The sequence below is a fragment of the Gobio gobio genome, assembly GCF_949357685.1.
Source record: "Gobio gobio genome assembly, chromosome: 14".
Classification (NCBI taxonomy): Eukaryota; Metazoa; Chordata; class Actinopteri; order Cypriniformes; family Gobionidae; genus Gobio; species Gobio gobio.
This window is the reverse complement of record NC_137107.1, coordinates 23,200,832-23,464,074: the sequence shown is the minus strand read 5'-3', so window position 1 is coordinate 23,464,074 and position 263,243 is coordinate 23,200,832. Positions and strand designations below refer to the sequence as shown.

At 38.6% G+C, this 263,243-nt stretch overlaps 11 protein-coding genes and 1 long non-coding RNA gene across 17 annotated transcripts in view; 4 read left to right on the top strand and 8 right to left on the bottom strand.

Moving 5' to 3' along the window:
- The first annotated feature begins 20,621 nt into the window (after positions 1-20,621).
- On the top strand, positions 20,622-36,952 carry slc6a7 (solute carrier family 6 member 7). Its single transcript, XM_079835596.1, has 15 exons — positions 20,622-21,212; positions 22,245-22,470; positions 24,608-24,739; positions 24,959-25,107; positions 25,209-25,252; positions 26,373-26,511; positions 27,384-27,518; positions 27,610-27,713; positions 27,805-27,929; positions 28,087-28,199; positions 29,279-29,416; positions 29,637-29,736; positions 33,507-33,625; positions 33,973-34,146; positions 34,728-36,952. Exons 1-15 carry the CDS (start codon positions 21,090-21,092, stop codon positions 34,893-34,895), a joined length of 1,989 nt encoding a protein of 662 aa, XP_079691722.1. The 5' UTR covers positions 20,622-21,089; the 3' UTR covers positions 34,896-36,952.
- On the bottom strand, positions 35,933-77,695 carry stim1b (stromal interaction molecule 1b). 4 transcript variants are annotated; one of them, XM_079835592.1, is made up of 14 exons: positions 77,169-77,692; positions 75,734-75,860; positions 67,219-67,349; positions 66,049-66,163; positions 65,484-65,595; positions 64,836-64,948; positions 56,431-56,605; positions 48,235-48,412; positions 47,071-47,238; positions 46,847-46,947; positions 45,890-46,125; positions 45,618-45,698; positions 39,444-39,507; positions 35,933-38,320 (listed from the first exon to the last, which is right to left on the bottom strand). In XM_079835592.1, exons 2-14 carry the CDS (start codon positions 75,852-75,854, stop codon positions 37,900-37,902), a joined length of 2,016 nt encoding a protein of 671 aa, XP_079691718.1. In that variant the 5' UTR covers positions 75,855-75,860; positions 77,169-77,692; the 3' UTR covers positions 35,933-37,899. The 4 variants fall into 4 exon arrangements, with proteins under 4 accessions (XP_079691718.1, XP_079691719.1, XP_079691721.1 ...); XM_079835593.1 differs by having other exon boundaries at positions 75,734-75,855; positions 77,169-77,305; XM_079835595.1 differs by lacking the exon at positions 45,618-45,698 and having other exon boundaries at positions 36,550-38,320; positions 75,734-75,855; positions 77,169-77,695.
- Positions 77,696-83,264: 5,569 nt separating this feature from the next.
- On the bottom strand, positions 83,265-98,665 carry pgap2 (post-GPI attachment to proteins 2). Its single transcript, XM_079835536.1, has 7 exons — positions 98,120-98,665; positions 96,824-97,073; positions 95,296-95,402; positions 94,323-94,431; positions 91,167-91,250; positions 86,511-87,384; positions 83,265-84,771 (listed from the first exon to the last, which is right to left on the bottom strand). Exons 1-6 carry the CDS (start codon positions 98,285-98,287, stop codon positions 87,317-87,319), a joined length of 786 nt encoding a protein of 261 aa, XP_079691662.1. The 5' UTR covers positions 98,288-98,665; the 3' UTR covers positions 83,265-84,771; positions 86,511-87,316.
- On the top strand, positions 84,200-87,718 carry rhogb (ras homolog family member Gb; the record flags this gene model as incomplete). Its single annotated transcript, XM_079835537.1, has 1 exon — positions 84,200-87,718. The coding sequence occupies one exon, from the start codon at positions 84,200-84,202 to the stop codon at positions 84,773-84,775; it is 576 nt and encodes a 191-aa protein (XP_079691663.1). The 3' UTR covers positions 84,776-87,718.
- A 174-nt stretch (positions 98,666-98,839) lies between the features above and the next one.
- On the bottom strand, positions 98,840-112,531 carry ncbp3 (nuclear cap binding subunit 3). Its single transcript, XM_079835533.1, has 13 exons — positions 112,255-112,531; positions 111,756-111,821; positions 111,571-111,676; positions 108,218-108,343; positions 107,944-108,075; positions 107,661-107,857; positions 107,467-107,575; positions 104,102-104,201; positions 103,007-103,116; positions 102,621-102,924; positions 102,219-102,442; positions 99,951-100,133; positions 98,840-99,876 (listed from the first exon to the last, which is right to left on the bottom strand). The coding sequence occupies exons 1-13, from the start codon at positions 112,429-112,431 to the stop codon at positions 99,587-99,589; spliced, it is 2,124 nt and encodes a 707-aa protein (XP_079691659.1). The 5' UTR covers positions 112,432-112,531; the 3' UTR covers positions 98,840-99,586.
- Positions 112,532-112,951: 420 nt separating this feature from the next.
- rap1gap2b (RAP1 GTPase activating protein 2b) lies at positions 112,952-169,246 on the bottom strand. The gene is made up of 24 exons (XM_079835743.1): positions 168,946-169,246; positions 165,111-165,146; positions 131,903-131,987; positions 130,838-130,873; positions 129,778-129,810; positions 129,458-129,658; positions 129,149-129,252; positions 128,972-129,050; positions 127,478-127,531; positions 126,178-126,261; positions 125,614-125,714; positions 125,347-125,476; positions 124,971-125,126; positions 122,112-122,183; positions 121,621-121,707; positions 120,670-120,810; positions 120,448-120,594; positions 120,155-120,270; positions 117,290-117,394; positions 117,088-117,205; positions 116,620-116,722; positions 116,461-116,531; positions 116,303-116,343; positions 112,952-115,313 (listed from the first exon to the last, which is right to left on the bottom strand). The coding sequence occupies exons 1-23, from the start codon at positions 168,987-168,989 to the stop codon at positions 116,335-116,337; spliced, it is 2,112 nt and encodes a 703-aa protein (XP_079691869.1). The 5' UTR covers positions 168,990-169,246; the 3' UTR covers positions 112,952-115,313; positions 116,303-116,334.
- Positions 169,247-175,073: 5,827 nt separating this feature from the next.
- Positions 175,074-203,356, top strand: st6gal1 (ST6 beta-galactosamide alpha-2,6-sialyltranferase 1). Of its 2 annotated transcripts, XM_079835534.1 has the most exons (9): positions 175,074-175,451; positions 176,405-176,467; positions 191,887-192,093; positions 193,167-193,538; positions 194,005-194,269; positions 195,774-195,871; positions 195,961-196,062; positions 199,291-199,465; positions 199,748-203,356. In XM_079835534.1, the coding sequence occupies exons 1-9, from the start codon at positions 175,440-175,442 to the stop codon at positions 200,023-200,025; spliced, it is 1,572 nt and encodes a 523-aa protein (XP_079691660.1). In that variant the 5' UTR covers positions 175,074-175,439; the 3' UTR covers positions 200,026-203,356. The 2 variants fall into 2 exon arrangements, with proteins under 2 accessions (XP_079691660.1, XP_079691661.1); XM_079835535.1 differs by lacking the exon at positions 193,167-193,538 and having other exon boundaries at positions 175,183-175,451.
- A 7,254-nt stretch (positions 203,357-210,610) lies between these two features.
- Positions 210,611-213,318, bottom strand: LOC307137240. The gene is made up of 4 exons (XR_013817896.1): positions 212,876-213,318; positions 212,520-212,618; positions 212,060-212,138; positions 210,611-210,755 (listed from the first exon to the last, which is right to left on the bottom strand). It is a non-coding gene; the product is annotated as an uncharacterized lncRNA (long non-coding RNA).
- A 2,393-nt stretch (positions 213,319-215,711) lies between these two features.
- Positions 215,712-226,768, bottom strand: LOC307136983 (polyunsaturated fatty acid lipoxygenase ALOX8). 2 transcript variants are annotated; one of them, XM_079834399.1, is made up of 15 exons: positions 226,705-226,768; positions 225,672-225,847; positions 222,792-223,005; positions 222,615-222,696; positions 221,210-221,299; positions 220,372-220,487; positions 219,244-219,416; positions 219,008-219,151; positions 218,713-218,916; positions 217,633-217,719; positions 217,350-217,519; positions 217,148-217,269; positions 216,545-216,645; positions 216,254-216,424; positions 215,712-216,171 (listed from the first exon to the last, which is right to left on the bottom strand). In XM_079834399.1, exons 2-15 carry the CDS (start codon positions 225,807-225,809, stop codon positions 215,992-215,994), a joined length of 1,992 nt encoding a protein of 663 aa, XP_079690525.1. In that variant the 5' UTR covers positions 225,810-225,847; positions 226,705-226,768; the 3' UTR covers positions 215,712-215,991. The 2 variants fall into 2 exon arrangements, with proteins under 2 accessions (XP_079690525.1, XP_079690526.1); XM_079834400.1 differs by having other exon boundaries at positions 225,705-225,847; positions 226,705-226,741.
- Positions 226,769-227,786: 1,018 nt separating this feature from the next.
- tpst1l (tyrosylprotein sulfotransferase 1, like) lies at positions 227,787-244,902 on the bottom strand. Its single transcript, XM_079835084.1, has 3 exons — positions 244,653-244,902; positions 236,151-237,285; positions 227,787-228,930 (listed from the first exon to the last, which is right to left on the bottom strand). The coding sequence occupies exons 2-3, from the start codon at positions 236,963-236,965 to the stop codon at positions 228,711-228,713; spliced, it is 1,035 nt and encodes a 344-aa protein (XP_079691210.1). The 5' UTR covers positions 236,966-237,285; positions 244,653-244,902; the 3' UTR covers positions 227,787-228,710.
- Positions 244,903-245,182: 280 nt separating this feature from the next.
- Positions 245,183-250,754, bottom strand: crcp (calcitonin gene-related peptide-receptor component protein). The gene is made up of 6 exons (XM_079834901.1): positions 250,710-250,754; positions 247,599-247,635; positions 247,342-247,440; positions 247,112-247,206; positions 246,964-247,021; positions 245,183-245,904 (listed from the first exon to the last, which is right to left on the bottom strand). Exons 1-6 carry the CDS (start codon positions 250,715-250,717, stop codon positions 245,767-245,769), a joined length of 435 nt encoding a protein of 144 aa, XP_079691027.1. The 5' UTR covers positions 250,718-250,754; the 3' UTR covers positions 245,183-245,766.
- An 813-nt stretch (positions 250,755-251,567) lies between these two features.
- asl (argininosuccinate lyase) overlaps positions 251,568-263,243 on the top strand; it is an 18,427-nt gene continuing 6,751 nt past the window's right edge. Inside the window, 8 exon segments of the mRNA XM_079834665.1 lie at positions 251,568-251,596; positions 251,688-251,766; positions 251,887-252,081; positions 259,171-259,254; positions 259,400-259,456; positions 259,540-259,637; positions 259,734-259,811; positions 260,747-260,824. Of these exon segments, the coding sequence (XP_079690791.1) occupies positions 251,752-251,766; positions 251,887-252,081; positions 259,171-259,254; positions 259,400-259,456; positions 259,540-259,637; positions 259,734-259,811; positions 260,747-260,824 (605 nt within the window). The 5' untranslated portion in view covers positions 251,568-251,596; positions 251,688-251,751.

Sequence of the window (263,243 nt, the reverse complement as noted above, 5' to 3'; positions counted from 1 at the left end):
GTACGAGTATCATATGAATTTGACAGTTTGTTAAATCTTGTGAATTATTAAGACTTTGAGAACATGTTCTCACTGATTGAGCCATGGGGTTTGTAAGAATATGTTTAAGAAACAACAAATGCTTGATAAAGAGTTCAAACCAACACATACTTACCATTGCAAATATTTGCTGTTGCTGCTTTCGGTCTTCTCCATTACTTTTCCATGAACAAGAATGGGCTGACTGAGTCCGAAAGGCCCTTTTGGTCGTTTCAGGTTAAAAAAAAAAAAAGAGAAAAAGTCATAACAGATACATTATATACAGGACAAAGTACTATTTAAATCACAATATTTGGATTTTACATTAAAAGGCATTAAAAAGCATGGTGTTGTGGATACTTTCTATTTACAACAATCATCACATTACAACTAAGGTTGTTTTTATTGTGCTTCTACTACAAATGCCACGTTGAAACTACACTAGTTGTTATTATTAAATATGAATAACTGTTTAAAAGGTCTATAGCACGTCACGTGACAGTGTTTAATCGCCCTATTAGCAAGGTGTGTTGATTTAGAAAGCAAAGAAAAGCGAAGCCTGAGTGGAAATGAAAGATATAATGCAGTGACTGAACATAATCTGATCAATAACGACAGAAAATACTTTATATCAAATATTCATGGCTACTCACCAACATGTGGCCCACGTGCACTGATGCCAAACATCGCGAAGTATTCTGAATGAGACTTCTTCAGCGAGATTTCATACCGATAGAACACCGGCAAAGGTTTCCCATTGAAAGCAATGGAGTTCCCAGTTCGTCTATAGACTGACGCCGAGGGGTATGGCCGTGCCTGTGGCGTCTTCAATATGACGCCGGGGTGCGGAGGGAAACGCAGATCGCTTTTGGGTCTTTTCTTCACACAAATCAATCGTTTGGCCTCGGAACAGTTGGAATACTTGACATTTTTCAATAAAGTGTGCATGTTGTCTGTTATATTCTATGTTTTATATAACGCAAATGGGTAGGTTAAGGGGCGGGGTTGGGCTACTTTCAAACGTGTCTGAATAGCGTAAATACAAATAAATAAATGTAAATAAAATAATGCTGGCTGATTAAATTGAGAATCATACTCCAACATGTCATAGGCCTAATGGAAAAATGATAACCCAATAAATAGTTACATCATGATAACATTCACATGCCCAACACGTCTGTGTATGACGCCAAAGGTGTCTCATTGGAATCACTGCAGTACCCTTAACGTCGAAAAATGCCTTTCAAGGGGTACCCTGTACGTAAAAAAGTGACGACGAGTGACGAGTGGGAGTGAGACTGTGTTGTTTCCACCGCGGTCTAAAGTACCGGGAAGATTAGGCAAATTAGCCCGGTGACGTGGGAATGCGCGCGGCTGCTCCTCCCAGTCACCGACGGACATGAATCACTTTTGCGCGATACTGTCTGCAACAAGTGGAGAAGATGCTAGCAGCGCTGCTTTTGCATACACATTACCAACACAGCTTATTTAAACGTGCACTTTCACCTGGTTTGACCATTTTAATGCAAAATGGGATGATGGGCAATCCAAAATCTGAATGTGTTGCAATAGCTCAATTCCAAAATATTTTCTATAAAAGGATAATGAGGTCAGTCATTCAAGACAGATGTGTGAAAAGTTAATTGAATGAAAACAATAGACTGAATTAAGCGGTTGAAAGATTAGGTACTAGACTGCAAGTATTTATTTACCACAATAACATCTCTTAGCATTCACTAAAAAAATTAAAAAAAAATCACATGACTAGTATTACAATATGCTTCATTAAATGCAAAATTTTAGAGACTTCTTCCTCAAATTTGAAATGAAGCAGGACCACACGTATGGCTTCACTTAAGTTGTGGTTATAAGTTATTATACTACATTCACATAGTTATACATTTAAAAATATAATATTTGGGTTTTCTAGATATGTTTATGTGCATATTCAGAAAGACTTGCGAGCAGCAGCCCTTTATTTGCTTCCAACACTACAATTAGAAAGTGGTTATATAGAATGTGGAAATTAAAAAGACACAGTGACATTTTACACATTTGACTTTATTTTAGACAGATTAGTTCTTACAAAATTAAAATAAGTGTGCAAAGACAAATAAATTACTAGAATAAAATGAAATTATAAAATGTGAAAACAACAATATAAAAAAGTGTATTTTTCAGTAACCTGTCCAAGAGCTGTGCCAACACGTACAATATATAAAGTACAAATGTGGTAGAGCAAATGCTTCATTCAAGTGGCTGGTCGTTGTGGCTACTCCTTGAACGACTGGACAAACGGTCCAAGAACAGACCGAAACCCGGTCTGAAAGTCCCTCTGCTGCCGTCTGCTTTCTTCCGCTTCTGACTGGTGGAATGCCAGCTCTTGCCTCCTCATCTCTCCTCGGCCTGGCTCTCCAGTAACAGCTGAATATATTGGTCTTGCTGTTCTTGTCCATGCTGCAGGACGGCCCGGTTAGCATCCTCCATGTCCCTCAGTGCATCAAGAAAAGTCAGTCCCTTTTCCCTAAGTAGAAAAATTGCACAGAAACACATGGAAATTAATACACAAGGCAACCATGAAACAATAGAAACCATCAATTAATTATTTAGTGTTTTCACTACAAATAATGAACAATTGCTTGCCCAGCTTGAACAATGCCCAGTGTGCAATTTCTATCATTGGCAATTTAAGTTTACAATTAAAAACAACAAAACTACTCAAAACCATTATGGATTACACATCAGTTTTTAAATATATACACATTTTGTCAGCTTTATACCTCTGGCATGTGTGTGTTTCGGCAGGAGACACGGGACGAGGGCTAACGTACTGGTGACCGCGGGGGAAAACACGTTGGTCTCCGTTGCCTGCAATTCATCAGGGCCACCCGTTACGTCTGGAAAAGCACGTTCAAAAAAGTTACTGCAACGTTACACTGCAACGAGTTTAATAGATGATACCAAGATGATATATTTACCTTCAACCCACTCGGATTCCGGGATGGTTTCCAACAACGCACTAGCCGAGTCTTTCGTTACCGCTGCACCAGAAAATGACGGTCTGTGTTCCAACAACGTGTCCAGGCGGTCATGCCACTTGTTGATACGCCGGTCGGAACCGCTCCGGTTGTTATGATCCTTTAATTTCTTGTAATCTTGTCTTAATTTCTTTAACTTCTCTCTGCACTGTTTTCCAGTGTGACTGGAACCGAGTCGATATCTCCAGGTAACGTTATACCTTTTCATTGCGGGTCGCCGTTTCCAGTTCCCGCTGGATGTCCTCCTCCGCATATATGCTCAATAAAGCCTGAACCTCGTCGTCGGTCGAATTTTTTTGTTGAACTCCATTGTTGCAAAGAAAATATTTACTGAACGCAGAACCCACCTCGCAAAAAACTTGTAAAAATGGCGGTGTGGAAAAAAATGCTGGGAGAGCTCAAGTCCCACCCCCGAAAGTTCCCGACCTTTTCAAAAGTACCACCTCGCAAGCAGGGCCGTTTGGAGGGGGAAATATTTACCCGGAACTTCATTTAGACCCTAGTTCCTGCGGTCGAAACACACCGAGTTCCCCCCCAAAGTTCCTGGTTCCGGGGGAAAGCTCCTGCGGTGGAAACGCGGCTAAAGAAGAGAAGCCAAAGCTGCAGGGGACAGAAACAAGGAGGTTAAATGTGGAATTTCAAAGAGCAGCAAGGAAGGACATAGAGACATACTGGAAGTAAAGTTGCATGAAATTGGATTGCATGAATTCTGTTCTGTGCTAGATTAACTGAGACTTGTTACAGCACTTGCATATTGTTGATATTGTTGCCTTTGGACTGCTCTAGCTGCTTCTATTGCCCTCATTTGTAAGTCGCTTTGGATAAAAGCGTCTGCTAAATGACTAAATGAGGAAAACTGTCGAAGAGCTCAACTCCTTTTCAAGCCCACAAAGGAATGATAAAAGAAAAGAATGGAAAAGTCTTGACTGACCAGCAAGGCATTAGAGGTATGTGGCAAGAATAAACCAGAGAGCTTTATGCAAGCACTGGCAATGGAGAACTACCTAACAATAGAAATAGAAATAGAACAAGCAATTTTAAATGAAGAAGTTATATGGGCGATGCAGCAATTAAACAGCAAGGCTCCTGGTTTCATTGAATATCAGAAAAGTGTCTACATGTGCTTCATTGACTATAGCAAGGCTTTGATTTTGTTGAACATGACAAGCTTGTAGGTACTTCAAGAACTGGGAGTGTCAGCACATCTTACCCAGTTGATAAGATCGCTTTATAAAGATCGAGAAGTAGTTGTCCGAACTGATGATACAGAATGGTTCAAATAGGTGCGTGAGACAAGGCTGTATTCTCTCCCCACGGAAAGAATTCGGAAATAGGTGTCTTCATTATACTGATGAGTCAACCTTATTAGCAGAAACCGAAGATGGTCTGAAACACCTTATAATAAAAATTCAAAAGGAAAGTGAAAAGATGGGACTCCACACGAACATCAAAAATATATTTTTATGTCAACAGCCGGAACTGGGGCAATTAAAGTTACTATCAATGGTGAAGAAATTGAATGCATTAAGGACCTCTGATTCTTGGGATTTATGATTGACCAGACTGGCAACTGTACACCTGAAATAAAACGACACATTTCATTAGGACGTAATGCAATGCTGAGGATGAACCAAATCTGGAGGAGCAAAGAAATCAAACTCTCAACCAAATGCAGGCTAGTCCAGGCAATTGTGTTTCCTACATTAACGTGGATGTGAAAGCTGGAGAAAAAAAAAAAAAACGATAGAAGGAGGATTGATCCCTTAGAGTTGTGGTATTGGAGAAGGCTCTTAAGGATACCATGGACAGCAATGGTTACCAACAGAGTGGTTCTGGAGCGCATCAAACCACTCCAGAATCACTTGAGGGAAAAATGACCAAACTGCAGCTCATCTACTTTGGTCATGTGATGCGAACAGCTTAATTGGAAAATACAATGATTCTTGGCCAAGTGGAACAAGGAAAAGAGGCCGCCAAAAAACGCGGTAGCTCGAAACCATCAAGAGTGACACAGGCCTAGGCATAGAACAGCTAAAAAAAAGAATGCAGAAGACCGGAAAACATGGCAAGAGATGGCCCATAGGATCGTCAAAAGTCAGATAAGACTGAATGGCTGATCATCATACTTCCCACCCCTAGTTGATGCTGCTTAAGTGTGCTACACAAAGTTTCAGTTAATTTTTTTGTCAAACGAAGTTGTGTGTGTCTGTGAAACTGCATATTTTTTTCCATTTTTAAATATTTATTTGACCTTTTGTATTTTTCATTGACTTATTTTACTTTCAATACTTAAGTACGTTTAAAAAAAATAAAATACAGTACAATTAATATCACATACTTTTACTCGAGCTATATACAGTGACTTTAACTTCTACCAAAGTCATTTTCTTGTAAGATATCTATACTTTTACTCAAGTGTGGCTTTCAGGTACTTCATCAATAACGGCACATCACCAAGTACAACGCCAAGCGTCAGATGGAACGATGTAAAGTAAACCATCACTGGACTCTGGAGCAGTAGAAACATGTTCTGTGGAGTGATGAATCAAGCTTCTCTGTTTGGCAATCGGATGGGCGAGTCTGGGTTTGGCGGATGCCAGGAGAATGTTACCTATATGGGGCTGTTTTTCTGGGGTTAGGCTATAGGCCTGTGACGAGCAGGACGAGCGAGAGCCGCGAGAGCCCGATGCGAGGCCGGTGAGTAATTGGATGATGAAGGACGAGAGAGGACCAGGCCTGGAGTTTACGTTGTGTTTTATCTATGTTTTGTTACGTGTGTGCGCGGCAGTCATCCGTGAGGGGCTACTTTCAGTTTGTTTATTTATTAAAGTCTTGTTTGAATGTTCGCCGGTTCCCGCCTCCTTCCCATAACAACAAACCTCATTACAAGGCCCATTACTTCCAGTGAAGGGAAAACTTAATGCTTCAGCATACCAAGACTAGCTATCACAAAATATCCAGGGGGTCAGGGTTTGCCTGGTTTGCATGGGCCAGTTAACTCCTGCTGTTAGTTATTGTAACTACATGTTATGAGGCAGGGTAGATGTTTTACCAGTGCCCAGTTTTTGAAGGTCTCTTAACTGTTTCCCTGCCATTGACGGAATTTTCTGGCAATCCATGTTTTCACTGTAATACTGTAGCGGGCGCTATTACACATCTTTTGAAAAAGTGCAAAATCTCTGGATCAAAACACAGACAAAGAAAAAGCACAAACAAGCAGTGTTGGGAATAACGGCGTTATAGATAAACGCCGTTACTAACGGAATTACTTTTTTCAGTAATGAGTAATCAAACGAATTACAGTTTCTTCCGTTACAACGCCGTTAGCGTTACTGAGGAAAAAAATGCGGCGTTACTATAATTGAGCTCATTGAAGCGGTTTTCATCCGAACAGGCTCTCTGTCAGTCGGACCTGCAACGAGTGTGTGTGTGTGTGTGTGTGTGTGTGCGCGCCAGCCATGCGTGTTGGGGGTTGGGTTGGGTGGTACACATAACTGATGATGATTGGTGGGTGGGAGACAAGGTTGAGGTTGATAGGTTGAGTTCACACACACCTATGACGCACACGCATATGCACAGTCCAACGACTTCAAAAAAGGTAGCTTTCGCAAACTGAAAGTATAAACGCTACTTTTCCCTCGTTGAGGTGAAAGGTAAGATATGTTTATGTAACGTGCAGCTTATGCCCAGGAAGAAAGTGTCTATCCACGTCGGTGGCAAGTAATTCTATTTCTAATCTAATGAAGCCTCACGTCATCACAGCCACAACATTAGTGGCTAAAACCCAGGTGATAACGTGAGCTCCACTAACAGAGGAGTAGTAAAGAAGTACTGATACTATTTACACTATATTTACACTATAGTAGGTCTACTGATAATATTTACAATAATAAATTGAATTTGATAGGTGTCTCTCACATTGTCCCACAGCAACATTACAATAGTGTACATTAATGTGCAATGTTTTATAATAATAATTTATTCTATTTAGTGTCCAATTCATTCATTTAACATATTTAATATTGGGGGCATCCAAGTTATTTGACATATTTGAACATTTGAAGAAAAAAAAGTAACACATTAGTTACTTTCCCTGGTAATTAGTTACTTTTATAATGATGTAACTCAGTTACTAACTCAGTTAGCCTACTATTTGTAAGAAGTAACTAGTAACTATAACTAATTACTTTTTTAAAGTAACGTGCCCAACACTGCAAACAAGCGATAAAAGCATTGTGAAATTGTGCATGAAAGTGCGCATGTAAAATAACATGATCATCAAACATTAAACAGCATATTAATCAAAACTGCCTAACGTTACCAAATGAAATGTCGACCCAGGAAGAGGTATAGGGCTGTGCAGCTTTGAGGTGTTGATCTACTCCATCTATGTTTTGATTATCTTTCTAAATCCCATCCGGACATAGGCTATTGTTCAGACTGCAGGCAAATCAGATTTTTTTCTCAAACCAGATTTTTTTAGGCAGGCAGACTATCCACACTATAATTTGCAAGTGATCAAATAAGATTTGTGTGTTCAGACATAACCAACCTATTTGCATTGCATGGGTTGCTTTGGTAACGACATAGGCGTACCCACATATGTGACGAGGCTTTCAAAACTGTTGCAGGAATAATGGAGGTGCATCATCTCGCTCTCCAAATAAGCGCCCTGTCGAGCTGCCTTGCGAACTCCTCCATCGCACAGGACAATTCTGAAATCTTTGGACATACCATTTGAACACTGTATGAACACTTCTGGCATTTCCGTCAACTTGAAGAACCGATCGGTGTATGACATCAAAATACAGTGAGAGCAATTCACAAGTTCACCCATATAATTCGATATATAGATAAAGTATGCATATTTGGCATGCTGTCCGAGGGGAGGGCTCCAAGTTCTGAAGGGCTCTCAAGGCTGAATTTGGCCCGAACCCAGAGTAGGCTTTAACTCCAACAACAAAAAAAGATGGTTCTTTAAAGGTTCTTTACACGCAGTAACAGTTCTATTTAGAACTGTATCGTCCTGAAGAACCCTTATGCTGAAATGGTTCTTTGTGTTAGAGTTTAGGGTTTTTTATTCCTGCCTTTTTGTTTTTCCAAATCTGTAACTGTCAAAGTCTGGTGCTCAGCAATACAACTATACAGGTCTCCACAGGTAAATAATTATTTTCTTAAATTGTCTATACATTTTAACTTTGAATATTATAACTGTCTTTTTCATGTCTTTTTCTCTCTTTTTTTAGTTTAATGTGTGAGCAGCTCTGTTCAGTTAAGGATACTCATCTTCTCTTTTCCACAAAGTAAGTAACAGAGATATTGAATTTATGATCTATATTGTTAGATTTTTTAATTATTACTCTATGCCTAAACATAACCAGTCACAAAAAAAAACATTAAAGCTATCCCACGGCTTTATATCACTTTTTCCTTTTAACACAGTAAAGGGCTTCATAAACATAATTGTTTTCACATAATCATATGTACAGACAAACTGTAACTCAATTGTTTATTTCAGATGCTGTCACGTAACCTCTCTGCAGAGAGAAACCGCCACTCAGAAGACATCATAGGGGATTGTAAAGATTTGTCACTGCACCTGGTCTTCATTTCATCTATATTATGTTCAATGTCAATTGTTATTTATTCATGTATTCAGTTAACAACTGTTCCCTTTCGTTCAGTCACTACGACGTACGTTAGTGACTAACGAATGGGGGTTTCGCTTAGAAGCCAATCATCTTCATCGTGTTCAACAGCGCCCAATGGCAGTGCCAATGCCATGGGCATGCGGAATTTGCATGCGTAACTCCGCCCCACCTCGTGGGTATATAAGGAAGTACGCTGCGAACATCGCATTATGTTTCTGCTTTGGAGCCAAGAGGATCTCTTCACTCCTACAAGCCTGATCTGAGTCATCGACAGCTTTCGAGACGAGCAGCTTTCCAGAGGCGTTGGTGTTACGGCGCGTTCCAGTGATCATCATACTGCCTGCCTGCTGATCTGCGCAGTGGTCCGCTAGACAGCTGGTGTGTGGTCCCTGGGCGCTTCGGCGTTCTCTGCGAGGCTTTCCTCTCATAAAAGAGCTTACACGTGACGCGTCCTTTTCAGGATGTCTCGTCCGTGTACTTCTGGGTGTGGTCGGTTGCTTTCCTCCTCTGATGGGCACGAACACTGTCTGGTATGTTTGGGCTTTCAGCATGCTCAGACAGCGTTCGCGGATGAGTCATGTTCTCACTGCGGGAACATGACCATCGCAATGTTGCGGTCAAGACTCGATGACCTTCGTTATGAAGTGAGAGTCCCCTCTACCACACCCCGATCTACTGAGTCCCAGAGGCCCAGTACTTCGGCTGGTGGTCAGGGTGACTTGACGGTTACGGTGTGGAACAAAGCCCCGACGCTCATGCCTCGGGCCACACCCCCGTCTTGCACATTGCAACCCGCAAGCGTTCAGATGCAGATCGCGGGGCCGGCTCCGGCCCCCCCGCGCATCTCATTTGGCGCTCCGGAGGAGGATGCGATGTCGATCACCGCATCACAAGGTGGGCTCGAGTCCTCTGGAGATGACGACTCGGCTGTGCTGCCGCCCTCGGGCGTGCCAGCATTGCCCGAGTCAGATCCAGAGCTGACAGCCATGTTGTCTCGGGCAGCCGCGAGTTTAGGGATCGAGTGGAACCCTCCACCCTGTCCCGAACGCTCAAGGCTCGATGATTGGTTTTTGGGGGCTCGCGCTGACACCCGTCAGTCCTTGCCCTCAATACCTTTCTTTCCCGAGCTGCATGAGGAACTCACGCGGTCCTGGAAGTCCCCGTTGTCTTCCCGTGACCGTTCACTGACTTCCTCCGCCTTCTCCGTCCTCGATGGGGCGGCAGCTAAAGGGTACACTGGGGTCCCTCCAGTTGAACGTTCTGTTGCGATGCAACTGTGTCCTCAGAGCGCTTCAACCTGGCGTGGTGATCCTAAGCACCCCTCCAAAGCCTGTCGATTCACATCAACCTTGGTGTCGAAATCGCACAGAGCCGCGGGGCAGGCTGCCGCTTCGCTGCATGCCATGGCGATCCTCCAGGTCTACCAGGCCAGGATTTCACCGGTTTCCGTTCAAGATGTTGACAGCGAAACGCCTTTTCGAATGCGTTCGTCCACACGATTGGTTTGCAGCGATCGACCTGAAGGACGCCTACTTCCATGTCTCCATTTTGCCTCGACACAGACCGTTCCTACGGTTTGCTTTCGAGGGGCGGGCATATCAGTACGCAGTTCTACCATTCGGGCTATCTCTGTCCCCTCGCGTCTTTACGAAGATTGCCGAGGCAGCCCTTACGCCCTTTCGGCAGCACGGGGTCCGCATCCTGAACTACCTCGACGACTGGCTCATACTGGGTCCCTCTCGAGAGCAGGTTTGCGGACACAGAGATCTGGTGCTCCATCACCTAGCCCGTCTGGGCCTTCGGGTCAACTGGGAGAAGAGCAAACTTTGCCCCGCGCAGAGGATCTCTTTTCTCGGTATGGATATCGACTCGGTCGCCATGTGCGCGCAGCTTTCGACCGAGCGCGCGCAGTCTCTGCTGACTTCCCTTCGACAACTCGAGGGCAAGAGTGCGGTTCCACTGAAACACTTTCAGAGGCTCCTGGGGCATATGGCATCTGCAGCCGCGGTAACGCCGCTCGGATTGCTTCATATGAGACCGCTTCAGCACTGGCTACGCGATCGAGTCCCGAGATGGGCATGGCGGTCTGGCACGCTCCGGGTCCCAGTGACCCGGGCCTGCTTACAGACACTCACCCCGTGGTCGAACCTCAAGTTTCTACGGACCGGAGTGTCCTTAGAACGAGCTTCCCGGCATGTTGTTGTGACAACAGATGCATCATCCACGGGCTGGGGTGCCATGTGCAATGGACAAGCAGCCGCGGGCTCCTGGACAGGACCCCAGCGCCTTCTGCATGTCAATTGCCTCGAGTTACTGGCTGTACGGTTCGCCCTGCACCGCTTCCGAGCGTTGCTGAAGGGTCAACATGTGCTAGTCAGGACAGACAACACGGCCGTAGTAGCGTACATCAACCACCAGGGCGGTCTACGCTCCCACCGTATGTCTCAACTCGCCCGCCATCTCGTTTTGTGGAGTCAGAAGCGCCTGAGGTCCCTTCGTGCTGTCCACATCCCTGGAGACCTGAACTGTGCAGCCGACGAGCTGTCACGGTTTCAGCCTCTCCCCGGAGAGTGGAGACTCCACCCCCAGACGATCCAGCTGATATGGGAACGGTTCGGCGACGCACAGGTAGATCTGTTTGCCTCCCAGGACTCTTCCCATTGCTCCCTGTATTATTCCCTGACCGAGGGCACCCTCGGCACGGATGCACTGGCGCACAGCTGGCCGTCCGGGCTACGCAAGTATGCGTTTCCCCCAGTGAGCCTTCTTGCACGGGTACTGTGCAAGATCAGGGAGGACAAGGAGCAGGTCGTCTTGGTCGCCCCGCTTTGGCACGGCCAGACCTGGTTCCCAGAACTCTTACTCCTTGCGACAGCCCCTCCCTGGCCTATCCCTCTGAGACCAGACCTCCTGACTCAGAGACGGGGCACCTTTTGGCACCCGCGTCCAGCGTTCTGGAAGCTCCACGTGTGGCTTCTGGACGGGACACGGCAGGTTTGAGTAGCCTTCCACCTGCGGTGGTCGCTACCATCACTTCCGCTAGAGCTGAGTCTACACGACGTCTCTACGCGTTGAAGTGGAACCTCTTCGTCACATGGTGCTCTTCCTGCCAAGAAGACCCCTGGAAATGCCCGATCGGGTCCGTGCTATCGTTTCTCCAGGAGGGGGTGGAGCGAAGGCTGTCTCCCTCCACCCTGAAAGTGTACGTGGCCGCAATATCTGCCTACCACGATCTCCTGGGAGACAAAAAGGTAAGTCAGCACGACCTGATCATCAGGTTCCTGAGGGGGGCGAGGAGACTGAATCCTCCTCGCTCTCCTCTCGTTCCCTCTTGGGACCTCTCAGTAGTCTTAAGTGCTCTGCAGAGGCCTCCCTTTGAGCCTTTGCGGTCGGCCGAGATTAAGTTCTTGTCTATGAAGACGGCTCTGCTGACCGCATTGGCCTCGCTTAAGAGGGTCGGGGACCTGCAAGCATTTTCGGTTGACGAAGCGTGCCTTGAGTTCGGGCCGGCTAACTCTCACGTGATCCTGAGACCCCGGCCCGGATATGTGCCCAAGGTTCCTACCACTCCGTTCCGAGATCAGGTGGTGAACCTGCAAGCGCTGCCTTTGGAGGAGGCAGACCCAGCCTTGGCATTGCTCTGTCCAGTACGCGCTCTCCGCGCCTACGTAGACATGACGCAGTGTTTCAGGACCTCAGACCAGCTCTTTGTCTGTTATGGTGGAGAGCGGAAGGGAAGCGCTCTCTCAAAGCAGAGGTTGTCTCACTGGATAGTGGACACCATTGTTTGGCATACCAGCAGCAAGGCCGACCATGTCCCCTTGGTGTGAGGGCACACTCCACCCGGAGTGTGGCCTCCTCTTGGGCTCTAGCGCATGGCGCCTCGCTAACAGACATCTGCAGAGCTGCAGGCTGGGCGACACCCAACACATTCGCCAGATTCTACAATCTCCGAGTGGAGCCAGTGTCCGACTATGTACTCGCCCCTACGGGTGGCCGGTAATGGGCCAGGCTCAGGTGTCTTCGCTTGCTCGCCATTCCACTCCCATGACTGGATACGTATTTTCCTCAGGTGAGCTCCCCGAGAGCCCTGAGCTCCTCCAGCACTGTCGACGCCGACATCAGTTCAGTCTGCCCTTTCGAGCCCAGACCCTCATGTCCGGCCAGGTGCTCCGTGTGCATGGTTCCCCTCCGGCGACCCCCACACGAGTATTCCCACCGTAAGCCTCCTCAGTGAGCAGGTGTCTTTCCCTTGGCAAGTCCCTGCCACCCCTAGGGTTAAAAATCCACCTTCGGCTGGTACCCTAGAGATCTTCCATATGCAACCCTCAGCGGGTCATATGTGTATTCTCTAAGTCCTCCCTACGGTAGGCATCTTGGCATTCCCTCACTGGGATATGCTTCCCAGTGTACCTTGGTAATCCTGTGATAAGTGGGAGTCCTAGGGCCTTAAGTGGCGGGATCTCACACTTACGCAGGGCACTGGATGACAGCTGAGTGGCGTTGTTGAATAGGATCCCCCATTCGTTAGTCACTAACGTACGTCGTAGTGACTGAACGAAAGGGAACGTCTCGGTTACGTATGTAACCCTCGTTCCCTGAGGAGGGAATGGAGACGTACGTTTCCTTAGCCACGTCAGCTGTGCTGCCTGGAACGCGAGGAGTTCAGTCTTGGCTCCTGCAGCAGTAACATAATGCGATGTTCGCAGCGTACTTCCTTATATACCCACGAGGTGGGGCGGAGTTACGCATGCAAATTCCGCATGCCCATGGCATTGGCACTGCCATTGGGCGCTGTTGAACACGATGAAGATGATTGGCTTCTAAGCGAAACCCCCATTCGTTAGTCACTAACGTACGTCTCCGTTCCCTCCTCAGGGAACGAGGGTTACATACGTAACCGAGACGTTTTTAGAGCACTGTCATTTTTTGTTAAATAAAAAAGAATGTCAATTAAAAATGTAAGTACCTAATTGACAACATGCTCTTTTATTAATGTAAAACCAGAGGCCAGGCAGATAGAGGAATAATAATAATAAAAAAAATAGTAATAAATGATATATAAAAATAATATTAAGAATACTAACATTAATATTATGAAGATACTTTAATATTAATGAAAATAAATGATTATTAAAAAGGTTATTTATAACACCAACAAGGTCCTATAGAGCACTTTTCTTTAACCCGGTTCTTTATGGAACCTTATCAAAAGGGTTCTATTTAGCACCAAAAAGGGTTCTGCTATTGTTACAAGCCAAAGAACCATAATTTGGTACTGTTTAGAACCATTTTTCTTAAGAGTGTAGGTATTCCCCCATGGTTGGGATCAGACCACCTCCATATGTAGTTTGAATAAGATTTGAAAAAAAATTATAATCCAATTTCATGTGTTTTCTTGTTGTCCAGACTTTTAAAAACACATCTGAATAAAGTCTGGATATGCAATAACTCTGATTTCTGCTGGCGTCTGAACATGGCCTCAGTAATGTTGCTTTTTTAAAACCCCTCTACGGTGTTGCCTCCAGGCAACATATAGTTAGTTTTAGTTTATTTTTAATAAAATGAGAAACAAATGTATTGGTCAAACCTATCTCAGGGAAGAATAACTCTATCTAATCAATGAAAGTGCAAAAATTTGGTCACGTGACACACAGTGGTCCATTGTTCGGCACATATGCACGTCACATCACATGGCTCCATATTTTCTCTAAGGAAAAGAGCATTTTTCACTCATTTGCGTCCAGTTAATCACCCACAAAAATATGAGTCACCTCGACTGGTAAGTAAAGAAGTATTTTCAAGAACTTTATATTATATATCATCACATGTTTAGAGGACATAACAAAAAACTGTGTTGCCTCAAGGAAACATTGTACCATAATGGAATCGCATAAGGCCATACCAGACATACTAGGTTGGAAACAAATATATTATATTTGTAAAGAAAAGAGTTCTAAATATATTTGCATTTTTGCATGTTTTGTAATTCACTTAAAATAATAGTAATTCACATAATACACTCACCTAAAGGATTATTAGGAACACCTGTTCAATTTCTCATTAATGCAATTATCTAATCAACCAATCACATGGCAGTTGCTTCAATGCATTTAGGGGTGTGGTCCTGGTCAAGACAATCTCCTGAACTCCAAACTGAAAGTCAGAATGGGAAAGAAAGGTGATTTAAGCAATTTTGAGCGTGGCATGGTTGTTGGTGTATTTCACAATCTGCTCAGTTACTGGGATTTTCATGCACAACCATTTCTAGGGTTTACAAAGAATGGTGTGAAAAGGGAAAAACATCCAGTATGCGGCAGTCCTGTGGGCGAAAATGCCTTGTTGATGCTAGAGGTCAGAGGAGAATGGGTCGACTGATTCAAGCTGATAGAAGTAACCACTCGTTACAATCGAGGTATGCAGCAAAGCATTTGTGAAGCCACAACACGCAGAAGACCCCACCGGGTACCACTCATCTCCACTACAAATAGGAAAAAGAGGCTACAATTTGCATGAGCTCACCAAAATCGGACAGTTGAAGACTGGAAAAATGTTGCCTGGTCTGATGAGTCTCGATTTCTGTTGAGACATTTAGATGGATGAGTCAGAATTTGGCGTAAACAGAATGAGAACATGGATCCATCATGCCTTGTTACCACTGTGCAGGCTGGTGGTGGTGGTGTAATGGTGTGGGGGATGTTTTCTTGGCACACTTTAGGCCCCTTAGTGCCAATTGGGTATCGTTTAAATGCCACGGCCTACCTGAGCATTGTTTCTGACCATGTCCATCCCTTTATGACCACCATGTACCCATCCTGTGATGGCTACTTCCAGCAGGATAATGCACCATGTCACAAAGCTCGAATCATTTTAAATTGGTTTCTTGAACATGACAATGAGTTCACTGTACTAAAATGGCCCCCACAGTCACCAGATCTCAACCCAATAGAGCATCTTTGGGATGTGGTGGAACGGGAGCTTCGTGCCCTGGATGTGCATCCCACAAATCTCCATCACCTGCAAGATGCTATCCTATCAATATGGGCCAACATTTCTAAAGAATGCTTTCGGCACCTTGTTGAATCAATGCCACGTAGAATTAAGGCAGTTCTGAAGGCGAAAGGGGGTCAAACACAGTATTAGTATGGTGTTCCTAATAATCCTTTAGGTGAGTGTATATCTGCACATTTTCTATAGCAGTTAAAAAAGGTATAAAACACAACTACCAGTTGATGAGGATGAAGGTGAGGATGAGGTGTCATACTGTGATGCGGAAGATGAGGTCATAACAGTAGCAGTTTATTTAGTTTATTTTATTAAGAAAAATGGTTCTAAACAGTACCAAATGACGGTTCTTTGGCTTGTAACAATAGCAGAACCCTTTTTGGTGCTAAATAGAACCCTTTTTATACGGTTCCATACAGAACCATGCTTTAAAAAAAAGTGTTACAAAGCACCTTAATGGTGTTATAAATAAAAAAAAATAATTAATAGTATATTAGCATCTTCATGTTATTAATATTTGTATTATTAATATTCTTTTTACATATTTTAGTCCTCTATCTGCCTGGTCTTGTTGCCTCTATTTGGATTTTACCAAATAAAATAAAATAAAATCAAATCAAATATAAATTAATTAAAATTAAATTAAAATAAAAACAGCATGTTGTGTCAATATAGGTAATTTTATGTTTATTGACATGGCAAAAAACAAACAAAAAAAACACAAAACAGTGCTCTAACAACAGCGGTTAGCTGATTACATTAATAAATAACAATTGACATTGAACATGATATAGACCAAGTTCCAGTGAAATACAATCCTTTATGATGTCTTTACGCCCTTCATTATGTGTGTATTGTTTCTCTTTGCAGATGATGAGGTTATGGTAAGTGACAGCATCTGACATACACAGTTGAGTTTAGAGTCTTTTCCATTTGATTTTGTGAAAATGATCAAAAATGGACAGTTTGTGAGCCTTTTACCTTGTTAAAAGGAAAAAGTGATATAATGTAATGGGATAGCTTTAATGTTTTTTTGTGACTGGGTGGGTATGTTAAGGCATAAAGTAATATAAAAAATCTAACAATAAAAAAAATTGAGAAGAGAAGGTAAGTATCCTCAACTGAACAGAGCTGTGCACACTTACATATTCTGTTAAACTAAAAAGAGAGAAAGACATGATTGTTGGAAACCAGTTACACCTTTTAAAGTTTTTAAAGACATAAGATACACACAAAGATACAGTTCTAAATAGAACTGTTACTGCGCGTAAAGAACCTTTAAAGAACCATCTTTTTTTAGAGTGTAGTGACAATCCAGCAGGGAGAGAGTGAAGTTGTGGATAAAGATGGATATGATAATTTGATATATGTTAACTTGATATGATGGTTTGGTAATGTTTGTGTTCCATGATGGTACAATGTTGCCTGAGAGCAACAGCTGGATATGAAATGTTACTTTTTATTAAATGTAAAAACACAGCAAAACAAAAAAAATGTTTGTACATTAAAAACTGATAAATGTGTTTGTTCAAGTGTCTAGTTAAAGACAATAAATATATTTATTTTTTCTTAATGAAAATGTTTCAAATTGTCCCAATGTTGCCTTGAGGCAACAAACTTAAAAAAATGTTTTTATTGATATTGTTGTAGTGTCCAATTTTAAGCAGGATTTTTTTTTCTCATTGATATCATATTGCGAAACTTACCCACAATCAAGTGTTGATTAAAAAAAGGACTGCATGAAACTAGAATAAAATGTGCATATTTTTTTTTTTTTTTTTTTTTTTTTTTAAAGCAGAGGCTCTGTTCTTTCTTTCGATTTATTGCATGTTCAGAATTTCTAACTTAAACTAAATATTAAACTAAATAATTAAACTAAATATTCTGGAGGCCATGAAAGTTTTGTGAAAATTATCAAAAATGCTGGCACTGGCTGATGGAGAAAGAATTAAAAGTGTGAAAATTGTCATTTTTCCATATCTATTTCCTTTTATATCATAAATCATGTATCAGCAAAGATAGCTGTGAGCTAGGAGGTCTATAATTCCAGGAGAAAGCTATGTTAGCATTCTCATTCATCTCAATGTTAGTTGCTTGGCTGGAGCAGGACCCTTTTTTTAATTCATGTGCCCTCAAAATATCTTCCCTTCTTAGCGACTTCTCTTCTCTAATGACATGTTTACTGGCGCGAGGCCGGGACAACCGGTCACACACATGACATCACAGCAATAGCAAACTACAACTATCCAATCAATTCCCGATGGAGGGTCCCTCGCTACATTTTTTCTTGTGCGAGAAGCCATTTCACTGTAGCCTAGAAATCTAAACGCACCCTAGCGTCAGCAAATATTATTTGCAGCCAGGGTCGTCTAGCAACTCTCCGTTGACTTGCGAGCTGGAAAAAACAAACTCTAGTCAGGCCAATCACATCATGTAGAGTCGGTGGGTGGGCTTAACATAATGACGGCAGAGTTGCGACGGTTCCGCCTGCTACTACACCAATTGCGTGCAGAGGGAATTTGAAAGACAACCGTTTATCCCACCCCTTGGATTGAGCCCTGCCAATGGTGTGTTCCCAGACCCAACATCTTGATGTGGGTCTGGCTTGTCAGGCTAGTTTCACTAAGCTATACATCATAATAGGGAAGAAAAGACTATGACACCTTCCGTTTCATGCTGACATTAAAATCTTTCTTCACAGGTGTGTTCTTGTGGTGCCATCGGCCAATTAGCATTGATATGATATAATTTTCCATGCAGTGACATCATTTACAGCTCATATGACAACAAAAAGTGTCCCCATGAGCAACCCATGTTTGCCTTTCTTAAGATATTATAGACATTCTTTCAAAATGTCAAAACACAACACCATCCATCCATCCATCTTCCTAGCATTATTCCTGCTCATTTGCAGGGTCCACTTTACACACACATTTGATTTGGCACAGGTTTTACGCCGGATACCCTTCCTGACACAACCCAGCACTGGACAGATTCTCACACTCACACACTCCTATGGACCATTTGGCATATATAATCCACCTATCCTGCACGTCTATAGACTGTGGGGGAAACCCACGCCGACACGGGGAGAACATGCAAACTTCAGCCAGGGCTCAAACCGGGGACATTCTTGCTACCCACTGAGCCACCATGCCGCCCTTCGAAACCCAACACAATACAAACAAAATTAGTACAGCTAACAACAACAGATTAAAAAAAATACAACAAATATAGGCCATTATACAACAGAATACGATATCATACACATTACATACATCCCAAAAATTATGATATTTAGCAATTTATAGTTTAAATTAGTTTGACTGGCCACCATTTCTGTTAATTTATCCCATTGATAGTTAACACTTAAGATTATATATATATAGGGTTAGGGTTAGGGTTAGGGTAGTATACACTTTACCAATGTAATCGTAATAGCTGCATAGCATATCTATATTGTTATCATGCAAGTACAGGTTCTGTCTACTTGAATTATAAAGACTGAAATCTCTAAAACTGTTTACTAAGCTCCCATTTCAATAACATGTGAAATCACAAATAAAACAATCTTTTGGCCTTTGCACAGCTCAATGTTTATTAATTTGCCGACAACTGATTAATTAATGCTGTTTTGTAAAAGGTTGTATATTAAAATAAATTCATAAATAAATAATACATATTTAATACATGAAACTACACAAATAATACATAAATAAATAAATATACACACACACACACACACACACACACACACACACACACACACAGGGCTCTCAAGTTTTGAACTGAGTTCAGAGTGAGATTTTGGCGACGGCAGCAGGGGTTTGGGTGGGGGTTCTGATCTGAAAAATGACACTAATTTGTATAAATAAATAATAATATTTGTATTTTATTTAATTTAACATTTCTGTGCGTGCGTGCGTGCGTGCGTGTGTGTGTGTGCATAGTATTAATTCTTGCATTTCTCTATTTCAAAGAAAGATGTCAGGGAAGAGGTAAATTAATAATCCATAATAATTTGGAATATTTTTTTGCAGAATTTACTGTGTTGTAAATATAATTTATTCTGAAGCAATAGTCTCACCAGTGTTCAATCAGATTTGAGATATTTAAATCTGCATATCTTTTTGATATTTTTACCTTTTATGAAGGGCATTTTCCCATAATCTTATTAAATATAGGCTATGCTTCAGTTTTCATTTTATATTCTTAAATTTGATATATTAATAAGACACTGTAGGGCTGTTGTCAATCAAATTAAATCATTTACACTGAAAAATTCTATGAGATTGTTTTAAATATTTTTGAACATAAAATTAAGAATATTTTTGAATATACAATTAAGAAATGTTGGAAAGAAAACACTAAACTAAACCACCAGTAGGTGGCAGAATGTAAACTTTGTTGTTGCGGGAATATCTAAATCTTACCCGGATACAGCAATGCTATTTTCTGATTGGCTGTTCGGAAGCTGTATTTTTTATTTGATTGGCTGGTGCGTGGCAGGGCCTTCTGAGCTCTATATGTGGAAGTCACTTGATTCCTCTAATAGCAGCGCAATTTGGTGGGCATTATCCTGGAAATTTCTCTGCGTGAGAAATACACGGTGTGGCGTGTGAGCGTGTGAACGGGTTGAAATGCGTGTGTCTCACGCCCAATGCGTGAGACTTGAGAGCCCTGCACACACACACACACACACACACACACACACACACACACACACACACACACACACGTAAATATATATATATATATTGATTGAATAAAACAATTTCATAAAATTTTATAATTTCATTTATCTTTTTAAAATTAAATAGATTTTGTGCCCGTTGCTATAACTCAAAAAACGAGTTTGTGTCACACCAAGCCAGGACACAATGCGGTTTCCTGCTGTTGTAGTGAACTTGCTGAAGTGACTTCCTGTTGAAACGAGACGAATACGCTTATCGCCTGAACATTGATAGCCAAAAGTTAACTTTTCCTCGGAAGGCGAAAATAAAGCTTTCAATGTCAGAACTCGCCAACCATCATTTGACGCACCGGCATGTAGACACAGGACCTGTCAATAAACAAAGATAGGCTGAAAGCAAATTATGCACTAATAAATGTTAAAAAGGATGGAGGATGGGAATGACCAAAAGTGTTCCTAGGAGGAGCATTATATACGAGTTTACCTGCAGGAAGGTGCGCTTTGTGTGCGGAACAGACACCGGCGCCTCCCTTCTTCTGTTCCTCCTCCCCTAACCAACCAACAACATGGATCATCGCAGTCCACCTGCGCTTTGTAGTCCGGATAACACTATTTTATTCGAAGGAATCTATTAAAAGTCTATAGAACTCTGCATTCTGTTTTAACAGTCAACTAGGGTTCTCGATGAAACCAATAAGTGAACAATGTAGCGTGCATCAGAAGAAAAGCGCTGGGGAGATGCCGAGTGAGGAGGCGAGAACAGCACCTGGAAACGGTGGGACTGTGAACGAGGCAGCTACAAGAGAGGTACTTATTAATGCTATTACACGCGAATACTTATTTTACACAAGAGAATGAACATGTTTTTGATGTCATTTGAGTTATGAAAGAAACTTGGACTCGTGTGAACACAGTTGGCTTGCTGGTCTGTCGAGGTAACACAACCCGACTGCCCTCATTCCTGTCCATGGCTGTGTTTCAACACTAGTTTTTTTTTTTTTAAAGGTTAGTTTAATAAAAGTTCAAAGGTTAGTTAATCCAAAATGCTAATACCCTCATTTGGTTCCATAAATATTTGACTTTTTCCACACAAAAGGAGAATTACATCCTCAGTCACTGTGTTTCATACAATGAAAGTGAATGGTGATATTAATTTCTGGATGAACCGTCTCTTTAGCACCCCCTTGGTAGATAATAAATTAATAAAATATTCTTTGGAAGGATGAGGATCAAAATAAGCTACTATATTTATGAAAGAAAAAGTAACTATGATATTATTATTATTATTATTATTTATATGATGAAAAATGCCTGCAAACAATGTCAGTTAAAACCACCCTTGTTCAGTTGTGTGTCATTCATGTACCTTTAGCAATCAAATTACTTCCCCTTTATCTCACTATAGCGTTCCCACTGCTCAAACCAAACTGACTGTTAGTTCCTCATCCCAGACTTTAGTGAAATTCAGTCCAGACTTACAGAGTTTTCAGCTGAAAAGTGAAGTAATGCAAACTAGATAAAAGCGTTTTGTCCAGGTTGGATGTTGGCTTGAAAAAGTCATGGTGATAAGTTTGAAGTAGCTTTAAATTCTTGAGGTTTGGAGTTTTTAAGATTTAAATAGTTTGAAGTTTGAAGTAGCTAAAGCTAGAAGGATGGTTGGTAGGGTGTGGCTAGGCAGTTGTCAGGGTGATGCCTAAAGCCTGCTGATGGCCTGATTCAAATAGAGGACTTACTGCTCAGCTTTATATCTTCTGACATTATTGAAAGACATGGAGGTGTGTTGATCTGTTTTATGGTTGTTTGATCGTGATCATAAGATTTAAATTATCTTCTTGGCAGAGTCCATCACAGCAGAACGGGATTGTGTCTTCTAACGATGTCATCAGCCCTGTATCCCAGTCCCAAACTGAGCACCAGCCTCCATCCTCTGCACCAGCTTCTCCTGTTCAGCCTCCCAGAGAACAGTGGGGCGGCAAATATGAATTTCTTCTCTCCTGTATTGGCTACTGTGTTGGCCTGGGAAATGTCTGGAGATTCCCCTACCTCTGCTACCGAAATGGAGGAGGTGAGCGACAGTATGAAAAAGAATCTGTTAGGATGAACAGAATGTACATTATGGATCCTTTGAGTTGAGAAAAATTGTGTAGAAATTCAGTATAAATGTTTGGTTAATTCACCATTATTTATTGAAAATTTGTCACACAAACTAGCACCTTAAAACCAAAAAAATCAGTGTGTGCCTGAGATTTTGCCTCATAAAAAATCCTTACTTGATTTTGTGAATGGGTCTTTCACGGGTAAACCAGGATGTTTGGAACTAAGCTGAAATCCATCCCCTTGACCAACCAACCACAACCAAAAACCCTTCCCTGTAGACTTGTAGGGAGGAGGGCACATTCCTCTTTAAACCTCGGAAACAAATTTTCCTAAACCAAGAAGGCCTCAAAAAGAAATTTGCAATGTAAAGAGTAAAGTTGGTAAAGACACCTGTTCAATGATTGTGGGATGGTGATGTAGAAAAGCATTGGGAGATTTGAGTTTTTATTTTTCATGCTACAATAGTAAATTCTTAAAAAAAGAGACTTTAAAACATACATTTCATGGATTGTGCTAAACAACACTTTGAATGTCACTTCTGAACTATGAAATTTTGCTAAATACTAGACTTGAAACCAAAGAAACAAAGCAAGAGCCGGTGGCGTCTGAAAGTGGACACCGAAATGGCTCCATTTTCTCTTACATATTACACACCATGCATGCATATACACACACACACACACACACACACACACACACACACACACACACACACACACACACACACACACACACACACACACACACACACACACACACACACACACACACACACACACACACACACACACACACACACCACACCACACACACACACACACACACACACACACACACACACACACAGACAGTAGAGCTGCATGATTCTGGATAAACTGAGAATAACAATTTTTTGGTTTAAAGTGGAGATCACGATTCTGAATAGACAAATAAACAATACAGTATATTAAAAAATGTAGTTCATTTTAATTAATAATTTTCTTTAAAAATCGGTTTGAGTGAATGATTCAATGACGCGCTTGGGGGGTGGGGGGGTTTCACATAGCGTTCACCCGAGAAACTTTGTTCGCTTTTGAACTTTTGACTTGTTCATCTCTTATGATTATGCCAATGTAGTTTACAAACAAAAAGTAATTAAAAAACACTTATAATATTTTTGTTTGATATTTACAAATGCCTTAAATTTGTTTCTTCACTGTAGGCTACCGAAAGGCTTAATAGGTAACCTAATGTCTGCTGCTAATTTATTACTTTAACAGTTAAACTAATCGAGCAAAATAAAAATGTGTGTATTACATGAAACAAATGTTGTATTTTTTGACCAGTTTTAAAGTTTTATTACATTTTTGTTCCTGAAATCCACCCTTCTGCTTTTTGGATCAGAGGTGTCCCAATCTCACTAAAAAGTTTTGAACAACACAAACTGACAATTTGATCCAAATCAAAACCAAGATTGGATTTTGTGATCTAATCTGATTTCTGCATCCTTTTTTTCCCCCTCTTTTGAACAACCCATTTTCAAGATTTGATCAAATCCGATCAGATTACTTTTGAACAACTGGGCCGAAATGATTAGTTACATCCAGAATTAACTGGATGTAACGACTTCAGGCTGTTTTCATATCCATAGGTGGATATTTACTGTTTGCAGTCTATGCAGTGTTTTTAAAGTTCTGTATTTTTGAAGAGGCTTATTTAATGTGAAATGTATGAAAACAAATCCTGAGGAGGAAAATAACCCATTGAAAAAAACAGTGATTTAGGAGTGGGGAATCACTGTAACAAAAGACATAATTTGTGGTTGTGGATCAGTGGTTAGTGTACATGCTCCAACATGTTGAGCTGTGGTGCTTCTGCAGGTGAACTTTGAATCTGATTCATGCCACACAAAAAAAAAATTAATTCCACCCTCCTCACCCCCATAATTTCCTGTCTTGTCTTTACTATATTGGTATGAAAATACCAATAGTATAATACATATACATTATATATATCAAAGCTATGATCTTGGCGTTGTTAGCGCCGTGCTCTTCTGTTTGAGCAACAAAACAAGCTTATACATTTCTGAAATAGAACATTGACTGTTATCCTCTGTTGGGTTGCAGGTGTGTTTCTCATCCCATACTTCATCATGCTCTTCTTCACGGGTATGCCTCTCTTCCTCATGGAGCTCAGCCTGGGCCAGTATGGAGCCGCGGGTCCCATCACCGTCTGGAAGTGCTGTCCCCTCCTCAAAGGTACCACAACACATGCAATTCATCAATTCAGCAGCTTAATTATGGTTTGTAAATAGATTATGTAAATTTGGGTTTGAGTTCTATTCGTTATTCAAAGTCGTGTAGCTCCACTTTGCATAAGAAGTAAGAATAAATGGTCCTTCTGTATTGTAATAATCAGTAATTAAAATACAGGGCTAAACAAATGGAGATGATTGTGTTGTCCTGGCCTCGTTGCAGGGATTGGCATAGGGATGCTGTGTGTGTCCATTCTTGTGTGTCTCTATTATAATGTCATTATCGCTTGGACATTCTACTACTTGGGCAGCTCTTTCCAAAGCCCTCTGCCCTGGTCATGTGATGCTCTTCATAACATTGCCTTATGTGGAGTAAGTCTTACTTTTCTGCTAAGTTAACATAAAATGTTAAACAATTGTAATTTGTAATCGACTACTGCCTATCATCTATGTTACCAATTTTTTCTCGACAGAACAAAACTAATGTCACCCAAAGTCCCTCTGAGGTCTTCTGGAAGTAAGCTTTTTTTTTTTCTCAGTTTCACTATACAAATTTCCTAAACTAGTCTGTACATTGCCTTCTTTTATAAACACAATTAAATGAAAAAATTCTTTATAAATACCATTTATAGAATAGATTTTGGAACATGTGAACAGTTCTGACGTGATGTGTAAGCCACTTAATTTTATGTTTTGTGTCTCAGTAAATAATGGAGTTAACTAAACTCATATATGAAGCACAAGCAGAACAAGTTTCTGTCAAACTGTAAAATAACACTCTTATATAAATTGTTGCATTAAAATTAATGGGACAGTTTATATACAAATTGTTTAAAAGAAAGTTTTCCATAAAGATTTGGGTAACATTTTACAATAGGGTTAAATCTGTTAACATTATTTGATGCATTAGGTATCATGATCTAATAAAAAAATTGCAGCATTTATTAATGTTGATTTTATAAATGTACTATTCATAATTATTTGTATATATTAATGTCTATAACTGTTTTATTTGTTATATGTGTGTTGAATTCTTTTTTTCTTTTTAGAAATGAATACCTTTATTAAGCAAGCATGCATTAAATTGATCAAAAGGGTCTTTAAAGATATTTATAATGTTACAAAAGATTTCTCTTTCAAATAAATGCTGTTCTTTTGGACTTGAATGTATCACACAAATATTAAGTTCAATATTCAGCCATGCCATCGCATTGTAGTAAAATATACTACAATAGAATACAGATGATTTAAATTGTCATTATATTACTGTTTTTACTCTATTTTTGATTAAATAAATGCACCCTTGGTGAGCATAAGTAGACTTTGAATGGTAGTGTAGATTAAATAAATGCTGTAAAAGTAATGCCATGCTCACCTGCATGAACTAATGACACCTAATTTATTGGCCTAATTTGTTTGCTCGTGTTTCATGTTTGTTTGCATCCTTGAATCTAAAAATACCACAGTTAGAGGTGTGATAAAGTACAAGTCCAAAGTCCTGCTTTTACTGACAAGTACAGACCTCTAACATCTGTTCTAGTGTTCTGCGGAGAGATTAAGGCTAATGTACCACAAAACCACTTGAAACAGTACTAGCCGATGAATGTGAGGCTTACACAGTGCTTGTGTGTGTTCAGTGTAAAGGTTCTGGGTGTGGTGAACAGTGAAGGGCTGCATGATCCCGGTCCAGTGCGTTGGCCTCTAGCTCTATGTTTGCTGGCAGCCTGGGTCGTCATTTTTCTCTGCATGCTCAAGGGCATTCGCAGCTCAGGCAAGGTAAGATACAGAGATCCACAGTGCATCCAGTTGGCATTTTTCCCAATAGGAAAGTAGGTGGAAACCAGTGTTATTTAAATATTATTAACATACTATTACAGTTTTTATTCATATTTTCATTTAAATTATATTTTAAGTTTAGGTCATTTTGTTGTTTGTTTTTGTAATTTTTTTTATTAGTAAAAAACAAACAAACATCTATATAGCTGTTATTTATTTTTTGTTTAGTTGTAGTTATTTTAGTACATCACAGACATCCCACCTCTCCCGGAAGTTACAGGACTCTCCCGCATATTGATAGCAAATTATATGCAATATCCCAGAAATTGAGCGCGAGACAGACAAGAACCGTTTCCAGGGTAATAAAGTGTGTTTTCGATGATTCAGAGTTGTCAGCCGAGATGCATTCTACTTTGACAACTTCCGTTCGGATTTCGGACAGAATACGCATGAAAAGGCCTACTATTAGATACAAGAGCGAGCAGGAAAGAAATGGAGAAGGGAGAAAAGCTACTCCATATCGTTTTTTTTATATATAAATGAGCTGACATTGAAGCTCATGTTACGCGGCTTACACGTTAAATATGAATATAATGTAATAAAATATAATGCAGTATAATATTATGCAATATCCTATATTCATTCATGTTTGTGGTGGGATGTCTGACATCCAATTAAACTAAATGAAAAAGAGAAATTTTGTCTCAGTAACTAGCTAAAATAAATATACTTTTTAAAATATTTATTATATTTTTATGGTTTTAGTTAACTATAATTACCCTGGTGTGGACTTCATATGAGGCCATTTCAGGATAAAGGAGAACATATTCTACATTATAGAGATTCATTTCCCATCTTTCCTCTGATGTGAGGTGGTGTATGTGACTGCCACCTTCCCCTATTTTGTGCTGGTGGTCCTCATCATCAGAGGGGCCACCCTTGAGGGCTCCTCAAACGGTGTTGCCTTTTACCTCACTCCAAACTGGGCCCATTTGGCTAATGCACAGGTACCCTTTACTAAACAGCAAAAACATTTTTTAAATCAATGCTACAGTTTTCCAATTCCTTCAGTTTTGTACATACTTCCTGTCATTGTAGGTGTGGAATGATGCTGCGTCGCAGATCTTTTATTCTTTGGGTATTGGGGTTGGTGGCCTCCTGTCAATGGCGTCTTACAATAAATTTGACAATAATGTTATCAGGTGAGGCTTTTTACTCTGGGAGAACACTTTGTTTTTGCTTTTTTGTCGTATTAAACATTACTTAAAGTCTCAAAATGATTTCTCCCCTCAGGGATACTCTGATTATCACCATAGGGAACTGCGCTACCAGCTTTTTTGCAGGCTTTGCCATTTTCTCTATCCTGGGTCACATGGCTTGGAGGAAGGGAGTGCCCGTAGGTCAGGTGGCAGACACAGGTACAGCCTGTTTAGCCTGTCATGTTGCTACTTCCTCGTCTGAAACCCCAGATAGCTCAGCTCACACCAGATCTATGATTTACAGTCACTGAAAATGTTTTCAAATATTTGCAATTTCAAAGCCAATGCATAGTTTATTATTTTTCATTTAACCTAGGTCCTGGTCTGGCATTTGTTGCCTACCCGGAAGCCCTGGCTCTTCTCCCAGGATCAGTGTTTTGGTCCATTCTGTTTTTTCTCATGCTCTTTATGCTGGGAGTGGATACACTGGTAAGACCCTGCAGTGCATGCAAACATGTTATGTTTGACAGTTATTCATGTTGCAGACCATTTTTCATGTTGTTTCTAGTGTCACATCATACACAGATACACTACCATTCAAAGGTTTGGAGTTGGTAAGAATTTGTAATATTGTTAAAATAAGTCTCCTATGTTCACCAAGACTGCATTTATTTGATCAAAAATAACAATTTAGAATGTATTTTATTTCTGTGATGGTAAAGTAAAATTTTAATTATTCATTACTCCAGTCAACAGAAATATTTCGTAACATTATACTTGTCTTTACTGTCACTTTTGATCAATATTCTGCATCCTTTCTAAATAAAAGTATTAATTTCTTTTTTTTAAATCTGACCCCAAATGTTTGAATGGTAGTGTATACATTATTTGTGCACGTGTATATGCATAAGAATAATCATTTGAATCTACAGTATTTCAGTTGAATTTAAAAGACGAAAGAAATGAAAGAAATGAAATGACTAGATGCCATGATAATCTGATTGGTCAAACAGCGTAAGAACTCTGATATGAATTCAAGTGATCATAAACTTTATTGTATGACACCTCAGTATTCAGGAAGCAGATTTGTCAAGAGATGTGTGAAATAACAGTGTACAATACATCCTGTCTTCATGCACATTTACTGAAATGAGTGTTGTAGCTAAGCTCAGTGATGGGATGTGCAGTAACACAGCGGTTTTCCTTCCTCTGTCTTCAAGCACTGCCTTTCTCTCAGTGTCACCAAGTTCAGTTTCAGAGTATTTTTTTGCTACATATTAGTTGTGATAAATCTTTATATATAAATGGTCAAATATAGCTTGAATATACTGAAAGTCTGCCAAATGCATAAATGTAAACATGAGCACTAACAGACGATGGTAGATGATGGCACACATCAGCGCTTGTGTTGCCCTAACAGCAAACCGAGGATCTGTTTAATTTTGTTGATGTAGATGTCGGCGAAACTTATGACATGTTTGTACACTCCTGACAGGTTAAGAGAGGACACAGTCCTTTGTTTAATTCTTGCTATTGGGACGTTCTCTCTCACTCTCTCTTTCCTGTAGTTTGGCAACATGGAGGGCATCTGTACTGCAGTGCTGGATGAGTTTCCTGAGCTCAGAACCAATATGAAGCACAAGACGATATTCCTGGCGCTGCTCTGTTTCGCCTTCTATCTAATGGGCCTGCTGCTCATCACTGATGTAAGAGGAGCAAACAAACTGATATTAGTATTGAGTTTTTGACATTTTTATAAATACGTGTGTACAGATGTCCAAAGTTTAGTAATGCTTATGAAATGTTTAATAGCGTAATTCATCATCTTGTCCATCTCCATATTGTCAATTAGGGATTCTCTTCATGCTATTATTACTGTTATTGTTGTCATATACTTTCATTTTGTCCTGTGTTTTTCCATCACAGGGTGGGATATACTGGTTCACGCTCATAGACTCCTTCAGCACTAGCTTTGGTCTCATCATCATTACTCTCTTCATGTGCATTGGCATCTCATTCTTCTATGGTACACTCTCTTTGATTTTCTCATGGGTGATGGTAATATAGTAGTTTAAGGGTGTGTTAGCTCTTGGCATGTTTGGTTTGATTAAAAACGAACTCTGGTGCGATTGCTCCGTTAGTGTGGTTCATTTGAATAAGTGTGAACACTGCCATCTGAACCCTGGTGCGCACCAAACAAGCGGACCTAGACTGCTGAAAAGATGGGTCTCGGTCCACTTCCAAACTAGTATTCATCTTTCAAAGACATCTAAACTAACCAAAACCGTCACAAGATGAGACCCTAAATGCTCAAGCACATCTGGTTTTTCTTGTTATGGGATCTGGGCAAGTTGAGTACGGGTGTTAAAAATGCTGTCTTGCAGCAGATTTTTCTTTGTGTGTGTGTGACTGAGGAATTCCTGGGGCTGTTTTGACTCCTTTACACATTTTTAAAAGCTCTTTTGTGAGTTCTCAGCTGGTTAAAGTACCATCATATGTATGCACATACAACCAGCATGTTTATCCTAGCACACATCATTTTCAATGTTCCGTAAATTCGGGTCACAAAAATGTACGTCATAAAAGTCGTTTTGTATCTTTAGGTTCGGTCTTAAATCACAGTGTGAATCAGGACTAAATGTATCATTTTATTTTTGGTCCGGACAACAACAAAAAAACCAAGCGAACCAAACTACAGGAGTGAACACACCCTAAGGGTTCGGTTCACATTGGCATTTTAACACCACCTGACTGGTCAGCTTTTATGATGTATATTTCGTGACAGAACTTACTGAATGTCCAAAACAATTCTGTGCTGGGCTAAATACGCTCGTTGTATGTGCACATCGTACATGTGATGGTATTTTGACCAGCTGAGAACTCGTGAAGAGCTTATAAAATGTGTAAAGGAGTCAAAACAGCAGCAGGAATCCCTCCGTCACACACACAAACAAAGATCTGCTGCGAGGAGACGCGGTTCTGATGCCTGTACCCAACTGTGATGGGCAACATCATCATGTTTGAGCATTCTGCCTTTTTAGGGTCTTATCTTCCCGGTTCGATTACATGTTACATTTGGTACGTGTTGTCATGCCCAGTTCCAGAATCAAATCACTGAGGGTGCTTCTGAAATTACTGAGGGTGCTCTAGTAAAGTGCAGATTGGCTAAGCAAAAGCTCCACCATAGCAGTGTAAAGTGAGAAATGTATGATTATTTATTTACAAGGCATCACTTTTAACTGGAATTTCAAAAATATTTTGCTGCAAATTTTGTATTAATCTATTCTGCCTTTACATTGCTTTAAAGCGTTACTGGTATTTGTCCTCTTCCTGAGAACCAGAAAAAAAGGTCTTGTTAATTTAGACCCCCCCCCCCGGTCATATGCTACATAGCATATATATATATATAGCATTAAAAACAAATTGATATTTTTTAATTAATTCCTATGTTATATGCTATATCCTCTACTCTGTAGAGGACACCAGAACCCATTTATTGAGAAAATTAAAAGACATGAATAGACAAATTGGATTTTTGGGTTATAATACTTTATTAATGGGTAATAATATTTTCATAAGAATATCCAGACTTAAAACTGTGTATGTTGTCAGAGAAATTGCCTAAAATATAATGTCCTCTACAGAGGCAAAACCTGTATTCTGGGTCTCAGGAGGATATTTCTGTCTCGTGCAGAGTGGCATTTATATTTAGATGTCACCTCCGAAACTCTGCTGCATGCAATTGGCCGTCGGTCCTCTTAGCAACAATAGTTTTATTCAATGAATGTTATAGACTGTAGCCTCGAAAGCGAGCCAAGATCGCAATGATCACGAAAATGCTGTTGCTTTGTCAGTTCATCGCGATCTCACAGACTTCCGTTATAAAAATGAAGTTGTCAACAATAAATCTCATTAAAGGAACACTCCACTTTTTTGAAAATAGGCTCATTTTACAAGTCCCCTAGAGTTAAATAGTTGAGTTTTACTGTTTTTGAATCCATTCAGCCGATCTTTGTATCTGGCGGTAGCACTTTTAGCATAGCTTAGCATACATCATTGATTCTGGTCAGTCCATTAGCATCTCATTCAAAAAATGACCAAAGACACTTTCAATATTTTTCCTATTTAAAACTTGACTCTTCTACAGTTACATCGTGTGCTAAGACCAACTGAAAGTGAAAAGTTGCGATTTTCTACACCTATATGGCTAGGAACTACTTTCTCATTCCTGCGTAATAGTCGCGGATCTTCGCGGCCGTACCATGGCTGCAGCGGCGCAATGATTCGTTGGTAATCTGTGAAACATGGTGGTAGTATACACCTTCGACTTACTATCACAGCCCTTTACAACACACAGAACCATGGCTAATCACACAGGTAAATCCACAACACAATTTGTCGGCTGCAAGCCTGAAACTTTCTCTGCAACTACACAAACTTAGTGCCGGTCACATTGAAAGTTACCTAGCTGGGGGCTACTTTCAGACGCTGCGTAATCTCATTGTGCTGCTGCAGCCATGGTACGGCCGCGAAGATCCGCGACTATTACGCAGGAATGAGAAAGTAGTTCCTAGCCATATAGGCGTAGAAAATCGCAACTTTTCATTTTCAGTTGGTCTTAGCACACGATGTAACTGTAGAAGAGTCAAGTTTTAAATAGGAAAAATACTGAAAGTGTCTTTGGTCATTTTTTGAATGAGATGCTAATGGACTGACCAGAATCAATGATGTATGCTAAGCTATGCTAAAAGTGCTACCGCCAGATACAAAGATCGGCTGAATGGATTCAAAAACGGTAAAACTCAATTATTTAACTCTAGCGAACTTGTCAAATGAGCCTATTTTCAAAAAAAGTGGAGTGTTCCTTTAATGAGAGGTTTCGCGAGCCTGCATGAACTCAGAAACTGGCGCTTTGAGCGGTCGAGATTCTGATCGCGTTCGAGAGATCAACAGCTATATCTGTGATTGGCTACATTTCTCACCGCTGCAAAAACACACTGTAAATAGGTGCATGTGACGCTCTCCAGAGCTCGGAGACAAATTTGCCAAATCGGTTTCGCCAATATTATTACAGTATCAACTGAGGGTGCTTAGCACCCCCGTAGAACCAGGCCTGCGTGTTGTGTTCATATTAGAGTTTGTTTGGAAGCGGACCGAGACCCATTTTTTCAGCAGTCTCAGTCTGCTTGTTTGGTGCGCACCAGGGTTCAGATGGCAGCGTTCACACTTATTCAAATGAACCACACTAACAGAGCAATCACAACAGTTTGTTTTAATTAAACCAAATAGGCCAAGTGTGAAAACAGCCTAAGATTAATATGGCACATAAAACTGGAAAGCACCTGGCAATCAGATTGCCTTTTATAGCAAAGTAAATTGTGGGGTTATTATCAGTCCACAGGAAGCAGAATCATGGTTTAAAGGCATCGGGTTGATATTGTTGGTACTTCTGATGAAGAACACAACACGCATATTCCGTTTTATCTGAGGCACTTAAGATATTCTGCTTTGTTTTCTGAGTTACATGAAATAAGTATTATTTCTTTTAGATGGATCACACTTTTTTTATTTATCTCAAAGCCTTCACACATTTCTTCTAATTTTGACAGCATGAACATTTAAGGCCTTTTTTTCTATTTCATTAAATGACTACATTTTCTTTAGTAATGTTACATTCATTGGTTTGGTTAAGTGTCTGCTAAATAATCATCAACCTCAATGTCACATTTTCCTTATATGTCACGTGACTGCATTCTGTGATCTATATTATATTTGCATATGCTGATGTAATTGCAGGGGTGAACCAGTTCTGTCAGGACATTGTGGACATGATCTGTCGTTGTCCTCCCTGGTGCACAAAACTGCTGTGGTACTTTAAAGCCTGCTGGGTGGTTTTCACTCCCTTCCTGCTAACGGTGAGGGTCCGGTTTTTGGTTGGGTTGTTATTTGGAATCAGCCTCACGCTTTATCATGTAATGATGCATGTTGTGAGGTTTCTGTTTATGATGAACAGTAATGTAATTGTAAATGCAATATGGAAATATTTATTTATCAGACTTTTAAGGGTCAGAGCAAAATTGTACTACGATGAGAAACATGCCTCTGCAGCAAAGTGGAATCAAACACCATGTCTGTCCTGCGTCCAGTGTAATGAATAATTCAGGGTTGCTGGGACACTGTATCTCACTGACAGTGGTGGTCCCATTCACAGAGGCGTCTGTCTTTATATTCATAATGCTAAGAGATTGTTTTCTCTGTACAGTTCATCCTGACCTACATCTTCATCGAGATGTACCGTACGTCTCTGACCTACGGCTCATACGTGTTTCCGACCTGGGGCAAAGCACTGGGCGTGTGTATGGGTGCCTTCTGCTGTCTGCAGATTCTCATCTGGGCAATTGTGGCTGTCAGTAAAGAGTCCGGCACTCTAAAAGATGTAAGTCCCTCCAAACCTCCATATACTTGTAATACTTTTGACTTCAGCAAGGATGCATTAAACTTGGCTGCTGTGAACGTCTACTTTGACCCGCCAGTCTGGTTCGTGTTGTCGACATGTTGAAAATACGCTGTTTTCTGCACAGTGAAAGCAAATTCACTTTGTATACACTTCCAAAGGACGAGGACTCAAATTGATGTGCTAAAACTGATGCTATTGTTACTGTTCATATCGCAGTCTATACAAGCCTCCAGAGCTTAAATTCAGATATGGTAATGGCCGTTTTGTTTCTGACACGTGCTGTAAGTGGTAAACCAATCACAACATCCTGGGCCATCTGACCAATAAGAGAAGAGTAGCTCTCAAATCCTTTATCGAACCGTTTCGGACACTCAGAAAAAAGGTGATGCTGCAGTGTAGATAGATAATGAGTAAATTAAAAGTGTTTTTTTGACCTTGGATGCATGTAAACTTATTGTAGGAGACCGCCAAAACAAAGTAGCATAATGGGGCAATTAAATTTTTGTAATATACATATAGCATGCATGACATTAATTTTGACCTATGTTTCTTACATTCAGCGCTTTAAGAAATCCATCCGTCCCCTCAACTCCTGGCGGGTCAACAACATAAACACAATCTCTCAGGAGCAGCACGTGGAGCCCCAGAGAATAGAGGGACCCTTCACGGTTAACCTAACTGAAGCGGACTTCACCGCCATGAACTGGGAGGGCATAAGCGAGGCGTAACACTGCCCCAAGTGTTGGGAGGCGGAACGGCACCCTCTCAAAAGGACAAGTACTGGTGAAGACTTATGTCTGGAGAACGGTACACTCTTCCTCACCAGTCCAGCTGGACTGAAATTGTTACTGACTTGTAGGACATTTATTCGTCACTTTTTAAATTGTTTTTATTTATGATGATGTTGCTCATTTAAAATAGTACTGGGCCTAAGGCTAAAACCAGAGACTGAGAAGTTTCTCTGGTTGAATACTTGATGTCCTAAGGATTCCATTTAATGCCGTTCGCCTAGTCTTTTCATCAGAGTGTAAATACTTATTGTAAGGTAACAGTCTTGAGTAACATGATCTGTTTTTCCTTTACAGTAAAATGTACATTGTATACAAGAGCCAGGTCAAATCAAGTCAGGACAATGCCGTTAAGAGACGTGCAACAAAACTGAACATATTTTAAATAGTAACCGTTCGCAAGAAAATGAAATGTAGTACAAGAGGCATTATAAACCCTCTTTAGAATTTTTAAATGTACATACATTTTTGAAATGCCACACATCCAGCAAATAAAATCAAAATGTTTTCATAATTTGTTCGCAGCAAAAGCTGTTTGGTCTGTTGACCAAGGGCAGATTCAGCTTATTTCACTGTTCTACCCAGGCAGTGCATACTTCCTTATGACAGAGTAGGCTCTGAAACAGGTTTGTTTATTCAGAGCACCATGGTAACGATGGTAAACCTGCTCTTGTTGGGGCTTTGTTGTGGACACTAACTCATTGAGCTATCTGGATTTAGATGGTTTCTCTGAGAGCGCATGAGTGCTTGTCATTTAATGTTCTGCTCTACTGCAGTAGATTCAAACAAACCTTCAGGATGTATTAAATACACGAAGAAATGTGTACAGAGTGCACAGGGGAAAAAGCTCTGGGGCCAGTTGCATAAACGTAGCCATTATGCTAGGACCAAGTCTTTTAAGATCTAGTGTGATGCCAACTAGCAGTCAGTCAAGAGACAGTCATTCTTACTTTTCGGTATCAAATTAGACCAATCTATGACTATAAAAAGTTGTTAACTTTATTAAAGAAAAAATGGTCACACTTTAGATTAGTGTCCAAAGGATATATAATATGATAATGCAGAATAAGGCATTGATATGTGCTTAATAAACAGTTAATGTCCTAGTAATATGCATGCTAATAAGCTACTAGTTAGTGAGAATTGGAGCCTAAACTAAGTGCTACCAAAAATTTGTAAGACTAACTTGTAAAACTAGTCTTAGTGGTTTATGTTCAGCTTAGCCTGGATGAACAATTTGGTGAATCTATGCACTGAACATGTGGAGTGTTGGGTCTGCATACTGCGTTGGTGTAACAATAGCTACTTCCTGCGATGGTTTAAAAAAAAAATCATCAGCTCCATGACGCAAAGTGGGTTTTAAAAAAAATGCAATGCCGAGGAAGTTACTCTAAAAAACCTATTCAGCTCGTCAAACAAAGATCAAGAAAATCTAATTCTTCTTGTGGTTTATGGAAGATATTTTCCTGCTAATGTAATAAAAAATGTGAAGCATTTCAATATTTTTCATAAGTTTTGACGGTACACTACCGTTCAAAAATTTGGGGTTGGTAATATTTGTTAATGTTAATTGATTTAAAAGAAATCTCATATACACCAAGGCTGTTTATTTTATAAAAAATACAGTAAAATATTATTGCCATTAAAAAATAACTTTTCTATTTTAATATATTTTTTAATTACATTTATTCCAGTGATGAAAAAGTGTCTTCAGTGTCACTTCAGAAATCATTCTAATATGCTGATTTGGTGCTTAAGAAACATTTCTTATTATAACTAATGCTGAACATTTTTGTGGAGGCCGTGATGTTCAGAATTCTTTGATGAATAAAGCTCAAAATAACATTTATTTAAATAGGATTTTTTTTGTAATTGTCTTTACCGTCACTTGATCAATTTAATGTGTCCTTGCTGAATAAAAGTATTTCTTAAATTCTTTTCTTATAGACACCAAACGTTTGAATGTTAGATTTTTTTGATAATACCCTGTTCCTGTCAAATAAAAAAAAAAGTGCAATTAATAATTTGACCGTTCACCTTTCCTTACAAAGGCTGCCAAAAATAATATAAAAACTCAGTCAAGTGACACATTTATTTTAAAATGTAAAGTTTTGTGTTCTAGTGTCAAGAAAAGAAACTGAAAAAGAAAATATTAGCACTCAACTTTTAATTCGCAAAACAACCTCCCTTTTAATATCTTGTTTTATTACTCCGCCAGTATGAGAAGCATTAATGAAATTAAAGGCATGTAGTTACACGCTGACCATCAGATACAGAGACCAGAACTACAGAACATATCTGTGACTCACACACAGGCAGTTCACTGCAATGACATTTGGCAATGCTTAAAATGAAAGGCACCGATCTCCTCTATGAGGAACATTTGAAAGCGAATTTTGGTAACTGCAGGAGAAATCAGAAGCAAATAACAGGGTATATTCTGCCCCACATCCGTCAGTCAATACACATACTGTGTCATAGGGGATGGGTGACAAGGGGATGTGGATGGTAATATTAATGGTCAAATGTTTTCCTCTAGCAACACAATGTTGGGCTGCAGGTGAAAAAGTCCAAGCAAATTCTTATGTAAAACAACAGCATGGAGTTTGCGGAGGCTGAAAGCCTTTGCATGCGCTCCAGCGTTTGTTTTGAGAGTGAAAGCTCAACCTCATGCTAACTACAATTAAAAACAGAAGAAACTCTCACACCAAAAATGGACTACCATCTAGTGCCCTTATTTGTTGAAGTAAATAAATAAATGTACAGTGATATCATACCTGTTCCCAACAAATAACTCTTCCTGTTCCCGTTGGTCAACACAACTGCGATTATAAATGGAAAATTCCACATAAACGACATGTTCTTACTAAAAATCTTTAAGGTAAAAATGTACCATTGTGCTGGTCCTAGTCCTTTTATATTTGACATTTTCCTAGTACTGTTGTTATTTCTTTGGCCTTCTGAAGATTTTGGGAAAGGTGGTTTTCTTGCGGTTCGAGCTGGAACCTTCAGTGTCTTCTCCAGTGGAGCCACTGTCCTCGTCCAGCAGATTCTTCTTGCCTGTGATCTGAGAGATTCGGCTCGATCCCTTTCCAGTCGACGATGACAGGCCGTCCTGCTCGGAGGTGTGGTAGAGAGAGCGCATCGAGCCTCCTGAGTTGAGGTTAGACTGCTGAGAGTGGATCTCTCCGAGACTGGCACATTTCTCCATGCCAAAAGTATTTTTCTGCAGCAGAAGGCTGTCGGTGGAGGAACCACCATTGGATCTGGACTGCTTGCTGTAGAGTGGAGTTGAGGAGCTGCGCTGGGCGTCTCCGTACTGAGACATAGAGAGGGAGGAATCCGATTCTGACCGGTTCAGATCCCTAGATGATGGTACAATGAGAGAAGAGGATTTCAGAAATTACCCATTTACTTTCCTTCAGTCTGCTAGTTAAAATTTTTGAACTTAGTCAACATGAAAAGGCAGTCGCAATCCATTTTACTTCCATATAATGACGTACTTCCAAATGAATCCATACAGAATGGAGCCAAAACTCAATTCAGTTTGCTGTGGATTATACCACCCTCATGAAATGCTTCAAACAGCTACAGAACTTACACTACGTCAACAGCGCAAGAGTCTGATACAGGCTAGAATACATTTTTGAATAGTTATTTTGGTTTGTTTTTTGCACACAAAAAGTATTCTCGTCACATGGATAATTTTTACTTCCTTTCTGGGCCTTGAAAGTGGTAATTAAATTTCCGACTGGAATAATGTCCATTGATGAATCAAGCACAATAAGACCAGGAACTTTTTATAAAAGAAAGTAAATGGATCCAATTCTGATTTCATGTTGACTCTAAATAACAATGAGACGATCTAAGATCTGCATGCTGGATTAATTTGGTTTCTCACTGCATTTACATTTAAATAGTTAAAACAAATTAGCTAAATTAAAGAGTTATGATTCAAGAAAAGTGGAATTATAATTAAATATACTATAATTATAATAGTTATACAATTGATATTCATGACTATTTCGCATGAAAACTAATGCATAAGCTTAAAAATTAAAATAACTGTTAGCAAATAGTTTTTTAGAATAGGAAATTTGTCAGTTCTTAATTAGTTAAATATTTATTAATTCATAACAGAGGTTGTGGACACCCTACACACAGGCCGTGTGTGCACAGCAAACAGTGTGTTTGTGGTACCCGATGCTTTCTGTTCTCTGATCGCTGCGTGAACCAGTGAACCCTGTTGGCGGCAGACCTGAGACCGCCTCCACTGACGTGAAGTATGAGGAACGGTACTGAAGCGCAGCAAAACGAGAGGAAGTGAGGAGTGAGGAAGAGACGATGGAGGGATGGGACAGAGAGGAAGAGAGTGAAGGCACAGGGAGAAACTCCACGTGACCGATGGAGTGGCTGCGAGTCTGCCGCACATAAGGGCGGACGGGGGGCAGCATTGGCCCAGCTTCACTCTCAATGCCCTCTACCAACCTCTGTGAGCTCAGGTTCGGCATGTGGTCTCCGTGACGTGGCCGCGGGGACACCAGGCTGGTAGCTGAGGAGAGGCACACACACAGATGTTTGTCATTCAAATCATCCAGTCTCTGAGATACTGTATGTATGTGGGAGAGATAATCAAACAATTAAATCTTAAGATAACCCTAACCAATATTGGTGTCTGGGACACCGTGAACCTAGAGACTGTTGTGTACACACTGAGTTTTTAAAAACTTAGTTTAAAGGGTTAGCTCACCTAAAAATGAAAATTCTGTCATTACTCTCCCTCATGTCGTTCCAAACACGCAAGACCTTCGTTCATCTTCAGAACACAAATGAAGATCTTTTTGATTAAATCTGAGAGTTTTCTATCCCTCCATTGACAACAACGCAACAACCACTTTGATGCTTCAAAAAGTTCATAAAGAGATTGTAAAATGAATCCATATGAATTGAGTGGTTTAGTCCAGACCTGATCGCTTTATATGACGAACAGAGTTAATTTAGTCTTTTGTGCCTCATTGGTTCTTGCTGAAGCTCAAACGTGCTGCGTAACACAAGAATGAACCTCATTGGTTCTTGCTGAAGCTCAAATGTGCTGCGTAACACACAAGAATGAACCTCATTGGTTCTTGCTGAAGCTCAAATGTGCTGCGTAACACACAAGAATGAACCTCATTGGTTCTTGCTGAAGCTCAAATGTGCTGCGTAACACACAAGAATGAACCTCATTGGTTCTTGCTGAAGCTCAAATGTGCTGCATAACACGAGAATCAACCTCATTGGTTCTTATGGAAGCTCAAACGTGCTGCATAACACGAGAATCAACCTCATTGGTTCTTATGGAAGCTCAAACGTGCTGTGTAACACACGAGAATGAACCTCATTGGTTCTTGCTGAAGCTCAAACGTGCTGCGTAACACACAAGAATGAACCTCATTGGTTCTTGCTGAAGCTAAAACGTGATGCGTAACACAAGAATGAACCTCATTGGTTCATATGGCAGCTCAAACGTGAATGGTAACGTGAGAATGAACCTCATTGGTTCTTGCTGAAGCTCAAATGTGCTGCGTAACACACAAGAATGAACCTCATTGGTTCTTGCTGAAGCTCAAACATGCTGTGTAACGCGAGAATGAACCTCATTGGTTCTTGCACATCCAGCAAACATGTTTTATCTTCCATTTACCTGAATGTTCACATGTGAATAAAAGCCTAAATTAAATCTGTTCATCATATAAAGCGATCGTGTCTCTTCAGAAAATTTGGACTAAACCTCAATTTATATGGATTATTTCCCTTTATGAACGATATCTTTGTGGACTTTTTAAAGCGTCAAAGTGGTAGTTGTGTAGCTGTCAATGGAGAGATCTAAAATATTTTAATTTGTGTTCCGAAAATGAACGAAAGACTTACAGGTTTGGAACGACATGAGGGTGATTAAATAATGACAGAATTTTCATTTTTAGGTGAACTAACCCTTTAAGCGTGTGCTATAAATGAATAGTGCTCAGCTGCTGAGATAGTATTCTCACTTGAAATTGAGTGGAGGCTTGGACTGGGAAACAGTATTCAACACGTCATGACTTAACTAGAGGATTACATGTGGAACAGTAAGCTATATGAGACAGAATGTGAATATGAGATATTCTGCTATGATGTTGATGAAGGGGAACTTGAGAACATACATGTAGGTAACGCCACGCCTGTCTTTGATGCAAAAGATCGAACACAATACAAACACATGACTCAAACACATTTTGAAAGTCACAGCTGGAAGGAGCATGCATGATGATGATTAACCACATTAGCTGTGGCTAATGAAAGAAAACAGAGCTGGGGAGGAAACAGAGCTGATGATGTGGCACAGGAAGTGAACGCACAAAAGTGTGAAAGCATTGCAAGGCTGCAGTGCAAAGAAGATCAGCGTGTGTACCATGACAGATACACGGTATCCAGCCTAAACAAAAACACTGCCGAGATGCAGCTCTTGGTTAGTTGTATAAATCATGGAAACATTTAAGATAGATAATGACCGGCTGACTGTACATTACCCAGCTTATTAGACGGCTACTTAAAGGGTTAGTTCACCCAAAAATGAAAATTCTGTCATTAATTACTTACCCTCATGTCGTTCGACACCCGTAAGACCTCCGTTCATCTTCGGAACAGAAATGAAGATATTTTAGTTGAAATCTGATGACTCTGAAAGGCCTCCATTGGCACAATGGCACGGTTCACTCTCAAGACCCTTAAAAGGTACTAAAGACGTCATTACAAAGTCCATCTCACTACAGTGGTTCTAAAGTAACTTTATGAATCGGCGAGAATAGTTTTTGTGCGCAAAAAAACCCTAAATAACGACTTACATAGTGATGACGATTTCAAAACAAGGCATCATGAAGCTTCGAAGCATTATGAATTAGCGAGTCGAATCAGCAGTTTGAATCGCCAAATTTCAGCAGTTTGGCGGTTTGACACGCGATCCGAATCATGATTCGACTCACTGATTCATAACGCTTCAAAGCTTCATGATGCCTTGTTTTGAAATCGTCATCACTATGTAAGTCGTTATTTAGGGGTTTTTTTGCGCACAAAAACTATTCTCGCCGATTCATAAAGTTATTTTAGAACCACTGTAGTGAGATGGACTTTGTAACAACGTCTTTAGTACCTTTTAAGGGTCTTGAGAGTGTAAAGTGCCATTGAGCCAATGGAGGCCTTTCAGAGCCATCAGATTTCAACTAAAATATCTTCATTTCTGTTCCGAAGATGAACGGAGGTCTGACGGGTGTCGAACGACATGAGGGTAAGTAATTAATGACAGAATTTTCATTTTTGGGTGAACCAACCCTTTAACAAATAAATGAATACATTGACATGAAATATTGTTTGGAGTCTATTTAGTCAGAAAACCATGGAGTGATTTGAAAGGCATAAAATTAGCACAGCAAGTAGGACACTGGGTCTCATTCACCAATAATTGAGTGGATTATTAGTATTTATATGCACAGGAGAAGTTTATGAATGTAAGCTTAATTCATAACAAGTGCGTAGGTGCATGAATTTGTTCTTAACCTGAATTTAGAGTATTCTAATGAATGACTACAGGTTAGTAATTTACAGTAATTAACATGCACAAGTCAACACATTTATAAGGCCACCAAGATTTGTTGTGTACATGTCGTTTCAGTTGTTCCTATATTCTTTCATAAATGTAGAATACATTTTAGTATGAAATATTTTGATCAATCATGATTTGTCCTTGAAACTTATTGTCCGCAGATTTGCAAGCATACTAGGTTAGTGAATGAGACCCATTGTCTGCCTGCGACAACAGCCAATTTACAAAATGTTTATGCCCAGAATGTTGCCATCGTCCAATCAGAATATTCCAAAGAGCCGTCTAATAAGTTTACATATAGGCTTTGCACCCTGTGCTTAACACTGGGTTAACATCTTTCTTTGACCCCTAGATTAAGGCCACTTTTAACCTTAGTTTAACAAAAAAAAAGGGTTGTAAAAATGGGGTAAGCAATGTGTTTTTAACCCCAAGTTAGCTTTTGCAATGTTAACACCAAGCTGCTGCGTTAAACACACATATTGTGAATTACTAATCTAGAAACCCAGCATCATAGAACTGATGTCAGAACCCAAGGTTAACAATTTCAGTGTGAAAAGCCCATATATATAATAATAACAATAAAAAGAAAGCTTTGAGTTAGCTAGCTTGTGCTAGAGAGCATTGCTTTGCAGCATCATTTTCAATATAAAAGTGTGGTCACATTTCGGCATAATTTCGCAGGCAAAAAAATCAGCCACCAATTGTGCAAGTTCTCCCACTTAAAAAGATGAGAGAGGCCTGTAATTTTCATGATAGGTACACTTCAACTATGAGAGACAGAATGAGAAACAAAATCCAGAAAATCACATTGTCTGATTTTTAAAGAATTTGTTTGCAAATTATGGTGGAAAATAAGTATTTGGTCACCTACAAAAAAGCAAGATTTCTGGCTCTCACAGACCTGCTCCTCTGTCCTCCACTCGTTACCTGTATTGATGGCACCTGTTTGAACTCGTTATCAGTATAAAACACACCTGTCCACAACCTCAAACAGTCAGACTCCAAACTCCACTATGGCTAAAGCTTGGAACATACTCTGCAAGAACAAAGACATTTGTTAGTTTTCTCAAGGTGGCAAGAACAAGAACAAAGTTCGTTATGGCCAGGGCATTCCATACTTCACGAGAAAAGCAGGTGCCGAACATCTCCGTTTCTCCGCATTAACCCCACCCACTTTAAAATTCTGATCAATCACACAATAGTTCTCGGACACCCACAAGAAAAATTTTCTGCTCAGACGATGTGTCGAGAACAAGCTGCGAGAACTCCCAAACTAGGGCTCCGAGAACAAAATGACGTAATTTTGTTCTCGCAGCCCTGGGAGCGAGAACTTTTTTCTCTGTTCTTTCGGAGTATGTTGCAGCCTTAAGACCAAAGAGCTGTCAAAGGACACCAGAAACAAAATTGTAGACCTGCACCAGGCTGGGAAGACTGAATCTGCAATAGGTAAGCAGCTTGGTGTGAAGAAATCCACTGTGGGAGCAATTATTAGAAAATGGAAGACATACAAGACCACTGATAATCTCCCTCGATCTGGGGCTCCATGCAAGATCTCACCCCGTGGGGTCAAAAGGATCACAAGAACGGTGAGCAAAAATCCCAGAACCACACTGGGGGACCGAGTGAATGACCCGCAGAGAGCTGGGACCAAAGTAACAAAGGCTACCATCAGTACCACACTACGACGCCAGGGACTCAAATCCTGCAGTGCCAGACGTTTCCCCCTGCTTAAGCCAGTACATGTCCGGGCCCGTCTGAAGTTTGCTAGAGAGCATTTGGATGATCCAGAAGAGGATTGGGAGAATGTCATATGGTCAGATGAAACCAAAATAGAACTTTTTGGTAAAAACTCAACTTGTCGTGTTTGGAGGAGAAAGAATGCTGAGTTGCATCCAAAGAACACCATACCTACTGTGAAGCATGGGGGTGGAAACATCATGCTTTAGGGCTGTTTTTCTGCAAAGGGACCAGGACGACTGATCCGTGTAAAGGAAAGAATGAACGGGGTCATGTATCGTGAGATTTTGAGTAAAAACCTCCTTCCATCAGCAAGGGCATTGAAGATGAAACATGGCTGGGTCTTTCAGCATGACAATGATCCCAAACACACTGCCCGGGCAACGAAGGAGTGGCTTCCTAAGAAGCATTTCAAGGTCCTGGAGTGGCCTAGCCAGTTTCCAGATATCAACCCAATAGAAAATCTTTGGAGGGAGTTGAAAATCCGTGTTGGCCAGCGACAGCCCCAAAACATCACTGCTCTAGAGGAGATCTGCATGGAGGAATGGGCCAAACTACCAGCAACAGTGTGTAAAAACCTTGTGGAGACTTACAGAAAACGTTTGACCTCTTTCATTGCCAACAAATGGTATATAACAAAAGTATTGAGATTAACTTTTGTTATTGACCAAATACTTATTTTCCACCATAATTTGCAAATAAATTCTTAAAAAAATCAGACATTGTGTTCATTCTTTCTCATTTTTCTCATTCTGTCTCTCATAGTTGAAGTGTACCTACAGTATGATGGAAATTACAGGCCTCTCTCATATTTTTAAGTGGGAGAAGTTGCTCAATTGGTGGCTGACTAAATACTTTTTTTGCCCCACTGTATATTGCCTATGGTGTAGCAATGCATGAGGCACAACTCACACAGAAGTCACTTTCAAAACAAGCAGCTTTCTGGTGGTCAACCTGAAATTGTTGTAAAATCTGTGTGGGAAAATCTTTTGTGCACAAAATTACTGATCGCGAGGATTTTGCCCTTGAAAATTAGTTAAATAACAGTAAATGTGACCCCACCTTAAAACTCTGTATTTTGCCGTGTTAATTTTAGTGTAAATCAGTGCAAACATGGAATCAGTAGCTTCTAATTCATGGATATAAACAGCAGCACTGATTCCACATCTGTACTCTAATAAAGGGTGGTTTTTAAGAGTTTAATATACAAATTCCATCTAGAAGGTCTTAATTGGCCAGTGGGAGGGACATAGAAGTGTTTGCTTTGCGTCAGCATTGGCTGAGAAAATAAAGGGTTTGCTGCCAACCAGAATGTTTCCAGGGGGGTTGGCTCTCGGCGGCCATGGGCCAAAGGTCGCTCACGCGCCGATCCATCTGCCAGGCGGCATCTGCGGACATTAGCCAATGATATCACACCACAAAAAGGCAAAGCTCAACGGAAAGCTTAATTGCCATGTATTAGGGTTAAAAAACTCATTTTTAAAAGGTTATAGGCAACTGAGAAGCTTTCAATTGTGACACGGATGAATATGATCAGATTTGACTTCTTGTACCACACTTGTGTGCATGATAAACTCACATTGCAGGGTTCCTGGGGAAAGTATGTCCTCGTCCATGTCATCTAGGTCATCGGATAGCAGTAGATGTTGGGGTGTAGTAGAACGGATGCCTAGAAAAGCAGGGTCCAGGTTGAGGGCAGAGGCCAGAGACGGCATGCCAGGGTTATTGACAATATTATAGCCGGTCAGAATCTCAATTTGCTGCCACCGATGGAGCTTTTCTCTCAGAGCAGTGGTCACTTCTCCCAGAGCCTGTCTGCAGAAGTGATAAAGAAAGAGGTGAGGCTTAGTTTGGTTGCGGTATACTCTTTAAAGTAAAGGTTCTTTATTGGCATTTATGGTACGTTAAAATATCCATATAACCTTTCCAATGCACAAAAGGAATAGTCTTTATAGTGGAAAAGGTTCTTCAGATTATTAAAAAGTTCTTCACACTAAGTTTTTTCATTCCACTGTGCTACTTTTCCATTGTTTTTCTATGTAAACATGCGCTAGATGGACAAGTTTAACCATTGCACTTGCATTTCACATACTGTGCATGATATGGTATTCTAAAAGCATGCCACTTCCACTTCCTGATCTCATACAGAGCAGACGTGCCTTCTATCTGCTCCCGCTCTGCTTAAGCGCTGATCTTTTTTGTCTTTTTTTCTTGCCCCCTGCACTGTAAAAAAAATTCAGGTCTCCAATTGAAAATTTTCAAGTGATCGATCACATCTAAATTTTTCAGAATCAGAAATACAATTTGGCCAACAAATTTTCAATTGGAGACCTGAATTTTTTTTTTACAGTGTGCTTGCTGGACTCCTGAAAATGGGAGGTCAAACGTCTTCTGTGTGAATGGCCCCTAAGAAAGAAATTGTTCCCTCAAAGGTCCAAAATCATTCTATGTCACCAATGTGGAACCTTTATTTCTAAGAGTATAGGTTACCTTGTAAATTGCATACAAAAATGGCTTCCTCAAAATGGCGACTTACCTTGCTGACAAGATTTTGTGATCGACATCGTCCAGTGAAGGGCTGTGGGCCAAGTGGAACGTCCCAAAAAGAGTTCCTCTCTTCTTCTTGATCTTTTCTGCCTGTTATGGTGGTCACAAATTCATAGTTAACATCAACACCAGGATGTTAAGCTAGCTGAACAAGCAAAACTGATTTAATATTCAGTTAAAGCTTGTCATTTTGTGAGTATGTGACCATCTTACCCCTTCTTTAGCCACTATGAGCTGTTTTTCCGCATTCTGTTTCTTAATGTTGTAGTACTGCACCTCCACCTCATGTGTGAGCTGCAGCCACTTTTGCAGAGATTCAGGAGGAGACCAGCCGCTCCTCATCTCCAGCTCCCTCTCGGCCTTCTTCAGAGCCATTCGCACCTAAAACAAACACGCATGTTCATAAATATTGGCTGCGTTTCAGTGTTTTGAGGAGGAAAACCTCTTCAGCAGTTCCCATGGTGATGGGACACCTGTAAGGTGAACTGCAAAGGTCTCCAAATGTTGCTGATGAGCAAATGATGAAAAGAGGCCTTTTCAAAACCCTTTTGAAATAAACAAAATGAATTAAATTTAAGGGGAGGTAATAGACATATAAATGATAACTTTACAATTTTCTTTTCAGACTTTCTGCAGAATTTTTGCATTCTAATAATAGCTAATTCTACCATTTTATGTATATATATATATATATCAATCAGGCATAACATTATGACGAATAATGTTAACAGATGAAGTGAATAACACTGATTATCTCTTCATCACAGCACCTGTTAGTGGGTGGGATATATTAGGCAGCAAGTGAGCATTTTGTCCTCAAAGTTGACAAATGTGTTAGAAGCAGGAAAAATGGGCAAGCGTAAGGATTTTTTTTTGCAGCTCTTGTGGGGTGTTCCCGGGTCTGCAGTGGTCAGTATCTATCAAAAGTGGTCAAAGGAAAGAACAGTGGTGAATCGGCGACAGGGTCTTGGGCGGCCAAGGCTCATTGATGCACGTGGGGAGCGAAGGCTGGCCCATGTGGTCCGATCAAACAGACGAGCTACTGTAGCTCAAATTGCTCAAGAAGTTAATGCTGGTTCTGATAGAAAGGTGTCAGAATACACAGTGCATCGCAGTTTGTTGCGTATGGGGCTGCATAGCCGCAGCCCAGTCAGGGTGCCCATGCTGACCCCTGCCCACCGCCGAAAGCGCCAACAGTGGGCACGTGAGCATCAGAACTGGACCACGGAGCAATGGAAGAAGGTGGCCTGGTCTGATGAATCACGTTTACTTTTACATAACGTGGATGGCCGGGTGCATGTGCATCGCTTACCTGGGGAACACATGGCAACAGGATGCACTATGGGAAGAAGGCAAGAAGGCTTTGTAATACTGTACCTGATCCAGCTCCTGCTCTGCATATGTCTGTCTGCTCAGCTCATTCTCAGTTCCCTCACGCAGTTCTCGCAGTCTCTGTGCCTCGTGCTTGGCTGCGTCAATCTCCCTTTTCATCTGCCGCTCAAGTTTAACCTTCTCCTCCTCCACCGTGTGGTGCTCTTCCTGTGCGATCTGCAGCCTGAACACAAACACATTATCAGTCTCAAGCTGCACCACTGTTTGAATCGTTACTTAACAAACAGTTAATAGATATTTCCCCTCAGTCACCAGCAGGTGGAGCTCTGGAGAACTGAGAAGACATGAAAAGGGAACTTGATCTGCAAAATTCTACCACACCTCTTCCTCCTCATGAAAAGACAGTTGAACAAGATGTGGCCTGTTCGATGTGGTAATTCTGTGGTAAAACCTCCTTACAGCTTTACAGGAAAATGCATCATCCCTCCTATACACTGGAAGACCGAAAGAGGTTCTAGGTCATGGATGGCTAAATTTAAATGTGTTAATGTGGCTAATGTGGTTCCGTGTTGAGGTCTTCGATTCCATTTAAAATAATTAAAATTTTTGTTTTGTTTGACATATCTGTGATATCGGTAGCACATACTATGTACTTAATACAGTAATTACAATAACTGAGTAATAACTAGGTACTAACCCTGAGCCTACCCCTAAACCTAACCTTAACCCATGTAGCTACCATGATATCACACAGTGTGATCTTTCCTAGGCTTTCAGCTGATGCACATGGCAGCCTTCTCTCGTACTGACGTAGTCCAAGTTCAAACAGGAAGTAATGTATAAATCAAACTGTCAATGATATGACAGTGGCCAAGGCAGAAGGTTACACTAATTACTGGGAGGGGGAGCAGAAGATAAATGAAAAGGAAGGAAATGAACAGCAGAGAACAACTAGAAAAGTTCATAAAGAAAATACTTAACAGACAGGCAGTCAAATAGATATAGACAAACATACAGACAGATAGATAGAATGTTAGACAGGCAGACAGATAAATATAGACAAAAAATAAAGACAGATAGATAGAATGTTAGACAGACAGACAGGCAGACAGATAAATATAGACAAACATACAGACAGATAGATATAATGTTAGACAGACAGACAGAAAAATATAGACAAACATACAGACAGATAGATAGAATGTTAGACAGACAGACAGACAGACAGACAGATAAGTATAGACAAATATACAGACACAGACAGACAGACAGATAGATATAGACAAATATACAGACACAGACAGACAGACAGACAGACAAATATAGACAAACATACAGACAGATAGATAGAATGTTAGACAGACAGACAGGCAGACACATAAATATAGACAAACATACAGACACAGACAGACAGACAGATAAATATAGACAAACATACAGACACAGACAGACAGATAAATATAGACATACAGACAGACAGACAGACAGATAAATATAGACAGACAGACAGATAAATATAGACAAACATACAGACACAGACAGACAGATAAATATGGACAAACATACAGACACAGGCAGACAGATAAAAATAGACAAACATACAGACACAGACAGACAGATAAATATAGACAAACATACAGACACAGACAGACAGATAATATAGACAAACATACAGACGCAGACAGATAATACAGACAAACATACAGACAGACACAGACAGACAGACAGATAAATATAGACAAACATACAGACACAGACAGGCAGATAGATATAGACAAACATACAGACAGATAGATAGAATGTTAGACAGGCAGACAGACAGATAGATATAGAGAAACATACAGACACAGACAGACAGATAGATATAGACAAACATACAGACAAAGATAGATATAGACAAACACACAGACACAGACAGACAGATAGATATAGACAAACATACAGACACAGACAGACATATAGATATAGACAAACATACAGACAGACAGATAGATATAGACAAACAGATAAATATAGACAAACATACAGACACAGACAGACAGATAAATATAGACAAAAATACAGACACATGCAGACAGATAAAAATAGACAAACATACAGACACAGACAGACAGATAAACATACAGACACAGACAGACAGATAAATATAGACAAACATACAGACAGACAGATAGATATAGACAAACATACAGACGCAGACAGATAATACAGACAAACATACAGACACAGGCAGACAGATAAATATAGACAAACATACAGACACAGACAGGCAGATAGATATAGACAAACATACAGACAGATAGAATGTTAGACAGGCAGACAGACAGATAGATATAGAGAAACATACATACACAGACAGACAGATAGATATAGACAAACATACAGACACAGATAGATATAGACAAACATACAGACACAGACAGACAGATATATATAGACAAACATACAGACACAGACAGACAGACAGATAGATATAGACAAACATACAGACACAGACAGACAGATAGATATAGACAAACATACAGACAGACAGATAAATATAGGCAAGCATACAGACAGATAGATGTAATGTTAGACAGACAGACAGGCAGACAGATAGATATCGATAAACATACAGACACAGACAGACAGATAAATAAAGACAAACAGACAGGCAGACAGATAGATATCGATAAACAGACAGATAGATAGAATGTTAGGCAGACAGACAGACAGATAAATATAGACAAACATACAGACAGATAGATAGAATGTTAGACAGACAGACACAGACAGACAGATAGATATAGACAAACATACAGACACAGACAGACAGATAAATATAGACAAACATACAGACACCGACAGACAGACAGATAGATATAGACAAACATACAGACACAGGCAGACAGATAAATATAGACAAACAGACAGACAGATAGATAGAATGTTAGACAGACAGACAGACAGATAGATATCGATAAACATACAGACAGATAGATAGAATGTTAGACAGACAGACAGACAGATAGATACAGACAAACAAACAGACACAGACAGACAGACAGATAGATATAGACAAACATAAAGACACAGACAGACAGATAGATATAGACAAACATACAGACACAGACAGACAGATAGATATAGACAAACATACAGATAAATATAGACAAACATACAGACACAGAAAGACATATAGATAGATCTAGACAGGCAGACAGACAGAGAGATGGATCTTGACAGGCAGACAGACAGATCTTGACAGGCAGACATATCTAGACAGACAGATCTAGACAGGCAGACAGATCTAGACAGATAGACAGGCAGACAGATAGATCTAGACAGGCAGACAGACAGACAGACAGACCGGCAGACAGATAGATCTAGACAGACAGACAGTGGAGTTGCATCCCACAGAAGAGACGTGGTGAGGATCAAAGTGGAAACGAGGTTGATCTCTGTTCCAAACGGGATTTAGAGTGAAAGACATGACAGAAATGCCACACACTCAGATCCATGTGCTGCTCTGTTACACCGGCCATACTTACACAGTGACTTATTCACATTACACTCAACAAACATTCCTCCGCTACAGCTTTTCCTTGAGTAAACTAATATAGATCACCAAACTGCATCTCTCTCCTTATAAGGCCATTGCTTTAAATTAATGCACCGTAAAGAAAGGATGTTTGAATCATGAACTTCTCCAAGACCTCTGACCTCTGAAAAAAGACAGAGACACGTTCTCTGTTCTGCCTCAGCGCAGCGGGCGCCAGCTGAACTGAGCATATGCAGCATGATAGTGCGCTTGTCTGAAACACTCTGAGCCGGATTCAGCGCAGCACTGCCCGTCCTTTTGCCATTTAAGGAATTTTGAGCGATGCTTGCATCACCCTGCAAGAGTCTTTTGACTTGAACAGACAAAGATAATAGGAAATGAAAACATTTCCACCAAAACTACATTAACACATTAGTGTAGATCTGACATTGTTGTCACTTTAGACCTAATAAGCATGTATTCGTAGAAGTTACTGTCTTCTGTGTGTTAACGTTAATATTTCAATAAAGTGTTAACTTCTCTTCAAGTATTATTTATCTAATTAATACTAGTTGCCATGGACATTGTCAACAGAAGAATTCTGTGAAAGACAAATCCGAATCAAGTATTCCAGAGAGCTGTGTAATAAAGTAAATTATAATAATGAAGTATAAAGTAATACGCATTAATGCTCATTAGCGTAACGGAAGGCTGCTGCTTACTAATGTAATATAATTCTCTGATGAATCATGCTATTAGAAAAGTGACATAGCCTCCTGTGCTGTAAGCTAAATGTGATGCCACTTTCCTAACTGGACGAAAACACTAAACAAAGATATTTCACATTGTCAAATCCTCTATCCTGTGTCTTTGCGGTCTCTGGAGCTGTCTAGCATTTCAAATAAAAATAGTTTGAAGATGCTAATAAGTATAACTGCTCCAAATTGAATAACCAGACTAAAATTTCAATGTATTTTCCAGATTATTTCAGATGATCATAATTCATACTCATCCCTCAGTGTGTATAAACAGATGAGAAATGTGTAACTACAGCAAACAGACTTTATCTTGAAGAAGAGGTTTAAAACTATTCACCCTGTTTTGAAAGTATACCCATGCTAACTAAGCATGTGTTAGCATGAGACTAGACCTGACAGTATCGTTTAGCAATCCTGTGTCTACAAACTTACTCTCTTAAATCAATGTCATGACCAGCTAAAAAGTGAACCTTTTTTCTTTTGTTTGCGGTGTGATGTAACTATCCATGACAGACCGTTTACAATGCAGCTGAGTTCTTCAAACTCCACCTACAGGAATTACATTGCTATCTTACAACCAGACGTTCCTCCACTTAGAAAAGTAGTCCTGCCTCACAAAGACATTTTTTCAACTGTGAATCTTAATATAAGCATCACAGTTCCACTTTAAAGCCTTCCAGCCTGCTAGCTCTGATGTAATGTAAGTGTGTTTTCTGTTCATTTATACAAACTCAGTGCTTTGAAGTGGAAAAAATAAAGTGCCGGGGGGGTTGGGGGGTTGGGGGGTTTGACTGTCTCCCTCGGTTGCAAGGGCGTAGTTTTGATTTGAACATCAAGGGGTTGAAGAATGAACCGTTTAACAGGATCCCAGGGCATTCTCCTTTGTGAGGTTTATTTGTTTGTTTATTGGTTTGGTTATTTTTGCAAAATGGTCCACACATGCAACGTTGGTTGATAACATAACTGCAATAAAGTAGCTTATAGTTAACAATCACTAGTCTACAAAGTCAAACTATCTTTACTTAAAATTGTCTTATACATATTCCTGTCATCTCTTGGAATATCTGATAGACAGTTTTTTTCCTAATATCTGTCATTATTAGCAGAACACATTTTACACACGGGGAAAACCTATTGTTTAGTCAATAATTCAAGAAGGTCCAGACTTTAAAGCTCTTGATTCTAACTTGTACTTGGCCTTGTGAAAAAGTAAAATAGTTCTTGTAATTGTTTAACTATATAAACAATTACAATTACATGTAATTGTTTAACTATATATACAATAAGGATATAATTACAGGTAATAATTACATGGCTCCTCATACCATGCTTAGTCCAATGGTTTTCTTTCTTTTTTTACCTAAAGCATTTGTTATGAAAAATAGCAACCTACACATTCCTATAGCTACAACACGCCACAGATCTAATATAAATCTTTAGTGATAAATGTATTCCCTTCACAGATTATCTATTATAAAATTCTATAAATAAAGTGTTTTTTTTTTTTAACACAATACAACCCTCTACGCACACCTTGGCAATAGAATCGCCATTGGCTAGTCAATTTTTTAGTTTACTCGCCAGACTTATATACTAATATATATATATATGATTCCACCATATCAGCTTATCTTTGTTAAAACTAAAACTAAGGTTGAACCACTGGAGTCACATGGACTATTTTTAACTACCTTCCTGGACCTTAAAAGTGGTTGTTTTGTTGCTGGTAGAGTCAGAAAGCTCTCGGATTTCGTCAAAAAGATCTTCATTTGTGTTCCGAAGATGAACAAAGGTCTTACAGGTTTGGAACGACACGAGGGCCAGTAATTAATGACAGAAATGTCATTTTTGGGTGAACTAACCCTTTAATGATAGTCATTATTTAGTCGCATTGTAAAGGGTTGCAATAAATACAATAGAATGTGATAAATTCTAGTAAAGGTGGTCATTAATAGTTTTAAAAGTTTGCAGAATGATGTTTTGCAGTCTTTTTAGTGGCTGTTTTTAGATCATGTTCGACTTTCTCCTTAGCGTTTTACTACATCTTCAATAGAATTCAAATGGGTTTCACATTTTGTCATCAGCGTTGCAATAGGAACAGTTTGCTCAAATCTTATCACACTTTTGAAATGCGCTGGTGAACGTGCCTTCAGTGATTCGCGAGCCACTCATATTGTGCATATAATTGATCCGTTCAATTCATACAGCTTATAAAATATCAGAAAGTGTGATGTATACAATTAATTAATAGCCTAATTGATTCTATTTTTCGGTGTGGGCGGTCAGAGTACCGGCCACATGTGAGAAGTGCCATAACGCAAGAGAAAGTGAGGGTACGCGACAGATTAAAGGGGTGGTAAACCACGATTTCACTATTCTAACTTTAGCTAACGTGTAATGTTGCTGCTTGAGCATAAACAACATCTGCAAAGTTACAACGTTCAAAGTTTAAAGCAAAGGGAGATATTTGCTTTTAAAGAAATCAGTTTCTAAGAACTACAGCAAACGGCCAGTAGGCGACTACAGACATTCCTCCAGGGTTGGTGACATCAACAGGCTCAATATTTACATAAACCCCTCCTCCGAGAATATTAAATAAGGGGGGGTGAGGCCATTTTGTATCGCGGCGCTGTTGTGGTATAGTTAGGCTGGAGTGTTGTTGCCGCGATGCCGAGGAAACGCTGTTATTTTCATCCGGATTGCAGGTCTGGGGTACTTGCTCTGTTCAGCCTTCATAGGGACAGGGGTGCGTTGCAGAGCGTTTAACATACAGCATGTTATATGCACGTGTGTTTGAGTCAGCGGGGAATCAGGCGCGCGCAGGGCTCCCTGTAGAGGAGATCTAACATCTAAGCACATCTAACAGAGGAAAACATCCACCGTCTTCGCGATTTCAATGCCAGATTTGCACGTCAGCTGCGTGAAAAAAACACTGCCGGTGCGTGGATGCACGACGCGCACGCTGCACATTTCACGGAGGACAACACAAACTTCCACAAACTTCGCGAGTTCAATACAGGATATGCACCTTGGCTTGTCCTGAAAGCTGGATTTACAAACAGAAGCTGTTCAGGGGCCACAACCTGTAAGTCTGATTTATTTTTCATCGATGTGTTTTCCTGTAATAGGTTGTAGCAAGGAAGTAAACAGATGACAGCGCTGTTCTGCAAACCAGTCTGTTAAAAGCTCATTCATACTTAACGTTATCCGACGAACACCTAACGTTACAAACACTAACGTTAAAATCTCAACAGCGAACCTGGCATTAGTGTAAATGATTCTTTGATTAGAGCTTTTATGTATTGTTTATCTACAGGCATGCTAAACATGGTTCTGTGTGTGATTTGGCTAACTTACTAGTTAAAGCCAGTGCTTAGTTTTCGTTTTGGGTTAATAGTTCTTGCGACAGATATTTGGCTATAATCGTTCTAAAAATACAAAAGTTAAAGTGCCATTCAGTAGCGATCATTATAGATCCGCAGTCTTTACTCTTGAGGACTGAACCGGTTCTGCTCGATCATCTTCACTCAAATGTTCTGGGTCTGATTCGGGCTCAAATGGTTTTATTGACGCCGTTGTTTCTATGACGCAAGCACAGCCTCCGGTAAGGGGCGTGACGTTTCCGACAAACGTACACTAGGCGTTTAGCGAATCACAACACACTGGGCCAGCTAACCAATCTGAGCCCATCGCGTATTTTTGAGGGACTGGCTTCATACAACCCGGAAAGCATCAGACCGTTTTACAAGGAGGGACAGAGCAGTGTAGAATAAAGGTCAAATATATGAAAAATAAGGCAATTTTTTTTAAAACGAAGCATGAACACATGTTACAGTGCACCCCACAAACACAGTCAAGCCTTCAAAAGAATGTGTTTTACCACCCCTTTAAAATATAGTGCTGGTACTTACCGGCCCAGTGTGTACCGGCCCACTTTGAACACAGAACAAACTGAGTGCTTACTTCTGCTGCAGGTCCAGGAGACTCTGCTCAGCTCTCTGAAGCCCTTCTAGGTCCTTCATCATCTTTCCCACGTGGTCCCTAGAATTTCGGGTCTGGATGTAGGCGAACCAGCAGCCCCCGAATCCAATCACGATAGACACCACCAGCATCAAGTCCTTCAAGTGACTGTGTCTCACTGCCAAAAAGAGCAAAAACAACACCTAAATAACAATAAAAGGGAGAGTTCACCCCAAAATTACAATTCATCCAATATCGATTGATTATATTCTTAGGTTAAAATATGTTTTTCTATGATTTGTGCCTTTACACTACCATTTAAAAGTTTGGGGTCGGTAAGATTTTTTTATGTTTCTGAAAGAAGTGTCTTACGCTCGTCAAGGCTGCACTTGTATGACCAAAAATACAGCCAGCAATATTGTGAAATGTTATTAAAATTTTAAAGAACTTCTGTCTTGTTTGAATAAATTTTAAAATCTAATTCCTGTGATTCAAAGCTGAATTTTCAGCATTACTCCAGTCTTCAGTGTCACATGATCCTTCAGAAATCATTCTAATATGCTGATTTGCTGCTCAAGAAACATGTATTATTATCAATGATCTATATTTTTTGTACATTTTTTAAGATTCTTTGATGAACAAAAAGTTCAAAAGAACAGCATTTATTTGAAAGAGACATCTTTTGTAACATTATACTGTATATGATTCATTTCAACAAAAACAAATATCTTAGTGATTCCAAACGTATAAACGGTAGAGAATGAATGTACATAATGGTGTAATATACACTACTAGCGTATCACAAACTATAGACAGTGATGTCATGTGAGAATTATGACTCTTTTTCAACACGCATTCCATCTGTGACCCCAGCTGACCTCGACATGGTAAAAGCAAATTAATGTTTTCTTTTCTAATGCTTATGTCCATTTCCAATGTTGTTTTTCAGATTGAAATAAAAGTTAAAGTATTTGACTGATGGGTTGAGGGCGCTTTCATCTTCTTGATCAAAAATACGAATATATTTTGTGGTTAAATACAACAAATAAAACCTGAATGTTCTTTTAAAACATACTGATTTTACCAGGATCTACAATGTGGACTGACTTGACTTTCTATGAACTAACAAAATCACAAGCCCAAGAGTAGGAAGAAGGTAAATGGAAAAGAGCCAAGGATTTTGGCAGGAGTAATACATCAAATCAGGGTCTGCTCAGTCTGACTGTCTTCCTGTCTCTACAACTGCAACTAACATATGTGAGGGTTGCACAACACTGTGACATAAAACACACACATACCGCTTAATAAGTAGTAAAATAATACAAACAATGAGTATCTACTTAGAAAAAGTCCCAGAAGTGATGAAAAGCTCTCAGTTTGGGATTAACCATGCAGATGTATGAATATACATCAGTAGTTCTCGGTCACATCTGTTTTATGCAACGTCTATATTTATCCGGATACATTTGAAAGCACATCTTCTGTTCACAGTGAGACAGTGGTTTTGTCCTGTGAAAACTGAACTTTCTTAAGATGCTCTCCCAAGTGGATATATTTAAAAATACAGTTTTTGCATTGTAGTGTGGATTGAGAAAACTGAGGTATTCGAAAATGATGACGCATGTGACTCATAGATACACTATATTTCCAAAAGTATTGGGACACCCCTCCAAATCATTGAATTCAGATGTTCCAATCTCTTCTAGGTCACAGGTGTATAAAATCAACCACCTAGGCATGCAGACTGCTTCTAAAAACATTTGTGAAAGAATGAGTCGCTCTCAGGAGCTCAGTGAATTCAAGCGTGGTACCTTGACAGGTTGCCACCTGTGAAATAAGTCCATTCGTGAAATTTCCTCACTACTAAATATTCCACGGTCAACTGTTAGTGGTATTATAACAAAGTGGAAGCAATTGGGAACAACAGCAACTCAGCCAAAAAGTGGTAGGCCACGTAAAATCAGAGCGGGGGTCAGCGCATGCTGAGGCGCACAGTGCGCAGAAGTTGCCAACTTTCTACAGAGTCAATAGACCTCCAAACTTTGTGTGGCCTTCAGATTAGCTCAAGAACAGTGTGTAGAGAGCTTCATGGAATGGGTTTCCATGGCCGAGCAGCTGCAGCCAAGCCTTACATCACCAAAGGGTTAGTTCACCCAAAAATGAAAATTCCGGTGGTCACCGGTACGCAAGCCGACTTGCGCTAAAAGAGTATCCCCTGACGCGATGTACAGGAGCTTTGACACCTCTTGCGGATAGGGCTGGGCAACAAACCCAAGCCCCTCTTCTCTTATATCCTCTGCCATTTCTCTTTAAAAATTCTAATTTTAGACTTCTAATTCATGATCTGTGTTTTGTTTTGCTCTATCCTCTGCGCTTCTGCGTTCGTCAATTTGCATGCATCAAGGGTTCAAGGGTCAGGGGTTACTCTTTACTCTTAAAGTTTTAAATATGGATATTTTTCTTACACAAATGCATCACTTTGCTTCAGAAGGCCTTAGTTTTAGTGTTGGGTGAACTAACCCTTTAACAATGCAAAGTGTCGGATGCAGTGGTGTAAAGCACGCCGCCACTGAACTCTAGAGCAGTGGAGACGTGTTCTCTGGAGTGACGAATCACGCTTTTCTGTCTGGGATTCTGGGTTTGGCGGTTGCCAGGAGAACGGTACTTGCCTGACTGCATTGTGCCAAGTGTAAAGTTTGGTGTAGGGGGATTATGGTGTGGGGTTATTTGTCAGGGGTTGGACTTGTTCCCTTAGTTCCAGTGAAAGGAACTTGTAATGCTTCAGCATACCAAGACATTCATGCTCCCAACTTTGTGGGAACAGTTTGGGCATGGCCCCTTCCTGTTCCAACATGACTGCACACCAGTACACAAAGCAAGGTCCATAAAAACATGGATGAGCGAGTTTGTTGTGGAGGAACTTGACTGGCCTTCACAGAGTTCTGACCTCAACCCGATAGAACACCTTTGGGATGAATTAGAGACTGCGAGCCAGGCCTTATCATCCAACATCAGTGCCTGACCTCACAAATGCGCTTCTAGAAGAATGGTCAAAAATTCCCATAAATTCCTGTGGAAAGCCTTCCCAGAAGAGTTGAAGGTGTTATAGCAGCAAAGGGTGGGCCAACTCCATATTAAAATCTACGGATTAAGAATGGGATGTCTTTAAAGTGTTCCAAAACATTTGGCAATATAGTGTATCTATGGCATTGTTGTGCCTTCTATTAATTTTCATAGTGTTTCAATAAGTGAGTCCAGCAGTGTTGCCCACAAAGGTGGCGGCATCAGCAGTGTAATGGGAGGATCTGGATGACTGGATTAGTGAGTGCTATTTCCATCTGCGATTTCGCTGCTTACATCCTTCCCAGGAACATGGCAGGTGACGCCACATCTAGAGGTGCCAACATTTTTGTGAGTGGACGGTGTTGAATCCTCAACCTTGACGCTCCCACATCTTAACCAGCTTGATTTAGGATCAGGTTAAATCTCCTGTGGGTTTACTGAGGCTGGCACATAATAAACTTCCGTCTTGGATTTCCTTTTCAATTATAGCACTAGTGTTTGAATAAAAGAGCTCTTTGAATGTATATAAAGGAGTGTTTTGTTTGCACACGTAATCTTTGACCAAGCCTAGGGATGTTGGATGGCACAGTTTTCTAATTTCTTCAAATGCTGGGGCTGAAAACTGTACATAGACATAGATTTTCCATTAGTGATGCAACACCCTAAGACCCTGTAGTCAGAATGTCTACAACAGTTAATAACCTTCTACTGCGGACAGTATAAACAGTGACCGGAGAGGCAAATAACTGCCATAGCTGAGATTATTAAGAAACTCCAGACGGAATCTGGAACCAGGAGGGATCAACCAATCAGACGACAGACCAGACAATTCACAGACGCATTGGTCTATATATACAGTTTATAGAGTGATTACACAAAGTTCCTTCAATTAGTATGACTTTACAATAATACACATTTTACAATAATATTTTTATTTCAAACAGAGAGTCTACCACCCAGCAATCTCTCTGATCAAGAGTTTTTAATCTTTTAGATGATCCTTCCTATGTGAGGGACCACCATCCTAAAATTCTAAAATAAAAGGCATCTACAGTATATAGTGTCTTGCATAAAGACCCATTTTATACTGTGAACATTTAATATTATAAATATGTCTAAATATTATTTGGAAAATATTTTGTTTCCATTAAGTTAAAATGTTGTTACAATGTAATGGAAATGTTCTACTCATTACAGTACTGTACTTTTATAGTAGTATATTTATTAATTTACTAATTTCTTTACTTATTAAATCTATTTTTATTTATTTGTTTATTTACTTATTTTAATAATTATTTATTTTAATAGACTTTTTGTTTATTTATTTAAAAAAATGTTTTTTTAAATAAATAATTTCCCACGATTCACCTAGTACTTCTTTGCTGTTCACTTTTAAAACCATGGCTCAGAGCACCCTAGCAACTACATAGCAACTAAGGCTGCATGATATTGGAAGAAAAATGTCATTATATTTAGTTTTTTTGCTATATATTGCGATATGAAATTTTTTTTTAATTTTATTTCACCAGATGACTTGAATAGCTCTATTTGGAAAGAATGAATCATTATAGAATAATTGGGGTGATTTTGTATGCGAGTGAATCTGCATAGAAAATAATAAACAAGATAAATAAACAGTGCTTTATATTTTTCAGGTAAGTAACAGTATTCAGATACAGAAATTGAATAATCAAAAGTAAAATAACACTGCATAGTATACACTGTATAAATTAAATATAATTAAACTTTGTTACAGCTACAAAAGTGATTTTCTCTTTATATTTTGTTGTTTTATTAACAATAATGACAGACAGCAGCAGGAATATTAGGCTGCTGTCACTTTAAGGCTGAATGCACAGATCCGATATAATGATCCACATTTTTCTTTCTCAATTGTTTACATTCATATAATGCAAAAGCTACTGTTTACGAGGATACACGCCAAGACAAGCATTTTCATATAATTTTGCGTGTATGTGTCCATTCAAGCACAAAAAGACGAACCGAATTGAGTTCTCTTTCGTATCTTCTTGCGTTCAAATGGTTTAAAATCGCTTGAACGTTTAAACTGACAGGACCTAAAACATGTGCAAATGATAAAAGGTCGCTCTATGATGGTTAAACTTTGCAATTAATCCAAGAATCATGTGTGTTTCGAAACGTGGTGCCTGGTCTGTACGGATCAACCACGTACAGATCCCTATACTTGACGATATTGACAATTTCAATGCTAAAACGATATATTGTGCAGCCCTAATAGCAACATGCTAAAACTACTCTGAAAAGTAACTGCATAAAAACATATTGGTAACCAACCACAACACCCTAAAAAACTTGTTTAATCAGTAAGTATTAACTCATAGTTTAAATGCATGCCCACATTTTAAACTTCAGGCCAAAAGAAATCAATGATATCCTTCTTTGCTAAAGCACTGAGGAATATGGATGCAGACATTGTGTGAGTTGAAATTCCTGCAACAAATATCATGCAGTCTTTGACAGCCTTTGGGATTATGATGGCGCTGTGTCTATCTAATGTGATCTTTGATACCTTTGACTCTGGCTGATGTTCTAGGTAGAGACATTCACATGAACTATGAATCATATGATGGAATGCCCTCGACCAATACATCCATCTCTCTATCTCACCTATTTATTGACAACATCCCTCTCTTTTCTGTTTTACCAGCTGTACTTGGGTATCACGCTGTAATGGCTGACATTAATGGGGCATGCCTCTTCTGTCTGGCTCTTGTTCTCCAATAAGCCTGGCTATTTTCAGACAGAGAAGATATTTGCTCACGAGAAAAGAAAACATAATAAACCTTTGCTTGATTTCAGCACATAATCAGCACATAAATATTGCACAAAGAATACTGCAATATGGACTTCATCCAGAAAGCCCTCTGCAAACATCGATCCAGAAAAACGTGTTATGGCTTGCAGAACATTTCAACACTAGCAGTTTTCTAAAACTTCTAAAACAGAAAGAAAAATCAAGCAAACAGTTCCAACAATTCAGTAGAATTGGTCTACTGAATACAGAAATTCAGTCACGCTAAAATACAAAATAAAGTTTGTAACAGCTATGAACAATATTGTCCAGAGACAGTAGTGATTCTACTATGACTATTTCTGAGGGTTGTTGCAAACAACTCATTCAGTCAAATGGACAGTTTGAACTTATTCACATAAACTTACTAAAGGTGTGTTTGACTTCATAGGTGCTGCGCAGACATATCGGCGCAGATTTGCCGCTTGCAGTTGGGGGGAAATGGAAAACAGAGCCATCAATTTGGACACTTTCTGCTTCACGTAGTGACACTCGTGTGATGTTTGCGTACTTCATCACAGACGAAGTGAATTAGATTCAATATTTTCAATATAGTCAAATACACAGATGTTTCAGACGTTTTCATGAAGCAACAGAAAAACGTTTCATATACTGCTTAAATACAGCACCATATGTACAAGAATAAAGTTCAACATAAGCTTATACTATTTAAAGGGGTCCTTGATTATGATTTCACTTTTTTAACTTTAGTTAGAGTGTAATGTTGCTGTTTGAGCATAAACAACATCTGCAAAGTTATGATGCTCAAAGTTCAATGCAAAGGGAGATATTTTCTTCTACAGAAATCAAGGGACTACGATCTGAGCCACGGAGGATGTAGCCGATTTATTTCATTTGTGAAGGAAATGTGCCCAAGAAATTAATTATCCTTTCAATTCGTATATGTTTGTGTGAATCATTGTTCACTGGACTGCTTTGCAAACAAGGGTCAGTAAATGCAGGATTTGCACAAAAGTTGCTTCTCAAAGATGGATCAAATCCAACTCTTCGTGATCCAACTTCATATCCAGAACATTAAAGTACTGCACTTTATAATGTGTGTGTTTGCAAATCACCTTTCTGAATGTGCTAATGTGGCTAAAGCTACCATTGTCTGAAACCAGAGCTTGATATTTTTAACCCGAAAATGCTTATTACTTCTTAAAAATAAAACTAATGACACAGCTCTGATCTCTGTGAATACAGAGAGAACTGTATAACTTTACCCTTACGAAAATGAACCGTGGTTTTATTATAGTAAAAGTGTAGAAACCATGTTTTTTTGGCTAATTGATTACCACTTATATAACCACAGTTTTAACACAAATACCATGGTTAAACTATGGTTAGAGTAGTAAAGCCATGGTTAATTTGTGGTTACCATGGTTTAACTATAATAACCATGGTTCATTTTCGTAAGGGTAGCCGCCATATAGCGTCCTAACCAGCACATTCACAAAGGCGCTTTGCAACATTCACAAAATATAACGTGCGGTACTTACATGTTCTGAAAATGAAGTTGGTCAAACAGTTAGTACTGATCCATCTTTGCGAATTCTACTCGCTGTGTGAGGTTCTCCACACACTGCAGTTGTTGTAGTTGTTTATCCAAACTAGTGCAAGCTGTAAAGGCTCCGTCCTATTCTGAAAAGGGGGCAGGGAGCAGCAGCTCATTTGCATTTAAAGAGACACACATGAAAACAGTGTACAAAATTATTAACCGGCATGCACTGCTTCAAGTCAGATGCTGATTGGTCTGTGCAGTGCTGCATGAAGTCAAACACAACCTTTTCTCTTGAATCAGAATTAATTAATTCAAAGCGACAGTTTGAACTGATTCACAGAAATCGATCTTACCAACTCCTGCCAGTGAATAAGAATTCACGAGTTTGTGTGCCCATATAATCTTAGTGAAAGTGGTAAACAGATTTGGCTTGCTGTCTGCTATAGAGGGGCTCGGAGAGGATATTCTACCCGAGCTCCGATTGCCCCCCTATAACCGGCAAAATTGTACAAAAGGAGGAGCAGGGGAGGAGGAGGGATGTTGCAGGAACTAAAAATGGGAAGAGGTAAACAGCTGGTTTTATACCTTGGTATTAATTGGAAGATTAGATGGGCGTACTCCTCCCGATATTACGTTTAATAACTTCACTTAAGCTAAGTGGACAGGTTGAACTGATTCACAGAAATGAATCAAACTTTCCAACGCTTGCTAATTAATCAGAACTGATGAATTCATATGGACATTTTTAACAGATTCACAGAAATGAATCAAACTTACCAACGCTTGCTAATTAATCAAAACTGATTAATTCTTATGGACATTTTAACTGATTCACAGAATCTTCACGAAAGATTCACGATCTTACCAGCTCTCGCCAACATTGAAACATTGACAGACTTTTGAAACATCTCAAACTCAAAAGTCATGAGACAATTTACGTATAATATATAACCACAAATGTATTGTGGCTATTCAATAAGCCCAGTCTTAGTACAGAGTGCTACTCACATGGAGGTCCAAAAAGCACTGTGTCCAGAGCCTTCAGCTGCAGTTTCTGTGCATGAGTGCGGTCTGGTATTTTCAGCACAGACAGAAGAAGGGTGGCATTTTTCACTGCAAGTCTGTGAATGGAACAGACACAGAGTCAGTATGTGAATCAACGACCTTGATCAGTGAATTCATTTCAGTCCAATAGCTGAATTTTTTTTAATACACATTAAAGGGTTAGTTCACTCAAAAATGAAAATTCTGTCATTAATTACTGTCATTAAGCCGGCGTTCTGGAAGTGCTGTGCTGTTTACACTGCATCAACAGCGTAAGAGTCTGACACAGGCTAGAAGAAATTGTTGAATAAAGTTGTTATTTTTGTTCGTTTTTTGCGCACAAAAAGTATTCTCTTTGCTTCATGAACCACTGGATTCACATGGACTATTTTAACCTTTCTGGACCTTGAAAGAGTTAATTAAATAGCTGTTTATTGAGGGGTCAGAGAGCTCTCGGATTTCATCAAAAATATCTTAATTTGTATTCAGAAGATGAACGAAGGTCTTACGGGTTTGGAACAACATGAGGATGATTAATTAATGACAGAATTTTCATTTTTGGGTGAACTAACCCTATAAGGCAATCGAGATGCCAATTATAAGCTTTCTTACCTAGGCAAAGCTTTGCCACTGATGTCGTTCTTCCTGAAGGAATCGACATACTGAGGTAACTCCACACAGAGGATGAGCCACTGCTCTGCTTCCTCTACTGTCCAGTTATACACTATAGACAAAAAAACACAGGAGTGATGCTAGTGGTTTATGGTGCCAGAGGACACTGAGAACATAAACATGAAAGATCCGACATTCTAAATGATGGAAGCTTAAGCCCAAAGTATACTTCGGACGAATGTCTGTGCACTGTCTGTGTGACATAATTTTTGGAGGACATCCACGCACAATGTCCATGTGCAGCCCAATGTTTGTGTCCGTGCACATGTACGAGTGACTTGAGTGCTTGAAAACAAAGTCCACTTGACATCTTTCAGCACTCACGGCCAACGAAGTATACTTTGAAAGGCTCGTGTTTTCAGTTCCACTTCCATAATACTTACAGGTCTACATGCATTCAAGTTTATGATGTGGCTAACAGGAATGACTTTGAAATTACTCTAAAATGGTTGACTGCTTCTCAGTGTTGAATAATTTGTATCAAATTAAAATAAACTGTGAAAACCTGCAGAGGCCTTCCAGGAGTTCCACATGTCCTCCACTGTGATCAGCAGATCTGCTCTATGGAAGCGGTTGTGTTTTCCCTTAGGGTCATGGTACTTTAAGTCTTCCCTTAGAAACTGTTTGAGGAAACAAAGACTGGAGTTTAGCATCTGGTGCAGTGGTTCTTAACTCTTATCATTTTCTGATAGGGTCACATGCAGCAGGTGTATAATCATATAAACATGCATAGTTAGGATTGTAAAATGAAATAGGCATAACTATATTTAGAGGAGGAAATTTAATGAAATGAAAATCCAGCACTATGAAAATTGAATCTAAAATTAAACAATTGGAGGATTTCCAATCACAAGCTCGACTAGGCTTGATTATTTGAGTTTCTAGGAGGAGTTTCATTTTACAGCACTGTCTATTTGCTTAATTCAACAATTGGCAAGAGTTTAGATGTAAAGCCACAGTAAACAGTTTATTTGGCATATCCAAATTGTAATACTTTGTAATCCAGTAGTTTAACTGTAGAGCATCAGACAACCTACAGTGTGTAAATGCTAACATTTTCACGGGTTCAATCGCCTCACAATAACCCACAGGAATGTCTATATGGCCTTGGTCAGGCTGCGGTCGGTCAGCAGTAATGCTGTTTACTCAGTGCTCAGATGTGGCATTCACATGAAAAAGGAATCGCCTAGTCATGGTTAATCACCCTCTGAATACATGAAGAAATGTTATGTCCATCCAAAGCAGATTTCAGCGTTTTTGTTTGCATCTTTGATAATCTCGCAAAAAAATGACATATTTCACATCTACTGTATATACATATACAGTATACTGTATATGTATATACAGTAGATGTGAAATATGTCATTTTTTTGTTACAGTTGAATGCTATTACAGATGAAAAAGGTCTATAACAACATGTTTAACTTGTTGTACATCAATACACTGCTCTATTGCACTGTCAAGTCAAGATTATGTTTATTTGTAAAGCACTTTTCACAATAGATATTTCAAAGCAGCTTGACAGTAATCTGTCTCCAGTGAGCAAGGCAAAAGCTACTGTGTCCTTTCAAGTAAGCAAACTTAGCACTTGTTTGTACATTATGCACCATTCACAGTTCTGCAACATCAATTCTCAACACAGCAGACCACGAAACCACAATGCTGCAGCCCTCACCCCATCAGTTTCTGTCACGTCCACGCTGCCGTCTGCATCATCGTCCATGTCTTTATGAATGCTGCGGATGGCCTCAAAACTTAGCAGTGCATTTTCATCTTGGCAAAGTAGCTTATCAATACCACACAGTTCTGAGGAGAGAAAACAATGAGATTTGAGACAGCAAGTCCACTTAAACTGCACAATTGCTGTTACAAAACAGGCTGAATACAGAGGCATAGTTTAAAGGAATCTAGCCATGCATCCATGTAATGTATAATTTTACTTAATATATGTGTACTTTTCATGCTAATAGAGTGAAAAGGTGCACGTCCCCTTTTTTTCAGCGGAAAGTTATAAACTATAACCACACCAAACAGCTAGAAGGTGAATCACAGCATTGCAAACTTTGATTTGAAGCAAAAAAAGAACAAAGGCACAATATTGTGTACTAAATGGCCTTAAAGAAGGAAAGAACTACAATCTCATGAAGAATTGTGAATGATGTATACTAGAACAGAATGAACAGAACATTGTAGCGCGAATGTGTGCGTGGGAGTCGGAAAAGATGATAACGTCTTTCTCGACGACTCCCACAGTGAGGGAGGATCCGCATTTCCACAAGGTGTAATCCACGAACTCAGCTCAGGATGGAGATCCTCCCCCAACAGCAGCAACTGGCCGAGGAAATCGTCCATCCTGCACCAGAAGAGCTATTTTAGGGTCTCATCGTCCCACTGCACCTCATTGTAAAGTTATGGCCCTTCACATATTCCTCCAAGCAGCATTTGTCCATCTTGCACAAGACAGTCCATATTTTTACTCATTTTTTTTTTTTTTGAGGGTCAGTGATTCTGTAACATGTGGTAGTAAGCCAAAACGAAGAACATCAGAGTTCAGTCTAAATCGTCTTTAATCCAACAAAAGAAATATGTTGGAGAATCTCAGGAGAAACATACACTCTTTTCATGATCACAGACAAAGAACTGAACAAACCAGGGAGTACTTACTTATACACACAGAAAACAAGGTAACTAATTAGACAACAGGTGAAAGTAATGATTACCTCATGAGAAACCAAGGAAACTAACAAGGGTGAGGAGAACACTAAACTGAAAGGATACACAGGAAACCAAAAGACAGGAAAAAACGCAATGAAACTAAACATAACTCAAGTGTGCAAGACTGTCCCAGGTCTGGAAAATGCCAAACCTCCCGTAACGCACTCTAATCTCTAATACTGCTTCCCATATCCCATCATTCATCATGTTCAGGAACTCACATACCCTGAAATTGCACAATGTTGAGGAAGTTAAATTAATTAGATGTGACATATAATTTGGTAGTACAATGTAAAGTGTTGCACATATAATAATTACTGCATTCTGTGAAACATTGCAAATGCTTTTTATCGCTTAAGTGCCACAATTAATATGCATCTTAGAGACTACTTAACAAGTTTATTTGAAAGTGCACACTACTGAAAATAAACGTGTAAATATTCTCCTGGGACCCAGAAAAAAAAGTTGTTTTCATGTCATTACATTGTTTAGAGCATAAGAAACAAATGGGAAGAAAAAAAACATTTTTGAAAAATTCTATTTCATTCATATATGATATGTCCTCTGTAGTTGACACCAGGACTCAGTTGTTTAAAAAATAAAATGACATGAAATTGCATGTATAGTCAAAAACAATTTTTAATTTACCAATCAAATTTTAGGTTTCAGGATTTTTTTAACCAAACTTTGTTTAAAGATGATTCTGAACTATGTTATGAAAGATATAACGAAATGCATTGATATACCATTTTACTTTATGCAATATGTGGGTAAAATGGCCATACTTGGATTTTCCCATTCAATACAATGCATCTATACACTGCATCTAATTTGCATATTAATGTGTTCTTGGTGCAACATGTAATGAAAAAAGAAGTGTGATAATGGGAGTAATAATTGGCAACATTTTCATAATAATATCAAAATGCCTGATAAACATCTTTAAACACATTTAAGTCCTGGCGTCCACTACAGTGGACATTTATGAAATCAATGTCCTGTTTTGTAACAGAAAGTCATATTTCGATTAGAAACCCCATTACATTTTCCTGAGAAGTTGATTTATAACAAACTATTAGAAAATTAATCAGATTTAAATTATAATTAAATAAATACATTTCCATAAGAGTGTTAAACATCAATGTCAGCCATTTTTAAAGACTAAGAAGAAGTTGTTGTCCTGGTGAAACCTCCAAACATTTGGTATTTCTGCAAAGCCCCGAATGTGCTCTTTACAGGACATCCAGACTTAAAACTGTATGATGTCAGAGAAATTCACTAAAATATAATGTCCACTACAGTGGAAAAAAAAATATTCCTGGGTCCCAGGAGGATATAAATAACATTTTTACAACACTATGGTGTAAGTGTGTCCCATCGGGATGAACACTTGGACGAATACAGGAAATAAGTCATGTGAGTAGACAAGTGGTCAAGTCTAAAGACCTCAAGAGTGGATGTTGGGACAGTCCCTGACTCTAATACATCATTCGCAGTGATTCATGCGAGTAGGCGGGTGCTAAAGAGTTCTTCTGACATGATTTTCTTGTTTCCACTCTCTGATTGGTGAATAATTTTTTTTTCTCTCATGAGATTTTCACCTAGAATTCGACTGTTCAATGCGATTATTTAAAAAAATAAGTAGAAAAAATGAATGAATTTACATAATCTGACAGTTGCACTCTATCAAACTGTTAGCTAAGTAAAATGTTATGGACAAATGGTACTGAAATTAATTGCAGGGAGTTTAGTGTATTTTGGAACAAAGCTAATATACACCATCCCACTGCTATGCATTCTGGGTAAACTTGCTCATTTTAAGTGCATACAATTGCAGACAAAAAATAAGTTGGAATCTTGTATCTATTAATTGAACAAAAAGGCAAGTTAAAAGCCTTCCTCAAGAGCACATAAATGCCTGAGAGTGAGACAACAAAAGGCCTATTCAAACGCAAATGACTTTGTGATGAAAATGACTTTGAGATTCAGTCCCTTCAGTGAAATTTATGCATCATCCACTCTTACATGGTAAACGGCCACTGTTATTTCACAGCAAAAACGCTAAATGTACTAGTCTTTAGAGTATGGAAATTAAGCAAGGCTGAGAAATTGATCACTTAGCAATGTATAGCTAAAAACAAAGGCTTACAGCGGCGCCTTTGTAAAGGCCCAATGTTTGAGCCCATTGTCACAGGAGAGTTCAGTCTGAGGGCGATGCTAACACAGCCACGTATGAGCAATAGAGTGACTTTTAAACTATTTTTGGATACACAGGACAGCTGCTGAGGTATTGTGGATACTACTGTAATATGGCAGTGGGAAAAAGTGTCCTGGACTTAACCTATGCCTCACAGAATTAAAAAACTTCATAAGAAATCAGTCGTCACTGTAATTAGATTCCAAGTTTTTTTTTTTAATCCAGGGTCATCTGAGATTGCACTACTAAGGATGGATGTGATTAAAACGCTTATGTTACTAGTCCATGAGTGGACTTTGCTCTTACAGGCAAATCTGTTTTAACACAAAGAAATGTTTAAAGTTGTAAGATCTACACTGCTATTTTTGTCCCCATTTCACAGCCTGCAAAAAGGTGAAACAGTGTCAGTACAAAAACAAGACACTCAACAAACAGGCCATAACCGCGACTCTTCAAAAAGCCTTGTCATCACACAAACACATATTTGCACTCAGTGGGTTTCTGCCTTATTTAGAAACGTCATGACAGAACCATTTGCAAACATTGACACCACATCCAGTTTAGCTTGCTAATTTAACTAAGCTCACCTGATCCAGATCAAGTGGTTACATATACAATTCAACCTCACCTGATATAGTTAAGGGCACATAAAACAAAAATTAGCTGCACAACAGGCAGATTTTGCCATTGGTTTAACTGAGAAAAAGGCATGTGACATGAGATAAACAACAAAGTAGAGGCTCATATATTATCCTGGAATTCCCTGGATGCATTCACTTAAGATATCATCTTTGTGTGTTTACTGTCATTTAGCATCATCAGTACTGCTTTTGTGAAGATGCAATGTGTTGAAGCGAATTTCAGATCATAAGAACTGGGTATTTCTGCGTTAATGTTTGTCTGGCATAGCCATATACACATACGGTTCTGTTATCATTTCTGTTATCACCAAACTCTTCTGTGGAACACAAAAGGTGAATTTCTGAAGTATTTCCTGTATCTGAATCTGGGCCAACTTTAAGACACAAGCCTGGCTATTTGCAGATGTTGCAAAACCATGTTGTCATGAACCTCACAAATTTGGTGTAATGTCCAGTGTCTATGTTTTGTTTCACGTTCATGTTTTCTGTTTGAGTTCAATCCGTCATGTTTCCTGGTTTGTCATGTGATAGTGCCCTCAGGTGATCAGTTCATGTGCTTCCCTAGTCTCTTGTGTCATGTTGTCATTGGTTCATTTTCTTGATTGTTTCAGGTGTGTCTTGTTAAGTCATTAGTCCATGTGTATTTAAGCACTCATGTTTGCCATGTTCCCTGGTCTAGCTTTGTTATGTGTAACCCACTGTTGGTTAGTATCTCTTATGGTTCAAGTCTGTTCATGGTTCAAGTTAAGTATTTATAATTAAACGGCACTTGGGTTCTCACTTCAACTTGCCTCAAGTGGACTCATCGTTATATTTGAGCAAATCCAGAAACTATTTTTGTCTAAGAGGCAAACACTATAACAACCTACTAACTTCTAAACAAACACAACCGCTCAGTCAATGACATTAAACTTCAGTCTACAACGAGCATTCAACTATGGAAAGCCAATAGGGTCAAAGTTTTAAAACCACCCCAAAGTTCCAAGTTATCATAAACTATTGTGATAATACAGAATATGATTTAAAAAAACATGCATTATTTTGGTCCTAATTTTGTTTTATTGCGTTTTACCAGAAGTATAATTTAAAGTCGAATGGGTTCGTAATGGCATAAGGTGAGTAAATGATGACAGAAGTTCATTTTTGTGAACTTTCCCTTAATTAGTTTGGTCTGCTTCACCGGACCTTAAAGAAGATCTGAGAGGACGTCAGTGTTTGCAGAGCCTTGAGGATTTATAGAGCTGTTGTAAAAAACATCCAGCTGCAGGAAGTCATACACGGGTCAGGATCAAATGGGTAAAACTAATTTACACAATGTACACAAGAGGTTTGAGCGCTTATGCATAGCATTGGAAGAAATAATATAACTATAATAACTTTATAATGGTAATGCTGAAATATTGTAGTTAAAATAGATTTATCTATTTAAAGGAATATTTTGCATTAATAATATGAAAACCTTTATCTTGACTACTTTATTAAAGGGGTTATGAACTGACTTTTGACATATAAGAAGTCATCCTACTATAAGAATACCCTGTAAGTTTCAGAACTGAAAACTTCCTTGTTAGTCCAATAAAGGCTTTTATGACTAGGGCTGCACGATTAATCGAAATCGAACCGCAATGGCGATTTGGCTTATGAAAGCGCAAAGGCTGCGATTATAACTAAATAAATAGATGCCAAGTGTGTCAGTGAAGAATGGCTCTGTGATCAGGAGTAAACGCTGCTCAATCTCTGAAAGCACTGCGAGTTTGAGTCGCTTATTATAGCGTGCGCTTGAAAAAGCAACATGTGTCAAACATCTTCACAAACTAGTAATGCGAAGCGTTCATAAACCTGTTGTCCAACAAAATACAACGTTTAATAACGGGTTTTAACTATGAAAATACCCGAGAAAGTTTGAAGAACTCAAATACACCATATCTTGTTGCAGAAGTATCTTCATGTTTAATCAGTCAAAGCGTTTCTATCTTCGTTTTATTCAGCATACAGCGCTAGCTTCACATTAGGGATTTCCCATAGGGATTTCTTGAAAACGAATCATTACTTCTCTGAAGCAAATGGGGAGTTTCTGCTCGAGGGCACCCTCTGGCCTCCAGTGAAACTTTTGGGTAGAAAATAAGAAAAATAATACTTCTAAATAAATGTATATGACAATCCATATGTTTTTTCTTCAATGTACAGGAGTTTTAATCCCCACAGTGGATGCATAAGAGGCTCATATTTCATATTAAAGACATAGACACCACAGATAAAAAGCACATATTTATATAATAATATTTTTATATCTTTTTTATTTATTTACAATAAATTCTTAGACCTTTCTAATGATTTTTAGTCATAGGCTGTCTGCATATTAACAGTTAACCCATAATTTTTTTGTTTTCTGTAAAATATCAATATTATTATTATACTGTTATATTTATTCTTAAATGCATTACATTTTTTTTAATAATGAATGTTATTGTAATAGCAATATTTCTTATTTTTATTTAGCAACAATAATAATCATAATAATTATTATTAGTCATATTAATATATAAACACGAAATGTTATATACACACTTTAAATTTGTAAAAATAAAAAAATAATAATAATAATAATCGCATTTTAAATCGAAATTTTATCCAGAATGATCGCAATTAGATATTTTCCTCAAATCGTGCAGCCCTATTTTTGACCAATTATACAAACAATGTATAGTCCTAGTACAAAGCTATTATAATCAGAGCATGTGAGCAGAGCATAGCCAAAAAAATGAAAGCCATTTTCGGCTGATAATTTTCGCCGGCTGAAATTTCAGTGCAACCCTAATTAAAATTTTAGTGTGAAAAATTGCTTAAAGTTTTATCCAATTTTGAGCATGTCAATATAACACCTAAAATGATTTAAATAGCTTTACAGCTCAACATTTAATGTAGGTGCTGAAAAAAAAATTAAATTTTGTATATACAAATGTATATTTTTAAATCCTCAAAAAAATGGCCCCATTCCCTTCCATTGTGTGCCTCATTGTAACCTCAATTTTTGGCTATTTTTTTTTTTTTTTAAGAATATACCCTTTTCACGTTTCTGGGTTTCTCAGAGCGGAAGTCGTCATAATTAGGTTAACTTTTATAGTGGTGAATGAGAGTATACATTAAATATATTTTTGTGTCCCCTTTTGTTTAAATAGCAAAAGAAAAACTTTTTTTTTTTGTAATTTGATGCAAAAGTAATATAATACAAAGTATTAGTGTTATAAATGTACATAATAAAATAAAATAAAAATGAAATACTAAAAACATTGCAGGATTTACAATAATGATGCCCGTTAAAACGCGTCATCACATTCTGTGAAATATGTCTATAGAAGAGTTGAGGCAAAATAATTTTGTGGTAATCAACATTATGCCTAAACATGGTTATAAACATGAATCATAACTTGTTTTGAACTTGGAAAATCAAATTCCAATAAAACAATCTCCATAGTGGTCCACTTTACAATTCAACCTCAAAGGGAGAATAACACTGAATATCAAATTATTCCCAGCATTTCCTATAAAAGGAGAAATGTTCTGGGGAATACATTCCACCAGGCACTGAGATGCTAAGTCCTTCTCTAAAACAGTTGGATAAAGTCAACCAAACCCTGGACCTAATAAGTACAATTTCCAGATGCATACAGTACAAAGAGATCCACCTTAAAGATGTAGAGAGGCCCAATTAGAATTAACCCCAGTCAGGCAGAGGGCCTGGGAAAATGGATGGATGACCTCTGCTGCCACTTTAAAGGCAGCTTGATTACAGCATTTATCCAAGTGGCTCACGGTAATCTAATAACTAGAATAACAGAAATAGTAACAGAAAGCCTCAGCAGAGAACAGACAGAGTAGAACTAAAGGAAAACTCACTTTACTCAACTGACTATTAAAAATTCACCCCAAAGGTGTACTGCACACCAGAATGGCAGCTGGATTTACAGTTTTCAGAACGCTAAAGGATGTTTGCGGTTTATTCGTCTTTTCTGAGCGATTATTCTCATGTCCAGTCTCCTGATGATTAAATAATTGCCAAAGAATACCACTGTTGAATATATAAGAGTGTTCCTTTTTCTAATCTTTTCACCAGGTCTGAGGTGTGGATTATAACCATGGTGCAAGTGCTTCACATGATGAGCATCACTCTGTTAAGTGGAAACATTAATGAACATTAATGTCAAAGCACAAGAGGAGACTTTGATGGACACCAAAACTTACGAGGGTGACATACACCAGCAGTCTTGTCTCATGGGAGGCATTTATGTCGCTCTGTGCATTTGCTAAACTAAACCTCCATCCCGACATATATTTCAGTCATGTCAATTCTTTCAGTTCTTGTCCAGCACATGTAAATACAGCATATGGGTTGTGAATGATTATTTTGACATCATCATCTCCCATGAGGCTCTGATTAAACAAGGGAAGCACTATATCTTATCTAGCAGCACACGTAAGAACTGTGTATCATGCACCATTTCTCAGAGTGGGACATCTCTCTATACAACAAACACTGTGTTCCATTGGTATTACGTAACACATAAAATGCACACTATACGGACACATAAAACATGCGAAATAACGCTGAGTGATTCAACTGAATGATGATTACCTACCGGATAAACCATTGGCAGACTGTAGGTGGTCTGTCAGGCTGTGCTGATCTGCTGCACTACTCCATAAGAAACCAAGCCATGCAATGTACACCCAGCGTCTGGCAAATCTCAATAGATCCATGCTAAACTTAAAACAGAGAGAGAGAGAGCATTTAAAAGAACAGTACTAATCTGCCATTCAGGAACACATTATGAAATATTCTGACATAAAAATTAATGTTGGGTATTACAGCTAGTCGTTTTTAACATTACCTTTTCACACCTATTTTGAGGTTAGTATTTATTTTAATAACTATTAAGTGCTAGTGCTTCAAATAGTGACTCAATTAGTCACAAACATTACTCTTTTGCTACTAATTACTTTTAGTGACAAGCAGGCCTAACTGTATTTCAAATATTGCCGGTGCCTATTCCAGGTTTACTTGTACATATAGTAGGCTATATATTTTTGTGTGTCCCAGTTATTACTAGTAAAATTTCGGTTACACTTGATTTGGAAACACTTTATTTTACAGTGTCCTTGTTACCTATGTTACATGTACTTAACATAGTATTAACAATAAATTATGCTTAATTGCATGCAACTAACCCTCAACCAAACCCAAATCCTACCCTAACACTATAGAAAGTACATGTTGTTAAATAATATTACTCAGTACTTATATAGCCTGTATAATTACACTGTAACAATGACACTTTAAAATAAAGTAACCCTCGATTTTAAGGTGTCCGTGTCACGGTGTAATTATACATTTAAGTACTGAGCAATAATAATTACCTACATGTACTTACTTTAGTGTTAGGATTAGGGCATGGTATGTAAGTTGCATTAGGCTACTATAGTATCTAACTACATGTAAAGTGTAACAAGGACGCTGTAAAATAAAGTGTTACCGAAATTTCTTATTACAGTAGTTACAATTCTTATAGTTGTCAAATGTAATGACAATAGTACTAACACATAGGCCTACTACATTAGTCCTAGTGAAGCAGTAAAGTTGGATTAGATACTACCTTTTTGAATATTTACAACAAGTAACTAAGTAATACATACTAGCTTACCAAACTAGTATAAGTACGAGTAACGAAACTTGTTCGCTTAAATGTTAACGTATGTTGCCATATGGCTGTTAGTTGGAGTGTCCTGTATGGAAAAGCCTCCGATTGTAGATGCACTTTTTAGTTATGGTGAAGCGTGGCATGTCGATAACACATTAGTTTTGATAGCTATATATAACTTTTGACAAAGAATCCTCAAATTCACAACAAAAAATAGCTCCTCTGGTGATACGATCAAGTTCCGCCTTTGTGTATTTTGCCGCTTGGCTCATATCAGATGGCATATGAAACAAGCAAAAGTAACAGCTATTTCAAAGTTGTCCGCATGATGCAAATGCACACTCATCGTGTTATTGTTTTAAAAATGTCAGATTACCTGTCAAAATCCAAAGGTTGGAAACTGCAGAAGTCGCTTGTGACAAATCAGATGTAAAAGTTGCGCTTGATCTGACTGAGATCCATTAGGTAGCCTAACCGATATTTGTAGGATTGTTTTAACTCAGATGAGAAAATGTTAATGGTCCAATAAGTTTAAAAAACACTTCAAAGATGTTAGACATTCATTTTCCACATCTCTTCCTCGTAGCCTGCGCAATAACACGCCCACCCTGTCAACAATATAAAATATTGTCACAAATATTTGTCCATCAATAAGCGCTTCGAACAAAACGTCCAAAATGAAGAGTTGTCCTCCAAATGTAAGACACTGTCCCGGATATAAATCACATTTCGAGATTCATTACATTGTTTCAAAGTCGTATTTTCTGAGTTATCCAAACCGGTGTTAAGAATCCGTTTGGTGTTGCTTTTGGAGGATGTCTAATGGTAAAGCAAATAGTTTCTTGGGATATATTGTCAGGTTTTGAGGTTTGGTCTAGTGGTTTCAAAAAGCAGAAAGGCACAGCCATCTAGTGGTGTGATACACTCAAGCATGCAACTAAAAATGAAGAAACCACTCCCAGTTTTCTTGTTTACCAATACTTTAACCTCAGTTTGATGTGTTAAAATATCTATCTATCTATCTATCTATCTATCTATCTATCTATCTATCTATCTATCTATCTATCTATCTATCTATCTATCTATCTATCTATCTATCTATCTATCTATCTATCTATCTATCTATCTATCTATCTATCTATCTATCTATCTATCTATCTATCTATCTATCTATCTATCTATCTATCTATCTATCTATCTATCTATCTATCTATCTATCTATCTATCTATCTATCTATCTATCTATCTATCTATCTATAACAAAATTATCCTAAAAGGAATTCTAAAAGCCTTCCGACTGAATGAGAGCTATTAAAGGATATTATAACTGCAATTAAAATTCTGTCATTACTTACTCATCCTCATGGCTTAACCTGTAAGACATCTTTTTTGTGTAACACAAAAGAAGAGAAATTTATAGCAGAGTGCTTTTCAAAGCCTATTCAAACCCTTTTCATGCAATGATAAAGTCATTGTTCCAAACAACAGGCCTAAATACAACGTCAAAGGAAAGTGTTTTTTTTTATATAGGCTAGTGGTTTTTATTCTTTTTGGAACTTCAACTTCTTAAAAACAAATGTTCCAAAAGGCTGTTTTTACAGCTTGAAGAACCATTTTGTTTTTCCCAGTAAACCTTACAGTGAACTGTTCTTAAAAGAAAAAAAAAATGTCTCTGTGTAAAGAAGAATTTTAAAATCTAAAGAACCTTTTCCCACTAATAAAGAACCTTTTGTGGAATGTAAGGTTCGGTTGATGTTAAAGGTTCTTCATGGAACCATTGATGCCAATAACGAACCTTTATTGTTAGGAGTGTTGCATTACAGTCTCCATCCACTTTGATAGTGGAAGAGAGCAGCCTGAACATTATTCAAAACTTCTATTTTTTTGTTCTCCACAAAATAAAAAAATCATACGTGTTTGTAACGACTTGGGTGAATAAATTAAAACGGAAATGTTCATTTTTGGGTAAACAATTAATTTACATTAGTAACAATAACAGATTTGGTGGTAATTTTTATACAATGTGGAGTTTTTTTCTTATTTTTTCCCTTTTTTTTGCTCGGGTGAGCAACACCCACGGCTCTGTGTATGATTCAAGTCGATATTTTCACGGCTCCTCCTTAGGTCAGGTAGTTTCAGCATGAGTTTGAGGCTGTGATGATACGGGATTTCCCTTAGAATCAGAACATTATAATCAACGGAGTTGACAGTGCACGCGAGCGAGCTGGTTGGTTTAAAGTGGGAGCGCGCGCGCGCTTGCAGTGTAGACAGACTGTTACGCCCTCTTAAACATTGTCATAGCCACATTTACTTCAGTAAACTTCCTCAAATATGCCGTTAAGCCATTACTTCCTCTCTAAGGGGTGAACACACTCACGTCCTACAGACCTCAACAACTAACTTCCACAGCAGCGGGATTACGGTCCTCAAGAGCATCTGATAGGCTATGTTTGGTAAGACATGTTTATTTAATAGTCATATATACTAGTTGATATATAGCGTGGCTTGTGAGACAACATCTTTATGTTTCATTTCTGACTTCGTTTATTAAAGAGCAATTACGCAGCTACAGATTTATAATTCCGAACGTGTTATTTTGCAAATATCCTGTTCTCGCTTTCGACCGCGGCTCGATGAACCAATGTCTTCAGTGTTTTAAATCAGAGAGCAGGAATAGGGGCCACTCCCATAGAGTACCGTTGTATACAAATAAATATCAATTCAATATACGCTCATTAATATTAAAACTCAAGGTTCTGTCTTCGATTTTTTAAGTAAATTCAATGATGCCAAAGATAACCTGCAGCGATGAGGCATTTCATGGCACTTATGACCACTTTAAATGAAATTACTGATGAGTTGAAACTCTGAAAACACATGACTAATTACTGTGACAAATTAAATGGATGGAAGAAAAGTGGTTATAAAAATGTTGTTCTTAGTGTACATTATAAAAACCTTCAGAAAGACTTTTCTGTGAAAATGTGGTGCATTTTGCAACATTATAGAGAATGAATGGGTAATTATGCAAATGTGGAGAAAAAGAAAAAAAGGCAGTTGGGTTTTCCAGAGGGAATGAGGAACTGAGAAACATCCTCATTTTAAGCAATCCAGCAGAGCCATGCAGAAGTTGGGATATTTATTTATTTCAGAACCATATAGCAGCTTCAATTAGAGAAGTCATTTTTGCTCTTGCATATTTTACTAACCAACCACAGTCACTCTAGTTAGTAAAGATAATAGTCCATCTGTGAGAGGATCTTACATACTCATCCGTCAACCCACAAGCAGTTGTAGGCCGTCATTGTCGACTTCTTAATGTGAAAATACCATTACAAAACAGCTGAATATCTTGAAGGGCTCACTTTCCTGCGGTGAGTCACTGGAAAGATGACTTGCTCTGTCATAAATTGTGGTGACATTTCCCATGATATTCCCATTTTCACATCTTTAAGTGTGCAAATATAGAGGACTAACCTAATCTGACAGTAACAGTTTCAGTTTTATCTCAACTGACTGGGGTTTATGTTGAAAGACTCTGAATTCTAGATTCAGATGGATAAATGTAACTGACCTCTTCTAGTTTTGTTTTCTTTCTGCAAACTTTGCAATCTAGTGTAAGTTCTCCTTTTGCTGGCAAAACTAGTAGCCATTAGGATCGCCTGTTCCTCTGCTGGCTTACACATGATTTGCGTCATTCGGTTCATTGATAAAGCGCGATAAACTCACACACGATACTTGAACAAGGGCCTTAATCACCATTGACAATATTCAAATTAGTGGTCAACCATTATGGGATTTTCCAATGGTTGAATATTAAAATGTAGTCAGCTATTCCTGAATGTCAACATTGATGCAGGATTCTATTGCACTTGATTTTCTCCATTTTGTATATCACTGAGCACTTCTTCTGCTAAACATGGGTATTGTGATATGACAACGACGTGTTGTAAGTGACAGGACAGACTCCACCCAGAATGAGATGTCAGGGCTGTTTCTTTGAGCTTTTGGTTCGCTAACCACATTGGCTAACGCCTTGCAGAGGTGGGCTGTGCTCAGAATGTTTCTCTCTCTGAGCGTCTCTGGAGATTGGGCAGAGTCCGTCTCTCTCCTTTCTCCTGGGGTCAAACATCTGCCAGACTCTTGGAATAAGTGAGAAAGAGAGAACTGAGAGTTTTGGGGTTGTGACTCCACAGCTCTCAGTTTCTTTTTGATGTGCGAGAACACAAATCGTTCTCACATTTGCTACAGGCAAGATGGCCTGCATGTCATGATAAAACTATTGAGGAAACAGCTTATCATGAAACAAAAATGTTAATTAATAACAGAAAATAACATGAAAACAGCTGTTGAATGATTTTAGAAAGTGCTTTGCTGACAGCACTTCACTCTGGCCTCCAGTGTAACGGGCAAAATTTGTCAGTAAATCTACTTTCCAGTTCCTTTTTCCACAAAAACAGCAATTACCTTGCACTGAATTTCCATAATGTTGAATAAACATGTTCTCACATCAAATATCTTCAGCATAAACTGAAACCTAACCACACCTGCTTTTGAAGTTTTCCAGCATGTACATGTTGTATAAAATGTCACTTTACGTGTCATATTTCCTACAGAAAGCCCTTTGAGTCATGACCCAAATTTGTCATATTTCCATGACACAAATGCAGGGTAAAAAGAAAGATAAAGAAAGTTTTTGTGAATATCTGAGGACATGAATGCGTATAACCCCATCATTTAGAAGCGGAAATTAATTTTGTGTTCAAATATACACAGCTTATCAATAGAACTGCAAGGGGAAGTAGAAAGAACTGGAGGAGGCCGACTGTATATTCAAAACATTGTTTCATAAAAGCCCAAATGACCTCAACACGATGTGCATTTGCATGAAAAAAAAACAATTAGATGTTCCCGTAACCTTTTTCCTTTGTCCCTCTCTTTGCATAGTGTAAATCTTTTTTCCACCGATCCATTCAGACATCCTCACCTTTTTGAAATGTGTATGTTCGCCCATCAAAGATCTAGGGGTGCACTGATATTAAATTTTTTAAAAATTGAATTATGGCTGAAATCTATATGGAGATAATTATTTTCATATTATGGCTGATATTAAGATGTATATTATAGCATTTTGCCTAAATAAATGACAAATAAAACACTTTTTTTTTGCTCATAAACAGACTATTTGGCTAAGCGACAGTGAATAGCAGAGGAAGAATTGGTGTGAACAGGCCTTTAGGCACGACAACATTATAATGTACAGTATAAAAATGTTAATATTAATTTTGAGATTTGAGAGTTGCATTAAATTGGCTGGAAAGGGTGCATTAAAACTGTTAAATGCACAGGTAGTTCCAAGTCAGTTTAATCACCGTTCTATATTAATGGGCTCCTTTCATTTTAGAACACACACACACACACACACACACACACATCAGAGATACAAAACAGTATCAAGATGCATGTTGCCTAAATTCAAGCATTAAAGAGAAAACAGTGTCTTCACTTGTATCTTTTTACACATTCATTTCCCACATATAATTGAATGAGGAAAGGAAAAACAAAAGAAAACAGCAACAACAGTCTAGCATGTTGACTACTTGAACATACATTTTGCTCTCCTTTCTTTCTGGCCAGCAAATTTCTCAATGACTCTCTGATTAAAGTCAGTCATCTCAGTAGTGTCATGACGTTTGCATTTTTCAGTCAGATATTTGAGGTCTCTTACCTCCGTTGTTGTCCACAAAACTTCAGTACCGACACTTTGAAATAAAAGACAGGGAAAGCAATAAAGGGGATTGCTAACAACACATCCAGCCAGCCACTTACGTTTCTCATGACAAGCCTTAATCCTTTTTTTTTCTTCCAACGAACGCCTTGTGAAAGAATTTGGTTTAACTGCGGCCATCTCTACGAAAGTGATCATCCTAACAAGGTTTTGGCGGAGTCGGAGTGACGGTGTCGCCCGCGCACTTTCGCTTTAGTGGCCAATAGCGTAAAGTTGAATGACAGGTGACGAGAACCAATCAGATTGGATAAAATAACACGCATCCAATTCTGATTCGCCAGGAGGAGGATCTTTAAGAAACCAATTAGAGACCAGCTTCAGGTCACATGCTGCCCGTAGAGTTTTGAACTCAGATAGACATCCATTTGTCCGGCGTCAATCGCCCATGAAACCGCGTGAAACATATTGAAGAACATATAAAATAGTTAACCGATCAAAGCCAGTTTTTATCAAATGCTGAGGCTCTTACTAACAGCCGGCACGTCGTATGAGTAAACTATTTTATTTTTATTTCATGTTTATATCATTTTTGTATACCTGTATATTTCTGGAATTTTGATGGGGGCGGCGCCCCAGCGCCCTCTATTGACCAGCCGCCACTGTATCTCACTGCACACAGGAACATTCCGATACCGATATGGTATTGATATAACATTAGGGTGACCAGATTTCTCATGGTGGAATATGGGATGAGTTATTTTATTTTTGTTATATAAAAAACAACAAAGCAAATTTCAAACAATAGGACAAATACAATAGAGTTACAAATTAAATAAACCAAGTTCTTCAGGTACAGTAGGTTTATTAAACACAAATACATTTATTTAACATCTTTTGTTGTTTGATTAACATTATGACACAGACAGGTGTTTTAGGCTGCTGTCACTTTAAGACTGAATTCTAATATACCGACACATATCCGGTTTCCACCGAGCTATTTATGTCTACTTAAGCCATAACCGACTGTATTTACGTGACATACTCCACATGATGGGCATTTTGACAACTGTCTCAGTGTCTGTATTCGACCATTCAGGCGCAAAGAGAACCGAATTCGGGATTGCGTGCAGTCTGAGAGAGCGCTTCTCCACATTGAGTTGTTTTTTTTTCACAACTTACTACACATAATAAACTTGATAAACTCTTTTTGAAGATCCTCGTTAAATGTACACACACGCTTCTTTGACATCTTCACCTCTGACTTGATCTCCACCGCGCTCTCTAATATCCCGAATCTAATATCGATAATGAATTGTGATTGGATGGTAATTTTGTTCTCAAAAATATACTATGGCCTTTGATGAGGCTATTCTCGCATGACAGAAGACTGCCTCTCGCTTTAATATGATCACCTAGCAAAGACAATTTAGGAAAGAAGAAATATGGGACAAGGACACTAAAAATAGAGCTGAAATACGGGACTGTCCCAAGAAAAACGGGATGTCTGGTCACCCTACAAACATCCAAGCCATCTATCCATCTAACCGTTTATTTATCCATTCATTTATTAATCGAACCAACTCTTTCCATCTAAAGAGTGTTGTCAAATGTTGTCCTCTAACATAGAGCGATGTCTCTTTTTCTGCAGACTGCTGAAGTCGAGTGGTCACCTTTCTATCATGCAGAGCATCAAGTGTGTGGTGGTGGGAGATGGAGCAGTGGGAAAAACCTGCCTGCTCATCTCGTACACGACTGGGGCGTTCCCCAAAGAGTACATTCCAACCGTGTTCGACAACTATAGCTCTCAAGTCAGTGTGGACGGCCGCACTATCAGCCTCAATCTGTGGGACACAGCGGGCCAGGAGGAGTACGACCGCCTTCGCACACTGTCCTACCCTCAGACCAACGTCTTCATCATCTGCTTCTCCATCTCCAGCCCTCCGTCCTATGAGAACGTCAAGCACAAGTGGCATCCGGAGGTTACGCACCACTGTCCCAGCGTGCCCATCCTGCTGGTGGGCACCAAGAGCGATCTTCGCAATGACGCGGATGTGATGAAGAAGCTAAAGGAGCAGAACCAGGCGCCCATCTCGAACCAGCAGGGTCATGCTCTGGCTCGCCAAATCCACGCCGTCAAGTACCTGGAGTGCTCGGCACTCAGCCAGGACGGCATCAAGGACGTGTTTGCAGACGCAGTGCGTGCCTTCCTCAGTCCTCAGCCTGTGGCTCACAAGAAGCCCTGTATACTCCTCTGAAAATACAGAGAGGATAGAGGTATTTTAATTGAATTACACCCAGGAATGCATAGAAATGGTGGGAATGTTATTGAATGTTTGGAGTAATAGGTTTTCAGTGAACGGTGAGCAGGAAACAGCCTTAATCTGTGAAATTAGAGAAATACAAGATCAAGTAAAATATCAAGTTTTACACTGTATTGAGATCCCTACTGAAGGTTTTTTTTTGTTTTTTTTGCATTTAAGCAAATACTTGGTTTTAAGCGGAGAGTGTGTTTTTAAGGGGGGGGGGGGGGATTCATAATTCATAAGACCACTAAACAGTTTGATACCATCTCATGGTATCTCAGGAGTGCAGAAAACAATATAGAGGAAGTAAACACTTAAATATATTTCAGTGAAAAGGGGTAGTTTTTAGTGTTTCGACACAATCTTAATATTGGTTAATGAAGGTTTTTTCCTTTTATTATTTAAAAAAAACTATCTGAGAATATATATGTATATAAATAGTACTAATATTTTTTAAGCCCAAGGCATTTGTTCTGTGAGTGTGGTGTCCTCGAGGACAGGCCTTTAGTATAATTAGTGACGTTATCTATAATATCATATGAGCCATTCACACATAATGCGTTCTTGCTTTTAAAAAACGCGAGGCACAGCTGAATGTAAAAGAACGCAGGGTCGCGCTTTTAAAAGTTGAACCTCCTTTGACATGACATCTTTAAAACGCCTAGTATTTTTCCCAGTTGCGACCCTGGAGCACAAAACCAGTCATAAGTTGCACGGGTATATTTGTGGCAATAGCCGTCAAAATGATCGATTTTTCTTTTATGCCAAAACAAAAATCATTAGGATATTAAGTAAAGATCATGTTCCATGAAGATATTTTTTACATTTCCTAACGTAAAGATATCAAAAATCTATTATTATTTGTAATATGCATCGCTAAGGACTTCATTTGGACAACTTTAAAGGCGATTTTCTCAATATTTTTCATATTCCAGATTTTTTAAATATTTGTAGTTCGGCCAAATATTGTCCTGTCCCAACAAAGCATACATCAATGGAAATCAAACATCTTATTTTATTTCTTTCAGATGATGGATAAAACACCAATAAAAAAAAAAAGACCCTTATGACTGGTTTTGTGGTCCAGAGTCACAAATGGATTAAAAAAAAAATATTTATTAAAAAGTCATGAACCAAAGCAACTAGCAACATTACAAACTTTGATTTGAAGCAAATAAATTTTTTGAAAATCAGGACAAGACAAAGGGCAATTAACGACTGAGGGAAAGAACTACAATCCCATGAAGCATTGCGAATTAAGTAATCGAACGCCAGTTAAATATAAAACTACTGATATAAATATGTTGATTGTGTCTATAGAAACAACATATTTTGCATTAATTATTAAATATTTAAGTAGTTTGAGAGCCTATAAGGAAGACTGACTTCAAGATTGGCAGTTGCAAAAGTGTTTTTGGCCCAATTTACTTGTCGAGACTCCGATTGGTGGAGATTTCTTTGCAGAATAATGAGTATGTAATTCCACCTTTGAACACGATTACTTAAAAAATAAGTTGAAATGATGCAGGCTGGTATTTTAAATTGACTAACACCTCATAGCTCACAGTAAGTCTGCCTTTAATGGTTTATAAGTTAACGTTCAAAATGAATGGGGTGTTTACTTCCGGAGCCTGACTGCCGCACTCTATTCAAACGCGTTCTGTGTAAAGCGGCTCCTTAGACATACCTGATCTTGTATGTGTGATGAGGGTGTGGGTGGGGAGACTGTCTGGCAGACCCATCAGGAAACAGAGGTCCCAGCATGCTCTGCGTCACATTCAACTCTTCATTCTTTTCTTCCTCGGCGCTCCAGGGTGGGGCTTCAGAACCTTATTAGAAAACAAGGCACTTTCTTCACTTGGTGACTGATTTGGGAACAGCTTGTGTGGATTTAAATAGCACAGTCCTAAATGAGCCATTAATGTAAAGGAAGGAAGCTTTGAGCTGGCCAAAGATTCAGTTTAGCTCGTAGATTTCAAGGCTCAGGGATTCATCGACAAGCTCTAACTGAGAATCACTTTACCTTCATTTGTTTGGTTCAGATGAATGTAGAACTTTACAGTGCCTTCCTATAATGTTTATTTTGAGCTTAAATGTAAGCAGATAGACTGTTGTGTGTCGAAATTATTCAATACAATTGTTTTTAATGATTTTAATGATTATGTTTAGCCCATTAGCATTAGATCAAATGTTAGCTAAAACACCAGATATTATTGCGGCTCATCAAGGACACATGCAAGTGCTCGAGTCTCCTTAAAGCATTCACATGGACAAACACTTCATTGTGCATGAATCATATGATGATGTTTAAGTCATAACTTGTGTTGCTCAATCTGTATGTGTGCTTTTGGCCATTTGTGTATGAGAAATCCCAGTCATGTGAAAGCAATACTTTCCAAGCATTGAATAATTCAGCTGAGAGTTGTGCGGATGCTACAGGTCAGTCAGCCTGACGGAACAGGACCCGGAGGAGACCCTCACAGACAAACTGCATCATGTCCCATTAAAGAAATGCAAATGTATCCGCATCTCTGACCTGACGCTGACATTCCTCGCTCCTCCTGAAAACAGAGGAAATCATTTGCACTTCTACGGACTTTCCGATTCCGAAATCTCCACGTCTTGCCTCAACTTTTCAAATCACTCATTTTATTTATTTTTTTCTCCCCAGTTTTTCTAAAATAACATTTTATTATTGGTCTTATTTGCATTTTTGTTTCACTAAACCAAACATCCTCACATATTCAAAAGGTCTGTTTTGCCTGTCGTTTCCCCGAGCTAATTTTACATAAAATATTTATCAATTTGTAATTTATATAAATGAATTACATTTTTGTTTTGATTCAAATTTGTATCCTAATAAAAAAATTCAAACAGCTTTATTTTAACATCCTACTACAGTTCTGAATTGTAATCATTTCAAGCAATGTTATGTTTCTAATTGTAAATATGTAATTTTGTTGATGATTTTACATGTTCAATGCCAGTTGTGTCATATGCAGGCTTGTTGTCCTACCTACACCATTTCATTCAATAGTTTGGGGTCAGTAAAATGTTGGCTGCATTCATTTGATCAAAAACACAGTATCATTGTGAAATTATTACAATTTAAAATAACTATTTTCTAAATTTAATTTGTAATGTATGATTTTGTGATGGCAAAAGCTGAATTTTCGGCATCGTTCCTCCAGTCTTCAGTGTCACAAGATCCTTCAGAAATCATTCTAATATGCTGATTTGCTACTCAAGAAACATTTCTTATTATTATCAATGCTGAAAACATTTGTGCTGCTTAATGTTTTTATGGAAACCGTGCTTCTTTGATAAATAGAAATCTATTGTAACATTATAAATGTCTTTACTGTTTTTTTTTTTTTTTAAATCTGATCCCAAACTTTTGAATGGTCTTTAAATAATTAGCTCATAATACTACTAGTATTAAATTATTATTAAAAAAAAAATTCAGTCATACTGATTTATACAGATTAAAAGAGGAAGCGAATATAGTGTATTTAAATTCAGTGTGCCAGATCATTTCCCTATCTGACTTTGATAGTGAACATATAAAGGCAAAATAGAACAAACCTGATATCTGGTCGCACACTCACACTCGCACTCGCACTCACACACACACACACACCTGCCTGAAGCGTTTGCAGTAGGTAGTGATTACAGCTGAACGGAAAGGCATTTAAAATATAGTGAAACGTCCATAATATTTTCTTTATCATATATAATTGTGCCAAACCTGTCCAAGAAAGAAAGTAAAACCCTTTTTGGCAAACAACAGATTCCGTAAAAAGTATATTTGACCAAAAATAATGTTCTTCCAAACCTGTATGACTCATTTCTTATGTGGAAAACAAAATATATTTTTTATTTCGTCCATACAATGAAAGTCAATGGGGTCCAAAAACCACACGGAATAAATTTGAGCTGGCCAGTGAATTTGGAGCATGAAGAATGCAGCAGAAGGGATTTCCTTTAGTGCTCTTCAGCTTGCAAGCTTCCTTGATCTGTGAGTAAATAAACAACACTCCCAATTTGGCATCAGAATGATGTTCGGTTTTAACTCTTAGTCATCCTGTCTATTTCTACACGCATACTGGGGCATATTGCTCAACTTGCTTCTATTTCAATGCAACTTTAATATTTGCTATTTTTGTTCTCTGCATGGTCAGAATTTGCCCTGCTCTCTGCTGCCTAACCGCTCTTATTTGACTGTGAAATGAGCTCCTGGTACCTCTGTTTGTTTTCCAGGTGCTAACAGTGACTCTTTTGTCGGAGTAGCTCCATTCATTTGTTTGCTCATACCTGTGTAAAGTTTTAACTCAAGCCTCACTGACAGCTACTCTGCTATATTAAAGACTGTAGAGACTTTGGTTATATAAGGAGCATCTTTTTCTCACGTATCTGAAATTATTTTGAAATGAAGAAGTGAAAAAATTAAAAAGAACATTACACTGCATTTCTTTCTACACAAATTAAACCAACACAACTGCAGTCAACAGACTCCAGGATGTGTATCAAATTTATTATGAAATAATTATGGTACACTTTACAATAAGGTCTCATTTGTTAACATTAGTCAATAACAGTGAGCAATCTTTATTTGTATTTGTATTTTTACAACATTTATTAAGTTTGATTAAAGTTAGTTAATAATAATACAATAGTTTGTTTGAATTCATGTGCATTAACTCATGTTAACAAATAAAACAAATGGAAATTTACATTGACTAATATGGTAACACTTTACAATAAGGTTTCAACATTAGTTAACTATATTAGTTTACATGAACTAAGAATGAACAATACTTCTGCAGCATTTTTTAATCTCAGTTCAGGTTAATTTCATCATTTACTAATACATTATGTATTTGTTAACATTAGTTAATGCACTGTGAACTAACATAAGCAATGAACAACTTTATTTTTATTAAAGAACATTAACAAAGATTAATAAATACTGTAATAAATGTATTGCTCATTGTTGGTTAATGTTTGTTAATACGTAAATTAATGTTAACAAATTAAACCTTATTATAGTGTTATACCATAATTATCAAAGCGATTAATCGCGATTACTCGCATCATACAAATGTGTAAATATTTTATATATATATACACACACACACACACACACACACACACACACACACACACACACACACACACACACACACACACTTACAAACATTTATGTTAGAAGCGATTAATCACGATTAATCCTTTTTGACAGCACTCATAAAATATATTAAAATGTATACATTTTTTGTCTGAATGAAAACATTCAATATAATTGAATGAAGTATTTATAATTATAATGAAAATGTCATAATACTATGCTACAAATGAATTTAGGGATCACGAGGAAATTAATATTCCAATACGATAAATAAACATCTCTAATAATATCAGCCAATAACCATTATGGTAATGTATCTAGGAAATATGAATGTGCTCATTTCAGAAATAATTCACTTAACTTTTCATCGAAATGTTTATTTGACACCGATTTAAAAACAGTATTTTGGTACATTGTAAAAAGCACTTTTATATGAAATCATGTTCACAACATCCTGCTGAACTCGACCATTGGTGATCTATGAAATATGGGTCACGCGTCATATTGCGCGTTACCAGTTTTCATGTTCAACACGTTCATGTTTACTAAGGGCACATCTTTCATGATCAATAACTACACTGTAGAAATATGTACAACAATGCTCTTTAGCCACTAAAGACATCAAATGCTGTGCAAAAGGCAGTTTACAATGACTTTTCACATGAATTATACCGGCGTTTACAAAGGAAGAGAAAAACGCAGGGTGTGACTGAACTGAATGCCATTTTGACTGAATGTGTATATGCTTGATGCGGCACTTGTGAAACAGCAGCTGCAAAAACCAACTGACACGACATCGAAGTCTCCAGAGCTCAATCACTTCTACATTTGCACATATTTCATCTTTTTTTTTTTTCAACTTTACAATGTTTGATCCTGACAACCAATTAGTAAGAGATAGACAAGCCACTTCACATTTTGGTTTATGAGAAGATTTGAAAACAATGACAGTATAAATATTGGATAGATGACTAAATGTTTTTGAGAACATAATCAGCCTTTCCAGTTACACCTGAATAAAACAAATGTAATAATTCTAAATAAAGTAACCCACTGACAATGATCTGATCAAACGCCTGTATTAAATAAACCACTGTATGTGTAGATGTCAGTCTCGCCCTAATGTTTCAAGTTTCAAGGAGGATGATGCAAGTATTCACTTCCTGTGTCAAAAGCGCTTTCCCTCTGGAGGTGTTGCAACCATCACCTCCTTACCTCCAAAGTCCCAGTAGGCAGTCATGTGGAAGGCCATGTTGGACAGCACCACCAGATACTCACAGACAGCAAAGAGTGTGTAAACTGCCACAGACAGACAACAAGAAAATGTCATTGAAAAAGCTAAATAAATAATTGTTAAAATAAAATTCAATGCAATATTTAGTTTCAATACATTAAACATAGAACACTAAAAATTCAAATAAATTATTTGAAAATGCTAAAAGTGAATTGAGACATCTGAACATATAAACAGACATTTTGAGATATGTGACACAAAACCAGTCATAAGGGTCAATTGAGGTATATCGCTGAAAAAATAAGCATTGATGTATGATTTGTTAGGATAGGACAATATTTGGCTGAGATAACTTTTTAAAATCTGGAATCTGAGGGTGCAAAAAAATTCACCTTTAAAGTTGTCCAAATGAAGTCCTTAGCAGTGTTGGGGGTAACGTATTACAAGTAACTTGAGTTACGTAATAATATTACTTTTTCAAGTAACTAGTAAAGTAACACATTACTTTTCAAATTTACAACAAAATATCTGAGTTACTTTTTCAAAAAAGTAACACAAGTTACTTTTTCGCATTAATTTGACTGACAGCTCTCCTGCCCCCATGTTGAGAAAAATAAGTGCAGAGGTGTGTGTGTGTAAACATGATGGTTATTGTAGTTCTAGACTAAATGTGAGCATTTATTTATCTCACTTGCACAATAAAGATTCTGTACTCCTCAAAACGAATAAAATCAGTGAAATGCAAAATCAGAGTACTGTGCAAACCTCCAATGATTAAATGTTAAATAAAACAACTATTTTTATGCATTTAATCTACCTTTATATTTAATTTACCAATGTCTTGCTGCTGACCTTTGATGATGAAAATTACTAGATTTTTGGTTTTTATTGGTAAAACTTTTTTCTCCTGCATCCTATTCTACAATTATCCAGAATGGCAGCAGAGCTGCGCCCTCTACTGTTCATGCGGGAATTTGCATTTTTACCTCAGCCTGAGGCGTATTATTTCAATTTTGGTATGAACAGGTCTTTACCGTTGCACAAAAATATAACTTTTTTGTTATAAACAAAAACAAGCCCAGCCCAGGTGAGAAAAAGTAACGCAAAAGTAACGTAACGCATTACTTTTCTTACAAAGTAACTAAGTAACTCAATTAGTTACTTTTTAAGGGAGTAACGCAATATTGTAATGCATTACTTTTCAAAGTAACTTTCCCCAACACTGGTCCTTAGCAACGCATATTACTACTACTAATAATACATTTCTGATATATTTACGTCAGGAAATGTACAAAATATCTTGATGGAACACGATGAAGAAAAATCTCTATGTATTGTTGGCTATTGCCACAAATATACCCGTGCGACTTATGACTGGTTTTGTGGTCCAGGGTCACATGTGCTAAAGATTACAGTGTTATTAAACTATTCGTTTTTTTAAAAGATTACCTTCAAATGAATGTGAGATGATCTAATTGTAAAAAATAGGAAGATAAGCATGCACAATTAATATCTAATACTGTCTGATACAGATCAATAAAAAGCAGCTTTGCCATCACAGGAATAAATTACATTTTTGAAATATATTAAAATAGAAAAATGTAATATTTAAATGGTAATAATATTTCACAATGTTTCTGTATCCACTATATTTTTGATCAAAGAAATGCAGCCTTGGTGAACATTAGAGACTTCTTTTAAGCAACCCCAACCTTTTAACAAGTAGTGTGTATAAACACACATACATACATACATACATACATACATACGCACATATAAACACCGATCAGGCATAGCATTATTACCACTAACAGGGGACGTGAATAACACTGATTAACTCTTCCTCACAGCACCTGTTAGTGGGTGAGATATATTAGGCAAGTGAACATTTTGTCCACAGAGTTGATATGTTAGAGGCAGGAAAAATTGAGCGAGTTTGACAAGGGCCAAATTGTGATGGCTAGACAACTGGGTCAGAGCATCTCCAAAACTGCAGCTCTTGTGGGGTGGTCTGCAGTGGTCAGTATCTATCAAAAGTGGTCCAAGGAAGGAATAGTGGTGAACCGGCGAAAGGGTAATGGACGGCCAAGGCTCATTGATGCACGTGGGGAGCGAAGGCTGGCCCGTGTGGTCCGATCAAAACAGACAAGCTACTGTAGCTCAAATTGCTGAAGAAGTTAATGCTGGTTCTGATAGAAAGGTGTCAGAATACACAGTGCATCGCAGTTTGTTGCGTATGGGGCTGCAAAGCCGCAGACCAGTCAAGGTGCCCATGCTAACCCCTGCCCACCGCCGAAAGCGCCAACAATGGAAGAAAGTGGGCTAATCTGATGAATCACGCTTTCTTTTACATCATGTGGATGGCCAGGTGCGTGCGCATCCCTTACCTGGGGAACACATGACACCAGGATGCACTATGGGAAGAAGGCAAGCTGGCGGAGGCAGTGTGATGCTTTGGGCAATGTCCTACTGGGAAACCTTGGGTCCAGCCATCCATGTGGATGCTACTTTGACACGTACCACCTACCTAAGCGTTGTTGCAGAACATGTACACCCTTTCATGGAAACGGTATTCCCTGGTGTCTGTGGCCTCTTTCAGCAGGATAATGCGCCCCGCCACAAAGCAAAAATGGTTCAGGAATGGTTTGAAGAGCACAACAACGAGTTTGAGGTGTTGACTTGACCTCCAAATTCCCCAGATCACAATCCAATCGAGCATCTGTGGGATGTGCTGGTCAAAACAAGTCCGATCCATGGAGGCCCCACCTCGCAACTTACATGACTTAAAGGATCTGCTGCTAACATCTTGGTGCCAGATACCACAGCACACCGTCAGGGGTCTAGTGGAGTCCATGCCTCGACGGGTCAGGGCTGTTTTGGCAGCAAAACGGGGACCCACACAATGTAATAATGTTATGCCTGATCTGTGTATATTTAGAGAAAAATAACAGCATAGTGGCTTGGAACACAAAGCGATTAAACAAGTTAATTTTTGGGTGAACTATTTAAAAACGTCAAATTATCATTGGTAAGAATTTGTGAGTTCATGCTAAGCATGTCAAATCACCAAAAGGGAACAACTGCTGAGAGGAAGATGGGTGGGGTGAATGACAGAATGGCCAAGATGTTGCACTCACTTCCTGCTTCACAGTAGCTGTTGTGCCGCCTGTAGAAATAGGCAGCCAACAGACAGACGCAACCGTTGAAGAGGAAGAGGAGGCGCTTCTGTCGGTATGACCTCATCTCCTGGTGTTGGGCAGATGCAGTGGAGAAAGAGAGAAGACAGAAGAGAAAAAAGAAGACAGAAGACACACAATGGCATCAGTTCTCTTCTGCAACATGATGTGGGGCAAGCAGTGGGGTTGAGGTTCTGTGAAAGCACAGAGTACTGCAACCACTTCCCCCGAAACACACAAACACTGCTGCACTCTCACAGCAATAGAAATATAAAGATACACTGTGGTCTCTGACACATTAACTCCCATTATTCTCACCCAGCAGCACAAGCAACACCTTTTATTAGAGCTTGCTTGTGGTGTCAAGATCACTGACGTGTTAAGAAGTGTCTATCTGAATAATTACAGCCAGTAAATAAATATATCAGCGGAATGCAAAACTGCTATACACGCATTCATTTCATCCAATCAGTTTTTGGATTGTTTAAAAGCTAACCTTAAGCTGCGTCCGAAACCGCATGCGGTCTAAAGAGTAACTATTGATTTGAAACTTTGTCATGTACTACTATGTAGTAGGGAAGCATGAATATTAAAACACAGGGATAGTGCTCTGTAAGAGCCTTTATATGGCGCTGAATAAATAAATAAATAATTCACATTACATTTATCCTAACAATATATTTCCAACAGGGCTTACAATATAATCCACCATTTTGTTTTTTTAAAGGACGAGCAAGAAATTAAAACTTAAACCCAGGGCAGGGCAGGGTAGCTGACATTACACATTTATTTATAGTTTTTATGCATAGAACTACAGAAGCATGTATGAGCTTATGAGATGTTTATATCGCCCCCTGCTGGTCTGTTTATAACAGATGTTGGCAAATATAGTGTATTATTGTATAAAAGTCCAGAATAAAAGAAAACTCATTACCTCTGCACTAAGGGAATACTTCGCAATCAACGACCAAAGTTTGCAGGTGCACAACATGTGGAACAGAGAACTGCCAATAAACATGATGAAGCCGCTCCTATGGACACCTGTGGACAATATTTACATACACACAGCATTACAAACCAAACAGATATTAGCTAAATGTGTTGTTTTTTTTTTAAAGGTAAAATTAACATAATAGTTTTACCCACTCATATTTCACACCAAACTCATCTAGACCAAAGGGGAAAAAAGAAAAAATTCTGAAAATATAGGAGGAAGTTTATTTTTAAAGAAATTAATACTTTTATTAATCTAGACCAAATTTTTAAAAAGTATTTTTTTTCTGAAAATATATTTTTTGGATGAAAAAAAATGACGTCTGTTTTTGTAATTGTTACATTGGTAACACTTTAGAATAATGGTCATTAGTTAACATTAGTTAATGTATTAACTAACATGAACTAACCATGAGCAGTACATTTGTTACTGTATTTGTTCATCTTTGTTAACATTAGTTAATATAAAATTCAGCTGTTCATGGTTTGTTCATGTTAGTTCACAGTGCATTAACTAATGTTAACAAGATTTTAATAATGCATTAGTAAATGTTGAAATTAACATTAACAATGATTAATAAACGCTTTATAAATGCAGATCATTATTAGTTAATGTTAACTAATGTAGTTAACTAATGACCATTATTCTAAAGTGATACCGTAACATTTTCTTGACAATTCAGCACATTGAAACGCTATTTCAATGTTACATTTTAAATATTTTATTATAATTATATTGTAATAAATATTATAAATCGGAAATAACATAATAACAAAAAATCCACAAAATATTAAGCAGCACAACTGTTTGCAATATTGATAATAGCTAGAAAACAAATAATGAGAATAAAAATTATCATAGAATGATTTCTGAAGGATTACATTGACATAATATTTCAAAATATTACTGTTTTTACTGTATTTATCATCAAATAAATGCAGCCCGGGGGAGAGACTTTTTCCAAAATTATGATGTACACTTAAAACAAATTACTTAAAAATACTTTTTATACTAAATTATATCTCAAAATATTTTGCATTTCAATACGGAGAGATATTTTTGGAATATAATACATACACAATACAGAGAATTGGGAGGGGAGGAGTGTGCTTTAAAGGAAAATAAAGTCAAAATTAAAACAAAAAAGAAAAGAAAAAATATTTTATATTCTGCATGAACAATAGAATTTGTTGTTATGGGTCACACAAAATATAATTTCTTCTTTTTTTCCTTTATATTTTGGGGTGAATCATTTCTTGACGGTCATACTCTCATCATACAATTATAACACAGGTAAAAACTGAACGCACTTTTGCATCTCCAACAATTTACAAATATACCACATTTAACTAATCAATAACAATGTAATAAAAACACATTTTAGTGATCCGGCAGGAGCTCTCAGCATCCCTGCATCTGCGTGCATGTTGGAACAGGACCCAAGGCTTCAGTCCAAAAAGGCACTTACTGTAGGTCTCGGTGGAGGAGACGTAGGTGAGCAGAAGCAGCCCTACATTTTCACTTAAAGCTAAGAGGAATGTGAGGCCACTCAAAAGCTGCTCCGCGAGCCTCCTGGGAAAGCGTCCGCGGTAAAAGCTCAAATAAGCTGCTGCTACCAGGAAGCGCGGGGCAGAATGCAGGCCGATGCTGAAACGCCAGATGTAGCGTTCTGGGGTCAGACTGATGGCTGCGCTGATGGACGGGAGGTAGTTAGGAACCTATGAAGGAGTTTTAAAAGAGCATTATTGCAATGTTACTGCATTTTCTTTTTTTTTTTTTTTATAAATAATTTATAATAAATATTGCAAAAATAACACTTCAATTCTAATTTCAAGGGGACTTAAAAAAATGGGTCTATGACATGACATTTGTTGTCCAAGTGCATTATTTCCAATTAAAATAATTTGAAAATTCATGACATAACTTCAATCTAAAAAAAAGATTAATTTGAATTTATTTTTTGTAAATAATACATATTATTTTGTTTTGCTATCTTAAACCCTCAAAATGTCAGGCGGTGCAACTGTCCTAACAAATGAACAGACTAATAAAACTGTTTAAAATGGTGTCTTAATAATAAAATGTTAAATACGAAATACTATGGAAATACTAAGGTTTGAAACCTTTCATAGAAACAAATTTGATAAATATCAGTCGTTTTAAAGCAATTGAGATAATTGAAAAACTTGTGTCCGGGTGGCACAACTGCAAACATGGCTCTTTTATTATGTTTATTTACAAGGTAATAACAGTAAACATGATAATGCATCATCCAGAGGACTTCAATTGATCCTCGAGGCCGAGTGAAGAGGTTTGTAGATCTCTCTCAAATACTGGTAAAAAAATGATCATTTCAAGTAGGTAGGTTGGTACACTTTCCATGTCAGGTGGTACAACTACAGTATATACATACTATATACTACAGACTTTGCAGAAGCAGTATATACATACACTTATTTGGTTGTACCGCATGAATAATTAAACAGGCAAAAAATTAATTTAAACACTTTGAAATGTTATTTAACAAGTGACACTTGTTTAAACACACTTTAAAGCTTTATTTGTCAATGACCCATATACACATAGACAGAAACTACCGTTTCATATTTTTTCTTCAGCACCAAATCATGTTAATGTTAGGACATTAGAAAAGTTTAATTATAATTATGGTCTGAAGACGTGATTTCTGGGGAAGGAGTGATAATGTAACATCTCGTGGAGTAACGGTAGGTATGTCGGTCTAGCAGTGTGTACTGGTTCTCACCTCGCAATGTGTGTAAGTAGAAGGATTGTAATGGTAGAGTAGAGCCAGCACGACGCAGGCGACGAGGCCGAGCAGCGGCAGACACACCGTGATCACCGCTAACCAGGTGAAAGGCACACGGAGGAGAGGCTTGTCTCGGTCCACAGATCCGTACGGGACCTGTTGCATCTTCCCTGAACCAATGACAGCTCCAGGTGTGTCAACAGCTACAAACCGATGCTACGCAGGCCATTGCGAGTCCAGTAATGTGTTGACAGCGTCTCTGAACTGTTTGATAATCAGCCCGAGCTGAAGTTGCGGATTTAAGAGGCTTGTGGATCATGAATTGAGTCAACGTTAACGTTACATGCTCAGAGACCGTTCGCTCACCTCCGGCTCTCTGTCGTTCGGTTTAATAGCAGCCGACCTCCAAATGAAGCGACGTTCAAACCAGTAACGGTACTTACGTCGATAATCATTTAATTCAATCAAAAGGTTGTTAAAAGTCTAGAATCTCTGACTGCTATTTTGGATGTGTAAGCGCACCTGACGAATACTTCCGGTTCCGCGAAACCAATAGATTTCAAAATCAAAGTCCCTTCTAGAAGTAAAATGTATACATATTTTAAATATGACAAATGGCAGTAATTCGCAAACATAATGTATTTAATTTTTGTTGTGCTGTTTTTGTAATTTTAAAATCTGAACACTGACATGCTGCATATCAATTTCTAGACCCAATCCAATGTAAAAAATGACTTTTATTCAACATACAATGCTTATTCTTGTATGTTTCACTGACCACATATATTTAGGGAATGTAGACCATTCCTTTGGGGAAAATTATCATTACATTGGCTACATTATTTGCCCCTATCATAGGACAGTATACAATGAAGCACTGATCCATCCATGTCCAGGTCATTATACAATGCTTGCACCAGAGGAAAAATAAAAATCAGACCAGCATTGTGTTCTCGAATTCAAATCCACAGTGATATTTCAATCATAATAATGTAACATGAACATAAACCAACCGCACTGACAAAATTAAGAAAACGTATTGCTAATAGACATCCGATCACATTGCTTCCAATCAGTACATCAAATCATGGGATTGTTTGTCAACCTGGTGCATTGCTGTATATTTAAAATGGGCCCCTTAATGTGTGTTAAATATAATCCATTAATTTTCTTTTGAAGAAAAACAAAACACGAGGGACTCATCCATTGCCCTTTCTTTGAAATGACAAAAAAAAAAAAAAATTCCAATCTGCCCTCTCTTATTCCACCCTCAAAGTCAGTTCCTGCAGAGAAGACTAAAGAGAACATCTGCAAAGTCTGTAGACAGGCAAGAGATGAGAGTGTGGGAATGTTTAGGTATACATGTCAGGGTCTCTTGGCCCAGGCTATTAGAGATGTTCTCCAACTCTCTTCCACAGCGTTCATCATTTCTCCCAATCACACACTTCCCACAGTAGGGGTCAGTCAGGAGTCACTGTCCGAGCCGTTGCTGCTGTCTCGACTGATCTCGATCTGCAGCGAGGGAAGGTTGTCCAGCCGGCTTTTCTTCATCTTGTTGGACTGCTGCTCCTTTTGCTTGATCATTGCTCCCCACACTTTCTGCAGCTGAGAGTCATCCTCTTCATTGTCATCGACTCCGTCAGATTCCTCGTCGTCTCGTCGCCTTATACCTCTTGAGGAAGACGGCCGAGAAGAAGCCTTGTCACCGTCTCCGCTGTCCTTGTGAGACGGGCCGAGACGGCTCCACAAGCCCCCTGAAAACACAAATACTATTAGTATCAGAAAATAAACGTGAAGAGAACTAAAAGAGCGCAGACTTCACGTGTACCTGTTTTCTTGTCTTTGGAGGACTCGGAGTAGAGGCCACGGCTCTCGTGTTTAGCTACACCGAGTCGGCTGCGCACATCGGTCAAAGGCTCTCTCCGAGATACTGCGTTTCTAGAGATGACGGGAGAGACGGAGCGACGTCTCTCCGGAGAGTGTGGTCTCTTGCCTAATCTTTGTCTCACATCTATGGAGAGTAAAACAAACAGATGCGTATTTTCATTGCCCACATTTGCTCGACTCAAAATGGTTAAATATATAAGCAATGCCGTGGATTTCAATTAATATGCTACAAGATTATGTTACAAGATTTCTAAGACCTACACAAATAGCTTGTATCCGTAAAGAACAAACTCATACCATCTCACATTTTTTTTATCTTAGGGTCCTTATACTTACCTGCACACATTCAACTGCAAATAAGGGTAACTGAAATAGTTTTAACATGTTTTATTCAATATATACACATATGTACTATATACTAGGGCTGTAATGATTTGACCAAAAATAAAAAAACGATTAATTGAACATTTTACCTCGATTACGATTAATGAACGATTATTTTTTTGCCCTCATAAGGTTGAGTAAGTTTCTGATAAGGTTTTTACTGTAGCCTAAATATTTTCTACAATTAAAGGTGGAATTTTTTCCTTTCTAATGAAAGTGCATTTCTTTGTGATTTTAAAATACTTGAAGGAAACAGTTGACAGTTATTGTCTATGGGCAGATTTCTGTTTGTTGTACATCAGCTACAGATATATTAGCACATAGGCCTACATTAGATTTATTTGAATGCGTTAATGAGAGAGTGATTGTGTGTGTGAATTACTCATACCGTCTCTATTCATTATGAAGCTGTGGTTTGTACTTCAAAGGTATTAAAATATATGCCTATAACGGTTGAGTTTCTAAGCTACTTTAGTGATGAATCACAGGGCAGCGTTGACAATGAGTTTCTGCACTGCTCTCTGCACGTGATGTGCGAGCTTCTGTCTGAGTGTTCGTTTGTCACAATATATCAGGCATTAGTTCAACATAATACACATCTGATTGTCTAAAATCGCTTTAATTTTCAAACTGGCAGACCTTAAAACGCATACAAATGACAAAGCTTTGTGAGGACGCAGGTGAAAGAGGTCTGCCTTCAGGGCGCACGCGTTGTCAGAGACGTGACATGGCTCAGTTCGGCTCGGCTCTCTGTGTCACAGAAAAAAGCTGAGCACTGAACGGATAAGTTTTCCGTATTGTTGTTTTTGAATAGGGCACAATCGCTTTAAATGTTAAAAACTGGCAAGCCTTTAAACGCATTTACTTGACAAACTTTATGAGGACGAAAGTGAAAGCGATCTGGCTTCGGGGCTTCTGTGTGTGTGTGGCAGTGCGTAGGTAGGCTATAAGAACAGCAATTAACTTACATGTATAAACTGTATAAAACATGACGTTACTATAGTGATTCTGGGCATCTATAAACAAAGATAACTACTCCTGCATCTCTGTGTGCCTGCAAACTGCACTTGATGTGACTGACGGGGCGAAGTCACGTGACTAAAACCGAAATAACCGACATGGGAAAAATACGTCGGTTAGAGGTTCTGAATTTCGGTTTCGATTATTTTTCGATTAATTGTACAGCCCTACTATATACGTAATATATGCAATATACAAATGCACCTAAATTATAGGTTGTTCAATATTGGATTTTACCATTTTTTTGTTCAAATTTGTGACAGAGCAGCCAAGAGAAAAACCACGAGTTTACGTTGAATTAAATACAGGATACAGTTTGTGTAACCAAAATTATATTTTAAGTGTAATGTGGGACATGTGAACTTTTAATTTTCCATTTCTTTGCTTTACTACTTCCAGCAGCTCATTCAAAATGAGGAGGGAGATAAAATATGCACTCTTACAACCATCTACGAAATATTACTGTACAAACACCATAATCCAAGAAATCGCTTGTCATAAATGTTGTGGGTATTCATTGATTGCATGCCAGTAGAATGCGCAACAGCGCTGCTTTTTTACTTTGAACGTGCAATAATTTAGAATAATAATTACTAGATATTTAGGCCTCATATTGGATAAAACTGAATTTAAAACTTTTTAAGCAATCAAAACCTGCAAACACGAAACCTGCAGATCAGTGGTTCTCAATTAGGGGGCCTCAGCAAACTCCCAAAGGGGGCTGCAGAATTCTTTTTTCAAATACATTTAATATAAATCTCAAAACAAATTAAGATTTTTATGTTTTTATCTCTCAATAACTAACCAGTCTTGCCGCTTGTAGCCACTGGGGGGCGTGATCTCTGTTGAGAGAGTCCCTGCCTCTTCTCCTCCAGTAACTGCCTCACATCTGTCACTTTGTCTGATGTAGATTTGGACGAGCCTCCTGCTGCTACTGCTGCTCCTTCTTCTCCTCCTCCTCCACCACCACCACCACCACCACCAATGCGACTCTTAACACTGCTACTCGTTTCGGTCCGTATGGAGTTCCTAGGAAAGCAGAAGTGCAATTGTGTGATTACTATCAAGACAAGCAAACTCATCATGAAATCCTTTTAGGACAAAGATAACATTTACATCCAAATGATAAAGATATAAGGGCTAAAACTCAAATCCCAAAATGTAGCAACTGCTTGACTATTTGGACTCGAAAAGAAACCTGACTTACCGGAGACTGCGAAGGTTGGTTTCTACCTCATCGGCATACATGGTCATCTTCATGCTTTTTTTAGGAGAAGGCGTTGAGATCATTTTCAGTTCCAGATCGTAGTCCATCTCATCTGAATCTGAAGGTGCAGGCGACGGGCTACCTAAGCGACTACGCACGCCTCCTTCCCCAAGCCTTGGCCCCCGTTCCCGTTCCCTGTCTCGGTACTCCACCACTCTATCATCAGCATCCATGTCTTCTTCTCCATCCTCCTCCTCTTCTTCCTCTTCCTCTATAGGCTCTTCTGGCAGATTCACCAGGTCAGCTGATAAAAGAGAAAGAGCTCAACTGACAGACCAAAGAAAAAAACATAAGACAAGGATGTTTATCATTGAAGAGAGATTTACCAGAGTGTCGATGAGTGTAAGGTGGGGTGTGTCCCATACTGTCTCCAATCAGAGGCTTTTTGGTCTTCAGAATGTCACGCTGGATTCTCCGTGTGTGATACCTCCGTTTCCTACAGAAATGGACACAATTCCAGAAAATGATTAACTAACCCCAATTTAAATTTGGACTTCTACGAGTTAGTTATAAGTAAATTGCAAAAATGGCTCAGAAAAGTGGTTACAATACCGTTCAAAAGTTTGTGGTCGGTAAGATTTTTTTAATGTTTTTGAAAGAGGTCTCAAATACAGTAAAAACCGTAACATTGTGAAATACAAAATGTTGTCAAATGTTGTAAAAAAAAAAAAAAAAAAACACCTTTCTATTTAGTCCCTATTCTGCTATTTTTAAGTTTACAAATTTTTGTTTCCTAGTTTCATTTTCTCATAATATACATTGCATATCTCAAACGACTCGTTGGATGAATCAGTCTCTCTAATCCCTCCTTTCTACAAGCTTACTCTGCTCTGATTGGCCAGATGACCCAGTCTGTTGTAATTGGTCTACCGCTTGTCAGAAGCTAATACCCATTACCACAACTGAACTTCAGCTGAGGAGGCTTCCTCAGTCCTCAACAATTGCACACACTGTAAAGACAGTAACGATGACGTCCATTTTACTATATCAGTCCGGTCAGCCGAAAGTTTACTTGATAAAGTTTTAAATATGGATATTTTTCTTACACAAACGCATCGATTCGCTTCAGAAGGCCTTTATTAACACCCCGGAGCCGCGTGGAGCACGTTATTTGATGGACAGATGCACTTTTTATGGAGTTCAAAAACAGAGCAACTATAAATCAAATTCTAATGCTTGGATTAGCCTGGACTTTTGTAATAGAACTCCGATTTTATTCGTCTAAAAGAAGAATGTCAAATACACCTAGGATGACTTGAGGGTGAGTAAATTATGGGCTAATTTTCATTTTTGGGTGAACTATCCCTTTAAGGCAGTTCAGAGTCGATTCTTTGTTTTGTGAGACAATAAATATTTATCATGCACTTTGAAAAAAAAAAAAAGGTCTATGAACCCCCTAGCAGCGGGCAAGTTCTTCTTACCAAGAGTTACTTAAGATGCCTTTCATGCCGCCATAGTTTGGATTCCCATATTTCATGTAGTACCGACTTCTCCTGGCCGCACCCAACTCCTTTTTGTCATCTGAAGGAAAATAACAGTTAAGAGTGTTAACATGCAAAGATTTTTCACTGTTGTGAACAATCTGTTCTTTATCAACGTAATCAGCATAGACGAATGAAGAGCTCTTGACATAATTCCTTCTACAACCCCAAATCAAGAAAAGTTGGGACATTTTGTAAAATGCAATAAAAACAAGAATCTGTGATTTGTTAAATTCTCTTTCAAATGTATATAACTGACAAAAGTATAAAGAAAAGATTTTCAACGTTTTTACAGACCAACTTAAGTGCATTTTGTAAATATAAACAAATTTTGATTTTGACGGCTCCAACACACTCCAAAAAGGTTGGGACAGAGGCATGTTTACAATCGTGTCACATCACCTTTCCTTTTAATTACACTTTTTTTGCAAGTGGAGTTTTTGCCCAATCTCGCCTGATACAAGACAGCTGCTGAACAGTCTGTGGTCGTCACGGTCTGATTCTCCTTTTCATGATTGGCCATACATTTTCAGCAGGAGACAGATCTGGACAGCAGAAAGACAGTCAAACACATCCAGTGTCTACAAAACCACTCTTTTGTAGCACATGCTTAATGAGGCCGGGCATTGTCTTGCTTCCCAGGAAAGATGTCATCTTGATGCCATTAAATTTCCCTGTACAATCCCAATATATGCCTCCATGTCAGTGGTACCTTCACACACATGCAAATCACCCATGCAGTTTGCACTGATGCACCTCCATAGCACGACAGATGTTTGTTTTTGCACCTGTCACTAATGAAAGTCTGGACATCTCTTTCGTCTTTGGGACTGAGAACTCAATGTCCGTTTTCCCCAAAAACAAGCTGAAACATGGACTCATCTGACCACAGCACACATTTCCACTGTGTTTTGGATCATCAGAGATGACCTCGGGCCCAGAGAACTTTGCGTCATCTCTGCATAGAACTGATGTATAGATTTATTCTTGCGTAACAGAGATTCAAGTGGCATTTCTTGATGCAGCAACAGACTGTGTTAAGTGACAGCGGTTTTCCATCCAAAGTACTCCCGAACATGTGGCTACATTTAACAGGGCTCATCTGACTGAGGGCTCAAAGGTCATGCACATTCAACAGAGGTTTCCTGCCTTGCCCTACATGTACTGAGATACTCTGGACTCCCTGAATCTTTTCACAATATTATGTATAGTAGATGGTGAAAGACCACATTTTTTTGCAATCTTGCATTGAGAAATGTGATTTTTGAATTGTATGACAATTCTCTCATGATATTTGGCCTTTTACAGAGTTTAACTGGGATATTCTAGAAGCTTTTCACTTTTATTTTGCCTCTGTGCCAACTTTTCTGCGAGTGTGTAACAGCAATCAAAATCTGAAACGTGTTTATATTTACAAAATTCAATTAGGCTAAGTTGTTCAGTGAAAACTTTGGAAATCTTTTCTTTGTACTTCTGTCAGTTAAATAAAGCTGAAAGAGAATTAAAGTTTCATGAAACCCCCGTTTTAGCCTGGTCGTTCACACCTCAGACTTCCAAAAAAGTCTTTAAAATGGGCGTGTAAAGGTCCTTTCACACTGGACGCGATGGTATTATTTTTTGATCAGCTGTTTGTGTAATGAGAGCGTCCACACTGAACGCGAATGTGCTGCGGCGAAAAAAACATTTATTTTTTTCGTTTCGATGTCGATTTTTTTAACACTCGCAGCGATAGAAAAGGCTTAAACCAATCACATACAAGGAAACAAAGGTGACGAAATGTCCAGTTGATGTCACTAGCCATTCAATCAACATTAACCTTTGCCAGGTATCGCATTTCTCACAAGATTACAGCTGTAGTTGTGTTTACAGTTGTACAGATGCAGCTGTGTTTGCCCACTATAGGCTACAGATTACGATATTATAATCAATACGTTGATTTTTTTCTAACTTAATTGTGTCCGCGACTATAGAAAGTGAATGTGTTTCCGTCAGTACGAATGTGGCACTTAAATGTTTACATTGTGACTCAACTGGAAACATGGCTGGAAACAGAGCTGCTCCGGATTGATTGGTTCCTGAAGTGTGTGTTTGTCAGATGCGGTGCTACTGTCTCTGGAGGAGCTCCTCAAATTGTCCCACGGACATTTGAAAGTAAGTGCGGAACCGGCCATGATAAAGTTTTAGCTCCTGTACAAGATGAGCACACTCCCCTTCAGACTCTCTGTTCTTTAAGACTGGGTGCACACAAAACCTTCTTTTCGGTCTTTTAAAGAAAATGAAAAGCTCGTCTCCACTGAATGATGAAGTGTCCGTGTTTTCTCAGCTGTCGCCGCGAATGTTTTGGAATGTTGGAGCTCTGAAACGTCGCAAACTCGCGTCGCAGATGATGTGAATGGTTTTGACGCGAACTATTCGCACACAAAATATTCGCTTTTTCGTTACGCGTCCAGTGTGAAAGGGCCTTAAAGCTGTGGAAAAGTGGGAGTGTAGAGGGGGGAAGAGGGGACACAACAACCAGTAAAACACAGACCTACAACACACTTATTATACAGACACATTAATATTAATATATGACCACGGAGAGAAATAAAAGAGGGCACCTTGTTGCACTTTAAAAATATAACCCTATATGACGACACACTGCCAAAACGTGGGAGAAATGCGGTAGAACATTTAAAGGTCTAATGATATTTTCAGTACATTTAAGAGCACTAGTTTCTGAACAAATGACTCATGTCGGTTTAACATTAACGAATAAAGGCATAGTTACTCTTGCCCATTCTTCTTTGAATTTTCAGTCAACATCATTGTCTTCTGTGTATCAGAATAATCCATCGTGTCGTCACGTTCATTATCAGACGTACGGCTGTATCAGTGTCCTTATTTGCACGTACTTTTCATTTCAAGTAGATATGATTAAATATGTGCACATACACACTGCTGGTCCATGTTTAGAGCACTAGAGTATATGGAATATGTCCATAAAAAATTTGCCGGCTGACGTAGAATCGTGCCCACAGCCATTCACACACTCCGAAGGCACGCTTCTATCTTACATTCCATGACATTGCTTCGACTTTGCTTTTCAACCCGGAAGAACGAATTTGCTCAGAAAAACGTAAAAAATAACCAATTTCCACTTCTTGGTAAAATGTGCAACCTGTACGTATCTGTTCACATCTCAAATGTGTTTTTGGTTTTCATGACCCTTCAACATATCACAGATTCTTGATTTTACAAAATGTCCTAACTTTTCTTGATTTGGGGTTGTATTTGTAGGTGACCCTCTCGAGTATGTTTCTTACCATGGGTGGAAAAGCGCAAGAACAGCTTGTTGCCTTTGAAGGGCTTGGTTGTAGGTCGCAGTTCATTCCGGAGGAGAGATTCTCGCTCTGCTTGGGACAGTAGGCTTGCCTAGGATCAAAAGACGAGATATAAGGTACATCAGAAAAAACAAATATGAATATTACCATCTGACTAAAGTATGACACCAGTTTACCTCAGCAGTGTCCTGCGTTTTCTTTTCTGTCTCTTCCTCAATGTCGCTAGCTTTACCCTCACTGCCATCACTGCTCCTGCTCTTATCCACTTTCACCACCTCATCTTCTTCATCATCATCATCATCATCATCATCTACCTGGCCTTCCTCCTCATCCTCTTCGTCATCGTCATCATCAGAGCCACGGCTTCGCCGACCTGCTCAACAACAGTTTTGGTTTCGCAATGGAACAGTCTATTTCAAGGTGACAAAGAAATAACAGAACATGAATAATAAGACAAACCTTTCTCCGGCTGGGCTGGAACTTCAGAGGGTTTCGAGCTGTCTGTGTTTGTGACCTCTTCTTTGTCTGGCAACCGACTCAAGTTAATGAGAGCTCTGGTTGAAGTGATGTCATCTAGCCACACCACGTTGCCTGGTCAGATTGGAGCACACAACAGTGTGATTTGACTATGAGCTCCACAATACAGCCTTAAACAAATCTTCAATTGAGATTTGTATGCATTCAACATGTATGATTACGACAGCAGGGTAATAATATCCGTGGCTGTACTTACAGGAAGCGTCATCTATCCATTCGATGTGGGCAGGTGGATACTCTTTAAAGTAGCCAAAAATATCCTGAGTGCTCATGTCATCAACTCCACTCATGTGTAGGGCTTCCAGACGCACCTTTGGGATTGCTAAAGAGAGAGTACACAGTCCAAAAGAATGGGAGAGATGAGCAACCTCCCGCAGTTTCTCTTGAAGCCAATACGGAAGTGACATAAATGGCAATTCATCGACTGGCCACTAGGGACAGGCTCCAGAAGGGAGCAGATTGAGTCCCATGTTAAAATGCCCAACTTTACAGCAGATTAAAACATGTTTTACAGCCTGGTACAAATTGTGGTTTTGGTCTATACGGCTAATTTTGCCCTTCATGACAACTGTGAGAGGGGTGAATTTTTTTATAACTCATTCGTTTACATTATATAAAGCATTAAAGTTCTGCGTAATTGTGGCCACTTCGAGTGTCAGGTGGATGGTCATTTATCTGCTGTCTGTTAGTCATCGCGTCACCTCAGCTCCACCCACGTCCCGCCTCTTTGCCAATTTTCTATTATCCGGGAGTGACGCACTGCCAAGATGGCAACGGCCAGCTCGTCCCTACTTTACGCTTTAACTGCTCCTCAGAATCCTATGGGTGATGTCACGGACACTACGTCCATATTTTTTTACAGTCTATGGTTTAAAGGGACAGTTTACTAAAAATTAATAGCTCGTTTCCACCGACCAGTGCGGTACGGTTCAGTACAGTACGATTCGGGACTGAAAACCCTGATCCGGCTTGCGTTTCCACCTCCAACAGTACCCTTACTTGATAGGTGTGTTGTAGCGATTAGGGCTGGGTTTAAAAAAAAAAAACGATTTCTCAATTTTAATCAATTCTCATTCTTACGAACCGATATCGATTCTTAAATCCCAAGAATCGATTAGTCATCCTGTTTTCAGTTGATGAATGAAAGGAAGATTGTAGCGCGCCTCCCATCCAATAATCTTTGTGCTTTGTTACTATTGATATGAAACAAAGTCTCAGATTTCAAATTACATCCATTTTATTTCGAAATTCAAAAACATAAATACCGTTTTGGCGCTGTGGCGTGAGACCGCTCTGGCACAGCTCAGCCCAAGAGAAGCGGCAGTGCAGAGCGCACATGAACTGATCTTCTCTTCCGCCTTAATACTAGTTACAGCGCGAAATAAACATGAATGAGTACAACTTATCGAAATCTGTATCATGTACATGTAATTGCTCAATCAGTGTTTCAACTGTAGAAAGACGTCAATAAAACAGCTTGTAAACAACGTCATGTAATGTCACATTTACCTCACAAAACATATATCCAGTGACCATAAACTCAGTCAGCTAGAAAAATTAACTCTAGAGAGGAGCATTTTGCTAAATATATGCAAATGTTCTTCAATATTTAATGCATGTATGAATAAAAGAGAAAATTTGCCATGTATTGTACCTGATATATAGCCAAAATAATCGATATTGAATTGAAATCGAATCGAATTGTGAAATTTGTGTCAATACCCAGCCAACAAAACATATTTGACAACGTATAACCTACACAAAAACAAGTAAATCAACTAATGGCTAAAGACCGCAGACCTCACTCTCTCTCGCCCTCACGCTCTCTGCTCATAACGGTTTAAATGAACACACACACATTTTGAGGCTGATCAAGAGTTTTGTGCAAGCAATTTAAGGTCGCGACTCTTGTCCCAAATATAGCAGGCTTCATTTAGTGATTGAAACAAATATTAATATAAGTTTTACAGCATATAATTGAACGCTCCGAGCAATCTGTGCTGTGGTAAACATGGAATTTTTCCTTGACATGAAACGGTAAATAATCAAACCAGTGGAAGCAGTGCATTTATCCTTCATTCATGCAATATCTCTTCAGTCAGTTCCACTGCTTGACAGAACTCCAGCCTGCCCCATCCACCACACTGATCGCTCTCATGTCCTTACAAATGAACAAAATGAATTTCTCCGTTATGGCCTCTTGTCGTGTTGCAGACAGAGAGCTTGTGGCGCGCGATGCAGAGTAAGGCTGGTCCAGTTTGCACATACAAATTAGTTGCTTATATTTTCAAAACGAGCCTACAAAAGCATAAAAAAGCCCGTTTAATAAAGAAAAGTTCAAGAAACTAAGTGAAAACTCACTAAAGTGTTAAGTGAAATTAGGAAACATTTAGATATCATAAATTGAGTTGTATAAGTTAACGTTTAAAAAGTTAAGGTTTATTTTGATATGTTTTACATGATTCTTTTGTAGTGTGGTTTTCGGTGAAGTGTACTAAAATAAATATCGTCACCTGTGTACATTAGCCCACTTCTTCTCGACGCTTTTCCTGATAGTTTATAGAACAATTACTCCGAGTCGCCATCTGTCGTTTCAATGAAAAGCACAACAGAGAGCGCGTCAAGTGTAAACACCTTGTCCGTTTGGGGAGGAGCGCGCGCAGTCAGCGGAGGCTCGCGCTCTGGAGACGGGCCACAGTACACAAGGCTTCAGGCGCGCTAGCGCCCACTCGCAAAGCAGACAGCCACGCCTCTACTACCGCGGGCGTTTTCCCCCCCACATTTTTTTATTTATTCGAATATTAATTTTCACCTTCGAAATTCGTTTTTTAAAAACTATTCGAATATATATTCGAATTTAGAATATTCGTTGACAGCCCTAGCTAGGTACCACAATGGAAGGGTCCGGTACTGTTTGGAATTAGGGTACCATTCACAACTTCTGACAACGGAAAACGGCAAAAAATGTGTGCCGTACTGACTGTACTGTACAAACCTGAATTACTTTTTTCTTCGGTGGAAGACAAACATTTTTTTAAAGAACGTTCACACGGCTCACATGGGAAATATAGAGTGGTCAAGTGGTTCATACAATTTGTGCACTATTTCTTTTTTTACGCTTTCTGAAGTTATAAAATAGCTTTTCGGGGGGCCTTGCCACACCCCCTCAGTTTGCGAAACACTGGGTTAACCAGTATTTCTGACAACTCAAATGAAATGGGCTAGTTTTGATGAAACAAGTAGAAACATAACTTTTCTTTTGACGTATGAGTGTTATCAAAAAAGAAAAAAAATGTAGGCCAGAGACTTCATTGTACACATAGTTTGTTGATTGGATTTTGAGATTCACACTCAAAAGTGGAGGCATTTTCTGTCATTTTCACCTGAAGATTAATTTATGACATTGCCATTAAAGATTACAAGGGGGGGGGGGGGGAATTAAACGTGCACAGATTAATTGTTTACAATAAGACCTGTATATGCATTTAGTAAATGGATAGGATGAAATGTAACTCAATTGTTGGGCTACAGCTGTTTAAAATATCCTACCCTTCTTCAACACATCCCGGTCCAAAACAACGTTCCTCTGCGCCAGATTTTCCTCTGCGCTAAAATGAAATCTTCTTGCTCGCTTCTCCTTCTTCTCAATGGCCTCCTAAACACGTACACATGTGGTGAACAACAGGTACAATACTAGGTCGGCTAATATATTCACACATCCAGCTGACACTTACCTTAGACGTGACATCGATTCCCGTGATAAAGGTACCAGCCTTATTTTCATAACGTCGGCTGGTGTCCTGAGGAAACAGTAAATCATACAGAGATGCATGCGAGCACAAAATACAGCAGAATGCCTCTAACAGTTAACGTTACTTGGCAGTTTTTGATTCAAGATGGTCACTTTTTTCCACAGTACCGTTATAACCGGTTATATACAATCTGAATAATTTATCAGTATAGAAATAACTGCGCCAAATGAAGTCTGTTAGTCTCAGGAAACTTGGGCCAGAGATTTACATCACTTTCACAAAATCCTACAAAAACTATCTCTATACATTATGCAAATATAGTATAACCCACCATAAACCCATTACCATAACTTGTTCAGATGCAGGCTACGTGCTGTGACGAAACCTCGCTCTAAACCACACAGGGCATTGGCCTTACCAACGGCCGGGTTCCTGTACTACGCGAGGCTGTGGTTTGAAAGAGGCCTAGGGACTAACTCACCGGTAGCAGCTCCTTTAAACTTCGGCGAACAGGGATGGACTCCAGCTCTCCCTCCTCCACCTCCATGGGCTCCGCTTCCCGGGCATCTCGATCCGAATCTGAGTCCGAGTCAGACTCTGACCTATCGGACGCGCTTTCGGACTTCACAGAAACCCGCAGGCTGCGCACCGCCGCCATGATCACTCGGTCTAAAACGAGCTAACGGCTAACTCTCAATGAAGTGAACGGAGCCTCGCGCTAGCTGTGCTGCTAACACTGCGCTTGAGCCTCGCGACACACACACACACACACACACCGCCCAAGAGACGGTTGCTGCCAGATTGTGACCCGCCCTCTTTCACTAAAGCAGATTATACATTTCACTAACGTTCATATTTAGGATGTAATGTATATGCGGAACACAGAAAGCAGCATCCATGGATTAAAGACTAAAATAGGTATAATTGTGTTATAGTAGTGAATGTTAATTATTACGCGAATTTATCCCCTAAAGTCAATTACATTTAGTGTCCATTAGAAGGCCTTTTACAGGTAGCCTTACTTGTATATTAAAAGTGCATTCATAAAAGCTTTTCTGTCAAATATACTCACTGTTCATAGAATGATTTCAGGGGCATGATCCGATATAACAATCAGGTAAATTAATAAACCAGGTAAAATAAGCCATAAAAAGAATGAATCCACAAACCATGCTTTTTGTGATGCAACAAGTTTTATTTCACTGTCTTTGATTAGCAAACAGTGGCACCCAAAAGTATTTGGATACTTTAAAAAAAGTGTATTATAAATAATTTCAATAAAGCATTTTTTAGCAATATATTATAATTCAGGGATTTTAAAACTGATGTCCATCATGGGGCCACAAAAGGGTTCTAGGGGATCCGTGGAAAAGTTCAGAGAAAAATGTAATAACATAGTTCTACTAAAGTTTGCATCATTTTTTTGGTGTACATTTTATTATATATTTTTTTACGTTATTTAATGACATTCATACATTTTTAAATGTGGCTTGAGCGTCCAAATTTTTGGGGCCATTGCATGTCCGTACGTACTGTCATAGATCACTGTTCATCAGATTGTAAGTCCCTGCCGTACATAGCGTTAAAAAAAAGAGGTAAGAGGCCCAGTGCATTATACAGTCAGGGGACCGAGAAGTTTCGACCCGGCTCACAAATGGAACTGAGGCTACAATATAATCAACATCACTGCAAAATACAATATTTTATTTAACAAAATCAACACTGCCATACAGAAACCTGGTGACACTTAACAATAAGGTCTCATTTGTTAACATTAGTTAATGTATTAACTAACATGAACTAACAATGATACATTTGTTACAGTATTTATTAATCTTTGTGAATGTCATACCATCGTTCATTATTTGTTCATGATAGTTCACAGTACAACTAATGTTAACAAATACAACTTTTGATTTTAATTACGTATTAGTAATGCTTAAATAAACTAAGATCAATAAATGCTGTAGTATTGTTCATTCTTAGTTCATGTTAACTAATGAAACCTTTTTGTAAAGTGTTACCAAAAACCTTTACACATGTAACAGAACAATCATAGAGAAATAAATTATCACTGCTCATTTTGTTAAGCAAGAAAACAAAATATATTTTTTCCCAAAGAACAGAAAGGAAAAGTCTTCAATTGTAACATGTAACAAATCTGAGCTGTTTAAGACAATAAAGATTTATTTTCCTTCCATGAATATCCACAATAAATATCCACATAAGCTTGATCAGTGATTTTCTAATATGTACACAGGCATCAGTCATGGAAGTACCCATTTAAAAATAAGAGGTTACAACAAGTTTTTTTTTCTTTTCTAATAATATATATTAGAAATTACTATTCATGGGACACAGTAATTGTACATCTCCAAACAATTTTAGGGCATATTTCTTTAACCCTCATCCTTTCCTCACTAATATATAAAAAAAAAAAAGAATTGAGAGTTGATCGGAGTGGTCCAAGACCCTAGGACTTTTGTCACACGTGAACCACGAATGCACAAAAAAAATAGACTGGATGCGAGGAGTTTTGTGGTTAAAAGTAACAAATCCTTCCCTCGCGGGTCAATTTGACCCTCGTAGGAATGAATGGGATATGAGGAATGCTTCAGTACACAGAAAAATTCTAACTAAAAATGCTTCCAAAAAATGATTTTATAATGTCTACATGTGTATCTGAATGCATACTGAAGAGAAATGACTTTAGGACCCAGCGGAAAAGCTAATTTGTTCCATAAATAAGGCCATCTAGTGGCAAGAGTCATGAAATATCATGTTATATTATCTTTTTTCCACAAGAGGTCGGAAAAGACACTCAATGTAAGATATTTTGAGCTGAAGTAAAAGGGTTATGCATAAAATTGTGAATTTTGAATTGAAGTTGAAAGAATGTGAAGAATGTGCTTAAATTACTATTTATTTATTATTTCTTGATAAAATCTAGTAATTTAAAGGTAAATAAAATAAAAAATAACAAAAAAAAAGGACCACAAATTGCATTATAAAATAGAACAAATATTCTCCAAATGAAATAAGCTTTCAGGACAAAGAAACAATTAAGTATCATTTTAAGGCTTCGGGCCATTTTGACCCGCAAGGGAAGGATTTGCTACAAAGTGCGAGTGAAGGATGAGGGTTAAGGAATTGCACAAGTTTGAGATTTACAGAGGAAGTAGTTAACTTTGCTAATTCAAATAAAATATTATTATTGAGTGAGAAGAGTTCCTATTATTGAACTGCTAATCCAGTTTGTATTTTGTATTTGATAATCCAGTTTGTAAAAGTTTGTATTTTATTAACTCACAAAATATGTGATTATTTTCTTTTACAGTGAAAGACTTTCTCAGAATGTGCAAAATCAATGAATGTGCTAAGTCAGTACCAGATGACAGCCTGCAGATACTAGAGGAGATACAGTGTGTGCTTCTTCCTGTGGTGTTCAGATTGGAGCACAGCTTTGAGTGATGTGTCCCTTTTTAATTTCCCTCCTTCTTTCCGACAGTGTCTGATCTTCGGTGCTGATCCATTGCTTTTCTGATTAAATGGAGAGTTTAAGGTGTTAGTAAATACCAAATAAGAAATATTGTCATTTTGACAATAACATAACAGATTATGACTTATGAGAGTGATTTTATGCAGCCCATTACAGATATATTCACAGGTTGTGCTACAAATAATCATTATCCATCACGCCGATGGACTAGATTATACATTTTTGGTCATGCTCTATTTGAATCCATCAGGAAAATATTGTAGAGCTGGGTATTTTTAATGTGATTTTGATATCACAAGACCTTATGTGGCAAGAGCTCTTTGGCTTTACTTTTTATTCTTTTATGCATTTTCTTTAATTACTTCCAGTATTTCTACTGTAATTATGAGACATCTGCTTGATTTCAAACTTTTTTTTTCAATTTTGCAGAGCTGTTTCAACCCCCCCCCCCCCACTTCTTTTTTTAAAATCTGTAAATGATTTAAAAATGACTGAACATTTTGAAGAAAAAATATCAAAACTGGATCCAGGGACATGGAAAAGTTCAGAGAAAAATAAAATATTTTAATATTTACATTATTATTGTTATTACAAAGAGAATTACATTTAAACTTCATCTAAAAAGTATTTGATTTCAGAAAAATCTGGTTTAGAAATAACTTTAATACAGATAATAGATACAGATGCTATATAAAAAAAAATTATCCATTATTTTGAACACCAGACACTGCAAAATTTGGACATCAAGACAATGTCCAGCAAACAAAAACATAGAGTGCACTAGGTATTTGTGTGAGATTATAGTATTATTTATCTTTTCTTAATGGATAAATTAGATTTCTGAAGAAAATTGTTAGAAAAATATAATTATCATGAAATTTTGTATACTGAAAATTATAGAATGATCCATAAATGGGTCCTTATCCTAAATAAGTAGTAAAAAAATTCATTATATGTAGACTTTGAATTTACTCTTCCTGAAAGTTTATATATGTTAATTACTCATTTCAATGGTAACATACATACTCACAATAACTCTGGTGATCTCTGACATTCTCTTTGCTAATGTCCCTGTGAAATGAGAGTTCTAAGTTACCTTTCAGTGGTAAAACTTCTCACACCAAAACATACAGAGGATGACAAAGAATGAAAAAACAACACCAAAGTCATAAAAGAAGGAAGTCTTACAGCAGCGGACTGGCTCAATCTGTCAAAGCGAAACTTCAGATTGGATCTGGGTGAGCTCTTTTGCCTAAAATCTTTTAAAAGGGAGATATACAGAAAATGACTCATTACGCTGTAAATATTAAATTCAAAGTTTGAATTTGAGAGAAGAGTCTTGGATACCTGTTGGACTGCGGCACATAATCACTGGCGTTCCTGCGCCCTGTTCCTCTGTGCTCACAGAGCCAAATATGGGTGAGAGACTGGGAGATATCTGGAGGCTGCTCTGAACACGAGACAACAGACATAAAGTCAGCATGAAACTGAAGTTGCGAGAATCTTATAATCATATATCAGAACGAGAACGAGGACAAGAACATTGTTGTGGTTTGCTATTGCTGTGATGTCATGTGAGTGACAGGTTTTCCCGCCCTCACACCAGTGAACACATCATCAGAGAAGAGATGGTAGGAAGTTATTTTGAATAAATATTACCAGGGCACACAAATTTAAACAAAATTATGCACGCAAATAAATCATTTATAACAAAAACTGCAATATTCCATAAAAAATTAAGAACTGTCAATTTTGATTTCATGGTGACTTTAGCACACTGATCATGTTAGTGTGCCTGAAGACACATTTACTTACAGGCTCTTTCTCCTCCATAATCTCTGGGTCTCCCGCAGCACTACTGAAGCTGCTGGTGCTAGAGGAGGAACGGGAAATATCTGGTTTCCCACTGACCTCCTTCAGCTTGTGAGGCGGCCTGTAAAAACAGAGAGAGAAAATAAAGAATGTATTATTAGTTATTAAGAGTAAGCAATAACGGAGTAGCAGTGGTGAAATTTACCTCTCATTGTTCAATATCTCTGGAGAGCTAGGATTGGACGACGTCTCTGATCTCACTTCCTGTGAGAGATGGCCGCTATCTAGACTTCTCTGATCACAAAGGACACTAAAATGACAGAAAAAGAAGAAAAATATGTTTATCAATTTTTGTTAGTTCGAGCAGGGGTTTCAAATAGGGCTCCCAGGTTGGATATATAGAGTATTAGTATATATACGCTATACAAATTTAAGCATTGGAACACCTGACCATTTCACCTATAGAGACCAAAACATTCTAAATACATAGACATTAATATAGAGTTGGTCTCCTCTTTGCAGCTATAACAACTTCCACTCTTTTGGGAAGAGCTTTGGCTTTGGGAATTTGGCTATTCATCCAGTAGAGCATTTGTGAGGTCAGGCACTGAAGAGTAACGCCTGGCTCGCAATCTCCATTCCAGTTCATCCCAAAGGTGTTCGATGGGGTTGAGATCAGGGCTCTGTGTGGGCCAAACTCCAACTATGTCTTTATGGACCTTGCTTTGTGCAGTGGGGCACAGTTACTCTGGAATAGAAAAGGGCCTTCCCCAAACTGTTCCCACAAAGTTAGAAGCATAGCAGTGTTTCCCACACATAGACTAATTTGTGGCGGTGCGCCACAGAATCAACACCGGCCGCCACATATTTAAATCTCACGCCAAACTGTCAAACCTGCTTTTGATATGAAAGTCTAAGCTTTTAAAATTGAAATCAAAATGCAAACAATAAATAGCGTTTTGGCACTAATGTGGCATAAGATGAAATTAGGCATTGAAAAACAGAGTTGCGACATGATCTTCGCTGGAAAAATAATCATTTTCATTTGTAATGCCAATACCCAGTAGCTGCCTTTATGGCTAATCTAATCTAGTTGCTCAAAAAAGTATTGCAGATCATAACTTCTTACTTATTTTTAGGTTTTGCATTTGAATAAATATTTAGACATGATCAAACACTAGATTTCTTTAAATGTGAAATTTAAAAAAGTTAATAACTTACATCCTAATATTTTTAATGATACTTATATAAGCACACACAAGTGAATATTAATGAATGCAAGCAAATATAATTTAACCCAAGAAACATTTTAAAATAGTGCTAAAAAGACAAACTTATTTTTCCTTATATGTACAGTAGGATATATACATGCAAATTGATACTGAATCAAGATCGAAATCGATATTTGTGCCAATCACATGCCCCCGCCCGCCCGCCACCACAAATTGGTTTCTAACCTGTGGGAAATCCTGCATAGCATTGTCCAAAATGTCTTGGTATGCTGAAGCATTAAGATTCTCTTCATTGAAAGTAAGGGGCCTATACCCCAACCCCTGAAAAGCAGCCCCATGCCATTAAGGCTTACTGATGTGACGTCATTTAGAACAAAATCAGGCCAAAACAAACTTTGTTTTGGGAGTTCAAAGCAGCTTGCTTTTCGGAAAAGTTCACTCCGGCTGGTAAACACATTTGTTTACACTATAAAATCTGGCGAAATACAATACTCTTTTTTTTATTGTCTAGCAGTTTTTAATAGGATGGACAGTTGAAAAGGGAACCAACCTCGTTGCACTTAATAAATATTGCTTCTCAGCGTTCCCTGCATCAGAGTATTCTCTGTCTAGAGCTCCACAAGCTTATATGGAAGAAGTGCATGCGTGAGTTTGCATTTTGGGTTAAGCTGCGTTGGTTTGACATTGTGGAAAAAAGAATAATCGAATCAAAATGTATGAGCCTTTTTACCCGTTAGGGATGTGGCGGTGAGAAAATTTTCCCTCACCGTCACATAGCAGTGCTTGTGCACTGAGCGGCTGTGAACGAATGCAGCTGTGCGCAGTTTACTTTCGATTAGCCAATTCGGGGGCGGGTTACTTGAATGGTGGCATTAGCCTATTATTCTTAATGAAAAACACAACAACAAAACAGTACAATGACAAACTCCCTTAAATAGACAAACAGACCTGCGTGTTTTGTATCACTAGTGCAGTGTCCGTTCTCTGAGCATATAAGCCCTGGTGTGCCGCTTCTCGAGATTCCTGCTTTTATTAGAGAGAAGAAAATGTTCAGCCCCCTCCCTCCGAAGCTTTGAATATTCGATGATGATTACTACCGAAGCTTCGAAGCTCAAAAAATGGTATTCGGACCAGCCCAAATGAAGTGCTGTATAAATAAACATGACATGACTTTACTGTAGTGCTATAGAGCTTGAGCAAATGTTGCTATGATCAGATTATTTTCTTATGCTTAATTTAAAAAAATGCTTGTTTTCTCAGTTTTTCTGTGTGTTTATTTTGTTATTGAGAGGAAAGTATGCGGCAAATATTTACATATTCATCTAAACGGCGCTCTCAGCAGTGTGGGTGGCATCAGGATGTTCGCTAGCAACATATCGCTGGTCACATATTTTGAACATAATTTTACCCCTAAGCGAAGAACGAAAAAGAACTTTGCCGTGAGTAAGCTATATCGGTGCCTTTATGCCTTACGTCAATCTATCCGAGGCTTGGCATTGTACTTGGTGATGTGAGGCTTGCATGCAGCTGCTCGGCCATGGAAAGCCATTCCATGAAGCTCCATCCACACAGTTCTTGTGCTGATATTAAATGGAACTGTTCAGCTATGAAACCAGCAGAACTTTGGTGACTTTTACACACCATGCACCTCAGCATTCATTGACCCTGCTCTGTGACTGCTGTTCCTAATACGTTTGAAAACCCTGTGGCACATGCTAACATTGATATCAAGAGAAATTTGGTTGCAATGCAATTCTTAAAACTCTCATATTTGAGACTGATTTATATATACACTGATTACCAATCTGTAAGTGTAATTTTTTGTGTATTTATCAGACCTGCGTGTGTGGCGCTCTGTCTGTCCGTCCATACTGGTGTGCAGCCGTGGGAACAGCCCTGAGCGTCTCTTCACTGGGCTCTTCAGAGGAGATTTGGCGCTTGACGTCACTGGAGACTAAAAATATATCAAAGGTTTTTTTTTTAATCAAATGCAAAGTTAATTAAACAAAACAAGATATATTAAAAGGATTAAAGTGAACTATAATGTATTGTCACTATATTAAACTGTGGCTGTTAGCACACTAATTCAGCCTATCCCGTTTATTTGTTGTGAACATAATAAGATGCTCACAGAGTTTCTGGCAGCCTCAGTGTTGCTGTGGGTCAGACCAACCCCACTCAGGCTGGTGGGAACGCCCCCTCCCACCGGAGAACAGCGGCCATGTTTCTGGGAGCCCACCATTGTCTCCATAGAGTGACTGCGCACGCGCATCGCCCGCTGAGACAGACAAAAAGACGTCAAAAGGATAGCTTAAACATGTGAATATGACGGTTGATCTTTTTGACTTTATACCTTAATAGACTCCAGTATTCCTCCATGTCCTCCGTTCTCCATCCTCTCTTCATCTGCGCTGAGCGGATGACCCAGCATTGCCTGTGTGCGCTTGTGTAACTCATTATGAAGGTTATCAAGCAGTTCTGTTCGTGTTCTTTCCTATCACACAAACACAAACCATAACACATGTTCTATTGAGATGGACTCTTTACATTTGGGGTCCCAGAAGCCCTTATTATGAACACAACAGTTCAAAAGTTTGAGGTCAGTAAGATTAGATTTTAAAAATAGAAATTAATTGTTGTTTTGAACTTCCTATTCATCAAAGAATTCTGAAAAAAGTATCACTGTTTCCATAAAAATATTAAGCAGCACAACTGTTTTCAACATTGATAATAAGAAATGTTTCTTGAGCAGCAAATCAGCATATTAGAATGATTTCTGAAGCATCATGTGACACTGAAGACTGGAGTAATGATGCTGACAATTCAGCTTTGCCATCAAATGAATAAATGACACTTTGAAATATGTTCAAATAGAAAACAGTTATTTTGTATTGTAATAATATTTCACAATATTGTTGTTTTTACAGTATTTTTGTTCAAATAAATGCAGGCTTGGAGAGATTAAGAGACTTCTTTCAAAAACATTCGGAACGGTAGCATACATGTAAACAAAATGAATCACTTATATCCCTTCCCTTCTAATTCTTGTAATATGTAAAAAATTCATTGTATTTATTCATGTTTTAAATTTGAGGTCTCTATGACCCCAAATATAAGTAAATGGATTAGGAAAAGAAAAGCTTTTTAAGTATTTGATTCTTAAGTTATTTAAAGTGCCTTGGACCCCAACACAACAAAATGATGAAACATTTAGAGCTTGTTCAGAGACTTATCAGGTGTTTGCAGTTCATATGTACATCAGGATTTTAATGCAGTAATAAAAGATGCTCTATTGTTTCCGCACCTCAAGCTTGGCAAATCGGTTTGACCTGTAGCACGCCAACTCTGCATTGATCAGCTTGGTCAGCAGAAACTCTCTGAATTCTGGACCCTAAGAGAGAATAGAATGACACAGCAAATATAACAAAGATGCACGAACTGCCTTAAAAGACAATGACCTGACAAAATCCTGCCTGCAATAACCAAATATGACCTTGAGGTAAACAATAATCTGACAGCAAACTATCTGCCCTGCAAAAGATAATTTTCCTAATCATTATTTGCTTTCCCGTAAAAATATCACATCATCCTAAAAATAATTTAGTTGAGAGGCAAAAAACATAACATATTTTCAGAGAATATACTTGGATTCATCAAATAAGATAAAAAGTATTTTCTCCAACTCCAAGTAAACCGATATTGTTTTAAAGATGTTTAGATATGTTAAATAGAAAACAAGACACAAATACTGATTAAAAGATGAAGTGTGGCAGCTGTAGCAGTGTACTTATTTACCTTTTTGAAGATGGGCGGATTGGGAAGCGGAGGGCCGAACTGTGGCACATCTTCACGTGCTGTGACAGACACCTGCACCATATAAAAACAATTATTGATTAGTTTTATGATCTCATTATGAACTTTTTGAAGCGACAAAGTGGTAGTTGCATGGACTGTCAATGGAGGGATAGAAATCTCTCAGATTTCATTAAAATATGTTCATTTGTGTTTCATAGAGTCAAAAACAACATGAGGGAGAGTAATTGATGACAATTTTTCATTTTTTTGTACTAACACTTTAATAAATACTGTAACAAATGAATTGCTCATTGTTAGTTAATTTACACTGTAAACCATAAATACTCCCAAACCTCAAATTAAACAAATTAGTTGAAACAAATTCACTTTTTGGAGTATTTAAAACTATCTTTTTCTTTTGAGTTCTCCAAACTGACACATTTTAAGTAATCTGAATTGTTTCATTGTTTTGAGTTTTATGAACTTGTTTCTTTTCATTTAGACTAACTTAAATTTAACTGAAACTGGGCTGGGATTTCTATTTCTCAAGCATGCCTTGCCATGACACTCAAAAGGGACAGTAAATGCCAAAAAGTAAGTGTTAAATTGTGTTGGTTTTTTTTGGTGCAAGATTAACATTAAGTGGGGGATTTAGTACTGTATTTTTCGGACTATAAGTCACACTTTTTTCATAGTTTGGCTGGTCCTGCGACTTATAGTCAGGTGCGACAATATATCAAAATTAATTCATACTGACTGACGAGAATAAACATTTAGCTACGTCTACAGCCGCGAGAGGGCGCTCTATGCTGCTCCCGTAGCCTACCCCTGAAAAAATTTACTGAAAACAACTGAAAACTGAAAAAAATGTTAACTGAAATATTAACTTAAAGACAACTGAGAAAGACTGAACACAAACAAAATGCCCCCCAAAAAGAAAATCCTATTCTGCAAATTACCAACTGCAGGTAGTAAAATATGCAGCCGAAAACGGTAATCGAGCAGCAGAAAGAAAGTTTGGAGTGAGTGAGAAACTTGTGAGGGACTGGCGAAAAGCAAAGGTTACTTTAACTGTAATGAAGAAAACAAAGAAAGCTAATCGCGGACTGAAAGCAAGATGGCCAGAGCTGGAGGAACGAGTCCACAGATGGGTGCTTGAAACAACGCTCTGCCGGGAGAGGCTCAGCTGCGCGAGACAAACGCTGCCAGTGTGAATCATAGACCGTAAAAGGGTGTGCGTGCGCGGCTCCCGCTCTCCGCACTACTTCTGCCCTGCCAATGCACTGCTTGTGCGTGCGGTGTGAAGCTGCCGTTATGCGACTTATATATGTTTTTTTCCTCTTCATGAAGCATTTTCCAGGGCGACTTATAGTCCGGAAAATACGGTAGTGTTGAATGTTTTGTTATGCTAGTTTAGAAGAGTTATTGTTATGTAGTTGTTTTTTGTAGGGTTTGAGTTTGAGAACATATATGTGTTAAATGTATTACATTGCTGTCCTCATTCAGCAAGTGCTATGCTATGCTAATGCTACCAAAGCATTGTGTAACCAATTATCAAGGTGGCATTTATTGAATTAGCTAGTTAAAGCTAGTCAAGTGTCCACTACTATAAAATTTAGATTACATGATATTTTTAAGTTAAATTTATGAATTAGCTTACTCAAATATTTCAAGTTCAAAGCAATTAAAATTAGTGCTGTCAGTTAAACGCGTTATTAACGCCGTTAACGCAAACCTATTTTAACGGCGTTAATTTTTTTATCGCGAGATTAACGTTCTTTTTGGTCTAACAAACTTTGTAGTTTTTTCACATGCTGTTGCAACAACTAGTAACGTTAGAAAAACTACAACACCACTCCGGGTGTAGCTAGACCGGAAACAAAACATCAGGCACGCTGCGGCTGCCCACACTTGTTTCGGCCATTAAAACAGTAGATGTGGATGGCAAGCGTGAGATGCCGAAATGAGAAACGTATTAAGCCATGGTTTAACTCAGGGGTCTTCAACTAAAAGTGCTTGTCTTGAGCGCTGCTTTCTGCTCTGATGGTGCGTAGCCTACACACCGGACGCGAATGAAGCGTTTTGCGCGAGTGATTTAAGTCAATGCAAAGACGCAAATAGACATTCTGCGGCGTGCATGTCGCGTCATTCGCGTCCGGTGTGAGCGCACCATCAGTCTCTTCTTCACTGCATGCTTGACCGCGCGTCTGGGTCTGAAGTGAACGTAGTAACAGTGAGCATTGCAACGTTAACTGTTTCATTACGTCAAAAGGCTTCGCGGTCCGGATGGACGCATCTCGCGGTCCGGAGTTCACTAGTTTGCGACCCCTGGTTTAACTGCACTATAGGCGGAGTCCTAGTTTACCTTGCATGTGCACTTTGTAATTTTATTTTGTATCACCCTGTTTTGATCCCTTAGAAAGGGCTGTTGAAGGGGCTGTTTGTGCAACAAAGTATTTTTTTCACCCTTTTATTGATGGACAGTGCTACATTGTGTGAGCGATTATTTGCTCCAAGTGTGAATGACTGCTTCAAGTGAGAATGTTGGTGTGAAATCGAACACTACAGTATGCCAATGTTGTTTTCAATAAAACAAACATTTGAACAAAGCAAGCCGATCCACTTTTCTATGTTGATAAGAGCATTAAAATAAGAAAAAATAATGGGACAAAAAGAAATGGGGCATTTAGAATAAATAAAAATGTGCGATTAATTGTGAGTTAACTATGGCATTAATGCGATTAATCGCGATTAAATATTTTAATCGTTTGACAGCACTAATTAAAATGTATGATTACAAAATAAAATGAATGCATTATGCTTATTGGAAAGTGTTAGCAAGAAATTTTGATGACAAACCTTGTATGTGGTGTCATCCGTTCCAGGGTTTTCCACTTGAACCAGAATGTAAGCATGAAGGAAATTGGAAGCGATCATGTCAGGCACAAACGGTGTGGCCTTCTCTTGAAAAACTGCAGCCACAATGTCATTCCCAATGTGCCGCTTCCTTTGGAGCTATGTGTAGGAAAAAGAAACATATAATGATTGACACGCTGTCTCTAGGGGTGCGTCTCAATCAGCTCCCTAGTTCAGTAGTCAGGGCACTGATCAGAGTATCAGACAATGGGCTGACTCCCTGATCAGTGCCCTGACTACTGAACTAGGGAGCTGATTGAGACTCACCCTACGACAGCATACAGATTGTCCCTAGAATTTTAATCCTAATCATAAGCACCTGCTGCTTGTCTCCCTCTGTATAGGGTAGTTTGGTGGAGATGTGAAACATGAGTTCCTGCCCTCTGAACACAGTGTAGACCGACTGAGACCCCGTCTGACCATGAGACACATCCAAACCTCCTCGAAACCTGAATATATGTCACAAAGTGAAAACAGAGGTAGGCTATTAAAAGCACAAGTATTTGTGATTTAGAGAAATCACATGTTGCCCTTTGCCATTTATAAATTCACACATTCTAACGTTTTCAGCCTTTCTTACCCTTACCCTTTAAAATCATGGAGCTCTACACAGTCTCCCAGCACTCGGAGGAACTCTGCGAAGGCTGGAGACTCCTCACTGTTCCCAAACAAGTCCTCCTCTGAGGTCTGTGGGCAGCAGAGAGTATCAGAAGACATCAGTGAACGGCAAACAGTGAAGCAAACAGCAGGAGGTGAAGGTAGAGTGGAAAGATAACAGGAAATAATAGATTAAATACTTCACATATGGCAACAGCTTGTTGATTTATTGCTTTGGTGATTCAGATCGAAGCAGCTTGATAAGAAAGCTGTTAAAGTGTCTTGGAGAACCTCAGCCTGACCGGGAAACAGGCCGTTTATATATATATATATATATATATATATATATATATATATATATATATATATATATATATATATATATATATATATATATATATATATATATATATATATATATATATATATATATATATATATATATATATATATATATATATATATATATATAAACGGTCTGGTTCCCGGTATATATATATATATATATATATATATATATATATTTGCACACAAACAACATTCATGTTCTCACCTGCCCAAACGTTTGGTAGATGACGCCAAACTTAAAGGTGTTGTTTAACTCGTGATCATCATAATTCACTATTAATTGAGAGCCCTGGCAAAAAACAAGAATAAACAAAGATAGATGTCAAACAATTAATATGCTCTTCATCAATTCAGCTTTGACTGGCTCCTGTATTTAATTTCACTAAGACTCCCATGCAAAACATGGTTTTTATCTCCTAAACCATCTCACTAGTATTTGCTTTATTAAACAATCTGCCAAAACAGTTAAAATCTATTGCAAACATTCTGGTAATTTAACAGGTTTTTATCTGATAAATTAATATCTTGGCCAGAAGTAATATTGTACTTATGAAATATGCAGTATTTATTTTACCTCACAGACTCATTCATAAAAACAAATAGGAATGAACATCATGTAATTATATAAAAACAAATATACAGTACCTGGCAAAAGTTTGGAAACAATAACATTTTTAAAATGTTTTTGAAAGAAGTCTCTTATGTTCACTAAGGATGCATTTATTTAATAGAAATACAGTTAAAACTGTAATATTGTGAAATATTATTACAATTTTAAATAAATTTTAATACATTTAAATTTGTAATTTATTCATGCTATGGCAAAGCTCAATTTCATCATACTCCAGTCTTCAGTGTCACATGATCCTTCAGAAATCATTCTAATAATATGATCTGATTTGATGCTGAAGAAACATTTCTTCTTATTATTATCAATGTTGAAAACAGTTTTTGCTGCATAACATTTTTGTGGAAACAATGATACCATTCAAATATTTGTGGTAAGATTAAAGAAAAGAGAGAAATGAAAATCTTTTATTTATCAAGGATGCATTAAATTGATAAAAGTGACAGTTAAGACATTTATAACATTACAAAAGATTTCTATTTAATAAATGATTTTTTAATTGTAATAAATACATTTAATAAATGCAAATAAATGCTGTAAATTAAACTTTCTATTCATCAACGAATCCTGTAAAAACTATTACCAACAACACAAAAATGTTAAGCAGCATAACTGTTTTCAAGATTGATAATAATAATAAGAAATGTTACCTGAGCACCAAATCAGCATATTAGAACGATTATGCCAAATTTGGACAGTTGGTGGCGCTAGAGGAATTGAGTTAGAGACTCCAAATTTTCAGACTGTGCTCTAATTTGTGTGCCAAATCTACGGATTAATGGATACAATAGGCTCCTCCTTGGTGCGTTTTAGGCATTTGGCCCCTAATTATATTACAATATTAATAATAAAAACATAATATTATTCTTGCACTCACCTTTGGATACAGCACAGGACTACATCTCAGACCTACAATGTCTTCACATAGTAGCTATAGTGGGGAAACAATGACATCACAAAAACACAAACTTAGTCAATTACTCATATTACTCATATATCAATTACTTAGTCAACTGAAACCGTTTCGGTTCACTAATTTAATTCTTTAAAGAGGTCATATCATACATTTTATAATCTTGTAATAATATTTCACTTATAATGTTACAATTTCTTTGTGACAAACAAATGTTTTTTTTGTTGGTGTGCCTGGAAGAAACAGCACATATGCATGCAAAATGAGAAACTCCACTCAGACACGGGTTGTGGGTTTACTGTCATATCCAATATATTGTTCAAATATAATATATTTTGACCTCCATCCTTCAATAACAGCCTCTTTGCAAAGCTGCATTTCATAGAGACAGATTCAACAATGGACCCTTTTCTTGGGTTCTCAGAAGTGGAAGTCGTCATAAAATTCTATAGCGATTAAAGGGAGATGACAGCAATCAGAATTTTTGTATTTACATGTGCTGTAATAAATCTGTAATAGCGTTTCAACGACTTCCCAAAAGAGGAATAGAGATTGATTAAAGCAGAGAAGAGAGAAAGATGTCAAATTTGCCGTCACTACCTCAGTTGTTGTATTAAGGGGCCTTTTACACAACACTGTTTTCAACTGAAAATGTAAAACTAAATTCAGTTTGGCCGTTTATTTACACATCATCTGTGTCTGTGTTTACACATACACTAGGTGTCACCAGGTGTATGATAGGGCCCATTGTGTTTAATATATAGTGTGAACAGGGATTGTTTTAACAACATTGCAAAGGAAAAACGTTTCCATTTTTTGTACATCATTGTCGTATAAATGTGCCCTAAGAAACACCCTTGCAGCAGCATTAATTCATTTTTTGTCATTTACTGCAAAGACAATATAACACAAAGTATAGTTTCACAGTCCGTGAAAAGGGTCCATGGGGGGGAGCCAAATTAAGTAAATTTAACTTGGAAGTTTGTATATATTTACTGGAAAACAAGCCAAAAATACTGATTAAGAAATAGCTTTTTTTTTCAATTAATTAACCCTACACTCTAAAAAAAAAAAGGTTCTATATTGCACCAAAAATGGTTCTTGGCTTGTAATCATAGGGGAACCTTTTTTAGTGCTATATAGCACCAATTTTGGTGCTTCAGTGGATCTTCAGCGGTTCTTCAGAGGTTCTTCACCGGTTCTTTGACTAAGGTGCTATATAGCACCTCTGAAGAACCGCTGAAGAACCACTGAAGCACCAAAATTGGTGCTATATAGCACTAAAAAAGGTTCCCCTATGATTACGAGCCTTTTTTTTTAGAGTGTAAGGGCAGGTGGCACACTGAAAAACTGTCTACAATTTAGCAATGAAGTTAATCAATAAGACTTTAGGGTCTGTAAAGGCCGATTTTAAGTGGATAAAATCTGTGAGCCAACTGGGCAGGGCACAATCATTACCTTTGCTAACTGAGGGACACTGGGGAGCTCAGTCAAGCCCGCCAAAGAGATCCTGTCATAGATTGTCTTTGATGGAGCCCTAAGTGAGGCAGAATTTGATAGAAAAATGCAATCAAACGTTTCAAAATGTGCCAATCATGTAATTACACATAGAGGGTTTGAAAGGGCTGTTATTACCTGAGAATGATGTGCAGGTACTCTTGCTCCTTCACCTCCTCGTGTCTGAGGGACAGTACGAGGTTGCCATGGTTACTGGCCGTGCAGTAGAAGTTCAGATGTTCCTGAGACAGGCAGATAAGAGGAAACGGTTTTGATTGTGAACAAATCCATTACCAACATGAACACTGCGTTAAATTACACCGACTGCAATCACAGCTCTGATATTGAGTGATCTGTTTAAAATGATCTTGCACAAATATTTGGCAAATGCCTTTTGTCTGATGGTCCATTTAAGTATAACACCACTATATTGATGCGAGTTCTCACCCTGCCAATAAAGTGCTTGCGGTACGCACGAATGGCGAAGTTACTTTCCAGTGTGTAGCCAAACTCTCCTTCTCCATCTTCGTCATCACAGAAGCCATTCATCCAGTTCGGAATGGAGGCAGGGGTGTCAGGATCTTCAATCCAATAACCACCGAACTGAGGCAGGATGACCTGAGGGTATGGCTCACCTCGCTCTAACACCTTGGAAAAAGAAATCAAACAATTAGAAAGAGACTGACGTCTGACACATACTCCACATACCTCGCATACATAGTGCCTTTGAAACATTTATTAGTAACAGAGAACATAAATTGCTGTACCTCCTCTATCCGTGGGTATGGAATGTAATCTTCCTGGAGGGGTAAAAATAATATAAAAATAAGATAATGCTGTAAATGGACATCTTCACAGTGCTTTGGAAAGTCTTGTGCCATGACAGGAAGCGTGTTATGAGACATATGTTTAGCTCATGCAACCTCATTATATGAGAAATTACATGCAGCCCACACAATGCTTCACAGTCATGCTTACAAGAAACATTTTATGTGGCTGTATGGACAATCTGAATGAACACATGCATTTGAGGGTGGGATTATTTCTTCAGTGGTTGCCTTTGTTGTTATTTTGCCTGTAAGCCATTAAAACAGCTAAATCCAGCATTTGTTTTAAACTATACGTATAAAATGGGGTCCAAATGTCTGAAAATGCTTCTATTTTTCCTTTTCTAATGTAATATATATATATATATTTTTTTTTATTTAAAAAAAAAATGTTGTTTTAGTTTTTTGCTTTAATGACACTTTGATTAATGACCTAGAAATAACACAGAATCCGCAACATTTCTTCCTTATTTTACCTCATACTAATTCTTTGTTTGATTTTTATTTTTTCAAAATCCTAAAACTTATTTTGTCCAGCTTTGAAATTTGATCAGACATTTGGAGCCCACTATATACAATATATATAATGTTACATACATGGGTGAAGAATGCCAACTTCATGCATTGAAAATACAACAATTCCGAAACACAGACAAGCCCTGAGCTGAGGTGTAATCTTGTCGTTTTTTCACACCCTCTGACCTTTATTCTTTGTGGCCTCATTTCCTCCACCTCAGAAACCTGCTAAGGGGTCAGGGTCAAAAGGTTGCAGTGTTAGCAACTGACAGTGGAGGAGTGGTGAGCATAAGATGCACAGAACGCATCAAAGTCTCATTTGAGGAAAGTCTGTTCACTCGGCGGCCATTTTGCAATGCCTCCGGGCAGCTATTTCGGTCATCCAAGACCAAGCCCTATCTACTTTAATGAGGAAATCCTGAAATCTTTATATCATATATAAATTATACTATCAAAAATATCAAAAAACGATTTCACTTCTTACCTCCATCTTGTCCAGCATATCAAAAAACTGAGTAGACTGTTGAAAAGAAACAGAGGTCAATCTTTAGGCTAACATATAACATGCCAAGTATTTCACTTCATATTACAGGTCAACAAAAAGTCCAGCATGCATTACAAACTACTAGGCGTAAACAACATGCCTGTGGTTGTGGAGTCTTGTAATCCCTCATATTAATACAACCAGCACTACTCATTGTCAGTACTAAATATCAAAATCTGCTATTTTAGTTGCTGAGTTTACAGTATGTCCTCACCATATAAACACGTTAATACAAGTTAATTTGACAACCTGTTATATTCATAAACCTGTTTTTGTAGTCATGATTTCACAGTATGTTGAAGAATCTTGTCTGACCAACACACGTTAATCTGACAACTAACTGTTATAAACATGCACACATAAAAAAATAAATCTAATTTAAATTAAAATGTAATCTGAGGTTCCTCAGGGTTCTGTATTGGTACCCTTAATTATATATATATATATATATATATATATATATATATATATATATATATATATATATATATATATATATATATATATATATATATATATATATATATATATATATATATATATACATATTCAGTAGGTAATAGTCTAGTTGTTGTTGGGGGGACATGTAATTTATGTTCACATCAGAACATAACTAAAAGTAATTCTCACTATACGTGTGACTATTGTACATATAGTGCAATATTCAAAAACTTCTCTATTCTCAAAATGTGATGGGCATTTTGAGATTTTGCTTTTCCTTTCTTCCACCTTTGAGGAACATATAGTCTACCTAGGGGATGATGTCTGAAGTCATGGTCTACTGAGTAAGCAGGGCACATCACCAGCAACAGTTTTATGGAGAGAGGGAGGAAAGACGGTTTTATCTGCATAAACCAAATGAGTCAATAATTGCTGCTTTATAATAAACTATTTATAAAATGTTATCGGGATGCTTGACTCCCTGACTTTAGCTGTAAGGTCTCTGAGCAAATCCCCTTTCAGTGCTGATTCATAACAGGCCCTGAGAGCAGACGTGCTGCTTACCTTCATGGCGGCAGGGGCGGTTCTGGGGGGAGAGGGAGGGCAGTCTGCCAGCGGCACATTGGAGAGGGTCAGCAACTCCTGCTTCCTGCAACACAGTGACATCATCACCGTCATTCCACACTTTTGAAATAACATTTAAACATCAAATATACAGTCACTAATGTACAGAAATACACATAAAGTATCTAAATCTTAAAGATGCACTCATTCTTTTTTCCTCATGAAAATATTTGGTTACAATTTATTTTAAGGTGACATAGTTACATTGTACTTACTCAAATACTGAGTAATATTAACGAACTACATGTACTTATAGAGTTATGGTTAGGGTTTAGTTTATGGTTAGTTACTTGTTATTACTATAGTAAGTACATGTAGTAATGTGTAACTACGTCACCTTAAAATAAAGTGTTACCAAATATATTTAAATATGAAGAAACATATTTCATTGTTATTATAATTTTTCGTGGAATAATATAACTGTGACTGAAAATGATTGCCTTTACACGATGTTGAAAACATACATACAGTTGTGGTCAGATTTACTGGCACCCCTGGTAAATATTATCAAAGATGGCTATAAAAATTAATCTGCATTGTTTATCCTTTTGATCTTTCATTCAACAAAATTCGCAAAAATCTAACCCTTCATTAAAGAAAAAGGATAGAAAGTGGGGGGAAATCACATTATGAAAATAAATGTTTTTCTCCAAAACACGTTGGCCACAATTATTGGCACCCCTAGAATTTTATGAGGAAAATATCTCTGAAGTATATTCCCATTAATATTTAATTCTTTTAGCACACCTGACTAGGAACATGAAATTGTCTAGCTAGTATAAATATGAGGAAACACAAAGGCTAAATTCCCTTAATCATTCATGACGAAATGAGTAAAACCAAATAATATAGTTCTGATGTGCAGCAAAAGATTGTTGAGCTTCACAAAATAGACAGTGGCTGTAAGAAAATAGCTGAAGCACTGAAAAGAGAATTGCAGAGATTAGTTGTCTTGGGGTCAGAAAGCCTAAAACAAAATCAAACAACCCCTACATTACCACATGTTGTTTGGGAGGGTTTCAAGAAAAATCCTCCTCGCTCATCCAAAAACAAACTCCAGCATATTCAGTTGTCAGACACGATTGGAAATTCAAAAGGGACCTGGTTCTATGGTCAGATGAAACTATAAAAAGAGCTTTTTGGCAGCAAACCCACCAGATGGGTTTGGTGTAAACAGGGATAAAAAAAACTCTATGCCCATGGTTAAATATACTGCTGGATGTTTAATGTTGTGGGCCTATTTTTTTGCTGGAGGTCCTGGACATTCTAACAAACACTAACAGATAAAAAATCAAAACCTGACCGCCTCCGCTAGAATACAGATTTATTTTTACAGCCATCTTTGATCATATTTACAACTGTAAATGTCAGTATAATAGCCATACTGGTTAGCGAAACTTAAATAATACAGAGTGCACCTTTAAAAGCTGACTATTGAATTTTGTAGGGTGGTCTGCAGTGTCATCTTCACACAGACAGTATCCTCGCTGAAAGCCTTTTGCCTCAGTCTCATTTTACTCGAGAATGTAACTCTCTTATTTGACCCTCATATGATTTCAAGATCATCAATAAAAAATGGGCCAAAGATGGGCAATCTGTTCTTTAAATGAGCTCTCTTGATAGGAGGCTGACAGGTGGAGGATCTAGAGGCTCCTGCTCAAGATTAATTTTCCTTCGCTTTCCACCTTCCTCTTCATAAGTGAGGTACGGACAGAGAAGCAGAAAGGGGGAGCAAGGGGAGGTTGAAGAGAGAAATGAACAAGGCTCTAAAAATACCCACCCAATCCTTCATAAGCTCTGTGAATAGATCCCATAAATCCATCAATATATTCGTATTAGGCTGAATGTGACATATCGTTCATTATGCTCGACAAGGTATTTCTCTCTCATACGCAACACTCACATACAAAACTAGCCAAATGAATCTTGCATGTACATACAACTTCTGATAGTTTAGCTCATACTTAGACCAAAAATCACAAGGAAATATACTGAATAACTGGCACCAAATGAAATAAACAACACATCCTGGCCAGGAGAATTATCTTCACACCTCTGGAAGGATGTGAAAAGCTTATTGTCACATTGTCTGTCATTTTAGTCAACATGAAAACACCTTTCCTGGAAAACTCCTGGAGTGACTGTGGGTAATTTCACATGCGATACATTAGAACACCAAAATAATCTGTGTAATATTAAGTTAAGCATTGTGTTGACAGTCACACCAAATCTGTCTGTCTGTCTATCTATCTGTCTTTATCTCTCCATCACAAAAGGGCACATTTCGTCCCATAAATATCCATTAATCAATTTGCTGGGAAATTTATATTGATTCTGAAATCAAGATGTTAAAAATTATGTTGAAATATAATATAACAAATCAGTATTTTAAAATGTATAATGACTGAATCATGTACTGATTCAGTATCAATGACTGAAGCAAATGACTTCTCTTCAACACTGAACAATTATTACTATAAATTATATTATTTATAAAATCTAAGTTCCCTTGTTTTTTGGTAAGAGAGCATTACAAATCACTAAGCACAATTAGCTCATAAAGTGTTCAGGACATGTAGGCCTAGAATGAATTGAGCTCAAGTTAAACATTCTCCTGGAGTTTCAATTTCCAGACAAACTTTGTGTTACAGAATCCAAATCTGATCTGTGAACTGTGGTGTTGATTCAACTGCAAACTTAAATAATTAAATAATTGTTTTAAATAATGAACGTTTTGACCTCTATCTCTCTCTCTCTCTCTTACACACACACACACACACTCACATGCACACAGATACACACATGCTGGTCCCTCTCCACCACATAGGCTACAGACATATACAACCTAGAATGACATTCACCCACCACTGGTTGTCCGTCTCCGTCAGTCTCCGTCTCTCACACCGCTTGCGGGAGCGGTGGAGGAGTCCGATAAGAGCAGCGGCAGCACGGACACCTGCTCTCCGACAGCGCACTCTGGACCTGAACTCAGACATGGCCAAACCTCAGGTTCAGTCTCAGTCCTAGTCCTCACATCACACCGACACCAGCTACGGCTGAATCTGCATCGTCACAATCTCCAAAGATGAGGTGCTGTCCTTGCCAGCACAGACTGTATGTGTGCATCCTTCACCGTGAATACCTCTTATTCTCTCTCACTCTCACTCTCTCTCTCACCCACCCTCTCAAATGGCATTTCACTTTGACACCTTATTCGCGATTAAGGAGCTTTGATTGCTTAACCTCTTGCTATTCTGCTTTTTTCTCAAGTCATTTTCACTAATTACCACTCACCATATGTTTACTTAGATATGCTCTGTTCTGTTTTTTTTGTTTGCACCTTTTTTTCTGTTTGTCTGCTTGCATTTTATTTGTCTTGAAAGCTCACAGTATGGAATTATTGCTATTCCAGCTCTTTTCCTCCATTCGATCCAGCGATTACATGGTGCGTGTGTGTGTGGATTTTGTTACTGCCCTGTAGGCACATTTTTATCTGTGACAAGACTTTCAATCTCTTTAATGTGGAGTTAACCTTTCTCAATATCTCAAAAGACACATAATCCAGAACAAAATACCAAAGATGAACCGCTATTCCTTAAAATGACATTCATATTGTTCCAGATAAGAATTCTAACTTAAGAAATCTCTATTATAATTTACAGACGAGTGATGTTTGATGTATGTTACTATTATATTTCGACGGTGTGTTGTAGACTCTGCAGAAGGATTTTTGAGAGCTGTGTTTACACTCGCTGCAATTACAAGCCTATTTTCATCATTTAATTTCACCTGCTGTGCAAATCCGCTTCTACTTGTTATGATTTCAAGCAACGAGGGAATGTGTGCGTGTGAGCAAAACGTTTTTGTAACACAAAGAGCATTAAATGCTTCATGGGATTTGCTGAAGGAAATCACTCTGAGGAGACATTCAGACTCATCAAGAGCTGTGTCACAGTCTAATGGCTGCCAGACAAATATTTCAATACAACAAGTGTAACAACATATACTCTGCAATATGATGAGCAAATCGGCTCATTCCAAAAACAGTCATGAAATACAAATGATTCTTGATGTGCACCAGATGATTTGAGCACGTCGGCTCATGAGATAAGGTGAAAAGATGCTAAATCATACTGAGGGTGTTATTCTGTAAAAACGGGAGATTTCAGTTGTTTCATGTAAGCCCCCAGACAGTGCTGAAGTGTTAAAGAGGAGTAACACACTGTGTTGAGGTGGGTGACAGACGCCGAGGTGGGGATATGTGACAAGAGGGATGATAGGTGGGAGTGGAGATGTTATTTTCACGTGAGCAAATCATAACAGTGCAATTATAAGGTTTAGATTTCATCAGGATGTATTTCTGATTGCAGTTCCATTGCTGTGTACATTAAGCAACTATGCTTTTAAGCAAAATATGCTATACTTGATCAACAAATGGTCAGGTTGAAAAAGACACATAACCTTTAAAGGCGTCCTATAATGCCCCTTTTTACAAGATGTAAAATAAGTCTCTGATGTCCCCAGATATGAGCTTCAAGAGCTCATGTTAGCAGCTCCGATTACCTCACGCAGACATGCATGTGACAATGTTCCAAACCAATTTTGTATAAAGCCTCTACTTCTGAAACAACAGCAGCTCAAAAGTACTGAAAACGATATATTAAAAGTATTGAAACAACTGATAAGCACTTTAAGTTAACAGATCACTGAAATATTGAGAAATGCTGGATCCAATCTCAGTCGTAGTTCTTTCCATTACTTAGACATACACAGTAAAAAAGTGACTCTTTGAATTGTTTTTGTTCAATTTGGATAGCAAACAACTCAGAGAAGCAGAGAGAGAAAAAATTAAGTCTGGGCGAGGGAGAAGAAGAGTTAGGGGAGAGGAGGAAGAATGTGTGCTGGACTATGCATTTTTATGTTTTCCCCCCTTAATTATCGAAATATCGCAAATGTACATATCGCAATATGCATATCACAAGGGCACGCAATATCTGAATGATTTTAATAGGCTATTTCAACATTGTGAAAAGTGTACGTTTTAGGTCGACGCATATAGCAGAGAATAGACTGGCACACAACTGTTACTTATGTGACTTGCTTGACGTTAAAAAGAGTTATTAAACGCAATAACTTGCGAAAAACAACTCCTTGCAGTCTCGTGCTGTCTGCTGTCTGACACACACACCAAAACCTGTGCACAAGCCGTTCTTTTTTTCTTGTCTTGTTACACACTCTTACTGTCAAATACACACACAGTTATGTCAAAATGGCTGTCTTGATGAGTATTCATGTAAACACAGTCGGTTATGCTTTAAGTGAAAGATATCAGTTGGGGAAAGAAATAGATTTTACACACTGAAAGCAATATTGTATCGCATATCGAATATTGCATTATTTAACAAGGATATCGCATATCGCATTTTTCTTCAATAACGCACAGCCCTACCCCTTACACATGTGGAACCTATGAAAGCTTATTTCTGCCATCGAATAGAATATAAAAAAAGGTAATTGTGTCTTTTTTCTCTCTCAACTCCTAGTTTATATCACACAATTCTGAGAAAAAAAGTCAGAATTGTGAGATAAAAAGTCACAGTGACCTTTTATATTATTTTATTCCATAGTAACCAAAGGCCATGTTGTATTTGTTGTTGATCAATGGCAGCAATTTCATGTTTTCCTTTCACTAAAAGCTTAATATAAAGCCACTGTTCCATATACGCAGAATATTCAGTCGGTGTAAGGCACTAACCAAGGGGGCACCATCTCACTCTCTATGAGGGCACCATCAACACCCCACCCCCAGAAAGCAATTTCAATGGAGGTGGCAACTGAAGTTCTACATAGCGGACCCATTTGACCAGTGGCTGCCCTGAGCAATTCTGCTACTTTCTATTATTTTTCTACTGTACATTTAATAAACTAATGCCTCATTCACTTTTAGATAGTATGTTGCCAAGAATGCACACATTCAACAAAAAATGTAGAATGGCTTACAGTAAAAGGAAACAATGGATTTCATATTTTCTGCAGGTAGAACTGAAACATGACTGGTAATGCAGTAATGCCATCAACTGTTAGTATTTTGACAGTCATTGCGCTGTGATTGACTATATGTTCCTGCTGGAGAGAAAACTAGTCCTGGTTTTTTGACAGAATGATTCCATTTTGAGTCGGGTTTGCTGTGTTTTGATAGAGTTAGTATGTAGAAAAAGGTTTTTAGAGTTTTGAAATGTAGAATTTGTATTTATTTAACTAAATGTGGTTTTGGACAGAAAAATAACTATTTGGTCAATTGTGTGATGTAGGTGTGTTGCTGTGTTAAGAGTTTAAAAAAAGTACTTTAAGTATTGGCAGCGATTGTTAAAAGACGCTGTTGTTTTTGCACCCCTAATGTTTAAATACAGTTTAAACCTTTTATTTGTGTTGTTGCTATTTGTAATTTTATAGCAATAAATACATTTCAGTGGATACTGTTTGAGTTTAGATTGAGTAAACTGTTTTTGGGCTGTTTTATATGTCCTTGCAGGTTAGGACCGATTTTTATGTCACTTTTTCAAAACTCTTCACACAGTTATCCTAACCAACTTTCAGTTGGTACAGCAGTTTATTTCACATTCAAAATGTACTTCAGTTCTAACTTAAGACATCTCTATTATAACTCAAAGAGTGATGAAAGAGTCATAAAAGAGTCAACTAACAAATTACATCTTAGTTGACTCTTTTAGGACGCTTTCATCACTCTTTTATAAGTAATAATAGAGATTTCTTAAGTCAACATACTGTATATAATAGACATGTATCAAATCAACGTTTTATTCCAAAACACTAGCAAGGTTTTCATCCAACAAACTCACGTTGTCACTCATAAAACAACGACCTAAACAACACTAACAGGCAGCATTATGTTTGCTTTTGTAAAATTTCTTTACAAAACAAGAACGACACTCTCTGCTGTTTATAATTCGCTGTAATTTGTTACATTATCCATATTTACATTACAGTACAAATTTATTCCTATGTTTTCCTCTTTTGTATAGAGGGTAAAACTTATCAGTTTAGAAAGCAGTGTATTGGCATTCAAAAAAATGTGTTTTGCAGATGAAGCATGAATGACAAAAGTGGATGCATTTTGTGTGAAAGCAATGAAAAATGATTCACAGTTTGGTCTGCATAGACTTATGTTTCGCTGAATGTGTGAAGATTTTGAAAATGTGGCTTCAGTATTGACCGATGCTTGATGGAAATGGTAAATATTGCTTTTGGGCATCAAATAAAATATTATTTTTTATCAAAATGTATTAAAAGTTTTATTATTTTATGTCAGATAATAATTTATATTTCACGCCCCTACACATTCGAAATTACGCACATTCAACACTGCATCAGGTAATCATTAGCCTGCACATTTCAAAGATTTAAAAAACATAAAAAATTTATTATTTTATAATATTTTTGTAGTTGTGAAGAAGTGGACCGTGTCTTTCCATCATCAGAGTTGTTACCACAATTGAAAATATGTAAGATGTGCCCTGATAACTGACCGCTAATGGACAGGAAGATGCACAACCAGAGCCGTGCTCTTAGTATTCAAGGCCACTGATCTGCCGGGCGCACACGTGTTGGGAGAACTGGCCCCCTGCTGCCTTCATGTCTGATATACGAATGCAATCACAGATCAGACCCTGCAGAATGTCACTGTCTCTGTTTATGCTGCGTCCCAATTCGCCTACATACTACGCCCCTAAAAGTATGTACTCTGTTTGTGAAGCAAAAGAACATACTTTTGAGTGTATAGCAGAATAGTAGGCACGCTTTGGGACATACTACTTCGTCAATTTAATTTACTACCATTTTGTAGAGAAATGTAGTATAGCATGTTGATCTGCCAGTCATGGTTCTTTCATGCGGAGACTCTCCTCGTGTGTTTTTGCATAATGATGCATTTAAAAGCTAATGACCTAAAGGATCTTTACAAAAGTTCACAATGCTGTTGCAGATTAAATATAACGTGGATTACGTTGAATAAGTATCTTTTCATCAGGTTATACTGATTATTATTCACTAAACCTCTCTACTTAACCGTCAGACTCACACATCCGTCATGTTTGTAGGTTTTTTTTAACACTTTTTATTCGTGTTTGTAGTTCTAATCAAATTCTCGGAAAAAAGTAGACCATCCAGGTATCTTTGGAATACTCATTTCAACATACTACAATTTGGGAAATACTAATTCTCATTTCAAATACTATTTAGGACAGATTGTATGTGAATTGGGACGCAGCATTAGTTTCTAGTCATGGTTTTCTTTGTCTGGGTAGTGGGTAAATATGTGAAGTCTACAGGTTTCTGTCTGCCCTTCTCTTCTCAGCAGGGATGCCACATAGACTGGCATTGGCTTACATGCACAGTCTCCCTCCTTTTCACCATTTCTTTTCATACCCAGAACATACTGCTCTAGCACAAACACAAAGGCTGAAGGTATAAGGCTGGTCCAGAAGTCTCTCTCTCTGTGCTACCTTTGAAGTGTTTCGTGTGCACGTGCTCTCTATTATAACACTGTGAGCCAAAATGCATTCAATTTATCAGTTTGGTAGCAACAGGCAGCTTGTGTTCCCGGAGGCCAGATGAACTTTGATATTTCATATATCACATCACATGATGCTTTATGCACCTCTTTGTCCCTTCATGACTATTATAAATGGACAAAGACGAAGATTTAAAAAAAAAAAAAAAAGGATAATATTGGGGTCCAAACCAAAGGATGATAATGTTGAAGTTGGATGGATTCTGATTAGCTGTCAATGTTTTTTTTATATCATTCATCCATCATTTTGAAAGTGATTCGAATGATATTGTTCCTCCGTGTCATTACTGTTATAGTCATGGTGTAGACTTCACTATTGTCATATAATTAGAATGATTATTAAAACTTTTTTATGGATTACCGCCATTGGTGTGTGATTCTTTAGAGTGTTTTCACACTTGGTGCTTTTCATAGGTGGTTCATGGTTTACTAGATTTTTGGCCCGTATGTGAACACCAAACAATCTCAGACCCTTTTAAAGCGAACCAAACTGAGACCATCTTGGGTGTTCTGAGTACAGTTCGTTTTCAGCTAGCAGTTTGGTTCAATAAAAATATGCATTGTGAACACTAATCAGTCTGGGGTAATTTTTCCAGAAAATTCCAGTTTAGGTTGGTCATCAGATGCATCCATACAAATGGCTATTTATCATGGCTGTTTCTGCTGGCAGTAGGGCTGTGCGATATGGACATGGATGTTTTTGATCAATATTTCAATTTCGATATTAATCCCGATTTTGAAACAATATTTTCTTACATACATGTGTGTATAATCACTTTTGGAAGCTGGCTATATTGCCAATATTTGCGGGCACAATATCTTTGCATAAATTATATTTTGACGTTGGTTATTTCTTTATGCCTTTTTGAACTTTTTTCGTATAGGCTATTGTGCGGTTCGCAAATGCCTGTATTATTGATTTTTGTATACATGGTTTGGAAGAATCTTTTTCGTGTCTTTTGCAACATCTCGCACATGACACAACATTCTATGTGGTGCTCATAGTAAGTTCAACTTTTAAAAAATTCATCTCTTATTTTAACCGCAAAAATGCTTTCTGTGTGAATGGCCCTTAATATTCGTTTTTCCGAAGTGAAAGTTTGTCAGGTCTCGCAAATTCCCTGGATTTGATACATCATCTCTCTTTTTTGGGTCCTGCCCTGAATTCACCTTCCCTGATTCTGTGCTTTCTTCAATGTCATTATGGTTAACAGACTCTGTTCTGCTCTTGCGGTTGCGCTAGATTATGGCGCGCTGCATTCAGATTGCACACTACAGTTCACGCTGAATCTTTTGCGTGCTTTTCCAAAATATCAACTTTTCAGAAGGCCGCCAGTGCACCACAGGTCATGTGACAAGAACCAGCTTCACCCTTTCCATAACATTGTAACAACATTGAAAGCTCAGCCAAAATGGATGAACAGCTGATAGCTGTAGCTACATAGTTTCCCCCCCCTCATCTTCATAAATACATTTAGAAGCAGAGCGCATGCAAGGGCTGGAAATCCATTTGTCCGTTGTTGAAACTTCCTCATGTTCATGGAGAACGCAACTCATGATTGCTTAGCAACGGCAGACATGAGTGCCGGCGACGAGAAAGCGGCATGGCCGGCGTTTGGGACACGTTTTTAGACGAGACATGTGAACGGCCCTTGGAGGTGAAAAAATCTAGCTTTTCTGCGGTTTAGCAATTGCGCATGCTCACATCACGATTTTATTGCGATTCCGATTAATCGCACAGCCCTAACTGGCAGATCTTCTTTCACGACATGTGTGCAAAGGATCGTAGGTGATTGGAGGACGCAAAGGGTACACCTGATGCATCCTTCAAAATAAGCCGAATGAAGGATGCGAAAGGAAGGCTGACTTCCAAGGATCCTTTGAGACAGCCTTCAAAACAGCTTGATGACGTGGGTATGCAGCCTTGATGCAGCCTTCCAATTGGGAAGCACCGGTTGTGTCATTTGAATATCTATTTTCAGTTTTGTAACAAGCCTTTATACCTCCTCTAACATTCGTCTGCTTGCGTTAAAGACAAAAAAGAGTAATATGACTAGTGAGTTGTTGTACAACAACGAACCACTGTAATTCAAGGGCCACTTCAGCACTGGGAAGATGAATGTGTATTTAAACCGTGTCATTTATGTAGTAGAAATGTGAAATTATTTTTGAATTTGGTGCCTTCTAGACTGAAAAAAGACAGAAAATTTATTTTTGCATAAAAAGGCATAATTCTCTCGTCTCAGGGGGATATGAGGGGGGAAAGTATCATAATTCAAATATACTAAGGGGTTTCTGCTGATACAAAGCTTAATGCTAAATCACTGAAGTTACCCTTTAATACCGTAGGCTTTTTGGAATGCAACGCTTTGGTACGTGCTGTTCCACCACACCTCCATCTGTTCACTCGGTCTCCTCCTGACCTTTTCTCTGGTCTTTACCTCTGTCTTTTTATCTGCTCTTTCCGTCTCTGTTGCACCGTGTCCGTCCCCCACTGCTCTGATGTACACTGTCCTGCTTTGATCTGTAGCCGAGAGGCAAGAAACATTTCAAAATAAGATGCATCTTTGACTTCTGTCAAAAATGAGTATGCGTCCCTCCTAAGGGTAAGAAAGTGAACTTGACGTAGTTGCAGTTGTCTCAACTGTGAGAAGTGGACAATATAGAAGGATGAGACGGATGAGAGCAACAAAAAGGAATAAAAACAGAGGACAGCAAATCAAGAGGTAAAATAAGAATGAAAAATGATATGCGCCAATATCCACCGACACAGTACTGCAGCGAGCACAATAGCTTCTAATTGAAATGCTGTTCATTTACATCAGTTGTCTGTGCCAGAGAGGCTGGGACGCTACATTGCACATCCTTCTGTCAGGAAGTGCACAATGTGTGTCCTGATTAACACGCCACTCGACTTAATGGTACTATGACATACAAAGAGTTAGAATCTAATCATACACAGCTGTTGAAATGCCTTCAGAAACTCAGGTCACGCAATCCACTGTCTGCACATGTACAAATACTAAATACCTGTTTATGAATATATTTTCATTATAAGTGAAGGAAACCTTTTAGATGTAGCAAATATAGAGTATTTGTTCTGATAAAATGCACTCAACTCAGGATACAGTATGCACGTCCTGATTTTGCAGATTTAGACGCGTTCTTGGGTCAACATTTGTTGATCCTGGAACAACAATTAAAAAAAAATGTTTTTGCCTCTTGTTCAGTTTAATTAAATAAAATAAGCTAAAGTAACACATTTTTTTTAAAACATTTTGTACTGTGTTCAATCAATAATATATTTAAATGTGCCATAGAATGGAAAACTGTATTTACCTTGGCATAGTTGAATAATAAGTGTTCTGTACATGGAACTAACATACCATTAGCCTCAAACACCAGTTTCCTCCTTCATATGTCAATATTGTGCTTGAAAAAGAAAAACGGGCGAATCACAACATAAAACCGACTGTGACGTAACAGTCAGGAACAATAATATTTACGCCTCCCCAAATTAGCATATATCAGCCCATGTTTTAGGCCAGGCAGTATTAACATGGACCTGCACGGCTGAATCATCAGAAGTTCTGCAGGTATTGTGAAGATGAGTAGCCTGACAAGCCAGACCCACATCAAGATGTTGGGTCTGGGAACACACCATTGGCAGGGCTCAATCCGAGGGGCGGGATAAACGGTTGTCTTTTCATTTCCCTCTACACGCAATTGGATAGTGCCACAACCAACCAGGGCAACAGAGATGAAGCGGCGCTAGTTGATAGATTAAGCTTTCCCCGTATCTGTTCGGCAAAACTCTGAACACATCTTCCTTTCTTAAAAATGACTTCGCTAGGGTGCTTCTAGATTTCTAGGTTAGAAGATGAGGACAATATAGTGAAAACGGCAGATCATGGATATAAATGTTATGTTCCAGGCTGTGTAAGGGATGTGAGCACTTTTCATACCCTTCCCACAGAACAGAACTGTCAACAGGCATGGTTGATGTTTATCTATAACAGGATACTGCACCAATTTAATTCAAAGTTGTTAGTTTGCTCTGACTAGTGTCAATTTCGTTAACAAAAATATGACGAAAAATGTTCATTGACGATCTTTTTTTCCATGACTAAGACAAGACGAGATAACACAAACGTCCTTAAACGATTATTGTGACTATATAAACATGCAATATCGTTGACGAAAAAAGAAGAGACTACAATGTAGTTTAAAAAATAAAAACTTAAACAAAAAGCACTCTTTGGTTTTGTCGGGGGGAAAAAGAGGAGTGTTCGAGTGCTCATGTTTGCGGTAATTTAAATCCGCAAATCAGAGCTTTTCTGTTAAAAGAACACGTATTCTATCTGGTGTTTTACTTTAAATGTGCAATCTGGCAACCATGTGCACGCAAGCTCTATCTCGCGTGTGCGGATGATCTGAAAACACCAATAAGTAAGCTGCATTTCAGCCATCTCCATTTGAGATTTTCTGCTTAAAGTGTCATTCAGGTGGTCTGTGTTCCGTCACGACTCACAAGCCGATTGTGCTGTTTCCGATTGTGTTTGCTGAATAACTGCACTTGTGTGAGCTAAATGAGCCTTGCTGTGAAACAGCCAATCAGAGCAGAGCCCAACATTATTATGCATGACCCTTCCAAATAAGGCAAAAACAGACCATTTAATTCTAGGGACAAATCCTAGGGTTGTAAATGGATCAAGCGTCAACCTCCTCCAGTTTCTCTTGAAGCCAATTCGGAAGTGACTTAAACTGCAATTCATCGACTGGCCGCTAGAGGCAGGCTCCAGAAGGGAGCAGAATCTCATTGAGCCCCAAGTTAAAATGTCCAACTTTACAGCAGAAAAAAACATGTTTACAGCCTGGTACAAATTGTGGTTTTGGTCAATACGGCTAATTTTGCCCTTCATGACAACTGTGAGAGGGTGATTTTTTTTATAACTCATTCATTCACATTATATAAAGCCTTAAAGTTCTGCATAATTAAGGGCGTGGCCACTTTGAGTGACAGGTGGATAGCCATTTATCGGCTGTCTGTTAGTCATCGCGTCACCTCAGCTCCACCCACATCCCGCCTTTTTGCCCATTTTCTGTTATCCGGGAGTGATGTGCGGTGACGCGCTGCAAAGATGGCAATGGCCAGCTTGTCCCTACTTTACGCTTCAACACTGCTCTTCAGAATCCTATGGGTGATGTCACGGACACTACGTCCATATTTTTTTTACAGTCTATGAAATGGACATGTAAAACCGTATCAGGAGTATTTTTGCCCTTACCTAAGCCACATACCTTTTATGTAGATATCAGAGAACAATTTAAAATATTGTATCAATGCATTCTATGGCACCTTTAAAACTGATGTTTACTTAATTAATTTGTGTTAAAACCATATGAATCATTTTTGTTGACAACTAACTAGGCAGTGGATCTGTAGTTCCCAGCATGCTTTGCAAGGGACTGCATTAGGAGAGTAGGGATTAGGGATTAAAGTGTGTTTTGCAGTAAAGGGAAATATGTTGTTAGTTACAGTTTTTTACAATCGCTATGACAATTTTTTCAATACTTTTAACAATATTCATAACGCAGTTAGCACAACATCTGTCTGTGTAGGCTATACAATTAACACATGTATTGTTGCTTTTACACAAAATGCATACAGTTAACACAAATTTGAAATGCTTGAACTTCTTTTACACACAAGCTCAACCAAGACCAAAACAATGGATTTTTACTGCCAAATTTACCAAGGCTTTAACACTGTATGTCAGAACAGATAACACCATGTTCTAAACCTAACCTTATAGGCTAAAGTCAAGGTAAACAGCCGTTTATATTGTGAATTGAAACGCAATTATATCTCCTGTATTAAAATCCATTGTTACTGAGAAACAGCTGATTGAAGTTATGCAAATATATAAATCACTGCTGATTCCCATCTAGGAATTGTTCAGGTGTTGATGTTTTTTCAATCACATGACCATATGGTATACAGTAAAAGAGTACCTCCTTGGGCTTATCTTGTGTGAAAAAGGAACAATATAAAGCAACACAAAGAAAGTAAGAAAAATGCCTTCACGAGGGAGAAGAAGATGAGTACCAGGACAAGGGCGAGGAGTGGGACAAGGGCAAGGAAGAGGAAGGCCTGGACAAGGACAAGGTAGAGATTGAGGAGTTAGAATGAATGGTGGCGCTCAAAGAAGGGCCAGAGAATTAAGGTAACTGATGAAATAAGAGCTACTATCATAGACCATGTCATAAACTACAGGCTATCATACAGAGAGGCTGGTGTCACAGACACGTCAGGTTCCACCCTCCACCAATCACAGCGCACTCCTTCCCCAGAGTACTGATCACCATCACCATCACCTGCACCTCATCACCACACTCATCACCAGCACTACAAGACTCACACGCACACAGCACTCCACGTCCGGTCTCGTTCGCATATACTTCAGGCTATGCTTACCTCAAGGACTCTATTACTGATACTTACCTGTCTCCAGCGTGTCTCCTTCCTTCCGTGTTCCTTGTCTGCTGTGTGGGTGTGTTCCTGTCCGTCCCTCAGTACTCCAGCGATCTACAGTCTCCAACGATCTCCAGTCTCCAGCGACCTCCAGGCTCCAGCGTCCTTCCATCTACAAAACAAAAGACAGTAACTCTCGCTCTCTCGTATCACCTTCTAATCTACCAACAACCGGCTTACTCACCTGCTCCACAACACCTGCTCTACTGTGGTCTAATAAACTACCCTTACCTGTTAACATCTGTGTCTGCCTCCTGTGTACTTGTAACAGAAGACCGGACCATACCGAAGACCCAGTATGAGCCAACCGGATCCATTCCAGGAATTGGTAGATGCGCTTCGGCGTACATTTCCTCCACAACCCACTCCAGTTACTGTTCATTCACCTGCACCAGCGAACACTAACCCATCTGTCAACAACCCTCCTTCACTACCTCCGTATGCTAGTCCCATGGCCAAACCGGCGCCCTACTCAGGATCGGCGGAGAATTGCAGCGGCTTCCTGCTGCAATGCACACTGGTCCTGGAGATGCAGCCGCACTTGTACCCGAGCGACACTTCCAAGATCGCCTCCATTATCTCTCAGCTCAGCGGCAACGCATTAATGTGGGCCGATTCCATCTGGTCACAACAGGGTGCGGTAACGCAATCATACGCAGCGTTTATTTCCCACTTCCGGGAAGTGTTTGGAAAACCGATCACAGATTCTTCAGCTGGTGAGAAACTTTATAATTTAAAACAGGGATCCATGTCTATTTACGATTATGCTTTGCAATTCAGAACGCTTGCAGCAGTCAGCGGATGGAATGAACAGGCGCTGATAACAACATTTCGGCAAGGATTGGAACCTCGGGTACGGCTGCATCTCGCTGCATGCGAGGACTCCATCGGCCTTGAGAAGTTCATCCAGCATTCCATTCGCTGCGCCACTCGCATGCAGGCGTGCATCCAAGAGCACCAGGACCAGTATCCCTTCAACGTGCCCTTCCGCCGATCCGAACCCGTCAGCACCCCAGAACCAGCCCACGAACCCATGGAGTTAGAGAACTCCCGACTAACCCCTGAAGAACGCCGCCATCGGCTGACCCAACGTCTCTGCCTGTATTGTGGTGAGCCTGGGCATGTCATAGCTGCATGCCCCACACGACCTCCGCGACCCATGGTGAGTGCCATTATTCCTGCTGATCATAAAATGAAACCACTCACCACTGTCGTCACCCTTACTGCCGCTAATGTCTCCCTTTCAGTGGTCGCGCTCCTCGACTCGGGGTCAGCCGGCAACTTCCTCTCCGGTGCCATCTGCCGCCAGTTACGCCTCAAGACCACTCCGTCTCCGACCACCTACAGGATCAGCTCAATAACCGGAAGACCCCTCAGTCGCAAGCACGTCCGTACCGTGGCTGGACCAGTCACTCTCCAAGTAGGGCTTTTACACCGGGAAGAGGCTCACATGCTGGTTCTGGAGGATTCGACTGCTGACGTGGTTCTGGGGCGCCCCTGGTTGGAGCAGCACAACCCTACCATCTCCTGGAAGACGGGCGAAATCCTGAAGTGGGGCGACACTTGCTTCTCTCAATGTCTAACTGAACTTCCTCTTCCATCCTCGTCTCTGCCTGATCTGACTCTCTGTGCCACATCCATCGAAAGTCCAGTTGAACAACGCTCTGTCGATGTCCCCAAGTGTTACGCCCCCTTCAGCGATGTCTTCTGCCCGCAACGGGCTTCCAAGCTGCCTCCACACCGGCCATGGGACTGTGCCATCGACCTGCTTCCGGGTGAACCAGTACCAAGGGGTAAGATATACCCACTGTCCATCCCGGAGGAGAAGGCCATGGAGGAATACATCCAGGAAGCCCTCGCCTAAGGTTACATCAGGCCGTCTACTTCCCCTGCTGCATCCAGCTTCTTCTTTGTGGCAAAAAAGGACGGAGGCTTGCGGCCATGCATCGATTATCGTTCCCTCAACAAAATCACTGTTAAGTTCCGGTATCCCCTTTCAGTGCGTACTCGGCTTTCAACCTCCACTGTTCCTCTGGGATGGGGAACCCTCCGACGTTCCTGCAGTGGACTACTGGTTCCGAGAGAGCGAGAGGGTCTGGGACTCAGCCCACCATCAGTTGCAACGGGCCCTGCGCAGACGCAGGATGGTAGCTGATCTCCGACGTTCTGACACCCCTGTCTTCCAGCCTGGTCAGCTGGTGTGGCTATCTACCAGAGATATCAGAATGCGTCTGCCTTGCAAAAAGCTGAGTCCCAGGTTCATTGGCCCATTCCCCATCACCAAGCAAGTCAATCCAGTCACCTATCAACTCCGTCTGCCACAAGGGTATCGTATACATCCCACTTTCCATGTCTCACTGCTGAAAGCTCACCACCCCTCTGTTTCTCCCACAGGACCTGACGTAGTTCCCGCCGAACCCCCCCTTCCACTCATCCTGGAGGACGGTACGGCCTACAAGGTCAATGAGATCTTGAACTCCCGACGTCGTGGTGGTCAGCTGGAATATCTAGTGGATTGGGAAGGAAATGGTCCCGAGGAACGCTCCTGGGTCCCAAGGAACGGCATTTTAGATCCCAGTTTACTCCAGACCTTTCACGACAGTCATCCTGAGAAGCCAGCTCCGCGGGGTAGAGGACGTCCACCACGGCGTCGGGGTTCTCGGCCCTCTGGAGCAGGCCGTGGAGGGGGGGGGGGGGGTACTGTCACAGACACGTCAGGTTCCACCCTCCACCAATCACAGCGCACTCCTTCCCCAGAGTACTGATCACCATCACCTGCACCTCATCACCACACTCATCAACAGCACTACAAGACTCACACGCACACAGCACTCCACGTCCGGTCTCGTTCGCATATACTTCAGGCTATGCTTACCTCAAGGACTCTACTACTGATACTTACCTGTCTCCAGCGTGTCTCCTTCCTTTCGTGTTCCTTGTCTGCTGTGTGGGTGTGTTCCTGTCCGTCCCTCAGTACTCCAGCGATCTACAGTCTCCAACGATCTCCAGTCTCCAGCGACCTCCAGGCTCCAGCGTCCTTCCATCTACAAAACAAAAGACAGTAACTCTCGCTCTCTCGTATCACCTTCTAATCTACCAACAACCGGTTTACTCACCTGCTCCACAACACCTGCTCTACTGTGGTCTAATAAACTACCCTTACCTGTTAACATCTGTGTCTGCCTCCTGTGTACTTGTAACAGCTGGTGAATGAGTACAGCCAAATCTCAGCTGGGACACAGTGGCATCCATTATCCAGAATTTTCGAGAAACCAACAGGTCAAAGTCAAAGTCAAAGTCAAAGTACCTTTATTGGTAGGATATTGTATAAAGGCTTCTCCTACTGCAAAGTGTAAATAATTTTACCATATATTACAGTGACTGTATGCCTCTGGTCTCATATGTAACTGTATTTTGTCTATCTAAGGATTGAACATCTACCTCCCTCAGGGGGCAGAGGAAAGCTCCTAAATGAAGAACAGAAACCTGCTATTGTCAACATGGTGATTGCTGATAATGAATAAAACTGTAGGGCATTCTATAAAGCTACTCTGAGATGAGTCATTTATTTTTTGTATTGGATTTCTGCAGCAAAAGAAACAAAATGCATGCATTTACTAAACCCAACAAAACAAAAATGTGGAGCGGCTTCAAAAGGCACACAATCTATGATCAATAAAATATACTGTCTATTGTATAAGGGCAGACCTGACACATAAAATAATGCAGTTTCTGTAATTCCATCTAGTGTTAGTGTTTTTATGACATTGTGCTATGATTGACTAAATGTTCCTGTTGGAAGAGAACATGCGTTAGGGTTTTGATAGACATAGTGTATTGTGTTAGTGTGTTAGTGTATTATTGTATTTTGAAAATTAGTGTTGGAGTTTAGTTTACAATGTGTGATTTTGAGCATGAAATTAACCGTTTTGGTAATTGTGTGTTGTAGGTGTGTTAAGAGTTTAGGAAAAATGTTAAAAGTATTGAAAAAATTGCCATAGCGATCGTAAAAAACTGTAATGTCAGTGTTTAAAGTTCAGTTATGTTGGACATTTATAGGAGTTTCTGTAACGTTTTTGAATTTTGCGGTTACCATTATGCAGAAGAGTCTTATATCTATTATATTATTATTATATCTATGCTGATGTCAGGAGTGACACCAGTCTTTTCTTATTTTTTTCACTATACATTGTGTAAAATGATGAATGAAACTGCTTTTCATTGATTTTCCAATTAAATGTTTTCCTTTAAATTTGACAAGCATAAAAGGTCATTTTATAAATGTATCAATTTAATTTAAACTGTATTTGATCAAATTGAGTTGAGCCAACTCAATTGCATTGGCCCAAATTGAGTTGGACCAACTCACTTACATTTAATTGCACAAATTTGTTTTTTTTATCAGTTGGGACTATACTTATTTGATGGAAATCCTGCCCTCAATTAAATTGAGTTTGTCCAATTAGTTTTTTTTTTTTTTGTGCATTCCTGTCCGAAAAGTTTGTCCTAACCCTACTCTAAACATAACCCTACACATAAGTTATCCCTAAAATCAGAGGGAAATGATAGGTGAATAACAATGACGTAGAAGCACCTAACACTTGTCCCTCACACTGATTTGTTGATTGGAATGTTGTTCCAGGATCAACAAAGATGCTGATCCAGGGACATGTTGTACTTGGTGAAATCAGGTTCTGCCTAAAGCACAGTATAATGTGAATGTAAGGCCCTCTAGTGGTTTGATAATATAGGGTGCTGTAAAAACTATGTTGCATAAAGTATTTTATAGTATTTATTTTTATACTAGACAGACAATGCCCTCATTGTAGCCAACAGGTATTTACATGACCAGGAAAAAAAATAAGGTTTAAAATATTCCATGTGCTGGGGGAAATTCCATTCATGTTTGTTTAGATCTGATCAGTCAAATAATGTGGTTTGACATCCCCTCCCTACAGGCTGTGCTGCATGTGAAACCACTAATATCATGCAATCCACCGGGTTCACATTTAACTGCTATGAAATAAAGAGCACTGCAGAGTTACGTCAACAACCCTTTCAAGGAAAGTCTGTTCACTCAACGGCAAATTTGCAACACCTCAGGGCAGCTATTTTGCGCATCCAAAACCAACTCATATCTACTTGAATGCATATCCTGAAAGCTGAAAAACTGTCCAATAAATGCTTTTTCTCCAATTCATAAGTAATATAAGTTAAGTGCAGTCCCTACTTGTGTCTCCACAAATTCAGCTTTAAAAAAAAATACAAGTAATGAAAGCTAAAAGTTGCATTAGTTTGCATGTCAAATTCCGTTTAGTACCTTAATCAAGGATTAGGACCCTGCTAAATTTCCATACTGGTCCAAGCTGATAAAGATGGTTGATTTGGGAGTTACAAAGTCGGATGTGCATCTAAAACAAGTCATGCTTGTCTTTTTTTATCAGAGCAGAGCTCAGTTTGTGACGAGTCTAATTGCTTTTCTTTTATAACACAGTTTTGCAACATGACAATGAGAGTTCTCAGCAGGAGCTGTCATTACAACTGTTCCATTTTCACATAGTGATTTTGAATTGTTGTGGTCTTTAGCCTAATTGCCTCCAGCAGAAATGAGCTTCAATCATAATAGGGCCATTTGAAACTGAGGTGTAGAGGGAATGAAACTTAACTAGATCACAATCACACACGCAATATACTTGCAAACATACAGGCACATTTAGTGCTGCTTGAGTTTTAAAGGTTAATAAGAAGAACACTATTTATTTTACTAGAAAATCAAGTTCTTGTCTTCACTATAAGTGGTGCAGTTGTGTAACCCTATGAAAGGATCTCAATCTTCCAGCTACGCATTTATCTTTCATCAGATGAGCACGGCTCCTGTAGGAGACGATGGAGGGATAGAGAGAGGAAGAGAAGAAATGAGCAGTGATGTGGAAGACAGTGGCTCTGTCTGCTGAGGACCAGCAGTCAAAGGATAAATAAAGTGTCAAGTGCACTAAAAGTGAGGATGAACTCTGGTTGAAAACCAGGAGTTCATGAACACACTTAAAGTAGAGAACAGAAATGAAAAAAAAGGTATACAATCTTTTGTATATATAATGCATTTTAATATACTAAAATACCCCTGATAATCAGTTGTATGTTCCAATACATTTGCCTATCAGCCTAATACCATATTTTTAAAAAGTTTAATGAATTAAAATGTATGAAATCAAAACTGATACTTTTTAAAGGTTAAATAATGAAATACAAAGTTCTGTCATGAAACTCTAGATGGCGCAGGCTGATACATAACACACACACAGTTTCTGCCAATCTCATGTCAATCTTGAGTACGTATAGAGTAGTATTGCATCGTTCATATCTCCAAAGAGTCTTTAGTTTTATCATAATATTATTTATAAAAGACAGATACACTGTACTGATTCTTTCTGAAAACGGCCGAACTCGTGGAGGCGTGCAGTGGGCGGAGCTAATGAGTCACGAGCACACACACACACACACAATACATCATCGCATTATCTCTGGATAACTTTCGATTCACTATACGTTCGTGTTGTTTACATTATATTCACTTACGCGCACCTATTGCCAACAAAACAGATATTTGATGCAGTTTCACTCACTGCCTGTGGTTTCGACTCGTGACCGGGAACAAACAAACACACTTGCAGAACTGCATTGCTGCTCCGGAAAAACAAACTGCATCCACTGTTTCCTTAAAGGGGGGGTGAAATGCTGTTTCATTCATACTGAGCTTTTCACACTATTAAAGACTTGGATTCCCATGCTAATAAGCATGGACACATTTTCAAAAAATTAAGTTGGACGTTTGATGGAGTATTTCTGTGCCAAAAATACTACTTCCGGTTTCTCACAAGTTTCAGAAAAAAAAATTTCCAGTATGGGCCTATGTGACGACAAATGGAGCAGAATTTCCTTATACGGGTCCTAAGGGCACTTCTCCCGGAAGGGCGCGCGCGCACCCGTAGACCAGAGCGAGAGAGCGAAAGCAGTACGCCCATCAAAGTGCTTTGTTTGGCTGCGCTGCAGTCACATGACTTCACGACATCAACAATGTCACCAAAGATGTGTGTTTTTGGTTGTCAAGGCAAGACAACCCTGCACAGCTTCTTAAAGAACCCAGCATTAATGGGACAAGTGTTTTGTTTGTTCCCAGTTCGATGCCGGATTTGTAGCTCGTCTAATGCTGAAAGATGGAGCGGTCCCAGCGATTAAGGTTCACGGTCATGACTCGTGTTTTGGAAGCAGGCGGTGAGTAAAACTGCTTCAAATGTCTTTGTGTTGTTAGCTATGGACTCGGTCATCAAATGCGCTACTATTCCATTGTTTTTCTATGTAAACACGCACTAGTCTGAAGTGCAAAACCGTTACACATGCTACTGCTAACATTAAATCACATATAATAGTCCATAAACCAAATTATATCCTCATAAACCATGAGTAAACACACACAAATGTTGTAAAACTCGTGAGCATGACAAGCCGCTAAGCAAGTATATAAGTTACAGTTACAGTACATACCATTGAGAAGTCCTGCTGTAGTCGTCGTTGCTGCTTCTCCTGTTAAATTTCAGCCTCTAGATCTGATTCTGGATCATAAATGTATGGCTGAATCTGATTGATCTCATTGGTTTATTTAGGATAACGTTTTTTTTCCATGTTTAAGGATGTCACAGCTTTCAGACGCTCTCAATGCAATAGCTGCGCGCGCTCGTGACGCTTTAGCTCCGCCCACACAATACGCCGGCACGTTATTTTTCGGAAAGACTCGGTACAGCGTATCTTTCTTTTATAAATATAATAAAACTAAAGACTTTTCTGAGATATGAAGGATGCAATACTACTCTATAGGTACTTAAGATAGACATGAGATTTTACCCCCCATTTAACGTGATTATTTGGTAAGCTGAACAAGGTTATCTTTTCCTCACAACCAGAAACACACTTCATTAGGGACATTGTTGATTTCGTGGTCTAAAAACAAAAAGACAGTGCTGCCGACTTCTCATGTAACCTGAACGAAGCTAGTTGTTGACGCTCTTGCTCTCGCTCTGGTTGATGTGCTCATCCGGGAGAAGTGCCCACAGAAGGAATTCTTTTTATGACTTCATACAGGGCCATACTCCTAAAAAACTTTCCGAAACGTGTTCGGATCCTGAAGGAGTGTATTTGGCACAGAAATACTCCGTCATATGTCCAACTCATTTTTGAAATTTTGGCCATGTTTAGCATTAGAATCCAACTCTTTAACAGTGTAAATAAGTCAGAATACATTAAATAGCATTAGACCCCCCAACTCAATCTGCTTGCAATCACATCATTCTTCGTTCATATAGGGTGCAGCTGATTGGATCCTACTGAATCAGTAGCCAATGAGCTGCTCAACATTCAACTAATTGGTCAGAAACTCGCCACCTTCCCCAGCTCCACCTCAGTACTCAGATGCTTGATGCTTCCTTATATCATCGCTCCTCCGTCATCCAGCCCAAAACCCGGAAACCGATCGAACTCAGCCATCTTGAAGGACATCTCAATTATCTAAATGCACCACGAGGAGGCGAGGAACGAGGAAGCCTCATGAGGAGTCATGAGCGAGGATACGTGTATCCTTCCCTCACATCCTAAGGGGGTGGAGTTAAGACACAAGGAAAGGAAGCAAGGGAAGGAAACGAGGATGCTCAAATAAGAAATTAGAAGCACCCCTTGTTTCAAACAGGTTTCCTGAACACTTCCTACGTCTGTCAATGGTCCAACAAACATATAGTCCCGCCCCCAAACTCACACTATTGGCTCAGTCAGTGTTTCTGTTAGGCTAGTTGAGTTTTGTTTTGAAAGCGCTATGGGTCACTATGTTTAGACAGTATCTGCATATTATTTAAGTAAGGAAAGTAGAAAGCATTACAATAAATGAAGCACCTTATCTTAGTATTATAATTTATTTTATTCAAACTACAGTATGTATTAAAGGACACTTCACCTACCTTTATGATTTATATATTGATATTTCACAGAAAAAAGGGAAATATTTTGGGGACAACACTGGAAAGACAAAACAAATTATATAATTCTATATTATTATTATTTATATTGTTTAGTTATTATTATTATTTATCAATTATTATTATTATTATTTTGTGTTTTAATTTTCCAGTGTTGTCCACAAAATATTTCCCTTTTTATAATTTTTTCTTATAATATTATAAAATTAAGGTCCAACTTTTTATTAGGTGTCTTTAATTAAAATAGTACTAACATTTAAATTACTAATTTGATACAATGCACTTATTATGTACACACGTTTTTACAATGTACTTACATATATTTTTTTTTTTAAAAACTGCATGTAATACTAATTACACCTGTAATTAATCTCTATAATTACATCTTTAATTACATCTTTAAGTTGACCCTTCCCTTACACCATAACCCACCCTTAAACCTACCCATACCACCAAACCTGCCCCTAACCTTACCCGTATCCCCTCCTCAACAGCAGCAAGTGTTTTACAATACAACATCAACACAATAACTACATTGTACTTATTTTTTTTATGTAAGTACATAGTAGTTAAGGACACCTAATATAAAGCGTGACCAAAATTAATATATAAAAATAGCAAACAAAAAACCTGCTTTACTCAAAATTGTCTTCTCAAATCCATCAGAATAAGTGATTATCCTGAGCAACATTTTAAATCATGCTAAATCTACACCTTAAAAATACAAAAACATGCTAGATTTTCTGTTCCTCATGGCCAGAGTGAGGAAGATGTTCCCGGTTTGGATTCGCAGAGCAATGAGAACCAGAGCGTGTGACAAGCTTTACAGTGAGTAACAGATTATACTTTCATCACTGGAAGCTGAGCTGAATGACACCCAAAGAAACAGCAGCAGCACTGAGCCACTTACTGAAACTGTCAGGATATGCTGTCAGCTTATGTAATACTTCCATAATCCTTCAAAAATTACTTGCATAGAATACTTCCCAACCTCTTCTCGTGCAATCAAAGTGAAGCCACACCATATAAACATCATCTACAGTGCTTTGCATGGACATTTCAGTATTTCGAAAATCCCATTTTGAACGGACCACATAGATTCTATGCAAAACAAGATGCCAGAGTTTGCTCCAATACAAAAATATGAGATACACTCCTTTTATGCATTATATTCATCAAGCCAGTGCCATAAAGAATTTTATGCTGCTAACTAACAAAAAACAACAACATATAGAAACACTTAATTTCACGCACTTTTGCTACATGCATCAAAATGCATAAAAACACAAATATTCTAAATTATAGTCAAATGAGACTCACCAGTGTCTCCGAGGCATTTTGAAGGTAACGTGAAGTTAATGAGTCGCCAGTTCTTACCAACAGTTGAAATAATAGCCAGAACGAGAAGCACACACTGGCTAGAGATTGCACAACCGCACTCAAAGGGTTTAGATGCTCTACAAGTACAAAGCCTTACACTTTATCATGAGAGAGAGAGAGAGAGAGAGAGAGAGAGAGAGAGAGAGAGAGAGAGGTAAGGAGGGAAGGAGGGGGGCTTGAAATCCTCCCAGACACCCTAGTATCCCTGTCTGCTTTGTTCACTCATTTTGATTATGCGCCGCACTCACACACACACACAAACACACAGAAATGTCAGCAGGTTTAGGGAAGAAGGAAACAAATGGACTGATGTAACTCACATTTCACAAACCACCGTGAGCTTCTGAATAAAACATATGGCATCAAACTTAAAGACTGAATATTTAACATACTTTAATATTTAATATGTGACTTGCGTCAATAAATGTTGAGCAAAACTAACATCAAAACACACAGACACGATAACACACATCGTGACAACAAAACCTCCTATCAGAGAGCAGATCTGACATGTCTGACATGCACGTCAAGCACTCATATACGTGTCAAATACACTTGTGTATGTCTGTATTAATATAAACGACTGACAGGCATGTCAACATCGAGGTTCAAAAATAGGAAAGGAGAAAGCAATTCAACATTGAAAAAAATTAAACAGCTTAGTATTAATAGCATATCTTTATGGTGCTGCATTATATATACTGTACATCATAAAAAAAAAAAAAAATACTTTGGGGACCACAGTTTTATAGTGAATGATAAATTAACAACAACAGCAATAATATGTATTATTAAATTATATTATTATTTATCTATTATATTATTTTTTATTACTGTTTTCTTTTTTTCCACTGTTCCCAAACGATAATTGCCTTTAGCTTTTTGTATTTTTATATCATTTTTATTTATAATAATTATTGTTATTACTATAAATAAAAATTTAAATATAAAAAAATATCTAACAAACACAAAAATCTGCCTTACTACAAAATGTATTCTCAAATGCATGTATGCCATCAGAACAATCTAGTGTGACTGACAGGCACGTCAAAACAGAGGTTCAAAAATACACGGATCATCCCTTAAAGACATGCTTAGGGTGGTAAAAGCAACTCTAATGATCCTGACACCATGTGTGACCTTCACTTGTTGCCATGCATGTTACAATTCGATTCCAAATCAGAGCAAATTTAGTGAACAGCTTGTAAATGATTTCCTGATATCACTGCGTAAAACCTATTAATCAACGCCTCAACGAGCATGCAAATCTTGTTTAGTTCTGTTTACTCTTGGCTGGGGTGTTTTGCGTAGTTTTTTTATGAGAAACAAATACATACTGTTTCTCTTGTTAGCTTATCATGCCTAAATGACACTCGCAAACAAGCTAACGCATGTGGTCTGCATTGCGTAAGCACAAACTTCCTCATCTTGCCAGGTTTGATGTGTGAAACATATGTGTGTGTATGCACAGACAAACGCTCGTCCACACCCTTCCCAGCAGGACTGAACAGTGGGTGATTGGTTAGATGTGGAGATCCCACCTGTTACCTCTCCTGCTATTTGGTAGCATGATACATCACATTACATCTCAAAGTTAGTCAGCTTCGCTGAACATACCAGCACATGACAGACCTCCATCCAATATTTTTAGTGGTGGTCTTTGTCATGGGATGCTAGTGCACTGGGTTTCCACAAGGCCTCTTAAAGCCACAATATGTAATTTTTCGCCAATAGAGGTCACTTATTCAAGTAATATATTATTTATATTACATACTAGGGATGCCACAATTCTCAATATAATATTGAACCGTTCGTTACGGCATTCACGGTTCAATACGCGCTTGTGAATTGCGTTTTTTCCGGTTTTGCATTGAATTAATTATTTTTCTACACATTCTATCATTTGCCTCCATCCCAATACTGAACAACGCGACATAAATTCACATCACACGTTAGTGGTAGAGTTATACTCACGGAACACTATAGTTATTCACAATCATGAAAGTTCATTATTTGCATACGTTTTAAAGCGTTGCCGGCTCATTCGCGGTTTTAACATGCGCTTTTCCGAGCGCGCAGACTAAACGCCTGTCAAACACGTGATTACTGAACTAAGTAGTTGTCTTACTGTGCTAATACTGTCAAATACACACAAAGATAACAAACACAGTCGGTTATGTCTAAAGTGAAAGTAAAATTAGTGTGTGTCTGTTTATTAGATGCATGCAGGTCTTAAATTGACAGCAGGCAGCCTAGTGAACACGCTGTCCTTAAAGGGACAGTTCACCTCTAAAATTATGTCATTATTTACTCTAATATTGTTCCAAACCTGTATTCATTTCTCGATGACAGAATTTTCATTTTTGAATGAACTTTCCCTTTAATGTTAATACAACAACAAAAGACAAAGAAAATCACTCACTGCTCTTGACTGAAAAGCTTTAATACAGTAGCTTTAATAAGAATCAGTGTATATTTTATAGTGAAGTCTATGTAGCAGTGGTGGCTGGTCAATAGAGGACGCTGGGGCGCCGCCCCCATCAAAATTCCAGAAATATACATGTATACAAAAATGATATAAAAGTGAAATAAAAATAAAATAGTTTACTCATACGATGTGCTGGCTGTTAGTAAGAGCCTCAGCATTTAATAAAAACTGGCTTTGATCGGTTAACTATTTTATATGTTCTTCAATATGTTTTATGCGGTTTCATGCGCGAGGGACGCCGGACAAATGGATGTCTATCGGAGTCTAAAAATATACGGGCAGCATGTGACCTGAAGCTGGTCTCTAATTGGTTTTTAAAGATCCTCCTTCGGATGCAGGTCGCTGCTTCCCTGGCGAATCAGAATTGGATGTGTGTTATTTTATCCAATCTGATTGGTTCTCGTCACCTGTCATTCAACTTTCCGTTCTTAGCCACTAAAGCGAAAATGCGCGGGCGACGTCACTCCGACTCCGCCAAAACCTTGTTAGGATGATCACTTTCGTAGAGATGGCCGCAGTTAAACCAAATTCTTTCACAAGGCGTTCGTTGCAAGATCCTGAACCGGACCAACGCAATTTACAAATCCAGCAGCAGGCCAGTGACAGGACGCAGCTGCAATCGGAGCTCCACGCGCTTGTTATGAGAAACGTAAGTTTGGATGTGGCTGGATGTGTTGTTAGCAATGCCCTTTATTGCTTTCCCTGTCTTTTATTTCAAACTGTCGGTACTGAAGTTTTGTGGACAACAACGGAGGTAAGAGAAATCAAATATCTAACTGAACAATGCAAACGTCCTGACACTGAGATGACTGACTTTAATCAGAGAGTCATTGAGAAATTTCCTGGCCAGAAAGTAAGGAGAGCAAGATGTATGTTCAAGTAGTCAACATGCTAGTCTGTTGTGGATGTTTTCTTTTGTTTTTCATTTCCTCATTCAATTATATGTGGGAAATGAATGTGTAAAAAGATAAAAGTGAAGACACTGTTTTCTCTGAATTTAGTCAAAATGCATCTTGATACTGCCCCCCCCCCCAAAAAAAAAACCGCCCCCCAAAAAATAATTATCACCAGCAGCCACTGCTATATAGTGTTTTATTGTTACATTTATTCATTCAATTTCATACTTAACCTCTTGCTGTTCCTGTCGCCTAAGAATAGAATAGCAAAAAACTAATGTGACAAGACATCAGAACCGAACCGAAAACCGTGGTTAAAAACCAAGGTATGTATTGAACCGTGAACTAACTGTATTGTTGCATCCCTATTAAATACATTTGAGTGTGTTGAAAGTTGTTATAATGCTCTGCGGCTACCATGAGACACTTGTGTAAGCTAAATTGACATTTAGGGCCCTATAATTTCCGTGATCACGGAATCGCCATATTTACGTGGAATCTAGTGTTAACGCAGAATTTCCCGGAATATTACATATTTGGAATTAAATGCTGTTTTGTGTGGGGGAAGAACGTATGTCTGGGGAAAATGCAGATTGGCGGAAGCAAATCTGGGCGACATTACCTCTCCCGTCATTTCAGCTCCCGCTTCAAAAAAATGAAAGTATGGCGAAGCGGCTCACCACAGCTCTGCTTTCATCGGCGAAAAAGTAAAGAAACTCAACGCTAAGCCCTCAGTACCGAGCCGAGCAGCTCCCTCGAGGGGAGTACTTGCTCTATTTTGCCTTGTTTTTAATGCACTTTAATGTACTGTATGGCAAATAATGCCTTAAATGAACTTGAGAGAAAATGAGATGCGCGGGACAGCGCGTCAGATCCGCGTCATGTTTGACAGCGGCTGATCTTAAAGTGACAGTAGCACTGATAATGTCTGTCATTAATGTTCATCAAAGAACAACGGGAACAGAGAAAATTGTAGCTTTAACGTTTTTCGGCGCGTCTTGAGTGTTCACACCCAAGCAATTTTCACTGCCGATGCGCCGAGTGAACATACAAATTCAGTAGCAGCTCATCTTCTTCTTTGTCTACTTACTACTTCTTCGTCGTATCAATGTGTGCTCGGCAAGACCGTTTTGTGCTTGAGCGCCAACAAGTCGTGTTTTACTGTCACTTCAGCAGCTCCAGGCACGTGAACAAAAGCGCCGATCTCATTGGTCAGCCAGTTTTTAACGCGCCGTGTCAAAATAAAAAACGAACCCGAGGTGTTTTTTTTTTTTTTAAATGACGCTTTTACGCCTGACGTAACCATAATTACGAGATGACAACGCTTGACTCAGACTCAGATTTATGCGTTTCTGTGAACACTATCGACGCCGAAAAGAATCTGCAGCAGTCAGGTTGAACAAGTAAGAGCTCTGTAAGTTTTATATGTTCATTATTATTGTAATGTTATGTCCTTTGAGACATGAGGTAATTTAACGTAGGTAATTCTGCTGTGTGCGTTCATGTGTTTTGAAGGAGGCGTGGCTTTGGAGTCGCTCTGAAGGACTTGCTATTGCTAGCCTCTCCGAAATTGCCTACCCTACCTTTAAAGGGATAGTTCCCCCAAAAATGAAAATTCTGTCATCATTTACTCACCCTTAAGTTGTTCCAAACCTGTATGAATTTCTTTCTTCTGCTGAACACAAAGGAAGATATTTGGAAGAATGTTTGTAACCAAGCAGATCCTTGGTGTTCAGCAGAACAAAGACATTTATAAAAGACCTCTGCAGTCAACCAGTTGCACAAGAAACAACAAGTTGTTTGACCAGTGTCAAATACAAAGCTTTTGCTGTTGAGCAGAATGGATATGATGGTCTTCTGTTCTAACCAGCATAAAACAAAATGAACCAGCCAGTCTAAGCTAATATTCTTTAAATGAATTAGAATCAACGATATTGGATATTTAATTGTTCATGCATTTTTCCCCACTATTTTTTCATCTCAAATACATTTCAAATGCTAAAATTACAATAATGAAGTTGCAGCAATTTGTGTCATTCTTCATTATGTTTTAAAAAAATAGTCCTTTAGGGTTTGCTTATTCAGATAAATTATATAATACCAGAGGGTCTACAGACATTAAAGGACCCTAGTTTTCTCCTTGCCAGTGGGACATCTAAAAATAGATCTGTGGTTCACAACATCCTTCAAACACTTACGAATACAATAGAAATATTAATGACCCTCGCCTTTCATCAATTCACCTCAAAGCAAACCATGAATTGGCCCTGTGAGGGCAGATATCAGGCAGAATCGGATCATTTCCATGTGTATGGTCTGCAGTCACGACCCTATTCAGGGTTATGCAGTGGTACTCTCAAGCTGAGTGAAGCTTCTTTCCACTCTGAACACTTTACCAAACCACTTCATCGGGGCCTTTCAGGATCTTAAAGCTGTTTGTGTGTGTGTGTGTGTGTGTGTGTGTGTGTGTGTGTGTGTGTGTGTGTGTGTGTGTGTGTGTGTGAGTGTGAGGATGATAATGCTAGAGTTGCACGTGCACCCATGAATAATAAACTAAACCCTGTGAATGAGTGGATGGATGGTAAGCAGGTGGAGGACAAATGTGAAAATATGGCAAGAGAGGATAGATTAACCCTTTCATGGTGTTACCAATAAAGATCCTGCTTTCACTGGAGCAAATTGACACTACATGACAAAACACAGTGTATGTGAGAGACATGATGAAAATGAAAGTATTTAACATTGCCTGTGAAGGATGTCACAAATTTCAGGATGAAAAGTTGATGTTAAATTGAAGTAAATCTGTGTTTAAGTGAAAAACTGGTTCGAATGAATCGCAAAGTGTTAAAAGTAGGGGTGTAAAAAAACGACCTGCATTGTGATGCATCTTTGATATGATCTGATTAGATCAATAGTTAACCACAATCTAAAGCATGTTCTTCAATATAACTATATAAATAATAGATTTTTTCTTTCAATTAAATATTTATTTATTTGAAAAGTTTACTTTTGTTTTTTTTTTCATAGTCCAATTTAAATGACTCAGATCTGTTAAATGAATCAACCAAACTGAGTCGGTTAAAGGATTAGTTCACTTTAAAATGAAAACTATCCCATGATTGATCCACTCTAAAGCCATCTTAGGTGTATATGACTTTCTTCTTACTGATGAACACAATCTGAGTTATATTAATAAATATCTTCACAGCTTTAGTGCCAGTGAATAGGGCCCATGGCTCCGGGGGGTTAATAAAGGCCTTCTGAAGCGAATCAATGTGTTTTTGTAAGAAAAATATCCATATTTAACACATTATAAAGTAAAATATCTAGCTTCCGGCAGACAGCCTTCTGTATTCAACTTATGGAAAAAGTGTAACTGTCGCGACGTATGACGTCGGACATAGAGTAAGTTTTTTGAACTGCGAGAGGCGTTGCACTTTCTTCTTAAATTGAATACAGAAGGCGGTCTGGCAAGAGCTATATATTTTACTATATAAAGTTTTAAATATGGATATTTTTCGTACAAAAACCCATCGATTCGCTTCAGAAGGCCTTTATTAACCCCCCGGAGCCGTGTGAAGCACGTTTATGATGGATGGATGCACTTTTTTGACCTTCAAACTCTTGGGCCCCTTTCACTGCCACTATAAAGCTTGGAAGCGTCAAGCTTTAATAATAATAACTCTGATTGTGTTCATTAGAAAGAAATAAAAATAGAAGGTGATTTTCTTTTTAAAGTTAACTAATCCTTTAATAATTAGCATCTGAATTAACACAAGTCATTACTTTGGTCATCTTCAACTCTAAAAGAACAGAGAACTAGTACTTTATAATCCATGACTGGTGGTTCACATGATAAAATGTTTAAGATAGACGTTCACATAAGAGTTTTTAGATAGAATTAGATATTAGGAAAACAAATGCAAAGAGAGACATTCCATTGAATAAATGGGCCACTTTGTGAAATAAAAAAAAGATCTAAATGCTAAAAGGAGCCAAAAAAGCATAGTTTATGTCAGCTGAAAGATAAAAAGGGTAAAAAGCCACAAACAGATGCTGCTTTTCACACAGGAACTAAGCATTTTGGTCACGCAAACCTATACACACGCTGCATTGCCTGCAGTTTTCTTCAGGGCTCTCATTTACCTCTTTTCACGAAACAGATAAGATATAGGGCTGTCAGGTTTTGTGGGAGATGGAGAAGATAGAGAGGGAGTCGGCGGTGCAGGCAGTACTCACCGAGCTCGAAGGGCGCTAATGGTAGACTTGTCAACCCTGCATTTGAAGAGAAAAGACAAGAAAGCATTTAGGATCAAGGAACAAACGTAGATGGCAGTAATTTGCTCAGCTCAACCCGTCAGCTGACCTGGCAGGACGAAAGGATCAAAGGGGTTAAAAAAGGACATTTCTGTAATGTATCATCCCTGTATGTTTTTATTTCTTGACACAGCTAGGTGAGCTTAATGCCCAATTAATGTTGACATGCAGGAAAGGTCACCCACCAGCACTGACTACCCACAATATCACATCAAAACATAACAGGGTTGACTCAGACTGTGTGAAAGGGTGTGGCCGTTTATTTTTATCCAGCTTGTTTTTTATATTTCACACATTTGTTTGTCACACACAGTTTCCTTTTATCATTAGGGTGTAGTTATAGTATCATATTATGACTTTTCAGCTTTAAAGCATTTTCTGACTCACAAAGACTTCCCTTATTTCAGTTTTTGCTTGATATGTATTCATATCACAGATATTGTCAAGACTAGCCCTATTTTTTGCTGTAGATGAGTTAACAGAATATAACATTTTCTGTTTGTAAAAAAAGAATTCACTTATATTTACAGTGATGGACTTCATAACGGTCAATCCAATAACTTTAATATACTCACTGTTTCAACAGTAAAGCCAAAGTGTTAAGATGATTTTTGTGTGAAGAAATCTCTGACTAATCTTTTCTGTGTAACATTATAATCAGTTTTACCATTTCATTGCTATTACAATCCAACACTGCAAACCTTAAAATGTTAAAAAGTTTGAATAGAAGAATTCATGCAAGTGACTTTATATTTCTGTTTTTAAATGCTAACCCCCATTACACTTCCATTGTAAATGTTCCACTGTAACCTTGAAATTAGTTGAAATTATTATTTTATGGTGTTGAACCAGGAGTATTCCTTTTATAGAGGCTATCTTTGACATTTCTAACCATCTGAGCGTTTATGTGCACCGGTCCGTGAGGGCGCTGCTGTCAACTCCCCTTAGTGTAAGTAACTGCAGATATTGTGTCTTATTTTGTTAATGAAGTCAGACTGATTCCCTAAAACACACAATGACAGGGAATGAAACATCCAATTCAGTGAGACAATAGGTTTGCTACTTGGTATGACTTTTTGCAAAGACATTCATCATTCATACATTTTCAGGGGGAACTTGTGTCCAAATATGAACGTATTGAGACCTGTGGTAGCCAACAGACCCTCATCGTGTACTTCAAATGTCAATGCTATCAAGAAAAAAAAGACATTTCCAGCTGCTGAAGTGCATGCCTTGCAGCGTCAGATTCAGGTTATAAATGAATGTCAAAGCGAGGACTGAGTCAAAGTGTGTAACAGATGGAAAACACACAGCTGCATGAGCATGGTGTCAGTCTTTCTGGTGCCGTGAAGCAGAGCAGAAAATCCATCATCTCACTGTCCACTACAGCGAGGAAGCTTTCAGAGCTTAAATGTGCAAAAATCAGATTAAATGTGGTGTAAGTGTATCCAGTACACAGGTTACTCAGTAGAAAGTCAGCCCCTCTAACGATTTATGTGTGTGACCATCTGTTAGTGAAAGGTTACTGTTGAGGTGTCACTATTAAACGTGTGGTGTGATGGTAACTGGGTGTGGTGGGGATGTGGGTAATTCTGAGAGAGGAAGGGTGTGGACATGTGTGTGTGTGTGTGTGTGCACATGCGAAAATATTTCCCACAGCAAAAAGCTGACATATTAAGTTCTCATTTGTTTGCAATTAGAACAGCATATGAATTATGGTGAGCTGAGATTACATCAAATTGATTATTGGTTTAATTCAATATATTTGCTTTTACAAATTATACAACAGGGGGTAGCACTGTTGATTCACAGCCAGAAGGCAAGAAATCTAAACCGAGCATGAAACCTAAACCTGATACTAAGACTAAACGTAACCCTCTGGTTAACGCTAAGGCTAAACAAACCTAATCCTTAGTCTAATGCTTAAACGAAAACTAATTTGCAGCCTAACACTAAGACAAAATCTTACCTTCAACCTATGCAAAGTCTAAATCTAACTCTCAACCTAATGCTAAGGCTAAACCTAATGCTAAGTGAGCCTAAACTTCAGCCTAAAATAACTCTCAATTCAACACCAAGGCTAAATAAACCCAAAACCTAACCATCAATCTAACACTATGGCTCGGTTTCACAGACAGGGTTTAGATTAAGCCAGGATTAGGCCTTAGTTCAATTAGGGAATTTAAGTATATGTTATAAACATCCCTTAGAAAAAACATTACTGGTGCATCTTGGGACAAAACAATGGCAGTGACATATTTTAAGATACGTCAGTGCAAGTTACTTTCTGTCAAAACAGCTCATACATGCATTTTAGTCTGGAACTAGGCTTAAGCCTTAACCTAAGTGTAAGTGTAGACCCTCAGGTTAATGCTAAGGCTAAACAAACCTAGCCTAACACTAAGACAAAGTCTAATTCTCAGCTTAACACTAAGCTGAAATCTAACGTTGAGCCTAGTTTTTAGGATAAAACTAATCCTATGCTTAATGATGCTAAACTTCAGCCTAACACAAAGTCTAACCTAACTCTCGACTCAACTCTAAGGCTAAACCTAACCCTCAACCTAACGCTAAATAAACTCAATCCACTAGCCTCAGCCTATTGCTAAACCAAAACCAATAATCAACATAAAGCCAAGTCTAAATCTAAACGTAGACCCAACCCTAAATCTAAGAACTCAAGCACCTTTTGTTATCACACTGTAGTGAATATATCAAACCCCAAAAATGGCCAAAATGGCTTTAAAAACTGTTAAAAATAGCCTTGAAAGGAAACTTCGGGTAGAGATGACATAATATAGAAGAGAAAGTAAAAACAAGAGTTCTGAAAGCTGTAAAAGCCTCAGTGGAGAGCAGTGAAGCTGTAGCATCATAAATAAAGCATTCACTTGCTCTGACCCCTCATAACCATTGCCTTCATATTCACTGTTTCCCTGTGTGGTGCCACACATACACAAACAAAAAAAGCCCACACTGATAAACATCCACCTACAAAACAAAATCACAAACCCACACTCGAACTATTCAACCCGACACTTGCCCAACATGTGTGAGAACAAGGTTTCAAGAGGGAAATGAGAAAGGAAATGTGAAATGCTTTCAATCAGGCTGCAGTGAGAAACAATGCAGCTAATGTGCACTCTAATACATCCACGACTGCTTATAAATGATTTAGCATTATGAGAAATATTCAGCATCTCAATCAGAGCATCATATAGATGGAAGCTCAGCTGGTCTCTGAAGTTTATTTTTGTCCATTCGAGGTTCAAATTTTGGCTTTCATTGTATGGACAAGAAAAAAAGTTGACATGGAATAAAGGTGAGATTTCAGACTAATGTGTCTCTAAAGCAACTTTTGAAAAGTCTAAGTCCGTAGGAGTGAAAAGCAGTGAGAAAACCGACACTTGAACAAGAACAATGGGCAATGCCCTCTGATACATTTGCATACATGCAGCTATTACTATCAACTATTGCTACACTCCTAATAGCTTCTTAGATTTGTAATGTCACATAGATCTTTTACAAATCGATATCGTGATATTTCCGACTGTAAATTATAGCACATTCAACTTATAAATCAATGTAAATCCATCATGTGATAGTGCAAATGAATGCAGATTAAAAACAGCCCATGCAAGCATGCTGACAACCATAAATAAACACCAGTGAGCACATCACGGACCCTCTCGCACACAGGACATCTGGCAGACATTTCTACACAGCTGACAGCTGATGCTGTTCCACATGAGCAACATACCATCCAAATCCACCGAAGGATACGCTCCTCTTCCTCCTCAGCATGGTCCCTCTTTATTCGCCTCTAACTCCAATTCGTCTTCCTCGCCCTCCACACTCTCTCTCTTGTATCGTCCCTCTGTGCTGGTGTTTCAATATCTCACAATCACTCTTTCTGTGTCCTCACTCTCTCGTGTGCAGCTCTCTCTCTCTTTGAAATGATTTCATTCTCCACCCTCTTTCTCACCCTTTGTGCATGTGTATGTGTGTGACAGTTTGGGGTTCTCGCACCTGCTGTGTCACTCCCTCTCACTTCAGCACACAACTCCACACGTTAAGAGTAGAAGAGAGGGTGTGGAGGAAGAGAGGAGGGAGGAGTGGCTGAAAGCTATTTTTTTTAAATCTCATTCTCTCTAGAGACCCTCTGGGCCTTCTGTCTGCTGGAATATAAAATATGAGATATGGCTGCCTGATAAGGCCATGTAAGTGAAAGCGATTTTAAAAATAACACAATAGGACTTTATCACAATGTCTTGCCTTTTAATCTGTTAGCTGTCCTTACAATTTTTATGCCTTCTGCAACCCAGCAAACTCAATTATGCATCTTGTTCTAAATTATTAATAGGACAGTAGATTGCATTGAGAAGGATTGCACATAACGAAGGATGCATTTTGATAAATCTATTCTGCGTTTGTTCTCACAATACAACATTATTATACGAAGACTGGCAGTGATGTAATAGGTGGCTCTAAACTGTGGCCATTAGGAAAGCAGCAATTGTGCCTAAACTTGCACTAATACGAATTACATTAGCGCCCCCTCCTGGCAAGATTAATAAAGGTCAACACATCTAAAAGTTGAGACTTTCAGGAGATAATTAAAGACGTCGGGCTTTAAATTCATTTGATTTAACATAATGTACCCATTATGATCCCTAAAAAACAAACAAACAAATAATTTTTAAATCGTCTTGGCATGCTTTAATTGTGTCTTTTAAAATATTCACCTTGAGTGCGTCTCAATCAGCTCCCTAGTTCAGAAGTCAGGGCACTGATCAGGACATAAGTCAATGGGCTGACTCCCTCATCAGTGCCCTGACTACTGAACAAGGGAGCTGATTGAGACACCCCTTATTTTTCAAAGCGGAAATAAATGTGCGAGACTTCCGCTTTATTAGCCGCTACAAGAAATAACGAGAATATACCAAAGTGCAGTAAACTCTAAAACTCTTTGCGCTATAAACCAGCGTGTTTATAATTAAGACAATACATTAAAACAATAGAATACCAGTTTGCAATATCAAGCAGCATAACGACTTGTTTTGTACAGCTAAAAATAACAGGAAGCGAATGATACCGGAAGCCGGGCACATTAAAATTACAAATGGCCGCGCCCATTCTTGCCTGAGAAATAATGTGGATACACAATAGTAGCCAATGGAAACAATAAAGGTAAATTCGCTGCGAGCAGGGTTCGAACCTGCGCGGGGAGACCCCATTGGATTTCAAGTCCAACGCCTTAACCACTCGGCCATCGCAGCTCATCGCTAAACCGCAATCGAGTATACAAACTAAGATGATAGCGTAGCCTCACGTTATTTACTTGGTTGCTCACTCTTTTAAATCCCAATTATTATTTTGTTTCATCCATTCGTGGAAGAAATACTGCAAATGAACAAACATACACAATCTTATACGAGATGCATTTGTAATAAACCCGGAAGTTAGCGTCACCCTGGCTTCCTCCACAAAAAACAATAGGATTTTTACATTGGCTTTTGGATTTCTCCATTAATTTACAAAATAATTGCGACTAATAAACGCCGCTAGATGGCGCCCCCGTATGTATTTGAAAAAGCAGCTCTTGTTTACTCTTGCTGCTTCGACCAATGTGTGCTGGTGGAAAAATCCTTTGAGTCGGTTTAGTTATTTATTTTGCTGTATTCTTGTTATTTGGCTTGTGTTTTAGTTGGGTTGCATAAGAGCGCGTGTCACGACCAGTGTTGGGAGTAACGCGTTACAAAAATAATGCATTACAGTAACATATTACCTTTTGCTGTAACAGTAGTATAAGGCACTACTAATCAATTTTCAGTAATATTTTATTCTATACATTTTCAGTAACGCTTGCGTTACAACACACTTTTAGCCTGAAATTTAATTGTTAAGAAAAAACGCGAGACATTAACGAATGACAAATGCTAGTAAGTTATTACCTGTTCGTGGTCAGTCAATAGCCACGTGTGGTGTTCAAGTTTGTAAATAATGACTAAATGACAGCTTCTGATATATTTGTATAACGATAGTCGACATAGTCCAGTGAAGGCGTGTTTAGAGCGGGTTTTACAGGAGTGCCGCGAGGCATGATTTCGGCCTCTGTGTTCGCGCTGGCCAGTGGAAAAGCGGCTAAAGAAGGTTTAAAGTATGTCGTTTCAAAGAATAGCACAACAGCGAGCGCGTGGAGTATACCGCCCCAAACGGACGAGGCGCGCGCGCAGACAGTCAGCGCCAGCGGAGGCTCGCACTGCGGAGCCAAACGAAAATAAACAAGGCTTAACTGTGTGTTCACACAATGGATGAAGATGGCAGAAGACGACTGTACATTCGCGAAATGGACGTATGCTCTTTACTTCGAGTTTGTCAGAGATAAGGACAAGAAGATTGTAATAGTCAAATGCAAATGCAGTCAAATGCAACCTTTGTCTAAAAACGAAAGAACTATCGACGTCGCTTATAGCACTAGTAGCAATAAAAAAAAATCCATCTCTTGCACTTTTTGCATTTGCTATGACGGTTTTGTGTTGTGAACCTCTTGAATTCAAAGATAATAAAATAATGACAACAATAAGAAAAGAACAAACTGGCATCTTGTCATTACATACAGTTATGTTGTGTCTAATATGAATAGACTCAAGCTATTCCCAGATAATCACTTTACCTCTACCATACTTTTAACAGACTTGCATCATTTGTGTTTCAGTCTGTCATCCTTTCTTGCATTGTCTTGAGCCTTCACTTTGCCAATTATATGCTATATTGTTAGTAGCCTGGATAGCCTACAGTCATTATGCTACATCATATCGCCTTCTACTGGATGTAAATATGGATGTTCTACTTCTGTAGTTATGTTGGTGAAAGTAACTCAAAAGTAATGCAGGAGTAATGTAACACATTACAATTCTGAGACAGTAATGTAAAGACTTACTTTTAAATAACAGTAATAAGTAATATATAATGTATTACAGTTTGGAAGTAACTTGCACAACACTGGTCACGACGAAGTTGACAACCCAGTTTACATGTTCAGAGGAAACCCCTTTTGCATTTTCATGTTCAACATTAGCAGTGTTTCCCATTAAAAGCTGAAAGAGGACAGTCTGACTTTGACGAGCCGTTTAGTAGTATCAGCTGACATCTTACGTCACGTGGGGATGTAGCTCAGTGGTAGAGCGCATGCTTCGCATGTATGAGGTCCCGGGTTCAATCCCCGGCATCTCCACTTTTTTCTTAGCCTGGTTAAAACCAGACCATTCTCAGTAGTAACTTAATCTAAATTTTCCGGAAGTAATCTGGGTTTTCCCAGGCTACTTTTTTCTACTAGTCACTACAATAAAGTAATATATTTTCCTTTTTAACATCATATTTAGGTAGTATTAAGAAGATTCTTTTACACGCACACAAATAAAGAAAATTACCAATACTACCTGTTTTTTTATATTTGTATGTATATATATATATATATATATATATATATATATATATATATATATATATATATATATATATATATATATATTTGTTTTTTTTAATGTTTTTTATTTACAAAATATATAATTTCCAGCCAACTGTAAATACATAACTGCTTCCAAGACTATCACAAGTCACTCTAGCAGTCATCAGATCGCTACATAACTTTTAGAATCCCCAATATTCAGCAGCAAAACAATAAGCAGGTGAACCAACCCTAGGGATGCGCTTTCTTTAAAAACGCATTTAAATAAAATGTCACGAAATACTAACAACATGCACATCCCGTCATAAATGCTCCTGTTCGCAAAGCACTATAATTTGTACAGAAAAGGAAGCATACTGTATGCGTGATATGGCATGACAGACAATTAAAAACAATACCATTACCTTAACTAATGCCGCAAAACAAAATTTGAATTTAAAGTTTGAATAGATTTTACATCGCATAGAGAAAGCGCACAAAGAGCGCTCCCTGTATAATCACTAAAAAAGCTCTCGCTCATTTCAATTAATAATTTTTACACTTTATAAGTTACGAGAGGATTTGTGAGCGTGCGGACAAAAACTGCCGTTTTGAGCGGTGAGTGGAATCTAACTTAAACACGTCTGATTGGCCATTGCGTTCAAAACAAAATCAACAGATATTGGCTACACTGCTCAACGCTGCAAAACACATTGTAAATAGAAACCTTTGATTCTCTCTAGAGCAGTGTTTCCCAACCGGGGTGCCGCGACAACGGCTATATATATATATATATATATATATATTATTTTTTAATATTTTCTCTTGAGTGCCAGAAGAAGCGAATGAGAAGTCGCGTGCGCTGTGAGAAAATTTGTGTCTGTGCACTCATCCGAAAGCGCGCACACGTCTCACAGCGCGCAAATACTGAGTTCTCTTTCAAGTCTTGCTCTTGAACGGACAAACTCACACAAAACGTATGTCAACAGGTCCATCCTGATGAGTATTCTAGCAGACATAGTCTGTATATGCCTTAAGTAAACTTTATACAGTCAAGAAAGATGACGCATATCCGTGCATTAGGTCTTAAAGGGGCAGTAGCCTTTACAGCTGTCTGTTTAATGTCAAACAACAAAAGACAAGGACATCACTCACTGCTCTAGATTGAATAGCTTTTGTAAGTTTAATAGGATTAATCTTTAATTTATACAGTCAAATATGCAATGTTATTTTACATTTGATCAATTTCTGTAGGCCTACCTGAAAATGTTAGACGCAGCCTACCTGAAAAGCATAGTTTATTTTATTAGTAGGCCTATCTTTGCTCAATAGTATTTATTTGTGCTGCTGCTTGCATTTAAATTTTTTGTTCTTATTATTTTCTTTATTTTTATTTGACAGTAGTCCTTTTTTCCCTGAACATAGCAAATACTGAACCGTACCGAAACGGTAAACCTAAAACCGTGATACAAACCAAACCGTGAGCAATCTGTACTGTTACACCCCTAGCGTAATGTATGAACATTTTCAAAGGGTGCCATGACTGAAAAAAGGTTGGGAAACACTGCTCTAGAGCGCAGACACCAAATCTTTTTCCCCAATATGCTATTATTAAGGAGAAAACTGATTCTAGACCAGCAGTTATGGGCAGTGAGAAAATTCCATGCTATAGTCTTAAGTCTGTGGCCAGGGGAAGGATAAACCAATTGCCCAGCCTTACACATACTCCTCCTATGAGCAAAACCAAGTACTTACATTCGTTCACAAAAAGACATATATACATGGACCAAAAAAACAAAAAACATAATTGGAACTTAAGAACGCAGGTTGCCAACCCTGGAGGGGCATTTTTTAATTACTTTAAGAGTACTAACATAATATGCTGGTTAAAATTGTTTGATAGATATTAGTTCTATGTTTCATGCATTCCAAGCTCCACAACACTGAAAAGACACTATTCTGCTAGTAAAATAATTTATGTATCCTACAACTACATAAAACTAAAGCATGATCCTAAATGTTAAAACTTTGGTTCCACTGGGGCTCGAACCCAGGACCTTCTGCGTGTAAAGCAGACGTGATAACCGCTACACTATGGAACCCGTATAAGAGGCTGAGGCAACCACGTTGCAAATGAAAGTTGATTCAATTCAACCGCACACAATTCAAAAAATGTCAATTCATTCACCAAAGAGGTTGAATGAACATGCAAACAAATCACGATATTACACGGACATGTAGGCAAATAATGTAGTGTGCAATATTAAGCGCCTGACAGCTTTGAATGTAGACGGAGTTAGAGGTAGAAAACCTCTAAAAATCTTTTTTTTTTTTTTTGCATTTAATTGTTTTATTTTAGCACCCAATGCAATGTGTGCATTTGTGCCTGTTTCATGTCAGGAGCACATATATAATAATTAGCAATGGGAGAAAAAGCCGCAGAATCCGCTGCATTCACAGCCGCAGTCGCATGCTATAAGGGCACAGACCGCTGTCGTCCGCTAGAGACATCACTGAACCATCAACGCACCAGATCCGAGTCTGTCCATATTATTATGCAGTATATAAACATGGCGGTTTATCAACATGCATCAGCTCGAAAAGATCTATATTTAGATGTCATGTTGTTGTAGAGCATCTTTTCGAAAGGTAAAAGGGAACAAGTCTTGTCGTGATTTAGGTCATTATATTAAGGGATTATACAATATAGGTTTCCTCTATGCATAAAATATCTACCAAAATGACAAGACTGGGCACTGGAGAAAACTGATTGTACTAACCAAAAGAAAAGCAACGGAAAAAATATGGGATACAAGGTAGGCGTGCATATCATATTCCGTCTCATCCACGCAGCATCATTTCGCTACACAATTTCTTCAATGTCTGAATGCATTTAGAATTTAATATAACATTTTGGTGCCGTTTAATAATTAAATGTATGCATTTCATAATCCAAAAAAAACAAATATGAATTAACCATCACGCACAGAAGAGATGCCGGAGTTATTCCGGTTTTTATAGCCTATATTTACTCCGCGTTATGTAAAACGGAATGCGGTTGCAATAATCAGGCCTATGCATAGCTTATTTCATATGGACATATATATCCCATCCAAACGTATGGCGGCCAGAGTGTCTGATAGCCATATTTATTATTTGTACACAATGTGGTTGTAGCCAGTTTTGCCTCTATCTGTAATAAGAATATTTTTTTATGTATTTATAATACAATACAAACACAAAACAACCATAACAGCTTAAGTCCCTTCCTGATTAAACATTTTTAACATTAAATATGTATTCACTTATCATTTATCGGTAAATTCACAAACAATGTGTCCCCCTATCCGTCTGTCTGTCTATTTTTTGCTCTCTTATATTTTAAAGCGGTATAAAGTGGGACATTTTTTAAATTCTTAGAACAAAACTCCAAACTGATCACATTTGTAACAAAGCTAGTCAAAAGTTAAAAACCTAGTTAAAAAGCTTGTTAAAAACCTTATCTCATGCTTTAAACATAGTTACACAACCTCTTTTCCACAAATTTCCACTTTCATTTTTTCCCAAAACACATAATGAAAACATCTGGTTTCACTAAACTTGAACAATGTTTGAAACAATACATGTTTCAAATCACCCCTGTTCCGGAATTAAAAATGTTACAGTACAGGCTACAGTTGCCACATTATAAGAAATACTAATTTATGCAACTGATGTAAAAATCCATGTTTGTAATTTATAGTTTTCATGTGATGTTACACCCTTATAGGAACGCCAACTTGGAGGGCAAAACAAGGCTTTCCTCCATCGGCCGCCAGTTATTTTTTACCAGGTTTGTACTAAGAACTTATATAATAATATTAAATATACACCTTATTGATGATGCATACTATGTACCGGCAAGCAGATGAACCCAGAATACAAGCGCAATACACAGTTTCTTCTTAAGCGTTTTTCCATAGAAAAACAGCATTACGTTTGTTCATATTCTGGGCTTGTCTGCTTGCCTGTATGCAGTTCAACGGATGTTTTGCCCTACAGGTCTCTGTGCCAGTCTCATGACTGAAAACGATGAATAATATATATCTAGTAGTTTATCAAAAGGTGTGATGAAGATTAGTTTTTTTTTTGATTGTTTGCTGCTAAAACAGTAAATGTTCTCACTAGGGGTGTAACAGTTCGGTATGGGTTTTCGTACAGCAGTTTTACAAAATGGCTTTTTATTTATTTTTATTGGTTTACTGAAAAAAAAGTGTCTGTCCTTAAATGAATTAAATTATAAACTTGGAGCTGGGCAGAACCATCGGCGATGAAGGCAACTTGGGGAATAATATATATCTAGTAGTTTATCAAAAGTTGTGATGAAGATTAGTTTTTTTTGATTGTTTGCTGCTAAAATAGTAAATGTTCTCACTAGGGGTGTAACGGTACACAAAACTGACGGTTCGGTACGTACCTCGGTTTTGAAGTCATGGTTCGGTATGGGTTTTCGTACAGCAGTTTTACAAAATGGCTTTTTATTTATTTTTATTGGTTTACTGAAAAAAAAGTGTCTGTCCTTAAATGAATTAAATTATAAACTTTGAGCTGGGTGGAACCATTGGCGATGAAGGCAACTTGGGGCTAGGTGGAACCAGCAGTGTTGAAGTTGACTTGGAGCTGGGCGGAAACAGCTGCGATGAAGGAGACTTGAGGCTGGGTGGAACCATTGGCAATGAAGGCAACTTGAGGCTAGGTGGAACCAGCAGTGTTGAAGTTGACTTAGGGCTGGGCAGAAACAGCTGCGATGAAGGAGACTTGAGGCTGGGTGGAACCAGCGGCGATGAAGGAGACTTGAGGCTGGGTGGAACCAGCGGCGATGAAGGAGACTTGGAGCTGGGCAGAACCAGCGGCGATGAAGGCAACTTGGGGCTGGGTGGAACCAGCAGTGTTGAAGTTGACTTAGGGCTGGGCGGAAACAGCTGCGATGAAGGAGACTTGAGGCTGGGTGGAACCAGCGGCGATGAAGGAGACTTGGAGCTGGGCAGAACCAGCGGCGATGAAGGAGACTTGAGGCTGGGTGGAACCATTGGCAATGAAGGCAACTTGAGGCTAGGTGGAACCAGCAGTGTTGAAGTTGACTTAGGGCTGGGCAGAAACAGCTGCGATGAAGGAGACTTGAGGCTGGGTGGAACCAGCGGCGATGAAGGAGACTTGGAGCTGGGCAGAACCAGCGGCGATGAAGGCAACTTGGGGCTGGGTGGAACCAGCAGTGTTGAAGTTGACTTAGGGCTGGGCAGAAACAGCTGCGATGAAGGAGACTTGAGGCTGGGTGGAACCAGCGGCGATGAAGGAGACTTGGAGCTGGGCAGAACCAGCGGCGATGAAGGAGACTTGGAGCTGGGCAGAACCAGCGGCGATGAAGGCAACTTGGGGCTGGGTGGAACCAGCAGTGTTGAAGTTGACTTGGAGCTGGGTGGAAACAGCTGCGATGAAGGAGACTTGAGGCTGGGTGGAACCAAGCGGCAACCTCCCGCAGTTTCTCTTGAAGCCAATAAGGAAGTGACTTAAACTGCAATTCATCGACTGGCCCCTAGAGACAGACTCCAGAAGGGAGCAGAATCTCATTGAGCCCCATGTTAAAATGGCCAACTTTACAGCAAAAAATAAACATGTTTACAGCCTGGTACAAATTGTGGTTTTGGTCTATACGGCTAATTTTGCCCTTCATGACAACTGTGAGGGGGGTGAATTTTTTTAATAACTCATTCGTTTACATTATATAAAGCCTTAAAGTTCTGCATAATTAAGGGCATGGCCACTTTGAGTGACAGGTGGATAGCCATTTATCTGCTGTCTGTTAGTCATCACTCAGCCCGGGGGAATCTCCTCAACCACCACCAATGTGCAGCATCCACCTGGATGATGCGACGGCAGCCATATTGTGCCAGAATGCCCACCATACACCAGCTGATTGGTGAGAGGAGATAACAGATTGAGTTTTGAATAACAGATTGAGAGGAGACAGAGTGATGAAGCCAATCAGGATAGGGGGATGATAAGGAGGCCATGATGAACAGAGGCAATGGGAAACTTTGGCCCAGATGCCGGGATTACACCCCTACTCTTTTCCGAAGGACATCCTGGGATTTTTAATAACCACAGAGAGTCAGGACCTCGGTTTAACGTCTCATCCGAAGGACAGTGCTTGTTACAGTAGAGTGTCCCCATCACTATACTGGGGCATTAGGACCCACCCAGACCACTACCTAGTTTTTCCCAGGAGATCTCCCATCCAGGTACTTACCAGGCTCAGCCCTGCTTAGCTTCAGTGGGAAACCAGTCTTGACCTACAGGGTGATATGGCTGCTAATCCACTTCATCTGTGATAAAGTATGAAAATGACATTTGAGCATCACTATGGGAAGTAGAAAGTGTCTGGCTTGAAGGCGCCGTTTTCAACTCCTCCCCAACTGCAAATGGCAAATGATATCAGTCAGTTAAATCTAGCCACAGTCTTGTGTTTTTGTTTTGTAAGGTTGCAAGCCATGATTCATAAAGGATTTTTGCATTTTAAATCCTACCCTGAGTGCCTTGGAGTACCATTTTTGTACTGAGAGGAATATCCCTTATCCAAAAAGCACCAGTTTGTATCAATTGTTCTCTTCCCTTTTTGGTTTAAAATGTACCCCAGACAGCTTAACTGCATTACTATACTCTGCTATCTTAAATGTAGGTCAACTAAAGCAAACTCATTACAGCATGTTACATATTTAACACAACAGTTAACCCAACAGTTTTGCCTCTTCATAAAATGACATCAATAAAAGCCTATTTTTCAGTTGGGTTCTATACAAAAAGCCAATGTGCAATAAGTAGACATGATATTCAGATGAAGAGGGGAAATGTTGTACATTAATTTTCTTTTACAAAGGCTGTCTATATACATGGCCTAAAATTAACACTTGCCAAGCCCCAAATACGAGTTTAAATTGGCATTGGCGAGAAAATGACAAAATATGGCGATTGCCAGTTGGCCGGTAACATTTTTATGAATTCTAACAATGCAATGTTGTGAGAACATGAACGTCAAAAAATTATTACGAAAGTTAAGAGGCATGTGCTGCATTGTAACGAAAGTCTTTCCCATTTAAATATTTAAGCGTGTTACTCGCATGTAAGTTTTCTGTGTGCAAACATCCAAAGCGCGCACCCAGAAAAGCTGCGTCAGTGCGCAAATACTTAAGCATATAATTAAGCTCAATTTAACTTCTTCCGCTTGAGGTTTGTGAAGACTACAGTATGCAGTGTTATTTTACATTTCATTACTATATTACATTTCTGCATCTGAAAAGTGAATTTTCACCAGTATCTAAAATTTTGGTGTTTTTGCAAAAATAGTTTAATGGCCAGTAAAACAATATTTATGGCCGGTAAATTTTCATAAGTCACTGGCCATTGGCAGATATGGCAAAAAGTTAGTTTTAGGCCCTTTGTCATATCTGTGTTGTGGTATTGTTACAAGTTTGTTTCATGTCTTTTTTGTTACTCTCACAGTCATGTTTACCCTTGTCATTTGATTCCTATCCCATTATGAGATCATGTCCATGTCAACAACTCACTATATCCTTATTTAACCTTCCGATATTCTTTTCCCTTCTACTGACACAATATATCAACATCTTACCCTCACCCTCTACCTCCCTTATATATACTTCTCCTACATTCTCTTTATAAATCCTGTATTATTTAGAATAGAAACTGAAACAACACATTTACTGTACTATTTCCTATATCTGATTCTAATAAATTCTTTAATTCTTTAACTCTTTTCCTTCATTCTTCCATACTTCTTCTCTTAGCACTTCTCTTTCTTCATCATATTCTTTACAATTATTAATCACATGTTCTACAGTTTCACTCTGTCCACATTTCTCACACAATCCCGTTGGATGTTTAGATATTAAATGGAATGTTTTATTCAAACCTGTATGTCCCATTCTTAATCTTGTAATTCTATTTTCCTCCCTCTTATTTCCCCCCCTGTTTCTACCTTTTCCCACTTTCTTTTGTATTGCATATAAATGGGTCCGTTAAGTCTCATTATCACAACACTGTTGCCACTTTTTAAGCACTTCATTATCATCAGTTCATCTGTATATACAGACAGTTGATCACTTTTTTCTTTATTAGTAACTTTGGACCATTGACTGCCACTCCTACTCTTCCTCCTTTTTTGGAAGCATCTGTGTGTATCTGTATATTATTTCCGTACTTAAGCCCTAAATATTCCTTTGTTCTCATTACCTCAATCTCATTACTTCCTTCTTTTTGTCTTATCTTCATTAATGTTAAAGTGCCCCTATTATGCTATTTTAAAGTTTCCTAATTTAGTTTTGGAGGTCTCCAACAACAGGTTTACATGCATCAAAGGTCAAAAAACTGTTTAATTTTCTCATAATATACATTGCACATCACAACAATGTTCAATGATTCTCAAACGACTCGATGGATGAATCAGTCTCTCTAAATCCCTCTTTTTCCACAAACCTACCCTGCTCTGATTGGTCAGATGCCCGAGTCTGTTGTGAATGGTCTATCGCATACAGCGCGTATTTCGGAAACAAACGCCTATTACCATAACTGAACTCCGCCTCCGTCCGGAGGCTTCCTAAAGCTCAGCGATTGTACACACGGTAAAGACAGTAACGATGACGTTGATTTTACACCAATCCCAGAGCGAGTCTGAATCGATGATGAAATATTGGAAGAACTGTATCAATAACAGTACATTCGTTAGCCCAGCACAAACGTGAATATCAGATGTAGGTTAACATTAAAGACAATCTGCATTAATAGACACAGTTTTAGGTATTACTGCAGCCCACAGCTGATTAACAGTAGTATTTCAGTAATAACGCGAGTTAGCCATTTAGCCAGATACCTACACAATATGAAACACAATAAACACATTGTAGAGCACAGCGTCTTCTCGACATGATACTATTCAGTATCCACAAGAATCAGCTGCAGTATTTGAGGGGGTTAAGTTTTCCCTGGTGCCTGGTGTAAGTGGACGGGCAATATGCTAATGTTTCGTCTTGACGTCACAACGACACGGCTTGGGATTCGTTTAAAAAACTATTTGTTTAATCGACCCAGACAGAGTCGACTCTTACTTTTGAGAGACAATAACTTTATATACGGTGCACTTTCAGATTTAAAACATTGCAGGATGTTTTCATTCACTTACAATTATGTTACACACTACATGAAAGGTAATTTTCAAAAATCCATAATAGGGGCTCTTTAAATCTACTATTGGCTGAGGAAGAATCCATTAAAGGTTTCAAAAATGAAAATAATGTAATTTATTACTCACCGTCATGCCGTTCCACACCCGCAAGACCTCCGTTCATCTTTGGGAACACAAATTAAGATATTTTTGTTGAAATCCAATGGCTCAGTGAGGCCTGCATAGCCAGCAATGACATTTCCTCTCTCAAGATCCATTAATGTACTAAAAACATATTTAATGTTAAATCAGTTCATGTGAGTACAGTGGTTCAATATTAATATGATAAAGCGACGAGAATATTTCTGGTGCGCCAAAAAATCTAAATAACGACTTATATAGTGATGGCCGATTTCAAAACACTGCTTCATGACGCTTCGGAGCGTTATGAATCAGTGTATCGAATCAGCAGTTCGGAGAGCCAAAGTCACGTGATTTCAGCAGTTTGGCACGCGATCCGAATCATGATTCAACACGATGATTCATAACGCTCCGAAGCTTCATGAAGCAGTGTTTTGAAATCGGCCATCACCCTATAAGTCGTTATTTAGCTTTTTTTGCCGCACCAAAAATATTGTTGTTTAAGGGTTATGTGAGTACACCACTCTTGGTACACATCTATATTTGCTTATATATATATATATATCCTTAATATCTCCTTCAACAACCCATTTAAAACTCTTTTGTTTATTAATTCCTTGTTCCCAACATATTCCTAGTATTTTCTTTGTTGGATGTACTTCATCCTGATTCTTTAGATTTGTCCAATATACTGCCATTAATTGTTGCCATCTAATATCAAGCAGCATTTCATTTATCTCTATTTGCATTGCTGCAATAGGTGTTGTTGGATTTGCCCGACAGCAAAATCTCAATGCTTGCACTTGAATTCTATCCAATTTTTCTAATTGAGATTTTGCAGCCACATTCCTAGGAATCTAATTGATGTCACTCGTGCCATTTGTTTGTTATATATTCTTATTTTCCATTCATTATCTACTTTCTTGCTAGAAAATATATAATAGTTTGTGACTTCTTCAAAACTTAAATCCCCAATTGTATGAGCAAATAACAACCTCATCCACAGTATTCTGCATTTTCCAGTTTCTTCCTCTGAACCACAAAGCCAATACTAGTGCCTCTTTCTAACTTTGTGGTAGTACCTTCATTTCCCAAACTGTATTATTTTACTCTAACATTACTCTCAATGATTCCTCACTTAACTGCTTTATCATAATAGCTGAATTCATCTAGCCTGACAAGCCAGACCCACATCAAGATGTTGGGTCTGGGAACACACCATTGGCAGGGCTCAGTCCGAGGAGCGGGATAAATGGTTGTCTTTCAAATTCCCTCTGCATGCAATAGGATAGCACTACAACCAACCAGAGCGCTATCAGTGGTGACAACAATCACAAGCGGGTTGTGGCGGAGTCTCATGCATTTTCCCACCAGCGGAGCTAGTTGATAGATTAAACTTTTGCCGTATCCGGTCGGCAAAACTCAGAACACATCTTCCTTTTTTAAGAATGACTTCAGTGCCATAGCGTTCTTTATTAGCAGGGATTTCACGCGGAACCGTCACAACTCTGCCGTCATTACCGACTCTATACATGCTGTGATTGGCCTGACTAGAGTTTGATTTTTCAAGCTCGCAAGTCTACAGAGAGTTGCTAGACGACCCTGGCTGCAAATTACATTTGCTGCTGCTAGGGTGCGTCTAGATTTCTAGGCTAGAATTCATCTTGACCAGGAGTAGTTTCTCTCATTCTCCTCATTCCAAATGGGACATCCATAATATTCTCTTTTTTTTTCTCACTTTTTTCCTAATAGATGAGGATTATTTTATTATGAGAAAAGTGATCACTGCCTATAGTACATTTCCTTAAAGGGATAGTTCACCCAAAAATGAAAACTTTGGCATCATTTAGTCATGCTCAAGTTGTTCCAAAACTGTATACATTTCTTTGTCCTGCTGAACACAAAGGAAGATATTTGGAAGAATGTTTGTAACAAAGCAGATCTCGGCAGCCATTGACTATCGTAGTGGGGGGGAAAATACTATGGTAGTCAATGGCTGCCGAGATCTGCTTGGTTACAAACCTTCTTTCAAATATCTTGAGTAAATGATAACAGAATTTTCATTTTTGGGTGAACTATCCCTTTAATACCTTCCAGTTAATTATTCCTCCTATCCTATTTGCTAGAGTTAAATCTAACACCGATCCTTGACCTGTTCTCATATCGATTTGTGTACCTCTCCTATCATTCAGACAGATCAAATTCATTTCATCCATTAATTCTTCAATCACCTGTCCATTTCTGTCAATCACACTTCCTCCCCACATACTACTATGGTCATTGTAATCCCCACACCAGATCACCCTCTCTCTACTTTGCCCTTATATCATCTTCATCTCTTCCAATGTCATTTGCTTGCATGGATTGTAAAAATGTATTATTACAACACTCTTGTCATCCTTCCATACCTCCACCACCAAATTTCATTTCACTTCTTTTCCCCACCATTCTATACTGTATTCCAGACTTTGCAGAAAGCAACACACCCATTACCATTTCCCTCTTCCCGATCTCTTCTCACAAATACATATCATTTTATTACAAAATCAAATGTAGGTTTCAGCCAAGACTCTTGTACACATTTCACATCTGGTTTTCCTCCATCTGGTTTCGATAACCCGTAAATTCCAATCCATTAGCTACCAAACTTCTAGCATTCCATTGTAATATTACTAACATCAAGACCCATCCCATGATTTGTGACTAGGCTGTATTTCTGAAGTTAGACCATCTCTAAGCATTTCCCATGTTAGCCCTTTGATATCCAGGAACCTCTCTGCTGCTATCACAATTATCTGTATCTTTTCTGTTCTTCTTTTCTGTCTGCGCTTAAGAATTTATGACCTCTGCCATGAATAACACAAAACTCTTTTTACTTGCTATCATTGTGTCATCTGATGTATTGCTTCTCTGTTCTTCATTATGTGCTTCCCTCTTCTCATGTGTAATGTTATGATTCAGGCCATGTGTGTCTGTTCGGTTTTGTGATTGGCTCATTGTCTGATTGTTCACAGGTGTGTCTTATTAAGTCATTAGTCCATGTGTATATATTGCCCTAGTGTTTCATTGTTCCTTGGTCTAGCTTTGTTAATGTAACTGCTGTTTTTGTTTCTGTTCAAGTTTAGGTCATGGTTCAAGCCAAGTCTTTGTTTAGTTTGTATTCAGTTTACATTTACGGAAGGAATAACTGACTCCAGGCTGTTGAATTATTTGAAAAATAATGCACACCAGAGGTCTCCGCTTCCAACATACACACAACAAGCATACAACAGCACGTAGTGTAAGGATTAATAAATTGCACTTGGGTTCTCACTACGCTCACCTCCAGTGGACATTCATAGAACCATTTATATTATCTACAAAAACAAGCATTCCCACACTAATTTAATTTCGAACATGGCATGTTCCTTTCACACAGATTGATATACTAGAACTTCAAAGTCAATATTTGACTGTTTAAAACTACACTGAACAAAATGATAAACACAAACACAAAATGATTGTTTTTGCCCCCATTTTTCATGAGCTAAACTCAAATTAAAAAAATTCTATGTACACAAAAGGCCTATTTCTCTCAAATATTGTTCACAAAACTTGTCTAAATCTGTGTTAGTGAGCACTTCTCCTTTGCCGAGATAATCCATCCAACTCACAGGTGTGGCATATCAAGATGCTGATTAGACAGCATGATTATTGCACAGGTATGCCTTAGGCTGGCCACAATAAAAGGCCACTCTAAAATGTGCAGTTTTATCACAGCACAATGCCACAGATGTCAATGTTACCCCCTTAGTTACCGTACTCGGGCAAATAAACGGAGTTGCTAACCGTCTTACAATGACAGCTGTCAATGTGAAAACCTTATTTCAAGTTGTTTTTGTACACAGAATGCAGCGGACCCCCTCCGAATGATGGCCAAACTTTACTGATGGTTTATGAAGTTTATTACATCGTTTTTCACTCCAAAAAAAAGAGCTGTATCTGAAAACAACTCCAATAAACTGCGAGTGCGAGCTCTCCCTTTCACTACGTGTATCGCTCCGTAATACCCATCAAAATAGGAGTCCTCCTTAGTAAGACAGATAATGCAGACCGTAAACATATCTAAACTAACAGAAATATCAAAAATGTATACAAAAACAAATTAGAAGATAAATCACAATAAAGTCTGACACAGAAGGACCACCTCTCGTCGAGGAGCATTCAAGTGGGACTTAAACATATAAAAGATTTTTAAATATATATGGTGGGAGATTAATTTGGAAGCGATGGTTTACAGATCACAATGCAAACGGGAGAAGCCTCATGTTACAGTCGTCACAATAGCAGATGACAGCATCCAGGTGGTACACTGTTCATGTAACACAGGGTAAGATTAAATCAATTTACATGTAACCAGTTTAATATGAAGAGGCACAGAAATGAATACCTTCGTTTATATGTTTTTAACCTACACCATTACATGACGTGAGAACAGTTATCGGGTTTGTATGTTAGCAGGGACTTTAATCGGAAAATAATGAGAGTATGACAACCAGAAAATCCTCTCAGGATACCTGTAATCAGTGTTAACAGTACCCCAGACACATCATTTTACCATTTTTGTAGCATAAACACCATCAAACCGATGAGAGCTTTGAATCTTCCAATTTTTCTCTATGGCGCTGAAACCTAAAGATGTCCGAGTTCCAGTCCCAGCGCAACTGATACTCAACTGCCATTGGCTCATCTGCGTTCGATGGGAGGGGCTTATCGATAGGTCAATTGGCATGCTGACTGCAGGAATATCCACCAGAGCTGTTGCGTGTGAATTGAATGTTAATTTCTCTACCAAAAGCCGCCTCAAAAGGCGATTCAGAGAATTTGGCAGAACATCCAACCGGCCTCACAACCGCAGACTGTGTGTCACCAAACCAGGACCTCCACATCCAGCATCTTCACCTCCAAGATCGTCTGAGACCAGACACCCGGACAGCTGCTGCAACAATCAGTTTGCATAACCAAAGAATTTTTGCACAACCTGTCAGAAACCGTCTCAGGGAAGCTCATCTGCATGCTCGTAGTCCTCATCGGGGTCTCGACATGACTGCAGTTTGTCGTCGTAACCGACATGAGTGGCCGAATGCTTACATTCGATGGCGTCTGGCACTTTGGAGAGGTGTTCTATTAACGGATGAATCCCAGTTTTCACTGTACAGGGCAGATGGCAGACAAAGTGTGGATGGGCGGTTTGTTGATGTCAATGTTGTGGATCGAGTGGCCCATGGTGGCGGTGGGGTTATGGTATGGGCAGGCGTTTGTTATGGACAACGAACACAGGTGCATTGATGCCATTTTGAATGCACAGAGATACCGTGACCATTCATCCACGACCATCACTTCATGTTGCAGCATGATAATGCATGGCACCATGTTGCAAGGATCTGTACACAATTCCTGGAAGCAAAAAAAACATCCCAGTTCTTGCATGGCCAGCATACTCACCGGACATGTCACCCATTGAGCATGTTTGGGATGCTCTGGATCGCTGTATACGACAGCGTGTTCCAGTTTCTGCCATTGTCACTGTCATTGAAGAGGAGTGGACCAACATTCCACAGGCCACAATCAACAACCTGATCAACTCTATGCGAAGGAGATGTGTTGCACTGCGTGAGGCAAATACTGATACTGCAAATACAGATACTGACTGGTTTTCGGACCAAGCCCCACCCCCCACTAACACAGATTAAGACAGATTTGTGAACAATATTTCAATCAGGGCTCTGAACCGGTTCAAGGAACGAAAACGAAAACCGGAAACAAATAAAATTTGAACAGGAACAAAAACGAAAACAAAATCCATTTTAATCATTCTGAACAGAAACGTTTATTTGAAATGACCATTAACCGGTTAATAACGTTATTTTTTCGTTCTCTTTAATATTTTAATTTGTCAGTGACCAATCATGAATTGAGTATTACAGCATGTGACGTTGACGTATCAACCGTGAGTGAACTGCACGCGCAGCAGTCATCGGCAGACGATCTCTCTGGCCAGATAAGATTTGTCTTAAATAAGCACAAAGTAGGCTACCCATCCAATGTTCAGAGGTATGTTTAAGTTAAAAAATGCTTTGAAGATTAGCCATACAAAGTAATGCAAACAAATTTAGTTTGTTTCTCTTCTGTAATTAATGTGAGTGAGCTAATTTTAGATTAAATTTTAGAATGTAAAAAAGGCCTGGGCCTATATAATAGCTTATTCCACTGTCAATTACTTTTTTTAGATGGGCCGCCACCAAGAAAATCCTTTTCGTCATTATTTCTCCTATGACAAGTCGTCTAACAAGTCTGTCTGCAATATTGAAGGATGCGGGGCAGAAGTAACCGGGAATCACGGAGGAAACTTGCAGAGGCACATTCAACGTAAACATCCAGCAGAGTATGCTAATTCAACCAGCAATAAAAGACCAGCATCTACAGTAGACGGACAAACAACTCTGGATGCGGTCATAGTTAAAAAGCCAAAGACAACAGACCTACATATTCAACTGAATCCTGGTGTTTTAAAAGATGCGTATATAGAGCTAGTAACTGTCAACGGGAGACCAATTACATTAATGGAAGACACTGGCCACTGGCTTCAAAAAAATTATCGACCCATTACAACAGGCTATAGGAAACAATTTTGCTATCAACTCCTCAAATATCCGTGATATGGTGTCAAGTGTTGCTCAGGTGGGAAGGGAAAAGCTCAAGAATGAGTTAAAGGGAAGGCTACTAATGCTTAAAATTGATTCAGCCACATGCAGAGACCGATCTGTTCTTGGCATTAATGTACAGTACACTGATGGAGAAAAAATTGTGTTGTGCACTTTGGCCGTAAGGGAGCTTGAACGACACACAGCCGCATACATTTAATCCGTTGTGTAGGATATCTTGCACGAATATGATGTTGAATTACGGCAAGTTTTCCCGGTAACGTCAGATAACGGCGCTAACATGTTAAAGGCAGTGTCTGAAACTCATCCCTTGGCCGCAGAAATGGAATGAGGATGAGCAAGATGCAATCCAAGGCGAAACACCGGATGTGCTAAGTGAACACTTTGACAGGACATGTGTTGCGCAGTGTGAGGTGCTCGGCTCATACCCTGCAGTTAGCAGTTGACGACGCATTAAAAGAGCAACGGTCATCCAATTTGATTTCCAAAAATAGACGTGTTGCAAAAAAGTTGCGCACACAGAGCGTTGTCACTCTTCTTAAAAGAATGGGACACAAAAGGGCCATTGTTGACTGTCCAACACGCTGACATTCAACACACGATATGCTGGAGTGGCTTTTAGAGCTCCGGAATTTTTGCGAGGACATGTCACCAAATATTAAAGAACTGCTTTTAGGTGAGAATGAATGGGAGGCAATATCCAACTTGGTGAGTGCACTGAAACCAGCGAAAATGGCTACGAAAAGCCTCCAGTCTGACCAGCTCACAGCACGTGACTTTTATGGTGTTTGGCTTCAGTGTGTACTGTGCATTGACAGAGTTGACAATCCCTTTGCAAAACGCCTAGTTCAGTGTCTCAAAGCACGACAAACAGCTCTCTTTGACAATGACGCCTTTGTGGCTGCTTTATTTCTCGACCCTAGATACAGACTTTTTCTCAGCAAACTTCAATCCGAAAGCGCAAAAAATACACCTATGTCGTGCCTGAGAAGCCATTCAGACTTTATCTGGCAGCAAAGCAACTACACAGCACACTCCATCCCAGTCATCCGACGATGATGATGAGATCGAACAGCTGTTGATGGCAAAAGAAAAAGTGTTTCCATCTCATCTGTTTTGGATATGTATTCAAGAGAAGCACGCCTTAAAGGGTTAGTTCACCCAAAAATGAAAATTCTGTCATTAATTACTCACCCTCATGTCGTTCGACACCCGTAAGACCTCCGTTCATATTCGGAACACAAATGAAGATATTTTTGTTGAAAGCTGATGGCTGAGAAAGGCTTCAGATAGGCCTCCATTGGCATTCAGTACATTTACACTCCCAAGACCCATAAAAGGCACTTAAAACGGCGTTACAAAGTCCATCTCACCACAGTGGCTCTACAATAATTTTACGATGCGACGACAATAGTTTTTGTGCGTAAAAAAAAATCAAAATAACACCTTTATCCAACTTGTTCTTGTCTTCCGTGTGTGCCTCCACGACGCATGCGCGAGAATATGACGCAGATCCGGCGTTCGGACACATGACCCAGAAGGGATTTGTTTACAAGCAGAGGAAGACGCGCATATCTAAGCTGTTGAATTCTACATTGATCGTGCTTTAGGTCTCGGCGTAGTGGTCAAAGTCGGGCTAAAGTGTGCATTTCATGGATTCCCGAACCCCGGCGCTACGTAATATTCTCACGCATGCGTCGTGGAGGCACACACGGAAGACAAGAACAAGTTGGTTAAAGGTGTTATTTTTATTTTTTTTTTAGCACAAAAACTATTGTCGTCGCATCGTAAAATTATTGTAGAGCCACTGTGGTGAGATGGACTTTGTAACGACGTTTTAAGTGCCTTTTATGGGTCTTGGGAGTGTAAATGTACTGAATGCCAATGGAGGCCTATCTGAAGCCTTTCTCAGCATCAGCTTTCAACTAAAATATCTTCATTTGTGTTCCGAAGATGAACGGAGGTCTTACGGGTGTCGAACGACATGAGGGTGAGTAATTAATGACAGAATTTTCATTTTTGGGTGAACTAACCCTTTAAGAGGAGTGAGTGTATTTTTAAGTACTGGGCAAGTGTTGCTCCCACTAACCCAGATTTGCACAAACTTGCTATGAATGTAATTGCACTACCGGTAACGCAAGTCAGTGTAGAGCGCGTATTTTCATGCCTCAAGTACATTCTTTCCCCACTGAGGTCTTCAATGAATGCTCCATTTCATGGAGGACATTCTTTTTGTACGTCTAAACAAGCAGTACGGACTTAATTTAGCAATAGACCGATTTAGGCTAGTTTGTGGATTTTGTTTAAGCCCAGCAACTATCGCACATTTTCCCTTTCAGGTAACAAATACAGGACAGGTCAATGTTTATAGACTGTTGATGCTTTGTATTAAATGCATCAATTTATTGTATTAAATGGTATAAATGTTGTTGTAGTTCTACAATGTTATGTTGCATTAAATAATCAAGCTTTATTAGCTGACTGTATTTGATTGTGATGCACGGATGTGTTGTGCAGTGTTTGCGTTGAAATTAGCAGTTGACGGTGCAATAAAAGGGCAATGGTTATCCAGTTTATTTCTTTTTTATTCATGCAATTTTTAAAACAAGTCTTGTTTGGAAAAACAAGTTATACAAAGAATGTTATCATCACTCTTCTGAAAAGAATTTGGGAGCCACTTTCGATTGTCTAACGGTCCATTACAAGACAATATTTTTCCAGCTGTTGTATGAAGGTATTTCTGTTGTGGTTTTAATATAGATGTTATATTATTTTTGAGTGAAAATAAGTCTTTATTTATACATATTTGTTTAAAGTATAGGCTAAATTAAAATAACGTTATTAACCGGTATTTTTTCAAATCAAACCGTTTTCGGAACAGTAATGTTTAATGAGGAACGCAAAAACGTAAACGTTAAAATATCGATTCTGCTCTGAGTGAATCGATTTAAATTTTTTCTGTTTTTAAACCCTGATTTCAATATTTGAGAGAAATATGCCTTTTGTGTATATAGAAAAAGTCTTAGATCTTTGAGTTCAGCTCATGAAAAATGGGGGCAAAAACAAAAGTGTTGCGTTTATAATTTTGTTCAGTGTATTTTCTAATGTCTTCTATTCAGCTGAACCTGTTCATTTGCTTCTATGCAGCTGCATTATTTAAATTCCTGATATTGTCTGTGATTCACTATCCAGATCCCAGGGGCTGCCATGGATCGTGTTAGCCTAATCTGGCGGTTGAGACGTCGGGCCCGTCGAGGAGCCCTGTGCATGGCTCTGTTCTGTATGACTATGGCTCTCCTTTACACCTTTTGCGCTGAAAACAGCATACCTGTCACAGATGCCATTTTTGGGGTGAAGGCGAGAACCCGAGCTCAACCAAGAGCGCACGCAATTGTTAAGGTATGTCAAAGAGATTCCTTTCCCCATGCTGCCTTCTGCTCTATCAAATCTGCACAATAGAGTGCTGTAGGAATGATTCCTAAAACAATAAAACTAATTGCACATCCAGTTCCATCATCCCAAAGTCAGTAGGTATAGATATATCTGTGTTTTATTCTATGATATAAAATACATCAACAGTACCGCAGTTGTGACAAGATTGTATAAAAAGGCATTTGCTAACAAGTGGCTAAAATTAGAGTACAGAGATTGTTGGGAGGCATTAACTCTTTCCCCCAATTAAGTTTTAGGATTGAAAAACTGAGCATCTCAGGATTGAAAAACAAGTGAAGAAGATCTGTAAACGGATAGTAGATTGCTTGCACACAAGTAAGCTAAAGTGATCATCAAACACTCAACTGCATATAAACCGGAACTGTCTAATATTACAAAATGAAATGTCGAATCCACAAAGAGGTATACGACTGTGCAAGCTTTTGGGGTGTTGATGGGCTGGATCTACTCGATCCATGTTTTTATCATCATTCTGAATTAAATCCGGATGAAGTCTTTGACGAAAACATGATTTTCTCATGTTGGTATAATGATACTTACATTCAAGTGTTGATAAAATAAAAGAATGAAGGGTTTTTTGAAAGCAGAGTCTCTGCATATTCATACAGCAAAATATTTTGGGGGCCATGAAAGTTTTGTGAATATGATCAAAAATGCTGGCGCTGACAGGCAACTTTTTTAGAAAACGCTGGCGAGGAAAGAGTTAAACATCCATCACAAAGAGGAAAAGTCATCTACTCGCTAGTCCGTTCTAACAGCCTTGTGTTTGTAATCGCGCTCTTGCAAACTATTCTAACTTAAACTTTCCAATTTGTAGATTTTAAATAAAGTTTGAATGAGCTCATTTTCGGCAATAATCCAAAAGTCATTGGAAAAAAATGCTTTTGGCTTCTTTTTCAGGGAACCAGAGTGATGCTAACTTCCAGGTTGGCTTACAAATTTACGTCATCCCTGCAGCACTCTATTAAGTAAAAAATTAAAAATACATTCTTACTAAAAGTGCCATTGATCTATCGAAGGTCTTGCGGGGAACAGGAGGGTCAAAACCCATGTATACTGACCCTCAAAAGCTCCCAGGTGTCATTCCTGGAGATCCTCAGAAGCCTATTCCCATCCTGTCATCTTCTAACTACTCACTGGAGAGCAGTTCTAAGGACCGCAGCCTCAGGGCCAAAAGAAGAGAGCATGGGTTATTTTATTGGCTTTTGGCGCAACCGCTGAGACGTGCTCTAGAGACTATTTTTGGAGGCCAACGGAGAGGAGATGTGGGTGCTGCAAGTGGGGATGCTGTTGTTTTTGGGCCTAATGGAGCACTCGGAGAGGTCTGGAATGAGGAGATGTCAAGCACCATGCTGGGAAAAAGGCTGAGGAAGGTGGTGCAGAACTATCAGGTGAGCCAAACTGAAAAAGACATCTAAAAGCCTTTACTATATAAAAACTGATCAGCAAGGCATGAAGTCTCTTCAGTTAATCCATTTTACATAATCCTCTGATGAAGAAGCTCTACTGGTATCAGTGTACATGATTAAATTTATTAAAATCATCAATGGATGTCGCCTTATTGTGACAATTACTTGTCCCTGTGCCTTAAGTCCGGAAAACATTTTTATTTGAACTCAGGTTGGTTGCGTCAAAAGCTAACGCCACCCGTCTTACTCTCCACACCATCATATGACATCAGATGGGTTTCTTTTGTAATTTTGTCTGGCTCAATCTCAGTAGAAGGCGAAGTTAGTGTAAATAGCCTCTGCCAACAAAGTGGGTTATTAGTATTTGGTGAAAATAGACAAAGCCCTACCTACCACTACTTACAAATGTGATATACCTATCTATCAGTCTTTTTTGTTTTTATTTTAGGCAATGAATAAATATGGAGTTAAGTACCCTGGACCTGAGAATGCAGCACATCGTTCCAAACTCAGTGGCCCTGAACTTCTTTGTCAAATCAAGGAGATGGTTCAGATTGCAACTTTAACACCAGATATGGAGCCATTTTCTGGGTTGCCCTGGGCCTCTCAGTTACCTCAGCGCCAAATAACCACTGATATTGGCCCGTTTAAGACCTGTGCAGTGGTATCATCTGCAGGTTCTCTCAAAAACTCTGGACTAGGAAAGGAAATAGGTAATCCATTATAATTCTCAAAATAATCTGGATCTCTTTGTACTGTTTTTAGAATATTTTTTTTTTAAAAACCTTTGTTTTTACATTGCATTGATGGCAGAATTTTTTGTTTTAAATAATCCTATATTGTTTTGCATCCATCAACCAAGTAATTTACATCACTAGACATTACTATATGGTTTTATAATAATAAAGCATTTTGCCTTGAATTTCCAGAAAGAATATGTATATATATATACATACACTGATCAAGCATAACATTATGGTGATTATCTCTTCATCACCTGTTAGTGGGTGGGATATATTAGGCAGCAAATGAACATTCTGTCCTCAAAGTTGATGTGTTAGAAGCAGGAAAAATGGGCAAGCGTAAGGATTTGAGCGACTTTGACAAGTGCCAAACTGTGATGGCTAGACGACTGGGTCAGAGCATCTCCAAAACTGCAGCTCTTGTGGGGTGTTCCCAGTCTGCTGTGGTCAGTATCTATCAAAAGTGGTCCAAGAAAGTAACAGTGGTGAACCGGCAACAGGGTCATGGGCGGCCAAGGCTCACTGATGCACGTGGGGAGCGAAGGCTGGCCCGTGTGGTCCGATCAAACAGACGAGCTACTGTAGCTCAAATTGCTCAAGAAGTTAATGCTGGTTCTGATGGGAAGGTGTCAGAATATACAGTGCATCGCAGTTTGTTGCGTATGGGCCTGCAAAGCCGCAGACCAGTCAGGGTGCCCATGCTGACCCCTGTCCACCGCCGAAAGCGCCAACAGTGGGCATGTGAGCATCAGAACTGGACCACAGGGCAATGGAAGAAGGTGCCTGGTCTGATGAATCACATTTTCTTTTCCATCACGTGGATGGCCGGGTGCGTGTGCGTCGCTTACCTGGGGAACACATGGCACCAGGATGCACACTGGGAACAAGGCAAGCAGGCAGAGGCAGTGTGATGCTTTGGGCAATGTTCTGCTGGGAAACCTTGGGTCCTGCCATCCATGTGGATGTTATTTTCACACGTACCACCTACCTAATTATTGTTGCAGACCATGTACACCCTTTCATGGAAACGGTGGCCGTGGCCTCTATCAGCAGGATCATGCGTCCTGCCACAAAGCAAAAATGGTTCAGGAATGATTTGAAAACCACAACGAGTTTGAGCCTCCAAATTCCCCAGATCTCAATCCAATCGAGCATCTGTGGGATGTGCTGAACAAACAAGTCCGATCCATGGAGGCCCCACATTGCAACTTATAGGACTTAAAGGTCTGCTGCTAACATCTTGGTACCAGATACCACAGCACACCTTCAGGGGTCTAGTGGAGTCCAGGCTTCGACGGATCAGCTCTGTTTTGGCAGCAAAAGGGGGACCAACACAATGTTATGCTTGATCGAGATGTGTGTGCATATATATCTATTTTTATTTTTGTGGATATGGCATCATTCTTTGATACTATAAAAAAGTATTTTATGTATGAATGAGGCATTATTACTAAAAAAAATCCCTGAAATCTAGATACACATGATGCAGTGATACGGTTCAATGCCGCACCAACAACAGGCTTTGAGAAAGATGTGGGCTCTAAAACAACAGTGCGACTGATCAATTCCCAGGTAAATTGTTTGCTAACTGGGGAAAGGTTAAAATGACATGTAGTAGCAATCTCTTTTAAAAAAAAACATAATGTCTGTTTATTTCATAGGTAATGGCATCTGAAGACCACCATTTCCTCTCCAGTTCTTTGTACAGTGCAGGGATTTTAGTGAGCTGGGATCCTGGCCCTTATTCCGCTGATCTACGGGAGGTAAGAGCTCACTATTCCACTTTCTAGCATTTGGCAAACTCCAGATTCCAGGAAACTTTCCCCAGGAACTAGGAACTTTGGAGTGGTACTCGGTGTGTTTCAACTGCAGGAACCAGGATCTAAATGATGTTCCGGGTAAATATTTCCCCCTCCGAACGGCCCTGCTCCCGAGGTAGTACTTTTTCAAAGTTCAGGAACTTTCGGGAGTGGGACTTGAGCGCTGAACGTGCTGATTGGTTGAACTCATGCAGCATTTTATTTCATTCAACCAGCATTTTTAAGTCTTTTGCGAGGTGCGTTCTGCGTTCAGTAAAAATCAGTCTTGCTCTTTCTGTCTGATGGCGCGTGTTCGTCTCAGCCATCGCACGGGAATGTCCTTAAAAGCTGATTATAACCTACGTTGTCTTATTTTAAATCTAGCTTTACGAGCTTTCAGAATACGCTTTAGTATCAGTGCTCGTCTCTTTTCTGCCGTTTTGTTAATTACATCTTTAGTAAACCAATACATAACCAGCAAAAGCAGCGCTGTTTTAATCTCCTCCTTGTTATTGTTGCAGACAGTGTCGCACAAAAGTGATTCCTGTCCGTCGCTGACTGGGAGGAACAGTCGCGCGCAGTCCTACATCACAGGACTAATTTGCCTAATCTTTGGTACTTTAGACTGCAGTGGAAACGCAGACAGTAGCAGGTCTGGGGGGAAAAAAGTTACTGTAAAAAAGTTGCTGGTACAAATTGTTCCGGGTAATTTCGGTTCAAAAAGGGCTTTGCTTAATTCCTAGTTTTTGTGCATCCTGAAGCATGTGACCACTAAGCCTCTCCTCGTTAGTCTAGGGGCGAGACCGGGGTTCGATTCCCCGACGGGGGAGATGCTAAGCTTTTTTTCTTCTTCTTCTTCTTCCTAGCACACAGTCATTACAGTTCAATTGCTTACGCACTAAAATTAAAACTTTCGCACAATTTGCAAATTCTTAGATTTGCACAACTGTAAGCACATTGTCAGCTTCACACGTTTTGCAAAACATTACACACAGTGATTTGCAAAACACTAAACACACTTGCATGCATTTGACACAGAAATTTATCATGATGTCATTTCCTCGCAATTTCAAAGCAAAGGCTTTCAAATGAACACACCCATGAACCAATTGGTTAAACACAGCCACCAGGTGTGCACACACACTGGTGCTTAATTGTAGACACACCAATCAGGTTTAAGCACTATAAAAAGGCAACAGGTAAGTTCACCAGTCTTCAACAAAAATGGAAGGCAGTGTCGCAGTAAGAGGAAGAGTGAGGATGAGAGGTGGAGCCCGTGGAGGAAGAGGGGTAGAGAGGGGAAGAGAGAGGAAGAGAATGGAAGAAAGGGGAAGAGAGGGGTAGAGAGGGGAAGAGAATGGAAGAGAGGGGTAGAGAATGGAAGAGAGGGGTAGAGAATGGAAGAGAGGGGAAGAGAGGGGTAGAGAGGGGAAGAGAATGGCAGAGAGGGGTAGAGAGGGGAAGAGAGAGGAAGAGAGGGGTAGAGAATGGAAGAGAGGGGAAGAGAGGGGTAGAGAGGGGAAGAGAATGGCAGAGAGGGGTAGAGAGGGGAAGAGAGAGGAAGAGAGGGGTAGAGAATGGAAGAGAGGGGAAGAGAGGGGTAGAGAGGGGAAGAGAATGGCAGAGAGGGGTAGAGAGGGGAAGAGAGAGGAAGAGAATGGAAGAGAGGGGTAGAGAATGGAAGAGAGGGGAAGAGAGGGGTAGAGAGGGGAAGAGAATGGCAGAGAGGGGTAGAGAGGGGAAGAGAGAGGAAGAGAATGGAAGAAAGGGGAAGAGAGGGGTAGAGAATGGAAGAGAGGGGTAGAGAATGGAAGAGAGGGGAAGAGAGGGGTAGAGAGGGGAAGAGAATGGCAGAGAGGGGTAGAGAGGGGAAGAGAGGGGAAGGGGGGAGAGGGGGGTAGGAAGAGGTAGACCTAGAGTAGGATGTGGACAAAGAAGACAGGGACCAAATTTATCAGATGTGATTCGCGCAATCTTGGTTGACCATGAGTACTCACTACCCATGGGTTGACATTGAGAGAGGCTGGACAGAGTTCAGCCCAACCTCAGCAGATATAAAAAACAAACCTTTGAAAATGCATGAATGAATCGAATGATTTTAGAGTGTGGAGAGAAATAAATATTTTCATCAATAGGCAGTACTGGTCTTATCAGTACTGTTTGGTCAATATATTCATAAACTTTACTTTAACAATATCTCTGCAAAAAATCAAACCCAGATTATATCATTAGAAAAGTAGAACTTTTTTCTAAGTTTTTCTAACATTTTAAAGTGTTTAAGATTGAGAAGAGCAGTGTGTAAATTAATCAAACAGAATCAGATCGTTTGAACCATGTGTGTGTCATGTGGTGTCAAAATTGGGTTTTGTTCAATTATTGTAACATTTTGAAAGAAGCATTTCATTTTGCAAAAGAACTGAGGTGTTCTGCTACTTGTGTGTGTGGATGTGTGAATTCTGTGTAGTGTTTTGACAAAACGAGCCTTGATTTTAAAATTGTGCTTAAGCAATCGTAAAAAACTAATACATTTAGTTAGTACAAATGTTACAGCTGGACACAATTTATATCAGAACACCACTTAGAAGCAGTACAGTAAAGTAGGGTTTTTTTTCTCGCTGAGTATTCTTTTCCATTCCAAAATACATCACTGATTACATACTGTTTCATGTTTTTAACTAATATTTGTAAGCATTCCAGATTTCATCAATTCAGTTTGGGTGAAATTAAATATTCCTCCTGTAAAGTTGCCAGAATAATAATCATACGCTGCTTGTTAATTGGCCAGAGGAGAACTGGCACCCCGACTGAGCCTGGTTTCTCCCAAGGTTTATTTTTCTCCATTAGGTCACCTGATGGGGTTTTGGTTTCCTTGCCACTGTTGCCTCTGGCTTGGCATGCTCAGTTGGGGACACTAAATTTTTCAACTAAATATCCAAATAAATCTCATTAATAAACTAAATTAACCATATAAACTAAATTACTGATCTAATTACTGATCTAAAGCCCACACTGCCACTGTATGATAATTGAAATGAACTGATGACATCACAGTTTTCTCCAAAATGGCTATACGGCTGAATAAAATTATGTTGCATTATTTTCCTGTTTAACACTGTGAAGCTGCTTTGAAACAACCTGCATTGTTAAAAGCGCTATATAAATTAAGTTGACTTGACTTTGTTTTGCTTTCAGTGGTTCAACAAGACAGATTACCCAATATTTAAACAGTATCAGCGATATCGACGCTTGCACCCTCAACAGCCATTTTATATTCTACACCCACGGATGGAATGGCAGCTGTGGCAGCGAATACAAGACAATATGGCCGAGACTATACAAAAAAACCCACCCTCATCAGGCCTGCTGGGTAAGTTTAAAAAAAAACAAAAAACAGAAAAATCGTGCACACCTCAGCTAAATTTGGCTGTCAGTTCTTCTTCTAGGGTTTAATCCTGTTCTGTACACACAGAGTTTAGTAATTTACCGAAGTGACAACCACATTCTACAAGTGAATTATGGTTACCACGGTGTCAATCATTGATATTTCTGGAGTGATAATTTAGTGGGTTCACTCCTGTATTTAAATGCGGTTGTCATTCCTGAAACTTTACAGTGTGTATCTATATTTTTTCCCCTTCTACCTCCATAGGCACAGTTTTAATGATGTCGCTGTGTGAAGTGGTACATGTGTACGAGTTCCTACCGTCGCGACGGAAAACCGAGCTGTGCCACTACTACCAGCGCTTCAGTGATGCTGCCTGCACCCTCGGTGCCTACCACCCATTATTATACGAGAAGAACCTGGTAAAGAGGATGAACAAGGGATCTGACCGTGACATCTATACATATGGCAAGGTCACTCTCCCTGGGTTCAGTACATATAACTGCACCCATAGCTCCACTTCCAACACTCAGTCAAAGACATAATTTGAGGGTGAACTGATTTTCTCTGTACACTTTCAGAAAGTAACAAAGCGCATGATTTAGTCTAAAACTGTAACAAGTATTTGGTCTGGTCTCTGAGATCAGGAGTCGGTTCACTGGTGGAGAATGAAAAACTAACACACTAAACACTAGCGAGTTCTTACTGAAAGGAACTTAAATACACATGGACACAAAATGCTGAATATAGCGGCACGTTCTGTATATGTGTTAACTAACATCCATCATTCCCTAACTAGTCCTATAGTGGTAAATTCATACTGTTTGCTGTTATTTAAGAGAAAAAAGATCTCAATACCACATGACTTTCAAACACTGCCTAATGTGACACATTAAAGCACTGATGTCAAAAGAACTGATGAACGTCCTGGCATCACACACTGAATCTACGTCCATATTATTAGACAAAATAAAGCTCTTTGTTAGAAAGCAGCCAAGATTCTGTCCATAAATGTGTAGCGTGCAAAGCTCTATGTCCAAAGCCAGCCTGCCGATTCCATAATGCGCAGGTTTACGATTTATGCAACTGCAATCCTAACACATCATTCATACAATATTGTACAATTATGCCATGGTCTGCCTGAAAACTCAATTCTGATTTGCTGGAAGGTGTGCAATAAAATCGTTTAATGCACAGGTAGTTCCAAGTCAGTTGAATCCCCGTTCTATATTAATGCGCTGTTTTCATTGAAGCACACACACTTAGGCCTCGTGTCCACCAAAGCGTTTTTAGCTGGCTGAAAACGCCTCGCTGTGGGCGCTTGAGAGCGTTTTTGACAGCGCAGAATTTTTTTCAGTTGAGACATCCGCGGAAAGTGTTACTAGTATCTAATTTCACAGATAGTTTGTTTCTGTATTGATTAGCTATATATAAAATGCTGATACAATGTAAAGTAGTTGCTCTGGCTCTTGTTTTAAATTATTTTGTTCTGTTATTATGCTGCTCGTTATCATCTGTTGATGTTGTACAAGCAGAATGTGGCGGTTGGTCGGTGTTGTATTTGTCCCACCCCTCCTCCATTGTGATTGGATGGCTGGGTGAAAATTGACTGTGATGAGCGCTGTGTTTTGCTCAAAGTTGAACATTCTTCAACTCTCGGCGACCAGTAAAAAACGCTGAGCGCTCAGCGCTTGTTAAAGTCAGGTTAAGCAGCGAGGAAAACAGGATGCAGACTTTAAATAATAGATGGGTTTAATACAACTAATAGTAGAGTACAGAAACAGGACACAACCAAACAACAAGGTAACGCAAACGAGAACGGACAATGAGTGCAGAGGAGTGAGTCAATATAAAGGAGTGTAGATGATGACGAACAGGTGCAGGGAATCCGGGGAGAGACGATAAGGAAGTGAGTTCAGGTGTGAGACAGGGAGGATTCTGGGAAACGGAGTCCGGGACAGGCGTGGATTGTAACAGCGCTTGAGCGTGAAATACTCGCTCAGCGCCTCGTTACGCTCATGGCGTTCTAAAAACGCGACGCTCCCATTGTAAACAATTGAATACGCCAGCCAGCTGTGTGAAAAAACCCTTGGTGGACACACGGCCTTAGGCCTACGTCATTCGCATACAGAGAGCGGAGATCGCACCGCGCACACACACAATCATTCAGGAGCACAGAAACTTGAAAGCCGCCCTCAACTTTTAGTCATAAAATAGCTGAGCTACTGGATCACTACATTATATTTATCAGCAACGATGGGGTTACATCGCTATTTTGAAGTAATAAACGCACATCTTGGTTGTTAAGAGAGATGCTGAACAGACGCAGGTACGAATCTCTCTCTCGATAATTAATTCAAATAAACGCTATGATTCATTCATTCAAATAAAAGTAATCTTACGCACTACTTTATCTCCGTGTCCGATTCAAAGCGTGCAGAATGCTAGATCTTCGAGCCATAGCTGATGAAAATAACCATCAATTGTACCCTTCCGGTCAAAGATTGCGCTGCAAACATCAATAACCGCTTTAATGTTGGCAAATGACCATGGCGTAAGCGCGATAATCCACGGCTAGCTGCACTTAATGCACTCCGCTTCGCGTCTGGCGGTTCTTTGCTTTAATGCACAGCTAGCTGTGGATTATCCCTTACTTATTTGCCAACACACACATGCCATTAGCAAAATAATGCTTTAAATCGATGTATTTTATGAAAGCTGTATTTCAAGGCCTGGAGATCTGTATGCATTCAGTATTTACACTGTGACGCCTTTCCTCTCATAGCACTCTGTAACCAGTCGTAGGGCCGTGGAGAATGTCCTTGCATGCTTTACTGAAATTGCACTATCATACCTGTAACAAACTTGTATTTAGTTGTATTTATGAACTTGGTGAGAAGGAAAACCTGGAACGTGCATGTTTGTCCTGTTTTATACAGATTCGATTTCAATTTAAGCCCTTAAAACATGAAAGCAGATGCATTTTGTGGAGGATAAGGGCATTTGTTTTTAGTAGTATTATTTATTTAATGTTTATCCAATTTGTCAATATATCTCATCCATTTATATTACTCAAACACATAGATTACAGTGTGTAAATACCGGAAAAATAAATACTGCGTCTAGCGATAGATCCTAGTATGAATCCTGAACGATGTGGAAACAGACTTTCTATCTAAACGGGCTTTATTTTTGCCTTAAAGTTAACATGAAACTGCTTTCAAAATCGAAATATAACTTTCTACAGTTTCATGTTGACTTTACAGTAGAATTGTAAAGTTGTATTGTGAATTGAATTGTTAAAATGTGAAATCATGCTTTTCCTCCCTTTTAAACCTTATTTATATTGTTCTTAGTTTTTTTCTGAAAGAGAAATATTGATATGTACTTTGTAGCATACAGCAGATTAGTATTATAAATATATTTAGAAATGAAATAAAACAAGTTAGCATAGAATGTATGGGTAACAACTAATTGTTAATTTATAAAACGTCTGCAGATTGGACTACTTCAAGTGTAATTCAGATGTGTCTCTTGTAAATGAACTGTCATGTCTTGCATGGGTAAACCAATTCAAATTGATCAAACTAATCTGGGCTATGCACATCTGAACAACTGTCAAATGTATATATGTTTTATTTTTTTATTTCTATTTCATATGCTTCTCTAATGCAATGACTAATTTATTTTTATTTTTCAAGAATCTTCCCTTTAAGCATTCTATCGGCATTAAGAAAATCTTTAAATTGATTTACTCTTTGTTAACATTCAAATGCCAAAGTTGTTGTACACATATAAGTAACTGAACTGTGACGAAGGTTGACTAATTGTATTAATGACTAAAAGCATGACTAAACAGAACCTTTGTGCTTTTTGGATAGTATGTTACTTGGATGACATCTAATGTCCTTCACTTACAGCAGAATGGGAACAGCTACTTCACCTCACTTGCTATTTTAAGTTACTGGAACAGATACAGATTTAGATAAATCTGGCTTAATACATGGTTCACAAGTTTAGGCTATTACTGGATGAACAAGTGGAACATTGTGTGCTCTAAAGGCAAGCATGAGCTTCTAGATCTCTGTTAACTTGCTGGTGAAGACACTGTAACGAGACCTGGCTGACAAATCTCTTCATGAATGACCTCGAAACGTTTAGTAAAATTGATATTGAAAATCTCTTAAAGGGGGGGTGAAATGCTGTTTCATGCATACTGATCTTTTGGCACTGTTAAAGACTTGGATTCCCATGCTAAACATTGACACCGTTTCATAAGCTAAGGTGGACGTTTAATGGGAGTATTTCTTTGCCAAAATTAGTACTTCCTGTTAGTCATAAGTTTCGGAAAGTTTTTTTCGATCATGGGTCCGCTTGACGTCAACAGGGCGGAATTTCCTTGTATGGGCCGTACGGACAATTCTACCGGAAGAGCGCGCGCGAGAGAGAGAGAGAGCGTGAAAGCAATAGGCTACGCCCATCAGAGCGCTGGCTCGTACAGATGGAATTTGCTTTTCCGGATCAACAACTGAGTTGCGCAAATATTTATGTCTGTTCCCTGCATTTCGGTGCCGATTGTTTTATAAACAAGGCCCAGTTCGACGCCGGATTTTCAGATCGCCTAATACTGAAGGATGGAGCGGTCCCAACGATAAAGGTCCCAACGTTGGAACCGCAGGTTTGACTGCTTCAAATGTCTGTTTTTGCCTATGCCCATCAAGTAACTTTAGCCCAAACATGATCACGTATTGATCAATGGAGCATGCGATGTATAGTGTGTGTACATTTGTTTAGCTGGCCACTATATGTGTATGTTTGTGTATTGTAAAAGCACTCCAAACAACAATACACAAAGAATGGGGAAATATGTTGAACTAAATAAGCGCGGTTCTTCATTCAAATGCGCTACTATTCCATGTCTTTCTATGTAAACACTAGCCTGACGCGCAAAACCAGTCCGCTTACTACAAATCATGTCTTCACAAACCACGTGTAAACACACACACACACACACACACACACACACATTGTAACACTCGCGCTTGACATGGTGTTCTAAATAACACAAGCCGCTAAACATATTATATAGTTAGTGTAACTTATACCACATAGTCGACGTCCTGCTCTAGTCGTTTTTGCTGCTGCTCCTGTTCAACTTCAGCCTCTGGGTCTGATTCCGGATCATAGATGTATGGCTGTATCTGATTAAAAGCCATTTTTTATGTTGAATAAAGTTTTTCCCCGCTTTTAGGGATGACGCAGCTTTCAGACGCACTCAACACAGTAACAGCGGCGCGCGCTCGACATTCTTTAGCTCCGCCCACACGATACGCCCCCAGCCGCACGGCTTTTTCCGGAAAGACTCGGAACAGCGCATCTTTCTTTTATAATTATAATAAAAATAAAGACTTTTCGGAGATATGCAGGATGCAGTGCTACTCTATAGGTACTCAAGATTGACATGAGACTGACTGAAACTGAGTGATTCCCCCCCCCCTTTAACATGCAACCTTTCCATTTGATTGGTTAACAATCACAAGTGTTCTTCCTATGTATAAATAATGTGCCACCATAACTTTTACAGTGTTATTGCTTCAATTTATATGCTGTAAAAAATAGGCTTGCTACGATAGTCGGTGTTGTCGTTGTTACCGGTGTCCAGACTCAACACCGGTTACATCACTTGCCCACCGTGGCACCGCCTACCGTCTTTTTGATTATTTTATAGTAATAAAATAATTTAGTTCAGTTAGAAAACAGACAATACAAACTAAAATGTAACGTATCTGCTTAATAAAGCAGGATCCGACCGTGAGTCTCGGCAGCGGCAGGAGTCATTCATCAGATTTAAGAGTGAGGAGCTGACTGAGATGATCGCGGAAGATTTGGTTTCAATGCGAAACCTAAAAGCGCCTATTTAAGGGAGTTTGTCATTTGTTTTGTTGTTGTGTTTTTCATTAAAAATAATAGGCTAATGAACCCACAATTCAAGCAACCCGCAGCCGAATTGGCGCTAATTCAAAACCGAAAGTAAAATGTGCACGGCCGCACAGAGCGCGCATTGTTTACTTTTGCCTGGCTCCGCAGTGAGAGCCTCCGCGCTACGCTGACTGCACCCATTTATTTTTGCCGCGCGCACCCTCGCGCTCATGCGGGCGCATCGAGTATAAACAAGGCTTCACGGACGAACTGTTATTCATTCATGGCGTGCATTTCAATCATAGACTGATCAATGCTTGATCAGTGCCCTGACTACTGAACTAGGGAACTGATTGAGACGCACCCATGGCCTCACAGAGCACGCATTTACAGACGAGCTGTCATTCACGGTGTGTGCGCCCTGGCGCGTTTTCAGTTCAGAGCGGTCGTGTGCATGTTACTTTCGGTTAGATAGAATTAGTGATTTAAAAGCCTCCGCCGGTGATACCGGTATTACCGGTGTTGTCACACATCAATTAACCGGTGGGAAAATTTCCTCACCGTCACATCCCTATGCTGTATGCAGTACTGTACAGTAACGTGGTAAAGTCTATAATGTAATATGAATTCTATTAACTGACAAACTTGTTTCTTAAAACAAGCAATTGATAAAATAGGCAATTCTGCCATTTGTGTCAAGAACGTTTGATACCATAGTCAAGCACTGCTTTAAGTACATCACTTACATTCCATTAAAAATAATACTTCCGGAAAAAATTTAAAGCATCATTAAAGGTGCTGTGTAAAAGAATGACAGCTAGTGGTTGAAATGGGTACATTCAAAATATTGTTTGCCCCGCCCCCTTCTCCTCAGATTTGACGCCGGGTTGCCAGTTTGAGTTTGACACGCAACAGGAACGAGAGCAACTGTCAATGGAAGGCGAGGAGACTTACACAATATAAGTTGATCAGTTGATTTATCCACATTTTAATGTGCTTCCGTTCATCTTTAGGTCGGGTAGAATCTGCGATCTCTGACCCAGTTTGCGCTGGCTTACACTGCTGTGTTTTCCGCCAACTGGCAACCTGGGGTGTGGAAATACTATTGGGTAAATTGGTAACGTGCGTTATCGCACAGACCAAACAAACACGGAACGCACATTTCAAAGCAGATTAACTGGCTGTAGCATTGTTTTTCGGAGAAATAAGTATATGAACTCAGCACCTAAATATCTGCAAACATACTATGGTATTTTTAAGCTTTAGTACAATCAAAAACTTACATTCAGCACTTTTAAGACTCAACGTGTACATATCATTAAATTACATTATTTTGGCTCCTGGCAAATGTACCAAAATAACCCTGCCTGCCATATTCACTGCAAGACGGCACTTCCATGCAAGTATTAAAAGACCAATAAAACAACTACTGTTTACACTGTAAATTGTGTCACTTTCTTTCAAGAGATTCAATACGGTGTAATACAAAAAAACGAATAGGCCCATACAAAATTCATGGCTGTATATGTCATACAAGGAAAAGCTTTTGGTCTCCCCGTCGGGGAATCGAACCCCGGTCTCCCGCGTGACAGGCGGGGATACTTACCACTATACTAACGAGGAGCTCCATGACCCTTCTTTGCTGACTAAGCCTGAAATACATAGTAATAACACGGTAATAATCATTATAAAAGCAGCTATTTTTTATGGAATACAATGCATGGATTTGTATCTATGATATTTGAATTAATCTTACTGACCTGGACCATGAAAGGCTTATCTATCTGGCATAGCTCAGGAGTTCACTGTGTAAACAGAACAAAAACAGCTAAATAATGTTTCTAACAGCCATGACATTTTAGCAGACGGGAAATGTAAATTAGTTATTTTCTTACTTTATTCACTGTTTGATAGATTTAACAAAGGATATACACATTTATATTCAGACATCACTGAACAGGTACTAGTTACATTGTTGTGACAGTTGACTGTATAATCAATTTGCTTTGTACATACTTCCATTTTTTGTGATGTATATTCTACAATGTCCACTTAATATTGTATATTTTTTTACATGTGCAACATGTAGGCAACCTGAATCAGTTTACTTGTAAATACACATGTATTTGGCCGTAGTACTGTGATGTTAGTTTTTTTTTTCCAATTGCTTTGAAAGCCTTGCTGTAGTAATGCAATTACCGTATTATTACATTGTAATAAATATAAATATTAACTAGGCAAAAATATTTGCATCTCCCCGTCGGGGAATCGAACCCCGGTCTCCCGCGTGACAGGCGGGGATACTTACCACTATACTAACGAGGAGTAGCTTAGTGGTCACATGGTTCAGTCTGCAGAAAAAACTATACTTCATGACAAATCTGAATCTAAGTCTTTATGGGTTTTCAATGTCTAGTTAAGAAAACAATTAGAAGGAAATTACCTTTCCTGCACTGTACAAAGAACTGAAGAGTAAATGGTGGTCTTCTGATGTCATTTCCTGTACAATAGACAAACATCATGGTTCTTATGAGCTGTGGTTACTGTTTTCATCTGAACCTTTTCTCATGTAGAAAAGGTAAAGAAACAACTAGGAATGAATCACAAATCTATTACACTGAAATGTAATAAGCAACCTGGCTCATTATACTAAGACACTAGCAGCCAGGTCTTCTTGTCAAGTGAAGTCATGTCTTCTAGTCATGAATTTGACTAACAAAAATATTTCAAAAGTACATACTTTGTGCTCAAAATGAGCCTAAAATGCAAAGTAATATGCCCAATTAGGAATAGTAATTATCAATTTCCACAAGCACAAACATAAAATAATATTTGAAAGTAAAAAAAAAAATGTGTCCCCCGTTTTTATGGACAAGTGAGATTTCAATGATATTTTGCAAATACAAAATGTCGCCAGTTTCCATTTCAGAAATCTGGTTAGCTTAATTTATAACATTTTACATATAAAATATAATAATAAATGCGTTTGTTACATCACCTTTCTGAAACAATTGTTGGACTAGTGCGCCGCCCAGTGGTCAGTCAATGCTTTGAAAAATGTAATAGGCCACGATTCTGTTTTTATGACAGTTGTATTTATTTATTTATTTAACTAGTGTTTAAAGTTTTACAAATTACAGTTTTATGGTTTTAAATAGGGTCTTCACACAGTGTAACTAATGCTCATTAGTGTGAAAGGGCAACAATAAAGGATAAGTTAGTTGTAACAAAAGTCGTCCTGAGTGGATGAACTAATACTTGAAAGTTACAAAGTAGCCCTTTCATTATCTAAATGTGCACTACAGGTTAAACATTCGACAGAAACAGGTTACCCTTTCATTAAACATGAAAAGAAAAACAGCTCACCTTAAAGCAGCGATGGCGCCCTGCAGCTGAAACGGCTTCAATCTACCGACTGTCGCTGAAATGCAAAAAATATTAGTTTTTAGTTTATATGAGTCTATATGAAAATTGATTATGTTGTGGATTTCAACTAAATCAGCTCCAAATTGGAAACATGCGCATTTACTATATGCTAAACAATGTTTCGAAGCAAACATGCTAGCTCGACTGTCGCGAATACAAAAAGTTTAGACAGATTTAACTACAAATACGAATTACTCATAAACACTTTCACCTGTCATGCGCTATTAAGTGGGTAGATCATCCAATGTAATAAAACACCTATGCAAAAACTGGTCTTCAAATTTTAGATGTACGAACAGGTAAACAGTTCGCAAGATGACCGTTGGAAGCATGCCGTAAGTAACTCAGGAAAGAAGTGATCCGAATAGAAGTGATGGTGATGGGGAGTCGACTCCAAAAGAGTCGATTCCTCGACTCTGCAGAGTCGGGGTCGACTCCAGGACAGGAATCGACTCTCGGTGTCGACTCGGTTACTGTCTCCTCCGAAATCGCTCACCTGTTTACTGATTCACTAATCCCTATATAGTGCATGGCAGTTGAGTACACTATATAAGCAAGAAGTGAACGAAATGAAGCGTGAAATTTGGACACTGACGTATTACGTATTTTTTACGGTCTATGATTACACCGTGCCAGAGAGCTGTCGCGCAGAAACTTTGTCACATAGCCTGTATCCTATGTACTGTAGCTTACTTTAGAAATAGATAACATCCATAGACTTTAGTTTGTAATTATATGCCTACAAACCTCGTGTCAGCTTTAGTTCAATTGATTGTAAATTAATGCAATAAATATAGATTTGGTTTTCCATGGTTAAACGCCATAAAAGCCTGAAGTATGAAACTCAACTAAAACCACAATTATAAACTTACGTTTTAATACCCTGAAAAAAGTTAAAATAATAAGAACTAAAAAAATCACCATTAAACTAATACAAGGGAACATTATTTATTAATTTAATTAATATGCAATAATAGCCTATAGCAATATGTAGAAAAAAATAAATTTACAAATTAAAGTATTTACCAACACATTTTGATGCATGCAGAAACATCTATGGCATTATAAGTTTGTAACTATTCAATAAATGTGTTCAGATCGATGCGCGGTCACGCTCTGCTCATATGAATGATTCAAGTTGCTACACACGCGCACCGATCGTGATCTTGTTGAGAGAGAGGCGAATTCACAAACTTTTGCTGAATATTTTCTGGGCGGATATTGACATTTTGAAGTTGTTCGGAGGATTTCTGAGAGGAGACAAGGACATCGCAGGATATATCCTTTACACAGTTATATTTTTGAGTTTTAGTTCGAGTTTTATTTATTTATTTTTTCTTTTCATTTCTGGGAGGAGTATTTTTGAGGAGAGTTTATTGTATTGTATTGTATTTTGTATTGTGCTTTGTATTGTTTTTATTGCATTTATTTTATTGGATGTGCCCTCCACTGCCAGGTCAAGTTCCCGTTGAGTCAACAGAGACTTCATATGGCCTTCCCAGCGGGCAATTGATGTCAAAACGACGTCAAATTGACATCAAACATTGACGTCAAAAAACAGGTCAAAAATGCAAATCAAATTGATGTCAAAAACTTGATGTCAATTTGACATCCACACATTGATGTCTTCTTGACCACCAAAATAATGACCCAAAAGTAATAATGCAAGAACAATTTATTTATCAGGCTTATATGTAAAAAATACTAATGCATTTTGGTACACACAATACAGGATTTTGTATCAAGAGACAACGTAAAGCAAATTAAAATAGCATGGAAAAGATGATTGATGTAGATAAATGTACACCTAATCTGAATACAGATCAATCGCTGCCCATTCCCCCATATCTGTCAGGAGCAGATATAGTTCTCCATATGATTTTGTTTATATCAGCCTCTGAAGATGCTGGGCTTGACTGCTGTACAGCACCTGAATGAAGATGGAGCAAATATTGTATTACGTGTTTCACAGCATTTAAAGCATAAATACTATTTTCAGCAACCATCACTTGTTCATCATTTATTCACAAAGTAATTTAAACTCTCTAAAGCTAGTGTTATACTTTCTGTGTTGTGCTGCCATTCTAATAATACATGACTAGTTAACTACAGTAGGCTACTGTAGCACCTGCTGCACTATTTCAGTCACTAAAAACAGCAGGACGTTTTTAAAATGTTTAACGTGAAACACACTATAGGGTGAGTTGCACCAATAAGGATTCAATTAAATGGTTAGTTCACCCAAAAATGTAAATTCTGTCATTAATTACTTACCCTCATGTTGTTCGACACCCATTAGACCTTGGTTCATCTTCAGACACATTAAAATATTTTAGTTGAAATCCGATGGCTGAGAAAGGCCTCCATTGGCAGCAATGACATTTCCTCTCTCAAGACCCTTAAAAGGTACTTAAGACGTTAAAAAGTCATTCTCACTGCAGTGGTTCTACAATAATTTAATGAAGCGACGAGAATAGTTTTTGTGCGCAAAAGAAAAATCAAAATAACGACTTTATTCAAAAGTTCTTGTGTTCCGTCTGGGCCTCTGACGTGAACTCGTGAAGCACAACGACGCATGCGCGAGAATATGACGTAGAGCCGAAAGCGAGGAGCTTTGTTTACAAGCAGAGGAAGACGCGCCATATCTAAGCTGCTGAATTCTACATTGATTGTGCTTTAGGTCTTGGCTTAGAGTGCTCAAATGGTGCTAAAGCGTGCATTTCCTGGATGCCCGAACGACGGCTCTACGTCATATTCTCGTCCATGCGTCATGGTGCTTCGTGAATGGAGGCCTTTCTGAGCCATCAGATTTTAAAAAAAATATCTTAATTTGTGTTCCGAAGATGAACAAAGGTCTTAGTGGACTAATGTAGTATCAGATTTCTATTTTGAATAAATGTTGTTGAATAAAAAAATCAATATTAAGCAGCACATCTGTTTCCATTATTAATAATAACTGAGCAGCAAATCATTCGTATGATTTCTGAAGGATCATGTGACACTGACAACTGGAGTAATGATGCTGAAAATACAGCTTTGATCACAGGAATAAATTACACTTTAAAATATATTCAAATTAGAAAACAGCTGTTTTAATATTCTTTCACAATGTTATTGTCTTTACTGTACTTTTAATCAAATAAATGCAGTCTTGGTGGGCATTAGAGACTTTTTTAAAAGATATACAACACCAACACCAAACTTTTGAACGTGTATGTTTGAGGTTTCACTTACTAGTCACATGGTTCATAGCACCTTAAGAGATGTTCAATAGGAGATTCACTCCAACTCTGCTACGGTGCAGGGCTTCAACCTGGAAAGCATCAACATAAACAATTTATCACAGAGCAAACAATATTTAGTATACAATGCCAGGTGTATTAAAAGGATATAAGCTACAGCAGAGGTGAAATGTGAGAAAGAAAGGTAAAAAAAAAGATCTTTCTCAGAAAAGAGAAAGTTTAATACAGAACATATTTCTGTTATTCTTAGGGTATCAGAATTTATGTTTTTAGTTACTTATTCATTTAATATTGTTCATAAAGCGTCACTTATATTTGGATGTCAAAGCCTTCTAAAATGAATTAAATAAATAAAATATTTAATATGAGAAAATAAAGAGAAGATAGATGTATGTGATAGGTGAAAAATATTGTTAAAATGGATATGAGATTAATTAACTTCTTCAGTTCACCTGTGTTTCCTAACGTTACTTCTCTGTCAGCAGCTTCCTTCAGACATGTTGGGATCTTGAGAGCTTCCCCTCTGTTGTAGAGGGGTTATTTTGTCCTTCCTGAAATCACAGAACATTTTTATCAATATTTTAACCAGTTTCAGACAATTTTCGCGATCGCATTTTTTTCTGTGTAAGTTAAGTGATGTCATCGATTAACATTTAACGTTACTGTAAATTAATTAGCCAACTTCTAATGACCCATTCAATTGGCAGCAAAACCTTTACAAAAACTATCAAAACCTGTCATCTACCATAAATATTTGATTAAAAGTCCAAACTTTTATAAACAAGAGCTTACGTTAACGTTAACTTACCTGTTCTGAGGCGGTTGGGAGATGCTAATGAACTTCGAAGAGCTAAAGTTACATTTCTATAAAGTAAATATTCAACAGAAGCGTCAATTACACGTAAGAAAGGGGTCAGGAACAGTTGTGTGTATTATTTGTGTAACTTTACAGACTAAACTCACCTGAAAGCAGTAAAAAACAACAGCGACAGAGGGAGCTTTGCGGCTTGTCGGTTGGTTGTCAGCTGTTGCTTGCTGCGCCGTTTCCATGGCAACTCTGCGCGCTCCAGTGTTTGAAATCGAGTTGAATGTTCAACGCGCACGCCCATTAAAACACGTCAAAGTCACGCAGCATTTACAAACATAAGCATTTATAATTAACACATTACATTTTAATGCAAAATGCCACTCCTCCACATGATAGTTAGTGGGACAATTGTGGCACTTTTATAATTTAAGATTTTTTTATTGTTGTTTTTGCAAACACAACGATTTTAAAACATTGATTCATGTAAAATATGTTACAAATCCAACACAGTTCGAAAGGAAATGCCAAATGGACGTGTTTCGAGGCCTCAGTTAAGAAAAAATACTTAAACTTAAAGAAAAATAATTACTAAATATTGATATCAATGTGATGTCAATATGACATCAATTTGATGTCTAAAACATGACATTGATTTGATGTAAATTGAACGTCAAAATTTTTTGCCAACATATCCATAAAATCAATTTTAGTGTGGGATTAACTTCCGATTTTCACCTAATTAACACTGGAAGAAATTGCTGTCCAAACTGAATTTAAAATGGTGTGTACAGTATATTGGTCAAGTCTTGACTCATATTTGACGTCAAATTGACATCAAGGTGCCCGCTGGGTTATGGAGGTTTCATCATTGAACGAGAGCTCAACAGGTGAGACTGAAATAAAGCTGGGCAGTGTAAAGTGTACAGATGGAGATTTTGCTATTTCATGCGTCAGACAGTTAGCTACAGTACAATCACATTTAATTTCCTTTTGCTGAAATTTTCTTTCTGGATTTAACAGTAAAATGTAAGTTATGTCATTATATCATTGCCTAATTTAACGTCAGAGATGTTTCTAATAATTCAGTTTTGTTTTCTTCATTTCAGAAGAATGTAAGAAGAGGAAAGGAATTCGTTCTTTCCTCAGGAACATGTGTAAGGCTATGAAGCGCTCGTTCCTCTGCTGTTGTCTCAGTGCTGAGGATGTTGTGGAGCCTTTTGTTCCTCCAGCGGATCTGGAGCCAGAGCCCGATCCTGGTCCATCATCACCTGATCCAGATCACTCCGGCGTCAAGCCAAATAATGGTCTGCAGACATTATTTCTCAATTGTTTTAAACAGTATATTATTGTCTTGTTTGCACTGATATCTTTAATATAAAAGAAAGGATCTAGCAAGCTCATATATTTTTCATATTTTGTTTTTCAGACTCCTTTGAGACGTGGGAGAGATGATTGGATCCGGAGGGTTCGGAAGAGTGTTCAAGGGAACACGGAAATTTGATGGCAAAAAGGTAAAGCAATCTTGCTGAAATGTACAAACATTTTTGCTCTTGCGTGCATCAAAACATATTTAGTACAGATGGGTTAATACTTAGATGCTCAAATCGTAAATGTTATGTGCAAAGTCAGGCGCTTGAATACTGTTACTGTTATTGAACAGTTTTTTTCCCCAGGTGGCCATCAAACCGATGCGCAAGATTGACAATGATTGTTATCTTGATATTGTAAATTGGTCAAAAGTTGAATGTGTATTTGTTGTTTATTACTGTAGTCAATACACCTGTAGGAAGCATTAGGTGTAAATGTAATAGATCAGTAAACCTGGAAAGGCTCTAATGATCGTATCTATAAAGATCAAAGAAAAGTCCATTTAAACATGATATGTTTTCTTCAGATTTTTACCCAGCTAACCTTCTGTCTACTACTTTTCTCTAGCCTGGGCATCCCAAACCTCTCGTTACTGAAGTGGCGCTGCTGCTAATGATGAGGCAAGAACCCATAAACCCCTACGTCATACAACTGGTTTGAACATCCTCGGACATTCAACCTCATAATGGAGTTCCCTGAACCCTGCGAGAGCTTGCTGGACTTCATCATTCGTGATCCTCCACTGGATGAAACAACAGCACAGGTCATCATGCGACAGGCTGTGCTGGCAGTACAACACTGCATCGAGCATGGCGTTTTTCAGAATGACGTTCATGCACAGAATTTCCTGGTGAAGACAAACACGTTCGAGCTCAAGTTGATAGACCTTGGCTGCGGTCAGCTACTTAGTGGTGATGGCTACGAGAGCAAAATATACCGTGGTGAGTATTTTTGGAGCGTGGAAACCTAGATGTAGTGACTTTCTGATTATTTGATGCTTTGAAAAAATTGCTCAACAATGTGCAAATGTCTTGCTTACAGGATTACTGCCCACCTGAAGTCTTCACAGAATCTCCATTCCACGCCGTCCCAACACATTTCTGGGCTCTAGGAGTGTTGTTGTACGAGATGGTGAACGCATATTGTCCCTTTGGCAATAGAACGGAAATCACACAAGCCAAAGTTACATTTCAGAACTCGAGCTACCCGAGGGTAGGGCTCCGAGCTCGGAATTTGGCCCAAACCTAGAGTACTCCCCCCGTATCCCTGGCTAGGACAGTAACCAGCCGAGAGTGAGGAGTCGGGTGGTGGAGGGATGCAGAAAACTGTTGAGGAACGTAGGTGAGTCGGCTATGTATATACTGTATTTAGGCCTCCGCTGGTGCCTATATTATATTTGAACATGTTTCTACGAAACTTTGTTAATAAAACAATTTAATCAGTGACAAACAGACTAAAACCTTTTTTTGGCATTATCTTTATTTATTTGCGTTTTCTTAGGAAAATGAATGATGCATGTATTCATCATAGGAACCTGTAATAAACAGCAAAGTTGACTCTTAAGCAAGCCTAAAATATCCAACTTTTAAAACCCAGACCCAAATTTAATACATATCATTGAGGATACATTTTGTAATTGCAGTTGCAGATAAACTATGGCAAATGAACACCAGGTTGTTGCAATGTAAACAAGAGGCCTAACAGTTACGCTCTGATTTTTCAATTCATGATTCCACTGGACAGGGAACTCAAATAGTCACACTGTTCTCAATGTAGTCTGGAGACATGTAAGGATAGGGCACCACCAGCTGGCTGTTCCTGTCAGCGATGTCTTTTGCTATCATCTTCAGCTCTCTCTGGACCTCCTCCACAAGCTTGACGGTTGCACCACTGCGGAAGTACCACTCATTATAATGGCACAAGGGTACCTATAGAGGAAGTAATGGCAACATGAACATCACATCGGCATCCAAAAGTAAATATACAGTACAGGCCAGTGTTAACACTCACAAAGTCAATGGCAGGCTGTGACAGTAGAGATAGGACACTAAGGACGTGGCAAGAGGAGTTCACCTCCGGAAGGAAGGAGAAAAGCTCCTCCTCAGTCACTAAGTTTTTAGTCTGAGAAGGGGGGCGTGACATGGCTGCTGGACTGTTCGGTATCCAAAGGTTAAAATCCAACTAAATGTGGATTGTAGATGGGTTTAAGAAGGAGAAAAAATATTTTAGTACATTTGAATTAGCTAAGTTGACATAATATGCTGTTCCGGAGAACCTCCATTTATTAATAACTGAGCATACCTGAGAGAAGTTCACAGCTGCATGAAGTGCTGAGCAGGAGAAGATCACCATGGTAACAAACTTGCACATTTCGGCTGCGGTCTGAAATGACTGTGGGACTCCTGGAGAACATGATATGAAGGTAAAGCAAAGATCATTTTAGGCATTTTATCATCGCTATGAAGAATAGACGAAGAAAATGGATAGTAAAAGTGACATGTAAAAGTGTTCACGATAAAGAATCTCTTAAAAATCTAGTTTAAAATATGTTAAAAAGTTCTTAGAAGCCTAATCTTTGTATTCATGTTGGTTTCATATGGTTTTGAACATTTATAAATGTAATCTTAATTTAAAAAAAATTGAAATATATTTTTCAAGCTATACATTTATTAATTAATAAAAAATATGATGTATGAAGCATGGCAGCTGGTTTGAGCTGGTTTATGCTGGTCCCTAGTTGGTCATGAGGTGGTTTAAGCTGGTCCTGAGCTGGAGCTAGTTGCTCAGGACCAGCACTTGACCAGTTTAAACCAGCTCAAACCATCTGCCATGCTTCAAAACATACCTAACCAGCATATGCTGTTTTTTTTTTTAACAGGGTATATCTATCATTCCCCCACAAACCTAAGTGAGTGAGGCCGAGGAATCCCTCTGTGAAGATCTCTTTAATCCAGTTTTGTAGTTCGCAGTCATGCTGGACGTCCTCATCGTTACAGTAATACAAACGAATCCAGCCAGCAACAAACCTGAATGGGAAAGGCAAATCATGTGCTCACTTCAAACCTAAAGACGCAGATTCAGATAATGCTGAATGCTGAGGATGTACCTGTGTAGAGCATCCCAGACCCTGAGAGCATCTTGTGCATAATAAGAGATAGGCAGTGCATCTAGCCCTCTCTCTTTTATGTCATCTGGCACACACATTGTGCTGTAGCGGAGACGGTGTGCTCCTCGAGCAATCAGCAGTGGAATTGCTTTCAGACCACAGGCTATTGACTATAGAGAACAGAATCAGAAACTTTACAAAATTAAACTAAATGAGAAGGTAAAAATATATTCTGTCTTTTACTTCCTTCACAGAGTAAACTGTAGATAATAAACACACCAACCTTGTCAAAAACACCTTTTGTGGCCAGAAGAGTTGCTCTAGCCTGAATGTTAATCTGAAGTGTGCTGCGGATATGAGGCATCAGGAGCTGAAAAACAAAGGCACAATTTATACGTTTAGTTAAAGAAATCAAACACTCACTCTCAAGTGCAATCATGTTGAGGCCCAACACTTTAAAGCATTAAAATTATAAATGAACCACAGAAGCCCGGAACGGCAAGCTAAAACAAAATGAGGGTGAAATTAATTTTATTTTAGTGTCTAATGAATTATCTATATCATACATGCTTTTATCGAGAGAAAAACCCTTGATTGTTTTGGGTTTATGGGAGCCCATTTCTACAATAAACATGATTTGGTAGATCATAATTAAAATATAGATTAAATAAAAAAAGAGATTAAATAATTAAATAAAAGAGCTATTAGGACATAATTAAGAGATAAAAAGTCAGAATTATGGCACAAGTTGAAATTATGGCAAAAAGTACTATATGGAAGCCCATTTCTGCCACATAAGAAAATAAATCATGCTTTGAAAATGATCATTTATAAAATAATAAAATAAAATATAAATAATAAAAAAACAGTCTAAATTGGCATAAAAAGTCAAAATCATGATCTAAAAGGTCATATTCATTACATAAAGTCAATGACAAAAATTTATACTTTTTGTGTAATGACTTTTTATTGCATAAATCTGACCTAGCATGTCATAATTATAATTTACCAAAGCATTATATGTCTTTAAATTGTGTCTTTCCATAATTTTGTCTTTTATGCAATGATTATGACTTCTGTCATTACCATAGCATTTCTTTCTTATGTGGCAGATGGGCTTCCATAGTGTTCCTTTTCATAAAAAAACTTGTTCTTACACCACAAGAAAAATAATTAGATGTCACACACTTCCAGTGGAACTCAAGTATCTGGGTGTGAATATGTGTAGAATAATTGAAACACATTTTTCACACAGCATAAAAAATAAATGGAAAATGATTTCAACTTTCTGTAAATAACTCTTCTGCAGAGAAGATGAATTAATTTGTTCTGTATCTTTGGGTTGAGCATTGTCTGTTTCTACCTGGTGTAGAGGATGAATCTCCGGCAGCTGCCTGAGTGTGGCGGTACAGCACACCTCTCCTAAAAGATGAGTGCGCAAGAAATGGGAAAGTAGTTGATGGACCAGGAAATCTGAATTGCGGACCCACATCTTTGCTAACAACCAATCCGGTGCAGCATCAGAGGGCAGGAAAACAGGATTCTGTGGACCAGGAGCCTGTTGAAGCTGAAATATTACGTTTCAAATTTCAGTTTTCATTTGGTCAATAAAAATCACAGATTGATGACTATTACAATAAAAAGCTATAAAACCATACTTGTATGGCAATGGGCTTTAGTTCTCCATGTCTGTTGTAATGCAGCAAACATAAGGGAGCAGACAAGTAGGTCTGTTTCTCATTGACAACATTAGCAGGCAGCTGATCAAGCACTTCATAATCCAGAAGATACACATGTCCTCTCTGTGGAAAATACAAAGTTATAAACAATGACAATTATGTCACAAAGTGACAAATACAAATGCCAAGAAATTTACACTTGAACACAAACAAACCTCCATCTCCTGCTCCAATGATGAGTCCTCTGGTAGAAAAGCTCTGACCATCTCTGAAGTGACAGACAGGTTAGGTGGCAGGCTATGGATCTGTCTGATACACAAAGGATTGCAACCATTGAGGCACTGATATCCAAAGAACGCATCCTCTTGCCAGTGAGCCTGAACATATCCTATGAGAAAAATGCACAGCAAAAAAAAAATCATATATATGTTCATCAAGCCTGCATTTATTTAATCAAACATACAGAAAAAAACTATAATATTGTGAAACATTATTATTAGTTTTTGTTTTTAATAAACTTTAAAATATCATTAATTCCTGTGATGGCAACGCTGAATTTTCAAAAGCATCATTACTCATTACAGTCTTCCGTGTCACACGATCCTTCAGAAATCCTTCTAATATGCTGAATTTGCTGATTTATTATCAATGTTGTAAACAATTGTGCTGCTTATTATTTTTTTAACCTGTGATCCTTTTTCAGGATTCTTTGATGAATAAAAAGTTTAAAAAGATTTATATTGTTAGAAAAGATTTCTATTTTGAATAAATGCTGTTCTTTTTAACTTTTTATTCATAAATGAATCCCCAATTTTTTTTTACAACATTGATAATAAATCAGCATATTAGAATGATTTCTGAAGGATCATGTGACACTGAAGACTGGAGTAACGATGCTGAAAATTCAGCTTTGACATCACAGAAATAAATGATATTTTAAAGTATATTAAAACATTTTAAAATTAATTTGCAAATAACAATTATTTTAAATTGTAATATTTCACAATATTACTGTTTTTTTCTTCTTTATTTTTGATCAAATAAAGGCAGGCTTGATGAGCATAAGAGACTTCTTTCAAAAGCATTAAAATACTACTGTTTCCAAACTTTAGACCACTACTAGATAGATAGATAGATAGATAGATAGATAGATAGATAGATAGATAGATAGATAGATAGATAGATAGATAGACAGACAGACAGACAGACAGACAGACAGACAGACAGACAGACAGACAGACAGACAGACAGACAGACAGACAGACAGACATTAATATTTATTTTTGCATTTAAATTTAATTAGTTTTATTTTTTGTAAAATGCAATTTATTTGTTTGGCATACTGGCAATTCTGTTCTCCCGTCCATTGAAAAGGAAGAATGTCTCAAGTTCTTTCAGGCTGCTCCAAGATGTTCTTCTTTCAATAAAACCCTTTATGTAGTGCACATTGTAAACTGGGCTGACAGACAAAAAGAGTGACAATATCCCACTGTTAATTTTAGACGACATAACATTGAATTAATATCAAACCAAGGCCGTAACCATGTCTTGAACATTGGGGGGGGGGCTCATTTTTTAATTTTTTTTTTATAAAGCATAAAGAAACAGAACCCTTTTGGGGCTATTTGCAAACAATATTTGCCTTAATTTGCGTAACATATATTATTAGTCACAAGATTCTTCATATTAGTGAATGAATACATAGATCTGCTGGTTACGTTTGAATTCCCTAGTGATCTGGTGGTAGAATGTTTGTAAACCGTGTCTAAGGTTCCAGGTTCTAATCCGCTCTCATATAGTTTTTTTTCTTCTTCTTCAATAAAACGGCATTAAGCGATAGATTTGACGCTTGTCTGTGTGAAGAGCCAAAGGAGAACGTAAACCCCGCCTACTTTGATTTGATTGGCCATCTCAGTCATTTTGACATTGACGAGCGCTGTTAGACCACTGAGGCAAACCAGACTAAAATTTAACTTTTAAACCTTTTTGTCATCGTAACAACAACATACAGAGCGCTGCATAATGAAGTGCAGCAGAGCAGTGCAAGAATTTCTAATATTGGGGGGGACAATTTGGCCATTTCTAATTATTGGGGGGGACTTGTCCCCCTCAATGTCTATGGTGGTTACGGCCCTGTATCAAAGTAGTTTGTAGTGTAGCTTTAAAAAAGTGAAACCATACCGTTGACGGCTGTAACTCAAGTTGAGTCCAAGAGCTGTCACACTGGACATGTCTACACAGTGAGGACCACCTTCAACAAATGTGCCCCACCTACAGACAAAAAACAACTTCTTTATTAAACTAATAAAAAAAGATGGATAGAGAAGTACAGCTACACGCATAATTGTTAAATGATCGCAATCTCGAATTCAAACACCAACATGATCACACGATAAATTACAATGATTCTCCTGTGTCCACTAAAACTTTGACAAAATCACACCAGAGCATTCAAATCTGCTCTGGGGCTGACCCAGGGAGATCAGTTATCATGTATAGGTATGAAACAGCTTCACAAACCACACAGTGGTCTTTTCAACCACACAGTGGGCCCTTTCATACACCCGGCGCAAAGTGACGACAGGCGTCGCGTGAGTGTTTTTTGCTAATTTCAGTCTGACAGTTATCATTTTCACGTCCAGCGCCATGTTTAAATCTGTTCGTCCATGGGTGTGCTGTCTGAAAACCAGGTGTTCAGGCGCATTGCTATTTTGACGCATCTGAAAACGCAGTATTTTTTGTGTTATTTAAAGGACGCGTTAGTAATATGCGCCTATAGGCAGGTGCACACCGCGCGTACACTCTGCTTATTACACACACAGGAACGTGCAGCACAAACATGCTAAACATTAAAAATAAAAAGATTCCTCGCTGGAGAAGCATTCAGTCTTTCCGCTCTCAAATTCGGCCATGTAAATAGCGAATCCGCCATGGTGCAAGCTCAACTGGCTTTTAAAGGGAATGGGAGATGACACACCCATGACTCATTACGAGACTACGTACAACACTTTTCGACCATGCCGACCCTTTTTTCTGTCGTAAAAATAGCAAAAGTGGATTCAGACACGATCGTGCACCTGCGCCATGCGCTTCAGACCACTCGCTCAGATCGTTCAAATAGGGCCCTGATTTGTTATTTTCGTGTTGTAAATACTCAAATCGAAATTATACAAAAAAAATTGTATAGTTCGGATATAAACACTGATGTCAACGTAAGCGATCATAATAGAGCAAATCACCTTTTGAAAGTAACTTGGTGCTTCAAATAACTATTGTATTGATTACATCATTACACCAGTAGGTGGCGACAAGTGACTGTCAAAAATGTATTTGCCATTGAAACTTTCAGTCAAAAGATTAATTCAAAAAAGACGATAAATCCAGTAGTGAAATAAGTATTTAAATTAATTAAACACTGTAAATAGACTGAAGCAATTAACATTTTGTCAGAACCTTGTAAATTACATGTTATTTTGTTTAGTTACCTATTCTGACACGAGGAAGAATTGTGATCTCTGTTTGAAACAATTTACAACAACTTATCCAGAATCGTGCAGCTCAAATTGATGTGTAAAAAATGTTTTACCTGATAAACTGTCGTTTATGTTGGAGATCCCTCTCCCTGTGATCGGTTAGGATTGCTACTGTTTCCTCCTTTTTCAGACAGACTAAAGGCATTGTGGGAAAGATTGAGATAATTTGATTCGAGGTAACGAAAATAATTAAAGAAAGAAAAAAAAGAAAAGAAACAGACACAACTCACCTTTCTCATTCCGAAGCTCAACGTAACTATCTGCCGTCCGGATCCATTTATGACAAGGAAAAACCTCCATCTCAGGATCCTCAGAACTCCGTCTCACCTGCACATCCCGACAGTGCCAGTCCAAGTCCGGAAAGCCAGGTTGAGCCTCGAGACGGAGTCTCAACAGAACCACCACGCCAACTTCCTTTTCAGGCTTGATGACAACTGTACAGGCCTGTCTCAAACAGAAAAACACATTTGCATGCATTTGTGAAAGATTAATTTACTATGGGGTCACAGTCCGAAAGACTGCTGCCAAAGAGAATGACATTTGACATATTACATGCTAGGCAAAATCTAGTTGGGTTTAGTATGGGTTAAAGTGCCTCAGCAGGAACTGGAGTGACCTGTAGCTGTTAGATACTATACAGTATGTTTTTTTTTTAGATTATTTAAATTTACATTTATGAATTTAGCAGATGTTTTTATCCAAACCGACTTACAAAAGAGGAACAACAGCTATTTGTCAAAGAGCCAATAATATTTGTAATACACAATGCCATACACAATGTACCGCGTAAGTAAAGTGAATTCACAGCATAATTTTTTTTAAATAAATGTTTCCGAGTGATATCAGATTTTGTGTGTGTTGTTTATTGTACTTACCCTGTAACTACATGAAACAAAAGGGGAACAAGGACAACTTTAATTTACAGCCCGTAGATTCATACTTACCCTGTAACTACACGGAATAACAAGCACCACTTACCCTGTAACAACATGGATAATTACCCCTTAATTAAAAAAATACTTACAGTATAAATAATTTGTTAATTTTCCTGATTTACTAGACTGGGTAAACCCAGCCTGATCTGCCGGCGATTTGATTTCGCCCTGCAACTCAGTCTGGAAACCGGTACATTCATTTCTACTGCTTCCATTACACTTTTCACAGACTGGCTTATCCACCTGGCGCGCTATTACGATGGGTCGTTGCCCGTTGATCACGCCTCTTGTGGTCTGATTGGTTGAAGGACTATCCAATTGCATAGAGAGTCATCTGAATTATGCTCGTTTATCACGCCTCTTGTGATCTGATTGGTTTAAGGACTATCCAATTGTGTACAGAGTCAATTAATTTATGCTCGTTTATCACACCTTCTATCACACCTTGTTTATCACACCTTCTATCACACCATCTTGTGCAGTAGAAAATACATAGCAGACTCCCCACCCTACCAATGTTCAATCTTAAATTGAGCTTGGTCTGGTGATAGCCAGACAAGATAGTTACCCCTTTATTCCCCAAATATTACATATTGTTCCCTTATATCTACACATACATACTTTATAGTTACACTCAGAGCCATAGAAAAAGAGCGTTGCGACACTCTTTGATCTCGCCGCCACGTGGTTCATGTAGAATTATCATATAGCATATCCAGAATTTAACCCAAGAAAGAAGTTTTAAATAGTGTTTAAAAAAAACAGGGCAAACAAATTTATTGCAACTCTTTTTATCCAGGCGTTATTCATATTCATTATTCATAGGCGTTATACGGTATTCCTTGATTGGGCTGACTTCATAGAAACGCATTCGACAGAAAGATCTCAGAGAAACTAAAAACTGTTGAAATATTAAAGATAGCATCTGGATATAGTAGCTGTTGCAGTGTTGCTCACGTTATCTAACTGCAGTTAGAGTCTTATATAACAATAAACATTAACTATTACGCGCTTCATAAAAATACCACTTCTATTAATATTCCTGAGAGGTCAACTAATGCCATAAAAATCTCAAAATATGCAGTAATTTCATCAATTTTCCAGCGAATGTGCTTGAGATACACTGAAATGAATGGGGTTCAATGCTGGAACTATTGGATGTTTGGAACTATTGGTCGCTCCATGACATGCTTTACTTCCGCATTCCTCAGTTCCTATGGAGGTCTATGGGAGTGTGGTAACTCTGTTTTTCAATGGCTCTGGTTACACTATAATTACTGAAAGTTACGCTGTTGCTTTACTTATGCAGTACTTTCCGGGCTGTAATCTAAAGTGTTACCCAAACAAAACTTTTATTTTGGGTGCGATTAATCGTTTGACAAAATTTCAAATTTAAAGGTTAATTTAAATTGTAATATATTTCACAATTTTGCTGTTTTTACTAAAAAAAAGGTTCTATATGGCACCAAAAATGGTTCTTGGCTCGTAATCATAGGGAACCTTTTTTAGTGCTATATAGCACCAATTTTGGTGCTTCAGTGGTTCTTCACTGGTTCTTTGACTAAGGTGCTATATAGCTATATCACCTCTGAAGAACCACTGAAGCACCCTAATTGGTGCTAAATAGCACTAAAAAAGGTTCCCCTATGATTACGAGCTAAGAACCCTTTTTGGTGCCATATAGAACCTTTTTTTTAGAGTGTATATATATGTTGTGTATATATATATAAACACACACACACACACACACACACACACACACACACACACACACACACACACACACACACACACACACACACACACACACACACACACACACACACACACACACACACACACACACACACACATATATATATAATATATCAAGTCAAACTTTTGAACTTTTAGTGTAGTTATTTACAACTACTCCTGTATTTGATATTAATGAGGCTTTTTAGTTTTTGACATAAATAGGCACTATGTTAATGTGGTTCAAAAATAATATACCTCCATGAAAATAAAAGCCACGTATTGTTCCTTAATAAAAACGTTAATTTCTGAAACTGTATGGGCGTATGCGGTTATGATTGCATTGTATTTTGAAACTGTTAAACATGTACTGTTAACTTTCTTTATTCCATCTGCATTCAGAGCCATGTGATTTCTCCTCAAAAAAGGCAAATATCTTACTGAGTCTGGCAAGAGACGCTGTTCCACTCTTACCGGAGGGCTCTCACACAGAGTACCAACCAAAGAGATCCAAACGCTGCCATACGTTCCTGAGAGAGAAGATGCTGAGGTTCGAATGGTCACATGAAAGCCATCCATTTCTCAGCATAGAGTTCCCAAGCATTAAAAGGTGAGGCCTGTGAATGGAAATCATACTGAGTCGAAAACAGCCAGACCTTTTCAATAAACACACTCACAAGAGTTCAAAACTGCTGAAATGAAAGCATGGCTTCCATTAAATCACAAGGACTTGAGATGACTTTGTAGTCCATTTGAAATAAAAATTAGAAGGAAACATAGCAAAATAATTTGCAAATGAAGAAGGAAACACAAATTGGAAAGCAGAAGCAAGGCGTGAAAGGAAAACAATAGGAACATTATTTTTGTGGATGTATATGGAATATTCAAATATTATCCAATGATAAGCTAGCAGCTAGCAGAGTTTGATACAAGATATCTGAAATGTAACACTTTAATAATTACATTTTCAAAACAGCATGGCAAAAAAAGGTATGTAGTATGTTATGTCATTATGTTATTAAATCTATTTTGTTTTCTTTTTTCTTTATAGGACATATGCTTTCGTATTTTACTCCTTTATTTTTAAGCCCTCATCGTGATCTTTAGAAGATGTTAACACTATTATGGTCGTTATTTGCCAATATTTGCATATAGAGGTGAGAAAAACGGCATTTCATATTTGAATTGTAAATATACATCATTTGCCAAAATAAACTACTAGGCTATATTCCACCTAAAAACTAAAGCAACACGATATAATTCACACTTTTTTCTATTTTAAAAAGCTTAAACATGATTTGATATCACCGACTTAATGCACTTTAAAGTAGCCTAAATCTCATTAGATAATAACAAAGTTTAGTGATTTTCTTCTCATCGGTGTAACATGCTTGTTAAGCGCAGTAACATGACACGATCAGTAAAAAACAACACGAAAGACAATGAATGCGCAAGTAAAATTGCACCAACTTACCGTCCCACTACTGAGGCTGAAGTTCTGAACCGAGTGCACTGATGGAACTTTATCATATTATCTCACGTCAGCCAATCGCGTGCGTGAGGAGGCTAGGCTCTCTTTCGGATGTCATTGGTGTTTATGGTTATTTTAATTCTGCCGAGTTGTGTGTTATAAAGTGGCGTGTGAAACCATAGATATCTCTTTGTGAAAATGTTGTGCAGCTATGTAGTCTGCATAAGCTAGCTAGGCTTTACTTCGACGTTGAATTTAAATGCATTGTAAGAGTAAATTTGATCATCAGATAATTATGTTCGTTTAAGATTTATTTCTGACAAATGAAGTTCAAATATTAGGGAGGAATTGTATTATAACAACTGGTGTAATCGTGAAAACAAAAACTGATGTTCCCTGACCGGGAATCGAACCCGGGCCGCGGCGGTGAGAGCGCCGAATCCTAACCACTAGACCACCAGGGACACGTTCGTGAACGTGAAATCAATAGTAGAAAACTAGTCTCATTCAAATATCCCTGTCAAATCGCATACGATTTTCAAACAATGTGACTTCTTTGTGCAATATATATTTGTTTCCGGTTTTATAATAAAAGAATACATACCTTACCGTCTTTAAATTATATATTTTAATTAACATCTTTGAGAAACAAAAACAGCTTGTTTTTTGTGTGGTGACAAATTGCAATAAAGAAATGTTTTAGTATCAGTATATACCCCAAAATACATAACCCCCCATTAATAAAAGATAACAAATGACCAAATTGTTGAATTGTTTCATAGTAATGTAATGAACAATGACAAGAAAACCACAAGACCTCGTGGCGCAACGGTAGCGCGTCTGACTCCAGATCAGAAGGTTGCGTGTTCAAATCACGTCGGGGTCAAAGCTTTTTTCTTCTTCTTCTCTCAATGCGATAACTATTCGATACCTTTATAGCATAGTATAAAAAATATTTTTAAAAGTCTTGTAAATTTGATTTTCATTAGACCATATAATAACATGAGTATCTCACACTATCTCACACTGAGTACACACGCACGCACGCACGCACGCACGCACACACACACACACAGGGTTTCTTTAGAAATAACCAACATTTAATAAATATATGTTTTTTTATGTAACAAAAAGTACATTACAACAAGCATCAAAAAGTGACATGTGATGAGACTGACTGGTCCAATGTTACTGGACTTTAATTGTGATGGAATGTTCATCCACAGCAGAGATCATGTCCAAAGTCCTTCATATCTGGAGACAGGGACAGCTGCAGTTTGGAGAAATGTATGTGTCAAACCCCTAACTCTACCCTACAGCCCCAGTGCTTCCCAACCCCTTGTTGTGGGGGGCTCCAGGAAGTAGATGGGAACCCCTGTCCCACACCCCTCTCAACTAATTGTAAAGAACTTTCGACACGCCCCTTATTACTCTGACCTGCAGATACCCACACTTGTGTATTTGACCCACATTTGTCAAGTAGGCAATTTATAAGTTCATAACAAAAACCCTACAACAAAATGAGATTATCTTTGAAAGCTTGTGAAACATGTCTAAACTTCCTTTGTACTGAAGTCAAAGAGAACAAACCAAAAAGTGGTAATTCTGTGTAACTGTTGACTTCCTTTTTCAACAAGCATAGTTTCCTGTGTGATAATCAGACACTCATCTGGACACATTTGCCATGACATGCATGCATTAACACGTAGAAAAATATTAAAAAGACAACAACCACAGTACAGTCATTAGACTGACATTATTAGCAACATCATAGCATCTTTACAACGAAAAAAACCCCCATCTAAATTGAATTTAATTGAAAATGAGTTACACATTAAACATTAGAACATTTTATCACTTCATGAAACTCTTGCCATAAGCAACAATGGTGCTTGCAGCTCCGTTTTGTCATCCTACACGTTGTTAATTCAAGTAGAGACTTTGTGTGCATAAAATGCACAATGTTTATTGCTTCCAAGTATTCACAGGATGTATCCACAGAGGACCTTTTAATTTTGGATCGACCTCACTATTTTTGTGTTGTTCAGAAATAAGAGATCAGGCTTGTTGTAATTTGGCGGGTTGGCCAGAGGATCATAACCTAAGCGACTTAACATCGGGGCAAGGCTGGCCATATCATTCACCACATCAGCAGGGATATTGCCCACCCATTTAGACAGAGCATCCGTATTCACTGGCTTGACTACTTGATCAGTTGACAGTTCCACCCTGGAAGAGGAGACAGGAATAAAAGAGACAATGAACAATCATATATAGATTTAAAAACATAGCAGACAAGGCCTAAGTGCTTATCGAAGACATGAAATTAAAATATCTGCCTTCTGGAGATTAAGTGCAGCACAAACTAACAATTAAAAATCATTTAATTCCAGTGGGAGAAGTTAACGTCAACCATTGGTTTCATTATTACAGGACTGTGACGAAATTAGTGCTCATTTACAGGTCTTTGAAAATGCTTGCTGATCAAACAAACACCCTATTTAGCCCTAATCCATTCGTTTTACAGCTCGTATTACGATGTAGTTCTCCAATTACATAGAGAAATTCAGCTCTTGACAAGGAAACCTGCATGTCTGACCTATTGTCTGGAAAAGCTGTAGATGTAAAAGGAAATGGTGGAAAAAAATAATAATGACGGTGTCAGACTCAAATAGAACAACGGTGTTTTTCTTTTTTGGAAAGTATATCAGTATCAAACATGACATGACATGGGGGGAAAAAGACATTGTGGCCAATAACTAGTTCTTTTGTTTTAGGTAAATTGTGGCAATGTTCATACTAATTTCTTCATTTAAAGGCTGGAAAACACAATTTTTGACTTTTGTCCAAATTTACAGTCTGGAGGAGTTTGCCTACGGGTTTTCTAGCTTCAGACTATTTTACCTAATCAGAGGATATCAAACAGGTTTCATATTTTGAGCAGGTTTTAGAACATGTATTGTTTGCTTTTGCAATGCACCTCCTAGCAATGAGGGACATGTTTATGTGAAAGTTTGTTGTGTTCAAGTGATAAAGCGGTCTCATAAATTGTTTCTAAACGCTCGAATCATGATAAAAAAAAAACTACGTTTTTCAGCCTGGACAAAGCTAATGCACATGCTCAGTCCTAAGCGCGCGCACGTCTCAGAACACTGCCTGTTTCTATAGCAACCAGAGCTTTGACGAATGACTTTACTAATCAACGATTGGCTCTTTCATTTAGAGGGCGGGGCTTATTCCCCATATTGGGCGTTGCACTCTCCCATTCATAAGTAATCGGAATGCACCGTCTTCCTATATATAAAATATTCATGCAAATGCTTTTAAACCATTCAAACGCTACAAGTCAAAAGAGAAAGTGCTCAAGCACGCACAGACCGCAATAGTTCTCTTTCAAGCTTGAACGAACAATAACACGTACACTTATGCCAAAATGTCAGTTTTGTCGAGTATCCTCATAAGAGCAGTCTTAAATGAGTTAAATAAAGTCTTAAATGAACGTAAAGAGTTATTGTGATAAAATGAGAAGCGTGTGTGATCCGCATCATGTGCAGCAGCGGCAGATCTTAAAGTGACAGCAGCCACTGATTCTCTTTACTTTTTGTTCTTTGAATAACTTTAATGACAAAGAGAAAATTACTCACTGCTCTTGACTAAAGAACTTTTGTAGCTTTAGTAAATATTAATCTATTTGGGGCACAGTTAAATATGTCATTTATTATGGGTTTATATGAGGATTGTTTTGTACAAAATGTACAAAGGAAATGCAGAATCATTCAAAGATTAATTCATTTATTTATTTATTAGTATTAGTTCAGTTTCACTTCCTCACTTAGCTCAATCCCACCAGGATTTCATTTCCAGAAATGTGCAAGTGTTTTTTTTTCATAATTAGGATGTCAAATTCACCATATTATTGTGTTAGACGCACAATAGTCACACATGACAAATAAACAAACAAAATGCATGAATCTTGTTTGGTATTACAAAAAAAAAAGGCTAGTCCGGTGGTGTGCCATCTAGCTTTAATAACCATGATCGCTTAGGGTGGGAAATAACATCTTACAAGTAAAACACAGCAATAAGCAATTTCTTGATATAAGTAAAAAGTTCTCAAGTAATTAAGTAATCGGTCAGTAATAAAATAAGAACTTTTAAACAAATGACAATAGGACAAATAAATACAGCATAAATATACAGATACAATCAGTGCTTAAAGTTTAGGTATGCTACTGATTGTTTCCCCCCGACCTACAGTAATGCGCAGATCCAATACTGACACACGTCCCAAACTTTTTTTACTCAAGACATAACCGCCAATATGGACATATGCATAATAATATGTGTATTTGATCGTTCATGGGCAATAAGCCTAGAAATAAAACACAATCGGTAAACTTGCGCGAGCGCTGACAGGCGGCAAACACGTGCACAGAATTCACAGCCAGCCACAGACATTGGTACGTGTGTTAGTTACAAACTGAGTTCCGGGTTTACAACGCTTTTATTAACTCTTTTTTTAGTGCTATCAGGCATATCATACTTTTATTTGGTCATTATGCGAGATTGCAGGTGAGAAAGGTTCGCCTTCGCTTTCACGATTGGGGAACTGGAAGAACTGTTAGCTGAAGAATAAAATCAGTTTTATGCGTCTGTAGTACAATTGATTGGCTGCAATATAAAATGCATGTTGGTCTCATTAGTAGTTGTAATACAGCGAACCATAGTTGGACTAAGAAAGAAAGAACTACAACATCCCGGAATAAATGCACGCACGCACGCACGCATTAAAAACAGTACTATTGTGTCACAAAATGTAGTTTTAAGACGTTTTCAGGTGGGAATGTAGTTGTTTAAAGCTCAAATCTGTGGTTTATTTATAAAGAGAGCGCCTATTTAAAAAAAATAATCTTTTTTGGAGTTGTGAGATCAAGGCTATCACCGGGCAATCACTGCTCATAACCCCAGCGAAGGCAGCCTTTCCTCGGCCAGTCCTTCTGGCGTCTGCCGCTGGCTCTGATGTCCTGTAGTGGTTCGTCTTGTGTGGATCTAACGGGCGATCTTTGCTCTCATAAATATATAATTTGTTGTCTGCCAAATCGTTTTGACTGAGGGCAAAGAGAAGTTTCATAACTTTATATTTTAAGGATATTTAAACATACATGCTGTGAAGATAATGTAGGAGTTGCCTGGACCACATTTGTGTGGCTATTAATGCTTAATATATATGTTTAATGAAAATGAAAAGAGGCAGAGTGGTGTTTTATGACATATTTCTCCTGGAGTGCCTTGAACGCGCGTCAATTTCGCTTCAAACGCTCGATTTCTACGCGCGTCCAATTCTCTGCAGACGCGCGAATGCATTCAAAATGTTCGCGCGTGAAACTAGACACGGTAGACGCGATTTTGACGCTCAATTCGCGTTTGGTGTGAACGCAGCATTAGTATCAGTGATACTGGCCTTCTTTCATAAAGAGATGCCATTAAACAAGTATTTAAGATATACTGTCTATGTTTCCACATTAATTTGGAGATTAACTGTGAAATTACTACATTATAAAATACGTATGAAAAACAAAAGCTTTTTTAAAATCGCAATTAAATCACAGAAAAATTTGCAATTAAAAGGGGTGTTGTAAATTAATTGTTGCTTCGCAATGCAGACGTTGACGATTCTGCATCAATGCAGTAATAGGCCTGTCAAGATAAATTTTGCTGGACGATAAATTGGCCAAGAAATGAATTGCGATCAACAATAATATTGTTGTTCTGAGACCATTTTCATCTAAAATAATGATAATGGCATAATAATGCAGGTACACCTTTTCAAAGATCAATAAACTTTTATTTCTAAAGACTATTTAACTCTGAAAACGGCAAACATTTTAAATATCCACAATAAATTAACAAAACAACCAAAAACAATAAAAGCAGTGGACTCTCAGTCTGTTAACAAAAAATTAACTTGAATAAATACCAAAAACAATAAATAAAATGGATGAAAACTGCAACGGATGATTGTGTTTTAGGTGCATATTAGGGGTGGCCTAATATGGTTCGTAAAAACCCACAGTTCGTATCATGGTTTTAGGCTCATGGTTTTCGGTTCTGTACGGCTCTTGTTGTTGTTTTTTCTTTTAATCGTTAACACTTCTGAAATTTACTTCAGCATATGATATTTAGCTTAATTATCCACAATTTAGGATACAGTATTATAAAAATCATGCAAAAACTGAATTTGACTTGACTTTAAGCACATTATTGGAACCATCTCTGAGGAAAGCTAGGCGAGATTTTGATACACCATTGAACTTGAAGCACACAAAGTTTAAACTGAAGAATTAACTTGCATGTATCAAACTGCCAACTTCAGTGTAACTTCAGCGTCCGCACGAGTGCGAGGGTGCGCGGCAAAAATGGCGTGAACGCGGAGCGGGCAGTAGTGCACGTAAAATGCGCGAAACCCCATTTCGCTTGGCGGTGTGCGCGTCAAATTTCGTAACTTTGCGCACGGCTCCACAAACGAAGAAGCACAAGTTCCATCTGGCCGAGCAGGACGTCTCACGCCGGCACACGAGGAAGAGAGACGAGGAAAACAAGCATGCAAGTGGAAATTATCGCGGCCGGAAAAATTATCGAGCTCATTTTTTTATTTGTGCGATTAATTGATTTATTGACTATCGCGACAGGCCTATAGACCATAATCAATTATAGCCTACTGATGTTTCTTTGACATTATTCGTCACTTACGCACTTCTCGTGCTATAGTAAAATGTCAGAGGGAGACGAAACACAAAAGCGAATTTTAAAAAAATGCACCGACTATTTTAACATTTACAGCATGTGTGAGCATTATTGTAACTTAAAGGGATAGTTCACCCAAAAATGAAAATTCTGTCATCATTTACTCACCCTCAAGTTGTTTCAAACCTGTTCTGCTGAACACAAAAGAAGATATTTTGAAGAATGTGTGTAACCAAGCAGATAGAGCAACCATTGACTACCATAGTAGGGGAAAAAATACTATGGTAGTCAATGGTTGCTCTATCTGCTTGGTTACAAACATTCATTAAAATATCTTCTTTTGTGTTCAGCAGAACAAAGAAACTCATACAGGTTTGGAACAACTTGAGGGTGAGTAAATGAGGACAGAATTTTCATTTTTGGGTGAACTATCCCTTTAAGTACACTACTTGACAGTTTAATGCGCTTTTAGTATTTACTAGTATTTTTTAGTTCTCGTCACAGTTCTAGTCGTCTGCTGCGTTCAGACTTAAGTTGTGTTTGATGTTTGCTACATTCAGGAATCAGGAAGTGTACGTTTTTTTGGAGCAAATAAAATAAAAAGGGTATTGCTAAAGGGTAAAGCTTGTATTCATTGACAAACGTAGACATGTGCAGTATTATCGAAAATTGAGGATGCAACGCATCGTGATATCGAATCGTGGACATGATAATCGTTATCAAATCGTGAGAACAGTGACCATACACACCCCTAGTGATTAATCTAGTTTTTTTTTTTTGTAATTGGTTGACTGCACTAACTTGTACACATTATAATATATTATACACATGTAAAAACTTTCCCAGGTGAATCCTTTTTAAAACACCTATTAATGACATTTCTGTAGGCCTATAAAGCCATTCTTATGTCTTTAAAAACACTAATAACACTTAAATTTTACCTTCAGAAAACATCAAAAATGAATATCCATTTCTTATACTGTACAGGGAGTGCAGAATTATTAGGCACGTTGATTTTCTGATCATATTTTTTTTCCAGGCACATTTGACCAATTCCAAACCACAGTAATCCTAATAACTACTATTGATTTAGTATTTAATAATGTATAAGTGATATATAATTGTTCATGAAGGCTGGAAATGAAAATCACCTTATATTCAGGTGTGCAGAATTATTAGGCATGTTTTCTTTTACAGATAAATTGAGCCAAAAAAGAGATTTAACTCAGACTGAAAAGTCAAAAAGTATTAAATGCCCACGAGAAGGATGCAATACTAATGCAATACTAGACATTGCAGTTAAGGCGTGACCATTGGACAGTGAAATGCTCGTTGGGTCAGCAGGGTCAGACAAAAACAGGTGGTGAAGAAAAGACACCTGTTAACTGCAAAAGAATTAAGAATTAAGGTGAAGAATTAAGGGTGAAACCATCAGGAACCCTTTAGTCTCCAGCGCCACCATTTTCCAGAGCTGCAACCTACCTGGAGTCTCCAGAAGTGCAAGGTGTCAGGATCTCAGAGACTTCAGTTAGGTAAAGAATCCTAAAAAATGACCCCCACTAGATAAGAATCACAAGCTGAAGTGTTGTAAAATACATGAAGAAGGTTTTTTTATAGGCTTTATGGACAGATAGGTTGAGAATGACTCCTGAAGGACCAGCACCACATCCTCTAGTACCACTGTTTGAAGAATTCATCTTCCAGAATCTGGCAGTACGTTTTGGGAGTTCATTTTTAGTCCATCTCTGCAAAACGGACTTCAGGATGGACTAAAAATGAACTCCCAAAACGTACTGCCAGATTCTGGAAGATGAATTCTTCAAACAGTGGTACTAGAGGATGTGGTGCTGGTCCTTCAAGAGTCATTCTCAACCTATAAAACCTATAAAGTCTATAAAAAAGCAGGCTTCATGTATTTTACAACACTTCAGCTTATGATTCTTATTTAATGGGGGTCATTTTTTAGGATTTTTTACCTAACTGAAGTCTCTGAGATCCTGACACCTTGCACTTCTGGAGACTCCAGGTAGGTTGCAGCTCTGGAAAATGGTGGTGCTGGAGACTAAAGGGTTCCTGATGGTTTCACCCTTAATTCTTCACCTTAATTCTTAATTCTTTTGCAGTTAACAGGTGTCTTTTCTTCACCACCTGTTTTTGTCAGATCCTGCTGACCCAACGAGCATTTCACTGTCCAATGGTCACGCCTTAACTGCAATGTCTAGTATTGCATTAGTATTGCATCCTTCTCATGGGCATTTAATACTTTTTGACTTTTCAGTCTGAGTTAAATCTCTTTTTTGGCTCAATTTATCTGTAAAAGAAAACATGCCTAATAATTCTGCACACCTGAATATAAGGTGATTTTCATTTCCAGCCTTCATGAACAATTATATATCACTTATACATTATTAAATACTAAATCAATAGTAGTTATTAGGATTACTGTGGTTTGGAATTGGTCAAATGTGCCTGGAAAAAAAATATGATCAGAAAATCAACGTGCCTAATAATTCTGCACTCCCTGTAAATTTTAACATTGGAATGCCTAAATTCACTGTTAGCAGTTTTACTTTCAATTATTTAGACAAAATATTAAAGAATTTGAATACCGGCAATATATTGTTGTTTATCATCAAGCATGTGAATGCAACAAAAATCTCTCAAAAGTGTGACAGCAAATATATCAAAGCACCAATCTCACTCACTTTGACAGTGAAACTCCTCCAGCTTTCCCAATAAGCCGTTCATGGTGCAGCACGGAGGTGTCCCACGGCAGATCCAGGAACTGAAGGAGCTTGCGCATCACCCGCTCAGGGTGCAGCACCAGCTGCTCATAGTGCACGGGCAGACAGTTGCCATTCGCTGCAGCCAGGCACTGGTCATACATCACCTCCACTGCCCGGTTCCACTTCACCAAACAGTCCCGAAAACTTGTCAAGTCAAATCCAGTGATAGTCACCTTGCGGGAAATCATAGAGTGTACGGTGGCCCTGCCATCACGAAGCATAAGAATAAACTTCGCTTTTGGGAAGAGCTTGGAGAGGTAGGAGAGTGACTTCAGAGCAAACGGGTCCTTATTGCAGAGCCTCGGAGCGGGCTCGCCGTGCCCCACTATGATCTCCAACAGGAAGGCACGAACAGCGGAGTCCAGGACCTCTTCGGTGACGCCAGCCTCGTCGAGACGGAGCCGCTCACGTGCGGAGTGACTCCAGGTGGCCTGCATGGCTAACAGCCGGGGGATGACACGAGTCTCCTCGCCGCACCGAACGAGAGGGTGGGCGTCCAACATAGCCCGCATTAGTGTGGTGCCGCTCCGAGGCACTCCACCAACGAAAATAAGAGGGGTTTCCTCATTGTACTCCTCTGGGAGTTGAAACGGGTCACTTAGGTTTCTGCCAGCATGTAGATTTACGCGCGAACGGGCATTTGGACAATCCATCGTACTGAGGCCAAGATAAAATACTGTGATGGAGCTGATGACCCCACCGATCAGGAGAACATTGCATGTTTGTTTTCTCATGACTTATAGTTAGGGGAGAATGCGCTTTGTGGTTATAAAAAGCGGAATGAGACCAGCAAAATGGGTAAAACAGACTTTGCAGAAAGAAGGGGGGAAAAGGTCAGGAGGGATCTTGGAAAGACAGACAGAGTGAAAGCTTTCCAGAAAGGGTCACGGTGAAAGAATGTAGAAAAGCAGCGGAGGTAAAACAGTTTTCTGGGGGAGGGAAGGGATGGGCAATTTTGTTTTCCAGCCAGCAGCTCTTCAGGCCCTTGCTTGGGGCTTCAATAAACTCAGACTTGGTAAGTCCAGCCTTGTGTTCTCTGTCAGCACCATTGTGCCTGTAGAAAGGAGAAGGAAAAACACTTTCAAAAACAGATTTTGCCAGGTCTGTTTCAGCATTGGCTACTTTTGTGCATCTCACATTACATTAAATGTCACATCTAATACCATTACAGTACAACATTACCGTAATAGTATTAGACAATTAGAGTCAGCCAATTTGTAACTTAAGAACTATGCTTGAATTGCAAGTCTAAACACGACAAAGGAAAATGTCACTAAAAAAACAATGTAATGCTATGGTAAGAATGTTGTGTGTATCTCGACAATCTTTTAGGTGCCATATGTAGTTTAAGATTGTGAAGATTATCAGTTCTCCAGGTCAAAGCATAGTAATGTAGTACAGTGCTTCTCAACCTTTTGGACTCAATATTCAACAGTATGTGCTGTAATGATGACGACACTACTTCTTGTACACTTACAGAAACGAACATTGAGAGATCAAAATAATTTGTTTTTCAAATTAAAATAAGAAATAATTTGTCAGTTTAGATCTTGTTCATCTTGATTTTTAATGGTTGACCAGAACTAATCTACTAGAATTTCTACTAGTTTGCCCTTTGCATGTATAAGCAGGTACGTTTTGGTTACACTGCTACCTCCATGTGTATAGGTCACACTTCCTACCTTTCAGAAACATGAACTGAAAACTTTGGCAAAGCATGCACATTAACACCTTTAAGTACCAAACATCCTGTTGTGGCCAGCGTTGTGGTGGTTGCTTTTACTTGCAATGCATGTGTCACAAATAACACCTATGAGCATGAAACTCTAACACTTGATATTTAAAAAAAAAGGATTCATCATTATCCATATGAGAGCAAATGGAGTAAGCAAAATGTATGTGAATAAGTAAACCAAGTAACAAATCATGATTCATCAATAACTTTCATGCAAACATTATAAATGTATAGAAAAATGAACTGAAACCACATGCAAATCACACATATTCTGGGTGGCCTTTTACATGACAAAATACAATTTTATATATAGATATTTCTGTTGCGTCCCAATTCAGAGGTGCATCCTCCCAAAAGCGCCCCTGCTGCACAACAAAGGCAACCTTGCCTATCCCAGAATTCATTGCACGCCATTGAGTGACGACACGATTTTTTGGAGTAATTGCCAAATGACACTTTTAAACACAAGTATTGGGTTTCACCTTATTCAAATATCTATTGTGTGTGTAGTATGAATGTAATACGGACGTACTACATCCGCCATGTTGTCATTATCATTACCAGCGTCATGTGTGTCGCTTTACCTCCATTCATAAATCCTCTCCCGTGGCCTCATGGGATAGTACAGTGTCCATTGTATGCACACTTCAGAATCTCGCTGGAAGTCATCCAGGGACTTTTCGCCTACTGTTTTTCGAATATATGTATTCAGACATGCTACTCTGTTGGCGTACTGTTTTTTGCATTACATAAAGAGGGTATGCATAGAGACAGAGCGTATTTAGGCCACACCCACACCGGGGGGGAAAACAATCCAACGCTCTCCATTGACTTTGCATTGCGAGAGGCTGCCTCATTGTCATTTCGGACTTATAACAAAAAACAGAACAATGTCTAAAAGCTGATATGTGACAAGGTGTACAGCAAACAAGCTAAAACACACAGAAATAAGTGTTTATAAGCTGTCGACCCAAAAAAAACGAGCGTCTAAGAAGATAAAAGTGGATACAGGCAATACGAAGTGAAGCTTCAGCAGGAAGAATGGGTAAATTTTGGGATCCTGACACTCAGTATGCCTCAATATGTGTATGTGTGCAGTAAACAATTTGTCACTGTTAAGTCAAATATCCAAATGTCCGTTTTATATATTATATTTACTGTCGCTGATTACGTTCCCCTCTAGTCGTCGTAGTTCTCAGTGTAATATGACCCGCGCGCTCTGTCTCAATGGCCTGAATCCACTTTTTTGTACTTAAACGCTCGTTTTTTGGGTCAACAGCTTATAAAAACGTCTGGGTTTTTGCTTCTGGGTTTTGTTTAGCTTGTTTGCTGTACACCTTGTCACATATCAGCTTTTATACATTGTTCAGTCTTTTTGTTATAAGTCCAAAATGACAAAAAGGCCGCTTCACGCAATGCAAAGTCAAAGGAGACGGTTTGATTGTTTTTCCCCCCGGTGGGCGTGGTCTTCAGATTATGACACGTGTCGCTCTGTCTCTATTGCTGTCTAATCAGCATCTTGATATGCCACACCTGTCAGGGTGGATAGATTATCTCGGCAAAGGAGAACATTTTACATTAAATGTTTTTAATACATAATTACTGGCAATGTACCAGATGTAGATACTAGGGATGCCACAATTCTCAATATAATATTGAACTGTTCGGAACGGCATTCACGGTTCAATACTTCCGGTATTTGTACAAAACAATCCGGTTTTGCATTTAATTAATTATTTTCCTACAAATTCTATAATTTGCCATCCCAATACTGAACAATGCGACATACATTCACACCACACGTTAGTGGTAGAGTTATACTCACGGAACACTATAAACATTCACAATCAAGAAAGTTCATTATTTGTAGGGCTGGGCAATTTTATCGATTCTGCGATATAAATCGATATTTTTTCTCCCAAGAAAGTATCGATTTTTAAAGCTACACTGTGTAACTTTTTTAGTCTATTGTTAGCTAAAACACTTAGTTCTTTCAAAAATATATGTGCTCATTAATGTATATTTACTTCTTTCAAGTAATAAAGTATTCTCGTAAGTTTATAATATGCCATTGAAAATACATAAGGTAATGGGATCTAACGGTGGTCGCCATGTTGCCCCTCCATTTTGAAAGTACATTAGCCAAAGAGGGACATACCCGTAAATTCAAGCTTCGCTTTTCGCGTTTTAACCGGTTTTAACACTCGATGGCACTGTACAAAATTATCTGCCTCGCGCATGTGCGCGTCAACTTGTTCAGACTTGTCTGGTGCATGTGCAGATAGTTTTCATCTCAGCAGCGTCCAGTAACAGAGTTATACGGAGTTTTCCTGGCTTGTTTATTCCTCAAAAGTCTGTTTTTCCTTGTGTGGTATTTCTGTGCTCGTAAGTAATAATAGTTATTGTCATTGTAGATGTGTTTCAGAGTGTGTCATCGCGTAATTCAGTTGATGTCACCTCAGAAGTATTTTTGTGTCAACATAGGGTACAATAGCGTAATGCTCACCTATTTGAATAATCATTCAGTTATTTTGTTATCAACAATGTTTATTCGTTTATAGAAAATATTTGCTTGTAATGTATGTTGATGGAAATATGTATCAGGTCTGATCGGCATATTAACAATTGTTATACAGAGCGCACGGCAGTGCTAACGTTAAAGCTGTGCACACACTTTTGTAATCCGACACCGCTTGTTAGCAGCAGCAGCAGCGGCAGCTCCGCTCCTTTTAATGCAGCTGCATTTAGCGCCTATATATGGTACAATAAGCTCTGGTTTACGGTTACATTATACAAATGTAACTTATAAGTATACAGTTCTTAACTGTGTATGTATATTTACCATCCTTATTTGTTCTCTCACAGAAACCACATTTATGTACATAGCCACGCAAACCTGTTTATGCCTTGCGTTTGGATGACTGAATAAACATTACTATCATCAAAGTTCACTCTGGATTAGCTGCAGTTCTTTCTAGCCGAATAATTAGGCCAGTTGAGTTCCAACCATCCCACTGCGCACAGAATATCCCACAGGCACCGTGTCGAATGTGGACGAGGTCGAACTGGAAGCCATGTTAATCTTGGACTAAATCGGCCACCGTAGGAGTTGAAACGAAATCGGAATTGAGAGGAACAGAAACTAAAATTCACTGGATGGTCATATACCTTTTCACCACTAGATGGGGGAAAATATCACACAGTGTAGCTTTAAGCCGCGAGTATCGATACATACATAAGTCCCATTCAAATCCCCGTGTTTACCCCCATTTGCGTTGCAGGAAGAGCGATTTGGTCAGCCAGCCGCTAGTACCGCTGTAGAGCAAGTTACCCGTACTACTAACTTTACGCCGACGTCTACCTCTTCTTGTTTACGGAGTCAGAGCGAGGAGATTCAAATAAATGGCGGCGAATATAAATCCAGCGCCTTCATGCTTAAAAGCAGATGTGTGGGAGCACTTTGGGTTTAAAAAGAAGAAGGAAAGCGACGACTTAGACTCAGGGGTCAACAACATGAGTCGCCCGCAAGGACCACAGGAGTTGCCCGCGGGTCTGTTCTAAAAATAGCTCACCATAGCAGCAGCGTTCAGTCGCTTCCGTGTTCATTTAAGCGCAGGGCTCCAGACTGAAGCCGAATATATACTAGTGTCTGTAAATAATAAACTGCAAAATACTATTTAAATTTTACTCCTGCTTGTTCTGCGTCTGTGTGGATGACGAGCGCCGCGCGCGCACTCGCTCTTGTAGTCTCTGCCGACACGAACACAAACCTCACTTCATGAGAATTTACCGTTTCATTTGAGAAAACTGGCTGCGTCTCATTCTGCTCCTGGTTCAGAAGTCAGGGCACTGATCAGGACACGAGTCAATGGGCTGATCCCGGATCAGTGCCCTAACTGAACAAGGGAGCTGAATAAGACGCGCACCCACTGTCATATCATCATGAACACACACACTGGTAATCACGGCAACCCGTCAAAATAAAAGTTCGGTTTAACGTGAAGAGATTGACTACAGATTGTAGCCTACAGTACATTTAGCTACGTCTCTATGTAATAATAATACGTCTCTACTAATAATAATAATTATGAAATAAATAATACTAATTATATAATTATTAATGGTTGCTTATTTTTCACTTGATCTTTCATTTATAAACAATGTTTACTTTTAAACAGCATACAGCCTTTACATGTTTATGTATTATTTACTTATGATTATCATCATATATAATAAAACATTTATTTTAAAAAAAAATAGTGGTATTGTACCGACTACTGGAACTACTACTATACTCTTTCAGGTGTAAAACAGTTTGGATAGTTGTTAATATGAGAATTATGATGCATTATTTAAGAGTTTTAAGTATTATATAACATGAGTAGCTCTCTTTGACTTTCTTTTTTAAAAAGTAGCTCTCAAATGAAAAAAGGTTGGAGACCCTTGACTTAGACAAAGCATCGCGGTTGATTTGCAAGCTGTGTGACACAAACGTGAAATACTCTGGAAATACTACCAAATGTCAGTGTCAAGCTAAAAAAGCTGTCAAAGAAACTGTTCAGAACAGGCCACTTGCTGCAATTTTTTAAAACTCCATTGTTAATTGCAATACTGCACTTCATTTACTTTTCAAAGGCTTGTAAGCTACAGTTTGCACTGTTTCAATAAATGGAACTAATTTCCTCAACACATCTTTGATTCATTTTGTCCAGCATTTGCAAGCTGTAGACTCTCTGTCCCGTCAGAGACATATATTGTGTAATTGATGATTTTAGTTTTCAGTTCAGTTAATTCAATCCAAGTAAATGAAACACTCACAAGATGTCACCAAAATCACTCTGTCCCCTTTAAATCTTTCAGAAAATGATGTAAGTGTATCGAATTATATCGAATCGTATCGTTGGCTGAATATCGTGATATATATCGTATCGTGAGCTGAATATCGAGTATCGTATCGTATCGTGAGATTAGTGTATCGCTACAGCCCTAATTATTTGCATGCGTTTTAAAGCCTTGCCGGCTCATTCGCGTGCACTGTTTTAACATGCGCTTTTCCGAGCGCGCACACTAAACGCCTGTCAAACACGTGATTACTGAACTAAGTAGTCGTCTTACTGCGCTAATACTGTCAAATACACACACGGTTAACATAAACACAGTCGGTTATAAAGTGAAAGTAAAATCGCGTGTGTCTGTATATTATGCTGCGTTCCAGGCAGGTTTTTGAGCCCGTAAGTTACAACTTCAAACCACGACTCACGACTTTGTAGCGTTCCAGGCAAAGTCACGCCAAATTGCCTGAGCGCAAGGAATCGTGTGGTAGCTCACTAACACAGATTTAGACAGATTTGTACACAATATTTGAGAGAAATAGGCCTTTTGTGTAAATAGAAAAAGTCTTTGAGTTCAGCTCATGAAAAATAAGGGGGTGGGGGGGGGGGTGTTGCTTTATAATTTTTGTTCAGTGTATATATATATATTAGGGATGGGTAAAAAATATTGATTTCTCGATTTTAATCGATTCTCACTTTTACAAAACAATATAAATTCTTAAATCCCAAGAATCGATTAGTCATCCTGTTTTCAGTTAATGAATGAACATCAGTACAACTTCGTTCGAAGGATGCAGCCCCTGAATTGGGACAGCCCACATTTTTAAATAAAGCCTTATATAGAGATGTTTGGGCATGATTTATGCAAATTTCTAACCTCAAACATAGTTGCTCATTATGAACGCTCCAATTTCATTAACATTAGAATGATGGTAAGGATAAGTTCATGTAAATAGGCATGGGTTATGAATTAGGTAGATCTGAATAATGTGCTTATAAATTATCTACTCAATAATTAGTTAGAATGTTATGACCATTCTAAAACAGGTTTCCCTGAACTCTTTATTCGTCTCTCATTGGTTGAACAAACAAGTCCCGCCCCAAACTCACGCCCATGGTTGAGCCAGGTGATACTCATAAAAATAAGCTTGATAGTTATGATAGCGTCACAGTGTTTGACATTTCGTACTAATAACTAACAAAGTTGTTTCTGCATATCAAGAAAGAATAAAATAAAGCATTTTTGTTAACAGAAAAAGTGTTTTAAATAGCTTTAGACCGTGTATTTTCTTGATACTTTGGTTGTTGTGTTGTCTGGTGTTCTTCATCATGCAGGAGACGCATGCGTCTGAAAACGCATTCCACAGCATTTGTAAGCGCCTTCAACAATGAACCGCGTTTTTTAGGGTATCACAGCAGGATTCGCATTCCCAAAATGTTGCGGACCGAATGGGTTCTGTGATATCATATCGTTGCCGTGCAATTTATTTGTGGAAAACGTAAGCGCACGTACTGCAATAATGCAACAAGTCGACAGAGCTGTAACAAAATGTGGTCGGGTCGGTTCGATCACGATTCATGACCGTGTATAGTTGAAACAACGCGTTTTTAACTTGAATAAATGTGATATGCATACGTTTGCTGCTTTCACACGAAGACACGTTTACAAATGGTCGTAAAGGGAAACCGAGGACTGAATCTCTAACGTTACCTGAGATCAAAGTTATTCGCCAGCACGACTGACTGGCGGCCTGGAACAAGGAAACTGTGTGAAACATTCTCACGACACGTAAAAGAAACACCAACCCAACTCTATTAGCTTAAATAGTTCATCAAGAGGGAGACGTGCCTTACCGTACAGAAAGTACAACTCCTCGAATCCTACATTCTCCAGAATCACGTCTCTCTGATGAAATGCAGACGCAAATATTCCGTGAAACGGAGCTATGAAGCTCTGACGTTAAGAGAGATAGTGAAAATATTCCTCATGAATATTTTGTCTATGAGGATTCAATGTCAAACTATTTCAATTCCAAGAGAAAACCTTACAAGCAGAGATCTTCAAAATTCATACCCGTTCCCACAGCGCTACAGAGGAACTCTCAAATTTCATTGGTTACAGCAAACGTCTATTGCCAATCAGATGGTTTTCATTGGCTTTCTCTACATGACATGGCATTGTTGTCATAAATCAAACGCCTGTCGAATATAAATGAGTATTTTTCTCTTCAGAAGAATTCTGTCAATGACAATATATGTTTAATCGATAAAATCATCAATGTCTTCAGGTTTATTAGAAAAATCGACCTGCTACTTCACTGTTTTCATGTTGTTTGTGGAGGGCTGAGAAAAACGAATCAATTGTAAGACAAATGACAAAAGTACCACATTAAGCAACTTTATGGATAGAAGTCTTGTTATAAGAGCTCAGTAGAAACTGGCAGTCACACATTTACATCTCATATTCACGATAAACGGCCGTGTTTACTTTGTTCAATGAGTTCACACCTTAAAATGGTAAATGATAATACAATGTAATTTAATACCAAATTAAAGTGAAGCAATACAAGAAGGATTTTAAAGAGGAAGTGAGAATGTCTTGACTCCAGAAGATTATACTTCCCCTCTGAACAAAGATCAATGCAACTACAAATGGGTTTGAAATGCTACTAATGCTGGCAAAATTATACATGGTATTTCTTTATCATGTGCTAGTACAATACATACATTAGGTTAAATAAATACACACCTTTATTGACATTACCTTTTGCTCTAAATGTACCCATGTTTTCATTAATATAATGTTATAAAGACAATATATTTTATATAATATTAATAATAAAATGAAGACCAACTGTATACTAAAGTATTAGCACTGTCAACAAATCTGAAGTTAGTTTTTTGTGTGTGTGTGTTTGGGGATGAAGGCAATTAAAAAAAAAAAATCATTGTGTTTCCAGGGCTGATGCTACTGGTCTGTCTCCATCACAGGGTCAGCAGATGCATCACCTTCTTTTTGGGGGTCACCAGGCAGGATGTCTGTGACTTTCTGTATAAGTTCATCGATCTGTTCTTCTGTCAGTCTTTCCTCACTCTCCTCTACCATCTGTAAGTTTAGGGTAGATTGCTTACAAATTGTAGTCATGACAAAAATTGTAGTTAGTAACGTAATCCAATACAATGTACATTACACATTTAAGGTACCTTGAGAACCTGTTTATCACATTTATTTGAATAATATAATATTGTACCATTGATATAAAAATACAAAGAGAAAGAAAATGTATTCTATTCTTTGTTATCAACAACATGAATATACCAATGATGTAAATATTACATTATGTCAGGTTTTCCCAGACTGGGGTTCGTGATGGAACTGCAGGGGTTTCTGAGTTTAATGAAAAGCTATTCATTAATTAAATAATATTTTTAACCAAAAATCATATTTATTATTATTTTTATTAAAATAATCAGAAAAAAAATAAAACATTAAACAATTATTTGATCAAAAATACAGTAAAAACAGTAATATTTCTATTTGACATAGCAGCATTACTCTCAGTGTCACATGGTTCTTTAATGAATAGAAAGCTCAAAAGAACAGCGTTTATTTGAAATATATTTTTTGTTTTATATTATAAATGTCTTTAAAGTAGTGCTGGGGAAAAATTAATCGTGATTAATCGCATCCAAAATAAAAGTTTGTGTTTACATAATATGTGTGTGTACTGTGTATAATTATTAAGTATATATAAATACACACACATGCATGTATATATTTAAGAAATATTTGCATGTATATACTCTATTTTTCATTTATCTTATATCTAATTATATTTTTTCTAATAAAAATATAAAAATTTTCTTAAATATATACATGCATGTGTGTGTATTATATAATATATATATACACATAATAATAGTGCACAGTACACACACATATATTGTGTAAACACAAACTTGTTTTCATGATTCATTTTTCAGCACTACTTTAAAGTCAATTTAGATTAAAGTGTCCTTGCTGAAAAAAAGTATAATATCTAAAAAAAATAAAAAAAAATAAAAACCTTATCCCAAACGTTTGTATGGCATTGCACATTCTTAGAATTTTTTGAGAAATTGGCAAAGATGTAAAGAAGGAAAAAATGTTATGAAAGAGTCTCACCAGCTGGATCTCAACAGCAGTCTGGGGTCTGTGGTTAAGGAGCTGCAGCTTTTCAGCTCTTTAAACAGGAACAGAAAAAGAAACCGCAGTCTTGGTAAGAATGGCTAAAAAAAGCTGACTTAATACTAAAGTGTTTACTAAAACTAACTTAGTGAGCTTGTGAGGCAGCATGGCAGTGAGGAACTCCTTCACAGTCTCTGGTTTCTGATGAACACATGGCGTCTTGGAGAGGTACTTCAGGGTCTATTGAGGCGTATACATCAAATGTGTATGAGTGTGCAAATATTTCTGAAGATTTTAAAGAAAATCTCACAAAGATGGAAATATAAATATCATCTTTGCTTTGGAGATGTTTAAAGTATCATCAAAGACATACACCTCATACATGATGGTGTTGAGATTCTGTTGCCCGGTGCTGTGCTTATTTTTAACCATCTCCTTTCTTTTTTCTTTCAGGTCTGTCAGCAGCTGATAGACCTGGGGGAGAAGAGGGCATTGGTACAGCCAGGAACAAACTGAACAACAAACATTTGACTTGAAATCTACAACAAGCATTTCTGATAACACACACCTTTAAAATGTACAACAGAAAAATGGGTCCAAATTTAATCTAAAAATGTTTAATGCATACTGACCTCATAATTGCTCAGCATTGCTGCATTGGCGTCCCTCCTACAAAACAAATGTTTACATTAGGATTAACTTGTGTTAAAGGGCATATTGCATATTGCAAGATTAACATATAACCTCGTTTGAAAATACCATATGAAAAGGTAATGCACGATTTCAAATGTTTTAAAAAGACATGAGCACAAATTTAGTAGATAAAGTTGCCGTTTCGTTGGCCGTTCCCACATCGCGTCATATTACGTCACGAAGGGAGTCGCTTGCCGAGCTCTGCGTTGGCTCAGTGCAGAATAGACTGGAATTCAGTACGAGTCTGTGTATTTTCGGTAGTTTTTCTATTCCAATTTATCATTGCCATGGTAAATTATTGTGTCCAGCCTGTCAGGACATCAAGTGCACAGGTTTCCTTAAAAATAATTCTGCATGGTGCCGTTTTGTGCAGGTGAAGAAACTGGACTTCCCTTCGCACATCTGCTTCGAAACACGTGGTGGTGTGTATAGTGCTTTAGACCGGAGGATTATCATCCCGGCGATATGATGGAGTCAAACATTGTTATACTCATGTAAGGCCGGCTACACACTGGCTGTTGTCATGGCGTTTTCTATGTATTTACACACCAGAAGCGTGTCTGATGCGGCGCTGCTGCTGCTAGGTGACGTACAGGGAGGGCTATACTTCATGTTAAACATAAATATATAGCCTACTGATACAGCAAAGACCAGGGGTGCGTCTCTATCAGCTCCCTAGTTTAGTAGTCAGGGCACTGATCAGGACATAAGTCAATGGGCTGACTCCCTGATCAGTGCCCTGACTACTGAACTAGGGAGCTGATTGGGACGCACCCAATGCCGGCAGTATTGACGGCAAAATAGGCTACAGAATATTTCGTTCTGTATTGACAGGTGCAATATTTGAAAATCTTTTTTTCTTAATTACAATTATATCTGCATTTATGTCAACACCTAGAGACTTTCAAACATCAAAATGTAATTTATTAATATGTATGTGTGTCAAAAAGACAAACAGCTTTTCCCATTCTATTTTGCCTGGAAACGCTTCCAACACGCTGGCGTGATGTGAAAAATATGAGTCGGTTCTATTTCTAGCATGTGCTGACCTAAAATGACATTCTAACAGAACTGTAACTAGAACTTGGGCATGGAAGCTGTTTCTGCCATGGAATAAAAAAAAAAGAAGGTAACTGCGACTTTTTAAACTTGACAATTCTGACTTTTTAATCTTGCAATTCTGAGTTTATATGTCGCAATTCTGAGAAAAAAGGCATAATTGCGAGTTATAAAGTCAGAATTGTGAGATATAAACTCAGAATTGCAAGGAAAAAGTCAGAATTGCGAGTTATTAAAGTCAGAATTGTGAGTTATAAAGTCAGAATTGTGAGATATAAACTCGGAATTGTGAGGAAAAAAAGTCAAAATTTTGAGTAAAGTCAGAATTTTGAGTTATAAAGCCAAAATTGTATGATATAAACTCGGAATTGCAAGTTATAATGTCAGAATTGGGAGTTATTAAAGTCAGAATTATGAGTTATAAAGCCAAAATTGTATGATAGAAACTCGGAATTGCGAGAAAAAGTCAGAATTGGGAGTTATAAAGTCAGAATTGCAAGGAAAAAGTCAGAATTGCAAGTTATTAAAGTCAGAATTGTGAGGAAAAAGTCAGAATGGCAAGTTATAATGTCAGAATTGTAAGTTATAAAGCCAAAATTGTATGATATAAACTCGGAATTGCGAGAAAAAGTCAGAATTGGGAGTTATTAAAGTAAGAATTGTGAGTTATAAAGTCAGAATTGCAAGGAAAAAGTCAGAATTGGGAGCTATTAAAGTAAGAATTGTGAGTTATAAAGTCAGAATTGCAAGGAAAAAGTCAGAATTGCGAGTTATTAAAGTCAGAATTGTGAGTTATAAAGTCAGAATTGTGAGTTATAAAGTCAGAATTGCAAGGAAAAAGTCAGAATTGCGAGTTATTAAAGTCAGAATTGCGAGTTATTAAAGTCAGAATTGTGAGATATAAAGTCAGAATTGCAAGGAAAAAGTCAGAATTGCGAGTTATTCAAGTCAGAATTGTGAGATATAAAGTCAGAATTGCGAGTTATTCAAGTCAGAATTGTGAGGAAAAAGTCAGAATGGCAAGTTATAATGTCAGAATTGTGAGTTATAAAGTCAGAATTGTATTATATAAACTTGCAATTCTGAGAAAAAGGCTGAATTGTAAGATAAAAAGTTTATTACTTTAAAAAATATATATATATAATTTTCTTTGTTTATTCTGTGGCAAAAACAAGCTTCAACACTTTGGAGCACTGCAACAAAGACAACTGCATTTTGTGCATTTGCAATTTACGCATGTGTGTGAGGCTGAGCAGTGGTCCAACCCAAAGCATTGTATATTAAATATTCTGTAAAAAAAAAAAATTAAAAAAAAAACCCCGGTCAATAAATAATGTTTAGGGTAGGCACTTCAGATGGTGACAGAAAATGGGCTGTTTTTTGGTGAACACCAAAAATTAATTATAAAGGTTTGCTAAAGCTTTGTATAAATACAAAGGTTTAATTACAAAGGTTATACTTTGAATTTCTATATCACTTTGATGACTCAAGCGGATATAGAAATTCAAAGTATAACCTTGATCGACAGTAGACAACGTTTTTTTTTCACGGTAACCGTTTTACCATCCATTTTATAACGAATACTAACTCTTTGAGTTACTTTTGGATTAGTAGTTTGCGTGGATGTCTATTCATGTTGACTATTTATTGCGAGTTTCCCAAATTAAACGCATATTATGAGGATTATATACGATCTTTAAACCCAAACTATTTATTGGTGATTATAAATTGTATAGCAAACAGATTGGATTATTTAGATCAGATCATAAACAAGTTTATGCGGGAGATATGTCTGGAACTACTGTACATCACATGCAGTTCACGGTCAACAACACAGTGACCACGTGAGCCGCATATAATCGACCGTTCATTATAAATTTGGAAAATTAATTTACTCATCAGCGCCAGATGCTATTGTTTTCAACAAAATATCAACTACTGTATGGCTTGAGTTTGACTTAAAACGTATAGAAGTAAATTAGATCGCTTACACTTCCATCTTGCTTGCCTTGTTGGTTCGACAACTAAACTATCCGGTGAGAAAACGAAGCTTTCACTTAAACGTTCCCACCCAGTTGACATGTTCACATTTGTGTCTGGGTTTAAAGGGACAGTTCAATGAAAATGCTGTCATTATTTACTCACCCCCACGTTGTTGCAAACCTGTATGAGTTTCTTTCTTCTGCTGAACACAAAATGAGATATTTTGAAGAAGGTCTGCAACCATTCTTGTATTCTTGGGGCACCATTTTCCATAGTATGGGAAAAAATACTATGGAAGTCATTGGTCCCCAAAACGGTTTGGTTACAAACATTCATCAAAATAAATTATTTTGTGTTCAGCAGAAGAAAGAAACTCATACACGTTTGGAACAACTTGCGGGTGAGTAAATAATGACAGGATTTTCATTTCAAGTATTACTGTAGCTATTAGCCTAGTTTTTTTTTTTTTTTTAACTGTTTAAAATAAAAATATGACTATAACATTTCCAAATGTTGTGAAAGAAATTCTATATAAAAATACTGATACAATTTTTTATATCTTTAAGTCCCAATATATTTTGTGTAGAGAATCCACTGTTTCTTTGATTAATTTATTTTAAAATATAATCATATATTAATATGATGTATAGTTAGATTCATTCTTATTTGTGTAACTTGTCGGTTAAATGAGACAGGGGCACAGCGCCATCTTCCTTTCCAAACAGGAAATGCAAGCTCTTTAGAGAGGCGGTTCTTCAGGCTGATTGACAGCACCCGAAAAATGGCGCTTAAGATTGTGGTTGGTTCGTTATCACCTAATTTGAATATTATGGGTGGGGCTTTCGCGTTCCCAAAATAAACGAGGAAGAAATATTGCAAGCTGCTGGATGAACAGGTTATCACAGCAATTCATTCTCATGAATCGGCGAAAGCATTCGGCACTGAATTGATAATTATCTGACATTTCCTCTTTCTGTTTTAATAAGCTTTAGTTTTTCTTTTGTTCTTCGCACATAAAGACTGCTTGAGAGTCAAGTTGAGACTGTTACAATGGCAAGTTCAGAGGTAAAGATCGCTCATCTCTCTTAAGTTTGTCCGCTTTAGTGCGTCTCTTGTGTGTCACAGGCTTTCCAACCCTATCATGGCTTTCCGTAATGTTTATGTTCTTCATTTTGTGTTGAACAGGGAAATAAACTATGGGGTGGTCGTTTTGTGGGAAACACCGACCCTATAATGGAAAAGTTCAATGCGTCAATCGCGTACGACCAGCGCATGTGGGAGGCTGATATTAAAGGGAGTAAAGCATATGTCAAAGCCTTACAGAAAGCAGGTCTGGTCACCCAAAACGAGATGGAACAGATTCTTACAGGCCTTGACAAGGTGATTATGATATTCATCACACTACCTGACTCATAAGCCTGTCTGATAGCTTTCAGGTTATATGTGTGTTTAATCTTTCTCATGAAAATACATGTACCCCCGTGCTTATTTGTAAATATTTACCAGGATACTGTACCATAGTCCATTCCCCCTTTGACACCAAAGCTTAATACATCACAGACAAAATATGCCCTGACACAGACATCTCCATGTGCACACAACAATAGCCACGTGACAATGCTGTTGATGCCTATTGTAAACTTCACTGACGCTATACAGTCATTCAACATGTGGCATTTTGCTCTGACAGCATAACAACCAGCCAACTGGGGCTAGTTGTCACATTTAATCTTAGTTAGTCACTAGTTGTCACTTTTCTTAAATGCAGTGAATATTTCATTTTTGAATATCAGTTTCTGTATAGCTACATTAAAAAAAAGCTATTGTAAATTTTCACTGTTATTGACCACACAAAAATAAAGAAAGATACAGTTCATTGGACATGCATTATATTATGTAAACATGGCCTGTAATTTAAATAGTAAAACAATTATAATAGCAAAAATCTAAAAGGTAATGTACAAACATATTGTTTTGACCAACAATTACTGTACTGGCCCCATTGAGTCCACATTCAATTATCTAGCAAGTTAAACTCCATCACACAATAATTCCTGGAACCACAGAGTGATGTTGAGAATGCTTTAATGTATGAATGGTGTGAAACTCAAAATACAAATACATAGACTTTTAAATGATATGCACATATAAATGTGAACACAATTGCTTTGACAAACAAACCTTTGACAAGGATGTTAAGCAATGTTACATGAAAACATGAAAAAACCCATGCATAAATAACAAATAGAAACGAGCTGTTCCAAACAATATCAAACATACATTTTCAGGAGACAAACAATTTACAGTATGCCTGTCTCAGAATTCATTGTCCGCTAGTGATGATAGGATTTTTTGAGGGAAATTGCTAAATTACACTTTTAAATGTTAGTATTGGGGTTCAACTTACTCAAATATCTAATGATACACATGTAAAAAACAAACAAAAACACTTAAAATTGGTTAAATTGTTGACATATCTTACTGAGATGTGATTTATATATAGTTTATACTCTTTATTAGATAAAGAAAAATGGACCATGGTGAACATATTTAGACAGTTTGCAAACCTTGTTTTGTTTTCAGACAAAAAAGTCCAGTACAAATGTCACTGCCACTCATCAATGGCAGTTATCACAGTTGCTAGGCGACAAGAACAATACTCCATAGGCTGGACCGTCCCATTTAACAACGATCGTTCTGATTTTTGTCACCTTTGAAGGATGCAACCTCTGAATTGGGACACAGCTTCTGATTTACAGGCTGATTCACCGTCCCCCATTTATGAGGACAAACTCTCCAATGTTCCTGCTATACTCCACATAGCCATACGAGGTCACTTGACCTCGTACAATTGGCAGGGCCATATTTATTTATTTATAAATATGGCTATTGTTCTTACAAAATCGCATTGCTTCGTTTCAGAAAGCCTTTATTAACCCCCTGGAGCCATATGGATTACTTTTATGATGGATGGATGTACTTTTTGTGGGCTTAATTGAGGGAGAGTAAATTATGTGATCAGTTAAATTTTTGGGTGAACCAACCCTCTAAGATGCCACACTCTAATAACGTCTAGGTTAAGGACATTAAAGGTCCCATGGCATGGCATTTTTCTATTATTTTATAATGTTTCCTGAGGTGTACTTATATTGTTAGTATGATTTTTACATCATAAAATATCATAATTTAGAAATAAAAGGCATTTTTCTATACCGCTGTTTGCCCTGTGGCTGAAGGCCCTGTTACAAGAGGCGTGTCTGCTGTGAGACTTCAGTAAAAACGCCCACTGTTGTGATTGGCTGACATCTTTGCATTTGATATGAGCGGAGGGGGCGTGGTTTAACAAGGTCTACGAGGCACGAGCAGGCACGAGCTGCTGCCAGAGAGATGGATGGACCGGAGTTCACTTCACATCGGTTCTGTCAGTCTCAGTTCAGTGAACTGTTTTAGTTACAGCATATACTTCAGGTTATTAGTCTATTTCTAGTCGGAGGGGCTGTCACTCATGTCAGAAAGTTAGTAACTTTAGTAAATTATTGATCAGCGCTGACTGGAGACGCGAACCGTTTAGAACGATTCAGTCCGATTTGGTGAACTGATTCGGTTCACTAAAAAGAACCGGTTCAAAAGAAAGATCGTTCGCGAACCGGACATCACTAATGTACCAGTGACTGAGCTCAGCGATTGCTAACAAAGTTATTTATAGTAACTATTGAGTTATGAGAGCGCTGTCAGTCAGCGCGAGTTTATTGTGTTTGTATTTGAGAGTTCTGAATAAACACGAGTCCCAGTCACGCCGAGTCCGTCTTCATCATTATTACCAACTTTGTAACACATGCAAAGTACCATTACAGCTGTCGAGATGAACGAGTTATGAGTAAGTGTTGATAATACCATTATTTTTAGATGTTCCTATCATATGGAAAGCGTCAGTGACGCGCATTGAGTACACAGCGCAAACAAAGACACAACAGCAGTAATCAAATGTAATCCAGTTTATTGTGGGAATAGCTGGCTAGCCTAGCCCAGAAACCCTCACGCTTACCCCCCTTCTGCTTAATCTCGTGCCGCGTAAGGCGCCTCCGCTGTGGGCCAGATGCAGGACTGGGGGTCGGGGATGTTGGAGGCCGACCAGCCAGTGCAGCCCGAGCCTCGGCGTGTGTAAGGTTTATCTCTAAAGATGTAACGACTGTATGCACATTGTAGAACCGATAGACGCGACGAGGACGTACAAAAACACTGACTCACAAGATAGAAAACACGAAAACACCGTTCTGTCGGAAGAGAGAGAAGCCGCAGCGTGTTCACGAATAATAAAAAATTAGCTACACATCAGAAATCACTGATCACAGATCAGAAGGAACTGAAAAAAGACTTCTGTTTTCATTTGTACATCCAAACACTGAGAAACTGCCAGCGTTCACTCGTTCACAAGCAATGATGCAATGATCTCTCGAGCGTTTGCATGGGCGTGCCAGATTCTCTGGGCGGAGGAAAGGGAGGTAACCGTTCCTGCTTGGACGTCAAACCAGGAGACTTCAGGATTGGCTCGTCTGGCCTGTCATTTTCTCAAAGGCAGAGAGAGACAGCCAGAACTCGGGTTTACACCGATCAACATTTCTATCCACTTGGGGACAATATTCAGGCTAGGGGAACTCATATTAATGTTGAAAAACCTCATAAAATGAAAATTTCATGCCATGGGACCTTTAAAAAGATCAATTCTGAGATTGGCCAGTAGTAAATAATTGTCAGACCTGAGTGTTTGACAACTTTCACTTCAGCTTTCCTTATCATCCCATCTTTGCTGCTTTCACTATTATGCCCATAGGCCATTCGTTCCTTCTGACTTGATGTTGGGTTCTTTACACAGAGTACACAGACACTCCTTACGCTATTGATACCAGAATTCATCAGCCAGCAACTAAACACGTTTCCACTGGTATTTCAGCATATCTTTTCCATTGATGTCAATGTCAGGAGAGGAATGTGTGCCCCTTTTTGGGTTAACAGCATAGAGGGTGTTCAGCATCAGATGAGATGGGGATCAAAGGGCGTACATTCATTATGGTCGTGACCTCAGCTAAGAGTGTAGTTAACACTTCATGAGTAAGTCGTGCTCTACTGGTCTGCAACAACATCCCATGCAAAATACGACATGCTACTCAAATCATACACTCCAACATGTAACTCCCGTATGTGAGGAGTGTTTGGCTGGACCACGTAATGAAAAGAAGCATCTCAGTGCATTAATAAAGCTCTCGTCCACCACTTCTATATCAACCGCCCTCGTACAAAAGCAAGTAAACCGTACAGCACATCTCTTACTGTTTACATGACCTCCCTGTGTATGCCTTGCTGCCACTTCACATGGACCAAACATGTCAATTCCAACATGAAGGAAAGGAGGGTCTACTTGGAGTCTTTCTGCTAGCAGATCACACATTTGTTGCTCCTTTACTTTTCCTCTGAGTTTCCTACAGGTAACCCATTGGTGGAGCACCTTACTAATGAGCCTTTTCCCTCCAACTAACTACAAACCACCTGCTCTTATGGCTCCCTCTGCACAATGCCTTCCCTGATGTTGAACCTTTTCATGGTGATACCTTACAAGAAGAGTTGCTATATGATTCTTCCCAGGAATAATGACTGGGTTTGACTCTTCCAGCTCAAGACCTGCATAGTGAATTTGTCCTTCAACTCGTAGTAGACCATTACAGTCAATGGTAGGATTCAGCTCAACAACTGGGCTTTGTTTGAAAGGGTTGCGGTTTGCTCGGATACACTTGAATTCCGATGAATAAACTTCCTGCAGCACATTTCTGATCATTTCCTTCTCTGCTCTCTCTAGAGAGTCCATGGAGATCCGCTTTTTGCAAATGTGCCAACCAGCACAATCTCCTACTTCTGTTGAATGAGCGAAACTGTAAGCAGTATGGGTAAGGTGAGCTACAGCCTTGACTACAGATTTACATTTGGAAAAATGCTCCCATCGTTTTGAACTGCCACAAGGAATCATGCCTGATTCTTTGTACTCTATTATTTACGTATACATAATATCAATAAGCATTGAGACTGGTTATTAATATAACCCAGGTCAACTTGGCTGTCCATGTAGAAAGTGATTTAATCACATTTTACATCTATTTCTTCACTAATGACTTCTGCGATCTCAGCCGGCATCACTCCTGCGCACAGCTCCAGCCTTGGAATGGTGAAATCAGGCTGAGGGTCTAGTCTCAACTTTCCAAGCGCAAACCCCAAGAAGTGCAGAAATGGGCTTGACAGAAGCGTCTGAAAAGACAAAAAGGTCCACACCTTGAGCTTTGGAGAGAGGAATTGTTGAGTATGTGCGGAGCACACGAATGTCAGTGAGACTATACAGAGAATTTTGCAAATCTATCCATTTTTCTTTCAAAATCTCAGGCAGACTTGTGATATCATCTCTCTAAGCAATAGACATCCTTCTATGAGTATCGGTGCCAAGAAACCCAGTGGATCGAAAAGACTATTAACCACAGAAAGAACTCCTCTTCGTGTATCGGGTCTATCAATTCTTGTAATGTGAAATGTCAAGATATCCAACATAATACTCCATCTTACTCCAAGACTTCATTGGTCAGGCAGGTCATCCACAAACAGATCACGATTCTGGAGGTCTTTGGCTCAGTCTTCTACTGGAAAGGCCTCAGGTTTATTCAAAACCCCTCTATGGAGCTTAAGGTTTGAAGCAGCTAACATTCTCTGTGTTCTTGAAAGGATGTCAATAGCTTCCGCCAGATTCGAGAATAACTTCAAAGCATGGTCCATATAAAAGTCTCTTTCAACAAAGTGCCGCACATCCATGCTATACTCATCTTCTCTAAAACGTAGAACATCTCTACAATCACGGATGAGGAAACAGTGGAATACTGCTGAATATCTGCTGTAATCGCTACGCTGGGTTTTCCTAAATTTCAAAAGAACACCTAACACACTTTTGTTCATGTCTGGCCCAGAAAGTAGCACATCATTGTGTGAAACACCATTAAACTTGGCACTAGAGTCGCATCACGTAACATCACCGATTATTACCCACCCCAAGTACAGCTTTTGTGCGAATGCTGCATCATGAGTCTATGGACCTTGTGCACTCTTAGTAAGTCCTTGCTTAACAACAACAACAGGATTTCAGCATTTTCATCAAGAGATGGTGTCCGTGTTCCTGCTTTTAGTGAGAGCCTTCCATCATCCATTTCTCTTAGAGTCTAGCCGTACCCAAGTAGGACAGCCCCAGCAAATATCCTTTTTTCTTTGCAAATTCAACTTCAGAAAGCATATCACTTAACTCCATAAGCTTTTGATATTCTTTGATGTTGTTTAATCAAGAGGTCCATCTCCTGATGTGAGATCCAAGGTCTCAATGGTGCTAAGGAATAAAACTTTTCATGCTAAATAATTATTTGGTCTATCATCAAATCTAGTAAGACCTGATGACACCAAGTGGCTCCTTGCTAGATAGTTTGTTGAAGAAGTGTCACCAAAGTTATGAGCATGACTGACTGGATAGGGACTAGCTTGACCCGAAAAGGGGATTCTAGCTGGAGTATCCACAGCATGATGTGAATGACTGTTAAAGGAATTGGGATGATTGACATGAGCATTATCTACAGGAATGCTATGCGTTGGACGACCCTGTGAAAGGGACTTCTTATCTAACCAATGGTCTGCTGGTAGGAGCATCTATGTGTGGCTTACTGATGTTTTGTTTTTGCAACAACTCCAAACAGAAGATGTCCTTAGAAGCCCACAACATGTGCAGCCCTGCAGCAGCAGCGTAGCAGATATATTCCACCAAGACCAAATACATTAAAAGGTGCTGTAAGAATGACAGCTAGTGGTTGAAATGGGTACTGCAATCCAAATTTAAAACATTGTTTGCCCCGCTCTCTCCTCCTCAGACTTGATACTTACACGGGTTGCCAGTTTGAGGTTGAGCGCAATTGACAATAGAAGGCGAAGAGACTTAATGTTCTTCCGTTCATAGAGATTTTTAGATGGATACAGAGGCTTTTTAGGTCGGGTATAATCTGCGATCTCTGACGCAGTTTGTCTGCTGGCTTCCATGGCAGCAATACGCTGTGTTTTCCACCAACTGGCAACCTGTGGTGTCGAAATACTATTGGATAAATTGGCAACATGCATTATCGCACAGACCAAAACAAAAACAGAAATTCAGACACGGTAAGCACATTTCAAAGTAAAATAATTGGCTGTGGCATTGTTTTTCGGAGAAACGAGTACTGTATGTGAAGTCGGCACCTAAATATCTGCAAACATTATGGCATTTTTATGCTTTAGTACAGTCAAAAACAACAGTTAATATACAGCACTTTTAACATTATTGTAAATTTCATAAAAAAAAAAAACAAATGATAACAAATCAAAAAGAGTTATCACATTTTGCTTCATTGTCAATATCTTTATCAGGTTTTTGATGAGTGGTCCAAAGGCGAGTTCAAGATCAAACCAGGAGACGAGGATATTCACACAGCCAATGAACGCAGGCTGAAGGTAAAAAAAACAACAACTCCTCAGCCATTCTACTTTCATTGATTAAGAAGCTGAAGATTTTATCAGCACACATGTGGTGTAGTTTAAAATTATGTTTTATTACTGGATCCAAAATTTCAGTCGATGTTCATGTCTTCTTTTAAAGGAATTTATTGGTGATCCAGCTGGAAAACTTCACACAGGCAGGAGCAGAAATGATCAGGTTTGGCTTGGACGATTTTGGTCACATGATATTTCCTGTGCAGGCATGGCTTTGACTGAAGAGTTTTCATTTGTTGGATATAGGTTGCAACAGATATGCGGCTCTGGCTACGGGACGCTATTACCACTCTGAAAGGGCTAGCTTTGCAGCTCATCAACACTATGGTGGAAAGAGCTGAAGCGTAAGAATGCTCAATAATCTAGATAACCTGTAGAGACCTGACTAATGTACAAATTTTCAAACGCACATCGCAAACTATCTTCCTTTTTCCAATCAGAGAAATTGGCATCCTCTGCCCTGGATACACTCACATGCAGAGGGCCCAGCCAATCAGATGGAGTCACTGGATTCTCAGGTGCATTTGAAAGAAGAATTCAGTCTTAAAGGGATAGTGTTTTGAAGAATATGGGTAACCAATGGGTAACAGTTGACTTCATTAGCATGGGAAAAGAATACTATGGCAGGCAATGGGGTCCATCAACTCTTGGTTACAGACATTCTTCAAAATATCTTCTTTTGTGTTCAGCAGAAGAAAAGAAATGCATAATGGTTTGGAAGTTGAGGGTGAGAATTTTCATTTTTGGTGTAACTATCCCTTTAATTATGTTCCACTCAAGGACAACAATGTATCATTTACAACATTTCATTTACAACAAAGTATCTGTTACTTTTTCAAATAAGTAACGCAAGTTGCTTTGTTTTCCCATTTATTAACTGACTGCTCTCCTGTCCCCGTGTTGAAAGAAATGTAAGTGCGTAAGGCATCGTGCACTGTGTGAACATGATGGTTATTGTAGTTCTAGACTAAATGTGAGCAATTACTCACTTTATGAGGCAATGTCTTTGCTGCTGACCTTCGATGATCTAATTCAACCTTACAAATAAGAAAAAATTACTTGGATAATTATCACATTTGTGTTTAATTTTTTGTTTGCTGTTTTTATTGCTGAAGTAAGAGTGTTGAACTTTCTTCTCCTGTGTCCTATTCTTCTGCAGTCCAGAATGGCAGCACATCTGAAAAGTTAGTTTGAGCTGCACCTTCTTCTGTACAGGCGTAAATGAGCATTTCCTGAATCGAGGCACATTCGCAACATTTTTTTTTTAGCTTTTTAAAATTAAAAATCAAACAAGCAAGCCCAGCCTAGCAGAAAAAAAGTAATGCAAAAGTAATGTAACTCATTACTTTCCATAAAAAGTAACTAAGGATTGCAATAAGTTACTTTTTTAGAGAGTAACGCAATAATGTAATGTCTGGTCACAATTGTTCAATGTTGTCATTGTTTTTCACAGTCATGCAGTGGCGCTAAGCAGGGATGTTGAGCGGCTGGAGGACATCAGAAAACGTGTTAATGTGATGCCCCTAGGAAGGTTAGTTTTGTGTATATACACTACTGTAAAACTGTACAGTTTTAAACAGTAAGGGCCAGATTTAGTAAACAGGGCAAATTAGAGTGCAATTCCAAAAAAGTGCTGATGGGAGTGAAAAGTTTTGCGCGTGATCTACTGACGATGCGCAAATGAAAGAACACAGATGCAGCCAGATCATTTCCATTAATGCCAACACAATCTACCAAGAGCAGTGCAAATTAACTTTGGTTTAAAGGTCCCATGGCATGGCATTTTTCTATTATTTTATAGTGTTTCCTGAGGTGTACTTATATTGTTAGTATGATTTTTACATCATAAAATGTCATAATTTAGAAATAAAAGGCATTTTGTCTATACTGCTGTTTGCCCTGTGGCTGATTGCCCTGTTTCAAGAGGCGTGTCTGCTGTGAGACTTCAGTAAAAACGGCCACTGTTGTGATTGGCTGACATCTTTGCATTTGAAATGAGCGGAGGGGGCGTGGTTTAACGAGGTCTACGACGCACGAGCTGCTGCCAGAGAGACGGATGGACCTGAGTTCACTTCTCATCAGTTCTCAGCATGTCTCAGTTCAGGGTGAACTGTTGTAGTTACTAGAATATACTTCAGGTTATTAGTTTATTTCTAGTCGGAGGGGCTGTCACTCATGTCAGAAAGTTAGTAACTTTAGTAAATTATGGATCAGCGCTGACTCGAGACGCGAACCGTTTAGAACGATTCAGTCCGATTTGGTGAACTGGTTCGGTTCACTAAAAAGAACCGATTCAAAAGAATGATTCGTTCGCGAAGCGGACATCACGGAGACGGAGCGATTGCTAACAAAGTTATTTATAGTAACTACTGAGTTGTGACAGCGCTGTCTGTCAGCGCGAGTTTATTGTGTTTGTATCTGAGAGTTCTGAATAAACACGAGTCCCAGTCACGCCGATTCCGTCTTCATCATTATTCTACCAACTTTGTAACACATGCAATGTACCATTACAGCGAGATGAACGAGTTAGTAAGTTTGATTAAAGCATTATTTCTAGATATGTTCCAATCATATGAAAAGCGTCAGTGACGCGCATTGAGTAACTTACACAGCGCAAACAAAGACACAACAGCAGTAATCGAATGTAATCCAGTTTATTGTGGGGAAAGCTGGCTAGCCTAGCCGGATACCCTCACGCTTACCCCCTTCTGCTTAATCTCACGCCGCGTTTGGTGCCTCCGCTGTGGGCCAGATGCAGTACTGGGGGTCGGGGATGTTGAAGGCCGAGCTTCGGCGTGCGTGAGGTTTATCTCTAAAGATGTGGCTCTGCCAATGTTAAGCAGAAACTCCCGACTGTATGCACATTTAAGAACAGATAGACGCGACGAGGACGTACAAAAACACTGACTCACAAGATAGAAAACACGAAAACACCGTTCTGTCGGGAGAGAGAGAAGCCGCAGTGTGTGCACGAATAATAAATAATTAGCTACACATAAGAAATCACTGATCACAGATCAGAAGGAACTGAAAAAAGACTTCTGTTTTCATTTGTACATCCAAACACTGAGAAACTGCCAGCATTCACTCGTTCACAACCCATGATCTCTCGAGCGTTTGCATGGGCGTGCCAGATTCTCTGGGCGGAGGAAAGGGAGGGAACCGTTCCTGCTTGGACGTCAAACCAGGAGACTTCAGGATTGGCTCGTCTGGCCTGTCATTTTCTCAAAGGCAGAGAGAGACAGCCAGAACTCGGGTTTACACCGATCAACATTTCTATCCACTTGGGGACAATATTCAGGCTAGGGGAACTCATATTAATGTTGAAATACCTCATAAAATGAAAATTTCATGCCATGGGACCTTTAAGATATGCTTTTTTTTGAGCTGTAAATAATGGCGCAAATACCAGTAAATTGACGATGGCAAACCTTAGTAAATCACAGTGCATGATTGATTTAAATACTCTCCTCCCATAAATTTTGCGTCTGAAATGCATATGCAATAAAGTCAGCTGCAAAAATAACTGTCCGCGTCTTTTCAGTGCTAATTTTTCACTGCGTGTCGTTAGTAAATTCTGACAGTGTTTTTTTAACAGCAAAAGAGGGTTTGCGCTGCTGCAAGCTGTTAGTAAATCTGGCCCCCAGTGTCTTAAATAAGTATCTTTTGCTCATCAAGGCTGCATTATTTGATCAAATATATGCAGATTTGGTTCTCAAGAAAACATTTCTTATTATTATCAATGTTAAAACAGCTGTGTTGCTTTATATTTTTGTGGAAACTGTGATAAAAATGATCAGGATTCTTTGATGTATGTTCGAAAGAACAGCATTTATTTGAAATACAAATCTTTTGGATCCCTTTAAATGTATTTACTGACACTTAGCGGATAATTTTCAATGCATCCTTGCTAACCAATAGTATTTTGTCCTTTCAAACAAAAACAAAAA

Bases quoted from the DNA above. Each gene is read 5' to 3' on its own strand.
- slc6a7 (XM_079835596.1), top strand. From the start codon at position 21,090: ATGAAACCAATAAGTGAACAATGTAGCGTGCATCAGAAGAAAAGCGCT. The intron at 24,740-24,958 runs GTACCACAACAC...GCCTCGTTGCAG, and splicing joins GTGCTGTCCCCTCCTCAAAG to GGATTGGCATAGGGATGCTG. The intron at 27,930-28,086 runs GTACAGCCTGTT...CATTTAACCTAG, and splicing joins AGGTCAGGTGGCAGACACAG to GTCCTGGTCTGGCATTTGTT.
- stim1b (XM_079835592.1), bottom strand. From the start codon at position 75,854: ATGGATCTATTGAGATTTGCCAGACGCTGGGTGTACATTGCATGGCTT. The intron at 64,949-65,483 runs GTAAGAAAGCTT...TTCCATTCACAG, and splicing joins AGTGGCAAAGCTTTGCCTAG to ACTTGCAGTGAAAAATGCCA. The intron at 45,699-45,889 runs GTGAGTTTATCA...TAATGTCCGCAG, and splicing joins TTCCCCAGGAACCCTGCAAT to ATGCCGCCTGGCAGATGGAT.
- pgap2 (XM_079835536.1), bottom strand. From the start codon at position 98,287: ATGCAACAGGTCCCGTACGGATCTGTGGACCGAGACAAGCCTCTCCTC. The intron at 95,403-96,823 runs GTAAGTGCCTTT...TATTGTCCACAG, and splicing joins CTCCTCCACCGAGACCTACA to GTGTCCATAGGAGCGGCTTC. The intron at 87,385-91,166 runs GTAAGGAGGTGA...CTCTGTTTTCAG, and splicing joins TGCCTACTGGGACTTTGGAG to GAGGAGCGAGGAATGTCAGC.
- ncbp3 (XM_079835533.1), bottom strand. From the start codon at position 112,431: ATGGCGGCGGTGCGCAGCCTGCGGGTTTCTGTGAAGTCCGAAAGCGCG. The intron at 108,344-111,570 runs GTAGGATATTTT...CTCTCTCTTTAG, and splicing joins CCGGGATGTGTTGAAGAAGG to CAATCCCAAAGGTGCGTCTG. The intron at 103,117-104,101 runs GTAAGAAGAACT...CCATTTCTGTAG, and splicing joins GGCATCTTAAGTAACTCTTG to GAAACGGAGGTATCACACAC.
- rap1gap2b (XM_079835743.1), bottom strand. From the start codon at position 168,989: ATGCTGAGGAGGAAGAGGAGCGTATCCTTCGGTGGATTTGGATG. The intron at 129,659-129,777 runs GTACAGCAATTT...TCTTTTTCCAAG, and splicing joins CATACCCACGGATAGAGGAG to GTGTTAGAGCGAGGTGAGCC. The intron at 125,715-126,177 runs GTGAGAACATGA...TGCTGCCCACAG, and splicing joins TCTACCAAACGTTTGGGCAG to ACCTCAGAGGAGGACTTGTT.
- st6gal1 (XM_079835534.1), top strand. The intron at 195,872-195,960 runs GTAAATTGTTTG...TTTATTTCATAG, and splicing joins TGCGACTGATCAATTCCCAG to GTAATGGCATCTGAAGACCA. The intron at 199,466-199,747 runs GTAAGTTTAAAA...CTACCTCCATAG, and splicing joins ACCCTCATCAGGCCTGCTGG to GCACAGTTTTAATGATGTCG.
- LOC307136983 (XM_079834399.1), bottom strand. From the start codon at position 225,809: ATGGATGGCTTTCATGTGACCATTCGAACCTCAGCATCTTCTCTCTCA. The intron at 222,697-222,791 runs GTGAGTTGTGTC...CAATGCCTTTAG, and splicing joins TGAGCTTCGGAATGAGAAAG to TCTGTCTGAAAAAGGAGGAA. The intron at 221,300-222,614 runs GTAAAACATTTT...TTTTGTCTGTAG, and splicing joins CATAAACGACAGTTTATCAG to GTGGGGCACATTTGTTGAAG.
- tpst1l (XM_079835084.1), bottom strand. From the start codon at position 236,965: ATGAGAAAACAAACATGCAATGTTCTCCTGATCGGTGGGGTCATCAGC. The intron at 228,931-236,150 runs GTGAGTGAGATT...CTCCTCTTCCAG, and splicing joins GGAGGAGTTTCACTGTCAAA to GGTGGAACTGTCAACTGATC.
- crcp (XM_079834901.1), bottom strand. The intron at 247,207-247,341 runs GTGTATGTCTTT...ACGCCTCAATAG, and splicing joins TCAACACCATCATGTATGAG to ACCCTGAAGTACCTCTCCAA. The intron at 247,022-247,111 runs GTTAGTTTTAGT...TCCTGTTTAAAG, and splicing joins CTGCCTCACAAGCTCACTAA to AGCTGAAAAGCTGCAGCTCC.